This window comes from Puma concolor, chromosome C2 (genome assembly GCF_028749965.1).
Source record: "Puma concolor isolate L17-30 chromosome C2, mPumCon1.1.hap2, whole genome shotgun sequence".
Classification (NCBI taxonomy): domain Eukaryota; kingdom Metazoa; phylum Chordata; class Mammalia; order Carnivora; family Felidae; genus Puma; species Puma concolor.
This window is the reverse complement of record NC_141675.1, coordinates 22,129,269-22,387,513: the sequence shown is the minus strand read 5'-3', so window position 1 is coordinate 22,387,513 and position 258,245 is coordinate 22,129,269. Positions and strand designations below refer to the sequence as shown.

General features: G+C 38.6%; 3 protein-coding genes, 1 long non-coding RNA gene and 2 pseudogenes across 9 annotated transcripts; 4 read left to right on the top strand and 2 right to left on the bottom strand.

Moving 5' to 3' along the window:
* Positions 1-31,292: 31,292 nt before the first annotated feature.
* Positions 31,293-31,938, top strand: LOC112850317 (high mobility group protein B1 pseudogene; annotated as a pseudogene).
* A 47,433-nt stretch (positions 31,939-79,371) lies between these two features.
* On the top strand, positions 79,372-79,934 carry LOC112850037 (chromobox protein homolog 3 pseudogene; annotated as a pseudogene).
* A 28,408-nt stretch (positions 79,935-108,342) lies between these two features.
* LOC147577134 (uncharacterized) lies at positions 108,343-127,192 on the top strand. 2 transcript variants are annotated; one of them, XR_015239940.1, is made up of 4 exons: positions 108,343-108,487; positions 110,698-110,808; positions 126,505-126,686; positions 127,010-127,192. It is a non-coding gene; the product is annotated as an uncharacterized LOC147577134 (long non-coding RNA). The 2 variants fall into 2 exon arrangements; XR_015239941.1 differs by lacking the exons at positions 126,505-126,686; positions 127,010-127,192 and adding an exon at positions 122,698-122,759.
* Positions 127,193-131,712: 4,520 nt separating this feature from the next.
* On the bottom strand, positions 131,713-182,500 carry EFHB (EF-hand domain family member B). Of its 2 annotated transcripts, XM_025913834.2 has the most exons (13): positions 180,710-182,496; positions 162,491-162,553; positions 161,897-162,040; positions 161,027-161,207; positions 159,492-159,602; positions 155,358-155,487; positions 150,857-150,940; positions 150,218-150,285; positions 146,368-146,522; positions 140,711-140,918; positions 137,015-137,227; positions 134,538-134,719; positions 131,713-132,045 (listed from the first exon to the last, which is right to left on the bottom strand). In XM_025913834.2, exons 1-13 carry the CDS (start codon positions 181,616-181,618, stop codon positions 131,872-131,874), a joined length of 2,622 nt encoding a protein of 873 aa, XP_025769619.2. In that variant the 5' UTR covers positions 181,619-182,496; the 3' UTR covers positions 131,713-131,871. The 2 variants fall into 2 exon arrangements, with proteins under 2 accessions (XP_025769619.2, XP_086530330.1); XM_086674204.1 differs by lacking the exon at positions 159,492-159,602 and having other exon boundaries at positions 180,710-182,500.
* Positions 182,501-186,863: 4,363 nt separating this feature from the next.
* RAB5A (RAB5A, member RAS oncogene family) lies at positions 186,864-217,528 on the top strand. Its single transcript, XM_025914045.2, has 6 exons — positions 186,864-187,218; positions 190,180-190,436; positions 209,267-209,418; positions 209,728-209,850; positions 211,584-211,677; positions 216,088-217,528. Exons 2-6 carry the CDS (start codon positions 190,274-190,276, stop codon positions 216,201-216,203), a joined length of 648 nt encoding a protein of 215 aa, XP_025769830.1. The 5' UTR covers positions 186,864-187,218; positions 190,180-190,273; the 3' UTR covers positions 216,204-217,528.
* PP2D1 (protein phosphatase 2C like domain containing 1) lies at positions 217,292-237,437 on the bottom strand. Of its 4 annotated transcripts, none has more exons than XM_025914103.2 (3): positions 237,255-237,437; positions 229,813-230,876; positions 217,292-218,528 (listed from the first exon to the last, which is right to left on the bottom strand). In XM_025914103.2, exons 1-3 carry the CDS (start codon positions 237,275-237,277, stop codon positions 217,726-217,728), a joined length of 1,890 nt encoding a protein of 629 aa, XP_025769888.1. In that variant the 5' UTR covers positions 237,278-237,437; the 3' UTR covers positions 217,292-217,725. The 4 variants fall into 4 exon arrangements, with proteins under 4 accessions (XP_025769888.1, XP_086530332.1, XP_086530331.1 ...); XM_086674206.1 differs by having other exon boundaries at positions 217,292-218,261; XM_086674205.1 differs by having other exon boundaries at positions 230,065-230,876.
* Positions 237,438-258,245: the final 20,808 nt, after the last annotated feature.

The following is a 258,245-nucleotide window of genomic DNA, read 5'->3' as shown; positions in this document are numbered from 1 at the left end:
AAACACAGAAAACCATGCATTGGAATAAACTCTGATATTGCTAAAGAAAGGAGTATTGAGGAAAAGAACCAAGGAGCATGTCCTTGGTCCACCTGGAAGAAGTTCTCTAGAGTACCCTAGAATACTCTCGGTGTCATACACATGACCTGCTACACTAGCTTCTGGTGCCAATAAGGCGCACACTCACTTAAACTCTCTTATCATTTCACTACTAAATATTTAAATGTGTAAGTTTCAAGTATTTATGAATGAAATGATAAAAGCTCCTTCTAAAAATTATAATACTAGGTCAACCCAAGAAAAATTATTAATTTCTTAATATTATTGAATATCTCCTCACTACTTAGATTCCTTTCCGTCTCTGTCTCTGTCTCTCTCCTCCTCATTTTCAGTCTGTGTGTTCAAACCAGGATCTAAGAGTGTCATATATTCTAACAGGTCAATAGTAGGTCACTATGTCCTTCGGTCTCTTTCAATGTCTTTTTCACTCTCTCCTCTCCCTGCAAGTTATTTATTATGGAAAGCAAGTTGTTCAGCCAGCAGAGTTTCTCCCTGTCTGCATTTTACTGGTCATTACCCATGCTGTCATATAACATGTTTTTATGCCTCTATCTTTCCTGTAAATTTATATTAATTTCTAAGTTTCCCATAGATCTAGAGGCCTAATCAGATTCAGGCTTGATTCTTTTTTTTTTTTTTTTAATCCTCTCTTTTTAATATCCAAGAGAAGTATCTGGGTTTCACATGCCATATTATCAGAGAATCATTTTGCTTACTTTTAATGCCTGTTCCACCTCTAAATTTTCAAGGAAACATAGAAAAGACATACTCTGGCTGCCCCCCACTCCATCTCCTGCTATGAGGAAGGATTATCTATCCTAAATTCTGAGGCAACTCTAATAACTTGAGGTTAACAACTGGCCACACCTATGCCAAATTCAACCTCTCAAAGTCTTAGCCCTGAAATTCGGTCTCTGTTTCAGGTTCCCTCTTCCTATCATGTATTTTGTTCCACCTCAGGTCTTCAGTAAAGATCTTCATAATCCATTCTTTAAGTTATCATAAAATGGTCTTGGCCTTGAACCTTTGGTTCATAGAGGTTTCATGATCTTAGAACTTATGACCTCCTCCAGCCTTTGACCTGTTACAAAGAAATCCTACTGTCCTTACAATTACATATCTAAGAGGAAACACTACATCCTTCTCAAAACAAAGAAAATTTTCTGGCAAATGATTTGTTGTCTTCTACATAGTGAAATAGTGGGTAACTCTATGTGATCAGCCCAGCCTCCAAGATATAGGATTTAATATAAATATGATCTTCTGGGACCACAGAATTTCATAAAAGGGGGCACAGTAAGTTTAAAAAATTTTTCACAAAGGTTACCTGATATAATCCTTCAAGGTAAATTATTAGTTCGCCTCACCACCCTCATTCTAAAGGTAGGAAAACCAAGACTGAGTAACTTGCCAGGGGTCATAAAAGTGTCTTTTCATTACAACATATGGTATTTAATCAATACTTAAATTAGCAATGATTGTTCAAAGTCAGACAATGACATAAAAAAAGGCCAATATTTCAAAAATCTGCACAGGTCTGGCTAAAGGCAATATGCATTCTAAAACTGGGGCAGCAGTCTTTCAGAAGCAAGGAAAGAAAAAAAAAAGGAAAAGAAAAGCTCTGCATATTTCTTGGGGCCCAGGAGACTGGCAGAACACCCTGGGGGGTAATCTTCTGTTACTGATGGAGATGTAAAGTGCTGGTGCTGCACAGGCAAGACTCCGCTTGGCATCGTTCTGTATTTTGGGCTCCAAAGCCATAAGCTTATTCCTTGCTAAGCTGTTTATCTATCCTTGCCCCATTCTCTCATTTGGTATCACCAGGGCTTTTCTGTAAACATCTTTCTTCTTTCTATTCAGCACTGTTTTTCTTTAATACCAGAATTTATGTGGTATTTAGGATTTAGTTAAACAACCAGACTCTTCTATATCAAACAAACTTAATTTCATTTGCTTATCTCTATAACCTTTCCTGCGAGGTACCCAACACAGAAGAGTCTGCCTATTCCACCAACTAGTCCCCAGGTGTCTTCTGGCTTGTTCAAACCTACACAATAGGGAGAAACATAAGTCAGGATCTGTTGTTTCATACCCTCCTAAGATGACTGGAACTACTGCCAAATTTTTAGCAGATTCTCCATAACAGGACCCAGACATAGAGGCAAGATGGGATTCTGTTGTATCCATATTTCCAAACTTATTTTCAAATAAACTTATTCCATCCATTCTTTCTTTTAATTTTTTTTAATGTTTATTTATTTTTGAGAGAGAGAGAGAGAGAAAGACAGAGACAGAGCATGAGCAGGGTAGGAGCAGAGAGAGAGGAGACACAGAATTCGAAGCAGGCTCCAGGCTCTGAGCCGTCAGCACAGAGCCTGATGCAGGGCTCGAACTCATGAACCGTGAGATTATGATCTGCCTGAACTGAAGCTGGACACTTAACTGACTGAGCCACCCAGGCACCCCTCCATCCATCCTTTCTTTCATTTATTCACACATCCATCTATTTGCTCATCCATCCACTCAACCATCTGTCCATTCACTTGACTCTTCATTCACTCATTCATTCATGCATTCATTCAAGAAAATCTAAGTCCCTTCTCTGTCAGGCACCACTGTTGAATTACTCCCTCTATTCTCCATCCTATCCTGTCCCTTCCCATCTTCTTTCTTTACTTTTTCTTGTTCTACTCAAATTTCTGGATCTACCTCAAAAGTCTCATGCTTCTTTATTATCCCCTCTAGTGCATGTGATAATCTCCCAATATATATTTGTGCATTAATAAGAAAAGTTTACAGAACAAGAAGCAGGAAATAATGGTGAGTAAACAAACTAGAAGAAAGATCAGGAGAGGTTTAGAATACGAGGTGACTAGATGATTACCTAATCTGGTAAGATTTCTAGGAATCTTCTACCACTTGGAATCGTGGTATATAGTTTAGGCTTTATAGACCATGAGAGGTAGAAAGAGGAAATCGACTTATTTATAAAATAAGCAGCTCTCCCAAGGCTAAGTTGTTGGTGGCGATTTGATTTCCTAAGTAGATGTATATTTCAAATCGTGAAACTCAGTGGCATGCAATAACCCCTTGGACCTTAGGCCAAGTGATACAGCTTTGTTAAAACAGTCCACCTGGATCATGATATTGCCAGGACACACTGGCTAGTATATACATGTTTGGGAATGGAACAGACCTGAGGTCAAGTCCAGACTTTAATATTTTCTACCTCCGTGGCCTTGGGCAACTTATTAACCTCTCTGAAACTTTGTAAGAATAATAATACTTAGTTCTGTGGATTTTTGAAAATTAAATTACATAAATGGTAAAAATTTTTAGCCAGCTCCTGGCACATAGTAAATGTTTAGTTACAGTAGCTATTAGTACCATCACATAGATGTGATATTTCTCACAAGCACACTTAGTCAATTCATGGCTTATAATCAATCATACATGTCTACTTCTGCTTCTGCTCTTTAAATAGGAATGGTCATCACCAATATTAAAATATGTACTAGCTTCAGTTTTCAAGGAAGAGTATGTAATTTACCTGATATTTTCAATCTTTAAAAGAAATTTCAAAACTGCCTACTATATTGAAATGAGTGTTTAAATTAACATGAACTACTTCTGAGAAAGTCTCAGAGCTTCATTTATTAAATCAATCATTTCCTCCTATTGGCTTTACTGACTAAAATGGGCAATAATCCAGAACAAATTAATCCTTTATGTTCCAACTTAATAAAACTTTTAATGTACAGGCTTTGGCCAGAATGTAATAAAATGTGAATCAAATAAGATTATAGGGGAAATAAGCCAATCATTAGAAGGATTTTTTTTTAAGTAATCCAGATGCCAGCTAGGGTCACACTGCCCCTTAAAATGAAGATAAGAATGGATTAAACCCCATGCCATAGCAGTAGGAAATCCAATGCTCTCTTTAAGATACCTGCAAATGGACTGGGAGCCTGGGTTCCTGTGGTCATCTAGTCTCTATCTGTTTCTGCTGTAAATAAAGTATTCAATTTATTAATAATTTCACCATGATCCTCATATTGTTACTTTCTTCCAACATTGCATTGAGCCAAACTTGAAACTTGGCCTCATCTCTTGGTTTCTATAAAGACAAACCCCTCACAAGGAGCATTTGTGTGCAGAGCTGACCTTACTGGAGGTTTACAGAGGAGACAGGAAAGGAAGTATTTAAGCATCACAGTAATGCAAAAAAAATTTTTTTAAGTTAAAATGAATTACGCAATAATTTTTTTAAGGTTCTTCTATTGATTCTGCCACTACAGACTGTTTACTTTCTGCTGTGTTCCAGTTTATGTCCCAGACTCCAGCCAATTTCTTACTACTCCTCTTCTCCCCTGTCTCTTCCCACTCCCTACTGAAATGTCCTTAAAATATACTAGTTCTTCTTACCATTTATTAGTGTATTCAGTTCTCTCTGGCTATTTCTAAATTTACTGCCAAATCTACTTTGATGAATCCCAAACTGATCATGTGTTAAAGATATCAAATGGTCAATCTATGTTCTTGTCAACACAAAAGGCCAGCAGAAACCTAAGGTTTCCTTTACCAGGATCTTCCCTCCTAAAAATATCCAAGTTTCAATAGTGATTTCTCCTTGTTATATAAATATTTAAGGAAGTAACTGAAGGTGAACCAAATAAAATAAAGCCAGAAACTCTGTTTTGTATATTGTAATGAGAGTATGATTCTTCAAAAGTGGGAAGAGTGACCACAAAGAATATTTAGTGGGATTCTTCATTGAGATTGATGGGGGGGGGGGTGTGTGGAATTTTTATGCATTTCCCCAATCTGACACATCATTTGACATGTACACATTTTATTGGTCTTGGATACAGAAGTTTCTTTTCAATTTCCACTTATCCAGTACATTGACCTGTGACCTTAAATAAACAAGAACATCTTAGAACTTCATGTAAAAATTGAAATCAGTTCCAGCTACATTACTTGGTTGGTGTGAGGGTCAGATGAAATAATAAATACATAAGAGCTTTATAAACTAGGAGACATAACTGAAGCCTTTAATGTATTAAAATATGGAGACCCATGAGAAGGTACACAAACTTATTGAAAGGCACTGGATGATCTACTCTTACAATCTGAAGTAGATATATGGCAATTATGCACTTGTCTCTGCAGCAATGTTTTAGTTCATTTTCATGAATAATCACATTAAATACTTTCTTGGTACAGAATACAGAAAACAGAATGTGAAGGAAGGTAAATATCAAAAGTAGAATGATCACCAGGAGAATCCAGTATACATTAACAAAAGAAAAGGATGGATAAACAGGATACCAGTTGTATTTATAATTATGTATATTACTTTCATTCAGCCTAAAATACCCATTCTGTTGTGATAAGCACATTAGCTTCCAACCTGTAAAAGCTTCATGCAAAGTCAAGTTATAGAAAGAAGTGTATATGGTAAGCATGGGACTAAAGTAGGGAAATTAACTGTATAATTCTTGCTTTGGTTGTTATCAGGCAAACGATAGTCCCAAATATCCATTTTCACAATAGGATTATACATGCATTTAATGTCAAGTGCTCACGTTAGTTGCGAGAATACAGGATTTTTCTTACCCTAGCCATTGTTGGCATGAATAGAGTCCCTATAATCTCTGACCTTCCTTTCCTACATTAACCAAACTGACTAGCTACTCTTTTTGTTATCTTCTTTTCCTATATATGCAAATGCCTTCAGTCAAGACTAGTAGCCTAAGGGCCATTCGATCTTATTAAATTGTCTTTACATATTTCTGAAGGGACCAACTGTGCTATAATCCAAAGTTATTATTTCACTCTCCAGGGTCTATATATTATTCCTCTTATTTTTAAGTCATTTGAGAGGCACCTCACTGTTACGACTCCCCTTCCCCCTCACACAGCCAAATGAATATGTTCAAAGAAGGAAATGTCAGCTTGCCTATTACACCACCATCCACTTCCTCTCCAGGGTGGAAATTCACCTACACTTGTCTTTTGAAAAACCTGAGGGACCTCCCTCAAGGCACTGAGCAGCAGTCTAAGAATAGTCTTCCCAAAAAAATCAGAAAGTCCCTGAGTAATAGAAAGGTATAAATCATAAAGACCTCTAGAAGTTGGTCTCTAGAGGTTAAAAATAAAGTTTTAAGAAGTGGTGATAAAGAAACTATGCTTAGGTTTTTGAATTCGCCTAGTGCTCTCCTTACTTTACTCAAGATATTTCAAAATGGCAAAACTTTTAATGAACACTGTAGAAATAGGAACATATCAACCAGTGTATATTTCTGAGTACCAACTATATGCCAGTTCTTGTATCTATAAGCAAGATTAAGTTAAGGTCATGGTCATACCTCTCTAAGAATTTACCTCTAAAGTAGAAGGCAGAAGAAATAAACCAACAATTGGAATAGAGGATGAAAAGCACCTTTGAAAAGCAAATACTTAACACCTTGGGAGAAGCTCAACCCTCAGCAGCAGCAGGGGTAAAGAATGTAATGATGGTTTTCTCCCATCTAACATGGCTCCAATTGGAACAACAGAGGCAATGCAAGTTCACAAACATTTAGTTTATTTACCCTGGTCACAACAACTTTGGGAGAAAAGACAACAGATTTGCGGTATTTCTAAAATTTCCCAGTTCACATGCCCCATTCAACCATTTACTTAACACCCAAGAATATTTCTCTTTTACTCATCCCTTAGTGCACCCCACAGAATCCTCTAAAACTACTTCCTTTAATTAGATAGGGTCGTGTAGATCATTGCTTTTTTAACCCTTTAATTAGAGGGGTGTGCACTTGTTTTTTTCTTCATTAAACATCGCTAAAATAAGGAGGGACAAGAGCAGCTGAGAGAGAAACCTATACGTTTCAGTCCTCATTACACTCTCTGATCCTTAGGTTGAACTCCAGTGCTGCCCTTAACTTATCTGATGTGCATGGCCACAAGATTGTAAGCACACAGTAATGTTACCCTCATCATCTTTGTTTTTCCAAATGTCCACCAAGAATTCACTTAACATTTTGACATCAAATACATCAAATACATCATATTTTGACATCAAATACAATACATTTTCTTCTCTTTGTATAATTGATTTCTCATTTGACCAATCCTACCCAGTGCAAGGGACTGTAGGGAATGAAGGAGAGACACATACCCCAGAAGCCTTCCGAAAAAGATGGATAGCTAGCTGGTTAGGGAAGAAGAGGAAAGGACATCCAGGCACAGAGATCTCAACAGGGACAAGACCCAGAAGTGAAGGAAAATGTGATTCAGGGAAGCACAAGTTTAATAAAAATGGAGCATCTGGGACATGAAAGAGAAGGACAAAAGAAGAGGACATAAACAAACCCAGCAGCCTACTGATGAAGAGAATCTGAAATACGGGGTCCAGCCATTTCTGTCCATTAATCACCACAAAGGCAATGACCATGTATTTCTCTTCCACTGCCACAAACCCTAGAACAGAGTGCAGCACACAGTAGACACTAAATTTGATGAATGTATGAATGAATGATTGAATGAATGAGCAAATGAACACAGGTTATCCTTTATGTATAGCAGCTTTACATGTAGCACTCCCAGTATAAGCGTCTTATCAAGGGAGCTATTAATTATAGGTAAGAAAAAATTCATGCTAGTAGGTATTCAGATGGAAATATGGCACTTTGAAGGATCAAAATGCCTCTGGCCTAGGCTGGGTATGTAGCTAGAGAAGAAGTCTACAACTTTGGCTGAATACGGGAATCGCCTGGGGAGCTTTTAAAAAAATCTCAAAGCCCAGTTTCTAGTTAAATCAGAATCTCTCGAGGTAGATCGCAGCAGTTGGGCTTTCAAGACTCCAGGTGATTTCAATATGCAGCCGCAGCTGAAGCTCCTGCACATCGACCTAAGCTAAGGCTTACGACAGAGGTTCTTCATCTTGGTATACACAGGAACCACCTGGAGACCTTTCTTTCCCCAAAAAACACACATGCCTACTCCCAACTCCTAACTGAGTAAGGGTGGGAAGGATCTCCATGATGTGTGCTTTGAAAAAGCTCACCACGGTTCTGCTGGATGCTAAGGTTTGAGCACCACAACTTTAGAAAAGGGATAGTCAATTTGGCAAAAACTCGATGTTACCTAAAGGCAGGGAATGAAGATGAGAAAAGAACTCTGTCTTCCACCATGAGCCATGAAACCATCACTGCCAGAGACAGACTGTGCAAAAATGAAAAAAAGTTGCCACAAGACAAATGATTAAAAGTATCTCTTCATTCAGAGAAGCGGCATGTTTCTCTCCCTAGGCACATGACTCGTTCCCTAGGAAACACATCAACAGATGAGGCCACCTAACGGGCTTCAAGTATAAACCTAATAGTTGATCATCAGCTTGACCTACCTACATCTCTCTCAGGCAGTGGTAAGAAGAACCCCCACGTCCTACAATGAGGGCTTCTGGGCAGTTTTATTTATACTGAGGCTATATTACGAATCACCTGCTCCTGCACTGCTGACTGTGAGCATTGTTCTTTCTTTAATTAAATCCCTTGAGTGAAAGGATCTTTCCAATCAAACAAATTCTGGAACGCTCTGCAGATGTAAGCAGATTAAAGAAAAGAAAAATAGGGTCAGCCAATTATTTGTTAAGGGAGTGGGAAGCAAGAGGTATCATATACCTCTTTTTAAAAGAACAGGAATCAGGGAAATAAAAAAAAAAATTCCTAATAGTCGTCTGCATTGTCTTCTCCACGAGGCAAAGGTTTCTATATTTTTTTCCAAAAGCCTTTGAAGACGGAATCAATGAGCTTCATTGCAGCACAGAGACCAGAGTTTCTCAGACTGTCAAAAAAAAGAAAGAAGTCAGCATTCGTTAGTATTAAATTGAGCGTTTTCTCTTATCAAAGTCAGTATGCATTCTCTTGTCCTAATACTGCATTTATTAGCTTGTCTACTTTGCTGTTATTAACTAAATGGAAGTGCTTGCGGAAATTACTTTACCTGAAAATTACTTTATTTTTATATAATTTGTTCTCTATTTCTCTTTTTTTTTTCTCATGGAAAGTTATTGAGGGTGTGTTGCATTGCTCTTATTACTATTTATAACAATTATTAATGACATTTTATTTTCACATGTCTTTATATGATACTATTTAATCAAGGTGCTTTGCCAGTTTTAAGATAAATAGTCTTGTGCTCAGAAGCTGGGAGCCTGTCCCATACTAGAACAATTAATGATTCTATGATGCCTGTCAACAAAGAGTGGGGCCTTGCTGACCGACTTCACATGCACTTCTATCTACTTCACAGCCCTTCTATTTCTAATGTCACTAATTAATATTTGCTGCATGGAAGGAGGATTTGTTGTTCTTCAACCCTAAGAGCCTTGGTAAGAATGGCTGCCTTTGCTCTGCTACTGCAGAGGCATAAACAGGAACTAAATGGGAGGAAAGAGGAAAAAGAAATGCATACGGTCTTTGATAAGAGAAAATAATTTAATACTAATGAATGCCAATTTCCTTTTGGAACAGTCTGAGCAAAAAGTCACAAAAATAATAAATTCCAATATTTATTAAATAATAGTGATAGGCTGGCATCTTGCTAAAAAAATCTTTTGCACAGACTGCCTTTATCTTAGTCTTTACCTTCTAATAATCTTATAAAATAGGAAGAATTGTTATCCCTATTATAGAGAAGAAAACTGAGGCTTAAGGAGATTTAGTGACTTATCTAAGGTTACACATGAAGCAAATGGACAAGCTGTGACTGGAACCTGGATTAACTCAAAGCTCATGGGAATGTCCTAAAAAATGTTCATGCCATTCAGGGGGAGAAGAGCAGTACCCATTCCAGAATTTACTTTCCCATGCCATATCTCATTTTCAATAACGTCAGCATCGCTGATAATGTGTTCTTCAAATTTTGAATTTGTTAAGTATTTTCTCTCACATAAGTGAATTTCAGTCTCATGAGAGCAGCATGTCCCCATATCACAAGTTTCTAACGTTAAACAATGAAAAGTACATTCTCTCAAACGGTGACTTCTCTGGAGCTACTGAATGTCTAGAAAGATATATTTATTTATTTGGTCCTGTATCTCAGAGTGACTGATCACCAGAAATAAGCTATAACAATTCTCAGATATGCATGGACAAGCCCTATTAATTGATTGCCGTGGAACATCATGGATATACATTCCAATCATTTTCCAAACCTAGAGTTCACTTGCTTTTGGACTGTTTGGGATGGAAATATGCAGCATCTGATGGCTAAACTGTATCAGTGGGCAAACTCAAAAAATGTTTGCTATATACCTGCTCTATATTCAACAATGTGATAAATATGATAAAAGAAACATAAGCAAAGTCCTTGCCTTTGGAAATTTCACCATCTAACTGGTGAAATGAGACACACGCATATGAAATAATTAACAAATGAGAAAGTCATAAAATGATAATCATGTGTAAGAAATAATACTATGATAAAGGTGCGAAAAATAACTATAGGGTGAATTGTATATTTGTTCATTTATCAAATATTAATTCAATACTTGTTAGGTAATGTGAGATTTCAAAGAATCATCAGATATGGTCTCTGTCCTCTAGTCTAGAAGCTTATAATATAGTTTGGGAAAATATATACAGATGAACAAAAATAAATATAATATAAACCAAATGTAATATGTCTAAGAAGAATATATTATATGGAAAACCAGAGAAGCCTTCATAAAAGAGGTTCCAGATAATCTTATCTTGAGGGCCAAAGAGAGTTTCAGTGGGTGAAGAGTGGGAGGAGATTTCCAGAAGGAAAATTACACAGGTGAGCCTGTGTGTACACATGTATAAGCATGCATACACTTTTGAAAATTAAGAAAGAAACGCACAAAACCTAACTGGTTATTTATGGGTTGAAGAACTTCAGGGGATTTTTTTCACTTCTTGAAAAACTTCTGAAATCTTCAAGTTCTTGATGGTACACATACTTTTCTTCATAATCAGAAAATACTCTTTCCATTTCCAAAGCATTTTGTGCACCCTTGGTAACAAAGGTGAAGGCTGAAACAAAAACCAGACCAAGCAGATATTCTTATTACCTTGTTTAAGGGAGGGATGAGGCACCACAGGAATGGAAATGCATGGGTGGATTCCTTTTCCCTGCAAAGTTGAGGTAGGTACAGTTCTCAACTCTATTATCACTGATCCCATATCAAAGGAACTAATGTCTTCTGTGTTGAGCTGTAAGTAGGAAGTGTAATCCTGAGACCTTTCCAAAGTCTACTTCCTGTTGTATAACCTTTTTCAAAGTTGATTTCTACTTGCCCCCAGTTATTCTGTATTATCAGCAACCTAGAAAAAGCCCTCAATGACCTATGTCTTAGTCCAGGTGCCCTAGAAAACAAGCCTGAGACAAGGTTTAAGTGTTGGTGCTTTATTGAGAGATGTAATCCCCAGAGAGATAGAGAAAGATGGGAAGTAAATATAAGGTGATACATCACCATACCATCTATTGCTTCATAAGCCACAGTCACTCAGCTGTATGAACTTCTCTAAATAAGCTGCATAGAAAACTATGTTTGGTACCGCGCACGAAAAGGAAAAAGGACGAGGAATTTATCTGATGGTCCCTCATCCCCATCTCCTGTCTCCCATTTGATCAAACTTTCCCCATAGAAAATCAACTCTTCTGCTCTTCCAGTTTATATTATTTGGTCCCTTTGACATTTTGGGTGGAAGCCAGGTCCCATGCCCTGTGGATGGAATCTGTTCTGAGTCCAGTGAAAAAGATGGGAACCAGGGTCCATGAATAAGACGGGCCTGGGCTCACACCATGGTGGGTGCCATGGAGTCATTCTAGCAGAAGTTCTGATGGTGTTGGCAACTGGCTTCCCACAAGCCATTGGCTAAAGGGCCATAGACCTGTGGCTCTGAGAGAATCTAAGATAGTGCTTTAAATGTGTCCAATACAGCTTGTTATCTTAGCCTGGGCTTTCTGCAGTAAAACAGATTCTGAGACAGGGCCCACATGCAGAGAGTTATTTGGGGATGTGATTTGGACAACAGAAATGGAGAAAGAATAAAATGAAACAGAAAAGGGAGAAAGTCAGTTGAAGTGTTCATCCTGGCTCAGTCACTGCCGTGGGCACTGCTGGGACCTTCTGAGAAGCTCTGTAGACCATGCCTCAGAGTTTAACACCTCAGGGATAAAGAGGGAGCATCTATTTCCTGGATCCCACTTCCTGTTGGTCAGGGATTGCCCACGGGATGCTAGCCCTCTTGCACTTCCAGTTTGCCCATAGAGAAATACTTGCTGGATTCCCACAAGCTTCCCAGGCAATAGGGTCAGAAAACTCCATGGCAGAAAGTTGAAGGTATGTGACATGCCTGAGGGGAGGTCACACCAGCACAAAGCTGGTCGCCATTGGAAAGAATGGGGTAAAAAGTGGGCCAGGAGGCTATGAGGAAGAGTACACACCTATCAACAAGCATTTCAACAATAGTATTATTCCTTATTTTTACTTTCAAGAACTGGTTAGATTTCACTTTGTCAATTGTCTGTTTTCATTATTAGGATATTTAATATGTAACTTGATAGAGAGGGTATTTGCGTTTTAACTGACATTACGCCATAAAAAATATAGGTTTGTTAATTAGGCTTATATTAAGATAGTTAAACAGGGAAAGTACTTCTCTTTCTCTTTCCTCTGAAGGAAGAATTGGGGAGGAAGGAAACTTTCTTTTACTTTACTAAATGCTATTCCCTTTTCCTAGACACTTTGGAATATTTTAACTTTCCATAAGCTCTATAAAAATGCATCGTAATCTAGATGTGACTCTTTCCACCTCAGAGATTTCAGTTTAGTAGGCCTGGAACCTCTTTCAGAGCATGCTCAATTCAAACACACACCCCCAAACTCCTATAACTTCCAAATTGACTTCTGCAGGGTCTCCTCTGTCTCAGCCCCTTCATTTGGGAGTAACACCTCAGTAATATTTATTCTTGTAGAGCAAGCCCTTTGGCTGTGAAACCAATCACATTCATGATTTCAGGAGTACAATTTGGGTATTCAAAGCATGAGTAATATTGGAAAGAGATCACATCCATTACCACCCATCCTCCTACTTCTCCCTGAATCCCTTCACACTCTACCCCTCTTCCAGAAGCCTGCTCAAGGTACATGACCATCTGACTACACGTGGCCTCTGAGAATAGGGAGGGAAACCTTCCGGCCCTGGCTATTATTAAGAGCTGCCTAAGTGAGTTTGTGAGACTTCCCCATCTCCACTAGGACACTTCTGAATAAAATTACATCATTTCCATAACATTAATTCAGCCAAGAAAGCACGTATTGACTATCTATTCTATTATACATCAAGCACTGTGCTAAGAACCAGAAATTATGGACACTGTCCATGCCCACATGGTACTCAGGGTTTTGTGGAAGAGACAGACAAACGTAATCATAATTCAAAGTGATAAGCTTAGTAACACAAACATTATCGAGTAACAGAAGAAATGATTGCGGCAGCCAACAAGGCTTCAAAGAGGCATGATGCCTAATTCATATTTTAAAGACTATCATACGGAGATGATACAGAGATCATATGTATCATACGGAGAAAAATAGCAAGAGCATTCTAGAGGCCACATAATTTATAAGGTCATACAGGTAGGAAGCTCCATGATCTGTTTGGAGGAATTAACCTAGTTTTAAACTGATAGGTGCAAAGTATAAAATGAAACAAATATGAAATGAATTTGGATAGGCAGGGGATGACCAGATGATAAAGTTTGGAGTCTAAGAAAGTTTGGAGTCTGATGCTAGGGAATTTGTACTTCTTCTGTAGATGGTGAGGGCTGGTGAAAGATTTTTTAATGTAAAATTTTCTTAATTGTTTCTTTCCTGTATATGCAATATCTTTAGAACTCCTTTTTTAAATTTAAATCCTTGTTAGTTAATATATAGCATAATAATGGTTTCAAGAGTAGAATTTAGTGATTCATCCCTTACATATAACACCCAGCGCCCATCCCAACAAGTGCCCTCCATAATGCCCATCACCCATTTAGCCCATCCCCCCATGCAACACCCCTGTTGCAACCATCAGTTTGTTTTCTGTATTTAAGAGTCTCTTATGGGGGAGGGGCCAAGATGATAAAAGAGCATGGAAGGGTTTTTTTTCATCTCTTGTCCCTGAAATGCAGTCAAAGCAACACTAAACCATCCCACACACCTAGAAAATTAATTTGAGGATTAATACAACAATCTGCACAACCTGAACCACAGAACTTGGCAGGTATGCGGTGAGGAGAGGTGAACTGGGAGAAAGAGAAGCTGCAGAGGACAGGGAGCTCTTTTTGCTTGTGAAGAGAGGACAGAGATAGGAGGGGGGAGAGTACAGGAAAGCATTCCACCCCCCCCCCCAACAAAAGCAGTGAGAGAGAAAAGAAAGAGTACACAAGGGACTGAACAAAAAAGGGAGAAAGGAGAAAGGAGGGGGTTTAAATTTCATTAACACTCTATGGGGCGCCTGGGTGGCGCAGTCGGTTAAGCGTCCGACTTCAGCCAGGTCATGATCTCGCGGTCTGTGAGTTCGAGCCCCGCGTCAGGCTCTGGGCTGACGGCTCAGAGCCTGGAGCCTGTTTCCGATTCTGTGTCTCCCTCTCTCTCTGCCCCTCCCCCGTTCATGCTCTGTCTCTCTCTGTCCCACAAATAAATAAACGTTGAAAAAAAACCTTTTTTTTAATAAATTTCATTAACACTCTATAAACAGAGTCTGAAACTCTGCAGTTCAATACCCAGTGGTGCTCTGGTGGGAAGGGAAAACCCCAGGAGCAGAGAGTGAGGTCCAAGGGGTCCGAGGGCCACACGGAGAGAGGTGGTTCCCCTGCTGGGAGGACATTTGGTACAGGCTGTCTGGCCACCCCACAGGTAAAAGTCCCAGCGGACCCAGGAGAACAACCACATTAGCTGGTGCTAGACAAGGACATTAAGGGGGAAGCCTGGTGCCAGATGTGTGTCGTGATGCCATAATTCCTGAAAAGCTGCTGTTACACGATTGCGTGAACTTTTTCTGGGGCGGGCTGGCAGCCAGCTGCAGTCTCGGCATCAGCAGTAGCACAGTCTCACAAACATTCCTAGAGGTGGGTGGGCACCTGGCCATTGATCAGTGAGAGAGGGTCTGAGCAGGTCAAAGCCACAGTCCCTCAGAAGTGAGGGGCTGGTGGGGGGGGGCCCTGGGTGGCTCAGTTGGTTGAGCCCCGGACTTCAGCTCAGGTCATGATTTTGTGGTTTGCGAGTTCAAGCCCCACGTAGGGCTCTTTGTGGTGATGGCTGGAGCCTGGAGCCTGCTTCAGATTGTGTGTGTGTCTCTCTCTCTGTCCCTCCCATGCTCATGCTCTGTCTCTCAATAATAAATAAATGTTAAAAAATTAAAAAAAAAAATGATGGGTTGGGAAACACATCTAAGATAAAATTCAGGAGGGAGGTGCTGCCTGGCAACCTGACGGCTTGGTCACAGACAGTGTAAAAGCGGGGAGTGGACAAAAGCCAGAGACAAAGAAGGGGTGCGCGATTGCTGGTCAGGGAGAAGAGTTCTGATACTAGAGACTGGGTAGCTAGGTGACGCCATTTTCACCCCTCCCACGCATGCGAACACACACCTACATGCACCACAACAATTCACCCCAGTAAGCTAAACAGCACCATCTAGCAGAGAAGGGAGCCATACCCTAAGCCCCGCCCAACTGGGCCAACCTCATGCTTCAGGAACACCACGTGTCTCTCCACCTGCTTAGTTTACAGATGATAAAGTGCTTTGCAGTCTGACTTCTAGGGAAACTGATATAATTTCAATCATATTTCAGTCTGTTTGCCAGTCTATTCAATTTTTTTTCTTTTCTTATTCTTGAATACAGAAAGAATTTATTTTTATTTCCTATATTTATTAAAAATATTTTTCTTTAATTTTTTCCACTATATTTTTTTACTTTTTTGTAAATTTTTCAAATTGTTTTACTTCCATCATTTCATTTTATTCTATTTCATTGCATTCATTTTTTTCAAATTTTCAAATGTATTCATTACTTTTTCCTTTTTTGTTCTTTTCTTAACATTCCCTTTCTTCTCTAATCTATCAAGCTCCTTTCAACAACGAGACCAAAACACACCTAGGATCTAGCATCCTTTATTTGATTATTTTGTGTGTTGTTAATTTTTTAATTTTAATTTTTTTTACCTTATTAATTTCTTTTCTTCCTTCCAAATGATGAAATGAAGGAATTCACCCCAAAAGAAAGAACAGGAAAAAATGACAGCCAAGGATAATCAACACAGATACAAGCAAGATGTCTGAACTAGAAGGGGGCCTGGATGGCTCAGTCAGTTAAGCATGTGACTTCGGCTCAGGTCATGATTTCACAGTTCATGAGTTTGAGCCCCACATCGGGCTCTGTGCTGACAGCTCAAAGCCTGGAGCCTGCTTCGGATTCTGTGTCTCCCTCTCTCTGCCCCTCCCCCCACTCATACTCGGTCTCTCTCTCTCAAAAATAAACATTAAAAAAATTAAAAATAGGGGCGCCTGGGTGGCTCAGTCGGTTAAGCGTCCGGCTTCGGCCAGGTCATGATCTCGCGGTCCGTGAGTTTGAGCCCCACGTCGGGCTCTGTGCTGACAGCTCAGAGCCTGGAGCCTGTTTCAGATTCTGTGTCTCCCTCTCTCTCTGACCCTCCCCCATTCATGCTCTGTCTCTCTCTGTCTCAAAAATAAATAAACGTTAAAAAAAAAAAAAAAATTAAAAATAAAAAAAATTTTTAAAGATGTCTGAACTAGAATTTAGAATCACGATAATAAGAGTACTGGCTGGGGTTGAAAATAGATTACAATCCCTTTCTGTGGAGATAAAAGAAGTAAAACCTAGTCAGGATGAAATAAAAAAATGTTATAACTAAGCTGCAATATTGAATGGATGCCACGACGGCAAGGATAGATGACACAGAGCAGCATATCAGCAATATAGAGGATAAACTTATGGAAAACAATGAAGCAGAAAAAAAGAGGGAAACTAAGGCAAAAAAGCACGATTTAAGAATTAGAGAATTCAGTGACTCATTAAAAAGGAGTAACATCAGAATCATAGGGGTCCAAGAAGATGAAGAGAGAAAAAGGGGTAGAAGGTTTATGTGAGCAAGTCATAGTGGAAAATTTCCTAACCTGGGAAAAGACACAAACATCAAAATCCAAGAAGCAGAGAGGACTCCCATTAGATTCAACAAAAACCAACCATCAACAAGGCATATTATACTCAAATTCACAAAACACTCAGGCAAGGAGAGAATCATGAAAGCAGCAAGGGAAAAAAGTCCTTACCCTACAAGGGAAGACAGATCAGGTTCACAGAAGACCTATCTACAGAAAGCTGACAGGCCAGAAAGGAATGGCAGGATATATTAAATATGTTGAATCAGAAAAATGTATAGCCAAGAATTCTTTATCCAGCAAGGCTGTCATTCAAAATAGAAGGAGAGATAAAAATTTTCCCAGACAAACAAAAATTAAAGGAGTTCATGACCACTAAACCAGCCCTGCAAGAAATTTTGCATTTTGAGGTGAGAAAAGATGAAAAAAACAACAAAAGCAGGTAAGACTAGAAAGGACCAGGGAACACCACCAGAAACTCCGACTCTACAGGTGACATAATGGCATAAATTCATATCTTTCAGTACTCACTCTAAACATCAATGGACAAAATGCTCCAATCAAAAGACACAGGGTAACAGAGTGGATAAGAAAACAAGATCCATCTATATGCTGTTTACAAGAGACCCACTTTAGACCTAAAGACACCTTCAGATTGAAGTAAGGGCATGGAGAACCATCTGTCATGCGAATGGTAGCCAAAAGAAAGCCAGAGTAGCCACACTTATATCAGACAATCTAGACTTTAAAATAAAGACTGTAACAAAAGATGAAGAAGGGCATTATATCATAATTCAGGGGTCTATCCACCAAGATCTAACAATTCTAAACATTTCTGCTCCAAATGTGGAAGCATCCAAATATATAAATCAATTAATCAAAAACATAAGGAAACTCATTGATAATAATACCACAATAGTAGGGTACTTCAACACCCCACTTACAACAATGGACAGATCATCTAAACAGAAAATCAACAAGGAAACAGGGTTTTGAATGACACACAGGAGCAGATGGACTTAACATATATTCAGAACATTTCAACCTAAATCAGCGGAATATACATTCTTTTCCAGTGCATATGGAATGTTCTCCAGAATAGATAACATACTGGGACATAAATCAGCCCTCAAAAAGTACAAAAAGATCAAGATCATACCGTGCATATTTTCAGACCACAGCGCTATGAAACTCGAAATCAACCACAAGAAAAAATTTGGAAAGGTAACAAATACTTGGACACTAAAGACCATACTACTAAAGAATGAATGGGCTAACCAAGAAGTTAAAGAGGAAATTAAAAAGTACTTGGAAGCCAATGAAAATGATAACACCACAGCCCCAAACCTCTGGGAGTCAGCAAAGGCGGTCATAAGAAGGAAGCATATAGCAATCCAGGCCTTCCTAAAGAAGGAAGAAAGGTCTCAGAAACACAACCTAACCTTACACTTTAAAGAGCTGGAAAGGGGCGCCTGGGTGGCGCAGTTGGTTAAGCGTCCGACTTCAGCCAGGTCACGATCTCGCGGTCCGTGAGTTCGAGCCCCGCGTCGGGCTCTGGGCTGGTGGCTCGGAGCCTGGAGCCTGTTTCCGATTCTGTGTCTCCCTCTCTCTCTCTGCCCCTCCCCCGTTCATGCTCTGTCTCTCTCTGTCCCAAAAATAAATAAAAACGTTGAAAAAAAAATTAAAAAAAAAAAAAATAAAGAGCTGGAAAAAGAACAGCAAATGAAACCCAAAACCAGCAGAAGACAGGAAATAATAAAGATTAGAGCAGAAATCACACAGTCACAAAACAAAAACCCAAAAAACAGTAGATCAACGAAACCAAAAGCTGGTTCTTTGAAAGAATTAACAAAATTGATAAATCCCTAGCCAGTTTGACCAAAAAGAAAAAAGGACCCAAAAAATAAAATCAAGAATGAAAGAGAAGAAATCACAACCAACACAGCAGAAATACAAACAACAATAAGAGAGTATTATGAGCAACTATATGCCAATAAAATGGGAAATCTGGAAGAAATGGACAAATTCCTAGAAACATATAAACTACCAAAACTGAAACAGGAAGAAATAGAAAATTTGAACAGATCTATAACCAGTAAAGAAATCTAATTAGTCATCAAAAATCTCCCAAAAAACGAGTCCAGGGCCAGATGGCTTTCCAGGGGACTTCTACCAAACATTTAAGGAAGAGTTAATAACACCTCTTGAAGCTGTTCCAAAAAATAGAAATGGAAGGAACACTTCCAAACTCCTTCTATGAAGCCAGCATTACCTTGATCCCAAAACCAAAGACCCCACTATAAAGGAAAACTACAGACCAATTTCTCTGATGAATATGGATACAAAAATCCTCAACAAGATACTAGCCAACAAGATCCAACAATACATTACAAGAATTATTCACCATGACCAAGTGGGATATACCTGGGTTGCAGAGCTGGTTCAAAATCTGCAAAACAATCAATGCAATACATCACATCAATAAAAGAAAGGACAAGACCACATGATCCTCTCAATAGATACAGAGAAAGCATTTGACAAAATACAGCATCCTTTCTTGATAAAAAAAAAAAAAAAACCCTCAAGAAAGTAGGGATAGAAGGACCATACCTCAAGATTATAAAAGCCATATATGAAAGATCCCACTGCTAATATCATCCTCAGTGGGGAAAAACTGAAAGCTTTCCCCCTAAAGTCAGGAACAAGACAGGGATGTCCACTCTCACCACTGTTATTCAACCTAGTACTGGAAGTCTTAGCTTCAGCAATAAGACAACACAAAGGAAAAAAAGGCATCCAAATTGTTCAGGAGGAGGGCAAACTTTCACTCTTTTCAGATGACATGACACTCCATAAGGAAAACCCAAAAGATTCCACCAAAAAACTGTTAGAACTGATCCATGAATTCAGCAAAGTCGCAGGATATAAAATCAATGCACAGAAATCGGTTGCATTCCTATACACCAATAATAAAGCAACAGAAAGAGAAATCAAGGAATCGATCCCATTTACAATTGCACCAAAACCCATAAAATACCTAGGAATAAATCTAACCAAAGAGGTGAAAAATCTATACACTGAAAACTATAGAAAGCTTATGAAAGAAATTGAAGAAGACACAAAAAAATGGAAAAAGATTCCATGCTCCCAGATTGGAAGAGCAAAAGTTGTTAAAATGTCAATACTACCCAAAGCAATCTACATATTCAATGCAGTCCCTATCAAAATAACACCAGCATTCTTCATAGAGCTAGAACAAACAATCCTAAAATTTGTATGGAACCTGAAAAGACCCCGAATAGCCAAAGCAATCTTGAAAAAGAAAACCAAAGCAGGAGGCATCACAATCCTGGACTTCAAGCTATACTACAAAGCTGTAATCATCAAGACAGTATGGTACTGGCACAAAAACAGACACCCAGATCAATGGAACATAATACAGAACCCAGAAATGGACCCACCAATGTATGGCCAACTAATCTTTGATAAAGCAGGAAAGACTATCCAATGGAATAAAGACAGTCTCTTCAGCAAGTGGTGCTGGCAAAACTGGACAGCAACATGCAGAAGAATGATCCTGGACCACTTTCTTACACCATACACAAAACTAAACTCAAAATAGATGAAAGACCTAAATGTAAGACAGGAAGCCATCAAAATCCTTGAGGAGAACGCAGGCAAAAACCTCTTTGACCTCGGCCACAGCAACTTCTTACTCAACACGTCTCCAGAGGCAAGGGAAACAAAAGCAAAAATGAACTACTGGGACCTCATCAAGATAAAAAGTTTCTGCACAGCCAAGAAAACAACCAGCAAAACTAAAAGGCAACTGACAGAATGGGAGAAGATATTTGCAAACGACATATCAGATAAAGGGTTAGTATCCAAAATCTATAAAGAACTTACCAAACTCAACACCCAAAAAACAAATAATCCAGTGAAGAAATGGGCAAAAGACATGAATGGACACTTCTCCAAAGAAGACATCCAGATGGCCAACCGACACACGAGAAAATGCTCAACATCACTCATCATCAGGGAAATACAAATCAAAACCACAATGAGGTACCACCTCATACCTGTCAGAATAGCTAACATTAACAACTCAGGCAACGAGATGTTGGCGAGGATGCAGAGAAAGAGGATCACTTTTGCACTGCTGGTGGGAATGCACAGCTGGTGGCTGGTGCAGCCACTCTGGAAAACAGTATGGAGGTTCCTCAAAAAATTAAAAAGAGAACTACCCTATGACCCTGCAATTGCACTACTAGGTATTTATCCAAGGGATAGAGGTATGCTGTTTTGAAGGGACACATGCACCCCAATGTTTATAGCAGCACTACAAACAATAGCCAAAGTATGGAAAGAGCCCAAATGTCCACTGATGGATGAATGGATAAAGAAGATGTGCTATATATATACAATGGAGTATTACTCAGCAATCAGAAAGCATGAAATGTTGCCATTCACAACTAAATGGATGGAACTAGAGGGAATTATGCTAAGTGAAACTAGTCAGAAAGACAAATATATGACTTCATTCATATGAGGACTTTAAGACACAGAACAGATGAGCATAAGGTAAGGGAAGCAAAAACAATATAAAAACAGGGAGGGGGACAAAAAGAGACTTAAATATGGAGAACAAACAGAGGGTTACTGGAGGGGTTGTGGGAAGGGGGATGGGCTCAATGGGTAAGGTGCATTAAGGAATCTACTCCTGAAATCATTGTTGCACTATATGCTAAATAATTTGGATGAAAATTTAAAAAAAAAAAAAAAAAACAACTCCAGAAAACCAAAAAAGAAAGGAAGGAAGGAAGGAAGGAAGGAAGGAAGGAAGGAAGGAAGGAAGGAAGGAAGAAAATTCTGAAAACCATATAAAATCACATGCTTCAGATCTTTAGAGCTGAGTCAAGGGAGCTGGAGTATTTATATACCACCTCTCAGCAGTCATTGGCTGAGGGTTTTCCCTTAGGAAGTTAATATCCAGCCACCTAAGACCTGCCATGCACTCAGGCTGAGGTCTTCCCTAGCTTGGGAAAAGAGGCAAGAGATACAGAAATTGACAGCTGGAAGTGGCAGAAACACACTGAAGTTATAAAGCCCTAGGATGGGGTACTAAAAAAAGCTATCACTCCTGTCCTCTTTCCCTAGATTCTATTTCCCCCATCATAAAAATGACCTCCAAAAAAGAAAATAAAAAAAAAATAAAAAAAAAAAAAAAGGGGCGCCTGGGTGGCGCAGTCGGTTAAGCGTCCGACTTCAGCCAGGTCGCGATCTCGCGGTCCGTGAGTTTGAGCCCCGCGTCGGGCTCTGGGCGGATGGCTCGGAGCCTGGAGCCTGTTTCCGATTCTGTGTCTCCCTCTCTCTCTGCCCCTCGCCCGTTCATGCTCTGTCTCTCTCTGTCCCAAAAATAAATAAACGTTGAAAAAAAAAAATTAAAAAAAAAAAAAAATGACCTCCATCAGAGGTACTGAGGTGTTAACAGCTGGCAAAACAAATCAGGGGAGGCCTCCATTTTAAGATGCAGTCGTTCAAGGACTTCAGGATACGGCCAATGATAATATGGATGTGCCAAATCTGGATGTCCATGGTTTAGAATATTCTGTAGGCCTCAGAATATCAGGAAGCCACTTAAGCTTCAATGCCTCTACGGCAGCAGTGATGGATGCCAGATGCCTATCAGAGCACCACAGAGAAATCATAGTATCAGGCAGTGAGGGTCACTGGCAAGCTTAATTTCAGAGCTAGATGTATCAAAATATGCTATGTTGACAAAAACAGTGTTTTAAAAAATTAGCATCTGTCTACCTTCCTACAATCCTTGGCAGAGAAGGTTTTGCTTAGTACGTAAAAGTATAAGATAGGAATTAGAGCAAATACAAATGCCAGTTTTGCTTCTTACTAACAGCAATTTATTCAACCTATCTCTCTGTTTTTCTATTTATAAAATGATGATAATAATCCTTCAGAGGATATTGTAATATATATATTTACATATAGACATATATATGAATATATATACATATATACATAAATATATATTCATATATATATATATATGATGTGTGTGTGTGTGTGTGTACTGTTTGGCAGAACGCTTAGTAGTCCTAAGTGTGCTCCAAAATACAAGGTATGACAGTTTTGTACAGTATTAACAACTAGAGCTGGAATAATGCTTTCTAGAATTCCCTTCTCTGTTTGATTTTAGGTTAGCATTGGCCACAAAAGAAATTCACACAAGGTTTGGAAGGCAGAGGTGAAGCAGTAGCTATTGCACTCTGAAGGTCGGTGTAGAGCACCAGGCACTGGCAACCACACACACTTTCACTGACCTCTGACCCGTGTGGTTGGCATGGGGTAGCTCCCAGATCTGCAGATCTTCCAGCTCCCACTGGTTCTCCTCCTTTAGCTTCTTCAGGTCCTGGGCCAGATGCACATGCAGCTCCGTGGTGAAGGGCACCAGCTTTTCATGCAGGTTACTCGCATTGTCAAGATTGGAGGTGATGAGAGACAGTCATGGGTTCCAGTTCATCTTCATGGGATCCCATCTCTTCTTGCTATCATTTGCATCCAGTCTTCCTTCCTGATTGTAAATCTGGTTGAACCATGAAGACTTCCAGCCAAATACTATACCGGATGCAGAGGCAACAGCTTGCAAAGCATATCCCACCAGCTCCCACAATTACATAATGTCTAACCCAGTAATAAATCCCTTATTCTATGTCACAATCTGACTAATGATACGTGGTAATTATGTGATAAGATGTTAAAATGAAACTATTTCAGACCCAGTTGTACCTAAGTAGTGCAATACATAAGCCTTTAGAGAATAAATAATAATGTGAGGCATCTGAGATAAAGTACAGGTGACAGCGAAGATGATGATGTCATTCCTCTATTAATAATCTTTTACAGCTTCCCCATTGCACTCAAGATAAAGTCTAAACCTGTTAATGTAGCACACAAAGCATCTTCGTGGTCACAAATTCCACTCTCCAGCCAAGCTGAAAATGCCAACAATTACCCAATTCTTTCTCCTTTCCTCCCTCCCCTTCTCTTCCAACTCATCCCCACCCCTCCTCCAGCTCTCCCTGCCTTTCTTCCCTTTCTACTTCCCAACTTTCTCATAAGCTCTTCTATCCATAACACCTGCTCTCCCAACACACACACACACACACACACACACACACACACACACACACACCTCTTTCACCTAGCTAGTCTCAGTTTATACCTTACTCCTTTTAGGATATCCAACCTGGCTCCAAGAATTTGGTTTGGAAATAGTTCCCTAAGCATTCCTTATTTTCTCACCTCCTGACTTTTCAATCTCTCTCCTTACTACCACCTCATCTTTGTGCCTCTAATTCCCAATGATCTCTCGGAACTTAGATGCTACTGCTTCTTCAAACTTCCCTTAAACTAATTAAATTCTCCTCTTGTGAGACACTTATTCTTGTCTTTATCACACAATATTGGAATTGGGTGTTTATTCAACTGCCACCCTCAGTAGACACTTAACTCTCTGGCCGCCAATAGTGATGGATCCTGTGATGTGCTTCCCAGGTATCTCTTTAAAAATAAAGGACTTAGTACTTCGATTTCTGGGACAGCTACTGGCAATGATCCCTCTTCTGCCTGCCACTTTTGGGACTAAAACAAGTGGAAAACTGAAATAAGAGTCACCTTGCCCAAAGTTGCACCCCCTACTAGAGAGAACCACCACTGATGCAGATGTGTAACAGCCAGCCTTCTTGCCCTATTGCAGGACAGCTCTGAAGGGTCATTCTCCAGAACTCCCCAAATGGTTGGCTGAGGCCTCCACTGAGACCTCTTCATGGTTCAACCTTTCCATCTACCCCATCCAGCTCTTTCCCTTTCCTTCCACAGGGGTTGATCCTAAGAACCCACTCAAATGTGCCTCTTATATACCAACATCTGTCTCAGAGTCAGCTTCTCAGGGAACCAATCTGTGAGAGCCTTGTCCCTGTCACCTTTATCACAGGGCATAGAATGGAGTGCTGTTCAATAAATATTGGTTGATTAAATATAAGACACAGATGGTGAAGACTCCAATCATCAGAAACACTGGAAGAAGAGGGAACAAAACTCAGTGCCTACTCTTCAGCTGCCTCAAATACGTCAAGTGCTCTCTAGAAGTCTGAAAACATGTGGTTGCAGAGTTACACATACTAATCTACCCCCTACAAACTTTCTGTTGCTATAACCCCAGCCAGTAGCTCACTGGGGATGCTTTAATAATATAAAGAGACATAACCAGATTGAAGAAACCAAATTCTGACCTAGATAACTTGTGGTTCTGGAAAATTACTGGCAAATTAACCCAAAATTATGAGAAACCCTTCTTAAATGAGAGTAGAAAGAAAAGGTATTCTATGAAAAAAGAAAATATTGGGAGGGAAGAACCAGAGACAAAGCCAAAAAAGGAAAGTAGTCTTTTTGTTCAGGAAGCAGGAAGAAGTTCATGCTGTCTGGAATTCATTACAGAAAGTGACAGAGACTGAGGTGGGAATCATAGAGCTGAATGATAGATGAAGAAGTTAGTTGTAAAAAAAATTAGCATTAAAATATTGTAAACCTTCATTCAAGTTAATAATGACATTTATCTACAAATCAGTTACCTTCTTTTATTTTTTTTTAAGTTAATTCATTCTTGAGAGACAAGAGAGACAGAGCATGAGTGGGGGAGGGGCAGAGAGCGAGAGGGAGACACAGAATCTGAAGCAGGCTACAGGCTCTAAACAGTCAGCACAGATCCCAACACGGGGCTTGAGCCACAAACTGTTGAGATCATGACCTGAGATGAAGTTAAAGGCTTAACTGACTGAGCCAACTAGGCGCCCCCAATTAGTTACCTTTTAATGTTTATTCTGTTTTCCTAAAGATACTTTTCCATCAAAATCATTAAATTTATGTTTCCTGAATCACTCTCTCTAATCTAACACACTCCCAAAGGCTGAGTTATCTTCTCAGCACATTAGGCTTATATACCATCTTACTTAATTGTCACTTAATGCAATAAGTTAAGTATATTAATAAGCTGATAATTTGGGGGGCACCTGGGTGGCTCAGTCAGTTAAGCGTCCGACTTTGGCTCAGGTCATGATCTCATGGCTTGTGAGTTCGAGCCCCGCGTCCGGCTCTGTGCTGACAGCTCAGAGCCTAGAGCCTGCTTCGGATTCTGTGTCTCCCTCTCCCTCTGCCTTTCCCCAGCTTGTGCTCTCTGTCTCTCTCTCTCCCTCAATAATAAATAAATAAACTTAAAAATTATTTAAAAAATAAACTGGTAATTTGGGATATGATAAAGGCAAAGGCTTGCCATGATATCTGAGCAATAAAAATCAATATATAATAATCTGTTGTGAATTCTGCTGGAAGACAAATGTTTGCAAAACAATTCTACACCCTTCTAAGAATGTAAAACACAGAGGCTTACACTGAAAATTTCCAACATCTTGTCCATATGGTTGCATCCAATAAGATACAGAGCATTCATTTGATCTCCATCATAGCTATTGCCACAGTCTAGGATTATTTTGCTTTATTTATTTATACACTGTCTCCTTACCTAGAATAATAACTCCCTGAGAGCAGAAATTCTATTTCGTTTGTTCTCCTCATCTTTTTATTTTTTATTTTATTATTTTTTTAATGTTTATTTATTTTTGACAGAGAGAGAAAGAGAGACAGAGCATGAGCAGGGGAGGGGCAGCGAGAGAGGGAGACACAGACTCTGAAACAGGCTCCAGATTCTGAGCTGTCAGCACAGAGCCCAACGCAGGACCCGAACTCACAGACCGCGAGATCATGACCTGAGCTGAAGTCAGAAGCTCAACCGACCGAGCCACCCAGGCACCCCTGTTCTCCCCATTTTATCTCTAGCACCTACCTCAGCACCTCTCTCACAACTGACACTCAATTATTAACTGGGGGTAAGAATAAGTGAATGATGAATAATTATGAACTGAAAAAAAAAAGTCATTTTGGAAGACTTTAATTATATTGTTAGCCAACCTTAGAGATACTGACAAAACTGAGTTGGAGCCATTGGAACCCAGGTTCTTAATTCTTGACAAGTAGAATGGCAAACACAAACAAAAAAATCTGTTTACTACTCAAATATTTTTGTGCCTTCATCAAAATATCATCTCCATCAGCAGTTAGACTTGAGGAAAAGGAGAACAGATGGTAGACTAACCCATTTTATGACTCAGGGTTCTTTGATGGCAATTGACAGGAACCCAGTAGCTAATTTAAGCAAAGGAGAATTAGGTTACCAAAACAAAAGTGAAGCAAAACAAGAAGAAACAAAAAACAACCACAAAGCCAAAAATCTCTACTGGGATTTTCATTAGAATCCACTGAATATATAGGCCAATTTGAGGAAAGCCATCATATCAACTATCTTGAAACTCTTATAAAAATTTATCTCTTCATTAAGGTATCTTCTATATTTCAACAAATTTTTATATTTTTCTTTGTAAAAGTATTACATGTTTTCTGTTAGATTTATTTCTAGATTTCTCTACATAAACATACACATAGATACACACAAGTGTGTCGATATTTAAGTAATATTATTTAAAAATTATATATTCTAGTAGTTATTTGCTATATACATGATAATTAAACAATATACACTGAATTTATATGCTGTATCAGCAAGCCAGAGATGTGCTACAAACCTCCTCAAAACTCAATGGCTGTGTTCTTGTGCCTTTTTTATGAGAACAGAAGGTATTTACAATCTTCCATGTCCATGGTGTGTGATCTCTTTGGTCCATTACCTGTCCAGAGTATGAATCTCAGTAGTTGGTAGGTGAATTTGACTCTTGAGGTAAGTCACAATACTCAGTCCTAAGCCTTGTTCCCAGAGAAATAGCAATGTGGAAGATTGTATTTTCTGGAAAAAAAAAATCTCCCATTCATCATTCTCTTCTACAGTGTGACCTTGCAAATAATTTATCAAGAGGTGGCATTTATTTCCCTTCCCCTTGAATTTGAGTGGACCCATGACCGCATTGATGAATAGACTATAGCAGCAATGGCATTCTATGACTTCTGAGGCTAGACCATAAAAGATGACGTGGCCTCTGCCTTGTTCACTGAGACATTCACATTTAAAGCTCTGAACCATCCTATAAGAAGTCCAACTACTCAAAGGCCTCCATAATGTGAAGAAGTCAACCCCCATGAAAAGACTGAATACAGAAGCTTCACTTAGCATACCCAGCCAAGCTTCTGCCCAACAACCAGCACCAACATCAGGACATGAGTAAAGAAGCCATCTTTGAAAATGGATTCTGTAGCTCTCAGCCATGTAAGTTTTCCCAGCTGAAATCCCAGACATCACAAAGCAAAGAAATATCTAGTATGTCCTTATTGAATTGCCAAACCAAAGAATTTGGGGCATAATAAACAGCTGTTATTTTAAACCACTAAGTTTGGAATGGATCACTACACAGCAATTGTAAATGGAACAGAGGTTTAACCAAATTTTTCTGAGACCTCCAGGGACTGGGGTCTAGAGTCTTATTTCTAAATTCTGCTGCAAAGTGAATCATGTCAGAGCAAGGCCGGAGAATGCTAGTATCTAAATCCCAGCCTACTAGTTCCAGGTTGAGAGCCTACTCATTTGCTCTCAGGATGATGCATATTCAGAATCAGCGTTTGCCCACTTGGGGTGAGTTGTTTCTTGAGTCTATATTTTTCCAATCAAGGCCATAAAACCTTTCCAGCCACTTTGGAGTGAAGGATCAAGGGGCGCCTGGGTGGCTCAGTCGGTTAAGCATTCGACTTTGGCTCAGGTCACGATTTCACAGTTCATGAGTTCGAGCCCCACTTCGGGCTCTGTGCTGACAGTCTGCTTCCAATTCTGTGTCTCCTTCTCTCTCTGCCCCCACTTGTGTGCTCTCTCTCTCTCTCTCTCAAAAATAAACATCAAAAAATTAAAAGAGAGAGAAAGAGAGAGAGAGAGCCTACAGAAAAGACAGCCATGCCCGCTGCATCTCTGAGCAACTGACACAGCCAAACTTCAGACTGAGCCTGGTTCAGTTACTTTTGCTTCACTTTGTGTTTTCTGAAAGTATGCTCTGCTCAGTTGCTTTTGTAATTTTCTTTTTTCACTGGACAACTTGAGGAAAAAAAAACCTATAAAGGGGTTGAGGGAGCAGCCGTTAAAAATATCAATTGTGTCAAATAATTCATTGCTCCCCAAAATACAATTTAGCTGACAGAAACTGAAATGAAGTCAAACTTTGTATGGTCTTCCATGTTCTTACGTGCACTGCTCCTTTTGGGTCCCTAAAGCAACATTTCTCTAAGTCTTCTTTGACTGCAACAGGGAGAAAAACATCCATGAGCCTGTGTTATACTTTCCTCTTTCAAAGTAATTGTTTAGAATATCACCCCAGTAAATTCAGAAGGTATTCTTTAAAGTGTTATTTCTTACTTCCAACATGAGTAACTCACACAACTATAAAAGCCCAGCTCCCCATAAAAGATGACTATGTGCTAACAGACATTATTTGATTGTAAAACTCTGAAGTTGCTGAGTGGGTTGCAGAAGGATGCCAAAAGGATCCTTTGAGGGAAAATGACTTTTCCATCTTTTCCTGAAATTGCTTGTTTTCACTTTGGAAGGAAGATGCAAGTGTCTCAGCTTCACAGTTTGAGGGACTTTACCTTAGAGGCAAGAATTCTAGCTATCAGAATCCCAGGATAGTAGCACTAATCAAAAGGCCTCTCGTTGGGAGACATAAGCATCCCCATGAAAGATAAGAGCACAAGTTCCTTGTGCATTGTGCTGACAATGATATTTGCCTCCTTCTAGAATAAGAGTCCATCTTAGGTTTTTCAGAAGTCTGCTTATTTCTAGAAATAAAATCCACATTACTTCTGTTAATAGGAATGTTCTGACAACTTATAACTTTGCTTTTAATGGCTTTCAAATCTCATAGAGGAATATTCTGAGGTGAGGGATTATTACTGAAAGAATCCTATTACCAGGAAACTGGGACCCTATAGAGATGGTTACTTATGTGGTAGCTAGCCTCCAAGGATATTCTCTAGCAGTCTCTTACCTGCTATTTGCACAAACCAAGCCTGCATGCTCAGACCATTGTCCCGGGAATCTGTGCTGGATTTTCCATCAATTTGACCAATTGAATAATGAGGAAGTAGACTTTTGGTAACCCCTTACTCCTTCAAGGAGCCTTGAGCTGCCATGTAAGAAATCCAAGTTACCCTGCTGGAGAGAAAGATGAGATGCCAGGTGGAGAGAAAGATCACACGCAAAGCACCAGCGTGCAAAATAACTGTTTATCAGCACTGTGTTTCATCAAATTATTGAACTTTCCCTTAACTCCAAATTCTGAGTTTGTAAAAATGAGAATACCAATTTCACACACATGAAAATCAAATGAAATCATTCTCTCTTCTTTAAGTTTATTGAGTACCTACTAGGTGCAAGTCACTGAAGATACAACAGTAAATAAATTATGAACATTGCTTTATAACAGCCTACATTCTAGAAGATGCATATAAATCCCTGAGCTTAGTCTCAGACTATACTTTAAAAAGTTAATAATGATAATATGGTCTCAAGTTATACAGGGCACTGAGGGACTATAATAACTGTACATATAAGACATAATTCTTGGATTCTTAAATATAGAGAACAAACTGAGGGTTGCTGGAGGGTTGTTGTGGGTGGGGGATGGGCTAAACGGGCAAGGAGCATTAAGGAGGACACTCAATGGGATGAGCACTGGGTGTTATATGTAAGGGGATGAATCACTGGATTCTACTCTGAAATCATTACCGTGCTACTTGCTAACTAACTTGGATGGAAATTTTTTAAATATATATAAAATAAAAAAAATACTAATGTATAAAAATATTTGGTCTTGGCAATACATTGAGTTCCACAGAGACAGCCCCAGGGCAAGCAAGAGCCAGATGGGGGCACTGGGCGACTCTGTGCTTCGCTGGGGAAAATAATTAAACATGGGCAGAGGAGATCCTAAGAAGCCGAGAGGCAAAATGTCATGATATGCATTCTTTGTACAAACTTGCTGAGAAGAGAGCAAAAAGAAGCACCCAGAGGCTTCAGTCGGCTTCTCGGAGTTTTCCAAGGAGTGCTCAGAGAGGTGGAAGACCATGTCTGCCAAAAAGACAGGAAAATTTGAAGACATGGCAAAGGTAGACAAGGTCTGTTATGAAAGAGAAATGAAAACTTATATCCCTGCTAAAGGGGAAACAAAAAAGAAGTTCAAGGACCCCAACGCACCCAAGATGCCTCCTTTGGCCCTTTTCTTGTTCTGTTCTGTTCTGAGGATCGCCCAAAAATCAAAGGGGTGCATCCCAGCCTGTCCACTGGTGATGTTGCAAAGAAACTAGGAAGAGACATGTGGTATCACAGCCATGCATATGACACGCAGTCCCATGGAAAGAAGACTGCGGAGCCGAAGGACAGACAGGAAAAGGATGTTGTTCCATACCAAGGAAAGGAAAGCCTGACGTGGCAAAAAAAAAAAAAAAAAAAAAAAAAAAAGTAGTCATCATGGCTGAAAATAGCAAGAAAAAGAAGGAAGAGGAGGAAGATGAAGTGGAGGAGGAAGAGGAGGAAGATGAAGATAAAAATGATGAATAAGTTGCTTCTAGAGCAATTGTTTTTCTTGTCCATAAAACATTTACCCCCTGCACACAACTTGCTCCTTTCAAAGAAAAAAAAAATGAAATGTAAGATTGTGTAAAAAATTAAATAAATAAATAACTCTTGTCTTTAAGGAATTATTAATCTAAAATCTGGGATTATGATGCCTCCCACTTTGGTTTTCTTCTTCTAGTTAAAAATCTAGGACAACACAAAAAATAATAAGAATAGTGACTGCATATTATTATGTTCTAAACCCTACAAATACTGCCCGAGAAATTTAAAAACTGGAAAATGAAGTGTGGGGTAGTCTTTCAACGCTTGATGGAGGTAAGAACAAGACAAGTTTTAGCAGGACTGTGGGTTTTGCAGAGGTAGGGATTATGGGAAGGTGATATTCTTAGATGGGAAACAACTTAAGCAAAGTCATGACTAGAAGAGTGTTGTCAATAGAACTTTCTGCCCAGTGTTATATATGTGCTATATATGTGTGTAATATACTAGCCCCTAGCCACATGTGACTATGGCACAGTTGACATGTGGTCAGTGTGACTGAGGAACTGAATTTTTAATTTATTTCATTTAAATTAATTTTAATTTAAACAACCACTTGTGGCTAGTGGTTACCATATTGTATGGCATATGCTCAAAGGACTTGGGGAAAACCAGCCATGACTTTTTCTGTTACTGTGAGTGATGTCAACCAAGCTCACCTGAGATATTAAGATCATTTGCCTCCCACTGCTTCACCCTAACGATCCACTCCAAAGTATAAAACAGACTGCCAAAAATAAATCTTTCCCTGCAACATAAGTCCCAAGCAACCTCATGAGCTGCCAAAGTTTATTTCTATTCTCACATCTGCACCTTGGGTTTATCTCGACCAATGGTTTCTCCCTTCAAAGGAGTGCTGTTTCCTATAAAATCCTGAGAAGAATGAAAATATTTAAGAGATAACCTAACAGGGGTATCTGGGTGGCTCAGTCAGTTAAATGTCCGAGTTCAGCTCAGGTCATGATCTCCCGGCTCATGGGTTTGAGTCTTGCGATGGGCTCTGTGCTGACAGCTCAGAGCCTGGAGCCTGCTTCAGATTCTGTCTTCCTGCCCCTCTTGAATTTGTGTGCTCTCTCTCTCCCTTTCTCTCTCTCTCTCTCTCTCAAAAATAAACATTAAAAAAGGAAGAAGAAAGAAAAGAGAAAAGAAAAGAGAAGAGAAAAGAAAAAAAAGAAAAGAAAAAAGAAACAAACTAAAAACATCCAGGAATGAAGAAAACAATTGAAAGCTTTTAGTATGTATCAGTTTCCTTGGTTACAGGTAATAAAGAAAAGGGGGAGGAGCAGAAACATTTGAAACACAGATAGTTTCAATAAAAAATCAAACCAGATAAAGGATTTAAAGCTCAGAGTAACATTTAGGCCACTCGCAAAGCAGAGTGAGAAAATGAGGCAATTACCCTGATGGTCCAAAGCAAAAATGAAATCTTTCACCTGGAAACAGCCAGATAATTCCAAGTGAAAGCATTTTTTGGTTATTATTTTCTGTTGAGTTGAGCTAATTGCCAGGGCTTATTTTCTCAACGTATTCTTAAGTATAGCTATAGATAAGAAAAGTGCATGGGGCACCTGGGTGGCTCAGTCGGTTAAGGGTCTGACTCTTGATTTCAGCTCAGGTCACAATCTCACACTTCGTGAAATCAAGTCCTACACTGATCTGCACTATCACTGCAGAGCCTGCTTGGGAGTCTCTCTTCTTCTCTCTCTCTCTGCCCCTTCCCCACTTGTACTCTCTCTTTCTCTGTCAAAATAAATAAAGTTAAAAAAAAAAAAAAAAAAAAACTAAAGAAAAGTGCAGAAGGACCGGTCAGGAACTGGAGTCTGCCTGTGATGAATATGATGGGCCCCCAGAGGCTTTGGATGATGCCTCACGCCCAGCTGTCAATATTAGGTATATGAAGAAGGCAGGAGTCAGGAGCCAAGGAGGGGGCTGTAATTGCAAAAGCAGCGGCAGCAGCACCCATCCACGTTACTGCTTATGTTCACATTAGTAGGCACTGGCAGGCCCATTCTGCATTACTTGTCCTATTTCTCTCCAACAGTCCTAAGAGAAAGTCTCATTAGAATGTGGAAAACATACATCCGGATGCCCTGATGCAGAGAATGTCCTCCAGAGAGAAGTGTATTTGGTAGACTAGTGAGGAGGAGAAATAAACCAGACAACAAAAAAGAAACTCCAGAATCAGTGTGGGTATATTGTCTTGGATTCGAAATTCCTGTCTGCCAACACCCAGCAGATCTGGGACACCAAAGTGGGTGCTATAGTAAATTATACTAGAAAGAACTCTCAAGTGATAGATTAGCCCCAGTGTAGGGCAGGCAGCTGAGACTGGCTTTGCCCTCTAGCAGGTTAAAAGGCTGGTAACAGTGGAGCGAGGCTCTCCATGTGTACATTAACCACAAAAGAATCCCCCTCACTGTTCAGCACATTGTGCTGGAGCAGTCAGATTTCCAGAAATAGACTTGCCCAAATCCCCTTTTTATATTTTCCAGACCTGAAGCTGAACTTTCAAGGGGCATGACTTTGCTTTTATTTTTCACTCTTCTTTTTATAGATGACTGAATTTCCTAGTGTTGCTTTCAGATCAGATGTTATTTTGGGCACAACTCAAAGAAAGCCATCCATATACATTGAGAAGCAGTGGGTGGCAGAAAAGTTCAGCTTCATTCCTGATTAAGCAAAGAGACACATCAGGGGGTGATGGAGAGGGGGAGAAGTGCTAAAGGCTCCAAAGTCATTGGAAGGGACAAGTGTTTCACTATAGAGGATGATGCTGGCTGATGTTCAAAGTCTACCAGGTTTTAAAGAAGGATTTTCAGTTTCTCAAATACCAGATTTATTGTTCACATTTGCTCTTATCACAAACAAATTTAATCATTACTCCTTGAAATTAAATTTTTTAACAAAAGAAGCTGTACAAAGTCACCATGGTTTTGTGGCTAAACCCTGAGTTAACCTTATCTTAATAGCATAGCAACTCTCCAGTCCTAGTTCATAACTTATGCTCAAAATCCCATTCCTCCCTCTTCTTGACTTCCTCCTCCCTGTCCTTCCTCTCATCTGCCAGGAGATATTTGTTTAGGGTTTTTTTTTTAATTTTTATCAAATGTATTTTCTTTCCTTCCAAGATACTCCTTCTCCCCAATTATGTAGTTTTCAACAAAAAAACTACAAATATATATATATATATATATATATATATATATATATATATAAAACACAAAGAACTAATTTCTATAGAAAAATGTTATACTGTATTTGAATATATATATTAATGTACACATAAATAAAACATTGATGCTATAAAAAATAAAACTAGGGGCGCCTGGGTGGCGCAGTCGGTTAAGCGTCCGACTTCAGCCAGGTCACGATCTCACGGTCCGGGAGTTCGAGCCCCGCGTCAGGCTCTGGGCTGATGGCTCGGAGCCTGGAGCCTGTTTCCGATTCTGTGTCTCCCTCTCTCTCTGCCCCTCCCCCGTTCATGCTCTGTCTCTCTCTGTCCCAAAAATAAATAAAAACGTTGAAAAAAAATTTTTTTAAATAAAACTAACAAAAAATAAGGTTCATGTTTGAGAAACACCTTCCCTTCAGGGAGAAAGTTATTTATGCTTTGATTTTCTTCATTAAAAGAAAATGTTACAGAAAATTTCAAAATGGAGAAAACAAGGAAAGGGCTTTACATGAAATCTTCCTTCAACGCCAGCACATGGAGAAACCCAAGAGATTATTTGTTAAGCCCAAGACCTTGTGCAAAACCATTAGCCTTATTGTCTCATTTTATTTTCATAATCACACACTGAGGGGAAGTTGGGGATCAGGCAGATAAATAACTTACCGAAGAACAGATAATAATCAGATCTGATTACAAAATTTACACTCAAAAGCCTTCTGTTTGACCATAAGGAGAAAGAAGCATTTCCTTTTTTCTAATATTTATTTATTTTTGAGAGAGAGAGACAGAGTGCAAGCAGGGGAGAGGCAGAAAGAGAGAGGAAGACACAGAATCTGAAGTAGGCCCCAGGATCTGAGCTGTCAGCACAGAGCCCTACACGGGGCTCGAACCCACGAACCACGAGATCATGGCCTGAGCTGAAGTCGGATGCCCAACCGACTCAGCTACCCAGGCACCCTGAGGAGCAAATTCAATGTTTGAAGATTTTGATATAATGACCTCAGCACAGGTTGGGGGTGGGGGCGTGGATCCTGCTACTTCCAGCAACTTACCCACACTAACACACTACAAGTCATTATTTTCTCTTTGTTGGTTCCAAGGTATATCGAAGAAACAGTATCACTTTAATTTACTCCCCAGGGATGAAATAACAACACATGTTGGCATCTTGAGCCTGCTGCAATGAACTGAATTTTTTTTTCCTTCCTTAGAAGTCTAATGCATCAGGGAACCACCTGGGACAGCACACACACGCACTCTAACATCACTTCTCAGCTGCCATCTTCCCATACAAGCTCCTAAACTGGATTCTAGGCAAAGAAAATGTGTTTGTGCTTGGGGAAAAAATAACAACAGCAACAACAACAAAAGGAACAACCATAGCAGCCTACCCACGCATCCATCTCAAGAAGTCAAAATCAAATGAGGTGAATAACTGAGAATGGGCTTCATATATTCAGACCTAGAGTTAAAAAAAAAAAAAAAAAAAAAAGATTTTCACCTACTTCATTATATGTAATGAAAACACTCAAGGTCTCATTGAAGATGTCTTAAAACAGGTGGGGAAGTAGTTAAACCCAAATATGTACCTGCTTTGTTGTCTTACTCTGTCTTAGATTCCAGAAAAACTTGAGAACTTGAGCTCCACTTTTCTCTTCGACATTCCTTGGTAGCAGAGTGGTAGACTTAGGATTAAAGACCGTTCTCTTGTTCTGAGCCATCCTTAAGAAGATGAAATATGATATCAAAATACTACTATTCGGGGGATGATGACAAGTTTGTGGATGATTTTTATCTTTATCATTTTTAATGGTCTCTAGTTCCTATTTCTAAATGATTGTCTTACTGATATTTTTAAAGATTGTTTCATTCTGAAAGGAGAGTTAAAATCTGCATGTAAGAAAATAAACAAGAAGAAGCTGATATGTTCCTATAACTTCAGGGATATCTAGGAAAAATATTTTAAGGCTTCATTGGGCCCTTATACTTCTCAGGGCTTTGCCTTTGGGAATTCAAATCTTGGGCATTAATAGAATATTGTGGAAACCTCCCTGGAGCAGAAGGCAGCAAGTCCATTCAGTGGTGGGATGACCTTGAGCAAATCAATTAACTTCTCCAGTTCTTGATTTGATTATTAGAAAAAGATACACTGTATACACTCTAAAGACCTCTTTCAGTCCTAACTGTGCTCAAAATTCAATGCAATGCGCCATATTTAGACTGTAATGAATGCTGCTGCTTGAGATAATTAGGTATCTTTTGGGATTGCAAGATGGTAAATGGATGCTTGTTTCTCTCAAAGGATATTATTCCCCCATCTGCTAATTCCCTTGAGCCAAGATAATAATCATTAGTCCTTTCCTGAATTTGTTCTTGTCTCTTTTATTGCACATATAGTTTGAAAATGATGTACACTCTCTTATCCATTACTGGTAACAAGGCGCACAGTATTGTCTGTCCTCTCCCCATTTCTATAGTCAAATGATCATCACCCTTAACCTTCTGGAAAACACCACAGAACCTCAAAAGAACCCAAAAACAGAGTGGTTAGATGTAATGTCATAAATACTATGATAGCATAGTAGAAGACCATTTCTATATGGGCTGGCCAGAAAAGTCCTCTCTGAGGAAGAAGGATTTAAGCTAAGTGTGTTAGATAAAGAATTGGTCATGAGAAAGGCAAGGAAAGAACTCCCCAAGAGGAATGAACAGCATGTACTACGATCCTGAGGTAGGAAAGAAACTATCATATTCTAGGAACTCAGAGAAAGCCAATGTGATCAACAGGAGAGAAAACCAGATGAAATGAACTTGGAGAGTCAGGAAGGCCTGGTTTACACAACACATTGTAGGCCTTGCTGTTTGCTGCTAAATGCAGCAAGAGCCATTGCATAGAAGTATGATGTCATCTGATCTGAGTCTTTGAAAGAAAAAGTACTCTGACTGCTATGTGGGAAAGTGATGTTGGGAGTGTAGGGTAGCAAGAATAAAAATGGGGAAAACTGTGGAAAAGATTCAGAGAATTCTGTGCAATAGCTTCAAGAAGAGTTGGCTGGACCACAATGGTGGTGATGGAGATGGGGAAGGTGGGTGATATTGGGAGATATATTTGAGATCTATCTTGAGATATATTGTGGAAGTAGAAACAACAGAACTTATTAATGGATAAGATGTGATGCCATGGGTGGCTGAAAAAGTGATGACTCAAGTAACAAAGAGATAAAGAAATCTAATGAGACAAGAAAAACTAGGAGAAACCCAACTAGACTACCTTTGTACAGATGATGTTTAAACAATGAATATAGATGGGTTCTCCTAGGGAGAGAAGACAGAGGAGGTTGGAGGACATGAGACCACTAGCAGGGACTGTAACATTTTAGCAAAGAGCAAGATGGAATAAAGAAGTCAAAGGAAGCCAAGAGAGAGTATTGTTCTGAAGCCCGAGGGGGGGAAATATTTCAAGAGGGAAAAATAGTAAACCAGGTCTAATGCTACCCAGAAGTTTGACAAAATGAGCCCTGGAAAGTGACCAGTGCACATGGCAATATGGAAGTCACCGGTGACCTTAACAAAAGAATTTTTTAAGTATTTAATTACGTTTTTAAAGGTATGCTAGAGAAGTCAGCTTTGGTGTATCAAGGAATGAATGGGAGGAGAGAAAGCAAAGACAACACACACATGCAATTCTTTTGTTTTTTAATTTGATTTTTGAATAGAGAATACAGTCATATGACTCAAAATTCACAGTACAACAGAGTACACAGGGGGAAGTCTCCCTCCCACACGTGTCCCTATGCCCCACTGTTCTACCTGAGCCACTCTACTCCGATGTAGGCAATGTGCTTGCCTTTTTTTGTTTCCTTTTTACACATATGGCAGTGTACTATATACACAGTCTGAGCCTTGCTTTTTTCACCTAAAAATGATCCTAGAGATCATTCCGTATCACCATAAAGAGTCTTCTTAATCTTTTTAAAAGCTCTAGTATTCTATTGAAAGGATCCAAACATTTAGGGGGTGCCTGGGTGGTTCAGTCGGTTAAGCATCCAACTCTTGATCTTGGCTCAGGTCAAGATCTCATGATTCCTGAGTTTGAGCCCTATGTCGAGCTCTGCACTGACAGCATGGAGTCTGCTTGGAATTCTCTCTCTCTCTCTTCCTAACCCTACCAGACTTGTGCTTAATTTCTCTCTCTGTTTCTCTCTCTCTCAAAATAAATAAGCTTAAAAAAATTAAACAAAAGATCTAAGTATTTAATTAGTCACTACTTGAGATTTTGCTACTAAAAACAGAGATGCAATAAATACCTTTGTATATATGTAATTTTGTAAATGTGTAGGTTTATCTAATGAATAAACCTGGATGTTGAATTGCTGTCTCATAGAGTGTGATTTGGGAAAATACCACCAAATGATACAGATGCAGAAGACTTTCTTATTTGGGGTTGGAAAAGGTAGCCCAGAATTTTTCCAAACCTCTTAATCAAACTATGATGACAAGTCCCCTCCTTCATTCTTTTCTGCAATTGGAAAATTAGTTGGCACAGGGTACTATCTTTTAAAACATTCCAAATAATTCCACCTTTAAACATATTCCAAATCAGTTGTTAATAGAGAAATTGGTATTTCCTGAATGGGTAAAAGTTTTGTTTTCAGTACTCTGAGCATCATGAGATTAAAGAAGCAAAGTAGAAATTTTTGATAAAGTTACTCCTAAAATTAGACCAATTAAACAAAGCTCCAGGTGACAAATTTATATCCAAATGAGTTTCAGGGCATTTTCTTTTTATGTTCTATTAGTCTGTTTTTGTGAATGTAGAGGCTTTTTGTGCATAATGCTTGACATTGAAGGGGATGAGAAATCTAAAAAAAAAAAAATTAACTTTCTCTTTGTTTTGTTTACTTTTCCATTTTTTTGCAACTAATTTTTTTCCAATTATGATTATGTTACACAGGATCATGACCTCCATCTTGCAAGAAGGTTCTCTCCTTTACTTGCTCTGAAGAAGCAAGTGGACATGAAGAAGCAAGGCCCATGTGGCAAGAATCTAAGGACAGTCTTAGGGAACAGAAGGTAACCTCAGTCAATACCAGCAAGGAACTGGATCCCTCCACCCTAACAACATCAAGGAACTTAATTCTTCCAACAAATACACAAGCTTAGAAGCAGATACTTCCTCACTTGAGTCCCAGGACTGTTTGATGCCTTCATTGCAGACTTGCAGAGGGCTAGCTGAACTAGAAACTGGCAGATAATATATTTGTGCTTTTTAAGCCACTACATTTGTGGTAATATTGTTATTCAGGAAATCAAATTAATACAGCATGATTTTCATAATTGGGAAACACTTAATTCTGCCATATTTCATAAATTAGAATAACTTTTAGTTCCAATTGTGACCCAGGTTTGAAAATTTTTTAGTCTAGTTAACAAAGTCGTGATTTCCCTCTAAATAAGCTTCACTTTTATATTCAAAATATCAGCTGTGGTAATTTTATGACACAAGTCATTTTGCATAAAATATCTTTCCATTTCAAAACATGGAAGGTAAATATAGATCTGAAGTGGATGCTAATAAGAGAAGTATATGCATTGCTCTGACTTTATTGCTTAATTCTGTCTTGTCTATGACTTCCAAACCTGCAGAAATTTTACTCCTCTGATTCAGGACCACAGAGTAGAATAGAAGAGTTGAAAAAAGAAACTAGTGTTTACTCTGTGCCTGCTATATTCCAAAACCTGGACTACATGCTGAACATATACCCTTTCCTTTAATTTTCACAACCACCCTGCAAGGTAGGTGTTAACTTTACCATTTTCCTGATAAAGAAACTGAGGCTCAGAGAACTGACATTACATACTTAAGGTATCACAAGTACTAAATAACTGAGTCAGGTTTCATACCCACATGGTGTTTGTCTCCCAGGCCCATGCTTTTCCCAATCTACCACTTTTAGAGAGTTGAATATTGCGTGTATATAACATACATCTGAATAGTGCTAAATTCTGGGCAAGTAGCCCCAAGCCCTTTCCTTTCACACTAAGGAAAACAGATATATTTTAACTATTCCTGGTGGCACAGGCTGTTGGTATTAATTGAACATTACTGATTGGAGAGAGGAGGACAAGACAATCCTAGATGTGTAGAGAAAATTTTTAACCATCTTTTTCCTTAAATAGTTTATATTCTAATAGTCTTGGATCACTTGGGAAGAGACAAGAGAGGTGGGAGACCCAGGGAACCAAAGTACAGTGGAGCACTGACCAACAACATTGGTACCAACTAGGAGCTTGTTGGAAATGCAGAATTGGGCCCCGCTCACACCTACTGCATCAGACTCTGCATTAGCAAAACTGGCAGGTGGTGCATATTAAAGTTGGAGAAGCACTGTGGTTGAGGGATTAAGAAATTCTTCCTCTCTATGGGACTGAATGTCAAAAAAAGAAAGGAGCTGTTTTCTATTTAAATTTTAAATGGAAAAAAATACATGGATGTTGTTTTTTCAAATTTATTTGAGAGAGAGAGAGAGAGAGAGAGAGAGAGAGAGAGAGAGAGAGAGAGAGAACCAGTGAGGAAGGGGAAAAGAGAGAGGGGGACTGAGGATCTGAAGCAAGCTCTGTGGTGACAGCAGAAAGCCCAACACAAGGCTCAAAGGCACTCACAAACCGTGAGATGGTGACCTGAGCTGAAGTCGGATGCTTAACCAACTGAGCCACCCAGGCGCCCTCCGGATGTTGCTTGTTGGAGAACATTAGGATTTTCACAGACAACTCTTTAAAGTTATCCTGTTATCCTTAGAAATAGAAAGGGTCATGCCTGTAATTTCTCACTGGTTATCTCTAAATGATCTCCTTGTCTGCATATCCACACCACGTTATACCCCAGTACCTATAAGCATATGTGGTTTGTGTTTTATTCTTTAGATGGACAGAAACAACTATATTGTTGAGTAGGCAACTATGCCTACTAAAGTTCCTCTTCGCTCATGGATTACGAAAGTAACCTGACCAAAACATTTTTGGTATCCCTAAGAGATCTAAAAAGATTCTTTTTGAAGAGGCAAGAAATAGAATGCTGTTTACCAGTCACCTAGCAAAAACAGCTGAGTTTTTCCACCTTGCAGTGAATGCACTTAGAACAACTGCCAAGTTAACTACAATTAACGTTCAAATGTTATTCTTTAATCTAAGTTGATATGAAAAACACAGCTAAACTCTGTTAGATTTGAAATGGTCCTGATAGAGTACCTTCTTCATTATATTTTAACCATTATATTTTAATTATATTTTAACCATTATATTTTAACTATTAATTACACAATTCAAAACGGACCCTTGATAGCTTGATTAAAGGGTTTCTTGCTTTATGTTTTGACACTCCTTCCCATGGTGTTTCCAGTTTTATTATCAGGGGAACTCTTTCTTTAATCACTGTTTGCTAGGAAGGCCATTCTGGGTTAAAACTTGAATTTCCAAGGATTTATTTCAAACCACTTTAAGAGATTTGGTATTTGAAAGGATTTATGTGCCAAAGGGTCACAGTAAGAACAAAGTAAAAATTCTTGAATCCCAAAGAAATCAAATGTCTTCTGGTTTCCCTTCTCTTTACATTATTTAAACCCCTTCACTGTAAAAGCTCCAATGTACACATTATCGCTAATAATCAAAATATAGTTTAAGCCTCATAACTGTCTTCCTGATTTTTTAGGAAGTTTCATATTATTGAGTACAAGTAACATGAAGGTGAAATATTTATTATTTGTGTGTTTTTCTCTGTATTCTGATTCAAACCACTACCACCACAAATGAAATACTTTTCCCTTTTTTTAAAGTTTATTTTTTTTTAAATTTTTTTTTTTTCAACGTTTGTATTTATTTTGGGGACAGAGAGAGACAGAGCATGAACGGGGGAGGGGCAGAGAGAGAGGGAGACACAGAATCGGAAGCAGGCTCCAGGCTCTGAGCCATCAGCCCAGAGCCCGACGCGGGGCTCGAACTCACGGACCGCGAGATCGTGACCTGGCTGAAGTCGGACGCTTAACCGACTGCGCCACCCAGGCGCCCCTTAAAAGTTTTTAAACTAACAAATTTTAATGTATTTTATGTGGAAAGCAAATTTTTAAAAAATTTACTTTAAAGTCTACTTTAAAAAAGCTACTTTTGGGGCGCCTGGGTGGCGCAGTCGGTTAAGCGTCCGACTTCAGCCAGGTCACGATCTCGCGGTCCGTGAGTTCGAGCCCCGCGTCGGGCTCTGGGCTGATGGCTCAGAGCCTGGAGCCTGCTTCCGATTCTGTGTCTCCCTCTCTCTCTGCCCCTCCCCCGTTCATGCTCTGTCTCTCTCTGTCCCCAAAATAAATACAAACGTTGAAAAAAAAAAAATTAAAAAAAAAATAAAAAAGCTACTTTTTTTGGCTGTGTTTCCATCCAGTCTTTTTATATTTATTGGTGTGTATACATATATATGTGTGTGTAGGGAAAGAGTATTGTTATAAAATTAATGCATATTTATTATACAAGAAAACATAAGTTTGAAAGTTAACATTCCCCATAATCCCACACCAAAGACAACCATCACTGATAGTTCTATTATTCCATTATTCTCTTCCATATTCTAATCACACATTTATTCATTTAATATTTACTGAATATCTACTATATATCAAGCACCGTTTTCTATACAATAAAAACTATAGCCCAAAAAGTTGACAAAATCTCTTCCTCCATGGTGCTTATACTGTAATGGACAGAAAAAAATAAATAAGCAAAACTATATAGCATGTTAAGTGGTGTTCATTGCTACAGAGAAAAAGCAATGAAATAAAACCTGAAATTTAAATTTTTGGTGTTTTGAATCCTGACTTTTTTCCATACTTAACCTTAAATATAATTATGTTATTAACATAATTTAACGTCAAATTTCAAAATGTAGAAATCTCACAGTTTACTACTCACCCATTATTAAGCATTTGTATTTTTCCTAATTTTCCACTGTTTTAAACAACTTGTAATTGCCTTTAATTATTCCATATATGAATATGTGGTCTTCCTACCTAGTTTTTAATCAACTCAAATACAAGTATGATGTCACCTTCAATCTTTATGTCCCAAGAGTGATTCCCCTGTACAAAGCTCCCTACTCATCTACATTTAGTGAGTGCTTTCTGAATAATAAACACACATCCTAATGATAAGTTAAAAATTAATTATAGAAATATAAGTCCTCAAGGGACACTGAACTAACACTGAAAGTAGCTCCAGGCTAAACCAGGCTTTCTACAATGGTAGAATAGGGACACACCAGCCTTTGAGATAACTACAGATAGAAAGCGTCTAGCCTTCTAGTCATATCACTGGGGAAAGAGACAGAAGTCTTCCTGAGCCTGTGAAGCACAATGCCAGTGACTTACAAAAGCTCTTTAATAGTAAATATGCTCTTCCACTAAAAACCCATATGTCATATGTTAACTTGATAGAAAAGCCTGAAATAAGATGGGGCACACTGTGTGGGTGAGAGGAAGGATAAAAGGACCTACAGATCTTCCTATGTAGAAATGTTTTGAGTCAGATTGATTCTCACGTCAGAGATGACTTATCTGTATTGCTACCGGAAGACGGTAAGAGGAACCAGATTGCTGCCAAGTAGCTACTGTGTACCAGGCATGCTAGGAGGCACTGGGACAGACAATGGTTCCTCATGGCGTTTAGAGACTGGAAACAGAATGGAAGTGGGCAATGGGGAAGGGAGGCGGACAACCACAACATAAGCAAACAAATAAATTATTGAAAATTGTGGTAAGTACTCCGACACAGGTCCTGGGAGTCATCTGGTGGAGACAGGTGTTTACGTAAAGTAATAGCATTTCTCATGAGAAGACACTAGACCTGAGATCTGAAGAGTAAAATAAGTCATCCACACAGAGAGCAAGGACAGGGTGTAGAGTGACAGGAGGAAGAATGATCCAAGTAAAGGCCACAGCATGGGCTTGGTTGTGAAGAAGCCAATTTAACCTCAAAATGGTTTCCCACTCTCCTTTTTTCATTTGCACAACCCAGGTGTTCCCATCCTGGCTTCCTGCTTCAGCCTATTTTCAACAGCCTGTTTCCCAATTAAATTTTAACTTGTGTTTCAGTGACTTCGCATCCTGCTCTCTAACAAAACAATTAATTTTGATGTACTCAGACTAGATTAAGTCCCATGTGACACAATCTTTTTGCAGGTTTTAATTTTTCTCTGTAACACCAATCACACATGTGCTGTGTGTGTATGTGTGTGTGTGTACAGTTATCTGTAAAAAAAAAAAATTCTAAGCCATATTTCCGAAGTTCAGCTAGGGGTAATATTTATCTATTTATATTCAGTCAAAGAATACCTAAACATTCAATGATCACAGGAAAACTTCACCTTAATATTTAAATGTTGATAATCTCTCAGAAAACCAAGATTCTGTATCTGTTTTTAAATTACACTGTTACTTATTTACTTGGAAAATAAGTTTTAAAAGTAAAAGGTCTTTTGATATTTTCTTGATGCAGAGAAAAATCCTCATAGCTTTTTTAAATAGCTGGATTCATTCAAATTTATTAGTAAGGTTAATGAATTAATTATTACAAAGTCAATGCATAAAACCAACTTTCTATTGCAAACTTACAAATTAAAATGAACAAATACAATTTTTCCCGCCACAAACATTGTAACAAATGAATTTTCCCACAACATTCAACTCGGGCTTACAACCCAGGCCTTGAATTATTACAATAAAGTTTTCAACTATGTAGGAAATCTCTGGAAACAGACATAAATTCAACAAAACAAATTTGATTTAACTTCAGCATCATGGTAAATACTATGGAAGTGTTCGCTTTTTAATGTGTTGTCAATGGAAACAAAATGTAATGCTTAATTGTGACCTTTAAATTGTCAAAAGTTCTCATGTCCATTGTTTTCTCCAGGTTCCTAGTACTGCAGATAATAGCCTCCAATCTCAACTTAATTTTTACTATTTTTATTAAATATTTAATAGATACAAAGGAATAATTATACAACATTTGTAAAGCATAAAGAGGAACAACAGAGGAACTCGTTTGTGTCCATGCATTCATCAAGTTATTTAAGAAATAAAACACTGGGGCGCCTGGGTGGCGCAGTCGGTTAAGCGTCCGACTTCAGCCAGGTCGCGATCTCGCGGTCCGTGAGTTCGAGCCCCGCGTCGGGCTCTGGGCTGATGGCTCAGAGCCTGGAGCCTGTTTCCGATTCTGTGTCTCCCTCTCTCTCTGCCCCTCGCCCGTTCATGCTCTGTCTCTCTCTGTCCCAAAAATAAATAAACGTTGAAAAAAAAAATTTAAAAAAAAAAAAAGAAAAAAAAAAAAAAAGAAATAAAACACTTCTGGGGCACCGGGGTGGCTCAGTCCATTAAGCGTGTGACTCTTGGTTTCAGCTTAGATCATGATCTCACAGTTTGTGGGATCGAGGCCCGCATAAGGCTCTGCGCTAACAGCGGCATTCTCTCTCTCCTCTCTCTGCTCCTCCCCCGCTCATACATTCTCTCTCTCTCTCTCTTTCTCAAAATAAATAAACATTAAACAATAAACATTAAACAATAAACAACAAACATTAAAAAAAATAAAGTTGGGGTGCCTGGGTGATTCTATCAATTTAGCGTCCATGCATCAGATGGGCACCAAGAGTCATTCACTGCTTATATTACTCGCAGATAACTATTTGTTGATTTCTCCTCAGAATTTCTTATCTTAAATATATAAATAAGGAAATAAAATGTATTAACATTTTATTTAGCATCAGGAGACTCTAGAATAGCTTATATTAACAGCTGGTTATTTTTTAATATTCTCCCTTTCTTCCACAAGTTTCATGAGGAATGATCATGACTTTTCCATTACTGTATCCCAAAATGCCCGGCTCAGTGTCTGGCATATGAAGATGCTCATTAAATATTTGCTGACTAATGACAAATAAGGTAATCGGTTCAAGACATAGCTCCGAAGGGGCAATATACTTGATTTTTAATAATAGTACGTAAATTTTTCAATATTCAAAAGTGTTGTCATTATTCCAAATGCACATCAATCCCTTATTTTGAGACTCATTCTATTATATTATAATTAATAATGTATCTCATTTTTAAACAAAGACAAATAAATCCCAATCTACTTCCAGCTGCCTCCAGACAACCGGTGTTCTCTCTTTAAATTCTATAATACCAGCCAAAATTAAGGAGCCATGATATTATAACAAGTCTCTATTGCCTAATCACCAAAGAATTTCTTTCAGGCTCTTTTGAAATATTGAAAATAATTCAGGACTGCCCACCAAGGTTCTTCTCTGTGCTCAACTTAAATTAATCCCTTCTGCTTATATGCCTACTACAACCTTCAAAATTGCCCTCAACCCTATTCATACAAAAAAATTATCTTCACATTTATTACTCTGAACTGCCTTCTTCTTCCTCACCCTCAAAGCCTCTTCCTGCCCTTACAATGCTGCCAAAAGAGAAAAGGAGTATTACTGGCCCATGGGCCCAGTTAAAAGGAGGGGCGCCTGGGTGGCGCAGTCGGTTGGCGTCCGACTTCAGCCAGGTCACGATCTCGCGGTCCGTGAGTTCGAGCCCCGCATCGGGCTCTGGGCTGACGGCTCAGAGCCTGGAGCCTGTTTCCGATTCTGTGTCTCCCTCTCTCTCTGCCCCTCCCCCGTTCATGCTCTGTCTCTCTCTGTCCCCAAAATAAATAAACGTTGAAAAAAAAAAAAAAGGAGAATTACTAGTTTTAAGAATATAACCTTTCCCAATGCAGACCTTTTCAAAACTTCAATTTTGTAAATCCCATAAAACATCACACCTCACTAATTTTGTTATGTACCTACCAGCACTGGGTAGTTTTTTTTTCTTCTATTATTAAAGGAACTCCAGGATATTCAACTTTTCAGAGATCTGAATTGTTCTCAGCCCTGAAATTAGTTTATTTAAAGACAGATAACGCGAATTGCTTTTCCTAAGAAATCAGCTTGAAAGATAGGGAGAAAAATAAAACTCCCACTCTCAAAAAAAGAAACAAAGAAAATCCTCACTGTTTAAAAATATAAGTGTTAAGGCTTTATGTACCAAGGATGCTTCTACACTTGAATAACAAGAGTCATTTATTTTAGCACTAGTGTTCAACATTTGGGAAGAACTTACATCTTCAGTAGCACTATCTCCTTTCTGCAGCTTCTCCACTTCTATCGTTTGTGTTTTTTCTGGGCTCTCCGCGTCACCAGAGCTTCAATTTGCTACTCTATAAGAACTTATTCCTCACCCAGAATTCCAGAAGAGTTATAGAATTTACCCCTAATCTGTCCCCAGAATGACAGTACAGGGGGTATCTAACTCTTTTTTTTTTTTTAATTTTTTTTTCAATGTTTTTTATTTATTTTGGGACAGAGAGAGACAGAGCATGAACGGGGGAGGGGCAGAGAGAGAGGGAGACACAGAATCGGAAACAGGCTCCAGGCTCCGAGCCATCAGCCCAGAGCCTGACGCGGGGCTCGAACTCACGGACCGCGAGATCGTGACCTGGCTGAAGTCGGACGCTCAACCGACTGCGCCACCCAGGCGCCCCGGGTATCTAACTCTTAAAGTAGACACGTGAGCACCAACTGTGATGTAGGGTTTTCTTTTAAGTGTCAGTGAATTTTGTGTGATATTCAGTTGGGCATGATTACAATTCAATCTATTAACCATCAGAAGGCTACAGGGATATTGGTGCAATGGATATAACTTACATTACTGAAATTCTAACCCTTTGCTACTCAAAGAGTGGTGCAGGAACAGCAGCATGAGCATCACTTGAGAACCTGTTAGAAATGCAGGATTTCAGATCACATCCTAGTCCTCTTAAATAAGCAGCTTCATGTAAGCAAGGTTCCTGGTGATTCATAGTCACATTAGATTTTTAAGAAGCATTGGGGTTTTTTAAAATTGTAGATGACATACATACATAGTTTCAGGTGGATAACAAAGTGCTTTGACAATTCTATACATTATGCAATGCTTATCACAGTAAGTGTAATTGTTATCTGTCACCACACAACATTACAATGATATTGATTATATTCCTTAAGCTGTACTTGTCATCTCTGTGACTTATTTTATAACTAGAAGTTTGTACTTCTCAATCCCCACCACCTATTTCCTCCCCCGTTCTGACACTGATCAGTTTTTCCTCTGATTTATATGTTTCTATTTTGTTTTGTTTATTTTTTCTAATCATCTCACACCAGTCAGAAGGTCAAAAAGACAAGAAATAACAAGTGTTGGTGAGGATATGGAGATAAAGGAGCCCTCGTGATACAATGGTAGGAAAGTAAACTGGTGCAATTACTATAGAAAACACTATGGACGTTCCTCAAAAAATTAAGAATAGAAATACCATATGATCCACTAATTCCACAAAACAAAAACACTAGTTCAAAAAGATATATGTACCTCTATGTTTCATGTTGTAGCATTATTTACAATAACCAAGATTTGGAAGCAGCCTAAGGGTCCATCGAAAGATGAATGGATAAAGAAGATGTGGGGTGTGTGTGTGTGTGTGTGTGTGTGTGTGTGTGTGTGTATGAATATGACTCAACCATACAAAAGAATGAGGTCTTGCCATTTGTAACAACAAGGATGGACGTAGAGGGTATGATACTTATCTTTCTCTGTCTGACAGAGAAAGATAAATAACATGATTTTACTTATATATAGAATCTAAAAACACACACACAACACACACACACAACAGAGAAGTATTGTTTTAGCTTACATAATTCATCAGAGCCAACAGTATTCAGAGCCATGCTACAAATGTGCCAACAATCACTACCCCTAACCTTTCATACAAAGCATGTGTCCTGTTTCTTCAACAGTGTTAGTAAATAATTACGTGTATTCTTTTTTTTTACTATTATTCGAGGGAGAAAGAGGGCGAGTGGGGGAGAGGGACAAAGGAGACAAAGAGAGAATCCCAAATAAGCTCCATGCTCAGTGCAGAGCCTGATGCAGGGCTCAATCCCACGCCTCTGGGATCACGACCTGAGCCAAAATCAAGAGTCGGATGCTCAACCAACTGAGCCATCCAGGCACCCCTACCTATTCTTTTTTTTATGTTTTATTTATTTTTAAGAGAGGGAGCGCAAGCAGGGAAGGAGCAGAGAGAAAGGGAGACAGAGGATCTGAGTCAGGCTCCATGCTAACAGCAGCAAGCCCAATGCAGGACTTAACTCACAAACCATGAAATCATGACCTGAGCTGAAATCAAGTCAGGTGCTCAACCGACTGAGCCACCCAGGCACCCCCACAGTTTTATAATATTTTCTTCTAATAAACTCTCTGGCAAAAGTACTTCTCCCATGTTTCAAATAATTCTAAGAAATCTGGGAAGGGGATATGCTTCTCAAAACACTCAGTGAAAATAATTACTGGGGGAATTCATGAAAGAAAAATCATCAAGGCATTAGAGTAATAAAAGGGGAAAAAGCATGACATGTATTATGACTAGGTTTCTTAAAGAAGGAAAGATGAGTAATCAGATGGATATCAACATCCTGAATATCCTGGTTTCTTGTACCAGCCATTTGAGGTCAGATAATTAAGCAAATGCTCTCGAGAAGTATTTTTTCCAGACACTTGTACCAAACTTCTTAGATCCTGCTAATGTCAGAAGGAATCATGAAGGGACAGACAGAAGCTCTAAAATGGAACAGTAATTACAGTAAAAGAGCATAACTATAACTTATAATTACATGTTTCTCAAGAGTTTTTCTTTCCTTCCTTTTCTAGAGCTCTGACCCCTTCTGAGGTACAGTAATTATAAATACTAGGGAAGAAAGACAGATTTAAAGGTTATCTGTCAGGAAGAGGGGCGTATACTTCACACATTTTTGTAGTTTTGTGAAAAGAGACTAAAAAACACAGTGAATGTCATCTTAAGAAATAAGTGCTGAAAGTCAGAATGAATTTAAATAATTTATTTAAATGTTACATTTCAGGGCAATACCTATAACTTCTAATGGATAATAAAGTAGCACAGAAAGTAGTTTCATTCCAAATAATCTGCTAAAGTTAAGGGATATCCAAAGAAAAGTTTGGTAGTCAGAAAGCAAATAAGAACACCCAGACAGCGAATCAGTTCTCTCAGCAGTAGTTTTCCATTTTAACCTCTACCCAATGAGGAGGTCACTCCATCCAAAGACATCTGATCTCTCTGCATCCTCTCCCTCGATACTCTCACTCTCTCACAACACTCATGTTGGTGTGGGCAACCCCCAAGTTCAGACTTCTTTTCCAATCTCTAATTCACATTTTCAATGGCCTGCTAGATATTTTTACCCAGACAATCTCAAGCTCACTCTGTTCAACATCGACTGCATCCTCTTCCTTTGAAAAGCTGCACTTCCTCTGTGTTCTCTTTTTCTATTCATGTCATTACCACCTTCTAAACTGTAAATCTCAGATCCATCTTTGTCTTCTCTTCTTTGCTTCCAGCAGATGATGTAAATCTGTGTATTTTTAGGTTTCTAGTTGCGAAGCTCTATGCTTTAACCTCTATAGACTCTGATGCTGATCCCTTCTTCACAATTCCCTATGCCTTTTCCATGTCAAGTTCTTGCAGTCTCTTGCCAAGACTACTGTTGGAGCCACCCCACATAATACCACCCACGGAGGTGATTTGCCAGGATGCTATGAAACTTAGATTTTGGGGCCCAACACTTAAATGAGCCCATTCTAAGGTTCTGTGCCTAATGTCAACTTTGTAGTATTGCATTTTTTTTCTTATATGATCAACAATGTAAAAGAAGCCCCATCTGAGACTCCATTTGAGGCTCCCTGGTTCTGAGATCTGTTCGCACACATCAGTGGTTACTGATCTGGGAGATAAAGTGTGCTAGACAGGGTACAGTGAGAGTTGGCACCAGGCCTCTCCAGACCCCTTGCTGCCAGGCTGCTCTTAGATTTGCATATCCTTATCTCAATGCTGTTGCTACATTATATTATTTTCCCACAGTAAACTGTAGAGTGGAAAAAATTTCATGTGAGGTCTTGTGAATCTTCTTTAGCAAACAAATCCTAACCACCACCATCAGTGCAGTGACTTTTACAATATAAACTTTTATCTTTACACAGTGAAGATTATCAATCTGCTTTATAGCTTTGAAATTTGTTGTCTGCTGTTTTTATCTGGACTAATTTTTTTAACCTGTTTGTTGGTTTCTTTTAGTTTCATTCTTTGCTTAAAATTTCTTCATTTGTTGTAGAATTTTGAGTCTCAGACTCCAAGTGGGAGCTTCGGTTTTCTCTCTCTCCTCTCTCTCTCTCTTTCTCTCTCTCTCTCTCTCTCTCTCTCTCTCTCTCTCTCTCTCTCTCCCTGTATCTGTCTCTCTTTCTCTCTCCATTCCAGGTGGACCTATATTGCTGAATCAAAGTGCTTATCCCAGAGCGATCTGGGAAAACAGAAAAAAATCCAGTTCTGTCTCTGAGCCAGTGGGAGGCTTGTTCAGTTCCTATTGATGAGGCTGAATCCCAACTTCCCCAAGCTCATAGATTCCTATTATTCATAAGCCCACAATAGCCTCTTTCTGTATCGTTTCCAGAGCAGGGGACATTAAACAGGGAGCCCAAAAAAGTCCCTATGTACATGTTCACCCAAAGCCCAGAAAATCCCCAGTGTGAACCTCAAACAAAGCTTTGATTTTCTGCCCATAGAAATGTTCCTCTATATTTTGAGCCCATCTATGTCTTTTATTTTGTATCCATCATTCCAACATGTTTGAAACAAAATTTACAACTGTATCTTGACCAGAAATATATAGCAATATGCAAATATTTTTGCTGCTTTTCCTTCTGCATGCTTCTATATGCTGAAAGGAGAGAATGTTATATATTTCACATACATATTTTACTATTTGTAACTATGCTACCAAGACCTCTTTTAAAGCTTTTACAACCATGACCAAGAGAACAAAGAGTAGCCCTCTGAAGAATTTGATAAATATCCTCTAATCTCTCTCAATCAGGACTCTTGCCAGAATTTCTGACACCGCTGTATATTTTAATAACCCAGCTACTCACTAGGCAATCTTTCCACGTAACAATAGATCACTGATCCACCACTCTGACTAAAGTTCTGAGTGTGATGTTTTGATTAAAAACTAAATTGCTAAGCATTGTATAATAAAAATCGGCTACTCTAATTACGGGTTTAAGTAGCTGAAAGCATCTGAAAGAACAGCCTCTGATCTCTTCTTTCATTGATATAGACAAGAGGATTAAAGTCAAAAGACCATCCAGAGGTCTGATGTCTGAAAGAACGCAGGGATGAAGTGCACTGTGCAGAGACTTTATGATCCAACTGAGATCCTGTTTAAGAGCATTAAAGAGCAAAATCATTTGCACCTAGAGAAGGCTCTGAGCCTCAGCTAAATCGCTAGAGAAATATTGTTCTCCCATAGTAATGAGTAGCAAAAATTGTGTTCACCAGAATTATTTTCCGGTGACAGCACTAGCTTTGTTTGGAAGCAATTCCTCCACAAGCATGCCTAGGGTAGAGGCTGAGACCTGCAGGGAACTTGAGAGTGTACAGGAGTAACCTGCAAGGAAGTCTTAGCTATACTAGATAGAGAAGGGGAAAAGTAAGAAAAAAGAGGAGAAAGGGCCCTAGTAAGCAAGAAGCAAGATATACATACAGTGTGTTCTGTGATCCCTTCTTACGTCTCTCTCCCAAAATTCAGTGAACATCCTCAAAAATATACAAAGACTTGATTGGAATGATTTTTGTTCCAGTGGAAGCAATGAAGGGATGAGCTTATACATCCAGGGTGTAACAAGGGGGTACACGAACCAAGAGAAATACAAGTCTAGTCCCAGACTCAGCAAATATTTCCTGTAAAGAGCCATACAGTAAATATCTTAGGTCTTGTGGACCATATTGTCTCTGTCACAACTATTCAACTCTGCCAATGTCCTAGGAAAGCAGCTGTGGACCGTATGTAAAAGAGTATTTCATACTGGGTGTTGTATGGAAACCAATTTGAAAATAAGCTTCAGGGCGCCTGGGTGGCGCAGTCGGTTAAGCGTCCAACTTCAGCCAGGTCACGATCTCGCGGTCCGTGAGTTCGAGCCCCGCGTCAGGCTCTGGGTTGATGGCTCAGAGCCTGGAGCCTGTTTCCGATTCTGTGTCTCCCTCTCTCTCTGCCCCTCCCCCGTTCATGCTCTGTCTCTCTCTATCCCAAAAATAAATAAACATTGAAAAAAAAAATATTTAAAAAAAAAAGAAAATAAGCTTCATATAAAAAAAGAATATTCCAATAAAATTTTATTTATGGACACTGAAATTAGAATTTCACATAATTTTTTAGGTTCCACAAAATATTATTCTTAATTCTTTGGTCAACCATTTAAAAATGTAAAAGCCATTCTTAATTAATGGACCATATAAAAACATAAAATTTGGCCCATGAGCTATAATTTACCATCCCCTGGGATAGGATATAAAGTATAAGTTAAATCATAGGAAGATCTTCAGACTGTCCCAGGGAGTAGAAGTCATGCTAGTCCGTAAAGATAGAGTTGTACCTGTGGCCATATAGATAACTTCCATCAAAGCTCCAGGTAGTTGTATAATAAAGATATAGTGGACTCTAAGTAGCTTCTTAGTTACCTTAGCAGACCCTCTTGGCCTCTTTGTTCCTCTTTTTACCCAATCTAGATTTATGTAACTCTCTTGTGTATTATTTAAGCAAAACAAGTGTTTTTTAGGACTATGTAGGACAAGTAGAAAAATTTCATAGGAGTGGAAAGAAAGAATAAATCAGGTGACACAAATTTGGTTTTTCAGAGCTCAGGATGCAGTGAGATCCCAGGCATAGACTTTCAAAGACTTGAATTCATTATATAAGTGAATTAGTATCTTAGAACCTGAAGATGAAGGCCCTTCTTTCTCTGACTCCTCTGAGCCACACATTTCCTAAACTAAAAGGTAAGTGAAGAATCAAGAAGCTCAAGTTTCCATGGGGCTTACTGGCAGTGGGTGGAAATATCTGAGGCAGGGAGCAAAATCCCATGTGTTCCTGATTCACTCCAAAGAAAAGTATTTGAAAACCAAAACTGCATGTGGAAGTCGGATTAATAGAAAAGGGAGCATGTGGGAGAGAAAACAAGGAGATGAGGATAGGCAAATGAGTATAACAAAGGAAATAAAGATTAAAGAATAAAGATTTCAGGTTCTAATTCACTAGTGTGTTTCTTCCCCTTGGCAATTAGAAAGCCAATTGTATTTCCAATGTAAAATTGCCTTACAGTTTTAAAAAACCAAGATGCTTAAATATATTACTGTTAAATTTCTTGGAACTGAAAGCCTTCTGGAAAATATGAGAATCACATTATCCAAATTTGACTATATAATGTACTAATACACCCAACAGATCAGAGAATCTCTATACCTTTCCTTAAACTGATCCCAGTTAAGGACTTAACAAAATGTTTAGGGAGATTCCTCTTTGCCTCTGATGAATGAACACTGAATGTTCTCCCCTCCTCCAGAAACATCAAGGGCACTGGCTCCCTTCCTGGCCCCAAGATGTTCTAAGGGCATCCCCTCCCCTTGAATCCAGCCTCATAGCGTTCAGTTTTTTATTCAGGTCTTTACATCTTAAAATACATTTGGGATTGCTTACAATAAAAACAGAAGCAGAATAAGATCAAAGATGATTAAAATAGGACCAAAGATAGATACAAGCAAACCAGGGAATATCAAGAAGCTGTACAATTGTTCATCAAAAATTTTGCTCTCAGGGGCGCCTGGGTGGCGCAGTCGGTTAGGTGTCCGACTTCAGCCAGGTCATGATCTCGCGGTCCGTGAGTTCGAGCCCCGCGTCGGGCTCTGGGCTGATGGCTCAGAGCCTGGAGCCTGTTTCCAGTTCTGTGTCTCCCTCTCTCTCTGCCCCTCCCGTTCATGCTCTGTCTCTCTCTGTCCCAAAAATAAATAAATGTTGAAAAAAAAAAAAAATTTTGCTCTCAGTTTCTAACAGAGAAATAAGGGAATAGGTTATATACCTTTCATTATTTTTGTTTACCTTTCATTATTATTAGAAGAAAATACAGCATTTTTTTTCAAAGATTCAACACTTGCTTCACCCTAAGACTTGAAACTAATTTTATTAGTACCAACATGGATTTGTTTATCAAGATCTGCATCTGTGCCTCTGTTAGGCAATAGGGAAACAGAAATAGAAAGCATTTCCTGCCCTCAATGTCTTCATAGTATAATGAGGGAAACAGGTATCTAAATAAACTACTGACATTGGTTAAGATTCCTAATGGAACTATGTACAAGATACTATAGTACAGAAAGATAAAGGCAACTAACTTTGCCTATAGTTGGCTACCAAAACTTCCCAGAGAAACAGAAATTTGAAAGATCAGCGTAAGTTCAAATGGATAAAAAGGAACAAGTATTTCAAACAGAAGGAACAGCAAACATGCAGATGTAGAAATTAATAGCTTCTTCAAAGAAATGCAAGAGAAATACAAGCCTTCTACAAAGCAGTGTATAAGGGTGGGGACTGATGAAGCCAAATAAGGAACACAAAAGTCAATTTATAGATTTGTAAATTATGTCCACAATAGGAGATTTTTAAGAAATGCAACAGGCCTTTAATAAAAGCATATTGTTTTCAAATCATCTAGAAAGTTCTAGAGAAGGGCACTTCTATGAGGAATCCTGCATGATATATAACTTGAGTATTTAGCTCCCCGGACAGGTGACTATGATCTATATGCACCTATCCTCCTTACAGAAAGTTGTGGCTTAACCCTCACCATTAAAATAGGACTCAGCTGGGGCGCCTGGGTGGCGCAGTCGGTTAAGTGTCCGACTTCAGCCAGGTCACGATCTCGCGGTCCGTGAGTTCGAGCCCCGCGTCGGGCTCTGGGCTGATGGCTCAGAGCCTGGAGCCTGTTTCCGATTCTGTGTCTCCCTCTCTCTCTGCCCCTCACCCGTTCATGCTCTGTCTCTCTCTGTCCCAAAAAATAAATAAATGTTGAAAAAAAAAATTAAAAAAATAAATAAATAAATAAATAAAGAAATAAATAAAATAGGACTCAGCACTCCATAAGAAAATAATAAGAAAATGGAGTGCCTGGGTGGCTCAGTCAGTTGAGTATCCAACTCTTGATTTCGGCTTAGGTCATAATCTCAAGGTTTGTGAGATTGGGCCCCATGTCGGTCTCTGCACTGATAGTGCAGGAGCCTGCTTGGGATTCTCTCTCTCCCTCTCTCTTCTGAACACCTGGCCCCACATAAGCATTTATCTGCTTTCTGCCACTGTAAGTGAGATTTCCCTTTTTTTACAATTTCTTATAAATGGAATCATACAGTATGTAATGGTTGGGGATAAAACTTCCTTCCTCATAAAGCTTTCGTGACTCATCGATGTTGTTGCATGTATCAGTAGTTCCTTCCTTTTTATTGTGGAGTAATATTCCACTGTATGGATATACCATAGTTTCTTTACGCATTTATCTATTGATGGACATTTGGGTTTTCTCCAGTTTGGGGCTAATATGCATAAAACCATTATGAACATTTGTATACAATTCTTTGTTTGGATATATATTTTCTTTTCCCATGAGTAAATACCTGGAAGTGTAATTATTGTGTCATGCATTGAACATTATAAGAAACTACCAAACTGTTTTCCAAAGACGGCTGCGCCATATTACACTACCAATAGCAGTGTATGTGTGCTCCACATCCTCTCCAACACTTACTTAGTACTGGTCGCCCTTTTAATTAGCCATTCGAGTAGGCATGCAAAGCAATCTTACTATGACTTTAATTTGTATTTTTTGTGTTAATGATATTTAGCATCTTCCATGTGCTTAGGGGTGGCATTCAAATATCTTCTTTGTAAGGTGTCTATACAAATATTTTGCCCATTTTTATTGGATTATTTAGCTTCTTATTATCCAGTCATAGAATCTATTGTATATTCTGGACAAAACTCCTTTGTGAGATATCTGTATTGTTAATGGTTTGCATCTCCATTTTTGTCAGCTCAGACTGTTAAACCAGGTTAAAAGGAGATACTGCAATTATCTGATGACCATGTGTTCCATGTTTCCAAAGTCTCAAGGAGACTAGAGTCAACTGAGATATGCTATCTACGGAACTGTAAATCTGAGGTTGTCTTATTAAAGTCCCATTAAGTGATAGATAACTAGGCTTCATCAGATGACTGATATTCTAGCACAGTGCTTCCCAAGTTTAAATATATAGAGAGTCATCTAGAGATGTGCACAGCACATCACAGCACAGAGTCTAATTCAACAAGTCTGAAGTAGAGTTTCAACTTTTACATTATAACAAGATCCCAGATAATGCAGACGCTATTTGTCTAGAGTCCACACTTTAAGTAACAAAGCACTAGTAGAGACAGAATAGTTTCAAAAACAAAAACAAGTGAGTATTCACTCCCCAATTTATAGCTAACTGTTCTAGAACCAACCATAAAACTGTCCAGTCTGTCTTAAGTACAGAGAACAAACTGAGGGTTGCTGGCGGGCAAATGGATGATGGGATGGGTTAAATAGGTGGTGGGCATTAAGGAGGGCACTTTTCAGGATGAGCACTGAGTGTCATATGTAAGAGATGAATCACTGGGTTCTACTGAAGCCAAGACTACACTGTATGCTAACTAACTTGAATTTAAATTAAAAAAAAAGAAAAACTGTCGAGTCTGTCCTACAACATCATTATCAGCATTCTAAATACCTTAACCCATATCATGTCACAAACTGGGATTAGAAGTAGAGGAGAGCAGAAATAAATGAGGAGGGCCCATAAAATGTTCCATTCAAGTTGAATTGCCATATTAGATAAACAGTCAACTTTTCATATTTTTTCATCTACAAACCAATATTTTCAATAAAGATAAATTGGCCCACACAGGACATAATATAAACACCACTTTTGATTCATGAGGGGCTCAAAAGGGCTCTATTCCATCAATTCACATTTAAGATCAAACACCTAAAATATTTTCTAAAGCAGGGTTATATGCTTTATATATTTTAGTTTCTACTTTTACATTTACTCAGCAACTTATTAGACAAAAAGATTCTAAGGACTTTTAAATAAAATTTACAAATGGTTTTCTTCTTAAAACTAATACTTTAAGTCCTCGACTAGATTGGTTACTTCACATGTCTCAGTTAAAGTTCTGTTAAAGAAATTTCTCATATCAAGCAAAAAAAAAAAAAAAAAAAAAAAAAGAACACAACAGTCAAAGAACATAAAATGACCAAGCAAGAATGGTTTGACAACAGCTGATATCAAAAGTTTCATCTTCAATGAGCAACACTTGATAAATTTCTATTAAATTCAAACTGCAGCCTGCATGGCTCAGAAAGTCATTTATGTCTGCTATTGTTTCAACACTCAGTAAAGCAAAACTCCTGGTGTCTGTGCTTTGGAATCCACAACCAATTAACCAGACACATGGGCAACGGACAAGTAATGTATTTCTGGCTGATTCATAAAAAAAGATACGGGAATTATGTTGTGTTAGCTACCCCATATTGGAATAGAGATTTTTCAGGACTAACTAAACAAAATCTTCTCAATATTAAAATGTGTAAAACCTCAAATTCATGAAAGCAGCTTAGCCACATGAATTCATTTATGAACAATAAATACCAAAGATTTTCCGGAACCCAGCCCCCCAACACTCATTTTCTGCCCTGCCAATTCTGGTGTTGCCACTGGCAGTGGAGACTGCTAATTATCTTGCAAAGTCCATTCTCCTGTTCTTCTATAGTAATAGGGTTTAAGCAATCGTTGCCCAATTAACACTATATTGCCTGATCAGCCTTGAAGCTCAGTATAGCCATATAATCATCATCAATTTAACATGAGCAGAAGTAAAGTGCGCAACTTATGCTCCACTTAATTTATGAGAAAGGATTACTTGCCCTGGTCATCCACTCCTCCCAGTCTGGTGTACCTAAGATTGACCATATAGATGAAGACAAAGCCCTAGAATGTAGAGGAACCCACAAGATGAAAGAAAACCTGTGTCCTTAAGTGGCTGTGTGGGGCTGAGCTGTCCTCACCTGGACCACTCACTTCAAAACTCCTTTATGAGATTTAAATAAACCACAGTCTTCTGTAAACCACCATGGTTTTCCACACTTCCCATGTTATAACAGCTTTGCCTGTGTGTACCCACTGCCATAGCTTTCTAAAGAAGCTGTCAAAAACTGAGTCTTACTAAATTAACCTGATAAAGCAATTTCAAACTATCCTAGGGAAACTATACCAACCATCCATTAGAATTGTGTTTTCAATAATAAAAGAAGATGTATTTATGAGCAAAACTATTTTTAAAAGATTGGAGAAGTTAGCCATTTATGTCACTGTTAAATCATTACACTTTAAATAATAAGAGAAATATATTTAAAGGCAAAACATTTTAAAAGAAATTGAAGATGGCCATTTATATCACTATCAGTCATTTTTATTTCCTGTTGTTCAAAAAAAGATGAAATGTGATATGAAAGGGGGAAATTATTTGTATAAATTATCAAAGCCAACTCTCTTTCCAAAATCAAAGTGCAAACTTACTCATTCTAACCCTGCTGACATATAGCTCATGTACTGAAGAGCATATTATTGGCATATTTCATTAAGCAGGTTTTCTTAACATATTCTCCCCTTTCTATGGCCCCGTGGATTAAGGTGAACAACTTTTATATAAAATTAACCTCCATTTGAACATTAGATTTAGCAATTACTATCTGTTCATTCATTTAACACTAGAGATCAAAGATGGGTATGGTTAGGTCACTACACTCAAGGAACTCACAGCCAGAGTAAGAGAAAACATCTAAAAAGATTATTATGTACAGAATGAGATATGCAATGGCAGAGGAAAGCAGATGTTTCAAAAGAAGCCAAAAGGGCATCTCATTCATTTATAAAGGTCAGGGAGCCGGTCTGTCTTCTTCCACCATTGTACCTCAGTTTCCACTCAATATATTCTGATCAAACTGAAATAAGTTTAATTTAATTTAGACATAAGCTACATCTACAGGAATTCTGTGACCTTAAATGAGATGCTCCTGTAGGTCACAGTTTCCTTGCCAGCAAAATGAAGAAACTAATATTTACCTCACAAGATTGTTTTGAGAAGTAAATGAAATAAAATATATGAAGTACCTATACATAATAATTAATATATTAAGATTCATTTCCCTTCTCTCTACATTCCAAGAATAACACCACTACATTTTAGCCTTGAAGCTAGAATTATTAATGTATATTAGATTTATTAATAACTTTCCCACTTTCACTAATTTCTATAAATACTTTGTCAAGGTTTTCTAATTTCAGTCTATAAATCTCTTGTGGATAATATGTTGATAGTTTATTACCTTCTATAAATAACAGTATTTCCACATAATGGGTCTAAATTTGCTCATCAAGTGTCCTTTTTTTTTTTTAATTTTTTTTTCAACATTTATTTATTTTTGTGACAGAGAGAGACAGAGCATGAACGGGGGAGGGGCAGAGAGAGAGGGAGACACAGAATCGGAAACAGGCTCCAGGCTCTGAGCCATCAGCCCAGAGCCTGACGCGGGGCTCGAACTCACGGACCGCGAGATCGTGACCTGCCTGAAGTCGGACGCTTAACCGACTGCGCCACCCAGGCGCCCCATCAAGTGTCCTTTTTTAAAGACATGGTGATTGACTGCACAATTCTGCTCACATGATCCACACTATAATTTCATCAACTAAATCCAGACACAAGGAAAACAATGTATTTTCATTGAAAAAAAGATCAGAAAATCTCAACCCACCAGCCCAAAACTGCAGCATAAATCAGTCACCCAACTCAAGCCATAGGTAGAGACAGAATAACCTGAAAGAAATCAGATCTTGTAATATGCATGTGTGAGGATCAAATATGAACTACCTAAACATGTAATCACAGAAATCAATATGAAAACTGATACAAAAATGGAGTTCTAGCCAAAGCAAAAATAAAATTGCCCTGCAGAGAGGCCTCCAGCACTAAAAAAGTACACAGGATCCCCCTGTAAACACACACACACAAAATACATATAAATGTGTATAGAAGATAATTCCCCCCCAAAAAAAGAAGATAATTTACATCCAAGAACTCATAGAAATTATAAAATATAGAAGATATTCATGCCGTTATAAAATTCAGGTGACAAAAAATACATAATAGATGATGTATTCATGATATGATATAATTGATGTGATATGATTTGATACAATAGGTTATGGAAGAACAACCCTTCCTCCAAAAACAACTAGAAAAACTAAATACAATACCAAAAAGAAAACCTATTTGAAGGCTCAGAGAGCCACCAAGGCAATTAGGACTTGAGAAGCCAAGGTCTCAGAAAGGTAACCCAAGTAAGCCACTTTTACCATCAAGCACTTGCAAAAACTTTGCATGGTGTCTGAATCTGGCAAAAGAACTACAAAAATAGAGCTTCTGAAAATTCATCAGTATAAAGACACAAAAATCAGAACCCGGGTCTCCTAAGGCAGCCAATAATTGAGTAACCAAGTTCCTAAAGAAAGAGAAGGGAGAGACGTCTAACACATGATGGCATTCCACCCAAGGCATTTGTTGGATGCTTACACTGCATAGGGCAAAAATCAAGAAGCTGAACATAAAGATGCTGAAAATAAAAAATGAATTTGGGGCAGTCTCAAGTGCTAAGGAAGCAAAAATAAGAATTCAAGGCCTAAAGAGTGTAAGGGCCCCAGTAAACACCTCATCTGGACTCTCAGCTGGGATCCTAAAATGGCTCTATCCCAGGGACAGGGACAAACCAACATCATAAAGCCTTAGAAGGAGCACATCCTAAACTTGTAAGAACAGTTGCTAAGTTAATGAATACTGACTGCATCCATCCTGTCTGCCTACCAGAAAATGGTGTGAGGCCTCTTTGGAGAAAGATAGTATCATCAAGAGCCTCTATAATTTTTCAAATATAATACTCAATTTTAAATTGAAAATGACCAGGAATTCCTAGAAATAAAAATAGACCCACAGAGGACCCACTTAGTGGAATTATACAACACAGAGTTTAAAATAAATGTGATTAATATGTTTAAGAAAATAGATGACAATATGGAGAATATTAAAGAACTGGAATTTATGAAAAATAATTAAATGGAACTTTTAAAACTGAAAAATGCAGTAATTCAAATTAAGAACTTTGCATCTGTATTTAAAAGCAGAAGAAATTGTTTGCGAACTATATGATGGGTCAGGGTAAACCACAAAGGATAAAAAAATAATAACAGACAAATGACTACAAATATATCTAAAATATAGTAAAAATCTAATTTACATGTCATTGCAGTCCCAAAGAGGGAAAAGAATGAGAACGTGATAGAAATATTTGAAAAGGCAATGGCTGAGGATTTTACAAAATAAATGAAAGACATCACCATAGATTGAAGACATATTAACAAACTTCAAAAAAAGACACATATATATAGAAATCCATATATAGACCCATCATAGTAAAACTGCTGAAAACCAAAAATAAAAATATTAAGTCAGACAACAACCAAATACTCTACAACATATTCTGTTGGTGAGGCTGTGGGAAAACGAGCACTCTCACATGTTGCTAACTAGAATTCAAAATGATACAATGCTGGGGCACCTGGGTGGCTCAGTCAGTTAAAACGTCCAACTCTTGATTTCGACTCAGGTCATGATTCAATGGTCATGGGATCAAGCCCCACATTGGGCTCCATGCTGAGTGTGGAGCCTACTTAAGATTCTCTTTCTCTCCTTCTGCCCCTCTCTCCCATTTGCATTCTCTCTCTCTCTCTCTCTCTCTCTCTATCAAATTAAAAAAAAAAAAAAAAAAGGTACAATGCCAGTGGAGGGGAATCTGACAAAATCTGGGAGAAGTACATGTATTTTCAGGAATCTAACCCAAAGATACAGTGGACAAAATACAAAAAGACAGATACCCTGTGCTACTCATTGCAAAAACATTTGAAAGAGCATAAAACTAGATACAAATCTGCATTAATAATGGAGCAGTTGGACAACCTGCAGTACATCCATACGATAGAGTACACTGGAGCTAAAAGTGAATGGGGAATATCTCTCATAGAATAATCACTAGGATACATTAACTGGAAAAAGAAGGGTTTGTACAGTGTGTTACTGATTAAGGAATGAGAGAGGTAAAGACTACATATTTTAATTAATTTTTAAATGAAAAAGAAAACCATAAAAATATAAATGATCATCTATAGGGGAAGAAAGGAAATGGATGGAGGGGAGAGGGATATAAGTTAGAGTCAAATATAAGGGATATAAGTTATGTCAAATATAACATATTTTGTAGCTTTGATTTTACAGCCATGTAATTATTTTACACAGTAATGAAACAAGGTTTGTGTAACTTTAAAAACCTGCCAATGGGCAAATATGGCACAATTTGAGGGTCAGTGCAAATTATAACTACATTTGTATGAAATTATACCAAAATAAAAGTGAACATCATTCAAGGAAATGAGTAAAGCATTAAATTATTTTGAAAACTCCTAAGTAAAGGGAAAGAATCAGGCATTTATCTGCATTTCCTATATAAACTATCACTGGGTTACCATATAGTAGATAGAATTCTGACTAAAAAAATAAAGAATAATAGAAATTCACATGTTGGCAACTCTAATTAATTATATGCTCTCTATACATTGAGCACCAATGGCTGCAAACATTACAAAGAGACCACCATACATCATGTGACTCATATTCACAGAACTTAATTCCACCAGTGGAGTATTTTTGCCCAAAACATAAAACATAAAGCCTGAATCTGCACGCACCCATTACATTACTGGAAACACAGGAACCTTGGAACTGTTAGAGAAATCACAGGGATGCACTTAGCAAAGTACAGACTGTATAAAACTACACACACACACACACACAAATGATCCTGTTTCTTTAACAAACAAACTGCACAAGATGAAAGAAATAAATAAGGAAGGAGAGAGAGGCAGAGGGAGAGAGAGAGAGAAAAAAAAAAGAGACAGGAAAACATCTATTAAAAATTTTTAGGGGCACCTGGGTGGCTCAGTCGATTAAGTGTCTGACTTCAGCTCAGGTCATGATCTCATGGTTCATGAGTTCGAGCCCCACATCAGGCTCTGCACTGACAGCTCAGAGCCTGGAGCCGGCTTTGGATTCTGTGTCTCCCTCTCTGTCTCTGCCCCTCCCCCCTCGAGTTCTGTCTCTCTCTCTCTCAAGAATAAATAAACATTTAAAAAAAGAAGAAAAAAAAAGAGAAAAGAAAAGGTGATCTGCAAAAAAAAAAGTTTCTAAAAATAGGGGTACCTTGGTGGCTCAGTCAGTTGAATGTCCAACTTAAGCTCAGGTCATGATCTCGCAGTTCGTGGGTTCAAGCACCACGTTGGACTTGCTGCTGTCAGCCTGTCAGCACAGAGACTGCTTCAGATCTTCTGTTCCCTCTCTCTGCCCCTCCCCTGCTTGCATGCTGTCAAAAAATAATTATTTATTATTGTGTAGATTTAATATTTATTTATTATTTAACATATAATAACATTAATTAATATATAATTCATATTAATTTAATATATAATTGTTATTAATAACATTTAATAATAAACAATCATATTTATTATTTAATATTTTATGTACAATTATTATTGTGTAGATTTAATATATGTATAGGTAGGTATGTGCTTCCTATCTTCTCAAATAATATTAAGTAGTTGTTTGGTCATACTAAGGAACTATTATGATAATGGTATTGTAATTATGTTTTTTTTTTAATAAACCCTTAGCTGAGGATGTGGAGAAAGGAGAACTCTCATACACTGTTGATGGGAAAGCAAACTGGTGCAGCCACTGTGGAAAACAGCACAGAGCTTCCTCAAAAAGTTAAAAATAGAGCTACTCTACAACCCAGCAATTGCACAACTAGGTACTTACCCAAAGGATACAAAAACACAGATTCAAAGGGGTGCATGCACCTCGATGTTTATAGAAGCATACAGCAAATTATGGAATTAGCCCAAATGTCCATTCACTAATAAATGGATAAAGAAGATCTGGTATACATATACAATGGAATAGTACTCAGCCATCACAAAGAATTAAATCTTGCTATTTGCAAAAATGTGGTTGGAGCCAGACTGTATTATGCTAATAAGTCAGTCAAAGACAAATACCATATGATTTCACTCATATGTGAAATTTAAGAAATAAACCAGGTGAATATATGGGAAGGGGGGAAAAAGAGGGAAACAAGTCATGAGAGATTCTTAATAATAGGGAAAAAACTGAGGGTTGATAGAGGGAGGTAGGGGTGTGGACTAAACAGGTGATGAGTATTAAGGAGGGCACTTGTTATGATGAGCACTGAAATCAGAACTACACTATACGTTAACTAGCTTGAGTTTAAATAAAATCTTGGAAGAAAAAAATAAATTACTAAAAAACATCTGAAAATCTCCAAATATTTGGAAATTGAACAACACATGCCTAACAAACTGATGAGTGGAAGAAGTCTCAAAGGAAATTAGAATATGAAGTAGGTCAGAGAAAGACAAACACAGGGGCGCCTGGGTGGCTCAGTCGGTTAAGTGTCCGACTTCGGCTCAGGTCATGATCTCGTGGTTCACGAGTTCGAGCCCCGCATCGGGCTCTGTGCTGATGGCTCGGAACCTGGGGCCTGCTTCCGATTCTGTGTCTCCCTCTCTCTCTGGCCCTCTCCCCATTCATGCTCTGTCTCTCTCTGTCTCAAAAATAAATAAACGTTTAAAAAAAAAAAAAAAGAAAGACAAACACATATAATTTCACTCATATGTGGAATTGAAGAAAAAACAAACAAGCAAAGGTAAAAAAATGAGAAACAAATCAAGAAACAGATTCTTAATTATAGAGAACAAAGTGATGGCTACCAGAGGGGAGGTGGTTAGGTTACCAAGGTTAGGTGACAGGGATTAAAGAGTGCACTTGCCCTGAAGAGCACAGGGTGATGTATGGAAGTGCTGAATGTCTATATTGTACATGTGAAACTTATATAACACTATATATAAACTAACTAGAATTATAATAAAAAGCTTAAAATAAAAACAAAAACAAACAAAACAGTAAATTAAGATATATTTTAATTGATTACAATGAGAATGCAATATATCAAAATTTGTGAGATGCAACTAAAGCAGTGCTTATACTGGGTTTCTAATTGAAACCAATTTGACAATAAATTTCATTTAAAAAAAAGAATAAATAAATAAATGAATAAATAAATAAATAAAGCAGTGCTTAGACATTTCTAGCCTTAAATACTAATATTAAAAAGGAAGAAAAGTCTCAAACTAAATGATCCAACTTAAGGAATAAGAGAGAGAAAATTACATCCAAAACAAATCAACTATAAGGAAAGAAATTATAAAGATAAAAACCAAAAATCAATAAAGTTAAAAACATAAAGCAAATAGAAAAAAATCAATGGCACCAAAATCTGATTCTTTGAAAATCTCAAAATATTGATAAAGCTCTAGCTAGTTTGATCAAGAAAGAAAGAGAGAAGACATAAAATCAGTATCAAGAATTAATGGAAGTCCATCACCACAGATACCATTAATATCAAAAGTTTAATGGAGAAAATATATGGATACATTTTTCACCAATAAATCAACTTCTTAGATAAAATGAACAAATTAAATATAATAAATATAAATTAGCCTGCAGCATTTAAGCCATCCCAGCTGATACCATATGAACCAACACAAACTGTACCTACTGAGTTCTGCCCAAATTGAAGATTTAAGTGCAGAAGAAATAATACTGTTCTAAATTGCTAAGGTTTGGGATGGTTTGTTATACAGCAACAGGAAACCAGAACAAATGCTGTACTCAAACATGAGACAAATATTTGAGTGTAATAAAATATTTACTCAAATGAACAAAAAGCTAGCTCATAAAGCAAGTCAACAAATTTCAAAAAATTAACATCATTCAGAGTATATCTGTAAAATTAATCTGTAAATCAATAACAAGAAATACTTAGAAAATCTCAAAATATTTGTAAATTTAGCATTACTCGTCTAAATAACACCTGCATAAGAGAAAAATTATAATGATATTTATAAAATATATTTAACAAAACGATAATGAGAATATGACATATTAATAATATGAAATTCAGCTAATGCTGTGCTGGGTAAAATCTGTAATTTTAAATGCATCCCTTAAGGGGAAAAGGGTTAAAATTCAATTGCTTAATCAAGCTGAGAATAGAAGAATGAGAATGAGGAGTACCTGGATGGCTTAGTTGGTTGAGCATCTGACTTCAGCTCAGGTCATGATTTTGCGGTCTGTGAGTTCAAGCCCTGCATTGGGCTCTGTGCTGACAACTTAGAACCTGGAGCCTGCTTCAGATTCTGTGTCTCCCTCTCTCTCTGGCCCTCCCTGCTTATACTCTCTCTCTCAAAATTAAATCAAAAAAATTTTTTAAAAAGGAGAATGATGAATATAAGAACCTAATCAAGGACATGGAAAAACATATATATAACACAGAAAATAAGCAAAGCCAAATGTTGGTTCTTTGAAAAGATTAATAAAACTGATAAATCTCTGACAAGATTACTCAAGAAAAAAATGGGAAAGTTACAAATTACTATCATCAGGAATGAAAGACACAGACTTAAAAAACTGAACACACTATTATGAACAAGTTTAAGCAAGTAAATTTGAAGTTTTAAGTAAATAATTAAATTTCTAGAAAAACACTACCAAAAGTGACATAGGAAGAAAGAGATTATCCTAATAATCTAGATCTGTAAAAGAAATTAAATCTAATAATACATTCCCACAAAGAAATCTCCAGGGCCAGATATTTTCATTGGTTAATTTTTCTTGAATATTTAAGAAAGAAATAGCAACAATTTTACAAAAACTCACCTATACCCTAGGAAAAAAGAGGTTCATTTTTTTTTCATGTCAGCATAACCTTAATACCAAAACCTGGCAGAGTTCTAACCTAAGGAATTATAAAATAACAAATTTATGTCCTTTAAAGCCACTAAGTTTGTAGCAACTTATTACAGCAATGACAAAAATCTAACATAACCCATTAATGATAAAAACTCTTACCAAACTGGGCATAGAGGTGAAATCCTTAATCTGAGAGAGAGTATCCACCAAAAATTTAAAATAATTCACATATTTAACAATGAAACGTTTAAAGCTTTCTCTCTTAGACTGGGAATGAGATAAGGATGTCTTCTAGCATTATTTCTATTCAACATTGTATAGGAGTCCCTATCCATAAAGCAAAGGAAAAATATTCAAAATGGAAAGAGAAAAAACAAAACTAAAATTATTCACACATAAAATGACGATATGCACACAAGAAAAGAAACCAATCTGGAGACAAACTATTAGAATTAATAATTCAAGATAAAAGCACATTAACAATATACAAAGGGAGAGTCTAAGGTACTGGACATTCACTGTTCTTTGATCTAGGTGTGAGTGTATCGATTTTGTGAAAATTCACAAAGCCATTCCATTATGGCATTGTTTTGTACTTTTATACATGTATGTTCATACTTCAGGAGAAAGATTATTGGGGGGGAAGACACATAAAGAGGCTGCACTGAATAATGATTAGAAGTATGTACTCTAAATCTAGACTTCTTCCTGGCCCTGCCTCTCCTATCTACGCGTCCTTACGCAAGTTACTTAATTTCTCAACCCTTCAGCATCACTATCTACAGAATGAAATAACAGTATCTATCTACTAGTTTACTGAGATGATTGGGATAATACAAATAAAGTGCTCAAAACTTCCGAATGAACACTCACTAATTAATTATTAACTATTATATCCCATAGCCAAGAGACAACCCACAGACCTAACAAACAGAATTCACACTAGAAGAACAGAAGTAGTGACTCCAAAATAAGTATAATTAAAGCCTTCAAATAAATAAATAAATAAATAAATAAATAAATAAATAAATAGCTTCAAAGTATTTCAGAACATAAAAACAGAAATTTATGAAGGACATTTGTAAAAAAAACAATCAATGGACTATTTAAAAGTTTTTTTTTTAAGTTTATTTATTTTGAGAGAGAGAGCAAGAATGTTAGCAGGAGAGGGGCTGAGAGAGGAGGAGAAAAAATCCCCACCAGGCTCCACGCTGTCAGTACAGAGCCCAACAGCAGGGCTCAATATCACAAACTGTGAGATCATGACCTGAGCCAAAGTCAGTAATAGGACACTTAACCAACTGAGCCACCCAGGCACCACAAAAGATATTTATAGGAAAGTATAATAATTGAAATAAAATTTTAGTACATATGTTAAACAGTACATTAATTACTGGTGAAAAGAGAATAAATTAGAAGAATTGCGGCCCCTGGGTGCTGCAGTCAGTCAAGCATCTGACCTCAGCTCAGGTCATGATCTCATGTTCATGAGTTTGAGCCCCACATCTGGATCTCTGTTGCCAGCACAGAGCCCACTTCGGATCCTCTGTCTCCCCCTCTCTCTCTGCTCCTCACGCATGCTTTTCCTCTCTTGCTCTCTCTCACTCTCTCAAAAATAAATAAGCATTAAAAAATAATAATAACATTTAAAACATAAGTTAGAAGAATAGTCTGAAGAAAAACCCTAAATGAAACAAGAAAGATAATAAATTTAAACGATAAACGAAAGCCATGGAAGCTAGATTTAGATGCTCCATATTATATCTAATCAGAATTCCAGATGGAGAGACTAGAGAGAATAGGGAACAGGTAATGGCTATTTTAATTATACCGAGATTTTTCAAGAGCAGAAGAAAGATTTGATTTCTTAAATGAAGAGACATACTGGGTCCCAAGCAGTACAAACAAAGGTAAATTCATGCCAAAATATCATTTGAAACTGCAGAACATCAATAGTAAAAGAAAGCCTTAAAAGTTCCCAAGGAAAAAGATTTCCTAGAATAGAAAGATAATCACACTGACATAAATTCTAATCAGCCGCAATAGATGCTGTGGCATGCCGGAAGCGGCCTGTACCAGCTCAAAAAGCTGGTTGTCAAATTTCCAGGAATCCTGTCAGACACTCACTATGGCAGTAGCTTGACATCACCACAGTGGGAATATTTATATTGACAAAGGCTACAAATCAGGGTTCTTTCCTCAACATCCAGAAAATATTTACCAAAACATTACTGAATAATCCCAGAGATGATAAAAATCTCCAAAATATTGATGGAATATAGATCCTAATATCTTATATTATGTCACCCCATCATTTGAGACAGAGGGGAAAAGAAAATATTTCCAACCTGAAACTAAAAATATCTTTAATCCACAGACCTGTGCCAAAAGAAATACTACAAGCTATACTTGGGTAGGAAAAAAATAAACCCAGAGCTAAGGAATAAACAAATTAGTACCCTGTGTCCTTAAATGCAAACAAGTATTAACTATAAAGGGGTATAAATAATTAAATTTATGTTTAAAAAGAATGTGGAATTGGGGTACCTGAGTGCTCAGTCAGTTGAATGTCTGACTCTTGATTTTGGCTCAGGTCATGATCTCACAGTTCATGAGATGGAGACCCCAGTCAGGCTCTCTGCTGACAATGTGAAGCCTACTTGGGATTCTCTCTCTTTCTCTCCCTCTGTCTCTACCTCTCCCCCACTTACGTGTGTGTGTGTGTGTGTGTGTGTGTGTGTGTGTTTGTGTGTGTGTGTGTGTGTCTCCCTCTCTCTCTCTCAAAAATAAACTTTTTTTTAAAAAAAATACAGTGTGGAATCAAAGTAGTGCTCATCAACAACATGGAAGAAAACAGTAACTAGTAGTCAAGGAGATGTTGGAGCAATGTTTATTTTTTTAATCTTTTTTTTAACGTTTATTTTTTAGAGAGAGAAAGAGTAAGCAGGGAAGGGGCTGAAAGGGGGAGGGAGAGAGGGAGGGAGAGAGGAAGAGAGGGAAAGAAAGAATCCCAAGCAGGCTCCTCGCCGACTGGGGCTCAATCTCACAAACCATGAGATCATGACCTGAGCCAAAATCAAGAATTGGGTGTCCAACCAATTGAGCCACCCAGACGCCCCATGGAGAGATGTTTAATAGACTAAAACCTTTGTGTTATTAAGGAAGAAGATAACGCAACTGATTAATTTTTAGACTTTGTTATAAAAACATAGTTTAGTTTGTTTGAGGATGCATTGGAGATAGCCTGACACATATTAAGCACATGCTTAATATATATTTGCGGCATCTACCACCAAAGGAATTAAATCTTTCTTATTTTCCTTGAGTTGGAAAATAGCACTGCAGAAAAAAATGAAGAATTAAATACACCATAGTCTGTACAAGTACAAAACAACATTAAGACTTGCTACTCATTATAGTCAAGAGAGATATGGACCTAACATTTAACATCACAACCATCTGGGCATGAAGTTATGATAACATGCAATCTTGGTCATCTGTATTCAGTTTCAACTTGTTCTATTCCTCTGCCACGTCTACATCTCTAAGATGGACTGCAAGAGCCTACTACTCCTTTAGACCTCTCAAAACAAAATGGTTCTCAGAATATCATTGATCTGTTTTTTTTTTTTCTTTATCAAACATATTTTAAGTAATTCTATACAGGGTGAGAATTTTTGGCATTGCTTATCAATTCCCATTCAAGATGTACAGAAATACAATTGTCTCTGTGCCAGACTCTGATAACATGAATTCCCCTGGTCAATTATTCTTTCCTGGAATTATACATTTAGTAATGCTAAGATTGAAACAGGATCTAGAGATAAAAACGCTTGGGGAGTAGGATACAAAGGGATAAATTGCTTTCAAGTGGATTTGATTAATTCCCTTATAAATCATTTTTGTTTTTTTTTTTTTTAACTTTCACATAGAAGATAAATTTGCTACAAGATATACCATCACCAAGAAAGAAATGCAGGGTAATAGACAACATCGTCCTACAGTCACTCTGAATTCTGATTTCCTCTTATGAATTTTCTCATCTCCTTTATAATGCCTTTAAAGTATACTTAATAATATTAAATATAAATAGACTGAAAAGTTCTCACTGAAGGCATCAGCTACTACACTGTCCTCGCCCCATCCAGCAGTTCCTTATGACCAGGGTGACCCAGTTTGCCTGGGAATACTCCCAACATATGACTCTTGTCTGACATAAGTATTAATAATGCCTTGTTGCACACGCAGAGGTGTCCTCATTTAGACAATAAATTTTATGGTCACCCTCCTTATGAGCACACAGTTATGACTCTCCCAGATGAAGTGTAGAGAGAAGTAGATGAATATTACTGAGTGCTCACTTTGATTAAGTAAGGTAGTCACCGGGTTAGGCTGTGTAAGTTATTTCAGTAACATCTCAGTACTACCGTAGGAGGTGAGTAATGTTTATTACTAACTTAGAGATGAGGAAAGTACTGTTCACAGGGTATGAAGTGGCCACAAAGCTATATATCTGATGAGTGGCTAAGCAAGGATCAGAATCCAGGTCCAAAGTTAAACCAGTGCTCTTCCTCCTGCACCATCTTCCCAATGAAAGGAAAATGGATCAGAATGTCAGTATCTACCCCTGTGAGATTTGGAAAATCTGTCAGTGCTCCTTACCAGAAGTCAAAGGCAGCAGGCATTCATTGGAATGCAGTTCTGGGTGGCCGTCTGTGGGAGACAGAGTGCAAAGATGCCCACAACCAATCTCTCTTGTCCCACACCACACCTCTTATGCAGCAGGTGGAGTCCGTTGCCCCTCCCTTAGATCTGGGATGGTCCTGTGACTGGCTTTGATCAATATAATGCAGTAAACTTGACACTGCCAGGTCCAAGCCTAGGTCTTAAGCTTGGAAGCTTCCCTTTTGCTTTCTTGCTACCTTGAGTGACCACATAAAGAACTCCAAGCTATCCTAATAGAAAAAGAAAGCACATGAAGAGAAAGGTCAGGTGGAGGAAAACCAAAGCAACCCAGCTGACAGGCACCACCAAGGCTCCCAACATGTCAGTGAGGCCATCTTGGACTTACAGCCTCTCCCAGCCCCAGATGAACATAGCTGCTTAAGTGAGCTTGGCCATCTCTGCGGAGTCCTGTCAGGATTTCCTGACCCGTAGAATTGTAAGCAATCAATGAGCATTGCTTTAAAATCCTGAGATTTGAGGAGGTTTTTGATGCAGCAATAGATACCTGATAAACCGTCTCTTTCCCCACCTCTTTATCTCTATCACTCAACCACACACCGGATCTCATCTTTCTGGGTCTTTTAGGAAGCCAGGAAATGACACCCAGGTAGGAAAGGGCTAACCTGGAAACAAAATGGACCAGTAGACTTACCTCCTGTCAACATTTCCCAAGCCAACCCTGACCCACTTCCACTTTGTTTTTGCCTCAGAAAAAATTCTAAGGATTTCCCCCATTTCTGCTTTATTTTTCCTTATCTCTACCTCATAATTTTAAGACCACTATCATATCCAGTTTTGTTCTTTCCTCAAGGAACCTAAAATCACAATTTTTATATGGCTATTTTTTAGCCTGAAGAAGATCCGTAAATATGTGTATATTTATCTGTATGCATGTACTGGTTTTCATTTATATTCCTTAGGTCTCAACTAAGTCAAAATTACATTTAATTCTATACATGGCTGAATCATACAAGATAAATGTCTGATCTCTTTATTTATCTCTCAGTGCCAAGTAATAATGTACCAATTTCCAACTAGAAGCCCCTTTATTCCTCTATAAAAAAAATTCTTTAATCCAATTTGATTCATTCAGTAGTCACAATATGAATATGGTACATTGACCTGAAGAGCTTATTCAGTATTTTAAAGAGATCTCAACTGTTACCAATGGCAACAAGAGAATCAGCTTGACATCTCAGACTATAAAAACCTTAGAGTCCATCTATAAGATGAGCCCAGCAGAGAAGGGAGGTTTATGACATTTTAATCATTGATAATTTTGGTTGTTGCTGATGAGAAGACTTTTTAATGTGAGGAACTTGGAAAGGGTTCCAAGGACAGTTGCCAAGGTAATTAAAACAGCCTTGTAAATTGGTTTGAAGAATATGCCAGGCTATCAAAATGACCATAAGCCTATCTGATCCTCCTCCCCACCCTGGCCACCCCATCTATTCATCAGATGTTCTCAGCCTTAATTGAAATTGACAACACAATGATGACAAAAATGTGCCATGGCTCATGCAGCACATACTACTTCATAATCCCATAGAGAATGTGACACTAAATAATGAGATAGATAATTTATACCCTGCCAACTCCTGAAAGTTTTAGGTAGCTTATGTTAAAAATGCAGTAAGAATAATGCACAAAATTAATATAAGACAAAGCCAGCCTTGAGTGTTTTAAAATTTATAAGAGATGAAGTAAAAAGAGTAGAAATTAACCCCCCAAAATGCTAAATGACGAAACATAGGACATATGGATATAACTATAGCCTTGACTATATAGAATGGAAGAGAGGTGGTGGAAAGAGAAGCGAAAATACATTCATAGTGAGATGTCATGGGGAGATGGAAGGAAGACAAAGTAGAGGCAGAGTACCAAAATACTCTTGGTTCCAGTCTCCATAAAGTGCACTGTTGTAAAACTTTCAAGTGTCTCATTTAATCTTCACAGGAGTTGATGAAAAAAATGGAGACCCAGAGCCCTAGTGACTTATCAAAGCCTCACAACCAGAAAGTGGTGAAACAATTATGTCCAAATTAAAGCTGTATGACTCCAAAGCCAACACTCCTTCGGCCCAAACATTCTCAGTCAACAAGGAATTCATTCAAGGGCACAAAGCAATACGATAAATAGTTTCATGCAAAGCAATTCTTTCACCCATGCAAAGGTGTTCCTTATGGGTCTATTTTCAGAGGACAAGTATGCTTCAGTGGTAAGACATTTGTATACAGTTGTTAAGGGCACAGGATACAGAGTAAGCAAAGAAAATTTGAATCCCAGTAGCATCACTTCCTAGCTGTGCGACCTTTATCAATTTACTACACCTCTTGCAGCTTTAGTTTCCCTGTCAGAAAAGTGGGGACCATTATGCCTCATTGACTGAATGGTGAAGGGATGACCTAAAATAACACGATGCTAAGTGTTTGGCAGAGAGTTCTGAACACAGTAGAACATAATAAATGTAGACTATAATAATCTCTCTCTTCTCATCCTTATAACTATGGTTATTAAGATGGACATGATTTTACTGAAGTCTTTATGGGTAAAATGACATGCACTCTGGGATTTACTTCAAAACACGTTAGCTTAAATAGGGGAGTGAGGGGAGTATTATATGATAATAGAGAAAACGAGACCAACAGATGTTTGTGACTGTTGAAATTAGATGAAACTGGTACATTGGGTTCATTATACTATTCTCTCTACTTTTGTGTGTATTTGAAATTTCTCACAGTAAAAAGCTTTGAAAAATGTTCATGGTTAGTACCCAAAGAACACCTATGTGGTTGAAAATTGCCAGGACTAAAGACTAAGAAGATACGACTGACTTCTAGAGAAGACTGGCCTTTTCTCAGAAGGCCTCGTGGATCTGCTCCAGACCTGGATTGAGGACACTCTTATTAAACCCAAGCTGTGCAGCATGAAATTGGAAAGGGATGACCTTGTCCTTCAAAAGTTTAAGGACAAAATTAACCAATCTCCAGAGCTAAAGCTGATCATTTTTCCAACACCATCACCTTGGTTTACCTTCCTCCTATTTGCATCCATTGGTATTATCCAGCACTTTTATCCTTTCTGTTCGTACTATAGACCCCTCCCCCCAATAGGAACAGCTTCCCTGTTCCTTTAAACTTCCTTCTACCTGCCTGGGATTATAGCAAAAGTCTCTAAAGCTGGCCTTCTCCAAAAGTCCTGCAAATGATCTTTTCCCCATGGCTTTGAATGGCCCGATTTGCAATGCATTTCCTGAGTTAAACAAAATAGCATTTTTTAAGGCCTAGGTGCTTTTAAGAAGGAAAACACATTGTTATCCATCTGTATAAATTAATTGATCATAAATTAAGTAGCATGAGATTCCAGAGTGTGGGGATTGTGGGAAGGAGAACATATTCAGAAAGAGGAGGTCATACTGAGAGACAAATTTCATAATTTAGTTCTACTATGTTTCCCAAAGAACTGTCTTATGTCTATACCCTGTAGTCCTGCTCCTTACCAAGACTTACCTGTGCACTGTCACAGGTAGCCACTTTCTGTTTTCTAAGCTAGAGAATAATGACCAACTTATGCTTGGTAAGGTAGAAACGACTAACACAGTATACGTGACAAGATGGGAACCTCCTAGGGAGACATTCAGTCCATGTAGAAAAAACACGGACCTTAGAATCACAGTGCCTTAAGAGGGGCGCCTGGGTGGCTCAGTCAGTAATGATCAGGTGATGATCTCACAGTCTGTGAGTTTGAGCCCAGCATCGGGCTCTGTGCTGACAAGCTCGGAGCCTGGAGCCTGCTTCGGATTCTGTGTCTCCCTCTCTCTGCCCCTCCCCCATTTACGCCTCTGTCTCTCTCTCTCTCTCTTTCTCTATCTCTATCTCTCTCTCTCTTTCAAAAATAAATAAAAGTTAAAAAAAAAATTGGGGCACCTGTGTGGCTCAGTTGGTTGAGCGTCTGACTTCGGCTCAGGTCATGATCTCGTGGTCCATGGGTTCGAGGCCCACGTTGGGCTCTGTGCTGACAGCTTGGTGCCTGCTTCCGATTCTGTGTCTCCCTCTCTCTCTGCCCCTCCCCCACTCATGTTATGTCTCTCTCTGTCAAAAATAAATAAACATTTAAAAAAAATTTTTTAAGTTAAAAAAATTAAAAAAAAAAAGAATCACAGTGTCTAAGAAAAGATAGAAAACAACTGGTCCTCTATTTCATTCATCAGTGCCATAAGATAAAATTTTAGGGGCGCCTGGGTGGCTCAGTCAGTTAAGTGTCTGACTCTTGATTTCAGTTCAGGTCATGATCTCACAGTTTGTGGGTTCAAGCCCCACACTGGGCTCTGTCTTGACAGTGCAGAGCCTTCTTAGCATACTTTCTCTCTCTCTCTCTCTCTCTCTCTCTCTCTCTCTCTCTCTCTCTCTCCCTCTCTCTCTCTGTCCCTCCCCCACTCACTTGTGCTCTCTCTCTCTCAAATAAAATAAAAAAGTAAAATGCTAGACTTGTATTTATGCTATTAAAGATCATCTGTGCATTTGTTTTCTGAAATTGATTGCACTATGAAGGTACAACCAACCCTTGACCAGCTAACTTTACCTCTTCTTTTAACAATATCAATGTTTCACTATATAGCCACATGGAATTCATCTTAATATCAGTTCCATTTAGCATTTTCTCACAAGCATGAATAGTGACAGCACCAGTATTTCTAGAACCTTTGTAGTGAATTGCAGCCAATAGAATAGTCTCATTGTTTTGGTTTCACCAAATTCTGCAATTACTCAATTGTTCTCTCTGGCCCTTTGCATAAGTAGATTGAAGATATTTGCCTCCACTTAAATTCTTTTGTGAAACTTGAAATTACTTTCAGTATTAGTGGTATTTTTCTTTGAGAAATCAGCAGCTAAATAACAAAGAAAAAATTTAGCTAAACATCATCTTACAGATTTCACCCACAAAAAAGGGGGGGGGGTTATTTATTTATTACCAATCCAACCTACCCATTCTCTCTTTTTTAGACAGAAGCCATTAAAGGTCAAGTGAAAGCATTCTATTAAGAAACAATGGAGCTCAGACTTAAAGCACACATGGCCAAAGGTGCTGCAAACCAGGGATTGGGAGAAGATTAGAGGCAGTGAATAATAATTCTTCAAGTCTTGCAAGAAAAAATGGCATCCAACAAACCAAAAAGCAGACTCAACTATGGAAAACAAACTGATGGTTACCAGAGGAGAGGTGGGTCGTAGGGGGGGGGGGAGGGGCGGAGGGGGGAGATGGGTGAAAGAGGTGAAGGGGATTAAAGAGTACACTTTCCTTGATGAGCACTGAGTAATATATGGAATTGTTGAATCACTATAGTGTACACCCAAAACAAATAAGATACTGTATGTTAACTAAATGGAAATTAAAATCATTTTTAATGGCATCCAATTAAAATATATTGCAAAAAGTGGGAGAGAAAAATAATGGAAAGAGTAATAAAGTGGAAAAGACAGAGCCTGAAGAATTTTGGTGGAAAAAGTACTGGATGGATGTCTAATGACTGGGAAAGTGGAGTATTTCCTGAAGCAGAAGGGATTTACTGACAATGCTGAAAGTACTTGGGAACCTGAGGAAAATTTAGATTGTCCAGAGTTAATTGAAGCATTTCTTAATTCTCAAAAAGGAGATACAAAAAGAAAACCTTTATCTGACAGTGAATCTAACGACAGCAAATCAAAGAAAAGAAATGCCACTGATAAGCCAAGGCTTTACCGGAGGTCTTGACCTAAACAAAAAATTAGTGCCGTAGACAGCAGTGGTGAATTAATGTTTGTCATAACATGGCAATATTGAGATGAGGCACAGCTGGCCAAAGAGGCAAATATGACGTGTCCTTGAACTGTAAATGCTTTTTATGAACCGAGACTAACTCAGCATCTATTTAAATTCCAGTTAGTTAACATACAGTATAATATTAGTTTCAGGGATAGAATTGAGTGATTCATCACTTACATACAAACACCCAGTGCTCATCTCAACCAGTGCCCTCCTTAATGCCCATCACCTATTTAACCTATTCCCCCACCCACCTCCCCTCCAGTAACCATCAGTTTGTTGTCTATAGTTAAAAGTCTGCTTCCTGGTTTGCTTCTTTCTTTTTTTCCCTTATGTTTATCTGCTTTGTTTCTCAAATTCCACACATGAGTGAAATCATATGGTGTTTGTCTTTCTCTGAATGGCTTATTTTGCTTAGCATAATACTCTCTAGCTCCATCCATGTCATTGCAAATGCCAAGTTTTGGCTCTTTTTGATGACTGAGAAATTTTCCATTATGAATATACACACACACACACACACACACACACACACACGAGTATATATACACACATACACACATATTTTATGTATATATATATATATATATATATACTCGTGTGTGTGTATATATATATATATATATATTCCATTGTGTGGTATATATACCACATCTTTATCCATTCATCAGTCAATGGACATTTGGGTTCTTTCTTTAAATTGGCTATTGTTGATAATGCTGCCATAAACACTGGGATGCATGTGTTCCTTCCAATTACTATTTTTGTATCCTTTGGATAAATACCTAGTAATGCAATTGTTGGATTGTAGAATAGTTCTATTTTTAACTTTTTGAGAAATCTCCATACTGTTTTCCAGAGTGGCTACACCAGTTTGTATTCCCACCAACAACATAGAGCATTCCCCTTTCCCACATACTCACCAACACCTGTTGTTTCCTGAGTTATTGATATTTGACACTCTGACAGGTGTGAGGTAGTATCTCACTGTAGTTTTGATTTGTATTTCCCTGATGATGAGTAATGCGGAGCATCTTTTCATGTGTCTGTTGGCCACCTGTGTCTTCTTTGGAAAAATGTCTATTCGTGTCTTCTGCCCATATTTTAAGTGGATTATTTGTGTTTTGAGTGTCGAGTTTGATAAGTTCTTTATAGACTTTGGATAATAACCCCTTAACAGATAATGTCATTTGCTAATATCTTCTCCCATTCCAAAGGTTGTCTTTTAGATTTGTTGAATGTCTGGGACACAAGAGGGGACATTTTTAAAAATATAATTTATGGTCAAATTGGCTTCCATACAACACCCAGTGCTCATTCCAACAAGTGCCCTCCTCAGTGCCCATCACCAACTTTCCCCTCTCCCCCACCCACCCCCCCCCCCCCATCAACCCTCAGTTTGTTCTCTGTATTCAAGAGTAACAGGGGAAATTATTCACTCTTCTGGGAGTGCTTCCCTGAGAGCAGCAAGCATGGAGGCCCCTCACTGAGGACAAAGTAACTGGCTGGTGCCAGTTGAATGTTTGTGTCCCATACATTTTTCAGATCACTATTTTCATGCTGTCTGCTTCTGGGTTGCTTGTCTGTCTGGAGGAGTGCAGTGCAATTTGGGTTCTATCCCAGCCAAGCCTGCTGAATTTTAAAACTCTAAATTTCAGAGACACGCTGTGGCTGGGGTCTGTGCTGATCTCCTGGGGAAGGGTCTCACTGTGCAGGGACTGATGCAGGTTTGACCGAGAAGGGCAGTGGCACCAAAATGCAGGGGTGTGGGATTTGCAGCAAAGCAGGCTAAACAGTCAGTGTCTCAGCACCCCAGCAGGTGTCTCTGGGCCCATGCTGAGGGACGGGGAGGGGGCGGGCACGGTGGGAGTGGCACCCTCTGGCTCTTTTGTCCCCAGAGAAGGGTCTCTACAAAAGCCACCTCTCACAGATGTACTCTAAGAAGAGTGACAGTCTCTCCCCATGTGCCTTAGGAAACCCTCAGATGGTGCCATCTGCCGTGGCATTGCTTGCCTGCCTTCTCTCCAGGAGTAGGATAGCACCCTCAGGGCTCTATCCCAGCCAAGCCCTCGGACCCCTAAAACTCCAGTCTTAGGAGCCCCACTGGTTGCAAAAACTCAAAGATCAGCCCCTCTCATTCTTTCAGCCAATGGTTTTGGGGAAGCGTTCTCCTTGTGTGTATCCACTCCACTCTCTCTTGTCTTTCTCTGTGACCGGGATCCCCTCCCCTCTGCAATCTGTTTCTCCCATAAACCACATCTTTCCATATCCTACATTCCTGTATGTAGATTCTTCTCTCCCTCTAGTTGTGCAGTTTGTTCTGTCAATCCTCAGATTGATTTCTTGGGTATGCAGAATGATTTGATATTTGCCTAGCTGTGTTTGAAAGACAAGGCAAGCCTAGAGTTAGTCCTCCTACTACACCACCATCTTATCTCTCTGTCTAGCACTGGTTACTTTGAATAAATACTGTCTGTGTTGTTTTTTTTATCAGAAAAGAATATTTGAGATCATGTGTTATTTTGACCATTATATTATCACTTGAGGCCATATATTATTTCCTTTGCATTAGAGAACAGCTTTTCTAAATGTTGGTGGAAATCCCCATAGTTATTACCCAATCAGAATTTGTATTTAACTCCTATATGCCTAAGGACCATTCTGGATTTTTTGTTATTTGGGGTTTTTTTGTGTGTATATATAACACATATGTAAATGGTTTTCTTTTTCTTTTCTTTCTCTTTCTCTTTCTTTCTTTCTTTTTCTTTCTTTCTTTCCTTCCTTCAACATTCACCAAAACAAAACAGAATTTCATAACCATGGATAAGCCCATGTTTCTTGGATGCCATCATTTTGATGGCAACTAAGAATTAAGTCACTTCAAGTCAAATTGAAATTTTTCCTAAAGCCCTAAACTTTCAAATTAAATAGATAATTTTATAATTAATTGGATAATTTAAAGTAAATGATTTAAATTGGACAATTAGGCTCTTTCCATAACGTGGCTATTGTTGAAAGTGCTGCTATAAACATTGGGGTACAAGTGCCCCTATGCATCAGCACTCCTGTATCCCTTGGGTGGTTTATATACACAATGGAATACTACATGGCAATGAGAAAGAATGAAATATGGCCTTTTGTAGCAACGTGGATGGAACTGGAGAGTGTGATGCTAAGTGAAATAAGTCATACAGAGAAAGACAGATACCATATGTTTTCACTCTTATGTGGATCCTGAGAAACTTAACAGAAGACCATGGGGGAGGGGAAGGGAAAAAAAATGGTTAGAGAGGGAGAGAGCCAAAACATGAGAGACTCTTAAAAACTGAGAACAAACTGAGGGTTGATTGGGGGTGGGAGGGAGGGGAGGGTGGGTGATGGGTATTGAGGAGGGCACCTGTTGGGATGAGCACTGGGTGTTGTATGGAAACCAATTTGACAATAAATTTCATATTTAAAAAAAATAAATTGGACAATTTAAAAGCAGCCATATCAGAATCCATATCCATATTTTATTTGCAAAAGCCCTGAAAGACTAACAACAACCTCCCCACCCAAATGAGGAAACTAGAGAAGTCCTGGTGTGTTGTAATTAGGTAAGCGAGGTTAGGTAAATGGACTTTTATATTATTTTATTATTTCATTTTATTTTATTTTTAGTTAAATGGACATTTTGGAGATTCCTCCTGGTAAACCATTACTTTACACGTTGAAACGCCTAAAAGAGATTGACTAAATGTGTCTAAATGCAACCAAATGGGACTAAAAGGTCATGATTCAAGGAATGCCTAAAACTTCATTCTTGGAAACCTAATGATAATCAGATGGTTAAAGATGTCAGCAATTTAGGACCTGCTGCAATAAATGGGTGAACAGACTTCTGTAATCTTAATCCTTGACCTGCATGTGTTTTCTTTATCCCAACTCCTTTTTTACATGTAGGCTCAATCTTCTCAGTATTTGGGTTACTGAGTTCTGCTTCCTAGCAGAAGCTAGGAAAAAAACAAAAACTTTGTGGTAATCAGAATGTTATCCAACTGCATATTACTTACTTTAGTGTACACAGTACTCAATAAACAGTTTTATTTTCAAAAAGAAAAAGAAAAAAGAAACAATGTATTCTTCCCTATAAACTCTAGATAAATTATTTAGTCCTTCTCTTTTTTCCTCACAGATAGAACTGAAGCCCAGAGATATTTATATCTATTCCCTTACTCTGAAATTACCTATGTAACTTGCTTGTGATTGAAAGCTTTCCAAAAACCATTTGGGTCTCCGTGCATCACTCTAGTGACCACATGTTAATTCTAGTAACTAGACTGCAGCCAACACACGTCACACGTGTGTTTCCCCTGCCGCCAGTCTTTCACGCCCACACCTTATTACTAAAGCAATTTAAAGAACTGTATTCTGAAACGATAAAACAATTCTTTTCATGTTATTTTTCGCTTCTAGATTTCTCACTTCAGTTGAATGGGACATGCTTACACCACTAACCAGACTGATGACCCACCTTGTGCTGCCCCATCTGTGTATGTGTAGACTCTCTTGGTCCATTGAATAGCCTTTGGCTGCAGTTGTTCACTGACCTGTCTATTGCCCCTTTCAGATCGGGAGTTTCTTTAAGGCAAGAATCATCTCTCGTATGCCTCTAAGTCCCTAATCATCTGGCACAATGCCTGGCACACAGAAAATGCTCAAAAGTTAGTGTTGAATGAACACATGACACATACAATATACTGTCCTATGAGTAAAACCATGTCTGATACACAGAGGAAATTTCATATCAACTTCGACATGCTTTTTTTTTCTCTTTTTCTTTTCTTTTTTAAGTAGGGCCCATGCCCAACATGGGGCTTGAACTCATGACTCCAAGATTAAGAGTTGTATATTCTGCTAACTGAGCCAGCCTGACACTCCAATATTCTCAACTATAACTGTTATGTGTCTAAATGCAGATTTAAAGTATGTATATCTATTACATATATATGTAAATATATATGTAATATGTACTAATTAGTAATATGTATAATTAGTAATATATTTATATATAAATATAAAATAATATATACTAATATATATAACTATATATGTGTGTGTGTGTATGTGTATACATATATATTCGGCCCTTTGCATCTGTCTTTCATTCTAGGAAATATCCTTTATTTCTCTGAGTATATCCTTCATTCTATTTCTCATTCCATGAGATTATATTTTCTCCTAAAACTCCTACTAATCAAATGTTACAACTTCTATATCTGTTCTCTCTTAACTGCATATTCATAGATTTATCCATTTATTCCATTTATTTATCTCTATCTCTTTGTGCTGTGTTCTAAGAGAAATCTCTTTAGCTTGAGTGCTCAGCTGTATCCATTGGTTCATGCATTAAATTTTTTCCCAGTACTATATTTCTATTGAGGTAATTTACATACAGTGACATGTACAAGTTTTAAGTATAGTTCAATGAGTTTTAGCAAATGTATATAGCTATCTTTCATAAAAGATCTCAATTTATTGTTACCTACGAATCCATCCTGAAAAAAATGAATAATTGAACTTCAGGAAAAAGAAAATGGAGTTCAGAGGAATAAATAGCCATATGAAGTATTACAAAAATGTATTCTTAAATCTAAAGAATCGTTTGTTAAAATATTCAAAATAATCTGACACTAAACTCCAGTTAAAATCAACGCAGGAATGAGCAAAGAGGAGGAAGCAGAAGACAAATGCATACTACATTTTTTATTGTTTTAATGGAAGGCTATATAGACACTAATTAACTCTATACATAAGAACAATACATGTAAAGGTTTGTGTTAAATTTTAAGAGTAATCCCAGTAGAGTAACAACAACAACAAAAAAAGTGGATAATCAGAGCATTTTGGTAGGTCCATTGTGAGAAGGTAATATCTGAACTCAAACTGAAAGGGTGAGAAGATCTTACCAGGCAAAGTGGGGAAAGAATATTCCAGACAGAGGAAAAAGCATGTGCAAAGGACCAGAGGCAGCAAAGAGATTGGCATGTCTAAGAGACCAGTAGAGCTGGAGCTCTGAGAAGAGTGAGAAAGAAGCAGTTAGATCTGAAGGATAGGAAAGAGGCACCATGCAAGGCCTTTAGACAATTTCAAAGGTTTGGATTTTATTCTAAGTTCTGAGGGAAGCCTTTGAAGTGTTTTAAGCAAGGGACTGATTTATGTTTTTATGAAACCATTATGGAGAACAAGTTACAGAGGAAGAAAAATGGAATTCCGGAGAGTAGGTCAGAGGCAATGGGGACTGGGTTAGGAGACGGCGATGGTGACAGAACAAAGTGGAGGAACTGGGGGAATATTTTAGAGGGAACACTGACAATCCCTGCCTGGATATCCCCGGACATGAAGGGTGACAGAGAGGAGAAAACTGAAGATGTCTCTCAGGCTTCTTGTTTTCACAGAAAAGCTGTTTTATAAGTAGGTGAATGGCTTTCATAACTGGGTGGCCCTCACTGGGCTAGGAAAGGACTCCATCTGAGAAGAGAACAGGGAGTGGGGGGGAAAACCCCTGCCCTATTTCAAACCGTGAAGATGCAGATGCCCTATTAGATGTCCCAGGGCAGGTGTCGTGCAAAGACAATACACAAACCCGGCATTGCTGAACAGTTCAGTGATCTTCAAACACAGGGGACTGGTGAGATGATCTTGGAGACAGTGCATGGATGCAGAAGGCCCAGGGTGGACAACCACGCTTTCCAAATGCCAGCAAGTGAACAAGAAAAGGAGAGGCACAAAAGATGCTAAGGAACAGCTGCCAGAAGGAGGAAGGTAAATCTCTGTACATCAAATGAGCATTTAACATGTAAGTATTTCTTTCAGCTCCAATTAATATTTAAGGATGGTGTTCCATCCAAAGAAAAAAATCCTAATATGTGCTTCAATTTTAGCTATGTGACTCAGTTCCTTCCATGACGCTGGCTCCCAACTAATGGCTGAATTTTCATTCAGTGATTGTTATCCTCCTTTTCCAAAATCTACATCTCATTATCAGGTCATCCTCAAAGCTACTGAAAAAATTACTAAATAATTCCCTTTTCTCCTCCTGGTTCCCTTTCTCCTCTTATACTCAATCTCACTAACGCAGAAAACAAATGGTGTTCCAGGAGTTGGAGTTAAAAACAACTCTTCCGGAATAGTTACAACTCTATCATTTGATAGAAAGAGAAAGGACATTGGTCTCAGGAAGATTTGAGTCTGAATCTGGCTCCATCAATTTCTAGTTCTTTCACCTTGAGCAAACCCCTGAAATTTTCTGAGCTTGCTTCTTCTTCTATAATGCAGAGAATGTTCCCACCCAACTTTTAGGATTGTTAAAAGTTTTAGAAATAACACACATAAATACTTGGCACAGAGTAGGATTCAATGAATAGTAGCCATGTAATAACATTTTTAATTCCTCCCTGAGAAGACCTAAAAATCTTACTTTCATTGTAATTCAAGAACCCCCTGCAGATCCATTAAAATATATACTGGTAATATAGTACCACGGACAGGCATCAGAGCTTTGAAGAATAGAAAGAGGAATAAAATATGCTCTGTGGCTTCATGGAACTTTGCTATCTGCCACAATGGTTCTCAAATTTAGAGACATGTCACAATCATCTAAGGAAACTTGGGGGGGAAGGTGGGGGAATACAGATTCCAGGCACCACACCAGTAAACTTTGATTCAGTAAATCTGAAATAAAGTCCAAGAATCCAATTCCACCAATCCTACCTATGTACAATCACTCTGATGGACACCAAAATTTAAAAGCCACTAATTGGGTAAATGAGAACCCCTAGCAGGATGTCCTCCTAGTCCATGGTCCAGCATCACAGCATGGTAGGGAAGGGAAACAGAACTTTAGGACAGTTGACCATGAAGGTACTTTTCAACACTCATTCCCCTTCATATGGATTGTAATTCTAGAATTGTATTCCATACAGCAACACAGCTCAGGGGAAAAGGGAGGCATACTGCAGGGGAAGTGTGATAGGAAATAACCTACCATAACTTCCTAAGAAAGTGCAGAATTTTCACTATGGCTCTTAAGTCATAAACTAAAAGGGATCATAGAAATTATTCTGGAATGATGTCACCAAATGGCAAAGTAGCCCCAGCCTCCACCCCTGACAAAGATGAACAATTAGACAGCTATCCACAAACACGAGCAGCCCTGAGAGAGGTCAGGAGTCCACCCAAGAAACTTCAGCAACACAATGGAACAAAAAACCTGAGAATAACCACACGAAAAGGGAAGGAAAAATTGTTTCCTTTTGCCTGCATCATTCCATCCTCCAGACTGGTTCTGATGAACACAAGAGGTAACTCCCCAACTAGAAAGAGTTCTCCCCGCCATAAAAGGGAGAGCAGAGTGAGTGACGAGCTTTGCCAGCCTTTTGGGACCACTTTGGTTTTTACTCCATGCAGAGACTGACAAAGCTGAGGCATATAGAATTGGCTAGGAACAAGGATAAAGGGCAGGAGCTACCAATATCAGCCATGGGCAGAAGTGACCATGGTTCCTAGTGCCCTGCTCTGCAGAGAACACAGCTACTTTCACCCCTGAAGAAACCAATGACCATTATAGCTATGGACGCATGCAGATTTCACTGATCTTTACCTCACAGGTATTCACACTCAACAGATACCAGCCATCTGAGTCTCTTCTAGCCCCCCACCAAAGTCTGGGATCCAGGCCAGCAGCCACGGCATGGCATGGACTAGGCAGTCCTCTGCAGCTGCATGAATGCAAAATACCACTCTAGACGCCCACAGCTAACCCCCACTACTGTGTGTACACTCGGGGCGAGCCCACCTAGCCATGCACTTGCACACCACAAGTCTGGCTCCCGTTAGCCATTTCTACTGCTGGGTGCATGCCCATGGTGAGATCTTGCAGCCATAGAAGTACAAACAGACAGCAAAGGCCCTATAGCTGCTTGTGGACCTGGACTCAGCCCTACCTCCAGTTGCTGGCCTATAGCACCACATGCACTTACAGCAAGCCCCCCAGCAGTGCACCTGCGTGCCCCCACCCGATCTTTGTCAGCAGCCTCCACTGCTCTGTGCATGCTGTTGGGAGACCCTGCAGCTGGTACACCAACAGCCAGGGCCATCGAGGCTGCCAGTGTACCCCCAGCTGACCCAAGCCTTTGCTGCTGGCCCTGGCCCAGTCCTTCTCTTTATACAAGCAACTGCAACTGGCCCCCATAGTTCAGTGCGTGTGCACAACCAGCTCCGGCCCTAGCTACTGGACCTGGAGGCACTGCTGAGGACCCCAACAGCCCTTGCAACCACTATGGAGCCCTACAACACTTGACAAGGACCACACACTTGTCAATGCTATGGACCCAAGCAGCCTAACATCACACCCTCCTGAACCAAGAGTCCCTACACATCCCTGTACTTAGCATCCTGCAGGACTAGAACCAGGGTCACAGCACACTCCAGCATGCCCCCACCTGCGGGTGAAGGCCTTTCTTTACGGACGCCAATCCATAAAGTCTTGAAGAGGTGACTGCTTCTTCAAATAAAACAAAAGACAAAAATCACGTGATAATCTCAATAAATGCAGAAAAAGCATTTTACAAAATATAACATTTTCATTATAAAAATATTCAAAACAATGGATATAGAAGGAATACACAGCAACATAACAAAGGCCATTTATGACAAGCCAATAACTAGCATCATACTAATGGTACAAAGCTGAAAGCTTTTCCTCTAAGATCAGGAACAAGACAAGGGTGCCCACACTCACCACTCCTATTAAACATAGTGCTGAACAATTAGGCAAGAAAAAAGAGATAAAAGACATCCAAATCAAAAGGAAAGAATAAAATCATCTTTCATTGCAAATGATATGATCTTATATAGAGAAAATCCTAAAGACCCACCAAAAAACTGTTGGATCTACTCAACAACTTCAGCAAAATTTCAGGACACAAAGTCAACACACAGAAATTAGTTATATTTCTATATACTAACAAACAATATGTGAAAAAAAATTTAAAAAACAATACCATTTGCAATAGCATCACAAGCAATAAAACACTTAGGAATAAATGTAACCAAGGAGGTAAAAGATCTTTACACCAAAAACGAGAAGACTTCAATGAAAGAAATTGAGGATCACAAACAAATGGAAAGAAATCTCATGTTCATGGATCAGAAAAATTAATATTGTTAAATGGCCAAAGATCGAAGGCTATCTATGGATTCAATGCAATCCCTATCAAATTTCCAATGGAATTTTTCACAGAAATAGAAAAGACAATTCTAAAATCTGTATGGAACCACAAAAGACCCTAAAGAGCCAAAAAAAAAAAATCTTGAGATAGAACAAAGTTGGAGGTATCACACTTCCTGAGTTCAAACTGTATTATAAAGCTACAGTAGCAAAAACAGTATGGTACTGGCATAAAAATAGACACATAGACCAATGGAACAGAATTCAGAACCGAGATAAATGCTCAATATACAATCAACTAATATTTGACAAGGCAATCAAGAATACTCAATGGGGAAAGGACAACCTTTTCAACAAATAGCATTGGAAAGAATGGATAACCACAGGCAGAAAAATAAAACCAGACATCTATTTTACATCACTCAAAAATGAATTTGAATGGATTAAAGACTACAATTTAAGAACTGAAATCATAAAATTCCTTGAAAAACAAAACTTTGGGAATAGCTCTTTGACATCTTTCTTGGCAATTATTTTTAGGATATGACATCAAAAACACAAGCAACAGGGGCGCCTGGGTGGCGCAGTCGGTTAAGCGTCCGACTTCAGCCAGGTCACGATCTTGCGGTCCGTGAGTTCGAGCCCCACGTCAGGCTCTGGGCTGATGGCTCGGAGCCTGGAGCCTGTTTCCGATTCTGTGTCTCCCTCTCTCTCTGCCCCTCCCCCGTTCATGTTCTGTCTCTCTCTGTCCCAAAAATAAATAAACGTTGAAAAAAAAAATTAAAAAAAAAAAAAAAAACACAAGCAACAAAAGCAAAAACCAAATATGACTACATTAAACTATAAAGTTTCTACACAGCAAAGGAAACCATCAACAAAATGAAAAGGTAACTTACAGAATAGAGGAAAATTTTTGCCAACCATATATATGATAAGGGAATGGCATCTAAACTACAAAAGAACTCCTACAACTCAATAGCAAGAAAACAATCATTAAAATTGGTCAGAGGAGTTGAATAGACATTTCTCTTAAAAAGACATATAAATGGCCAACATGTACATGAAAAGATGCTTAACATCACTAATCATCAGGGAAATGCAAACCAAAACCACCATGAGATATCACCTCACACCTGTTAGAATGGCTATGATGAGAAACAGAAGAGGGGCGCCTGAGTGACTCAGTCGGTTAAGCATCTGACTCTTTATTTTGGTTCAGGTCATGGACTCATGGTTCATGAGGTTGCGTTCCAAGTTGGGCTCTGTGCTGACAAAGTGAAGCCTGCTTGGGATTCTCGTTCTCTCCCTCCCTCTCTCTCTCTCTCTCTGCCCTTCCCCAGTTGTGCATGCTCTTGCTCTCGCTTTCTCTCTCTCTCTCTCTCTCTCAAAATAAATAGACTTTTAAAATAAATAAATAAATAAAAATTTAAAAGTCAAAAACAGAATTACCACATGATCCAGTAATCTCACTTCTAGGTATATATCCAAAGGAAATAAAATTGCTATCTTCAGATATCTGCAATCCCACATTCATTGAAGCATTATTCACAATAGTCAAGATATGAAAACAACCTAAGTGTCCATCTAGGAATGGACAGAAAAAGAAAATGTTATATAAATGGAATAATATTCAGCTATGAGAAAGAGAAAAATCCTGGTCCCTTGAGGGCATTACTTTAAGTGAAATAACTCAAAGAAAAATAAACACCATATGAGCTCACTTATACATGGAATCTGAAAACATCAAACTCATAGAAACAGAAAGCAGAATGGTGGTTGCCAAGGCCTGAGAGGGAGAAATGGGGATATATTGGTCAAAGACTACAAACTTTCAGCTATGAGATGTTCTGGAGTATGTTCTAGAGATCTAGGGTACAGTATGGTAACTACAGTTAGCAATTCTCTATCATATACTGGAAAGGTACTGTGACATTGTAGTTTTAATATTCTCTCCATATCAACAACAACAACAAAATGGTAATTATGTAAAGTGAAGGATGGGTTAACAACATTATTATGCTGAACATTTCTTAATATACACATGTATCAAATCATCACATTGTACACCTTAAACTTAAGCAATGTTGTGGGGCACCTGGGTGGCTCAGTTGGTTAAGCAGCCAACTTCAGCTCCAGTCATGATCTCACCGTTCATGAGTTGGAGCCCCACATCAGGCTCTCTGTGCTGACAGCTCAGAGCCTGGAGCCTGCTTCGGATTCTGTCTCCCTCCCTCTCTGCCCTCCCCGCTTTATGCTCTGTCTCTCTCTCAAAAAGTAAGTAAACATTAAAAAAAAAAAATTTAACTTATACAGTGTTTTATGTCAATTAAATCTCATTGAAGCTGGGAAAAAAAGAGAGAAATTATTCTGTCCAGTGTATCTCTCATTGTGGTCTGTGGCCCACTACAGGGACTTCCTAGAGCCAAACACTGATGCTATGTTTCCAGGAAAGTAATGTGGAATTATATATACTTTCTTTTTGAATGGCTTAAAGACATACTAGTTACTATGACTTTATAAAAATTTGACATTCATGAATAAAAATTATGACACTGCTAGGATGTACTGAGGTCTCCAAATTCAGTGCAAATTCCTCGAACCAGACTGCTGTGCGCCATTCAGCAGACGTGCAAAGCTCCTCCCTGGCACGTGGGCATGCATACAGTCGGCACACCCATGATTCTCAGGCACATGCTCTATTGGTGCCTCAAACAAGCTGTCCTGAGCCCACTGTGGTATGCTGCCTTTGTGATTTTAGCTAAAATGCATTTAGAATTAATGTTTTAGTTTTGTGAATTATTTTGTTTTCATGTATTCTTGGCATTCTGACTGTAACTTTGTTCCTTTTTTTAGGTTTTGATACATGTGTTTTTTTGTTTGTTTTAATAACTGTAATAGTTTGCTATTGCCCCTATAACAAACCACCAGAAATTTAGTGGCTCAAACTGCACAAGTTTATCTCTTACAGTTCTTGAGGGCAAAAGCCCACAATCATGGCCGTGGTCAATGTGCCAGAAGGGCTGGCCCTTTCTGTAGGCTCTGCAAGAAGAACCTTTCATTGATTTTTTCCCCATGTCTAGTGGCCACCTGTATTCCCTGGTTTGTGTCCCCACCCTCCATTTCCAAAGCACACCACTCAATCTCTGTCCCATTATCACATCACCTTCTCTCCTGTGGTCAAACTTCCCTCTACCTACCTTTTATGAGGATGCTTGTGATTACATTTAGGGCCCACCCAGATAAACACCCCCCCCCCCATCCCAACACGCTTAATTTAATCACATCTGCAAAGTGCCTTAGCCATACAAAGTAACATTCACAGGTTCCAGAGATTAAGGGCAGGGGAAGGAGCATGATTCAGTCTCCCACGATAGCTATTGCTTCTTATTTTCTGCTTTCTTGCCCTTTTTTAATCTTGCCCAAATCCATAGCACATGTGACTGTACACAGTTCCATTCATGTAACACTTGTATACTTAGTGACCTAGGCATGGTGGTAAAAGCCAGATATCAAAGTAAACCAGACATGGTGCTTACAATGTAGCAGGGAAGCTGACTTTGAACAAGATGTTACATCTTTAATAATGAGTGTTGCAGAAGATCAAATAAAGGGTGCTGGAGGCATGATGAAGCAGGCAGTTATCCCAAGCTGTGGTGTCAGGGAAGACTTCTCTAAGACGGATATTTGAGCTGGGACATGGAAGATGAATAGGACTAGTTCGGTGGAGGGGTTGGGGTGGGGTGGGGAAGCTCCTTCTTAATTTCTCACTGGCAAAGGGAATGAGTAAGGTAAGAAGGCTTCAGAACTCTTGTCCCACCTACCTGAATAGATGAATAAACTAAGGTCCACAAAATTAAAGTTACTTCCTAAAGGCCCATTATTCTGACTAAACTTTAAAGTCCTTTAGGAATTGGAAAGAGTGATAACAGTGTTAAACTGAGTAACTTGAGAACACTCAAACTCTGCCTCAGACCAGCTACTTCTCCCCATCCATAGTATCTTAGGAAAATACATCCACAGAGGGCAACCCATGGTCATTATTAGGCTTTGGCCTCAATACCCAGTGCAGAACTCTTTTGGACTAGGCTGGAAGGGAGCCATAAACCTAAAACCAAAGTTGGACAAACCCATATTCTCCAAATGTCTCCCCACAAGACACTTAACTAATTATAAAAGAGAAAATAGTAACTTTTCAGTATAGAAACCTGCAAGACACTACTTGAATCAAGTGATCATACTTTACATCACCAATAATTAAACATATCAATACCATATACCTCCCAGCATGATGCACTAAGAAAGACACATCATTTCTGTGGTTTTCTTGCCAGAAATGCATAATCTCAATCAAATCATGAGAAAATACCAAACACCAAGTGAGGGATATTCTATGAAATAAGTGACCAGGAATTCTCAAAAGTACCAAGGTTACAAAAGACACATACACACACACACACACACACACACACACACACACACACACTGACAAGTTGTCAGACTGGAAACAAATAGACAAAACAACTAAATGCAATATGGGATCCTGGATAACATCCTGTACAAGAAAAAGAATACTAAATAAAGTCTGTATGTTAATTAATATTATTATACCTACATCAATTGCCTGGTTTAGATAATGACATTATTATTATTATTATTATTACATAATATTTTATCATTAGGAAGATATTGGCTAAGGGTAGAGCCTGAAGTATTACTGCAACTTTTTGATGTCTCAGGTTATTTGAAAATTAAAAATTATAAAAAGATATATTATAAGCAAATTAGGTCCTCAAATTTAGACTCTATAAATGTTTACAAATAACAAAAATAGGCTAAGTCAGGTTTTCTATCAGACTTTCCAACTTTGGAGCCTGCCTCATCTGATAGTTTTACGCAAACAGACTGAAAAATATACTAATCCCTGTTATGTAGACCTTGTCACCTAAATATCTCCAACCAGAACCACAAACATCCAAAACATATCCTGAATCTGCCCATGTAACCCTAAAGTGGAGATATCAGATGGGAATGGGCTGGGATGGGTGTGATGGCAAGAAGGAACCAAATGTTTCATTCAGCATTTATGCAATTTCACATGTTTCCCCCACTGCTAGATTCTTTCCCAAAACTTAAAATATCATCCATCAACTTTTAGCCCCATGTTGACTTCCCAACATGAAAACAGGCTAGACCTCAGTTGCTTTGGAAACTGGCAAAGCAGTGCATGAATGCATAGCATCAAGTAGGGGAAATGAGCTTTGGGACAAAGACAACTAGGATTCAGACCCTGACTCAGCTTAAATTATGTTCTATCTCTGTGACAATGAACAAATAGTCTGTCTATAAAATCCTTCTTCTGAGAATTGATGATAAAAAAAAAAAACCTGGCAGAGTTGTTATACGGATCAGATAATGTGTATGAAAAGCTAACAGAGTTGATGAGTTCACAGAGAGCACTCAATTAAGGATAGCCCAGTTACATGAAAGAGTTAAGAGTTGGTGTTCTGGAGTTTAGAAAGAGGTTATTCTTCCATTTTTTCACCATTCATTTCCATCCTCAGCTACCACTTAATTCTACCTAAGGCAGTAATGTTTAATCCCCAAGAAATCTAGAGTATACTGAGTTCCATGCTGGGCATATTCTCCCTGTAGGGCCTACAGGGAAGGTGTGGATCACTTAGTCTCGCAAAAAAATTTCCAGGTAACTGCCTATCTACTCAATGGCCTTTTTTAAGTTTATTTATTTTTGAGAGAGAGAGAGGGAGAGCATTCACATGCGTGAGCAAGGGAGGGCAGAGAGAGAGAGAGGGAGACAGAGGATCCAAGCTGGCTCTGCACTGAGAGCCAGATGCAGGGCTCAAAACCAAGAACTGTGAGGTCATGACCTGAGCCAAAGTCAGACACTTAATCAACTGAGCCACCCAGGTGCCCCTACTCAATGACCTTTTTTAGAACAAACAGAAGAATCAGTATGGATGGAAAAAGCCGACACATTCGAAGTTTAAGAATGACTTCAGCAGATAAAGTATCCTTACACACATACTTCAATTAAGCTAATAAACTTAGATTACCAAAATAAATATGACTAAGGACAGCTATATAGAAATGCTTGTATAAACTGGGAATATTTGTGGAAGGCTACATAAGACACCAGTTCCCATGGTTGTCCCAAAGAAAAAAGACAGACACAAAGGCCAAGAGCAGGAAGGAAATTAACTTTTCATTGGACACACTTTTATACCGTGTGATTTTTTTTAAACAATATTCAGACTTGTTAAACACATTATTAAATATATAATTTAAAAGTAAGAAAAGTGGTTCCATAAACACTAATGACTCCGTTAAGCAGCTAGGCAGGTGGAGCATCAGAAGGGGATCATTGCTGAATTCCCAGCTCCTACATAAATAAATTCAGCTACTGTCTCATCTCATCCAGATAACAGACTAGACAAACCAAATATCTGGACCAATACTCAGGATACATTTCTGCAGCATCCTTTCCATCGTGTGCATGTGGCCTTACAAACGAGCTGGTTCCAACTTTTACAAACGAGCTGGTTCCAACTTTTGTGGAGGGTCTGCTGTGCAGAGACAGGTATATTTCATCCAAATGCCCATTTGTAAGTAGAAATAAGTGAAAACCCCCATGATAATGTCACTAGAGGTGAGAATAGCAGACTAAAAATAGAGGGTTGAGCACTGAAATTGGCTTCCAGGGTGGTAAAAGAGTGTTTGCCTTTGGGAGGCCATTAAGTGGGCAATGACTATCGGCTGCTCTGCCTGCAGCCTCTGCGGTTGTGGCTCTTTTGTGAAGGTGACTGTCAAAGTCTGGATGATATGTCACAGAGGGGCATCATGAAAGACTTTGCGAATGACAGAAATGACAGGACTTTCCATGGAGAACTAGTTCTGTTACATCAATGCTCTCTTCTCACCTGAGCCACAACCTTGGCATCCCATCCTCCCCAACTTACTGACGGAAAACTACTGCAAAGGTCCCAAGGATTCTCCTCACTCTCTGATATTCATTGAGTACTTGCTACCAATCACTTCACACGGCTCTTAGTCCTATTTTAGCATTAACTCTACTCTTCCATTTTGACATCATAATCCAGTGATCACTATTTTCTATGAATTAATATTTCAGATGGGATATATCCATAAAGAAGATTCAGGGTACAAACTGACTAGTTGCTCTGGGGAGCTTGGAGTGTAAGGCTTTGTCCTTAGAGGCTGCCTATAACATTAACTGCCAGCCACAACCCTGACAATAGAAACCTAAAAAATAAACTAAAAAAATAAAAACACGTTTAAGATACATAAAGTACACAGTTTTAAGTTTACAACCTGATGATTTTTTACATATGTATCCAGCTATATAACCACATTCCAGATAAAGTTTTGACTTCTGTGATCAGAGAATACACCTTGCATGATTCCATTTAAACGAAGCAGAAGAACAGGCAAAATTAATACAACACGTGTAAATCCACCCCCAGATCAAAATAGAGAACATTTCAACACCTGAGATGACTCCCTCTTGCACTCTCTCAGCCAATACCGTCTCTACCGAAGTTAAATGCAATTCTAACACCATAGATTACTTTGCCTATTATTGAAATTCATCTAAATGGAATCCCACAGTACGGACTCTCTGTGTCGGTGATTCATCCAGATTGCTGCATGCATCAGTATTTCTTTTCATGCTGAACATTCACTAAGTGAATACACTACATTTTGTTTATCCTTTTTCCTATTCACAGACATTTAGGCTGATGTAGGTATTTACAATGTTGAGTAAAACGATCATCCTTATGTATCTTTTTGTACACATGTGTACTAATTTCTCTGCTATATAGGATTGGAATTACTGGGTCATAGGGTGGGCATTTGTTTAGCTTTAGTAGATGTGACCAAATGGCATAAATTCTTTTATGAAAGTTCACAAAATTTAGAGAACTAGTCACTAATGAGAAAACGCTTTTCCTCCTTCCCAGGTGCCAACAGCACACATTGGCCTTTACCTTTCTAACTCTCACCTTCTCTACTTTCCGAGTCCTCTGTATTTGCTCAAGGTGATCCAACCTTTAATCCCAGGGTTTGGCCTGGGCAGCATGAATAATCTATAGTTGTTAATTATGCACATTTCCATAAGAGAAGGCATCTCTCCTGAATGACACTTCACCATTTTCTAATTAAGAAGAAATAATCCAACACATAAGAAAAAGTCTAGGTATAGGTTCTCAGAAGCTAAGAGAAGAGGCAATTTAAAGAAAAAAGGGATATTTAGTTAAATTAAACACTTCAAAGAAGTAAAAGAGAATGTGAATTAAGAAAAAAGTCATGGGTGGGGCACCTGGGTGGCTCAGTCAGCTAAGGGCCTGACTTCGGCTCAGGTCATGATCTCATAGTCTGTGAGTTCAAGCCCTGCACTGGGCTCTGTGCTGACAGCTCAGAGCCTGGAGCCTACTTCAGATTCTGTGTCTCCCTCTCTCTCTGCCTCTCCCCTGATCACATTCTCTCTCTCTCTCTCTCTCTCTCTCACTCTCACTCTCTCTCTCTCTCTCAAAAATAAATAAACATGGAAAAAAAGAAGAAGAAGAAGAAGAAGAAAAAGAAAAAGGCCATGGGAGTGCCTGCGTGGTTCAATCGGTTAAGTGTCTCACTCTTGATTTCAGCTCAGGTCATGCTCTCACAGTTCCTGAGACTGAGTCCCACATCAGCATGGAGCCTGCTTGGGATTCTCTCTCCCTCTCTCTGCCCATCCCCTGCTCGCATGCACACTCTCTCTCAAAAGAAATAAATAAAACTTTTAAGGAAGAAAGAAGAAAACAGTCATGGAGTAGGGAGGATGAAGAAACCAAGAATGGCAATATGTTGATGATAATTGTAGCTGGCTGATAAATACATGGAAGTTCATTATACTGATCTCATTACTTTTATATATTTTTAATATTTTCCATAATGAAAAGTTTCGAGGCATTAAATTTAGTCCTTTTAAATTTTGATAACTTTTCAAAGGATGGTTTCATTCATTGGAGTCATTGTCTAAGAAGCATGATTTCAAGGGTATGGGCCATGAGAAAGGAGCAATGTAGATTCTCTTTTAAGAAGGTTTGCCATGAAAGTCTAGATGGAGATTCTGATAGATTGGGTAAAGTAAAGGCATAAAGGAAAGACGCAGTGGGCATTTAAAAAATCTACCTAGGGGCACCTAGGTGGCTCAGTCTGGGAGCATCCGACTTCGGCTCAAGTCACAATCTCATGATTTGTGAGTTCGAGTCCTGTGTCGGGCTCGCTGCTGTCAGCACAGAGCCCGCCTCAGATCCTCTGTCCCCTTCTCTCTCTGCCCCTCTCCCATGCACACTCTCTCTCTCAAAAATAAATAAGTATTTAAAAGTTAAAATAAAAATACACATGAATATTAGGTAAGCATGAATATATTTTTAGGCAGAGAGGAAGAAGACAAATGATGCTATTCAGCTGCAGAGACCAGACTGTCAGGAGTTACACATTATAGAAAAGTGTTCCTAACCCACCAACTTGAAAATCCATCCTTCTCAGACCTCAAAATGCCCCATCTGCTTGCAAGTTCCTGATATTCCTCCTTTCTCCATTCCCTTATGTGCGGGGATACCATATTAACCAAATAGTCTCTTTGGGGAGTCATCTGATATAATAAAAAAGAAGATAGTAAAACAACAATTCTGTGACAATCTTCTGATGCTTAGGTCAGTTTCCCTAACACAACATTTCCTATCCAAGAAGGAAGAGAGAGAATTAGTCACAAAGGAGTTAACAGCAAGAAGGGTCAAGTGATGTGCTCTCAGAACCAGGGTTTTGAGAGTTAAAGTGCAGGCAACACCCCCCCCCCCACCAGGCTTCTTCATATTACTCTTGCTGTACTATTATCAACCAAGCACAGGCTTGCCAGGAGTTAGAAAGTGCTGTGAGGTGTTCCGCAGCTTTCCAAGGCTACCAGCACTGCTGTGGCTTCCATGGAAGAGCTGTCAAGGAATGAGGCCACAATTACATGGGCAGCGGTTAAATAGGACCACTCGGCATGAGTGAGGAGACGTCTTAAGAAAGTTGGGGAGGTTGGTGATGTTGCAAACAGAAGGGATGCCTGAAGGAGTACAGGTCTTGACAGGCTTTGAGGATACAGGCCAACAGGTCAGCCCCCAGATATGCAATGAAAAGACTGGAGCCACATTTTGTTATTTTTCTTCTCAATCACTGAAGAAGCTCAGTAAAATTACAGTCTCAGATACTGGCTTCCAATTCTTGACTAAAATCAACAGGAAAAAAGTGTGTGTATGAGAGCGTGTGTGTGTTTGTGTGTGTGTGCATATATTACACACATGTATATGTGTAATTATAATAAATATGTATAAAACATATTTATATATGTATTTTTTTGTATTTTTAATTTTTATTAATATTCCAACCCTTGATATGAAAATCACTGCTCTTGGGTCACTTGGGTGTCTCGGCTGGTTAAGCATCTGACTCTTGACTTCAGCTCAGGTCATGATCTCATGGTTCGTGAGATCGAGCTCCACATCAGGCTCCAAGCTGTCAGCATGGAATCTGCTTGGGATTCTCTCCCTCTCTCTCTGTCCCTCCCCTGCACAAGTGCCTTCTCTCTCTCTCTCTGTCTTTCCCTTTTGCTTTCTCTCTCTCAAAACAAATAAACTTAAAAAAAACTAAGAAAAGAAAATTACTGCTCTAAAAATGTCTCTAGAGGGGTGCCTTGGTGGCCCAGTAGGTTAAGCATCTAACTTCAGCTCAGCTCAGGTTATGATCTCACATCTTGTGGGTTTGAGCCCCATGACACCTCAGAGCCTGGAGCCTGCTTCAGATTCTGTTGTCTCCCTGTCTCTCTACCCCTCCTCCACTCATGCTCTCTTTCAAAAATAAATAAACGTTAAAAAAATAATAAATAAATAAATAAAAAGGTCTCTAGAAAAAAGCTCATCTGGCAAATAGCCCCTTAAATGCCTGTACATTTCACAGGAGTTGTGACCTTAAATGCCTTTTGGAACCAAGCAGGAAATTTAACTATATGAAGTACCTGGCATAAATAGAAATAAATAATAGAATAAAATGGACTGAAACAGAAAATATCAGCTCATTCCCCATAGTAAAGGTGACTGTTGTTTCATGACGTTTGCATCATTTGTGTGAGTGTATATGTACTGGCTCTCAACATAAAATGTATTTTTTATTGGGTATCATAATCACAAAAGTTTGAAATCCACTGCTTAAAGCATAGTTATAGGGCTTTTCTAGCCACTAAGTGAAAGGATCTATGTCTAAAATATCAAGTGGGTGACGCATCAGGGTCTGTGCTGACAGCTCAGAGCCTGGAGCCTGCTTTGGATTCTGTGTCTCCCTCTCTCTCTGCCCCTCCCCTGCTCATGCTCTCTCTCTGTCTCAAAAATAAATAAAAACATTTTTTTAATGTTTTAATTAAAAAATAAAATAAATAAAATATCAAGTGGGTGATTTGAGGACAAGTCTCCTTTACAATGGGATCTAAGGATGTGAAGGACTCACTCCCTCAGATGGTAATGAAATTCAGTAGCCCTACCCAGAAGATATCATTGGTCTTTCCACCACTCTCACCAACTTTTTGTCTAACAGTAAACAAACCTGCCTCCTTCACCAAGGTTGGAATCTGAGCCTCCCAGAGTGGCTTTTTTTTTTTTTTTTTAATGTATAATATGAAGGCACTAATATCTTCAGATTTTTTTTAATGTTTGTTTGTTTGTTTTTGAGAGGGAGAGAGAGAAGAGGGGAGGGGGAGACAGGAGGGGGAGGGGGGGACAGAGGATCCGAAGCAGGATCCACACTGACAGCAGAAAGCCTGATGCAGGGGTCGAACTCATGAACCATGAGATTATGACTTGAGCCAAAGTTGGATGCTCAAGTGACTGAGCCACCCAGGCGCCCCTTCAGATTTTTCAAAGTATATGAAAAAATGTTTGCAATCTATGAGAATTCAATTTGTCCCCTTATCTTTTGTACTTGAAATTAATTCTACCAATATTTTTTCAGGATTTCTTTCTTGTTTTATTTCATATTATTTTTTTCTATTCTTTTTCTTAAGTAAACTCTGCCCCGTAACTGGGGCTCAAATACATGATCCCAAGATCAAGAGTCACATGCTCTACCAACTGGCCACCAAGTGCTTTGTGTTTCACATTATTTTAAACCAACCTTGCTGCCCAGAGTCAAGTTAGCACGATGTGGAGGACCCACTGTGTCCCAGTATAGTATGTTCTTTGTGGGAGCATACATGCTCCCCATACCGTTTGCAATTCCTGTTTGTTCCTGTATCAACACGGTAAACATAAACCTTCATTTTCCTGAAGACTGCACTATCTTCCAATGAGCTTTGAACATACAGAATACAAGACACTTTGTTCATTTAGCAGAAATGGAATTTCTCCACCAAAAGGTGTTATCTTAACCTGGGGTACGGGCACAAACTTGATAGAAAAAAATTACACCTTTATTTTCATATCAAACTGAAGTTTAGCACTTCCTTCATTTATAAATGTAGGCGACAAACCTCAATATTATTTGCAGTGCCTCTGGTTGTGTTACAGATATTTTCATATCACACGAGACATATTACAAATATCTCAAAATATAATTTATACTCATCATTCTGTTGAAACAGGACAGTTATTTGACCTAATGCTAGGCCTATTTAAAGTGTTAAGTATCATATGTATTGTGATATTTTTAAGATTTGATTATTTTATTTCAATATAATCATTTTACTTTATAAGCCTACGTATTCTATGTTATGCATTTTTATAATTATTTTGAGAAAAATCCAATGGGCTTACCAGATTCCTAAAGTGTGTCAAGTGTTTGGAACATGCCCAGCTCATATTAGCACAATATGTTTTTTTTTTTTTTTTTTTTTTTTTTAATTTTTTTTTTTTAACGTTTATTTATTTTTGGGACAGAGAGAGACAGAGCATGAACGGGGGAGGGGCAGAGAGAGAGGGAGATACAGAATCGGAAGCAGGCTCCAGGCTCTGAGCCATCAGCCCAGAGCCCGACGCGGGGCTCGAACTCACGGACCGTGAGATCGTGACCTGAGCTGAAGTCGGATGCTTAACCGACTGAGCCACCCAGGCGCCCCCACAATATGTTTTAATGAAACAAATAAAAATAAATTTAATGAGTTACTGGTGGGAAGTGGGACAGAGTCATGGACTAGGAAGGCTAGGTGTTAGAAGGAAACAAGTTAAAAAGAAATGGGAAACAAGTAATTTCACAAAGTAAAATCCTACTAGGTACTATATGATCCTATTAATGTACATTTATATAATTTAATGCTTATTTATAAAGCAAGCCTTAAAAACAAAAGAGCACATTTTAAATCTCTTACAGGTGTTTGAAGTCACTCTTTTCCAGCACTATATTTAGAGCTTAAAGATAAAATACTCCTTAAAAAAGCCAGAAACAAAGGTTTCTGCAAAAAGACCACAGCAAATTTAACCACTGAGACTACACCCTGCCTTTCTTAGTGTAGAACAAGTCCCAGTTATTGAACTACAGCAGATTTTTATTAAAAAATAAGACAGGTGAGGTTTAAGAAAAGCATTATCATCTGCACTGGGAAAATCTTCCTAACCTTATAGCTTTTTGGCAGCTCACTTGGGGACCTCCCAAAAAATGGCAAGTAATATCTTAGAAGATACATGATGAGAAAGCCAAACCACCACTTTTTGGGGTCTCCCCAGGAAATCCCCCATCAACTGCAGACCTCCTGTCACAGTGACACTCTCTGAACTTGCGAAGTCTGAGGGTTATTCTCTTTCAGACAGTAAAGTCCAAAGTGAGCCTCAGTCTTTTCAAGTTATCTTTTCTGCAAAGAATAGAGTCATGTCTCAAGCTTAGACTGTGAGCACCACTCACTAGGCTTCCGTATACCCTCAATATATTTTCCTTAGCAGCCAAACCCATGCTTCTGTTTGTTTTTGTTTTGGTTTGGTTTTGGTTTTTTTGTTTTGTTTTGTTTTTGTTTTTTACTATTTATTTTTGAGACAGAGAGAGACAGAGCATGAGTGACAGAGGGGCAGAGAGAGACAGAGACACAGAATCTGAATCAGGCTCCAGTCTCTGATCTGTCAGCACAGAGCCCGACATGGGGCTCAAACCCACGAACTGTGAGATCATGACCTGAGCCAAAGTCAGATGCCCAACTGACTGAGCCACCCAGGTGTCCCCCAAACCATTGTTTCTAAACCTATATGTGATTTTCTCAGTCTCTTCCCCCAAAATACCTTTCAGGCACCTGTTTCTCTTAAGATCTGGCAAAACTCCTTCATGTATCTTACACAGTCCTGCACAGCCTCCCCTGAGCCCAGCCCTCCAGCCTTACCTACCACCACCACACTCCGTCCTTCATCGTTGCAGCATCCCAGGCCTCTCCAGTTCCCTGTACTCTCTGTACCACCCCCTCTGCAGGACCTTTGCATGTGTTCACACCTCCACGCTCTTCCCACCATCTTCCCACCCTCTTACCAAAGCAGAGCTTTTGCATCCTTTAGATCTCAACATTAATCCAAGCATCGGTGTATCAGGGAAGCCACCCACACTGCCCTGATTACCATGTTTCATCAAGTTGATGATGCATGTGTCTCTCCCCTTAAGTGTGAGAGTATGTCCTATAAGTAAATGGAGTCTCCCAATCACTGCTGGCCCAGATTAAAGTCAAATTCTTCCAGCAAGATTTGCACTTACCTTCACCAATTTGCACTTGCCCCAGGGAACCACCAATCTGCACTCACTTTAAATTCTCTGCTTGAGTTTTTCGGACACAGTAGTGATGTGAATTCAGATGGAAAACCCTAAGTACTGACTTGGCATCAGAATTCTCAAGGGGGTTTTCTTTTCCTCCTACCACTCAGTGCAAGGTTGAGACCAGTAAGTTTCCTTGCTGTTCCTTACTCTGAGATCATTTACTTCTTATTTACTGAGTAGGAAAGCCCTTTGGTATTCCATTTCCATTGTAAATGACTTTTTTTCCTTAGTGGTACATAAAGTAACCATGCATTATAACCACCTCTAAGTTTTGAAGAAATACAGAGATTTAAATTCCCCAGTTTTCTTACTTGCCGCTGTTGTAGTGTCAGTTTGTTCCTATTATGTGATTAAATCTACCTCCTTTACTAGGCTATAAGCTCCATGAGGACTGGGACGTGAGACTTCATTTTTTTCATCATTGCAACTCTAGAGGCTTGCACAGAGCTTGATTAAATATCAGGTGCTCATTTAATATTAACTGAATGAATGAATGGGCTGATGGAAGAATAGACGAATTAATGAGGTAACTCCTCTGCAGCATAACTAATACACATCTCTCTCTGCTTTACTGTTTAGTTTCCAAGATTCAGCCCTACCCTCTCTGGCCAGTACTACAACCTTCAGAACCCAAGTTCTGTCACCAGAGTCACTTCTAATTTAAAAGACATAAATAAAATACAATAAATGGTTTCCATCAAAGCTTACTTCAGGCCAAGCTTCCAAAGTCAGTGAAGACTGTCATACATTTTAGTCTCTATTCCACATGGATCCTCACACTGTCATGTAGCTTCCTTCTCTATGTGGACCACTTCGTTTGCCCCAAAGTCTCACTACTTACTTCCCTTCTCACACCAACCATCAAGACGTATAAAGCCAATGTTCTATTCTCTCCACATCCATTCATCAACAATAAATAAGGGCATTTGTATTTGCTATTGTAAGAATTGATTTTCGTACAGGTCATCAATGGGTGTTAAAACCATCGGGTAAAAGGTTGAAGGTAAACAGGGTATCTTAGTCTCAAAGTATTACTCCATAGATCATCTATTGATTACAATGCAGAAAGGTGATCTTTACAAGGAAGAAATCAAGGAGACAACACTTAACCAAATTTAACCTATGATCAAATTTAACATCATCAATAATGGAACAAACTGACACATGCCTCTTGGCAACATGCACCAAGAATAATTCATTATAGCTTATGAATTACTCTTGTCAAAAATGTTTAACATGTATATAATCCTAATGAAACAATCAGATGAATCCAAATTCAGGGACACTAGCCTGGACTCTGAAAGTGTAAAGAAAAAAAAAGGGGGGGCGCCTGAGTGGCTCTGTCAGTTAAGCGTAAGACTTTGGCGCAGGTCATGATCTCACGATTTGTGAGTTCGAGCCCTGTGTCGGGCTCTGAGCTGATAGCTCAGAGCCTGGAGCCCGCTTCGGATTCTGTGTCTCCCTCTGTCTGCCCCTCTGCTGCTTGCGCTCTGTCTCTTGCATTGTCTCAAAAATAAATAAATGTTAAAAAAAATTTTTTTTTAAGGAAAAAAAAGGAGGGGGGCGATTAAGGAGAAAAACTAATAAATCCACTGCATGAGTACACGATCCTTGGTTTAAAAGACAAAACAGCTATAAAGTACATATTGGTATAACTGCAGAAATTTGAATATGGGCTGTATATTATGTATATGATATCTAATTAATTTATCTAACTTTTCTTGAGAGTAATCATTGTATTGTGTTTATACAGGGATGTTATGCTGTGTGAAACTTACTTCATATACACATAAAGATACACATACATACATACTCAGAGAGAAGAGAGGGTATGCAAATGTGGCAAAAGATTAACTAGTGATCTAGATAAAAGGTGTAAGGTGTTTACTACAATGTTCTTTCAACTTTTCTGTTAGTTTGACATTTTTCAATATAAAATGCCAAGGGAAAAGTATAAAACAATGAAGTTGTTTCTTTTGGTAGTTAGGGAAGAAGGAGGCTGAGAAAGGATTTGTAACAGTAAAAAAACATAGCAAGGAACATGGTATTTAAAATGGAAAGCACTCTACCTTCCAAGAGCTTCTCAAAGAAGAGTGATGCTGGTCTCTCATTTGGACTGAAGGTCCTTCCCTCTCTTGCAGCAAGCAGGTGCTGATTCGTGAGATGTGTAGAGTGCTTCACAAGCACTTCACCTACAGTTTGCCATTTGATGCATTTGATGACCAATCTGTGAAGGAGGCAGGGCAGGTGCTGTTACATTCACTTACATTCATTTACAAATGAGGAATCAGAACCCAAGAGAAAGGTTGTATTTGGCTCCAGTAACTACAGCTCAGTAAATGGCAAAAAGAGGTCTTAATTCCCATCTCCCCTTCAGTCCTGGGTCAGTATTTGTCTCCACAACAACTGCTGCTCACAATACTATGACTATTCATTCATTTCATTGACTAGGGGGGCACCTGGCTGGCTCAGTGAGTAGAGCATGTGACTCTTGATCTCGAGGTCATGAGTTCAAGCCCCACGTTGGGTGTAGAGATTACTTTTAAAATAAATAAATAAAGCCACATTATATTAAAAAAAAAAAAAAGATGACCATCACTTCATTGACTAGTATTTATTGTGTGTCAACCATATGTTCAGGATTACAGATAGAGAAAGCTGAATAAAATAATTATCAATAATAATCATAGAGCATTTATTCATTCAGTAAATTCTTATTAGCCTCCAAATACCAGGCATTGCACTGGGAGTGGGGATACCATGGTAAATGAGAACTTCTAAGAGAGCACAGTCCAGAAAGGGAGACTAGCTTTGGACACAATGTGAAAAATGCCATCAGAGTAGAATCACAAATGCTCTGACCAAATAAAGAGTACTTCTCCATCCCTTACCATAATGATAATCCCACTTTATTGGAATTACTTGGTTTTTTGGTTTGTTTGTTTGTTTTTTTTAAGTTTATTTATTTTGAGAGGGAGAGAACACATGCCAGGAGGGACAGAGAGAGAATCCCAAGCAGGCTCTGCACTGACAGCAAGACAGCCAGATCCAGGGCTTGAACCCATGAACCAAGAGATCATGACCTGAACTGAAACCAACAGTTGGATGCTGAACCAACTGAGCCACCCAGACACCCTGGGGAATTACTTGTTTTAATAATATCCACCTTCCCGGGGCTCCTGGGTGGTTAAGTCAGTTGAGCGACTGACTGCTGCTTTTGGCTCAGATAACGATTTCATGGTTTGTGAGTTTGAGCCCCTCATCGGGCTCCACACAGTCATAGTGTGGAGACGAAGTTTCACTTATAAATTAGGGACAGTAAAAGATTAACCACAATAACTAATCATAAAATAGAACGGTTACAAAAATATACTGTAACAAACGTTTTGTAAATAGGGTCTCCCTCTCTCCCAAAATATCTTACTGTCCAGTACTCACCCTTCTTGTGACGTTGTGAGACCATCAAATGCCTACGTAACGAGATGCCGTGAGGTGAATGTCGCAGGCATTGTGACGTCAGAAGGAGGAGGACCTGCTTTCCCACCATGCTTGGCGGCAGGGAACCGAAACCCCGGAAAGCCGAACCGCTAATGAAGGAGGGCGACTTTATATGCGAAGCAGTGAGCAACCGTGTCAGAAACGGAGGAGGTGCTGAGTAAATATGTGGGAAATAAAGAAGGCAAGGAAGGGACCAGGAGGGAGGGGGGAGGATGGAAGGAATATCTCTGACCCTGAAATCCAATCTACCCAGTTTGGTTATACAAGATATTTATAACACCTCCTCTTCTCACAATCCATTTGCCAACCAGCAGTGGCCTGGCAGTGAGACAACGTCGCATTGTCTTTGATGCGACCGCTCCAGAGAGGTGAGGAAAGGAGGCAGTGTGGGTGAGGCATGGCCACAAAATCAGCAAACCTTATCCACCAGCCAATACAGCCCACAAATTCTCCGGAGGGCAAACCTTCATGAATTGCTTTAGGTATATCCATAGATATTTTAGGGCAGTTCACAGAAGAATCGTCTCAGTGCCCCTGGCTTTATGCTCGGTTAAGAGCTAGGCGTTTCATCAGTGTTGCTATAAATTGAATTGAAAAGAGTTGTATGGAAGGAATTAAGTCATCAGAACCATAGTATGTGTGCGTGTGTTCATCAATTACCTATATCTTCAAGTAAACACCCTGCAGAAAACCTAGCATGAGGTCTCAAATTCAAAGCTTCTAAGGCCTCCCGCAGATATCTGACCTGTGCCAAGCTTTCAGTATTCCAGCAGATGAGGAAGAATATGATGCTAAAGAGTCCTTAAATATTTTTTCTAGCTCATACCTACTTTAAGGTACTTGATGCAGTTCTGTGATTAGAATTATCATTGTCATTCTAAAGAGAGTATAATTCAAATGCACAGGGTATCACATAACAATACATACCAAATCCTCGGGTGCTCGAACATGAGGATATGAATTGACCAGATCAGGAGGTTAAAGCAGAGCAGAGCTGTGGCAAAATCAAAACCAAACTGGGGCGTGATTTCCATGTTCTTGACACATGGAGGCTTTCTACTTTCTGCAAATTAGAACTTCCCACAGTTTCCCAGCTTGGCTAAAATTTACTGCCTACTCCTCAAACCTGAATCCCTTGAAAGCAGAGCTCTCTCCTTTGTCAATTACACCTTTATGTGTTATTCCAAAAAAGGAAAAGATGAGCCCAGTTCTTTCTCCCTGCTTCCCTACTCCATTATAAAACTAAGCATACTCTGATATTGCACTGACTTCTTCAGATACCATATAATAAGGTAATGTTTATGGGTGAAAAAATCATTTAATACATTAATACATTTTCTCAAGGTTAACATTTTACTAAAATCTTTAATTTCCCAAAGCAGGGAGTGAAAAGAAAGGATGAAGTTAGTTAATACTAAGAAAGAATACTGATGTTTGCTTCTTAGGAAGCAAAGATGACCACTATTTTCTTTCAAATAAAGAAAACCAAATAGATTTCCTAAGATAGGGTAGGTGATCCAGAAATCATTTAGGATAATAATAATAATTTAGGCATTACTATATAAGGTATATACTACTGTTAAGCCTTTGAACAAATAGAGAAATCATAGCTTGGAATGGTTAATACTTGCCCCCAAGGTCATAAATCTACCGAGTGATGGAACTAAAAGTGTAATCCAGGTAGTCAGATGCCCCTAGTGAAGGAATAAATTTCAAAGCAGAAAATAACAGTTTCTCACTGCAATGAAAATATATTTCCTTTAAACCTTGATGTAACTCATCTGTCCATAAATACAGGCAATTGTAATACACAGGAGGATCTGGCCTTAAAACATAGCTCCTGGCTCCATTTATATGATGGAAAATTTGGTTGTCAATATTGATTAGTCAGAAGTTATTTCCTTCACAGGCCAAAAGCATTTAAAATCTTCTGAAAGAGATAAACATCAAATTCTAAAGTGACATCCATTATTTACATAGTGATTGTGCACATTTTTGCCATTTTCTGGGCCCTTTACAATTTTTTATGGACCAGTACCTACCAGACATTCATTAAATGCTTCGTTAAATGAAATGAATGCATAAATGAGTAAGTATCACTGGCACTCTGTCTTGGGCAACTGCTTAAGACCAAATCTGACTGGGTGCTCTGATCCTTGGCTACTTCGATTACTTTTTGTCACCTAACAAGTTACCCCCAAACTTAGTTGGTTAAAACAATAACAATTTATTATTGCTCATGATTCTACAGGTTGACTGTAGGTTCAGCGGGGCAGTTTTTCTGCTCCATGTGATGTTGGCTGAATCACGCATGTGGCTACATGCAGTGAGGAGCTGGGCTGGGGTGCCTCAGTGTTCTTTCACATGGGTTATCTCTGTCTCATCTTCTAGGAATTCTACACTCTGCCTCTCTGTGCCGCAGAGTTTCCTGGACTTCCATGAAGCTGGTTCCAGGAGAAAGCCTTCCAAGAAGAGCAGCCCCAAAATGCAAACACTTACAAGGTACTCATGTGGTTGAACACACACTCAATGTGGGAGAGGACAATAGAGAGCATGAATCCAGAGGTGTGGTTTATTTAAGCAAATGGTATAATAATCTACCTCATAGATCAACTTGTTTCCACTCATCTCTTTCAGTACAAACTGGTCTGGAATAGTAGAGTTGTAATCATCAGGATCCTTTTAGTTAGAACTAACAAAAACTCAACTCAGACAAACTAAAGTAAAAACCAAAATATATAGACTCATGTAATTATAAATTCAGGCATAGATGGATCCAGGTGCTCAAATACTGTGTCTGGGACTCTCTCCCCCTCCATCTCTTGGCTCTACTTGAGTAGACAATTACCTGTTGTGATTAGATCCCTGGCCGCAACCTCTTCTTGTTCCTTCTTTGGGGAGGAATTCCTCTATCTTGGCATTTTGTCTAGGTCTCTGTCTTCTGTGTGTTAGGAAAGTCTGCTGTATTTTCTGCTTCTGGGGGGTAAAAATGGCTATATTAAGAAGAGGTTGGAGCGGGGGGAGTAGGGGGACCCGAAGTTCCCTTGTCCCTCAAACACAGCAGTATTGAGACCAAAGGACTTTGAATTCCAACAGTCCAGGCTGCAGAGTGACAAAGACGTCTCCAGGACCCACGGGGATAACCTGGCTGGCCACAGGTGCGTGATTGCAAACTGGGAGAGATAAAATGGGCCTCATGGGCATGGAGGGGAGGGACAAAGGGGAGGGACAAAGGGAAGAGAAAGGCTGGGGAAGCATAGGACTGTATCTGGACAAGAGAAAAACCACCGACCGGGACAGAGAAAGATGCAGTCTCTGTGGGGCTTACTCCAGACAGGGGCCCGCTGCCCAGTTCACACACCTGGTGGGAAGGGGAGCCAGCCTCGGGCTCGGTAACTACTTCAGAGGCACAGTCTGCAGTGGGAGAAAGCAATCCCCTCCCGGGAGTGCTGTAGTAAGAAGGCATATACCCTTTCAAAGGACAAAGACTGCCTGCACCCACCAGCCAGAGGCCATATATCGGCGGGGCAGAGCAGCACTTTCCCGGAACCAGGGCACATGGAGCCAGACCTCTTAAGACATCAGGGTTTAAATCCCAGCTGATCCCAGGGGAGGCACCGGGAATCGGGAGTTGGCGGAGCGGGACAAACCCCCTGGTTCGCGCCCGCAGCACAGTGAGGACAGCCTGAACAGAGTAGTTTGGGACACCCAGTGGGTGGGGGAGAGACTGGGGTGTCGCCATTTTTCTCCCCATCACCAACAAGGTGGGGCTTCAGGGAACTGACAGTGGGCCCACAGGGGAGGCGGGGCCCACACACAGCAAACCACGCCCTTCTGCACCTGGTAACTGTGTATCTACTGGAGAGGGATTGACGCTGTGGAACCAGCCAGCCCCTCCTCCGGACCTGCACTGCCACGGGTTCCAAGGCACCCAGCGACTTTGCATTTTCTGATTTAATTCTTGGACAGTTCTTAATATATATATATATATATATATATTTTTTTTTTTTTTCCTCCCTCTTCTCTTCCTTTTCTCCTTTTTATTTCTTCCCTCCTCTAGTCTGGTTATTCTGGTTGTTGGTTTGTTTAAGCAGACATATTTAATCTATTCTCTTTATACCTATTCTCTATCTCCTTCTTTATTTTCCCCTCTCTCTCTCTCTGGATTAAGCCATAGAGTTTCTCTGCCTGGTCAAGTTTCTTTTCTTTTCTTTTTCCCCGCCCCTGTCATATCTCTTTTTGTATGGGATAAGGCCTCTTCCATCAACACCACCACCTGGTGGTGTTTTGGGTTTTTTTTCTTTTCTGGTTTGTTTGCTTGTTTTCTTTTCCTGGGCTACTTCAGCGAAAAAAATCAAAGCACACTTGGTGGAGGGTCCAAAACATCACTACGAGTGAGGAGATAAAGCAACCAGAGTCACAACTACAGAGAACAAGTAACACCCTCCAAAACACCTCCTGAAGGGCCAGGCCCTGGACAGTGTATGACCCCTCTTTAATATAGTAGTGCTTACAGGGGCACCCGGGTGGCTCAGTCGGTTAAGCGTCCGACTTCAGCTCAGGTCATGATCCCACGGTTCATGAGTTCGAGCCCCGCATTGGGCTTTGTGCTGACAGCTCAGAGCCTGAGGCCTTCTTTGGATTCTGTGTCTCTCTCTCTCTCTGCCCTTCCCCCACTCGTACTCTGTCTCTCTCTCTCTCAAAAATAAATAAAACACTAAAAAAAATTTTTTTAATTTTAAACTGTGTAGTAGTCCTCACAGTTGCAGGACACATAACAAGTTTTTAAAACACATAAGGGACAAAAAACTAGACAAAAATGATGAAATGGAAGAATTCTCCTCAAAAGAAATTCCAGGAAGAAATGACAGCTAAAGAATTGATCAAAACAGATATAAACAATATAACTGAACAAGAATTTAGAATAATAGTCATAAGATTAATTGCTGGGCTTGAAAAAAGCATAGAAGACAGCAGAGAATCTATTGCTGCAGAGATCAAGGAACTAAAAAATAGTCACGATGAATTTAAAATGCTGTAAATGAGGTGCAAAATAAACTAGAAGTGGTGACAGTGAGGATTGAAGAGGCAGAGGAGAGAATAGGTGAAATAGAAGATAAAATTATGGAAAAAGATGAAGCTGAGAAAAAGAGAGATAAAAAAATTCTAGACCATGAAGGGAGAATTAGAATACTAAGTGTTTCAATGAAATTGAATCATACCTATATGATAGGAGTTCCAGAAGAAGAAGAGAGAGAGAAAGGGGCTGAAGGTATACTTGAACACATCATATCTGAGAACTTCCCCAATCTGGGGGAAGGAAACAGACACTGAAATCCAGGAGGCACAGAGAACTCCCTTTAGACATACCTTCTGCATGACATATCATAGTGAAACCAGCAAAATACAAGATAAAGAGAGAATTCTGAAAGCAGCTAGGGACAAATGGGCCTTAACCTACAAGGGTAGACAGCAGACCTATCTACTGAAACTTGGCAGGTCAGAAAGGAATGGCAGAAAATTTTCAATGTGCTGAATAGGAAAAATATGCAGCCAAGAATCCTTTATCCAGCAAGTCTGTGATTCACAATAGAAGGAGAGATAAAGGTTTTCCCAGACAAACAAAAACTGAAGGAATTCATCACCACTAAACTAGCCCTACAAGAGATCCTAAGGGGGACTCTGTGAGTGGAATGTTGCAAAGACCACAAAGGACCAGAGACATCACTACAAGTATGAAACCTACAGATAACACAATGATTCTAATCCACATCTTTCAATAATAACACTGAATGTAAATAGACTAAATGCTCCAATTAAAAGACATAGGGTACCCTAATGGATAAAAACAAACAAAAAAACAAAAAAACAAGACCCATATATTTTCTGTCTATTAGAGACCCATTTTAGACCTGAGGACACTTTCAGATTGGAAGTGAGGGGATGGAGAACCATCTATCATGCTACTGGAAGTCAAAAGAAAGGTGGAGTAGCCATACTTGTATCAGACAAACTAGATTTTAAACTAAAGGCTATAACAAGAGATTATATCATAATTATGAGGTCTATCCATCAAGAAGAGCTATCAATTATAAATGTTTATGCACCAAATATAAGAACACCCCACTATATAAAACAATCACAAATATAAGCAATCTTATTGGTAAGAATGTGGTAATTGCAGGGGACTTTAATACTCCACTTACAACAATGGACATCCAGACAGGAAATCAATAAAGAAACAATAGCCCTGAATTATACGCTAGACCAGATGGACTTGACAGATATATTCACAACTTTTCATCCTAAAATCAACAGAATACACATTCTTCTCAAGTGCACACAGAACATTCTCCAAGATACATCACATACAGTCACAAAACAGCCCTCAATAAATATAAAAGAAATGAGATCATACCATGCACATTTTCAGATCACAGTGCTATGAAACTTGAAATCAACCACAGGAAAAAGTTTGGAAAACCTCCAAATGCATGAAGTTAAAGAACATCCTACTAAAGAATGAATGGGTCACCCAGGCAATTAAAGAAGAAATTAAAAAGTATATGGAAACAAATGAAAATGAAAACACAACAGTCCAAACCCTTTGGGATGCAGCAAAGGCGGTCCTAAGAGGAAAATACATTGCGATTCAGGCCTATCTCAAAAAAACAAGAAAAATCCCAAATTCAAAATCTAACAGCACACCTAAAGGAACTAGAAGCGGAGCAACAAAAAAACCCCAAGGCCAACAGAAGAAGAGAAATAATAAAGATCAGAGGAGAAATAAACAATATAGAATCCAAAAACAAACAAAAAAACAGCAGCAGCAACAACAACAACAAAGTAGAACAGATCTACTTTGAAATGAAACTAAGACAATTTTGAAATGAAACTAAGACCTGGTTTTTTGAAAACATAAACAAAATTGATAAACCCCTAGCCAGACTTCTCAAAAAGAAAAGAGAAAGGATCCAAATAGATAAAATCACGAATGAAAATGGATTTATCACAAACAGTCCCTCAGAAATACAAGCAATTATCAGAGAATACTATGAAAAACTATATGCCAACAAACTCGACAACCTGAAAGAAAGGGACAAATTCCTAGACACCCACACACTACCAAAACTCAAATGGGAAGAAATAGAAAATTTGAACAGACACATAAGTAGTGAAGAAATTGAATCAGTTATCAAAAATCTCCCAACAAATAAAGAGTCCAGGACCAGATTGCTTCCCAGGGGAATTCTACCAGACTTTTTTTTTTTTTTAATTTTTTTTTCAACGTTTATTTATTTTTTTTGGGACAGAGAGAGACAGAGCATGAACGGGGGAGGGGCAGAGAGAGAGGGAGACACAGAATCGGAAACAGGCTCCAGGCTCTGAGCCATCAGCCCAGAGCCTGACGCGGGGCTCGAACTCAAGGACCGCGAGATCGTGACCTGGCTGAAGTCGGATGCTTAACTGACTGTGCCACCCAGGTGCCTCTCTACCAGACATTTAAAGCAGAGTTAATACCTATCCTTCTCAAGCTGTTCCAAAAACTAGAAACAGAAGGAAAAATACCAGACTCATTCTATGAAGCTAACATTACCTTGATTCCCAAACCAGACAGAGACCCCACAAAAAAAGAATTACAGGCCAATATCCCTGATGAACATGAATGCAAAAATCCTCAAGAAGATATTAACAAATTGAATTCAACAGCATATAAAAAGAATTATTCACCATGATCAAGTGGGATTCATTCCTGGGCTTCAGGTCTGGTTCAATATTCACAAATCAATCAATGTGATACATCACATTAATAAAAGAAAGGATAAGAACCATGTGATCCTCTCAATAGATGTAGAAAAAGCATTTGACAAAATACAGCATCCTTTCTTAATAAAAACCATCAAGAAAGTCAGGATAGAGGAACATACCTAAACATCATAAAAGCCATATATGAAAAGCCCACAACTAATGTCATCCTCAATGGGGAAAAATTGAGAGCTTTCCCCTTGAGATCAGGAACACAACAGGGATGTCCACCCTCACCACTGTTGTTTAACATAGTGTTAAAAGTCCTAGCATCAGCAATCCAACAACAAAATGAAATCAAAGGCATCAAAATTGGCAAAGAAGAAATAAAACTTTCACTTTTTGCAGACTACATGAAACTCTACATGGAAAACCCAAAAGACCCCACCAAAAGGCTGCTAGAACTGATACATGAATTCAGCAAAGTCGCCGGTGAGAATGCAAACTGGTGTGGCTACTCTGGAAGACAGGATGGAGGTTTCTCATAAAGTTAAAAATAGGCTACCCTACAACCCAGCAGTTGCACTACTAGGTATTTGCCCAACGGTTACAAAAATACTAATTTGCAGGGACACATGCATCCCAATGTTTATAACACCATTATCAATAATAGCCAAACCATGGAAACAGCCCAAAAGTCTATCAAATGATGAATGGATAAAGAAAAATGTGGTATGCATGTGTGTGTGTGTGTGTGTGTGTGTGTGTGTGTGTGTGTGATGGAATATTACCCAGCCATTAAAAAGAATGAAATTGTGCCATTTGCAATGACATGGAAGGAGCTAGAATCTATTTTGCTAAGCTAAACAGGTCAGTCAGAGAAAGACAAATACTATATGATTTCATGCATATGTGGAATTTAAGAAACAAAGAGGAACGTAGTAGAAAGGGTAAGAAAAAAAGAGAGAGAAGCAAACCATAAGAGACACCTTACTATAGAGAACAAAAAGAGTTAATGGAGGGAGCAGGGTGGGGGATGAGCTAAATGGATGATGGCATTAAGGAGGGCACTTGTGATGAGTACTGGGTGTTGAATGTAAGTGATGAATCACTAAATTCTACATCTGAAACCAATATTACACTATATGTTAACTAGAATTTAAATAAAAACTTGAAATAAACGAAAAAAGAAGCAAACAAACAAAGACAGTTACCATGTGATAAAAAAAAAATCAATCCATGTTTAAATGGTCTTCATAGCTCACAGTCTCAGGAGAGAGCCCTCTATTCCTTTTGATTTCTCAAAAGAAATGATTTCCAGTGAGTCAGTGGAAAGGTTGTTTTTAGTCTGCTTTTTACTAAAAGTATAATAGTACCAATTGCTATTGCTGTATTAACAAATTTTCATAAAACTTAAGTGTCTTAAGATGACATAAAATAAAATAAAATAAAAAAGTCATTTTATGATCTCACGGTCTCTCTGGGTCAGAAACTTGACACTGGTTCCCTGGGGGAAGTTCTGGCTTAAGATTTCTCAAGTGGTTGTAGTTACATAGTGACTGGAGCTAGAAGTGAGGTAGGGAAATGGGGTCAGAAGGAGCAGATGGGAGTTGGCCAGGCATCTCTCTATATATATAGTTTCAGGGCTTCTCCATGTGGTCTTTCCACATGGGATAATTTGAGCTTCCTCATAGCATGATGGCAGTTGGACTGTTTACATGGCAGCACAGGACTCCAGCATACATATTCCAAGAAACAAAGGAAAAGATGCATCATCTTTTGTGACCTAGACCTAGAAGTCATGCTGCATCACTTCTGCAGTCTAATTGGGTATAAGTGACACATGAGAGATTTAAGAGAAGAGAAATTAGACTCCACCTTTTGATGGTGGGGCAAGTATCTATAAGAACATGTGGAGTGGGGGTGTCAGGTTGGCTCAGTCAGTTAAGTGTCTAACTCTTGATTTCAGCTCAGGTCATGATCTCATGGTTCATGGGTTCAAGCCCCACATTGGGCTCTACAATGACAGAGCTGAGCCTGCTTGGGATTCTCTCTCCCTCTCTCTCTGCCCCACTCCCGCTTGCCGTTGTTCTGTCTCTCTCTCAAAATAAATAAACAAATAGGACAAGTGGGCTTATAAATATTCTTTTGGCCACCTTTGGAGAATGTAATCTGCCATAGCAGCCCTTATAGGGCTCTGGCTTGATTCAGGAACCTCATTTCTAATGTATACCTTGCATAGGCTCAGGTTATCATGATGTCATGCTACAAACATGTTTCTCTGATTTCAAATTACCTCTTTGTTTCAAGCATTCAAGGATTTCCATTTCTTTTTTTTTTTTAGAGAGATATGATTTAGTTGTGTTTCTATTCTCATATTTTATCCATCAGGCCCATGTGTTAGTAGTGGGAGGAGAAACAGCCCAGTTCAAATGCCCAAAACTGGATTACAACTCTGTTCCTTGTCTCTGGAAACTTCAGTCCCATTTGGCAAAGATTGCCACCAAGATTAAGTTTATTCTCAAGTTTTAACTTGAGACAAAAAAGCACATGGATTCTTTAGCTTACTGTTTTAGTTCTCTTGTCAAAGGTGAACCCAGATATAAGTACAATGAGTCTTGAGCAAAATAACTAAAATAGAGTCACGCCTATATGTCAGTGAACTACAGAACATAAAAAATATGAAAAAGTCTTGAAAGCAAGAAGAGAGAAAAGATATATGACCTACAAAGAAACAGTCAGAAATCACTCATTTCAAAAGTAACAATGTGAATTAAAATGCAGTGAATATTGCCAACATGTTGGCCAACAATAATTATCAATTAAGATACTATACTGAACTAAAACATTATGTGATTGAAAATGAAAGTGAAAACATATTAAATTAACAATCATTAGCCATATCAGAAAGAACTACTAAAAAGGAAAAGAAGGAAATTAAATTCAGAAAGAAGTGAGTTGTAAGAAGCAATGATAAGCATAGAAATTGTAAACATACGGGGCATAAATCAGCTCATTCAGAAGTCCTTTCAAGTCATTAAGGTACAGACTAAAAAGAAGAATGGTCAAGACACATCCCTGATATATTCCTTTCAACATTTTATCTGATACATTAGGTGGTGTTTCATACATGTGCTGACCCTTGCAGAGGTAACCACAAGATCCTGGAACTCTATTAATCTCTATTAATTATGACAGGAGAGACAGAGAAATAATTACATGCAAACTAAACTCTCAAACTCATTTCAGTGATTGGTTTCATCCTTGTTTACTACAGTTCGTAAATTATGAAATATACTCCTTTTGGTATTCCCCTGTCTTTCCCTCCACCCAGATAGAGGTGCAAGTGAAAAGTTAATACAACACTTGTAGTTTTGCTTCAACATGTAGAGAGCTTAGAAGTCAAATCTCCCATCCTTACAATCTAAAAAAGCAAAACAAACTGAAAAACAACTTTTCCTGGGCCCATCAGGGAACTGACACTGCAGGGTAAACTGCCAATCCAAAATCTGGAGAGACAGCAAAATCCAGAGTCACAGATGAGATCTGCTTCCCTGGAGGAGGAGCTGCTGGCACTAGAAGCTGGTAGGAAATGATCATTGTGACAAATTGCTGAGGCTGACAATTGAGCAGCCTGAGACTGAGAAACTCCTGGGGGCCACACTGTTGGGGGCTTCCCCCAACTCCGTTGGATTTTACCTTCAAGAAAACTACCAAGTTCTCATGGTGAAGATCACAGAAAGACTGGGTGGATTTGGCAGAGGAAGGAGAATAACCATTATGAAAAATATCCAAAGTGCTCTCTATAACACAGGTCTACTTCCCAGGGAAAGAATGAAGCAGAGCTTTATCCCACCTGGGGGGGTGGGGGGGTCGGAGGATATTCCTCCTACTCCACCTCATCTAGCTCTCTGGTCTCATGTCAGGAGGGAAAAAAAGCTCTTCCACCCTATCAACACTTAAGAAGGTCACAGCCCTGAGACATAAAAGACTGAGGTTTCATCTTAAAGTTGTACAATGCTTCCCCTCGCCCATACCATACCAGCTCTCCAACAGGCCTCCACTATCACAGCAGGTTACAGATGAAGGAACTATGACATGCAGACTCTAAGACTTCTAGGGAAACCCAAAATCTACAGGAGAGAGACATCAAGGGCATTAAAGGAATATGAAGCCTCTGGTACCTATAGCTACAGCAAACATGAAATGCATCCCACCTCCTAGCCAGGTTAACATAAATTTTCCCAAATCCTATTGAACTCACTTCCTATATTACCCAATACAACATGACCAGCTTTCAACTAAATCTTACAACCAAAGACAAAATCAAAGGAAAGAAAAAACACACTCCAAAGAGAGCAAGCATTAGAACCAGATTCAGATATGACACAGCTGTTGGAATTATCAGACAAGTAATTTAAAATATCCGTGATTTAATATGTTAAGGAATATGAAGAGTAGACAACATGCAGGAACAGCTGGATAATATAAGCAGATAGATGAAAACTCAAAAAAAAAGAAAGGAATCAAAAGGAAATTATAGAAATCCAAAACACTGGAACAGAAGTGAAGATTGATTTGGGTGGGCTCATCAGTAGACTTGACATGGCTGAGAAAAAAAAAAATCAGTGAGCTTGAAGATAGGTCAACAGAAACTTCCCAAACTAAAAGGCAAAAAGGAAAGAAAAAGAGCAAAACATCTAAGAGCTAAGGGACAATTTTATTTTCAAAAGGCCTAATGTGCATAATTTGAATGTCAGGAAAGAAAAGAAAGAGAAAGGGAGGGAGAAAGGACATCATTAAGCTTATTGTTAGGTTAATGTAGATATAGATGTTTACACATAGAAATATTTGTAAATATGTATAGGTACACAGTCTAATATACACATATATATTTGCTTGCTCTATTAGCTAAGAGGGCATGGAAGCAAAGACACTCCAGTAGTAATTAGCACACTTAGTGCTCAGAACTTGATTTCCAATACCATTCTCAACTAAAAGGGCTGGTTAGGATTCTTTGGAGAAATGGCTAATTCTATACTGAGAGCACAAGTGCTATCCCTAGCCAGCCGCACTGCATCACTCAGAAGCTTTAGAAATGCAGAATCTCAGCCCCCGGAGGGGGATGGGGGCGTGGGGGAGGGGGTACCTACCAAGTAAGAAAATGTATTTTAAAAAGATCTATGGGTAATCTGTATGGATGTTAAACTTTAAAAGGTACTAATTTAGGGGCACCTGGGTGTCTCAGTCAGTTAAGCTAAGCATCCGACTCTTGACCTCTGCTAAAGTCTTGATCTCAGGATTGTGAGTCCAAGCCCCATGTTGGGCCTACCTGAATGAATGAATGAATGAATGAATGAATGAATGAATGAATGAAAATAAAAGGCACTGACTTAGTGGCTACCAAATATAAATCGCCTATCCTCACCTCCCCCCAGCAAAATTCTTCTACTGGTAAATCTCAAGAATTTAGTTCTTCTGATAGACACATTTGCTACAAAAGTTGTTGAACTTACCAAAGATTCTAACTGTAAATATATTTCTACCAGGACCAAATTTCTAAAGAAATTTTTAACCTTACTCTAAGTTCTGTACTAGTTAACCATCCTAACAACTTAAAGAATTGGGATGGGGAGTGCCTTTTTAACAAGCTAAGTATGCATTAATCAGTTCAAGGTATTGATATACATGAGCTGACTCCAAGAGAGGGGGAAAAAAAAAAGGGCTTTTTCCTCTGCCCAGGTGAAGGTGTGTTCACCTCTATCTACAGAGTAGAAAATCAGGCAGAGTAATTACAGGTGGAATAAGGACTATAAGCTCCAGATTACTCTCAGGAAACATTTCTGAGTCTAAACGCACTTTTTAATTAGCTCTTCCAATAGCATCATGCTAATTGGCTAATTTGGAAATGATATGAGACCCTGTGTGCTTTAAAGAAAATCTGTTTGTTGATATATTTATTTGCACCTGAGACTGTCTTATTGCTGGCAGGACAGATATTATTAAAACAGAATCACCTGCTTATTTTAACCAGATTTTTTTCAACGAACACACATGAATTGGATTATTCCTAGGGTTTCAGGAGGAAGTATTAGCATTTTGAGTGATAGGAAATTGCCACTTAGCTGGGAAATAAATGAGCTTTAAATAGATCCCATTATTTTTTACAAGGCTATTATTGTAAATGTTTCATAATAGAAGAAATGCCCTTCAAGTCTATCCTCATTGGTGGTTTATGGTTGGGGTGTTAACCTCTAAGTAGCCCAGCCCTTCACATCCAGCCACAGTGAGTTTTCATATTTTGACTATATAAAATAAAATTACCTTTTATTGGCCCACATAATATTTCCAACAAGTTTCTCTCTTTGTTAGCTATGTTGTAAAGAAAATGTATTAAATTTATTTGCCTGGGCTAGGAAATTGGCTTTTTAAAGTTTTCATGGGTTTAATATATTTTACCTTTAACAAGACTATCTGAACACTATAGAAATATGGATTTAGGTGAGAACGTGGTGATATATTTGGATATTTATTTTTATCTCACTTGAATATTTCTCACTGCTTTACTTGTGTCACTCAGAGATAACACTTTATAATCCAAACAAGCCTCCACTCTAGCTTACTATTTAAAATGTCCCTTTCCAGCCTAATTACTGCCACTAAATAATAAAAGAAGAAACTGCATGGATCATCCTGGATTTCACAAAGTACAGTGGTAAAAAGTCTCCTCCCTCCAGTTTAACAGTCTTCTTTTTACTCAGTATTATTGAGCCTCTGCAGCTATTCTGCATGTGGGCTAAGGCTCCTCAGTAAGTTTGGAAATGCTAGGGTGCCCCCTACCGTTGTAAATGGGGAAGCATGTTTCTTTGCATCTCCATTCAGAGAACAGCATTCTCCTGAAAATGCTATTTAACCAAAGTTCAGATGCGGGATGGTTAGTCACGTGGTAAGTGGATGAATGGATGGATGGATGGATGGCAAGAAAATAAGGATATATATGAAGCCCACCTGAGGATAAAATTTAAATTTAGCTACTTAAATGTTTACCTGGTCTAGAGGTCTATCTATGGGGGGAAGAAGGGGAATTGAGTATTACATGACCAAAAATATTTGCGTGTGTTCTTTTCTAAAATAACAGTGTATATCTTTCATCATGATTTCAAAGGGATATAAAACCAGGGTCATTCTCTCTCTGTTACCTTCCCTGTCGTCTTTCTTGGTGGTATCAATATCCAGGTAGGTGATCCTTCTGCTTAACAATGGACTTCTCACTTTTTGTACTCCTTTCCTTCAATGATCCTATTCTCCACCTGTTTAAGTCATGCAATCCTATTATCACATCCTAGACATTGTCATTACCAACAACTACCACGTACAGAATTTCACTTTGCAAGCATTCCACTTTGTGATCACCAACTCCTATCTTATATATAACTTTTTCAACTATATATATATATATATATATATATATATATATATATATATATATATAAAACTTTCCCACAATTCTTTGACTGGGATAGCCCAATCCATTAATCCTGCCATTTTTCACTATCATTTATTTCTGAACTTCCTCTTTACTCATCTTAGTTTCTATGTTCTATCACTGGAATCAACTCCTTGCATACACTCAACTCCTTGGTCCCTTCCTCCCACCATTTTATTCACCAGGTTAAATTCCACCCCTAAATTCATATCTCCACTTATTCCAAATCTGAAGTGCAGCAGTTGCATATGAAGAAACTAACCAAAAAAGATACAAAATCAAGTGATTGGTCTCACTTTCAATTTATGATCACCAAATTCAGGAGGGCTGGCAATTTTGCTATATTATTGATAAATCATATTTCACCAAAATTTTAAGCTTATGTTCTTTGAAAGACACTGTTAAGAAAATAAAAAGGCGGGGCACCTGTGTGGCTCAGTCGATTGAGCAACCGACTTCAACTCAGGTCATGATCTTGTGGTCTGTGAGTTCAAGCCCCACGTCAGGCTCTGTGCTGACAGCTCAGAGCCTGGAGCCTGCTTTGGATTATGTGTCTCCCTCCCCCTCTGCCCCTCCCCTACTCTGTCTCTCTCTGTCTCTCTCTCTCAAAAACATTTAAAAAAATTTTTTTAAAGGCAAGCTAAATATAGAATAAAATATCCACAAAACGCATATCTGATAAAGGATTTGTATCTATAATACATAAAGAACTCACAAAACTCAATAATAAGAAAACAAGCCTTTTTAAAAAATAGGCAGTGAAGTGCATGCATGGCTCAGTCGGTTAAGCGTCTGACTCGATTTCTGCTCAGGTCATGATCTCATGGTTCGTGAGATCAAGCCCCACATGAGGCTCCAAGCTGACAGCACAGAACCTGCTTGGGATTCTCTCTCTCCCTTTCTGTCTACCCTTACCCTGCTCATGCTTTCTCTCTCTCCCTCTCTCAAAAATAAATAAACTTTTAAAAAAACTAGGCAGCATGTTAGAATGTATACTTTACCAGAGAAGATATATGCATGGCCAATGAGCCCATAAAGGATGTTCAACATCATTAGTCACTACAAAAATGTAAATTAAAACCACAATGTGCTATTACTTCAGACCTATTAGACGAAAATAATTTTTTCCAACACAATACCAGGATGAACTAGAACTCTCATAAATTGCTGGTGAAAATGCAAAATGATAGAGCCATTTTGAAAACAGATTTTCAGTTTCTTATACAGTTAAGCATATGCTTACCATATAGCCCAGCAATCTCACCCATAGTTATTTTCCCGAGAGATGAAAACTTATGTTTACACAATACCTATTCACAAGTGTTCATAGCAGCTTTATTCAGAATTGGTAAAGACTGGAAACAACTCAGATTTCTAACTGGTAAACAGGTAAATTGTGGTGCATCCGTACAGTGGAATATTACTCAGCAATAAAGAGTGAACTCCTGACCCATGCAATGACGTAGATGGATCTTAAAATCATTACTAAGTGAAAGAAGTTACTCTCAAAATGCTAGCTACATATTCCACGATTCCATTGATATGACATTTTCAAAAAGGTGAAAACTACAGGACAAAGAAACAAATGAGTGGTTGTGAGGGGCTAGAATGTGGAAGAGGAGATGTTTACTGCAAAAGGGTACCAGAGAATTTTGTGACGTGATAGAACAGTTCTATGTTGTGTTTGTGACAGTGGATCTTACTGCATGTAAATGATATCTCAATAAATCTATTTAAAAATTGATACATTGATGCCTGGGTAAGTCGGTTAAGTGTCTGACTTCAACTCAGATCATCTTGTAGTTCGTGAGTTCAAACCCCACATGGGGCTCTCTGCTGTCAGTGTGGAGCCCACTTTAGATCCTCTGTCCCTCTCTCTCTCTCTCTCTGCCCCTCCCCTTCTCCCTCTCTCTCTCTCTCAAAATAAATGAACTTTAAAAAAATAAATACTTTAAAAAAATAAAAGATAGAATAACAACATGAAAATGGATACAGTGTATTATAAAATCAAGATACCAAATACCTAGGAATAAATCTAACAGAAAATGTACAATATCTCAACATGGAAAATTGAGAAGAATTACTGAGATAAAGAAAAGTTCAATGAATGTATGAATGTATCATATTTATTGTTTGGTAGTCAAAACTTTATAAAAATGTCAGTTCCCCCCAATTCATCTTTACACTCAATGCAATCACAGTAAGAATCCCAGTATATTGTTTGTGTACACATTTTTTAAAAAAATAATAAAATGAGGAGCTCTGCTCAAAGCATAGTGATAGACATGCCAGGTGGATTCTAAATTACCTAGAGCAGTAAGTCAGTGGGGATTATCGAATCTGCCAAAATCAACGATGGACACTTACTTAAGAAAAAGAATCAGGGGGATGAGGACAAAACGAAGAAGAAGTCAACATAATTATATTAATATATGGAGAACAAAATAGTACTTACAAGTAGGTGAGATGAGCTATGACCTGAATCAGGTCTTTTGACTCCTATTTATTGAGCTAAAATGGTTCTAGGTGCTCACATATGCCATCAAAGCTGCCTTACAAGTTCATAAGGGACTTATGTTATTTCCATTTTGTAAATAAGAAAGCCACAGCTTTGTAAGTTTCGGTGTCCTTCCTAAGGTCACGAATCCAGATTTGTTATTCATATCAAATGCTCTCAGTTTGCTCCTCAAGAAGAGTCTGATTGATAAACTAAAATTGCTAAGCATTTTATGACACCATGTGGCCAGATTTAGTGAAGCGTGAGGGCCTGAAGACCGTGTCATGCCAGGACCATAATTCTTACAAATAGGAATCAAGAAATCAGCACTACTTTTCTGATGCAACACAATCTGGGGGAAAGGATGTCACTTTAGCAAAGAGTGGAAAAAAACTAAATGATGAATTAGAAATCATTGAAGGCATGAAACTTGATTGAGATGACAGTTCCTCATACTTTCTTAATATAGCCAAATACAAGATGTTCATCTGCATGAAAAGAAAATCTCCAGCATCATGCACCTCACAGCATCCCAAGCACCATGAGCTGTTTGATTCCAGGAGCTGACCTGGTGCAGTGCAGCTGGTTTCACGGTTGGGCTGTCCGCTTTTTGCTGAACCTTGGTCAGAGATGGCATACTGCTTACGGCAGGTTAGTCCACATATTAAAGGCTGGTTTTCTTACCCCCCAATTATAATTAACATACAGAGTTATATTAGTTTCAGGGGTATAATACAACTATTCAACAATTCTCTACAGTTCTCAGTGCTCATCAAGATAAGTGTAATGTAAACCTCTTTTTTTCACCCGTCCCCTCACCTACCTCCCCTTTGGCAACCTGGTTTGCCAAAGAGTCTGTCCTTTTGTCTTTCTTTCTTTATTAGTTTTGTTTCTTAAATTCCACATATGAGTGAAATCATACGGTATTTGTCTTTCTCTGACTGGCTTATTTCACTTAACATTACACCCCCTAGGTTCCTCCATGTCATTGCAAATGGCAAGACTTCATTCTTTTCATGGCTGAATAACATTCCATAGGTATGTATGTATACCCACATACCACCTCTACTTTATCCATTCATCTATGGATGGACACGGGTTGCTTCTGTATCTTGGCTGTTTTAAATAATGCTGCAATAAACATAGGGGTTCATATATCTTTTTGAATTAGTGTTTTCATTTTCTTTGGCTAAATATCCAGCAGTGGAATTACTGAACCATATGGTTATCCTATTTTTAATTTTTGAGGACCCTCTATACTATTTTCCAGAGTGACTACACCAATTTGCATTCCCACCAACAGTGCACCCAAAGGTTCCTTTTTCTCCACATCCTTGCCAACACTTGTTTGTTTGTTTGTTTGTTTGTTTGTTTTTGCATGTTTTTTTAGGTTAGCCATTCTCACATATGTAAAGTGATATCTCACTGTGGTTTTAATTTGCATTTCCCTGATAGTGATTTTGGCCATCTTTTCATGTGTCTGTAGGGCCATCCTAATGTCTTCTTAGGAAAAATGGGTATTCGGGTCCTCTACCCATTTTTAATTGGACTATTTTTTATTGTAGTTTTAAATTTCTTTTATTATTAATATTTTTTTGGTGTTAAGTTATATAAGATCTTTATAGATTTTGGTTATTAACCCCTCATCTGATGTATCATTTGCAAATATCTTCTCTCATTCAGTAGGTTGCCGTTTTGTTTTATTGATGGTTTCTTTTGCTATGCAAAAGCTTTTTATTTTGGTGTAATCCCAATACTTTAATTTTTCCTTTTGTTTCTCTTGCCAGAGGAGACATATCTAGAAAAATGTATCTATAGCTGATATGAAAGAAATTACTGCCCATGTTTTCTGCTAGGAATTTTGTGGTTTCAGGTCTCACATTTAGGTCCTTAATCCATTTTGATTTTATTTTTGTTTATGGTATAAGGAAGTGGTCCAAATTCACTCTTTTCCATGTAGTTGTCCAGTTTTTTCAATACCATTTGTCTTTTTCCCACTGTATATTCTTGCCTCCTTTGTCATAGATTAATTGACCATAAAAGCATGGGTTTATTTCTGAACTCTTTATTCTGTTCTATCGATCTACGGTGTCTATTTTTGATGCAGGGTCTTTTGTGGTTCCATATGCATTTTAGGATTATTTGTTCTAGTTCTGTGAAAAATGTTGGGATTGTAATAGATATTGCATTAAATATGTGGATATTTAATGCTTTGGGTAGTATAGACATATTAACAATATTTGTTCTTCCAATCCATGAGCACAGCATCTTTCCACTTGTGATTTCTTCAATTTCTTTCATTAATATATAGTTTTATAAATTTTTTTTTATGTTTATTTATTTTTGAGACAGAGAGAGACAGAGCATGAACGGAGGAGTGTCAGAGAGAGGGAGACACAGAATCCGAAACAGGCTCCAGGCTCTGAGCTGTCAGCACAGAGCCCGATGCAGGGCTCGAACTCACGGACCACGAGATCATGACCTGAGCCAAAGTCGGCCGCTTAACCGACTGAGCCACCCAGGCGCCCCAATATATAGTTTTCAAAATACAGATCTTTCACCCCCTTGGTTGTTTATTTCTGGGTACTTTATTATTTTTGGTGCAATTTTAAGTGGGATTGTTTTCTTAATTTCTCCTTCTGCTACTTCATTAATAGTGTATAAAAATGCAACATATTTATGTATATTAATTTTATATCCTGTGACTTCACTGATTTATCAGTTCTAATAGTTTTTTGGTGGAGTCTTTAGGGTTTTCTATATTTAGTATCATGTCAACCGTAATTAGTGAAAGTCTTACTTTTTCATTGCCAATTTAGAGATCTTTTATTTCCTTTCCTTTTTTTTTTTTTAATTTTTTTTTCAACGTTTATTTATTTTTGGGACAGAGAGAGACAGAGCATGAACGGGGGAGGGGCAGAGAGAGAGGGAGACACAGAATCGGAAACAGGCTCCAGGCTCTGAGCCATTAGCCCAGAGCCCGATGCGGGGCTCGAACTCACGGAGCGCGAGATCGTGACCTGGCTGAAGTCAGACGCTTAGCCGACTGCGCCACCCAGGCGCCCCTCCTTTCCTTTTTTAAAAAAAATCTTATTTATTTTGAAAGAGAGAGAAAGAGAGTGCAGAGCAGGGGCAGAGCAAGAATCCCAAGCAGGCTCCATGCTGTCAGCACAGAGCCCAATGCGGGGCTTGATCTCATGACTGCAAGATCGTGACCTGAGCCGAAATCAAGAGTCAGACCCTTAACTGACAGGACTATTATACATTTTTGATTTGTGGTTATCATTAGGCTTATATATAACATCTTATGCACATAGCAATATTGTCAAACATAGGGTGTGAACCCATTCTAAAAGCACTAAGTTTTTACTCCCCACCAACCATGTTTTATGTACATAATGTCATACTTTGCAACCTTTTATTTTGTGAATCCCTTGACTGACTTTTGTATAATTGATTTTACTGCTTTTGTGCTTTAACCTCGATACAGTTTTATAAGTGATTAATCTACTTTAGTTTTTTTTTTTAAGTTTATTTATTTTTGAGAGAGAGAGAACATGAGCAAGGGAGGGGCAGAGAGAGAGGAAGACAGAATTCCAAGCAGGCTCTCCACTGTCAGTGCAGAGTCCAATGCGAGGCTGAACCTGAGCTGAAATAGATGTGTAACCAACTGAGCCACCCACGTGCCGCTTGTCTAACTTCCTGTGTTTGTTTTTATGTATTAGGAGAGTCAGTTATGTCCCTTAGTCTTGAAAATAGTGGCTTTATGGGGCGCCTAGGTGGCTCAGTTGGTTGCATATCTGACTCTTGATTTCAGCTCAGGTCATGATCTCACGGTTCATGGGTTCCAGTCCCACCTCAGGCTCAGTGCTGGTGGCATGGAGACTGCTTGGGATTCTCTCTCTCCCTCTCTCTCTCTCTGCCCCTCCCCTGCACTCATGCATTCTCTCTCTCTGTCTCTGTCTCTGTCTCTCTGTCTCTCAAAATAAATAAACTTAAATATTTTTTTAAATAAATTACCCATATAATAAATGAATTATAAAATTACATTTTCTAGAGAATGGGCAATTTTTTAAACTTTAGGTCTCTCTCTCTCTCTCTTTTATAAGTAATGGTAGACTACACTGTAACGACAGTATCTTAAACAGTAATTTTTCATACTAATAGACAATGAACAACAAAATTCAAAGTCTGTCACAGAAAAACATTGACGGAATACATTTTATTGATAATTCAGTTAATCAAGTTGTATTACTAATCAAGCTTCAGTGGTGGCTTTAACCCACACTGGTGCTTTTGATGTACAGGAAGAACACACTATGCTGAGGTCACACCTTCTCACCATCCCTGCTTCATCAGGCCAGAGCATCAGCGGGCCAAGGCATGAGAGGAAATGATTGTGTGCAATTTGCTACTAAGAGTGCTCTAAAGCTGCAAGTAATGGTGGGTCAGCTGTGTCCTCTTCACATACTTTAAGGGCAATATGCTTTTCTGGCCATAGGAAGACTTTTTTTTAAGTTTTTATTTAAATTCCAGTTAATTAACATACAGTGCACATAGATTTCAGGTGTACAATACCTGGTGCTTATCACAAGTGCACTTCTTTTTTTTTTTTTTTTTTTTAATTTTTTTTTTTTTCCAACGTTTATTTATTTTTGGGACAGAGAGAGACAGAGCATGAACGGGGGAGGGGCAGAGAGAGAGGGAGACACAGAATCGGAAACAGGCTCCAGGCTCCGAGCCATCAGCCCAGAGCCCGAAGCGGGGCTCGAACTCACGGACCGCGAGATCGTGACCTGGCTGAAGTTGGACGCTTAACCGACCGCGCCACCCAGGCGCCCCACAAGTGCACTTCTTAATCCCCATCACCCATTTAACCCATCCCTCCACCCACCTTTCCTCTGGTAACTATCAGTTCGTTCTCTATAGTTAAGAGTCTGCTCCTTGGTTTGCCTCTTTTTTTCCCCTTCACTCATTTGTTTTGCTTCTTAAATTCCACATATGAGTGAAATCATTTGATATGTCTTTCTCTGACTGACCTATTTCATGTAGCATAACACACTCTAGTTCCATCCACATCAGTGCAAATGGCAAGAATTCATTCTTTTTCATGGCTGAGTAATATTCTAGTGTGTGGGGGGGTATATGTATGTGTGTGTGTGTAAACACCACATCTTCCTTACCCATTCATCAGTTGATAGACACTTGGGCTCTTTCCATAATTTGGCTAGTGTGGATAATGCTGCTATAAATGGCCATAGGAATATTAAATAGCCATTAAAATAGCCATAGGAATATTAAATAGCCATTAAAACTAATGGCTATCGTGTCATTGTTGGAACCCCAGCTTTTCTTCTCTAAATTCTGCTCCTTGTGTTTGTTTTCCTCAGATGCTAACACGGATTGAAAGCTTGCTAAGCTTACATTCTGTCATAGTGACACCTCAAGAGAAAAATAACAAAAGATTGAAGGCAAAATTTTGTCAACCTAGTATCACAAACTAGACTTTGAATTTCATTCAACCAACTAAAATGCATAGACTTCTTAAGCATCTGTCTACAATGCTTTCATTACAAACATCTACATCATTCTGAACTAGGCCTTTGGTGAGATGAAAGATTAACTCTAAGTGCTCATCAAGTTGTTTGGTGTTTTACAGAAAACAATACAATAAATCTTAAAATCCCAAATCAAATTTATTAGCAATACACATAGGCATATGAGTCCTACTTCAGTGACTACTGACATCTAACATATCTAAAACCAAAATGGACTCAACATTTTAATGAACACAGATTTAACATTTCTTTTTTTAAATGAATGAACTCCAAAAATATCACATGGTTGTTTTACACTTGATCCGGTCTGCATGTTGTAGCTCATCCAGAACATTTCTGATGGTCTCTACAGAAACTTCTCCTCTGTGATGTTTTTTTGATGCAAGATTCCATACATTTTCAAATTCTTCATCAGAAAGCCTGACACCAATGTTACATAATATCTCTGCAATCTAGGGGAAAAATGGAAAGTCAGACTGAGATCTATGTTTTTAAATTTGTATTTTAATATCTTTAATATTTTTAGAGTGCCTGGGTGGCTCAATCAGTTAAGTATCTGACTCTTGATTTCAGCTCAGGTCATGATCTCATGGTTAGTGAGATCTTAATGAGCCATGTTGGGGTCTGCGCTGACAGACTGAGATTCTCTCTCCCTCTCTCTCTGCCCCTCCCCCACTCACACTCTAACTCTCTCTCTCAAAATAAATAAATAAGCATTAATGCAATTAAGAGGGTATTCACCTATACTAACCCATATATAAAATCACTTTCAACTATTTAAGTGTTTCTGGTTATTTTAAAAGGTAGTTGGTGCCTGAGTGGCTCAGTCGGTTAAGCGTCTTTGGCTCAGGTCATGATCTCACAGTTCGTGGGTTTAAGCCCCATGTCGGGCTTTGTGCTGACAGCTCAGAGCCTGGAGCCTGCTTCGGACTCTGTGTCTCCCTCTCTCTCTGCCCCACCCCTGCTCGCACTCTCTCTCTCTCTCAGAAATAAACATTAAAAAAAATTTTTTTAAGGTAGCAGCCAAATTCAAGCAGAAAGAATAAAAAGTTAGAGAAGACACATTGGATTTAAGTTCCATCTCACTCACTTCTTGTCACTAGGATCTTGTGTATGTCAGGTAAACCCCTTGAAAATTCCCTTCTCTAAAATAGGATCATTTATAAAATGTCCCTAACTGGCCCGATATAAACTTTACAGTTGTGAATGTGCAAATGCCAGAGAGATAAAGCATGCATGAACAACTGAGCAAACTAAAATCTGAACATACTGAAAGCTAGCAAACTTTGGTTAGCAACCTCTCTGCAATGATAATTATTAAGGGAAAACATAAGGAAGGAAAGATAAGACATAGAAGTAGAAAGAAATGTTAGAGTGAGTAGAGGAAATAAAAGATTTGAAAAAAAAATTAAATTTAAAGAAGGAAAAACATTTATTATGAAGCACACAGAAAAAAAAAAAGCAGAGGGAAATAGAAAGGTTAGACAGCGAATAGGAAAGCCAAAGAAATAGAAGAGTTGCAGAATACATCTATTAAGCGGAATCTTAACAATTTAAAGATCCTGGAGAAATGATGTGCCCTCCTGGGAAATTAACCATATGATCAACTACACTTGAAATTCAGAAGAGCTGCAGAAGCTGCAGTTGTACAGCAAAACACCTAAGTGCCCCTGTGCAGAACAGCGTTTTCCTGCTGCCCCACCCACAGTGACAGGTAAGGAGTGTCCCCACAGAGTCAACTCCTGAAATGGCCTCCTCCTCCACTTCCTTTCCCCCTCCTCAGGAGGCATCCCTCCCTTAGGTCCCCATTCCATTGTAATACACAGATTAGCTGATCTTTCCAGAAACCCGTCCATTCTCACTCCAGCCACTCATCTGGGTTCTTTTTTTTTCCAGATGTGTGAGACAAAGGATGACTTCCTAGTTAAAAGAATTTTAGGCAACATGCAACAAGCAGGAGATTTTTGTTTCTTTTGGCAACCCTGAACTTCCATTTCATGTGGCCGTTAGAGTAATTAAGGGATGTGAAAACACAGTCTGGGGTGTCCCTTGTCTGATCCCCTGGGGTGGTCCCAAAGGCCAGGCAAAAGGCCTCTCCTCTGAATTTCTCCCTTCCTCTGTCCCCTACCTCAGTGGGGATGAATTGTTAGAATGAATCTGTCATAACTAAGGTAGGAATTAGTAAATTTTCAAGTAATCAACTCTTCATCTGAAGTCTCAGAAAGCATCATATGTCTACATGTCTCCTCATATCATTCCTAGCTCTGGATATGAGAGTTCTGAAGCAGCAGTTGTGTCCTAGATTACACGCTGCCTTCCACGAGTGCAGATCAAGCAGGCTGACCATGCATTGCTATTAATCCTTGGCCCTAAGAACCCTAGTGGCTATTCTGATGTAGCTGGTCACTCCTGTTTTCTAACCCACCTAGGAAGAAAATCACCTGGAATATGAGGACCATGTTTTCTAACAAACAAAACAGAAACAAGATACATGGGCTGACAAAGGACGTGGCAACAGGATGGAATATTTTAAATCAGATAGCAGTATATAAGGAGGGTGGCAGAGTGGCCCTTCTCATGCCTACTCTTTGGTGTTGGAGATATAAAACCATGAGATACTTACACAAGGAAAGGAGTGATCTCTTTTGATTGAGTTCCTTAGGAAAACATTTCTTTTTATACATAGGTCCTAGTGGATGTATCATATGAGAGTAATGTTTCCTATCATTACTCTGCTCCAACAATTGTACCAAAATGTCACAACCAAACTAAATAGTATCCTTAAGAATCCTCTATTTGGGGATCCTGATGACTTTTGTAACATAAAAGCTCAACTTTTTAAAAGTCTAAAATTAAATAGTTGTTGATAAATAAGCATTTTCATCTTTGTGTGTTTACGCAAAGTTGACATGTCTTTCAACTCTTTTGAAATAATACACTCTACCTCTTTTTTAGATCTTATCTTGAAGAAGTCTCTTTCAAACACTCCTTTCTGGCCAAAGATGGTAGGATGTAGTAATGAATAGGCATTGCCCTCTTCACCATAATTAGTTCTATCACTGATGCGACGAATTCGGGGGGCAGGGATATCAGACCGAATGGTTGGAACACCATAGATGGGATAACCTAGGACATCAATGAGAGAGGAAAATAGACATTCTACAACTGAGCTATACAATACAGTAGCTACCAGTCACCTGTCACTATTGAGTACACACTTGAAATGGGGCTAGTCGGGGGTGCCTCGGTGGCTCAGTCCGTTAAGCATCTGACTCTTGATTTCGGCTTGCGTCATGATTTCACATTATGAGATTGGGCCCTGCATTGGACTCTGCATGCTTGAGATTCTCTCCCTACCCCTCCCTCTGCCCCTGCCTTGCTTGCATGCATGCACTCACTCTCTCTCAAAAAATAAAAAAGAAATATTTAAAAAAAAAGAAAAAAAGAAAAAGAAATGGGCTAGTCCAAGTTGAGATGTGATGTAAGGGTAAAATACACACTGAATTTCAAAGATTTAGTACTCCCAAAAAAGTGAAATATTTAATCATATTGTATTGATTACTTGTTGAAAAGGTATGTGGAAGATCTATGTATTATATATAAAGTGTATATACTATTAAAATTGATTTCACCTGTTTCTTTTTCCTTCTTTTTTTTGTGAGAGAGAGAGAGTGCAAGCAGGAAGGGGCAGAGAGAGAGAGGACAGAGGATCCAAAGCGGGCTCTGCACTGAGAGCAGTGAGCCCAACATGGGGCTTAAACTCACAAACTGTGATCATGACCTGAGCCAAAGTTGTATACTCAACTTTGGCTACCCAGGCGCCCCTCCCTGTTTCTTTTCCTTAATGTGGCTACTAAAATTTTTTTCTCTCTTTTTTTTTTTTTTTTCAACGTTTATTTATTTTTGGGACAGAGAGAGACAGAGCATGAATGGGGGAGGGGCAGAGAGAGAGGGAGACACAGAATCGGAAACAGGCTCCAGGCTCTGAGCCATCAGCCCAGAGCCTGACGCGGGGCTCGAACTCACGGACCGCGAGATCGTGACCTGGCTGAAGTCAGAGGCTTAACCGACTGCGCCACCCAGGCGCCCCGCTACTAAAATTTTTTAAATACATATAACTCCAATTATATTTTTATTGGACAGTACTATTCTAATGGGATAGAAGCTCATTACACCAGAATATATGGCATATCTAAAAAATCCAGTTAAGAAAAACATGCAAATCCTTAGTCATGTCCTTAGTCTCAGGAAGTGATCTTGATCAACATAAAATAATCTTTCTAACTAGCCAAGAATCATCATGCTCAATATTAAGATAATGAGGTGTTATGAGTTGAACTATATTCTCCCCAGATTTGTATGTTAAAATCTTGACCACCAGTACCTCAGAATGTGACCTTATTTAAAAACAGAGTAATTGCGGGGTGCCTGGGTGGCTCAGTTGGTTAAGCATCCAACTTCGGCTCAGTTGGTTAAGCATCCAACTTTAGCTCAGGTCATGATCTCACGGTTTGTGGGTTTGAGCCCCACATCATGCTCTATGCTGACTGCTTGCAGCCTGGAGCCTGTTTCCGATTCTGTCTCCCTCTCTCTCTCTGCCCCTCCCCTGCTCATGCTCTGTCTTTCTCTCTCTCTCTCTCAAAAATAAACATTAAAAAAAAGAAAATAAATAAATCATTAAAAAAATAGTCATTGTATTTGTGATTAATTAAGATGAGGTCATACTGGAGTAGAGTAGGCCACACATCCAATGTGAATGGGGTCCTTACAAAAGGGGGCATCTCACACAGGAGAACACCATGTGAGGGTGAAGGCAGGTATCAGGGTGATACAGCAGAAGCCAAGGAACACCAAAAATTGTCAAAATCTAGGAGAGGAGCCTGGAACAGATTCTCCCTCACAGCTCTGGAAGGAACCAACTCCCATCAATACCCTGGCCTCAGACTTTCAGCCTCCAAAACCATAAGATGATAAATATCTGTTGTTTGAGCCATCCAGTTTGCAGTACTTGTTATGGCAGCCCTAGCAAACTAGCAGAAGGAGAATGAAGGTACAGAGAAGAGTTTTGTGACAGCTCTTCAAATATTTGAAGGCAAATCTGTTTGTAGCTAAGAATCACATGGTTTATAAGTCTCCTAACAGTTGGTGAAGTCTGCGTAATATTCAATATTCTGCTCATCAAAGATCAATTTCATTAGTGTTGAGAGAATCATATTACTTGGGTCATCATTAACAATAGTTCAGTTCTCCCTACATTTACTGAGACCCCCCTGGTTGCTTCAAATACAGAACTGAATGAAAGGTCCTAGGCTTTGAGAAACAGCCTAATGAAGATAAGAGACTGGGGATAATACAAGGACAAAGAACACTTCTATGTTTGCTGATCCTTTTAGAACTCAGCAAATAACGTGACATACTCACAAAGAGAAGGAACAGCTCCTACAACCGCATTGATCTCAGAAGAAGTTGTCTTATAGTGATTAGAAACTTTATCACTTGGCCTCAGAAGTGTCCGGAGAGTCTTTTCTGAGCTCCCTGGTTCTTTTAAGACAGTATCTTCTGGCTTTATCAGGAGAGTTGGTTCAGATTCTTCAATATTAGCCTCCGCAGGGTTTGCACAATCTGGTTTTCTACCTTCAAGCAAAGAGGGAAAGGCAGGGGAGTTGGGGGGGGGGGGGGGGAGTACAGGAAGAAATTACTACTTGGTGCTTACTGCTCTACAGCAAAATCCATTTTCCTGGTTAGTCCCTCCTTGCTGGTGGAGACAGAGACTGGGCTGATGGAAACCCTCCACTGAAGCCAGCGTCCCACTGTGGGAGAGCAAGGGCAGGCTGATGACATATATGGGAATCCCAATGTAGCCTAAGGTTTCTTCTTGCCACTCCACTCGCTTTACTCTAAAATAAAGCTTTTAAATCTGAGAGACCAAATGAAACCATGGAACCTATTTCTCCTTTAAAAAAAAAAAATTAGGGGCGCCTGGGTGGCGCAGTCGGTTAAGCGTCCGACTTCAGCCAGGTCACGATCTCGCAGTCCGTGAGTTCGAGCCCCGCGTCAGGCTCTGGGCTGATGGCTCAGAGCCTGGAGCCTGTTTCCGACTCTGTGTCTCCCTTTCTCTCTCTGCCCCTCCCCCGTTCATGCTCTGTCTCTCTCTGTCCCAAAAATAAATAAACGTTGAAAAAAAAAAAATTTTTAAAAAAATAAAAAAAAAAAATTAGAATTTATTTTCATATTTAACTTGAACTACAGGATTACCAGAGTTGTTTCCAGAGTTCTCCCCCAAGGAGGGAGGGAGAAGACATATCGGGGTTGTAAATTCCACCCATGCCTGATGGTGGCAGGGAACCCCATTTATTGCAACATTTGGACTGGCAGTGAGAACACAGCGTGAGCTCAAGAACCGATTATATAAATCATCTAGGGTTAGGTTATATACCTCCTCGAATCGGTATATAAAAGAAAACCCTGAGGTAAAACTCCAATTCTAAGACTCTGTCTTTTTGAAGATTTACTTTACTGAGTCATTCCGAAATTTAGGACTGAATTCCTGACACAGCTTTTTCACAGACCTGGTAGCTACACAGCCAGCACTAGAGGGCGCTGTGGTCTTTCAATTCCTAGAAGAACTCTCAGGGTTCTGGGAAAGCAAGGGTTGCAAAGGCAAATGGAACCCCAGTATCAGATTGGGGTGAGAACCATGGCAAACCAGAAAAGACACGCCTATCTAAAGTCTGCAGCCCCTATTCAGCTCCTGCCAATTGTTGCCATGAACACTTTCAGACCTTGTGTTCCAAAACCTCTAATGCTGTCCCTGCACCCCTCAAAAGGCAGAAATCTGGACAAAGTATGAGAAACAGTTTCTCAGAAAACTGTTAGAAAGCTACTTCCTTATTAACTAACTGGAATTTTTTTTTAATTTCAAAAGTAAAAAATAATAAAAAACAGTAACTTGAAAGAAAGAAATGAAGGAAAGGAAAGGAAAGGAAAGGAAAGGAAAGAAAGAAAAGAAAAGAAAAGAAAAGAAAAGAAAAGAAAAGAAAAGAAAAGAAAAGAAAAGAAAAGAAAAGAGAAAAGAAAGAAAAGAAAAACAAAGAAAGGAAGAAAGAAACCAAGCCACTACCTTAGAACACTTACCTCTTTTCCTCTAGAAGTCAACAGTAATATAGAATTTGATATAAGAAAATTCCTGTCAGGGGCACCTGGGTGGCTCAATCAGTTGAAATTCAGTTGAAACTTTTGATTTCAGTTCAGATGGTGATCCCAGGGTTGTGGGATTGAGCCCCACGTCAGGCTCTGCACTAAGCATGGAACCTGCTTAAGATTCTCTCTCCCTCTCCCTGTGTCCCTCTCCCCACCAACCCCTACTCACCTGTGCTCACACTCTCTCTCCAAAAAATTAAAAAAAAAAAAATTCCTGGCGAAACATTCCTGAGCCCTTCCTGACTAAACCACTGGCCACTATCTTAGAAGATTCTGAGAAGGTGAAAAATTTCAAGGACTCCATTGAAAATGGCTGATGAAGTCAGAACCCAAAAACCAAGAACAATTTGAAAATCTGGTTTCAAACCAGCTTCAGCCCTCGGCCACTATTCCATGAGTTGTGCCAAGAAGAAAATAAATCTATCACCCCTTTGTATTTCTGAGAGGACGAGGGTAGAAATGTTTTCCATAAAATCTTCATTAGGCAGAGAAGAACTTCCTGCTTTCCTTGTGGTTAGAATAGAAAGGCCATCTCAGAAACCCATAAGGGGTCACACATCATCAATAAAGCCCCAAATTTGGTTTTGACCTTGCAGGAAGGCATGACCCAGAAATAAAAGTAAAAACAGTAATAACTTCACTTTTTAGAGAAAAATATTCCAAGAGGAGATAAAAAACGTAAACAGTCTTTTAAAAAAGTTAATCTTCCTTAATAATCAAGATTTGAACATTAAAGCAAACAAGTATCATAACAACTAAATTACAAGAATGTTTGAAATAATACTCAGTGGTAGCAAAGTTAGGGTCAAACCTCAAAGATTTTGCTGATACAATCACAGACTGCTACAATCATTTAGAAAAGCAAAATGAAAATACAGAGTTCTTCTGGGACAATAATAACATTCATAAGAAATGAGATATAATTAGAAACAAAGCTTTTTGAGTGTTATCAATATTACTTTCAAAATATCTGGAAACAACCTAAATTTCAAAGAGTAAGGAAATGGCTTAGTAATTCATAATATATCAGCATGAGGGAACTGAAAATGAAATTTACAGAAAAGTTTACCATAAAACTATTTCTTAATTCCATAGAAATTTGAAAGCTAAAGTTTAAAAAGTCAAATAAAAATGGTACATTCACTGTGATTTTAGCTACATTTAAAATATACACACATGTCCATATACACAGAATATATGTCTATCAATATATGGTTAGTGATGTAGGAAGTCAATGTAAGAAAATGTAATAGAAGAAGTGTTCTTACGTCAAATTCTATTTTACTGTTGACTTTTCCTGGGGGAGGGGAGCTAATTAAGACAATGGTTTTCAGTTTTCTGAGGAACTGTCTTTAGTGTTTTAGGTCTCTGTGTAAACTGTTTTGCTTTTAATTTTTTTCTTCTGAATGAGGAGTACATAGTTCCAAATTCAAGAGATACAAACACCTAGATTAAAATGTGAGTCTTGGGGCGCCTGGGTGGTGCAGTCGGTTGAGCGTCCGACTTCAGCCAGGTCACGATCTCGCGGTCCGTGAGTTCGAGCCCCGCGTCGGGCTCTGGGCTGATGGCTCAGAGCCTGGAGCCTGTTTCCGATTCTGTGTCTCCCTCTCTCTCTGCCCCTCCCCCGTTCGTGCTCTGTCTCTCTCTGTCCCAAAAATAAAAATAAACGTTGAAAAAAAAAATTTTTTTTAAAATGTGAGTCTTGCTGCCACCGTGTCCCTTAGCTACCTGGTTCCCCTTAAATGTCATCAAACTCTTTCCTGTCCTTCCACAGGTATTCTATGGATAAACAAGCAAATAATATATGTATGTGCATATTTAATATTGTATATTAAAGTTGACAAGAGTCAAGCTTCTAGAAAAGTAAAAACATAAAAGTCCCTTGAAGAAGTTAGCAAATCTTCAAAAATTAAATACCTTTAATAATGACCCTCTCTTCATACTCTTTCAGAGGCATTTTATCTTTCCAGTTAAGAAAATTTGCAAACTCTAGGTAGTTAATCAGTCCATCTTTATCCACATCACAGTAGTCAAATAGCTGGGCCAGGAGCGTCTCATCTAAGTGCAAGCTGACCTGATCACAAGCCTCCCGAAGCTCAGCTTTATCTATCGCCCCGTCTCCATTCTGTTAGACACAAAGCAGAAAAAGATGAAGCAAGCATCATCTTTAAGAGCAGAGTATGCAACATCTATTATTTCATTTAAGAAAAAAAAAGAGATCTATCACATAAATTCAATGAATTTATCTTATTTTTTTACAAAAGAGCAGGCAGTTATTAAGGTAAGTCTTCATTGTATCATACTAACATGCGCACAGTAATTCCAACCCTGGTTGGAGCAGGGTGTGGCTCAGAATCTTTGTTCATTCTATTTTAATAATTTTTTTTCCAAATACTTTTTTTCTTTAAATCACGTTGTGGTAGGGCAGGTGTAACCATGATTTGTGCTTGACATTTCATTTAACCAACATCTTGTGCTTTTGACAGCTTTCTACCATTTCCCATACTTTCAAAGTTTTTAACACCTCTGGTGCTCAAACAGCACTAAATGGCCCTCCACTCCACTCTCTGGTAATGAGGGGAAATTGGGGAAGTAATTGTAGGCCAAGTGCACAGAGGTACAGCAGACAGTTGCCTGCTTGTTGTTAACATTCCTATGGGCAAGAGGGACATGCTACCAATCTGGCCCATTGTAACAATTAGCACTAAGATTCATCCTGGTAGGGGAAGCAGGAGAATTTCCACCTTCTTCCAGACAACAGCTAAAGGAGTACCTACACTGTGTGTGGAAGGAGGGAAATTTATGAAGGCTATGGGCAGGAACCAGCTAGTTTCCCTTGGGAACTAAAAGGGCAGAACACGTAATGCTTGTTAAGGAGGAAGGGCAAGAGCTGAGACGTCTTACCACTCTGGAGACTCCTCCTGGAGTCTATCAACCCTTAAGTCCATTTGGAGAGGAGAGTAAAAGGTCTGAGTATTTTTGCAGTGCGTCCTAGCTGCTATAAGGGAGCTTTGGCCCTCTCAGAGAAATTTCCCTGAGACAAACTCCCAAGAGGTGATAAATGACTCATTGACTAGTATTCAGCTCTTACACTCAGGACTGGGTTTACAGTGCTGATGAAGGTGATCCCTGGAGAATGAGGAACTGACCAATAAACTCTAGATAAATTCCTGCAGTCAGATCCCTAGTCCTGGAAAACATCCCTGATGCCTGTGTTGAAAGAGAATGAGAATTTAAAACATATTATCTCGACAGGGGGGCTGCAAATTCCCTGGACTAATGTAGACTACTTTATAAAAATCTCTGCTGCAAGCCCAAGTCAAACAAAAATGTGAACCCCATAGCCCTAGCTGAAAAGCTATGTAGGATATGGCTGTTAAATCAAAACTGAAACAGATGGTGCCAACAGTGATGACTTCAATGCCCAATATAGGGATTTGCGTGGAATGAAAACTTTGGTGGTTTGTTTCATTGAGCTACATATCACTCAAAACTCAAAGTGAATGTTTCTTATTCACCAGGTAGTGAGTCACTCTCTCCCTCTGCACCCTTGATTCCTCCCTCCTCCATGCGCCAACCTCAACTACTCTAAGGAGAAAGATGACTAGATGTGGGACCAAGGTCTCCCTGTCCCCAAGGGAGATCAAATGCCACATTCATCTGTTCAAGTAAACTGCCTAACTTCAGAGGGGTGAAGTCATGTACTTTTATGGCCTCTTTGGATATGAGTGCCAAATTGATCATCCTACTCAGTCTCTATGGGGAGGAGATGTCTGGATTCAGCTAGTGGGGTGTGGGCAGGGTTTGCTCAAAGTGGAGAAGGAAAACTAGCAATATATTATTTCTGTAGCAGAATATATTATTCCACTACTGAATGTATAACTGGTACTGATGCTTTACATGTTTGTATTATGAATGAGCCACAAGTAGAGGATGCTAGTACCTTTGGGGTCACACAACCCTAATGACCCCTTTGAGTTACAAGTCTCTATGACTAATGATTCTGACACTTAGAGTCTCTGGGTCTGGTTTACTAACATGCTGTGGTTTGTAACCTCAATGAGAGCTATGGAGGATCAAAAATGGACAGTGAATCTACTCAGTGGGCAGAACTCAAGGCTACTCTCATTGCTCTGGCCAATATTCCCCTTGATGAACCTGTTATATTTTTACTGACTCTTGGACTATTGCCAATGGCCTGCTTGTTTGGTTTGCCATTTGGAAAACTACAGACTGGAAGATTAAAAACACTTCTTTTTGAGTCTGAAAACTATGGTAACAAATCATAGCTCCTGACTGAACCATGTGAGTAAGTCATATAGATGCCTATGATAAGGGTCCCTTCTCTGCCCGTTCTCAGACTGAAATCAAGCTTCTGACTGAGCGTAAATCATCCACAGTGCCACCATTGCTGCCTGGATCCGTTGTTGTACCAGACACGGCGACACACCTATCATTACAAAGAAAACCACTCCACGTCTCTGAGGCAGAGGCTACCATACCACATGCCTTACTTTGACTCCTGCCAAAAGTTGGCCAATCTGTCTACATGGAACCTGTGTCCCCTCTCAGAGCTATTAGTGGTGCATCACACTGTTGACACATTTTCAAGCTATGGAGTTGCTATTCCAGTTTAATCAGCCAGCTCCAGGCACAAGACGATGGCCCATGAAACTAATCTGAGTCTTGTGTTTTGCTTTCTGGGCCATTTTCAGCCTGACAATGGTGTGTCTTATAGCAAAAGTGTTACTCAACAATGAGCTATTGGTCAAGGTATTCAGTGAACCTTTCCTACACCCAACCATCCATAGCCATCTGGTAGGACTGAGCTTTGGAATAACCTCACCAGCTTCTGGCTCATATCCAATGGGTCTCATCACTGAATACTGCTGGCCTGAAAAGGAATAATGTCATCTCAGCTACTTCCTGGGTAATACTTAGAATAAAAGGATTTGGAATGATATAGACCTATTTTGAAAATTTGGGACTCTGCTGTGACCATGATGAGTCTTTTTATTTCCCTTCTAGATTTTAAATTTCTGAAGTCAAAAGTCTACACATAATCTGAAACAATGTCTCATGTACAATGAGAGTTCAATAAAATAAAGAATTAATCCTCTAAGCTAAGAAGATTCATTCAGGAAATCATGGCTTGTTTATTCTGTTTCGTTTTGTGTTTTTCATTAAACTAAATCTGGGCATCCAATCATATAAGATTCAAATAATCAAAAATTATCCTACAGCTGTACCAGGAAGACCCACATCTTATTACCCTCTCAGAAAAAAAGCTCCTCGAGGACACTGAGCACTACATTGTACATATTAAAAGTTAACTATTTAAAAGGTATATCAAAATTAAATAATTCTCAGTAATTTCCTCTCTGCTTAATTTAATTTTATCATAAAGAATGTGCCTGGTGGTTCACTAAGATAATCAACAGCTATTAAGATGATCGTCTTGCCTATAATTACATTTTAAATGAAGAATTTTTAAAAAGCAGAGCACCATGTATTGTGGTAGATTCTCTTATTTGTATCAGTGCTATCTAAATTTATCACACATGGGGCGCCTGGGTGGCTCAGTCGGTTAAGCGTCCGACTTCGGCTCAGGTCATGATCTCGCGGTCTGTGAGTTCAAGCCCCGCATCGGGCACGGTGCTGACAGCTCAGAGCCTGGAGCCTGTTTCGGATTCTGTGTCTCCCTCTCTCTCTCTGATCCTCCCCCGTTCATGCTCTCTCTCTGTCTCAAAAATAAATAAATGTTAAAAAAAATTTTTTTAATAAATAAATAAATAAATTTACCCCACTATGATCTTTGTAAGATACTTGTATTTGAGTCAAGTTTAAAATGTACTTATTTTAGCTTACATATTTTAAGTCTGAAGATTCATTTTTAAATTACCTGTAAATAGAATTTGTCTCTGTTAGAAACCAGAGAAACAGTTGAATGCTTACATTTTCTTTAAACACAACTTTGTAAGAAATGCAGTGGGTGACTGATTGGTGTTTGTCCCTGCATAATTGGTACAAATATAAATGAGACAGTTAACACACTTTTTATTCATCAGTACAACACAGGCACACAGACCCCTAATCTAAAAAAACAAAGAAAATGAATGGATTAAACTGAATAAGCCAATGAGTAATCAAGATTTTTTTTTAAGATAAAAAATGTGAAGTGTAACTTTTCCTAAACTGTGCTCAACATTGGAAGGGAGATATAAACATTATCTTTTCTCTTTGAGATAAACTAAAATCATTCTGCTCAGGGTTTTTTCTTCTCAAATCAAAATTATGATGCGCTGCATCATTACAGGTTTATTTAGGAGCTTTTATTTGTTTATATTGGACTCATTCTAAAATAGTTTGAGGCTGCCTAGAAAAATGAGTACAATGAAACAGAGCCCGAAAAGTGAGGAAATCAGAGCAAAGAGAAAATAAAGATGGACTAAAATAAGAAACTGGAATAAAAAGAGTACACAAAATGTATGCTGTAAGATCATGTTCACAAAACTAGATATGTGTTGTTGAATTGGCTCTGAGCTTCCTGGAGGCCAACTCAAAAAGGTATTCACAATCAGTACAAAATCCATGCTACTCATGAGGTAAAAACAAACCAGATACTTAAATGAAACACAATAATTTCCTTTAGAAAGAATGGGTTTCTCTATATAAAGAGGATGCATGTGACAAAAATAAGTAACAGCCTCATCGGCATACTAATAAAATTGTGCCATATTTCACAAGAGATTTGCACAATAGTGCACCTTAGTATAAGCCAAAGGCAGTGCAGCTCGGTAAAAACAATCCTGTGATGGCCTAAAATGGTGTGAGGTTATTACGCAGCCCTAGCTTTATCTGACTTTTTCAAAGGTTACAATTTAGAGTAGCTTGAAAACTGAATGATTTTATCGCTCAAAACTGAAACCACAACCACTCCCCCAGGGGAGAGACGTTCTAAGTCTGACTTGGACCTTGACAGCACTACGTGTACATACTCAGCTTTAGGTATAAATGACCTAGACCCAGGAAGTCTTCCCTGGGGACCTAGGGTGCCACCCCCTCCCCTTGCTCCCAGGACAGTACAGTTAAATCTGCCTCAACGGTTCTCAAATTGAATGTGTATCAGGGCTGCAGGGCTTGTTAATCAAATTGAATGTGTATCAACCTGCAGGGCTTGTTAAAACACTGTCGCTAGGCCCCAACCCCGTGTTCCCCAATACAGTAGGTCTGGGGTGGGCCTTAGATTGTGCATTTCTAACAGGTTCCCAAGTGACCCTGACAGTGACCACTGATCTACTCCAGGGGTCAGTAAACTTTTACCGTCAAGAGCCAAAAAGCAAGTATTTTAGGTTTTGCAAGCTATTCAGTCTCTGATGCCCTATTCGGCATCTATAGTGCAAAAGCAGCCATAGAAAATATTCGAAGTAAATTGGCCTGTAAAACTATTTACGAAAACAGGTGGTGGACTGGATTTGACCCATGGGCCTTAATCTGCTGACCCCTGATCTACACCAGCCTGCCAGAATCTGTAAGCCCATGCATAGTCCCAAAAGTTCTGTTCAACTACTGACCTTGTCATAGTGCCTGAAGGCTGCCAGCAAAGTGTCAAAGTTCTGGTAGTTAACTTTCTTGAGGTGGTGTCGCACTGCTGCAATCAGGGCTCTCTGTCTATCCTTGCCTCGAAGATACTCACCCGGAAGTCTGTTATGGATGAGATCACCAGCTCCTATTAAAGAGGGAGAGAAAAAGTCTTTCATCTGAATTCAGATAAAGTCTGTCAATATTATTCCCATCCTAAAAGAGAGAATGATCTAGCAACTTCTTTGAATGAAAAAACCTCATGCCTAACTCTGATTCTATTATGCAGTGTGTTAAAAACAAAAACAAAAACAAAAACCTTGTATATGAGGGGGACAAAACATAAGAGACTCTTAAATACAGAGAACAAACTGAGGGTTGCTGGAGTGGTTGTGGGTGGGCGGATGGGCTAAATGGGTAAGGGGCATTAAGGAAGACACTTGTTAGGATGAGCACTGGGTGTTATACATAGGGGATGAATTGCGGGAATCTATTCCGGAAATCATTATTGCACTATATGCTAACTAACTTGGGTGTAAATTAAAAAATAAATAAATAAACTTTTAAAAAATCCTTGTATATAAAAAAGAACATAAAATAACTGATAAAACTTAATACTTCTGACAAAATGAATGTTGGGGGAGGGGATTCATCAGCCCTCCTAGGCTGTCTTTCCTAAGATCGTGAAGCCCTTGCCTATCTGCCTCTTAGCAAACATTTGTCTACGATGCTGAAGATCTGAAAGTGGGGCAGAGTCCATAAGGGACCACTCTATATGCCTTGAAGTTAATAAATCTCTGGGATCCCTTGTAAAAATGGAACTCAAATTACCTACTCCCTTCTAATATGAATTTCCAGTCTGCCTTCATTCTGCATATCAAGTTTCCATTTCTCAGCCCCGCTTCCCCAGTACAACCACCTACACAGGAGACCAGCCCTCATCACAGTTCCATTAATTGAGTCCTGACCCACAATCCCCTCAGTTATCTGGAAGTAATAAAGTCTCCAGTCTACCTACTACATGCCCCCTAGACCTGGACCTTGCTTCCACTTATCCTTCATGACTTAAACGAACTTCCCCAGATTATGACACAAAGAAAGTACAAACATACACTCTGCCTCTAAGCCCCATTCCTTGCCAGAAAATGGATTCCTTGGATGTTAATGGTGACAGAGATCAGAGTAGAGTTGACCCCATTGCTTCAGATGCGGTGGCTTGGTGGATGTCACCAGAAGGAACCTTTTGCCTCAATTCATGCCAATGCCCTTCCTTCCTGCTTTCTCGGGGGCAGGGTCGTGTTGGCAGCTGACTGTCATATCCTAGATGGAATCATTTAAATCACTACATTGGTGCAGTGTGCAGCAACTAGTATTTATACCTGCTCTGTGTAAGTCCCTATATTAGGCTCTGTCAAGGGTCTCTTTTAATAGGTGCTCATTGCACCTCTGAGATTCTTACTCACTATAAAATCAGGCGCTAATCCCACCTATTCTGATAACAGTCATGTTTTTACGGGTAGATATGGGTGAGAAGCCTACAACTAAGGCTGGCTCCAGGAACTCAGCAAGTGCCTCAGAACAAAGTCATCTGAAGTGGAATCAGCTATCATCGGACCACCCTGAAGTGGGCAAAGCATAAGTGGCTTCGTGAGAGGAAATCATGACAGTGAAAGTGATTTTTGACAGATAAGCATGGCTTCTTCTGTTCCTCCACATTCCTTCCCCCTGATATAAACCCTGTGGGTGGCTCTTCTGTAAAACAGAGGTCCTCATTCCTCCATAAGATGGCTCTTGATTGAGTTTTTACCTTCAGAGGCCTTCCCTCTCCATTAACATCCAAAAGGAACATTTGAATGATGGTTTTTTTCAACTCCACCTGGTTTTGCCACTATACTCTTCACTAGGTATAACCCCTGGTGAGTGATATATATGCTGATATCTTCTCCTGGCCTGGCCCTGAAAGAATATTTTGTAAAGCTCATGTCAAATCACTTGCAATTACTCAAGAGTCATCTCTAAAGAGCTGAAATCAGGAGTAAAGTTCCGGCCCCGAGAGACCGTGACCTGGCTACCATTCCACGGCCGTCAGAAAAGCCAAGCAAGCTCTTTGATTGTACTCTGCCTGCAACCAATTCCCATGATGCAGCACTGTCCACTGGTCTTGGTTCTGGTGCATACTCGGAGCTGGGCACAACCCTTACACGCTTCCTGGAGGCATCTTAACATACCCAGTAACTCCAGGCCTTAAGGATGAGACATTCTTTGCACAGCTGCCTTTATTTCCATAAGTAAGTGTAAAGGAGAAATTCAGGCCCAGTAAAGAAATCAGTAAGTCCCTAGAAGCAGGAGCTTTCTGCAGAATAAATGCTATTCATTGACCCCAACAATGGTCACAAAAGGTGAGAACCTACAGTTAATCTGTCTCCATCCATAAACTCCAGAAAAAGTCCAGAGAGGACTTATCAGTCCCCTTTCACAGTTCAACTATGCAGCACCAATGCTGGTACTGATACTTACATCTTTTTAAAATTATTAATGTCAGTGTTCTTCCTTTTCATTTTGTAACACTATCTTATTCAATTTGTAAGGATAACTTCGATCAACTATTAGGAAATTTGTCAGTGCTGTCAAACTGTCAAAATGATAAACTATGTGTTGGATTCACCAATTCATGCTATAAATATTTGTGAAAAATGTACTGTATGCTAGACCCCGGGGATCCAACAGATAGCAAGATGAAGCACCCACCAGCATGAAGCCTACCCTCGAGTAAGCAGAATTTACCATGATTACCTATTTACTTTTCAGGCTCATTGATGCATTTCCTAAATCATCTCTTAACCACTCTTACAGGTAAGAAGAGCCTCTAAGACACTTAGGCATACATTAAACATGCAACAATTCATCTAAAAAACAGACCCAAAATACAATCTCCTAATTAATGTGATTAATGTTGGTCGAAAACACTATTGCATAAGCTCAATAAATATACATCTTATTTGTCAGTGAGTGGGCTTTAGCTAAAGCCTTTTCAACAGCCGTTCTTCAACTTGAGTTTAAGCATACATAAGAGCCTGCTTGATCAGCACGTCTGGGCACAGGTTCCAGGAACCTGCATATTTCATAAATTCCCTGGGTGATTTTAATGCAGGTAGACTGCAGACTCTTTGAAAACCACTGATACACAGCCTAATCCTGACAAGCCTTAGCCTAGTCTTGCCTTTGGATATCTACCGTACAGATGGCTCAGAAAGAAAGACAAAATCCTGGCAAGTTTCTTCTGCCACTTTATGGATTAATTGATTGATTGGCTGGTGGGAAGAGAGTGGTTCTTAATTATGTGATTGTAGAGTAGAGGGGTTTCTCAAACTTGAATGTGCCTACAATTCATCTGGGAATATTTCAAAATGCAGTTTCAGATTCAGTAGGTCTGGGGTGGAGCCTGGGACTCTGTATGGCTTAGAAACTCTCAGGGGACACCAACATTGCCAGTCTGCATACCACATTGAGTGACAAGAGCCTCGTCCAAAGTTTGAATTCACCAAAAAGCTGCTTCGCTCACTTTCGTGTATTTAATACAGGCCATATTTATTTTCTAAATAAAGTTCTGAGCCTTGACTACACTTAAGGTATTCATTCACAAAGGCTTTAAACTGTACATATTTCAAACGTAATATGAACATTTTTTTCTCTCCTGTGCTACAAATTGTTCTCATTAATGTTAATGTAATGTTTTAAGCCTTTAAAATTAGAAGCTTTGAGGAAAGGAGATGGTGAATTTAACAGCATAACTTTGTGGGGATGTTGCTGTTTGTTTTTTAAGGGGAAAGTTTGTATATTTACCATACTCCTCGGCATGGAGACAAGATCCAAACGTGTGGTCTGGGGGAACATTCATTGTTTCTGCAATGCTATCAAAGAAAACAAATCCTTTAGTTAAAACACTCAGCACATGGCATCTCTGGAATTTAGAATACACTTGCCATATGTTTTTAATAGCCTATATTTCTCCTATAACCAACTATGAAGATCAAACAGAAGTTCTCCAAAAGATCTTCTGTCCAACCTCCCGCTTGCATTAGCAATGGCTATATATGCTTTCCCTGGCCTTCAGAAGCCCAGAGTTAAGAAGAAAATTAAGAACAGACTCAAAGCAGAATACGGAAATAGAGACAAACAGGCAGACAGACAGACACAGGGAAGAGAGAGAGAAAATGATAAATTTCTAATATCCCAGAAATAAAGCTTTACACAAAATTCTCCCTCCCTTTTCTCCGAATGCCCTCTTCATTTCAGAGGACTCAGCACTTTCCTTGAACCCCAGGCTCTATGGAGTAGAGTAGAGTTCCCTGATTAATACGAAAGATGACTTTTTAAATTAACGGATAGCACCTAACAGAAAACAAACCAACATTTACCACAAGAGCACTGTTTAAATTCCATCCAAAGACACTATCAATTCAAAGTTAATTATTAACTTACGGATCTAAAACTCTTCCAAGTTGATGTTGAAACTTTTCTTTGAAATCATCAACTCTCTTAGATACAACCTTAGCTCCTCTTTTCCTATAAAATTAGAAAATTGTCAACCTAAGTATTCTTGGTTGCCAAATACACATATGGTGAGGAATACCATAGTATCATTTGAGTCATCAAAACATACATCCAGTTTCAAAAAAAAGCTGTATGCTAAAAAAATCTGTATATGTTCATTCTTCTATCATTTATATTCTATTATAAAGATAAGTTTATAGTAGAATATAAAATTTTGTGTAAAGAATAAGACAAGCAGATTTAATATTTTTTTCAGTAAACACAACCAAGGTGTTAATATCATTATCACAAATGCAACTCCTAAAATTTCTAAGTTTAAGCAACAAATAAATAACCAAAGAATATAAATAGATAACTCACATCTAGTAAGCAAATATATGGAGAAATTATGATACTCTCCAGTAACAAATGTATAATAAAAGAATAACAAAGTGGCACTTTTAACATAGTACATAAGCAAATATAGAGACAGACAGACAGAATACCTAACATTGGTACAACTTGCAGTAAAACACTTGGTAAATGCAAATTACTGTAATCTTTTTGGAAATAATTTGGTAATATGACACAAAAAGCATAAAAACGGTCATTCCCTTTTATCTATATCTGGGAGCCAATCATAAGAATATAATCCACATAACAACTTAAAATGTGGGAAAGTTTTATATATATATATATGTATGTGTACGTATATATATATATATATATATATATATATATACATACACATATATATGTATATGTATACATATATGTATATATATATATATATTTGTAGCTCATTGACTACAAATGAAAAAAAAGGAGATAAATGTTTAGTCATGGAGGGTGATTAAATTATGTCACAATAACAAGAATACACTCTGCATGCATTTTAGATGTTGGTTATTAAGAATATACAGCAATATAAAATTATTTTATGTTAAGTGAGAAAGCAGGGTATAAAATAGGATCACATGGTGATTAAAGCTATGTCAACATTTACACAGGAAGCTACACTAGAAAGAAATACATTAAAAAGATAATAATGGTTGAATTTTGGTGACAGGATTATGGGTGATTTATTTTGCCAATTTTCTGTAATATAATTTCATTACTTCTATCACTGTGATTAAATGAACAAGGTTTCTTTTGAGAACTATAAAGTATAACACTACTATTTAATAACATTAAAATTAATAAATTATTGTTTTGCTAAGACTAAAAACAATAAACATTAAATTCTTAAACTCCATTTGCTTTTAAAACTGTTTCCTGTACTATAGAAACACGGAGCCATATAAATTTCTGGAGAAGAGTGACACTCTGTGGAGAAACAATAGATGAAATATAAAGTAATTCATCTCTTATATCTCCATTAACTTCCCCTTGGTTCAAAAAGGGGGAAAAAAGAACAATATGGGTAAAGTCAGAATAAATCAATGGCAGTTTAAGGGCCATAATTTAAACAAATAAGGTTGACATTCTAAAAACCACCTCCAAAGGGCATAATTAGGAACATGTAGGGATGAAGTGGGTAAGGATTATAAATCACGGAGCTTACTCCTTTCACCCTAAAAGTGCCTAGATTATGTTTCTGGGAGAACTATGAAGTATCTGTTAGCAGCCATGTCTGTCGGAATATCCTTAACTTCAGCATCATTGCACAACCTCACAGCATTCACTAAACAACTCAGAATAAAGGCCTCCGTGTGAATTTTCACACACACACACACACACACACACACACACACACACACACACACACTCCCATCATCTGAAGATTCTGATTCTTCAAACCAAAGATCGTAAACAGAATATAGATAGAGGTAGCTTTACAGAGGAAATACATCCCTTAAAAGCTGAGCGTAAACCAAATTTACATTAAAATATAAAACTGAGATACCTTAAATTATAAACATGCTTAACTCCAAAATTATAATAGACATCACACTGTAGAATGACGAGGTGCGTTCTTTTTAAAATCCAGCAAACCAGGGGCACCTGGGTGCCTCAGTTGGTTAACTGTCCTACTTTGGCTCAGGTCATGATCTCATGGTTTGTGAGTTCAAGTCCCCGCATCAGGCTCTGCACTAACAGTGTGGAGCTTGCTTGGGATTCTCTCTCCCTCTCTCTGCCCCTCCCCTACTCTCACCCCTCTCTCTCTGATTTATATATTAAAATAAACTTTTAAAAATCCAGCAAACCAAAGCAATGAAGAATCTCTCTATTGCTTTTGCAATAATTAAGTTTCAAAATACAAGAAATATGATCAAATAAAGCATTGTTCCATCAATGATGTCTCCTTGGGGGTAGAGACAAGTTGGAGGAAAACGATCCCTGCATGTTACCTGCTTTTACAAATTCAGTGTTTGTTTGTTTGTTTTTTTAATTTAGATATAATTGACACATAACACTGCATTCATTTTGGTTGTATTCATTGTATATTTCTATGACTATCCCACCAAATCATTGATAAATATGTCCTTGTTAATAACCTAAAGGCTCTGCTCTAGGACATTCTTAAGGACCACATTGCTGTTGTGTTTATTTTAGATCTTTTATAAATTGGTAACAGCTTTACATTTCTAAGCTTTCAAAAATGGATAAACCACATTTTGTTATCTTCCTTTAGGCATTAATTTCTATATTTAATTCATATATCTATAATCCTTAATAATCCTTAAATAATGGTTTAACTACTTGAATATTAACAAGTTAACAAATGTTTGCTATATGGGTTCTTCTTCTGTACTCTAAAGAAAACTATTTCATATGGGTTTAGTATATAATATTACAAGAATTTGTTTTGGGTTTATGTTTTACCATTATTGCTTTGAATAATTCAAGTATCAGAAACTCATAATAAAAAAGTAGACGAGGAATGGAAATCAGTATTTCAGTCCTGTGATCACAGAGTCCAGTGCCTATAAACCTGGTATGGGGGTTAGAGGCAGCCTCTGGAGCCACGCTGCCTGGGTTTCATTTCTACCCCTAGTACTTTTTAGCTGCATGATATTGGGTACACGATTTAACTTCTTTGTACCACAGATTCTTCATCTGCGAAATTGAAAGGATAAAAATTATAACACAGCTACCTCAAAGAGTTGTTGGAAAAATTAAATTAATAACATGTAAAGTATTTAGCACCTTGCCTCTAACATAGGGAGCTGCTATCACAGGGGCCACACAGACAAATGAGCCAGGCAGGTTGAATATCTGTGGGCATGCAAACTTTGTATGCACACTGAGGCCCATGGAGACTTGGATGGCCAGTGTCTCCTTTAAAGAGGGCAGAGGGCAAAACAAATCTACTTCCACAACTGGTGTGCAGAAGTACAGGCACGATGTACTGGGTTCCTGTGGTTGCTGTAACAAATTCCCATAAACTGGTGGCCTTAAACGACAAGAACATTCTCCCACAATTCCAGGAGGCCAAAAGTTAGAAACCAAGGTGTCAGCAAAGCTACATTCTCTCCAAAGGCTCTAGGGGAGAATCTATTCATTGCCTCTTCCAACATCTGGAGGCAAATATCATTCTTTGGCCTTTCTTGGCTTGAGGCCACATCACTCCAATCTCCCCCATCTTCACATCACCTCTTCTCTATGTGTCTTGTCCTCTTCTGTCTCAAATCTCCCTCTGCCTTCCCTTATAAGGATACTTGTCATTGGATTTAGGAACCACCCAGATAATCCAAAAATGACCTCTTCATCTCAAGATCCTTAACTTAATTACACTTCCAAAGACCCTTTTCTCACATAAGGTAACACTCATAGGTTCTAGGAATTAGAATATGAACAATGTCTTTTTGAGGGGCCACCATTCAAGCCACTATATCAGTATTTCCAATCTTATGGTTTTTTTAAGCATAGGAGGAAATATGAATTATTATCAGTAATCTCCCAATACTTAAGTGTTAACCTATATATAAAACATAACACAGAAAATGAAAAATTAAGGAACTTTATTTTAATTTTCTAGGCAAGTAGTCCTATCTAGAATTCAGGCATAAAAAGGTCACAGTTTGCAAGAATTAGGTCAGATACTCAGGTGCCCAAATAACTATGAAACAAAACTGAATGATAAATAACCATTCAGTTATATATGATATGACCATCTTATAGAGATATGAAAGCCCACATCTTTAAGAAACATGAATAGGGTTGATTCTATAGATTAAAAATACGTCTTCAGATTTGCTTGCAAAGGCATGAAATAACCATAGAATGATACACATACACACACACATACAGTATCATGGTTATCTCTGGGAGAACTGGGAAGTTTGGAAGACATATCACTGCATATCTTTTTCTATTAATTTTATGTTTGAACAACATCAATGCATTGCACCTCTTCAAAAAATAAATTTAATCAACATACTATTCTTTAAGTACATGTTCCATGATATTTAACACCTGTTTCAGGATACAATATAATTAAACTTACATTTGTAGTTCATGGAGCCAATATAAAGTTTTTGCCATGGCTCGTCCATCATTAAAATGTGGTGTTGGGACCCCATACAAGTTAAACCTATGGAAACTTGATGGGTTATACTTTCGGTTCTTTGCTTCTCCTATGATAAAAAAGAGGAAGCAACACAAATAACCTTATCTTGCAAGAAGCACATTATGCTCTCACTGACAATGAAAATGAGAGTGGGAACCAAATGGAATTGTAACAGTGCCAGGATTGCACAGATTTGGCAACGGAGGACAAGCAGCCTCCCACGTGAGCTGGGAGACTGGTGGAACAAGAGTCCCTTGTCTTCATATCTGGAAAGTAAGTACAGAAATGATGTAGGAGAAAGACATATGAATGATGAAAAATCCAGGCCCCATTAACGTTGCAGAAATCTTAAAGATCAGGGAAGGTACTGCCGTGCTTTGGGATCCCAAGATTCCCTTTCCACTGTGCTAAGATTTGAGAGCCTGGTGTTTTGTACTTGCTGATTTGATGAGACCATCAGAACATTGCAACCCTCCCATTTCATTGTATTCACTTATCTCATATTAGAAACTGAAGCCTGAGAACCCAACAGGGAGCTTTTTATAATTAACATCTAATACTGTACTTTTTTCATGTCATAATGTGGAGTTAGTCTTCTAGATAAAAGTCTTCTAGATAAGGTGTTAGTCTTTCTAGATAAAACTAGAGATCAGCTAAAAGGTTAAAAAAAGGATGGAGATTCAGCCTCCCCAGTAATCCAAACAATGTAAATAAAAACAATAATGTGAAATCATAATTTGTCTCTCACGTAAAAATAAAGAAGATTGGCAATGCTCACTGTTAAGGAGGATGGGAAGTGGAAACTCTAATACACTATGGGTGTGCGGGCAAACTGGGGCACCTATTTTGGTGTATGTTTTGGTTTTCAGAGTTAATATTTCAAATGTTCATAAATCTAGGAATATATCCTAAAAACATCACATTCACAAAGATATATAAGCAATATATTTTGTGATACTGAAAAATACAATATAGATACTGATATGGAAAAACAACTACAGTGTTACATTAAATGGGGGGGAAGCAAGTAGAAAAAAGCATATATAGTGGGGAAACAAAACACACATATATACTCCTATGTGAATGCACAAAAAAAAGCATCTATGAAAGTATCATCTGTGAAAGACTGAGAATTGTGGGAGATTTTCTTTGTATTTTATAAAAGAAATATGTATTATTACAGTAATGACTAAAATTAAGTGTATTTGAAAGATGTTATATATTTATTGTTATTGAATGGTGCCCTTCACATATTATTTTTTAAATATTTATTTATTTATTTTTGAAAGAGAAAGAGAGAGAGGGTGCATGTGTGCAAATGGGGGAAGGGGAGAGAGAGAGGGAGACAGAGAATCCTAAGGGGCTCCGTGACTCAGGGCTCAAACTCATAAACCATAAGATTATGACCTGAGCCGAAATCAAGTCAGATGCTTAACTGACTGAGCCACCCAGGCACTCCATTTTTTTTTTGACATATTATTTTAAGTAAAAAATGTTTAATGTATGTACATTAAAGTTCCCCAAAAGCATGGAGAATATTACGCCACTTAACTAAAGATAGATGGCTTAGTGCATGCAGGTTAAAAAGATGTTCAAGATATAAACTGTAGTTATCTCTGGCTAATGGGATTTCAAGGTTACATTTACTTTCTCTTCCAATTTTTTTGAGATATTTAGGTATGTATGTATGTATGTATTTGTTTTAATATTTATTTATGCAATATGTACCCGCCAGTGTTGGGTGCAAACTCATGACCCTGAGATCAAGATTCACATGTTTTTCCAATCAAGCCAGCCAGGCACCCCAAAGATTTAATTTTTTTTTTTTTAGTAATCTCTATACCCAGTGTGGGGCTCCAACTTAAAACCCCAAGATCAAGTGTCACATGTTCTACCAACTGAGCCAGCCAGGTGCCCCCCATTTTTTGAGATTTTTAAATTCTCTACAATTATTATATATTTTTTATTTTTTAATGTTTATTTATTTTGAGAGAGAGAGCGTATGTGTATCTGCCATCAGGGAAGGGGTAGAGAGAGAGGAAGAGAGAGAATCCCAAGTAGGCTCTGTGCTGTCAGCACAGAGCCTGACATGGGGCTCAATCTCACGAACCATCCTGAGTTACCCAGGCACCCTGGATTTTACACCTTTTCAAGAGGCCAATGAAACTTCCATAAAAAACAGCACATGGGGGCACCCAGGTAGCTTGGTTGGTTAAGCGTCTGACTCTCAATTTCGACTCAGGTCACGATCTCATGGTCCTGAGATCAAGCTCCACCTCGGGCTCCACACTGGGTATGGAACCTGCTTAAGATTCTCTCTCTCTTTCTCTCTCTCTCTCTCTTTCTCCCACTCTCTCCACCTCACCCCCCTCAAAAAAATTAAATTAAAAAAAATTTTAAATCATCAAATGAAAGTAATGTCAATCATTTTATAGTCCATTAGAGCTCTTCTAAATATAAAAAAAAATCTATGCTCATTTTCCTCTAATTGCTAAATATATATAAGGTATCTAGTTACAAGTTGTCTGTATTATGTTGTACATACATATATGTATATATGTTTGATGACAATTAAAAGTGCTGGATTCTGGGGCGCCTGGGTGGCGCAGTCGGTTAAGCGTCCGACTTCAGCCAGGTCACGATCTCGCGGTCCGTGAGTTCGAGCCCCGCGTCAGGCTCTGGGCTGATGGCTCGGAGCCTGGAGCCTGTTTCCGATTCTGTGTCTCCCTCTCTCTCTGCTCCTCCCCCGTTCATGCTCTGTCTCTCTCTGTCCCAAAAATAAATAAAAACGTTGAAAAAAAAAAAAAAGTGCTGGATTTTATTGTGCAATACATGCTCAGCTTTTTCAAAAAATGAATACAGTATTTTCACAAAAAGGGGGAAAGGGAAGGAGGAATAAGAGGAGGGAGGACTGGAGGGAGGAGAGGAAGGGAGGGAGGGACGGAGGGAGAGAGCCAGGGAAGTAGAAGGGGTACCCACGACCGAGTGAGGGAAGCAGTGGCGTGAGAGTGGGAAGGCAGAAATCATCTCAGGACTGGATGTGTTAAAGTGTAGGGAATCAGCAGAGATTGGCCCTGAAAGAAGAGAATGACAGATTCCAGACAGTGGAGCAATGAGAATAGGAAACAGGCCCAGCTACCAACAGAATTAGGAGGAAGAGCACAGAGAGGGACTATGGTATGAGAGGGTGGTAGAGGAGAAAAAGTAAAGAAATAAGAGAAAGCAAGGGAGAGAGGGGCCTTGCGCTGCAGTAAAGAGCAAGCCTTGCTTCTAGCTAATGAAGACTGAGTTCATGAATCAATCACATATAATCCATCAGCTTTCTCGGGACATATATCGGAGTCTGATTCTGTCTTCTATTAATTTCATCAAGATTCCACTTAGCACCAACATGCCAACAATTAAGCTGTATTTCACAGCACTCTAAATATCTAATGCCTTTTAGTTGTGCTATAGAATAGTTCTAGTGATATGCTACATCAAACAAGATTACATCATAATAGTAGGAGTAGGAGTGGGAATAGGAGTGGGAGTAGAAGTCGGAGTAGGAGTAGGAGTAGTAATTGAGCCCCTTCTATGTTCCAGGCACTATGCTAAGCATTTTGCAGGCACTCCCCTAATCCTCACAATATTATCATCTCCATTTAAGAGATTAGAATAGACGATGGTAGGATAATTAAAATATCCAAGATTTAGAGACAGTAAATGGATAAACCTGTGCTATCTGATTCAAAAAACTGTGCACTTGACCATTACCCAATCTTAGTACTTAGAATAATCCTGACCTTTAAATAAGAACAGTATTTTTTTTAAACCTAAAACTACCATGTAACCTTTCTAAGATGTTTTTTTTCCTTTTAATAATACATACATTTCTACATTTAATATACAAAATGCATAAGTATATGTGTACCTAGCTATCAGGGGTTATGACCTTATGATTAATAAGTTATTATTTACTGATCACTTATTATATGCAGGCATTTAACCTTATACACATAATCTTTATTCCTCTCCACAAATCTGAGAATCCTATATGCTCAGGCCTATTTTACACTGGAGGGCACTTACCCACATAATAATCATTGTGAGAAACAATATACAGATCATGTCCTTCTTTTCCTTCTTTACATACTTCTTCATAGGGTTTTGGTGGATTCACTACATCTCTAGCAGATAATTCTAAAGGAAGAATTGATGAAATCAGGTTTAAGGTAATTTCCATCTATTTATAACATATTTAAATTGACTAGAACAAATGACAAATGAGGTATGCCAATGGCATAGGCTACATGGGCACTCTGAGAGAACACAAATGAAGATTTAGCAAGAAAGACAGGGCACAGCCTATACACAAATAGTGAAGAATACCAGAAAGTGGGTCAACTCAGAATAATCCTGTAAGGCAGTACTTTTTGTCTCATAGATGAATTATTACAGCTATGAATAGACATATGCACATTTTAGAACATTCTATTATGTATTTATGTGGTATACCTTGACAGTACTTTCACATTGAATGGTGTAATCCTAGATAGCAGTTATGATATAATAATTATAATGTTGTAATGCCATGCCTACATAAATACAATTTCTAAATACTAGTATAAAGGAAAAAGATCATCTATCCTAAAATACATTTTTTTCAAGCCTCAAATTTTGCCTAATTTTAACTTTAGATCTGACATGATGAAGTGTAGATTTTGCAGATTTTTCATCCCAAGAGAGAGGCATAATTTATTTCCAGAGTGGGTGTTACTATGTTAAGGAAAATAATCTGTTGGCCCTTTGGGTGAAAACAAAGGTAGGGTTCCTGAGATAGAGCCTTAATGGGTGCAGAAAAACAAAGAGAACCAAACTTCTTTGCAGGATAAAGAAAAATGTAATTTGAGGTCTCCTGTGGTAAGATTCCTGGAGAAAGAGGAGAAGAGACCTGAAAAGGAGAGGAGGGAATAAATGTGAAATGGGTGTAAGGAAAAGCACCCAACAACATGGCAGGAGGCTGGAGCTTCAGAAGAAACAATGACCTGTGACCAATTCCATTTTAACTTATTGTTTGTTGAAAGAGGTGCTCCACTCCTCTCCAAAGAAGAGTGAAGTTCTGCTCTACACACTGCCTACATTTGGTTAATACACGGTTGACACTGTGGATCTGCACGGATGGAGTGTGGTACACAGCACTGGTCAAACTTACTTGTTCTGTGGTCTGTTTCATAAAAAGTTAAGAGTTATGAGCACATCAGAAGCATCGGTGGAAATAAAACACACAAATGGATGTCCATAGAGATGGGATTGCAGACTTCATAGCTGGCTCCAATATTAACTTTCTTGAATCTCTCTCCTGTTTTTATTTCATCTCTCACTGAATCTGCCTCCAAAACCTGAAATTTTACTGCTTGGTACACATAAACTCTAAGGATTCTGGGTCTGAGACTAATTTTCTTGCTATGATCCCATCTTTCATTCTGAATCATCATTTATTTGTACCACCACCAAATGCCATGTCAACAAGATATTCAATTCCATTTTCTAAGAATTCTTTTTCTTTCTTTTTTTTTAGAAGACTCATTTTATCATCCAGCTCCCCACCATTTTTTTTTTATTACCTCTGATGACTGTTGTCCCAAATGTCGTATGGAGTACATCCAGGCCTTTAGGTAATCCTGGCGTTTGATCATGAGATTTTCCTAATGGTGCCCTTTGATTGCTTAAATATACTGATTCCTTTTTATCTTTAATTTTCTGTTGAAATGTTGTAATGGGCTGTGGATTTATCAATACCTTTGCCTAAAGAAATCATATAAAGCACAGATGTAACAACAACCAAAAGCAAAAATCTGAAAACTGAAACTAATCAATAACTGGGAAGAAGAGAATATGATTATGGAAAAACATTTCATTGTCTTTGCCTTTGCTCATCTTCAAATGAACTGTCAGAATTGGAGCTATGAAGCTGAACCATGCCTACACATGAACCTTCAAGGAGGCTCTAAGGTTTATGAAGAGAGCGCCGTGGCTACTTGACTCAGAGTCTAGAAGTGTGGGAACGACAAGTGCAAGAGCCACGAGGCTGCCACAAGCTCTCTCCAGATATATAGATGAGGTGTTCTGAATCTGGACTGCCCAGTCAACATTCAGCCTGCTCCCTGCAAAGTATACACAAGCACCATGTAGTGCCTCAACGTGGTATCACCCAGCCTTCATCCTCTCTGCGTTCTAACAAAGCCCAACAGCATTTCTCTCTACTCGGAGAGAATGGAGAGCAACTTGGCTCTTAATTATCTGAGGGGAGAATGTGTAGTTTGTGGCTCAGACCATTAATATCTTGTGTCTTGGCTGTTGCTGCTTGGATTTTTTCACTACTCAAGAGTATGAGAGGGAAGGATACTGGAACTGATGATTTCATTAATACCTCAATTGTGCAATTTCACTTTGGGAAGTTAATAACATACAGGGAAAAAAGGAAAAGACGTTACCGGTATTGAAGTTTTAGATCTTATTCCATGTGTCAAATAAGGTGCGATTTGGGGATCATTTGCTCTGCCATAAAATACTCTTTCAGCTCCAGCAGGTGGATATCTATAGTTGAAAAATTTTTTTGCCTCAGGTGGAGTAATTAGCTACAGTGAGACAAGAAAATGAAACTAAGTAGTTTTGAAAATATTAGCAAGATTAATCTATACCAATCAGTGAACACCCCCCCCTTCATTGCATGAGTAGAGTAAGTACATGAGGAACTATAGACCCAAATAATGAAACTTCCTAACATGTGTTTGTTTTATAGAAATAAACATCATATTTTAAAATTTATATTAGAAAACAACCAGGAAGTATTCAGGTTAGAAAGCATAACATAAATGACTATTTTCTATAGAAATAAACGGTATTTTCAATAGTTTTTGTAGAGCTGGAAATTTTAAGCCTGAATTTTTACTTCCTTGGACAAAATCAATAAAAGGACTCAAAATACAGTAAATAATCAAAATTGACCACATTAAGTTTATACAACTTTCATAAGAAATGTTGGGAGTTGTCTAATGCTCACAAAAATCCATATTGAAAATGCTCACCCTAGGAAGTTTTTCAGTCAAACAGGTTGCAACTCTGTCTCCAATAGGAATGACTTTCCCTGCCTAAGGGGAAAAAGAAAATAAATAGTTGGCCATGTCAGTGTAGAGGTGGAGCATTTTAAACAATGGCATTTATTTCAAATTTGGGCTATGCTTCTAATGCTACAAAGTTACTTTCAACTATTTAACACAATTAAGAAAAAAAAGTAAGAAATATAGGAAATCTACAGTAATCCTGATATATAACATAATAAATATTAATTTCTAAATATACCACTATATATATTATACCCACATATAGTTTTATATATACATACACACACACACACACACACACACACACACACACACATATAGTGGTAGTATTGTCAGTGATCGTCCAGTTATGGGATCTCTGTGAATATGCTGAGGGATTCAACTTTTAGAAATAATGTTTATCAGTTGCATGATATAATCAGTACAATGAGAGTACAGCTGCATTCAAACTAAGCTCAAGAAAAAGTATTAGGTACTTCTGAATGTGTGTGGTATGTTTGCATTTGAGTGTATTTCTACCAACACCCAACTTTTGGCATATGCAACTATGTCATTCCTGGCCAAGCTCCTTCAGTGAATGGCCCCAATGCACTTGGTTTTGTTCACTTAATTCTAACTTGGTTCTTACCTGTTCTTCCTTTGCCCAAGACAAAGATTATAATTATTTATTCCCAGAAATACACTATTTATCTATTTCTCCTTTGTCATTTCAAGGCAGCTGATAGTTATTTGTGCAAAGAATAAGTTTCTTTTTAAAAAAAATTAGAGAAAGAAACTTCCCATAAAGAGTGTTCTGGGTCTTTGGAGGGTCATGGAGGAATCAGGATGGAGAAAAGCAGAAAGATTGAGAGTTGGGTGGATGGATAAATGTGTAGATGTTGGCAAGGGTATAGATAGATTAAATAAATGGATAGCTGGATAAAAATATAAATAGATACATGGGTATAGATGGGTATGTGAAAGCTTTTTATTATGTTAAGTGTTGAGTACAGAATTCCTCTTAGGAAGAGAACCAGCAAGATTTAAGACAGTATCTTGACAACATCTCTGGGTATAAAAGAGGAAGCCCACAGACATGGGCAGACAGAGAATTTAATTGCTTTGCTAAAAAACAGGAGAGCGGCGCTTGGGTGTCTCAGTCGGTTGCATATCCAACTCTTGATTTGGGCTCAGGTCATGATCCCAGAGTGGTGGGATTGAGCCCCATGTCAAGCTCCATGCTGAGCATGGAGCCTGCTTGAGATATTTTCTCTCTCTCTCTCTCTCTCTCTCTCTCTCTCTCTCTCTCCCTCTGTCCTTCCCCTGCTCATTCTCTAAAATAAAATTAAAAAAAATTAATGTGAAAAAATATGAACTATTGATGGGCTAGACTAAGGAAGGATTAAAGGAAATGACAATATTGAGGAGAAGGTGGGAAAGGCCTTCACCAAGTGAGAGGCCAGGAGGACCAATACAAGAAATTGGCCAGTGAGAAGCTTTAATGCCAAATCTTAAGTAAATTCAATTTTTTAAAAGTCTTTAACACATGCTTATTTATTTATTTATGCATTTATTTATTTATTTATTTGAGAGATAGAGCATGAGGGGGGGAGAAGGGCAGAGAGAGAGAGAGAATCTTAAGCAGGGCTCCATCTCACAACTCTCAGATCATGACCTGAGCCGAAATCAAGAAAAGGACGTTCAACAGACTGAGCCACCCAGTCATTCCAAGTAAATTATATTCATACAACTACATTATGTGAGATCACTGTGTGAAAAAAGGGTAAGAGACTGTGTTGTAAATTGGGCTAAAGCAGCATACAGAAAAGGGAGGACACATACAAGTGATTTTTAATTCAGCTAAAAAATTGTAAGAAACCTCAGAGATATCAAGGAACATAAAGTCTCTCCTGCTATACCTGTTATAGGCACTCCAGCCATTCTTTTAAATATTCAATGGAAAGATAGCCTCATGAGGCTGAAGAATATGGGAATACTCACGCAGCTAATTATGTGGGTGATAGACAGTTACAGAGATAGAAGCAAGGATGGATTGATGGATGGATCAATCAGCCCATGGCCTCATACAGAATTCTACCTGTCCTTCATACCGGCTTCCCTTCCAAGTGTTTGACGGTAGATATTCTAGGTTTTCATCATTGTAAACATTTTGTGGGCAGAAATGCCCTTGGGATTCCTCATAGAGTTGCCTACATGAAAAGCAATTTGATTGCAGATCAGTAGCTATGAGTAGGTTGATGTCCTCATGCCATTTGACTGGGGACACAAAAATGGAAGCCATTATGTCTGATTTCTATCTAGTGTCATATAATATGTCTGACAAGTCTCCTCCACCCCACTTCAGTCATGGATCTCTCTTTTTACTTCAGTTGTTCTCAAGGATGTCTGTCCATCGCTTTGAGGTATGAAAGGTAGCAGAAAAAAAGATTATTCTGAGCTGACCATTCTAAGAAACAGCAGATGAGAAAGAAGCTCTGCAAACAAGAATAGAAGTGACCCTTTCATAAGGGATATTTATGTTTTACAAAGGAAATCATTTATAAATGTGTCTCCCTCCCAGTACCAGGAAGAAAAGGATGTCTGTAAGACTCCACTCTTATCAACAGGGAAACACTGACTTAAATCTGCATGACAAACCTAACCCTTGTTTACTCTACTTTTCTTGGCAACCTCCCACAACTGGACTTCCCTTTGTCCCAACACCTTTCTTTTGTTTTTAACTTAAGATGGTGTTTAAGGAGGTGGCTTGAGCTATCTTGGGGAGTTACTCAGTTTTTCTGGGTATCTCTCATGTATGCATGAGGTATACATATTTAAAAAACTTCTGTTTGTTTTTCTCTTGCTAATCTGTTTTTTATGGCAGGGAGTCTCAGCCAAGAACTCAGAAGAGTAGAGAGAAAATTATTTTTCCTCCCCTAAAGTTTCTCCATCAAGCCCCACAACAAAAATACATTCTTTCCTTCATAGCCTACACCTGAATTTGCCTATCCCAAACATAGGCCCCAAGTTTGGTGAAAATTTATTGTGTCATTTTTCATGTGGTCCACTAAGAGACAATAGTGTTTTATTTACATAGACATAAACAAGCTCGGAGCCTGGAGCCTGGTTCAGGTTCTGTTTTAGGTTCTGTGTCTCCTTCTCTCTCTACCCCTCCCCTGCTCACACTCTGTCTCTCACTCTCAAAAATAAACATTTAAAAAAATTATATAAACGTAAACACACTAAATATGTAAAAACAGGCAAATGGTTCAATAAATTATGGTATCTTCAAATGACATACTATTGTGGGGCACCTGGGTGGCTCAGTCTGTTAAGCACCTGACTTTGGCTCAGGTCATGATCTTGCAGTTTGAGAGTTCAAGACCCCCAATGGACTGTCTGCTGTCAGCACAGAGCCTGATTCCAGCCTGTCTGCCCCTCCCCTGCTGGAGTGTTTTTTTTCTCTCTCTCTCTTTCTCAAAAATAAATAAAACATTTAAAAAAATAATATACTATTGTATAATCATTTAAAATGATGGATATAAATAATTTTGAATAGTATAAAAATGTTCATGACATAATGTGAATTAAAACAAAGATGTAAATTTGTATCATACGGATACACACAGGCAGCTCTTTCTGCCCACAGGTCCCATCCCCATGCTTTAATAAAACCACCTTTTCTGCACCAAAAAGAAAACAAACAAACAAAAAACCAAAATACACAGAATCACATCTCTATACGCAGCAGTACACGCAGAACACATAGACAAAAAGTTGCTAGTTGTGATTCTATTTGAGTGGTGAGATTATAAGTGACTTATTTTCTTCTTTATACTATTCTTCTTAATATTTTACTACTATATATTGCTTTATAAAGCAAAAGAAAGCAATAAAAGGTTATCAAAAAGCCTACAAACAACATCAAATAGAAGGCAAACAGCAACAAGAGCACCAGAAACTAAGAATAATAATCAAGTATATGCAGGCCCAAGACAGAATTTAGAAGCAGCTTTAATGGCCACCTTGAGTCTACTTCCCGAACTCTAAAAGGTAGCCTAGGGGGGTCCTAATGACCTTCCTAACCTGAGGAAGAGAGCAATGATCTTCCTGAAGATTTTCTGTTGACTCAGGGAGGTTTGGTGTCAGGATCCAGCCAAGAAATATAAACAAACATTAAGTATAACCCTATCCCCCAACACACCATAAAACACACTCTCCAGGACTCTGAACTCCTAGGAGGGACCTCTTCTTGCACCACCAGGGATGGGTAGAGTTCCTTAGCCCTGTTCCTCAAACTTTAGTCACATGAACACCTATAGTTAATGTATGTATTTTTAAAATTATGTTGGCAGGGGCGCCTGGGTGGCTTAGTCGGTTAAGCATCCGACAACTCTTGATTTCAGCTCAAGTCATGATCTCACAGTTTCATGGGTTTGAAGCCTGAATGGGACTCTGGGCTAACAGAGCAGAGCCTGCTGGGGATTCTCTCTCTCTTCCCTCTCTGTCTCTGCCCCTCCTCCACTTGCACTCTCTCTCTCTGAAAATAAATAAACTTTAAAAAAAATGAAAATAAAATTATGCTGGCAAAAACTTGGGAAATGATGGATCTTTAATATACTAAGGTACATTTTAAATCTCAAAAGGAAGGATCATTTAGTGCTCTACCATTAATTTGACCTCGGAGGTTTTATTTGTGTCACTAAATTAGCCTTCTATGAAAAGCCATATATAGGAACCCCTACTTGGAGTTTCATTTCTTCAAGTGTTTCTACCACTGACTTCATTTATAAAATAAAAGGCTATTTCCAAGGTTGGTAATCGAAGAAAAAAATCTCCATATAGGTAAGACAGTGGGTTTTTATTTTTTTTATTTTTTTATTTTTTTTTAATTTTTTTTTTCAACGTTTATTTATTTTTGGGACAGAGAGAGACAGAGCATGAACGGGGGAGGGGCAGAGAGAGAGGGAGACACAGAATCGGAAACAGGCTCCAGGCTCTGAGCCATCAGCCCAGAGCCCGACGCGGGGCTCGAACTCACGGACCGCGAGATCGTGACCTGGCTGAAGTCGGACGCTTAACCGACTGCGCCACCCAGGCGCCCCAAGACAGTGGGTTTTTAATAACATAAATCTTGCCTCCTTTCTCTTAAAGATTTCTTCCCAACTACTATCTCTCAACCACAGATTGGTTTCAGAGGAAGAGGTACTGCCCTTTTAATTCTTGGTTTCAAACTTATTCCCCATAATATGATTAAGGCCAGCCTGGAATAAACACTTTAATAAATACTAGTAGATTTTTCAAAGGAGAGAGAGGAAGATAAAGTCTCAAACCCAGGGAATAAAAATGAAACCAAATAATCTATTTTATAAGGTATATTCATCTACATCTTTGCAGTTTCTATAGCAAGGATTCCCTACCTGATTTATCACTCATCATTTATCACTTATTTTAGCACCTATCATCCAGAAGGACAAGCCTATGCACCCCCAAGTTCAAGTCAAACATGTATGTACACCATACAGATGTGTCAAGATTGCCATCGGGTCTGGTTCAAAAGACTTAGAAGAATGAATGTTATTTTCTCTCTCTTTTTCAAAATTAACTTTGTCTAAATAATACATGTACTCTGTTCAAAAATCAAAGGGTTGTAATAAAAAACAGCATTTCCCCACCCCACTTGCATCTAGTCCTACCAACTGTCTTCTACACTTTCAGCCACTTCTGGTATTTATCTGCATGTTTCTAACCCTTATACTGATACATACTGATTAGTCTTAGACATCATCTACTGGTACCCTTTTATGATGGAGAAGGCTGGAGCTCTTATACCTCTCAGTACGGTTACATCATACTTTTTGATAAAGTCAATGGTGTTTACATTATGATAATTAGATTATTGTTCACGGCTGAAATAAGTAAGTATATTATATATTGTCATGTTATGTTATGTTATGTTATTTTTTCCTAATCGTTGCTTTTGCCTTTGCTTTTTGTGTTCTTTAATATGCCTATTTCTAAGTTTTTCCAAGTACTCCAACCAAACTGTCAAATTTCTAGGGTGTATTTGTTTGTTTTTTAAATAAGCTCTCCTATAGCACTTTGTCTTCTTGCTTTAATCTCAGCTGGTTGCTCTTAAGTCTGGTGCAGAGCTCTTGTCCTGGGAATTTTTCCTTTGCCATGCTTCAGAGTTAGGTTTGCCTATTCCCTAAACCCCATCTATCCCCATTTCACTGAAGTAAATTCTTTAGTATTTTCCTAAAAAAGAATAAAAATCAACTTTTGATTCCTTGCATGTTAAAAACAAAAAACAAAAAACAAACAGGCTTAAAATGGAGCCATTTGTGCTAAGCCCCATGTTAGCAAACTAGGACTTAATATATAACCTAATTGCAGTTTCAGCCTTTCCCAGGAGTGGAATTTTAAATCAATCAGTCTGGAATTTCCTGATCAACCCTTGTGAGGTCATCTGCTTAGTAGACCCCACCCTTACCAAAAGAAAGGTGACCTTGCCTGAAGTAATCCTTTCTTTTTATTAATGACTTCCTTATCCCTGCCCCTTCTGCTTAAAAAGAGTTACATTTTGAACAGCTCCTCATAGCTCTTTTCCACTTACTAAAGGGAATGCTGCCTGATTCATGAGCTGTTAGAAAAAAGTCCATTAGGGGGCGCCTGGGTGGCGCAGTCGGTTAAGCGTCCGACTTCAGCCAGGTCACGATCTCGCGGTCCCTGAGTTCGAGCCCCGCGTCGGGCTCTGTGCTGACAGCTCAGAGCCTGGAGCCTGTTTCTGATTCTGTGTCTCCCTCTCTCTCTGCCCCTCCCCCGTTCATGCTCTGTCTCTCTCTGTCCCAAAAATAAATAAACGTTGGAAAAAAAAAAATTAAAAAAAAAAAAAAAAAGAAAAAAGTCCATTAGATCTTCAAATTTACTCAGTTGAATTTTTTTTTTAACAGGTTCCTGAAAATATCTTTATGCTACTCTTTACATTTGATTAGTGGTTTGGCTAGGTATAAAATACAAGGTAGCAAATAATTTCTCTCTCAATTCTGAAAGCACTATGCCAATGTCCTTTAAGAGGTGATCTAAGGTGGGGCACCTGGATGGCTCAATCAGGTTAAGCATCCAACTTCAGTTTAGGTCATGATCTCACAGTTTGAGTTTGAGCCCCACAGTTGGCCTTTCGACTCTATGCTGACAGTTGGGTTCTGTGCTGACAGTATGGAGCCTGCTTGGGATTCTCTCCCCCTCTCTATGCCCCTCCCCCACTTGTGCTCTCAAAATAAATAAACTTTAAAATATTAAAAAAAAAAAAAAAAGAGGCTGTCTAGGGTACCTAATGGGCTTAGTCAGTAGAGCATGCAACTCTTGATCTTGGGGGCATTAAACCCCCTTGGTGGGCAAAGAGATTACTTAAAAAAAAAAAAAGAAGTGATCTTGCTAATTAGATGTCTAATGTAGTTCTGAATTTTTCCATTATATGTGATTTTTTTCCCTCTGTGGATGTATTTAGAATCATCTCTATATCCCTAGTTTTCAGAGATTTCATAGTAATGATCCATGGTATGGGTATTCTTTTCTTCATTTGGCTTGACCCTCAATTAACTACTTGCAAACTTTTTTAAACATTTATTTATTTTTGAGAGAATGCTGGCACAGGAGGGGCAGAGGGAGAGAGAGAATCTTAAGCAGACTCTGAGCCGAGCTCAGAGCCCAACTGGAGTCTCCATCTCACCAACCATGACATCATGACCTGAGCCGAAATCAAGAGTCGGACACTTAACTGACTGAGCCACCCAGGCACCCCAACTCCTTGCAATCTTGATTTGTACCCTAAAATCAAAGAAATGTGGCTGTATTTTTTGATAATTTTCTCTACCTCATTTTATCTATTCTCTCTTTCTGGCCCTACTATTAAATCAAATATGATGAGAGACCATAAGGCAAGCTGAGGGCCAAGCACAAGCTAGCACAACCCCCTTCCTTCCAGGGGGGATATGTGTGATATTCCTCAGGCACTCCTGGTTGCCCAAGACATAGGAAAGGGAAAGAAAACCAACAGTTAACTGATAGAGGTCACAGTTGGGCAGGAAATAAGTTTCCAACAGTTTACAAATATCTTAGTACAATTAGAAGAAAAGGGGGATCTTATCAATAGCCTAATCTCCAGGAACTCTCTACTGTGTTTTTTTGTTTTCCTACTGTCTTAATGATAGTGTTTTGCTAGAGGGAAAAACAACTCTAGCCAGAAAATAGCTAGGCCTCCAGTAATCTGTGAGTCTTCTTTAGCATATGGAAATCCCTTTAAGAAACTTCTTGAATCTACCTCCCCCAGCTCCACAGTATGTAACCAGTCACTCTGCACAACCCCAGTGCAGCTTTCTGCCCATGCATCCTGTCTCCTTGCTTTAATAAAATCACCTTTTTGCACCAAAGACTTCTTCAAGAATTCTTTCTTGGCTGTCAACTCTGAATCCCCATGGCCACTCTAAAAACCCATCAAAATGTATCTGAATATTTGTGGGGTGCCTGGGTGGCTCAGTTGGTTAAGCCTATGATTCTTGGTTTTGGCTCAGGTCATGATCTCACAGTTTCCTGGTTTTGAGCCCTGCATCAGGCTCTGTGCTGGCAACATGGAGCCTGCTTGGGATTCTCTCTCCCTCTCCGTCTGCCCCTCCCCAACTCACACTGTCTCTGTTTCTCTCAAAATAAATAAATAAACTTAAAAAGTATTTTTTAAGATGTATCTGAATATTTCTAATCATTGTTTTAATGTCTGGGAAATATCTTTGATTTCATCCTCTGAGAGAGAAAGCCAGGGAACCTGCATTACAGAAAGTATATTTTTATTTATTAATGACCCATTTTCAGCATGGAGCTACATCCCTACCTTATCTTGGCCTTGGCATTTTTTACTCTAAAATCTGCTTTGGGAAAATAAATCCACAGATTTGGTGGAAGGGAGTGGGAGCTGGTGCAGAGAGGTAGGGAGTCAGGCTAGCATAGGATAAAGAAGTGGAACCAGAAGCCCAACTGTGCTGAATATCAACTTACAACTGATCTTTTGATTTTCAGATCCAAACTTTACTACACTTTCTCCCAAGGGCTGGGCTTCTCAGGGATTATCCCAGGTTCCTAATATTTCCTTGTCTTTCATGACCTTGACATTTTTGCAGAACAGGCCAGTTATTTTATAAAATGTCGTCCTTCGGTTTAGGTTTGACTAGTGTTTTCTTATGATTAAAGTTATACATTTTTGTCAGGGGTGTCACAGAAACAATGCTGTGTTCTTCTGTCAGGGAGCACACACTGTCAATCTGTCCGATTACTAACAGTGTTAACTTCAGTCACTGAATGAAGGTGATATCTGCTACATTTCTCTACCATAAAGTTATTTTTCCTTCGCAATTAATAATTATTCATTCTACGTAAATATCCAGTTCCGTACCAAACTTTCACTTACTGTTTAAGATCCATTGATGATTTTTGCCTAAATCATTACTATCATGATGATTGCCAAATGGTGACTTTCTAATTCCATCATTCCATCCACATTTATTAATTGGCATTATACTGCAAGGAAGCTTTTTCTTGCTGGCTGTTCAATTTTTCATGTATTTACATAAGTCTGAGTTCATGGATTTCTATTTTACTCAATGCCCCAAACCCAACAGTTTGGTTCACTAAGAGCTCCTTCAAGCTTGTTTCTGTGCCCCTTGACACATCTGCATTATTCTTTGAGAATTTTCTTACTTTTTGGCTCCCAAAAGTGTTCCAAGTTCATACTGTACTGCAGCAGCCCTAGAGTCAGCCATTCTTCCAGAGTCCTTATTCCTTTTAATACAGATGATATTCAGAAATGAAGGTCTGGTTTCTGGTATGTTCATTTGTTACCAGATAAACATTGCTTCTAGATCCTCTTAGAGAATAGAGGTAAGGTATGTATGTATGTATGTATGTATGTATGTATGTATGTATTTATGTATGTATACACACACCCCCATACTAGCATCTATAACAATTTTATAATACTCTGTTTTATAAAATGCATGCAGATACATAGACATGGATTCAGACATGGACATAGATATAGATATACCATGAGTGGCCACCAATTAAAATCCAACCAAGCAGGATTCCTTCTACCCTTTTCCTTTTCATATTGGTAACTTTTTTCTCTATCAGTGAGAAACTTGGCTATTTTCCTCAACATATCCACTCATCTTCTCAGGCCCTCTGTATGTAATCAAACTCCCAACTGTACTGACCACATCCTTACTCAATCACCCCTTTCTCAGTTCCTAATCACAGCTGTTCTGCTTCATTTGGCCACCTCCTCAGTCAGTTCCCACTATTACAGCTTTCAATGACCATGTCTATGATTGGTTCCCAAGATTCAAGTCCACTCAGGAAGGTTGATACAAGACCATTTTTAGGGGCACCTGGGTGGCTCAGTTAAACATCTGACTCTTGATTTTGGCTCATGGTTTGTGAGCTCGAGCCCTGCACTGGGATTCTCTCTCACACACAAAATAAATAATAAACTTAAAAAAAAAATAATAAAGAGTTAAAGAGACTCTTCCTTCCAACTTGGGTCCCTGCTTCAAAAAAAAAAAAAAAAAAAAACACATCATTTCTAGCTGCTAAAGACCCATGGACCCATAATCATATGCCACTTTCCCCCCTCCAAACTCAGTGTGGGCTACCGCAATAGTCTCATCTCTCCCACGGGGCCTTGGTCAAGATCACTCTGTTTTACCCATAGATATCCTTAACTCTGAATATCTCAGAGAAACAGGAGTGATAACATCAATTTCTTTCTGCCCAAAAGGCCCTGAACCCATTATGCAAATGAAACCACTCAGTTCTCAGAATTCTGCAGAGATTGGTTCTTTGCAAATTCTGACAAAATGAATCTTTTCCCCAAATAGCTATCAGCTACTCTTATGAATGAAAAAAATAATAAGGCATCCCCATTACATGACATTTACTGTATTATAAAATCATTTGTCTATTGGTCTCAGGTCTATAGACTCTAAAGTCCTTGAAAGTAGGCATCCTTGTAGCACCAATGCCTAACATACTGTCTAATCATTGTAGATACTATTTTTACTTATTTATTTATTTATTTATTTATTTATTTATTTATTTATATTTTTAGAGAGAGAGAGAGCATGTGCAAGTGGGGAAGGGGGCAGAGGGGGAGGGAAAGAATCTTAAGCAGGCTCCATGCTCAGAGCTGACACAGGGCTCAATCCCATGACCTTGGGATCATAACCTGAGTGGAAATGGAAAGTCAGACACTCAACCAAATGAGCCACCCAGGTGCCCCTAGTCATTAAAGACACTATAATTTTTTTAACCTTTATTTGAACCTGTACTTCCTTCTTCCTCTTTCTACATCAGGGCTCAACACTATGTACTTTGTAAGACTCAGTTTTTTGTCTAATAACCCAGCGTTTCTGCCATAGTCAGTATATTAGTGGTGATCAAGGGACAGTCTGAGGATGTCTTGGAGAAATAACCATTACAAAGATTTTGATCTCTAACAGAGTGCTTTCTAAGAGCCAACAGCCCTTTTATGGGCTACATATAGAAGACCTCTTTTTACCAGAATCCTTTTAATTCTTGAGGGACACTCTAAAACTCTCTCTTTGTAGGCCACCATTTCCTGCAAACTTTCCTGAAGACAGGTCCTTGCTGCTATACCAATGCCTTTTACAAGAAGGACTAGAAGGCCTAATGGAGTCTCATAAATCCATCAGAGCAGACCTTCACATAAAGATCAACACCAACTTTGGACAGCAACTTCATGTGACAACAGGATGAGTGTCTTTACCTTGAGAAGTATTTACTCCCCTTCCCCCAACTGGAAACGGCTCTGATTGAGATGAGCTCCCCAATTCCCTGAATGTACCCTGATGCAAAGTAATTGTCCTCAAGGATTGATTTTAACAGGCTCTTCACAATAGGGATTTCCATCTGAACTCACCTCACAGCCATATGCTTGACACTGGGTTTTAACTCACCCAAATGCACTTCCTTCCTCCTGTAAGATTGGATGACCTCAGGAGCATCAAATACGTTACCATTACATTCCTTGGTGACAATGATGAGGGATGGCCTGTCTTTCCTCTTTTAGCTATGTGAATTCTACCAAGCCTACCAAGAAATAGGTAATACACATAATGGATAAACTGATGCAAGCATAAAGAATGGGAATGTGGAAGGAATTCTTTTTATACCAGCATTACTCCCATACCAAACTCAGAGAAAAATGGCACAAAAATAAACACTAGTGTCTGATCTTATATGGGATCATAGATGCAAATATGCTAGTAAAATACTAGCATAAATCCAGGAATATGTTATAATTATAATATATGACAACCGGGTAGGGTTTAGCTCAAAATATAAAGATGGTTTGCTATTAGAAAATTAATGGTTTCAATTTGGAAAATACGTATTTCAACAAATGTGGAGGAAAGCTCTTAAGGTTCAAACTCTATTCCTGATTTTTAAACATATTGAGCAAACTGGGAATGAATATAAATATCCTTAATTTCATATATCAGAAATCTCCACCAAAAATAATACTTGATAGTGAAACACAGGAATTCTTCCCATTAAATTTTGAAAAGAGACCTTACTTTCAATATTGTATTATTGATCATAAGCAATACAGAGAAACAGAAAATAAAGATAGCAGGTATCCATACTGAAGAAGGAAAGGCAAAGTATCAATATGCCTACCTAGAAAATCCAAAAGAAATAATTGTTAGCTAGGATGCAATGGGAAGTTGCTTAAATAAGGGGACTGAAAACTATCACAGAATGGAGGACGGGAAGGGACAAAAGCAAGGAAGGAATGTGTTTTGCTTCACAGAACCAACAGTTCCAGCCAAGGAGATGACCAACTAGGTGTTTCAGCCAATAGCCCTTTGACAGGTGTGTCTCACTTGGTGACCCCTTACTTGAGCCAGTTTAAGCTGAATAGGCATTAAGGACCTACAGAGGAGGTCCCAAGGTGTCTTCAAGTCACCTTTAGCTCATTAGAATACTAAGCTCTCCTCCTATGAGCAGAGTTTTCCATCATTTTTTTGAACATACAATGTATGTACTAGCATGTTGACATGCTAGGCATGAGCAGTTGAACCAAAAGTGCATATGCAAGCTCCATGCCCCCTCCTCCAAAACGCTGGGAGACAGTGCTTTGAAAGCTATCTCCCTGTCTTCTTACTTATAACAATAAAAAGCTCTTTGCTTTCAACATTTCCTTGGATTGTGCTCAACATGATGCACCCCAAGTGGCAAACCTATATAATGATAAGCAATTAAGATAATAGGAGCTCACCAAGATAACCAGATATAAGAATAAGAAAAACAATGAAACAGGAGTGCTGGGGTGGCTTAGTTGGTTGAGCCTCTGACTCTTGATTTTGTCTCAGGTCACGATCCCAAAGTCATGGGATCAAGCCCCACATCAGGCTCCACACTGAGTGTGGAGACTGCTTGTAATTCTCTTTCTCTCTCCCTCTGTCCCTCTCCTCCATGCTCTCTAATAAGAAAAAAAAAAAAAAAAAAAAAAGAAAAACAATGAAAAGAAACATATGAAACAATTTTCAATCTCATCACATAACCAATAAATGTGAATTAAAACAATGCCCTACAAACCATTATTAATTTTTAAAATTCAGTGGTACAATCTTTTAGGAAGGGATTTGGCAACAGTAACTAGAAAATGATCCATTTGTTGGCTTCTGCTATAACTCTATCCTAAGGAAATATTCCAAGATATATAAAAATGTTCACAGACTACTTTCATAGAAAACAGAAAAATCTGGGGAAAAAAATCTAATGTCCAACAAGAGAGAGAATGAATTAGCTAAAAAATCATATATTGGCTTAAAGAAATATATTTTTTTAATTTTATTTATTTTGAAGGAGGGGGGCAGGGAGGGGCAGAGAGAGAGGGAGAGAGAGAATCCCAGGCATGTTCCACATTCAGCACAGACCCCAATATGGGACTCGATCTCATGACTACGAGATCATGAGCCAAAATCAAGAGTCATATGCTTAACCGACTGAGCCACTCAGGTGCCCCAATATTGATTTTTTTATCAATAAGAGATCTTTGAAGGTCTCTGTAATAACACTGAAATATTATTAAATGATAATTAGTGAAAAATCAAGAAAAACTATGTTTAGTGTAACAACTACATTAAAATGCATTTGGAGAAAAGTGTCACAAGAAATGTCGTATAGTCAACGATACAAACTCTTGACTCTGAAGTTGTGACTTCAAATCCGGAGGCTAACACCTCCTAGTAATATAACTGTGGCCAAATTCCCTGATTTGCCTCAGTTTCTCATCTATAAAACGGAATTTAATAATAGCAGCTGTTCCTTTTTCCAAAGAAGACATCCAGATGGCTAAGAGACACAGGAAAAGATGCTCAACATCACTCATTATCAGAGAAATACAAACCCAAACCACAATGAGATACCCCTCACATCTGTCAGAAAGGCTAAAATTAACTCAGGAAACAACAGATGTTGGCAAGGATGTGGAGAAAGGGGAACACTGTTGCACTGTTGGTGGGAATGCAAACTGGTGCAGCCACTCTGGGAAATAGTGTGGAGGTTCCTCCAAAAACTAGACATAGAACTACTCTAGGGGCACCTGGGCGGCTCAGTTGGTTAAGCAGCTGACTTCAGCTAAGGTCATGATCTCGCAGTTTTCAAGTCCAAGCCCTATGTTGGGCTCTTGCTGACAGTGCAGAGCCTGGAGCCTGCTTCAGATTCTGTGTCTCCCTCTCTCTCTGCCCCTTGCTCTCACTCTGTCATTCTCTCTCAAAAGAATAAACAAACATTTAAAAACACAGAACTACTCTATAACCAGCAATTCCACTACAGGGTATTTATCCAAAGGATATAAAATGCTGCTTCGACAGGGCACATGCACACCAATGTTTATAGCAGCACTCTCAATAATAGCCAAATTATGGAAAGAGCTCAAATGTCCATCAACTGATAAATGGATAAATAAGATGTGGTATATATATGGAACAGTACTCAGCAATCAAAGAGAATGAAGTCTTGCCATTTGCAACATGGATAGAACTAGAGTGTATTATGCTATGAAATAAGTCAGTCAGAGAAAGACAAATATCATATGATTTCCCTCATATGTGGAATTTAAGAAACAAAACAGGTGAACATAGGGGAAGAGAAAGAAAAATAAGATAAAAACGGGGGGAGGCAAACCATAAGAGACTCTTAAATAAAGAGAAGCAACTGAGCATTGGTGGAGGGGAGGTCAGTGGGGGATGTGTTAAATGGGTGATGGGCATTAAGGAGGGCACTTGTTGGGATGAGCACTGGGTGTTATACGTAAGTGATGAATCACTAGGTTCTACTCCTGAAACCAATACTACACCGTATTTAACTAACTTGAATTTAAATAAATAAATTTTAAAAAATAATAGCAGCTGTCTCATAGAGTTGTTGTGACAGCAAATGAGTTAATACCTGCAAAGCTCCATGAGCTGTGATGTTGATATGGTAAGCTGCTAATAAACATTAATGTGAATGCAGCAGAGTGCTAGTAGGCATTGTATTAGGGAGATAAGATGCTGAGTGTTTTCATTCCCATTTTCTAAACTTTCTATGATATTATTTTTGTTTTACAGTAAAAATGCATATTTTAATATTAAAAAATACTATTTCTAATTCATGCTAATCTCTTCTCTTGCCTATATTCTAATTCCACTCCCTCCCGTTTATCTAGGACCTGGTTCCATCCATTATCTCTTTTCTGTTATCTCAAACTCCTCTAATGATTCACTAAATAAATAGATTCCTAACTGTAATCTTTACTCTCTTCACTGTCACACTTCCTAAGGAAAAAAAAATTCACAATAACTTTCTTCAATTTGAATTTCCCATTCACTCTTCGGTATATTGGGATCTGAATTCTCTTTCCGTTATGCCATTCTAACAATGTTGTTAATTTCCTTAACATTCAAAACTAATTAATGTATATCCTATTTACCCGATCACAGGTGTTTTAACACTTCTAGTCACTTTCTCCTTGAAATTCTCTTTACGGTCCTATCACACTTAGAAAGGAGGATGTGAGAGGAGGAGGAAGCACAGGTTTTAGAATTGCCTCTGTTGGAAACCGAAAGCTGGTAGCCTGTGTCTGAGATCAGGTCTGAAGCCATAGACTATAGAACCAATCCAGAAAGGAGAAGCAGGTGTGGTCAAGTGAAAGTGCTTGGCTGGGGAAATCCAATAATGGAACCAGAAAGCAAAGTGGGTCAAAGACAAAAGAACACCCTGAATCCCAAGGGGAACAAAAAAGTCTGCAGTTGCAGAAGAAAATCTGCAGAATCCCCACGACCACTTCAGCAGAATTGTATTGTCAAATCTCAGTGTGTGGAGTCTTTTATTCTCAGAATATCTTAAGGATGCTTTTTTTGTATAACTCAATACCACCCTCTCAGACTCACCTCTTTCTTCTCTAACTGTTCATTCTCCTATTTATTAATCCAGCCTTCCTTCCATTTATCGTAGATTTACCAAATGATCACTATAAGCCAGGCATTGTGATATGCCATGAAGCTGCACAATAAATAAGGTAAAAGTCCTTCTCAAAAGCTCACCCAATTCATATTTCTTTCTCTGACCACCACATTAATGTGTTTCCCAAGGTTCTTACCTAGGCACTTCTATGCTACTCATGGCTCCAACTGTCTCACATTACCAATGGGCTCCCTGGCTTCTTCATCTGATACTTGTAGATATTTCAAACTCAGGACGGCCAACACCAGACACTCATTTGCCACCAAACCAGAAGAGATCATTATCAACCTAGAAACTTTTAAGTCATGCATCAACTTTCCTGTCTTTCACCACATAGATGAACAAATGGATAGCAATTCTTAACAATATCATCTCCTAAAAAGCTTTCAAAACTGCACTCTCCTCTCTATTCTAACTCTACATTAATTTCAGTCCATAATTACTTTCATAAAGCCTTCTGTTTCCTGTCATCCATTATCTCCCCCTTCCAGTTCATCATTACTACTGATGTCAGAATTATCTTTCCAAAAGACAAATTTTATCCACCATTGCTTTGTATCCGTATGTTTTACCCCTGCATTCTGGACATTTAGATTTTGTCCACAGATTTCTTTTGTTGTTGTTGTTTATTTATTTTTGAGAGAGACAGAGACAGAGTGCGAGCAGAGAGAAGGAGACACAGAATCAGAAGCAGACTGCAGGCTCTGTCAGCACTGAGCCCTACATGGAGCTCAAGCTCACAAACTGCGAGATCATGACCTTAGCCAACATCGGATGCTTAACCAACTAAGCCACCCAGGCACCCCCATCCACATATTTCTTTTTCATCTGTATCTCTCAACACCATGCTGGATAAAAAGAATTGCTTATATTTCCCAAACACAAGAAACTCTGGTCATGCTTTATGCCTTTCTTTGCCAAAAATGCTCCAACCTTGTTTTCCATCTGATATGTCTAAATTTGCTCAAATATTACTTGCTAGGCAAAGTATTTCCCATCTCCTTCAGAGCTGTCCAACTTCTCCACGGAACTCTGTGCTTAGAGTATATCTCTATTAAGGAAGAATCACATTTGTTTTGCATTCATTTGGACATCTATATAATACTTGTTAGCTGTCTCCAACATTGAAATGAGTGCCTAAATGTAGATTGTAGAGATCATGTATTTTTTATTTTATATTTTCCTGCATCCAGCAAAATGGCCACCGCAAGTCTTTGCTGAAAGAATGAATAACTCACAGAATAAATAATGAATAGGAGAAAATGTGTTTTTCTTTCCCTTCATTACATGACTAGGAGGATACAACATGTATCTCAGTGAAAGGGCTGAGAAAATGCAGATTGAGAAATAGAATGAAAGTCAAAGGAGAAAGGCAGGAGAAATCAAGAGGAATCACTGGTGTGCACAGAAAACAAAGCTGAGATCTAGGAAGAGAGGCAGAGCATGAGAGGAGATCAAAGTGAAAGCTGGAAAGAATCCAACAGGACAAGGAATATCAGAATCCCAATGAAATCTTTGCAGTTTCACTCCACGAACCCAAACAAGTCTCATCAGTTTGTCATCCTGGTAAAGACAGGACATTCCACTGTTCCTAGGAAAAGAACTAGAAAAAAAACTTACACTTGGCCAGCAAGGCATCCGATCAAAAAATTTCCCAGAGTATATAGGTCTGATGCAATCTGGAGGTTCTACTCCAGGTTCATTGTTTTCAGTCTCTTTTCTCTCTTCTGGTTGTTGGGCAAACTGGCACTCAGAAGGTTCTATCACCAAGCCCATTTGGGGGCCTGTTTCATCTGGCTCTTCTAGACCAGTGTCTACCACTGCAGGAGGCTTCACCTCTGCACTGGGCTCCATTACCACACAGGTACCTCTTCCCAGTTCCTGTCTAGGATCCATATCCAAAGCAGGCTGTTTCCCTACTGAAGCCCCTAACGCTTTAGGGGAACCAGCTGCAGAGCCTCTCCTGCTCCCTAGAGCCTGTGGACTTTCGCCTACCATGCCTAAGGGAGGCTGTATTATCCTTCCAGAACACCCTGCCAGAAGACACTCATTTTCTAAACCCCCTCCTCCTGGCACCGTACCCAGAGGTTTTGTTTCCCGTGAGGCTGAGCCCCCATAGACTCCTAAATTACTCCTCTCCGTGAGGGTCCTAGACGTATTCTGTCTTTTTAATTTCATTTCAAGCTCCTTGCTCAACAGAGATTTTGTTTCTGGTGATGCATTCCTCTCAAATTTATTACTAACCAAGAGGTTCTCCCTACATGAGGAATCTTCTTTTCTTAATCCCACTCTCAACCCTAAATCTGTGGGAGATTTTGTTCCCATGACGACCCCCCTCTCTCCTAAATCATCCTTCCCTTCGTGAGTGGGCCCATCCTCTATGCTCTGGGGAGATTTCCTCTCAGACACCCCCATTCCTCCAACAGCACTCATCTCAAAGGGGAAGTCTATACCTGGCTCAAGGAAAGTTCCTAATCCCTTGGGGTGCCCCAAACCTTTGGGGGACCCCACTCTCACGAAAGAACACATCTCAACTCGGACTCCCTGCCCACAGCTTCCTGCCTACGAAATAACACCTAGCAGAAAGGAGACTAAGGTCTGTTTACCCGGTTACCTAGGAAACAGGGGCGTGGCTTAACGCGCAATTGTTTCTCGGGGCAGGATCCCGCCCATTTCTCCCCGACTTTCTCCAGTCAGTTTCTCTCCCTCTCTCTCTCCCCCTTCTTCTTTTTCTCCTTCCCTCCCTCTCTCCTCTCTTTTCCTCCTTCTTGACCAAATCTGGAGGGCAAGAAAACAAGGAGGATGTGGTTTTGGGCACTAGAGAGAATGTTCACTAACTTCTCTTCGTTACTAGCAAAGCAGTCCCCTCAGGATGGGTTCAACCGTGGGCTTCCTCCTCCTGGCCATTGGCCTACTAATTTTATGGCAATCAGGATAAAAGTAACCACTTCTCTGGTTGTGACCATTAATTTAGGTCCTTCCTTGTGCATGTACAAGCACAGTGCACGTAGTTCTTTCAGCCTAAAGAACTACTTTAAATTCTGTGAAGTTATTTGGTACCTGTGTTACAGAAACTACTTAAAGTCTTTCAGAACATTTACATTTTAATAAATAGGCTTTAAATAGTATTTAAATATGTTAAAGTTTGAGGGGTGTTATACAATAATGCAGATCAACTTCTTAAAATATTGTGCAACTCAAACTCTGGATATGTAAGCATGAGATTTTCTTTAAATTGGGGCTACAACTTTGTCAGGTTTTAATGAAAGTGTACTTAGTAAATATTTGTCATGTTTTACACATACAGGGGATACAGAGCACCTAGCTTAGAATCTGAATGGAATTTATAGGATTCCAGTCTTTTAGAAACTATGAAAAACTTGTAAATGAAAAACTAAAAAAAACAAATGCTTAAGAGACATTTCACATTTGAACAAATTGTGTACTGTAATTTTCATATAGTTATTATAAATATTCTTCTCCCCCAAGCACTTTAAATGACTTGAAAGCGTGTAAATGAAGGGATGTCTGTACGTATAAGCGTTCATTCAATTGTTTCATTTTTACAAATAACTACTGAGTACCTACTTTGTGTCTATTATGGGAATATAGTGAAATATAAGCCAATCCCTCTCTCTTGGAATTTATATTCTAGTGGGGATAAATAACCATCAAGTAAACCAATAATTAAGATCATTTCACATAGTGATAAATGTTACAAAGAAAACAATACTTTGATATAAAGAGATGCTACTTTAGAATTGGTGGGCTTAGAAGTTCCTTAGGTACATGACAATTGAACCGAGGCTTGCATTTAGCCGGGCAAAGACACAAACTTTTTAAACATGACTAGCTCAAGTTCCCATAATTTTTTTCTCATTGCCTTGCCATCATGCCCACGTTTCCTTATGTTAGAATTACCTTTAGGTTTGCCTCCAGGTAGTCCCAGTTAAAACAAAATGTTACCAGTCATTACTATCTATGATTCATTCTTCAACTACACAATGGAGGAAAGACGTCCTGGAAGAGAAGGTAGAATATAGAGGGTAAGAGTGCCAGGAGTGACAGAGAGACGTAAAGTGCTGGGAATTTGTGAGTGGATGTTTATAGATTTGAGAGCAAAGGAAGCACTAAGGGCTGTGTTCAAGTCTATAACTTTATTTAGGGTCTGTCCACTTTGTAGCTTCCTTAACAAAATCTGTCAGTTAGTAGGACTCCACATTTGACACTAAAATATATGCACTTATCAGTCCTCCTCAGTTAACTGGGGCTAGGAAAAAAACACAGGCATATTGTGAGTGGCAGCAGCACGAGAAAAGCTTTACTGTGGCATTTCAGTCTCTGGCAGCAGATCTTAAAAGTGCTTAGCCACTGGCACAGTACTCTTTAAGACAAACATTATGACTAAACTACAAAACATTGTGGAATGTATTCATGAAGGAGGTGAATTAAAAGACCAAATTGGTAGAAGAAAATAAATGAGGAAGCAATATCCTAGAACAATGAAATGGGGAGTTCCTACCAATTTATAAATTTCCGCATCCCTGTGTTATTTGTGAGGTCTTCTCCAATCAAATGCTCACCACTCTAACTATAATTAGGTTCACAAATATTTTTGAGGCCCTTGTTATCTCAAAGATGCTTTGTGAGGAATTGAAATGATGAATAAATAACGGTCTCGGTCCTTTAGAACTTTAAAATCCTAATGAGATTTTAGCTTCCCTAATGGGAACAAAAACCTGAGGAGAAAAGCGTAGGCACTGTAAAATAAGTTGGTATTAGAACCACTACAGAGAGTAAAGTGAAGTAGCGTGAAACTACAGGAAAAAAATAACTAAATCCAGTAAAAGTACAGTTAACCCTTGAACAACACAGATTTGAACTGTGTGAATTCATTTATACGCAGATTTTTAAAAAAAAAAAATTTTTTTTTTCAACGTTTATTTATTTTTGGGACAGAGAGAGACACAGCATGAACGGGGGAGGGGCAGAGAGAGAGGGAGACACAGAATCAGAAACAGGCTCCAGGCTCTGAGCCATCAGCCCAGAGCCCGACGCGGGGCTTGAACTCACAGACTGTGAGATCGTGACCTGGCTGAAGTTGGACGCTTAACCGACTGCGCCACCCAGGCGCCCCACACAGATTTTTTTAAATAAATCTATCAGAAATTTTTTTGGAGATCTGCAAAATTTTGAAAAAATTTGCAATGGCATAGCCTAGAAATACCAAAAAAAATTAAGTGAAAGTTAGGTATTATTGTAAGAGTGCAGTATGTAATACATTTAACATACAACATGTTATTGGTAAGGCTTCTGGTCAATACTGGGTTATTAGTACTCAAGTTTTGGGGGAGCCAAACATTACATGCAGACTTTCAATTGTGTGGGGTCAGTGCCCCTAACCCCTGCATTGTTCAAGGGTCCACTGTATCTTCAGATGCCATCCAGAGGAGTTGGTGTCCTGGCCAAAGTGAAACCTGCAGTGATGGGTGGTAACAGTGTTCTGGGAGGGAGAGAACAAAATGATCAAAAATGCCAAGATGATAACATACCAACAACATTCTGGGAACAGAATAGACCAGTGTGATTAGGATACAAAGCAAGTGTTTGGGGAGAGGGAGACCATAGAAACAGAATGAAAGAAATGTGGGACAGGACTACAGAAGTTTGGACTCTATTTTGCAAATGAGATATCCTTGAGCATTTCTGAGGAGAATGACTGGCTGAAGCGTACAGAATGATTGAAGACAGGTGTGTGCATTAATTCCTGTTTATATTAATACTACCACAGCCTGGGTGTTGGGATTAGATCACAGATTTGGGGATTAGAGAATTTTTGGTATTAGAATGGACAATGGTTTATGAGGGAAAACAGGAAGAGTGAAGATGATTCTGGCCTTTCATGTTCAGGTGACTGGGAGGCTGTTAATACCAGTCAACAAAGCAGAAGCAGGTTTGGGGTGGAATAGGTTTGGTTTACATACTGTTGACATGTCAAAACTGATGTGACATATCCTATTTCCTGATTCTTCCTTGGATTGTCCAAGAGGTATTAACGTGACTAACACACTATATTGGAACAACCTCTTGGGATAAAGTGCCACAGATACCATTTAGGTATGACACATTATGCTCTTCTGGTTAGTAACTGGGGAGTTGATCTAAAAGACTGGCTATTCAAGGATTCAAATCATCTTCATTGCATAACGTTGACTGAGAACCCTCAGGATACCTTCCCTAGTACACATCCTAGACAATCAATATCAATGTTCTCAAAATGAAGCTTATAGGGGCGCCTGGGTGGCTCAGTCAGTTGAGCATCTGACTTCGGCTCAGGTCATAATCTCATGGTCCTTGAGTTCAAGCCCCACGTCAGGCTCTGTGCTGACAGCTTGGAGCCTGGAGCCTGCTTCTGACTCTGTGTCTCCCTCTCTGTGACCCTCCCCCATTCATGCTGTCTCTCTCTGTCTCAAAAATAAATAAACATTTAAAAAATTTAAAAAAAAATGAAGCTTATAAATGGTAAACTGCAAACTGAAAAGTAGTCCTTATCCTGAGGGAAAGTCAATTTAACATTCCACCAAATTACAGAATGAATTTTGTTTTGTTTCAGATACCTGGCCAGAAACTACTCTATGAACTTTAACAAAGCAAGGTGTGTATGTAGGTCTGCAGTGGATGGTAATGAAAGTTTAAGTTGTACTGGAATCCTGCTTAAACTCAGGCTGTGGAGCCAGCCTTCAGGTTAGAATACAATTCATCACCAGCGCAGTGGGGATTTTGGACAAGTTACACAATCTCTCTGCCTCAAATTCTTTACCTTTAAAAAAGGCACGCCTCATTCATTAATTCCACACTTGACTGAAGATTCTGAGCTGGCAGGCACTATGCGAGACAGCGTTGAGGACCACTTTGGGGAGTTAATATTCTAATGTAGGAAGGCATTTAGTTTCAGATACTAGTTTCAGAGTGAAACCTTCTAGTATAAGAGTAAAATGGAAAAACTCCTCTAAAGCGTTTCGTACAGTAATTCGCAAAGGAAAGCCCCGAATAAAAGCGAGCTATTATTTTAAGTTTGCTCCCCACCACCACCATCAAAAATAGGTACACTGAATGAACAAAAGCAAGTTATTAAGATTCCCTCGCCTAGAGACAACTTTTGGTACGGGGTCTAATCCTCTTCCCTGGGTAAATAACCACACCTTTACAACACATCCATCCCCCCCCCCGCCCCCCGCAGGACATGTTCGGGGGCTCTCCCGTGCTAGAAAAGTACACCCCCTCCCCCACCCACCCATTCCCCTTAGCCAAGTTGCCAGGGTTGGGGTGTTGCAGGGTAGAATAACTGGGACCGTGTGCAAATATTCAGCGGGAACTTCGCCGCCCCCCATGGCGGGGAGCAACAAACCCCAGTTTTCTCACGCTTCCCCGAAAGCCAGGGAGTAAAGGAGTAACCCCCCCCACCCCCACCCCCACGCCGGCCGCCGGTAGACCGAGACAGCCACCGAGATAACAATGGCGCCGACAAGGGCGGGGCCGTGCTTGCCTGGGATGTGGGAGGGAGGTGGGAGGTGGCTGAATCCGACGCGGCCTCTCGCCGAGGTCACGTGACACGGCCCACCCGGCCCCGAAAACCAGGCCGGGCCGCCAGGGCTTCGACAAGGGGCGGGGGAGCAGACGGAGAGAGCGCACTGGAGACGGCGGAAGTGACGAAGAGGCGTAGTTCGCTACGTGCAGCGACGTGGCGGCGAGGCCGGCGCCTGGCGGCGGAAGTGGCTCCCGCGCTGGGACTTGAGTGTTTGTGTTTTGGTTCGCGACGGAGCCGCCGGCTGGTCTGAGGGGAGGAGGCAGAGGAGGGAGGAGGAGGAAGAATTAGTCGGAACTCGAGCGCCGGCGGTGGCGGAGGAGGAGAAAGGAAAAGAGGAAGGCGGAGCGGAGAGAGGCGGAGACGGAGCCGGACGGGGGCGGCACCACGGCACGATCCCGGCACCGTCCAGTCTGAGGGGAGCGGCCTGAGGAGGAGACGCGCCGCCGCCGTCTAAGCCACAGCCTCACCCTCTCCTCGGGCCACGCCTGGGACCTGCTGCTGGGAGGCTTCAGCCCCGCGGCTCCGCGTGCTGCGGTCTCAGGTAACCAAAGCGTCCCTCCCCTGCCCGGCGCCGGCCGGGACCCCAGGTTATACGCTGTCCTCGGTCTCTCCGCGGCCCTGCCGGCACGGAGTCCCCCGCCCATTCTTCCCCGCCCGGCGCCAGTACCCAGAGCTATCGAGCCTGGCGTCTCGTCCTGCCGGCCCTAGTGATTCATTCCTCAAACAGCTCTGGAGACCAGGATTTGCAGACTGGCTGAGGGAGCGACGGGTGTCACCCTTTTCCCTTCTCAAGATGGCGCCGTGAAAGAGTGCCGGAGGCCGCGGTTCCGTCTGGCCCCTGTCCTGGCCGTCCCGGAGGGGGTGGTCCCAGCCCGAGCCAGGCCAGGTTGGGGGAAGCAGGATGGGAAAGAGGGCCAAGGGGCCTGGCGGGTCCTGCTTGTTCAGGCCGTTGGGAGTTTGGTATCAGATACTCAGGTACTCTCCAAGGAGGAACCGGGGCCTACAGCAGGTGTGAATGGGGGGGAGCTCCGCCTACCTGCGACTTCCAAAGACGGGTAATGGAGGGGGGAGGCGCGTCAACATGCTATGCCTAGGGACTGTCTGGTCTAAGAAGGGTGGTGAACCGCAGCTTAAAAGAACTCAAGACAGCTGGGCCGCTGCACCCGCACAGTGGGTAGAGACCTTATTAAACCTGTCTGCTGTTCTCCTCCCTGGGAGCTGGTTACCCCCGTGAGATTCTCAGACTGTAAGCTCTAAACGTCGCAATTCACATAGTTGGGGTTTGGTCTCAATGGTGATTCGGATGCCTTTCAGATAACTGGTTAAAAAAAAGAAACGTGGACCGCCCTGTTTTAAGTCAAGAGAGCTCAGAAACTTTATTTTTAATGCAAAATTGGGATAACAGGAGCTCATAGGGTTGCAGTAAGCAAAATTCATGGAATAATGGTTGGCACAAAATAAGGGTCTGGTAAATGTTAGCTGCTGTTATTGATGCTATCTTTATTAACGAGCTCCTAGAGGACTTCATAGGATACCGGTTGTTCTCAAAAGATTTTAAAATGCATTTTATGCAGAATCTTCGTTTTGCAAAACAAAAGTTTCGGTAGCGAATAAAAATGAATGCCCATGATTTTTAACCTTACTGTGCTAACTTTATACATTTATTTCCTGCTCTAGAGTGTTGGAGAGAGATCTGTTCCAACAGCTTTAACCCTTAAAAGGCACAGCAAAAAAAAAAAAATTAATTTTTTTAATGGGAGTCTCATGTTTTCCCTGAAATTTTGGGCCATGAAAATTTGGAGCATGTTGTCCCTGACGAGTATTTCAATTTGCTGTTTTGTGGGTAGTGAGACAACTGGGAAATATTTCAATTGGTATTGAAATATCTAAAGGTGTGTTCACATGTTTAGTCTGCATGATGTTCTGTTTATTTTATCAGAGAGCCACTCTAACTGCCATTTTTCAGTCCCTGTTATGTGTTGGCCACTGTATTAGAGACTTTTTTTTTTTAACATATATTCTCTCATTTAATTCTGCAGCAGCTATGTAAGTTAGTTAGGTATTTTGGAAATGGAGACTTCAGTATACCCAGTCAAGATTACATCACCAAATCCAATATTTTTTAATGTGGTGGGGAGTCAGTGTGGAGATTGGGGCATTTTTTTATTACAGAAAAATGTTAAAGTACACAAAAGAGGGGGAGAATAGTAGAATGAACCCATCACCTGCTTTAAATGATCTATGGCCAGTAGTGTTGTATTTATATCCCTACTGTTTAGAAACAACTTAGACATACCATTTCACGTTTAAATAGTTCAGTATGTGTTACTAAAAGAACTCTGCAAAGCTGCTGTTGAGATAAGGCAGTGGTGATTTTATTGTCTCAAATATAAGGTCTCATTGGTATTTATTAATCCATTGTCGAGAGGGAGTTTTATATAACCTCATTTCATGGGGAAAGCAAATTTCTTATATGAGGTACCCAAATATAACAGTGATTTTTAGGGGGAGGAATCATCAGGTTTAGTATTACTAGTAAGCACATAATCAGATTTTGACTGAAGATAAGAAAACTGTGATTTTTGAGTAGATTGGAAGAGAGTCCTTTTTAATGTTCCCTTACTCCTTTCAGATTGAAAATTAGCAGTAGGTATTAAGAAAAGAGTTAGAAGTTGCCATTTAGGCCAGTTTTTTCTAAATGTGTTAAATGGAAAATAACGACTTAATTATTAGCCCCGAAACTACAGAAGAGTGTAAGTAAATAAGACACCAATAAGCTAACCACATAGAAAACCACTGTTAACACTTCCATGTATGATGTATTTGAGCACATGAGGAAACAGTTTTAAGTCTTTTAGCTACTAGACACACAAAATATTTGTTACTTTGACATTACCATTAATCAAAAACTGTACAATTTAAGAGGGGCCTTCAAATAATAGCCAACATTTATTGAGTTCTTACTATGTTCTAGGATCTGTTGTAACAACTTCCCATTTATGAACTGAATTTTCCCCAAAACTGTTTTAACCCATCTAGTCTGGCTCCAAAACCTGAACTCTTAAGTCATCTCTCAGGTTGACTGGGTTTGAAACACAGCTGTGTTGTGGCTCTGTCATGGCTCTGTCACAGTAACTATGTGACCTCAGTCAAGTTACTTAACCTCTCTGTGCCTGTTTCCTCATTTTTAAGGATTGTAACAGTCTATAGGATTGTTGAATGACTATGTTAAGTACTTAACTACCTGGTACAAAGTTGAGTCTTAAATAAAGATTAGCTTTAAATCTTTTTTTGATCTGAAAATTATAGCAGGATTTTAGGCTTAAGTCTCATACTTTTACATTATTTCAGTACAAAGGTGGTGAATTTAAATACATGGGAATCGGTGTCCTGTAGAGGTTACAATTATATTATATGTGATAGGCAAAATTACTGAAGTGATTAACATTAGATTTGTTTACTGATTTGTGTGTTTAATAATACAATATTTGTTTCTTTACAGGTTTCTCTACATCCAGAAAGAAAAAAATTTGACACCTTGCATCCTGGAAGTTCATTTAAAAGACTGAAATTAGGGACTTCTTTCAAATTTGGACATGGCTAATCGAGGAGCAACAAGACCCAACGGGCCAAATACTGGAAATAAAATATGCCAGTTCAAACTAGTACTTCTGGGAGAGTCTGCTGTTGGCAAATCAAGCCTAGTGCTTCGTTTTGTGAAGGGCCAGTTTCATGAATTTCAAGAGAGTACCATAGGGGGTGAGATTTTCTTTTTTCCCTTCATTTAATTGAATCATACATTGGCAAAAAAGATTTTGCAGTTCCAGTTGTGTGATGATGAATACCTAAATAGGTCACACAGTGAAGAAAACCGTTCAGCAGACCTCAAGCTTTAAAACTTATCTTGATTTTTGTTTAGGTAGTATCTTTCTACATTTTGATTTCCTGGTTATCCCCAAGATGATTGTGTAAAAGCTGGACTACAGATACAAGCATGAACAGAGTCAGTGTCCCAAGTAATTAAATTTGATCCGATACCTGTTTCTTGATAATGATGAGAAGCTTCTTCGAATTAATACGTTTGTGCTGAATAATATTGGCTTTAGAATGAATAATGAAAATAATAAATAGTGAAGGTTAACCTTAAAATCCTAATTCTAAATAACTAGACTATTTGTATATTAACACTGATTAGTAAAATTAATTAAATTTTATTAAACTTGAAGAGAAAAAGTCAGTGGTCAATGGAAAGGGACATGAAAGGGAAATGGGACCTGGAGAGAAAGATCAAAGATGAGGAAGAGGTAGAGTAAGCCATGAATACAGTGGTTTTGGTAGGGTTGAGAGGGGATGGGGGGAGGGTAAGAGGCAGGACAAAGAGGAGACAACTAATAGTGCAGTGTTGTGGATAAAGACAGGAGATTGGTGATTGAATTAATCAGATTCACAGCTTATATAGCATTGGAGCAAAACTTTTTTCGGTGCCTCAGTTTCATCTGTCAAATGAAGCTTTTGAATTAGGTAATATCAGAGGAACCACACAGCTTTAAGATTCACAATATTTTGCAAGGTGTGTGTAATTAAGCAGTACTATATTTTTAAAGGTATACGTAAATAGATTTTGAAAAGTCAAACTTCTGAAATATGTGACCCAGCTAATATGTAGCAACTTTAGATCTGTGTTTTAGGAATATAACTTTATGTTGTGCATTTAGTGTATGTTCTCAGGTACACTTGATAATTTTATTCATAGTTCAGACCTTTCTAATGAAATAGTTTGTAAAACTGTACTACCTCCTGACTTCCCTGCGTACAGTAAATACAGTACATAGGTGGTATTTCCACTTTAATAGATGTAGCAATGTGTTTGTCATCTTCTTTCATTTGTGTATATATCAAGTTACACAGTGTTCTATTGTTTCAGTGTTTTATGTTTTTTATAATGGGTGACCTTCAAAAATGTAGTCCACATCATTGAGCTTTTGAGTTAAAAATGTAATGAACAACATACATTCTTTGTGATTTTTTTGTTAGAACATTTACACACACACACACATTTGGTTTAGGAATGAAATATCTCTCAAGGTAGTATCGCTTGTCAAGTAATTGTCAGTGGCAGCATTTCCCAAAGTTCATATGCATTCTAGGCTAAATACCTGGGCCAGATAGGTTTGGGACTGGCTCTGTGCCACCCTCCCCCTCTTCACAGTGCATAGTCCATTAACAACACTGAAGCACTATATAGTAAAGAACTTAATTCCTGGGGAACTGCAAGAGCCTCAGGAGGGTAAGACTAGAATCTTTGTTTTTGTTTTGGATATTATGGTCATCCAAGTGTACTTTGTCCTAATGATATTTAAAGAAGGACATTTGTAAGAAAAATTGAACCCTGTCAGTGAGTTGTAAATATACAGATCTGATAAATGTTGTATGCGTATATGTAATCTGCATTTCCGTTTAACACAAATCAGGTGATCTACATTTATGGATTTTTCAAGTGTTTTGTCCCTATATCTAAAGCTTCCTTAATATTTTCTACTTGTGCAAATTGACTTTTAAAACCAACTTTAGAAGGGATTTATATCCAAATTTCTCTGTTAACGGTTGTTGGACAGTTTTTTTTTTGTTTTTTTTTTTTTAATTTTTTTTTTTCAACGTTTATTTATTTTTGGGACAGAGAGAGACAGAGCATGAACGGGGGAGGGGCAGAGAGAGAGGGAGACACAGAATCGGAAACAGGCTCCAGGCTCTGAGCCATCCGCCCAGAGCCTGACGCGGGGCTCGAACTCACGGACCGCGAGATCGTGACCTGGCTGAAGTCGGACGCTTAACCGACTGCGCCACCCAGGCGCCCCTGGACAGTTTGTTATAGACGACCAATTTTTAGGAAGTCTGACAGTGCCATTATGATTATAGCTGTGAGCACTGGGTTTTTGTTTTTGTTTTGAGACATAGTTGACATAGTGTAAGCTTAAGGTTTAAGACATTGATTAGATATGTTTTAATAGTGCTGTTTTATGCTCTTTGATAACAGCTCTTCGCCCTTAGGGACAATACTAGTATTCTGTTGTAAGGATTTCATGGTTTGAGCTATTTAATTATCAACACCCCAAGTCCATAACTTGTAAGTAATATATATTTTTGTTTTGGCTGATGTGTGGTAAGACTTACCTAACAAATGAACTTAGCCAAATGTTTGCATTTTATTTTTTGATGGTTTATACCTACTAACATTAGGTATGGTCTGAAGAGCTAACTTAAAATTTTCATGTTTGAAATCATATGCTATTCTCTTGAGTTTGTGTATTCTAGAGCCTTACCTTCATCAAGAATATCAGGGTAGTTTATGCAGTTCTAAACATGATAGCTCGATTTAAGAATCAATGTTGTCTCACTGCATCCTATACAATTGCCCCTTTGCCCTATAGCACTCATGATAAAGTTAAGTAGTTAGGTGTTGGGTTTAATACTTCGGGGAGTTCTAGCTTATTTGTAGGGATTTAAAGTCTGCAGGACATTTATGTTCTTATTGTTTAAGACGAACCCAGGGGCGCCTGGGTGGCTGTGTTGGTTGAACATCCAACTCTTGATTTCAGCTCAGGTCACGATCCCAAAGTCGTGGAATCAAGCCCCGCGTCAGGCTCCCACTGCCCTTTCCCCCACCCTCACACACACACTGTCTCTCCCTCTCTTTCTCTAAAAAGGAAAAAAAAGAGCCCAGAAGGTTAGCAAGGAGCATTTGGTTCATATGATTGTGTTCCTCAGTATCTCCTCAGTAAATATCTGTTGGATAGGGCTGTTCATCTTTCACTTAACACCTTGAGTACTTTAAGACTTTAAAGGTTTCAAGTGAGTTACTCCTGTTAAAAAAAATATTGTTTAAATACATTTAAATGCTATTTATAAACAAGTGGATCTTCAACGTAAGTCAGAGCAATGTTAAAATATGCAGTGAAGGGGCACCTGTGTGGCTCAGTGGGTTCAGCGTCCACCTCTTGATTTCAGCTCAGATCGTGATCCCAGGGTTGTGAGATTGAGTCTTGTGTCAGGCTCTGCACTGACATTGCAGGGAATGCTTGGGATTCTCTCTCGCCTTCTGCCCACTCCCAAAATAAGTAAATAAACCTTTTTGTTTTTTAATATGCAATGAAATAAGATGCAGTCATTCAACTCTTCTTCTTTTCTTTTGAAAGGTAAATGTTTGATACCAGAGTTTAATTTTGAATGCACTGATCATCAAAGGAATGTCAGACAAGTTTAGGTTACAGAACTGTACGGGAGAATATTAACATTCCTCCTGCAGGTAACTGTTATTTTTGAGGTTTGGTTTAGCACACTGGTTCTCAGAATGTTCCGTAATCCAGAAGCATCTGCATTACCTGGGAACTTGTTAAAAATGCAAATTCCTATGTCCTATATTGAACCAAAACACTGAAGTGGGACCAGTAATCTTAAATGTTAACAAGTCTCCCAGGTGATTCTGTTGCATACTGAAGTTTGAGAACCACTGCTTTTTGTGTTCTGAGTAGTCAGTATTACATTTACACTAAAGTTTTTGGAATAATTGCTTTTTGTTAAACTGCAGTTTGAGTAGGGTTTTTGAAAACATGTTGTTTGTTCAGCTACTCCACTTTGAGGATTACAAGTATTGTGTCCTGGTAACATCACACATGACTTCTATCTCTTTGTATGGGAACCCCTTCCCTCAACTCTGTTAACCTGGTAGGCCCTTTAAGAGAGTATGGCCCCTTCTCTGTCCCATCAGGGTTGCTCTGCTTTGTCTCTCTTTACTAAGGGACTTTGTATAGTTTTCAGTTATCTGTACCAGTGCTGTTCTCCTTTATTGCCAAAAGTAATCAAGGACTGATTATACACTAAGTTAATTAAAGAAACAAGTGCCTTTTTAAATTGTAGTTCCAGGACATGGCACATATTAGCTGCTTGATTATAGGTAAGTCAGACTCAGCTCTCACATGAAATGGAAATAATGTATCTAACTAGAAAAGTTTTTAGTAAGGGTTAAATGAAAGTACATATAAATTTCTTGGCACAGTGCGTAATACAGAGTAAAATGCTTATTAAATGTTAGCTGTTACCACTACCATCACCATTACTTTTTGCTGAGTCATTTTTATCATTGTTATATTGCTACAGCGTGACATTACTTTGGAATTATGACTATTCCATATAGTGCATGGCATTTGATTTAGGATATGACAGTAATAAGTTTTTTATGTTTAGATTTCCTTTGTTGGAAGATGAAACTGTTTTAATTTTTAATGTTTATTTTTGAGAGGGAGAGAAGGAGACAGCGCGAGTGGGGGAGGGGCAGAGAAAGAGGGAGACACAGAATCTTAAACAGGCTCCAGGTTCTTGAGCTGTCAGCACAAAGCCTGATGCTGGGTTCTAACTCATGAGCTGTGAGATCATGACCTGAGCCAAAGTTGGATGCTTAACTGACTGAGCCACCTAGGCACCCCTGGAAGATAAAATTTATAGGAACAAATAAGACTTTAAAAACTTTATAAAAGCAAGTACTTAACTAAATTTGAGCCATCCTAAAAATGAAGTTTTTGCAGATTCATTCAAGTGGATAGTATAAGCACGTACAACTAAGTTTCTTAAAATTCTGCTTGGTAAATTCTTACTAATTTTTCCCTCTCCATTTATTGGTTTTCACAAAACTAGTTAGTCGTGTATATTACATTAAATGCATGCCACCCACATGAACTAAGCTATTTGTGGAAGTTTTCTCAGAGGGGGAAATTACACTGTTAAATAGAATACTAAATGTATTCAGATATTAAACTTGTCTCCTAAACTGAGAAAGAAAAGCCAGCCAGAAAATTTAAATCTGAATAACTTACGTTCTTCCTGTAGTAGTAAACTTTCTACTGTTGCCCTTCACTTGTTAGCCTTCAGAAAGACTGTATACAAATGATCCCCAGTTTACAGTGGTTCTACTTAGTTCAACTTCATGATGGTGTAAAAGCAATACAGACAGTAGAAACCATACTTTGAATTTTGATTTTCTTCCAAGCCGGCAGTATTTGGTACAATACTCTTGTGATGCTTGGAAATGGCAGTGAGTTCTAGCTCCCAGTCAGCCACGTGATCACAAGGGCAAATAACCGATACAGTCACAACCATTCTGTACCGGTAACAGCCATTCCATTTTTCATGTTTAGTACAGTATTCAAAAAATTACATGAGATATTCAACCGTTCATTATAAAATGGGTTTTGTGTTAGATGATTTTGCCCAGTTGAAGGTTAGCATAAGTGTTCTGAGTACATTTGAGCAAAGGTAGGTTAGGTGTATAAATTAATTTTTCATTTTTACCAAATTCTCAATGTGATGGGTTTATCAGTATTAACCCCATTATGACTTGAGAAAGGTCTGTAATTGTAACCCTTACGTTTATTACCTTTATCTTTTTTCATCACATTGCTCTCAATTAAAAGTACTTTTGAGAAAGGATGGAAGACCTAGATAGAGACAGACCATAAGCATATGGTTTTTGACTCATTAGAAAAATGGTGTTTGAAATGTTCATTGTTCTTTCTAATACAGTGAGAATTAAAATTTGTGGAAGTTAATCATTGGTTTCAAGTGAAAGAATATTATCTTTATGCATGGTACTATTTCCTTCTAGAAAGTATGTATTCAGTATCTGAGATAGGTTGTATTACTGACAGAAGTTGGTAGAGATTGGCTACTTTATATCAGTTTATACGAGTTTTGTCCTAAAAAATGATTTTTTAATAGAATTAACAGTAATTTTTTTTCTAGTATCCTACTTCAGAATGTTATACAGGAGTATTTAAACATTGCTGCCACTTAGGAGTCTGTAATCTTGTTTTTAGTCGTGGCAACCTTTTATGGACACTTTGTGAGCCCTGTTTGAACATTTGTAAAATGAGAGGATTGTAAGTAAGAATTCTTCTAGAGCAGGCTTTTTTTTTTAGTGTGTACTTTCCACATTAAACAGTATAATCCGTACATTTTAATCTTTTCCTCCTCTTAAAATTTATTTCATAATTTCAGTTTTTGAACATCAGTTTTTGTCCTGTCTTACTTGATTCATTGATTGCCCTCTGGTGCTGCTTAAGTGTTCAAAGCTATTTGGTAGAATGGTTTTTGCCAGTTAGTTCTAACTATAGCGAACAGCCTCTGTTGATTAATTTGCTGCTTTTACTCTCTTACAGACTGGGAAGTAAGATTGTCAAACTTCTTTAAAATTCATTTATTCAACAAATTTACCAAGCTCCTAACATTGTGCTAAGTACTAGAAATCAAATCTTACAGTTTAGGATGGGAGACAGATTGAGTACACATAAGGTATGAAAAGTGGTATTACATACCACTATTTAAATTAGGCCTAAATTTCTGACTGATCTTTTTTATTTATTATATATATATATCCCAAAAAAGGATACATACGTATATATAAAGGAAGTATATTCTCAGTTACATACTGAAGAAATATGTAAATTTGTGTAAACTTTGGTGCTTGGACTTCATGACATCTATTTTGGCTGCATTCGGACTATTTTTGCTACCTTTCTGTTGTTGACTCTGTTCTGAACATTTAAGGTTTGTGGATAATTGACCTTCGGTAGACACCAGAGGCACATAAGATACTTGGTTTGAATGATTTGATGTGGTGGGTTGGGAAACTTTATTTTTATTTATTTATTTTTACTTAAGGTTTATTTATTTTGGGAGAGAGTGTGAAAGCAGGGGAGGGAGAGAGAGAATGGGCAGCTTTTTAAGAACTTCGTTAATAGAATAAGAATTCTGACTTGATAAAAATAGAGAAAACATTGTTTTTGAAAAATGTTTCTTTTCTCCTTTTGCATCTTACACTATAATAATCAGCTGTTACTTATATGCAATCTTGTGATGCGTACTGAATTTAACATGGGATAAGCTAATTTGGAGTCATCGTTGAGAGCTTTTATTACAGACCTCTTGGTGGAGAGAATAAGACTGTGTAAGAATAAGAAAAGCAATAGGAAATAATTTCAAGAGGGAGGTTTTGGGAGTTTGATCATTGGCTAGCTTGATATAAATACGAACTAGCTAGCAAATTATTAAATTTCTCAAGATGAAAGTGTTACTGAAGCTACATATTGGATTTTGGAAATGAATATCCTTAGTGCTTTACAAGTTTTATAAAACAATATTTGAAATAAGTTGATAAACAGCATTCACCCTCTTTTCAAGGTAATACAGATGTGGAAAGTAGAAGCAGGATGAGGAACCAGTTATTCATGGTTTCTATCCTTGAGGATAGCAAGTGCTTTTGGACTCAAAAAGAAGAGGATAATCTGATGATATGGGACTCAAGTCACTATATTAATTATTGGGTACCTTTAGCATTTCTCAGCATTTTACGAGGACCTTACTACGGTTATATGAGGTTACACTAAAAATTCTCTTTCTTATATTCTCCTAACCCACTGGGTTCTCTCCGTCCCCCACCCAAGACAATGTAAATTTGTTATATGCCCTTGGGAAGTTACTATTACTTTTAATCTATATAGTCTCTTCCCCATTTAATACAATTTGAAACATATCAGGGCTACTATAATGTAGCCTATATTTTTCACTTTAATATTCACGTGACTTTTTTTTTTTCTTAGAAACAACCACAAAACTTGATGATTTAGAGCAAAATCATTTCATCCTCTCATGGTTCTGGGAATCGAGTGGGCTTTGTAGATGGTTTTCTGATCATTCATGGGTTGCTATCAGTGCTGGGGCTAGATAGACTCAATCTCAACTGCTGCTAGCTATTGGTTGGAGCCTCAGCCAGAACACCTACATGTGGGCCTTACCACCTGTCTTGAGTTTCCTCACAGCTTGATGGATTGGTTCAAGAATGAGTGTCCCAAAAAGTACCAGGTGAAGCTGGGTGGCCTTTCATGACCTTGCCCCAGAAGTTACATAGATAGCATCAATCATGTTCTAGTTACAGACTCACAGATTCAAAGGAGGGGTGTCAGCATCATGTAAGAAGAATGTGGTGTGGGAGATCTTGTTGAGGCCATCTTGGAGAACACATTCTGTCAAAGATCTATCCATATCATTTTATGAAGAGCATCTTCATTTTTCTTAGGTGTAACAGTATTCCATTGCATGGATCATATCAATGTATATTTAAGTCACTTCTCTAGTTTTGAATTTGCACATTGTTTTAGATTTTTGGCTGTTAATATAATTTAATTTAATATAATGTAGTATTGCAGTAAATAATTCATAGTAATTTCAGATGTATCCCAAGTATCTCTATGGTATAAATTCCTAGAAGTTGATTGCCTATATAAAAGGTTACATACATTTGTAGTTCTGATATAATTTTCTGACAGCCCTTCAACAACAATGTACAGAATGTGCCTGTTACTGTATATTAACTCAAAAGAGACTTGTAGATTTTGCCATTTTGTCATATTATGAGGAAGATCAAGAATTTTTTCATATTTTTAGAGCCCATTGTGTTTCTGTTAACTATAACTTCATGATATTTTTATGTGAATTCATTTTTAATAGATGCTATTCTATTTTATTTCATTTATTAATGTTAATTTCTCAGTATCTCTGTTTTATTCATACTTATTTTAGTAACTGGTAATCTCACATTTTTTTACCATATTCTTATTGTTGGACATTTAATATTTGTATTTTTGATTGCTGTTTTAAGTAATCCTCTAATTGTGGACATTTTCTTGGAATATTTTTTTTCTCTCTGGAGTTAATTCTGTAAGATAGAGTTCTAGATGTAGTTACTGAACCAAAAATAATTTTATCTAATGATTATGGGATCAAAAGGATTCCAGTCTTTTCATCAATTTTTTCCTCCCTTGGAGATAGTTCCAGTTGTTTTTTTTTTTTTTTTGTCATTGCTCAACTTAAATATGTTTTAAGATTACAAGTTTCTTGTAACTGTTAACTCTGGGAGTTAAAATCTTCCTTGTCTTTTCTCCCTTCTTTAAGTTGTCCTTTTCCATTCCTGTGTTGTAAAATTCACAAATATTAGAACTTTTAAACTTCCTTAGTGGATAGGTTTATTGCTAAGCATTAAAGAGTCACTTCAAGACAGTAATACTTTAATGATCTGAGAGGTTCCCTTGAGGTTGGGGAAGCATTAAGTGCTAGGTTCTTAAACCCAATGCAGAAGGTGTATCACTAAAGAGAAGGGGGAAAAAAGAAGCTTCCCCCTTTTCAAATAAGCATTTTCATATTCTTTTAGGTAAATACCTAGAGGTGAGAATCCTGGATTGTGTATTACTATTTTTAATATTTTTTAATGTTTAATGTTTTCCATAGTGTCTTTATGAGTTTACATTCCCACCAACAGTGCACTAGGGTTGCCTTTTCCCCACATCCTTGTCAGCACTTGTTATTTCTGTTTTTTTTTAACTGGTCACTCTGACTGATGGGAGGTGATATTTCACTGTGGTTTTGAATTACATTTCCCTGATGATTAGTGACATTGAGCATCTTTTCGTGTGTCTGTTGGCCATCTGTAGGTCTTTGGAAAAAAGTATTTAGGTCCTCTGCCCATTTTTTAATCAGATTTGGGTGTTTTGAGTTGTAGGAGTTTGTTACGTATTTTGCATATTAACCCCTTATTGGATACATCATTTGCAAATATTTTCTCCTGTTCAGCAGGTTACCTTTTCATTTTGTTGATGATTTCTTTTAAAGTACAAAAGCTTTGGGGCACCTGGGTGGCTCAGTCGGTTAGGCATCCGACTTCGGCTCAGGTAATGATCTCAGGGTTCGTGGGTTTGAGCCCCGAATGGGGCTCTGTGCTGACAGCTCAGAGCCTAGAGCCTGTTTCGGATTCTGTGTCTCCCTCTCTCTCTGCCGCTCCCCCACTGGCGCTCTGTCTCCCTGTGTCTCAAAAATAAACAAACATTAAAAAAATACTAAAAAAAAAAAAAGTACAAAAGCTTTTTAGTTTGATGTAGTCTGGATTGTTTATTTTTTTGCCTCTGGAGTTTTTAACTCTGACTTGGCCACACTTAATTTCTAGCAGTTTGTCAATTACAGCTTAGGTTTTTCTACCTGAGCTGGTTTGCTCATCCTTCTGCTCTGAGGTTATCCTTACCATATCCACCTTTCTGTACAATTTTGGGAGTAGTGTATTGCCTTCTCCCCTCAATTTTCTTACAGATCAAAGAAGAGTTGACAATTTTTCAGTTACTTGTTAGGATGGCGTGGCTACTTCTAAGCACCATACATGCAGACCTGGAAGCCAGAAGTGTCTTTTCCTTGCATATTACGGGAATTTAATAAAGTACTGTTTAAACTATTTAATAAAGTACCTATTGTCCACAGATAAAATGTCTTTCAAAGACACACATCCCTTAAAGCTAAGTTAATTTCATTAACTTTTTCTGTATTGATGTTCCTTGGAGAACATTTGTCTGAAAACTAGTTAGTAACTTCTCACAATCTCTCCCCTTTCTTCACCTTTCCTCTTTGTAATGTGTTCATTCTGCTTCCCAGTTTATTATTTGATACATCCTTGTTATATAAATCCAATCTGGTGAGAAAAGACTTTATAAGGTTTGGGCCTGTGGTGGGATAAGCACAGATTCTTAGCCTTGAAGGTTCATTTACTGATTTTATCAGTCCCATCATAGAGTGTTCAGGTTTGGGGCCCTAACTTATTAATACTAACCAAACTCAAACTCTTAAGACTAATTTAAAAACAATATTCATAGTTTGGTATCAGAAATACTACTGTGGTAATGTTCAGCAGGTAACATGTGACTAGCTTATGTCCTGGTTAGTAGATTCCTTTAAGAGAGTTAGGTATCCTTAAATATTTTCCAAGATTGCAATTCATTTAGCAGCAGTTGCCTTTAGGTGTTGTTGGATGTTTTTTGTTGTAAAATATGCATGACATAAAGTTTATAATTTAAACATTTAAAAAAAATAAAAATAGCGCCTGGGTGGCTCAGTCGGTTAAGCGTCCATCTTCGGCTCAGATCATGATCTCTCCGTCTGTGAGTTTGAGCCCCGCATCAGGCTCCATGCTGACCACTCAGAGCCTGGAGCCTGCTTCAGATTCTGTGTCTCCCTGTCTCTCTCTGCCCTTCCCCCGCTCACACACACACACACACACACACACACACACACACACACTCTCTCTCTCTCTCTCTCTCTCTCTCTCTCTCTCTCTCTCTCTCAAAAATGAATAAGCGTTAATAATAATGAAAGTAACAAAAGTAATTAACAGTTCTGGAACATTCAGTACATTAACGTGCAGCCATCAGGACTGAACATCTTCAGAACTTTTTCATCTTCCCCAACTGACACTCTGTTTACTAGGCAATAACTTCCCATTCTCCCCCACCTTTATCCATAGCAAATAACCATTCTATTTTCCCTCTAAGAATTTCACTGTGTAGGAATCTCATATAAGGGAAATTATACAATATTTGTCTTTTTGTCATTGGCTTATTTCACTTAAGATGTCATTAAGGTTCATCCATATTCTCATGTGTCAGAATTTCCTTTTTACAACGGAATAATGTTCCACCATATGTATAATAAAGACCACATTCTGCATATCTTCCGTTGATCCTTCATTGTGGATTTTGGGTTTTCTTCCACCTTCTGGGTATTGTGAATAAATACTGCTATGAACATTGGTATACAAGCATCTGTTGAAGTCGTTGCTTTCACATCTTTTGGGTGTATACTCAAGTGGAATTGCTGGATCATCTGGTGATCCTGCTTAATATTTTTGAAGAATCTGTCATTTTCCACAGTAGTGCCCCATTTTATATTCCCATCAGTGCACAAGAGTTCTAATTTTTCCATATCCTTGCCAGCTCTTTGATTTCTGTTGTTTTGATCATAGCTGTCCTAATGGGTGTGAACTAGTGTCTCATTGTGGTATTGATTTTCATTTTCCTACTAGTGATGTTAAGCATTTTCATTAGCTTCTTGGTCATTTGCATATCTTCTTTGGACAAATGTCTATTTCTTTGCCCAATTCTTAATTAGATGTTTGGGGTTTTGTGTTGTTGAATTGTAGGATTTCTTTATGTATTCTGAATATCAATCTCTTATTAGATGCTCATTGATTAAGAATGAATCTTATGTAATTAGTGACTTATAGATCATCTCATAAGATGGATTTGCTTTTAGAAATATTGCCATCTTTTTACATAGTACCCGTCTAGTAAAAATTTTTTTTAGCTTGGGGCACCTAGGTAAAGTTAAGTCAGTTAAACATCTGACTTCAGCTCAGGTCATGATCTCATAATTTGTGAGTTCTGTGCTGACAGCTCAGAGCCCGGAGCCTGCTTTAGAATCTGTGTTTCCCTCTCTCTCTGACCCCTCTCCTATTCATGCTGTGTCTCTCTCTCAAAAATAAACAAACATTAAAAAAATTTTTTTTTTTTTTTTATTTTTTTTTACCTTGTTGCCAGGCTTTTGGAGTATTTTCTTTCTGGGTTTAGTCACTGTATGTTTTCCTGTCTGCCCTAGTCTTTTTTTATCCCCCTTCTGTTTCTTACATTAACTGAAATGTAACTCTTTCCTGAATATGTGGTTTTTGCTGTCATAATCCACTGGGTACTCCTCACAATGCACATATGATTTTAATGGGAAATAATAGGCTTAGTTTTTTTATTTTGCCTATTGTTAGCTTTAGACTTGCGTATATTCTTCTCTGTGTACAATTTTATTATCTGAAGTCAGTGCTTATCTGAGAAAATCCGTTATACTCAATTACTGCTATTGATACTCTTCCCAACAAGCCAGTTTCTACCCTGATAATTTTGGTACCTGCCTCTTGATGCTGCCCGGTCAATTCCTGCCATCCTTCTCCCTGATTGGATATTCATCTTGGAGTTTGATTCAGATCCATTGAACTCATTTATTAAATTCCTTGCCTCTAAAAAACTTTGCTTCTGCAAATCACTCCCAAACAGTCTCTAACTTGGATTTTATGATCTGCTTCTGAGAACCTCAACCAAGACCCTTCTCTCTAGCAATTCTATTCCTTACCTTTCAGTTTTGAAAGGCCTCAAATCCACTATATATAAGGGAGAACATTCAGTCATGATTCTACTGTGAGGAGACTACTGTTATTTTAGTTTTTTCTGTGCATTTCTGGTCATGTTCCTACATAGATGTACCATATACCTACCAGGAATTTATATATATATATATATTTTTTTACTTTTTGGCAATTAAAGGTTATTTTATAACCATTTTTAATGTAATTGCTATTTAATACCTACGAAGTCACCAGTACCTTTGCATTTATACATTTCAGTTGTTTCTAATTGTTAAGTACAAAATTCTTTCTTTCTAAAGGTTTCTTCTTCCTATTCTCCTGCTCCCCATACCATCTTTTGGAAATTCCATGAGGTACTAGATTAACAAGTGTCAGCATTTTCATTATTTTGCTACATGTTGGCAAAATTATTTTCAAAACAGTTATATCACCAGCAATGTGAGTTTTTGCCACACTTTTTCAAGGTTTTTTTTTTTTTTTTCATAAGGAAGTAAAATAACTTTTCTTTCGACTTTTTGCTGTAAGGATGATTTTGTTACTAGTGATGTTGACTTTTTTTCTCTTAGGTTATATTTCTTTTGTGAATTTTCTTTACACATTTATCCTTGATGCTTTGGGAGTTTTGCTTAAGATTTCTATGAGCTATCTACATATTAAAATTTAATCCTTTAATATTCACTGTAGAAATTTTCCAAAAATGTGTTCATCCCTGTGTTATGGGTGTATGATACATGTTGGCAGATAAAATCTCAAATTTTTTTATGTAATCAAACTGATAGTCATATAGGATTTTTGGTCAGTTCTAATAACATAATCCTTTTCTATCAGATTTGATACAAAGTTGAGGGTTGGGGTGGTATTGGTTCCTTGGTTTTTCTCTATTATGCCCTTCTGTTCAATTCATGTAGAATCATTTTAGTTGTTAGATTAAACTCTGATTTATTAACCTTTGGATAATGCTATTATCCGGATAATGCTTTGGATATTTTTCCCCTGGCTCATTGTATTGCAGTGTCTCTTCCTTGCTTATTATTTATGAAGGTCTTGCACATTATAGGCCTTTGGTATTTGCAGATTTAACATTTACAGTTTCAGCTATCTCAGCTGACTGCAAGGTCTGTGATTTGCTAATTTGTAGTTTTGCTGAAACTGAAATGTTACTTGCTTGCTGCCAGGCTTACCAATAGGAACTGATCTTGTAGCTCAAAGAGGGAGCCTATTAGACAGGCCAGCACCCACATCTCAACACAGCTTTGTTTTTCTCTACTTGTCGTCGCGTACACAGTAACTCTCGAAGTGATAAAAGCTGTTTCTTTGTGAAATATGGGCCCGAAAAGAAAACCAACTGCTAGTGCTGGTGATGAAGTGAAGAGAAAATGAAGAGGTCTAAGAAAGTGATGGTTCTTAGCCAGAAAATAGACGTTTTGGATAAATTAAAGTGGTTGTGCAGATTAAGGTAAGTTGGTGGTGGTTAATGTTGCTACAGTATCGATGTAGTAGTGTATATTTTGAGTGTCAGAATTTATTTTTATAACTTTATAAATGATTAGCAATGTGATTTTAGAAGCATTAAGGATTTGAAGATGTCAGCTGTACTTCACTAAGTTTTATGGGGGAGGTATTTGAAAATTTGCAAACATTAGGGAATCATGATGGCCTTGCAGTATGTAATGTTTCAATAACGCTGAATTGTCCCATAACATAATATTTCTGTTCTTGTGACACTACAGCACTTTTAATTGTTTTAATGTGGTTTTGATGTACCCTAAAACCCCATCCCCCTGGCCTCTTAATACTGTTACTTTTTTTCCACCCCCATCATTATGCTCTATCATAGCACATGAATAACAGTATGGTGTTAACCAAGTTAAAGAGATCTTGATGGTATTTTGTTTGATACTGTGTTAGTTATATAATAACTTGGGTAGAGAGAGGCCTTTTGAAATGTCTATTTTTTTTCCCCATTTGGGAACTATTTGTCTATTCAGATGTTATCAAAGATACCCCCAAAATAGACATATCTTTTATGAACTTCTTTTAGCAAACATTTTGAATATTTATATGAACTGGGATTTTTATTATTGGGTTTGGAGAAGAATAGCTAACAGTAATTTCCCAAGAGACTCCTAGTCTAGAAGAAAAAGATTACATAAATCAGTGTTTATAAAAAATGTGAAAATGTTCATGGCACAGAGTTGGGGGCTATTAAATAGGGTGTGATGAAGGATGCTAAGAGGAGTTAAGTGAATTGATTGTTCTTGTTCTTTGTTAATATAATTGGGATCCATTTTCCTCCAAGCATAACAACTAAAACCCTGGTTATTGCCAGTGTGTTGTAAGGCTGTTGACTTTGATCTGTTCTAGCCCATTTAAAGAACTCATTATTTTATCTGTTCTTTTTTAGTTAATGCCTTTGGATTTCCTTGTCAGTCATGCCTCTTAAAAATAATCTCTTTTCAATAATCTTATTTTTTTTTAATTTTTTTATTTTTACATTTATTTATTTTTGAGAGACAGAGACAGAGCACAAGTGGGGGAGGGGCAGAGAGAGAGAGAGAGGGAGACACAATCTGAAGCAGGCTCCAGGCTCTGAGCTGTCAGCACAGAGCCCGATGCGGGGCTCGAACCCACGAGAACTGCGAGATCATGACCTGAGCCCTTGAGCTGAAGTCGGACGCTTAACCGACTGAGCCACCCAGGCACCCCACAATAATCTATTTTATTATAAGGATATTTGAAATGTTAATAAATAATGGTGATGGTGGACATTCTTGTTTGGTTTCTAGATTTAGAGAGACTGTTTAAGTGCTTTCCTATTAAGCAAAATGCTAATTTCAGGCTTACAATAGACACTTGATAAACTTTAAGGAAGATTCCTACATGTATATTAGGAATGGATATTGCCTCAAATGCCCTTTTGTCATTTATTTAAATACATGGTTTTTCTTTTTTAGCCTGCTGGTGTGAGTGCTTTGTGATTGTGAATCTACATTTATGGGTTATTGTTTTAATGTATTTGTTGAAATTTCCTTGCCTGTATTTTATTTGTCATTTTTGTACATGCATTTATTAAAAAAAGATTGGTAGCCTTTTGTAATATCTTTAACTGGTTTGAGATTCAGATTATATTTCCTTTAAGGCAGCATAACTATTAATTATGTCTCTGAGCCTAGAGTTGATTTATGGAAGTGTAAATGAATGTTTTTACTCCCAGTGTATTTGTGAACATAGAAAAGAGAAAACAGTCTGAATGCAAATTATCCAGTTTTTTTTTCCAAGTTGCATCAAACAGTATAGTTTGAGAAATAGCCTATAGTTTGTGATGCATCTTTTTCCTTTTTTCATTTTATGAAAACAAGGAGTATTGTTTTTGAGGCTTAAGTGTTTAAAAATATTTTTTGATTCTGCAGAAGAACTTTTCTTGACTGAAAAAGTGACGTGGTGCTTTTTTTGGTGTCCTTTACCATATATACAGGATTTAAGTAAATGGAATATTTTTGCTAATTTTGTACGTTAAGGTCAATGAATTAGAACATATTTTAATTATGATTAGCTACTTCTGAGAATTCACAGAACTATTCATTAGAATCTGCTTAAGATAAAGATATTTCCAATTATGACATTTATAAAACTGAGAAGGTTATAGTTGCTAATATAAAGCCAGCAACCAGTTGACCTTATAAAAAATACAGTGAAAAATAAATACTATATTTAAGGTAAAATAAAATATCTAATTAGACTTGGCTTATTCAGCACATGTGATATTAACTAGTGAGTCACTTATGAAAAATTGACATCACTAGATAAACTACAGTTTACAGAAATGGATCATAATTCTCTTGCATGATAGGACAGTGTTTTAGAAAAAAAAAAATTTTAACCTTTATTTATATTTGAGAGAGAGACAGTGTGTGAACAGGGGAAGAGCAGAGAGAGAGGGAGTCACAGAATGTGAAGCAGGCTCCAGGCTCCAGGCTGTCATCACAGAGCCTGATGGCGGGGCTTGAACTCATGAACTGTGAGATCATGACCTGAACCAAAGTCTGACATTCAACGGACTGAGCCACCCAGGCACCCCAGAGTTTTAGAAAATTTTATAACTTAATACTGTGCCAGTTTGGGAGAAAGTTGAATAATCACACCTTGAGCTGAAAGTAAAAGGGAAGGGCATACTAATTTATAATGAATGATAGAGTAGCAGAGGATTAATTACCAAAGTTAACGAAGGAAAACAACTGTAAGATGACAGCATGCTGCTAAAAAATGGCTAAGTGTAGGTCTGGTTCTAAGTATCTTTATTTTAGTGCAGCTAGCTACACTTAGAAACTTACTCTAACAATTTTTAGTTTATTTTGAGAGTGAGAGAAAGAATGAGTGGGGGAAGGGCAGAGAGGAAGAGAGAATTCCAAGCAGGCTCTGCACTGTCAGCACAGAGCCCAATGCAGGGCTGTCTCAGGAACCATAAGATCATGACCTGAGCTGAAATCAGGAGTTGGATGCTTAGCCAACTGAGCCACCCAGGCACCCCCTAACAACTGATATTTTAAAGTTCAATTCACTTGATTATAAACTACCTTTTATGAATCAATTTCTTTTCATTTTTTTAAAGTATCCGTTACAGTGTTTTTCCTGATGTTTATTCCTAGAGCTAAGAGGATTATGATGGAAATTTTACTTCCTATTCTCAAGAAGCAGTTCAGAAAATAAATGATATGTAATTTGCAAGATTGGACAGCGGACTTCTTAACCTTAAAAGCAAAAATATCTCCATAAAATAATACTTTACTTGGCTCAGTCAGTAGAGCTTGCAACTCTTGGTCATGAGTTTGAGCCTGATGTTTGGTGTAGAAATTACTTTTTTAAAAAAAGATACTTTCTTGTTAAAATCTAAGAAAAGAACTGATGAAAGAGCACATTGCAAAAAGTCCTTATGGCAAGGACTGAAACAGGAGTTAATATTGAATCTGAATTTAACAAATTAAGTTTAGGTTGAGTTCATAACGATTATGAAAATTAAAGTTTTATCATGTTTTGAAGGAAAAACATCATAACAAAAAATACTTAGTCATAAAGGACTGGAACTAAATCAGCAGACTATGCCAATAAATACCAGGAGAATGGAGCAGGGGGCGTGGTGTTGACAATGTATGTGGTGTAGTAATAGGTATGCCCGTCCTCTCTATCAGCTCCCCGCCCCTTGCTATTTTTCAAGAATATCAGTGTATATTTCTTGAACTGTTTTAAAATTAAAAAATTCTTAAATTTGTAATGTGTAGAGCGATTTAAGAAATGTTACTAAACCTATTTAGTGTTACAATAAACTTTTTAAGAATATAGAAAAGTCTTTGAATCTCATTTTACTATGAAGGTCTAACAAGCATGTATGTATATCAAGCTTTGAAGCACAGACCTTTCAGGTGTCTAAAGCCACTATTAACTGTTCATGTACAGTGTATCCTATGTCCAGGTGGTTTCTATACTGTGAAAATATTAGGGGGGAAATGATGCTAAACTTATTGCAGACATTTTCTTCTTTCAGCTGCTTTTCTAACCCAAACTGTGTGTCTTGATGACACAACAGTAAAGTTTGAAATATGGGATACAGCTGGTCAAGAACGATACCATAGCCTAGCACCAATGTACTACAGAGGAGCACAAGCAGCCATAGTTGTATACGATATCACAAATGAGGTAAGTAGAAATGTATTCTACACTGAAACTACTTTGACTATACATTTCTTGTATTCAGAATTTCAATTAGAGAAAAGTTTTTTTTAACTTTTTTTTTCGATACCCAACCATGACATTTCTGCCAAAGCTTTCATGAGATGGAAGAACTGATTAAAAAAAAAAAAAGATGAAATTGTCTCAAATAATACAATAATCCTAAGCACTTCTTTCCGAGTTACATTGAAGAGTTTGTAGCTTTGTCTTACTTACAGAGACTCTCCCTAACCATTTTTTGAGCCTGTGCCAAATAGCTGTTTCTTTGTTTCCCAGGAGTCCTTTGCCAGAGCCAAAAACTGGGTTAAAGAACTTCAGAGGCAAGCCAGTCCTAACATTGTAATAGCTTTATCAGGAAACAAGGCTGACCTTGCAAATAAAAGAGCTGTCGATTTCCAGGTATGTTTGAAGGCACATATGTATTGTAAATTTTCCTTCTGTATCTACACTTGAATTAGTTATTTTAAAGCCATGCAAATAATAGAAAATATCAATTTTTTAAGGAAATGTTGATCTACTGTATGTAATAAAATGCTTCTCATGACAAATCTGAATTTTTAAATATCTTCTCATAATTGTAATATATAAATACTCTCAAAGATTTTGTTGATCTAAACAATTACAAAAGAAGTGATTTTTCACAAATAGTGCAGAAATCTATAAAGCAAAAGATTATTGATTGCCTCCTACCCTAATCCCTCTACCCCCACACATACTTTAGTATCCTTCCTAACCTTTTTTATCTATCTGCCAATGTTTATATTAGCATACATACACATATACACATACAGCTTATACTACGTGGTTCTTAAAAGGGCCTTCAAAAATGAAGGCTCAAAAATCCACTTATAGGTTATTTATTCTAGCTAACTAAGAATGTTCCCTTCTGCAAAATAAAGCACAATTACTTATTTACTTACCTGTGTTTATTTTTGAGAAAGAGCATGAGTAGGGAAGGGGCAGAGAGAGAAGGGGATGGAGAATCTCAAGTGCATTCTGCTCTGACAGCAGCGAGTCCAATGTGGGGCTTAAACTCACAGATCATGAGATCATGACCTGAGCCAAAGTCATACACCCAACCAATGAGCCACCCATGCACCCCTAAAGTAAAATTATTTAAAACAAATGTCCCTAGTTAGACATTTTTAAACTTTCCCTCTTCTCTCCCTCTTTAGTTTCTCTACTATATATGGTATATAGTAGAAACTGTACACTGCATACTATACTGTATATATATAGTGTGTGTATGTGTATATACTATATATATAGTGTATACTATATACTATATACTATACTATACTATATACTATATACTATATAGTATCAGTGGTGGCATAATTGTCTTTGATGATGGCTGTTGGTGGAGTACATGGACTGAAAGGGAACTACTATTTCTTGCACCATTAGGTAGTAAGCTGAGCATATTGCTGCCATTGCAATTGTGATTTTATTTAATTCTGGTTACAGTCCTATGAGGCATAATATCTATTACCCTGAGATGGTTCGTCCCCAACATAGAGTGTGGGAGATAGAGCAGTTAAGTTATAGTCAAAAGTGGCCCTCTCACACAATTCAAAGGAACCTCGTTTTTTTTCTTTAAATTGGAAAGATAATTGGTTGCTCTTCACAACTGTGAGGCTTAAAGGCAATAATATATGTAAAATGTAAAGCATGACAAAAATATAGTAATTTTTAAAGGAATGGTTCATGACATACTCAAAATAGTTAGCCATTTAGTGTTTGAAGCCAGTATTAGATACTAGGATTCCCTTTGTCTTCATTGTGAGTAATGAGCATAAATAAAATTTGCTATAGAGATCGAAGAGACTTTTATATTTAGAATAGGAGAATTTTCCACCCTCTGGAACTCACTATTTGAAATCAAATTTTAATGTCAGATCAGATGAATCAGAATGGAATAGTGCAAGAAGTTAAGGCAAAAAGAAATTTGAAAAGGTATCCTACAAGAGTGCTGTTATCTCCCTATTACCTTTAGTAGTAATTGCTTATTACCCAGTTGCTGATTATAGGTAGTCAAGTTAGAGTAGTAATAAGCCTCTTTTTCTATAACAAAAATAAGGCAGGTATAGTACGTGCAAAGTATTTATCTCATTTTTTTGTTCTATAAACAGGAAGCACAGTCCTATGCAGATGACAACAGTTTATTATTCATGGAGACATCAGCTAAAACATCAATGAATGTAAATGAAATATTCATGGCAATAGGTAAGTTTTCAAACAGTAAATGTAGGCAAAACAAATTACACTGGGGCATATTTGGTTTGTCTTTTTAAAATTTATTTATTTATTTGAGAGAGCACTAAGCATGCAAGCACAAGCAGGCAAGGGGCCGAGAGGGAGATAGAGAATCCCAAGCCGGCTCCACGCTGTTAGTGCAGAGCCAGAAGTGGGGCTTGATCCCATAAACCAAGAGACCATGTCCTGAGCTTAAAGCAAGAGCCAGACACTTAACTGACTGAGCCACCCAGGTGCCCAATCTTTTTAAAAATTCTTGATTTTTTTTTTAAAGGATTCTTCTCTTCTAGATCCGTTCCAAGAATTATTTTGTTAGTAATATTGTTAAATTTGAAAGACTGTTATCTATTTATTAGGTTGTAGTACTTTTCAGTTTAGTTAAATTTCTTCTAGGTGAGTTGAAAGCCTGGACTTTGAGCTAATAGTTCAAGCAGATATATGTCTAAAGATTTCAATGAGAAGTTTGGATAAATATGTTTTTCTATTAGATTATACTTTTTATAGAAAAGGAAAATAAGCTCAGAGCAATATTTATCAGGGCAGGGGCACCTGGGTGGCTCAGTCGGTTGAGTGTCCAACTTCAGCTCAGGTCATGATCTCGCTGTCCGTGAGTTCAAGCCCCGCGTCGGGCTCTGTGCTGACAGCTGAGAGCCTGGAGCCTGTTTCGGATTCTGTGTCTCCCTCTCTCTCTGCCCCTCTCCCACTCATCCTCTCTTTGTCTCTCTCTCTCTCTGCAAAAATAAACAAACTTAAAAAAAAAAATTTAAAATATTTATCAGGGCAAAATATGGGCATAAAGAGATTTCTTTCTCACTGATGAATGACTGTTTTCATGTTCACTTTGCCCTGAACAAGGGCTATTTTTCTTTCTCACGTTCTTTTCAAACCACTGATTGACAAATACAACTCAAGTATGCACATGTAATGTAAGTATGCAAATTATTGTAATCAAATATTTTAATGGAGAAAGTTTCAAAGCACTGAGGCACAGAGGTGCTCTGAACAATATAAACAACACGCTTGGGGCTCCTGGGTGGGTCAGTTGGTTAAGCATCCATCCGACTTTGGCTCAAGTTATGATCTCACAATACATGGGGTCGAGCCCTGCGTTGGGCTCTGTGCTGGCAGCTCAGAGTCTGGAACCAGCTTCAGATTCTCTGTCTCCCTCTCACTCTGCCTCTCCCCTGCTCACGCTATGTCTCTCTCCAAAAATTAACATTAAAAAAAAATTTTTTTTAATATATAAATAACATGCTTTATAGTAGCTCAGTGGTCATTTGACCTACCTAGTGCTCTTACTTTTTCCTTTAAGGTAATTTTAACTGGTAATGATTGTGATTCCACATTTGTTGATTATAAAGCAATGAAGTTAGCGTACTAATAAGGATGCTTTCTATTTTCTGTAACAAAAATATAAGTATTTCTATTGACCTTAACCTCCTTCCAGTAATTTTTTTTTTTAATGTTTATTTATTCTTTGAGAGAGAGAGAGAGAGAGAGAGAGAGAGAGAGCACAACCAGGGGGAGGGGCAGAGAGAGGGAGACACAGAATCCGAAGCAGGCTCCAGGCTCTGAGCTGTCAGCACAGAGCACAAGAGATCATGACCTGAGCAGAAGTTGGATTCCTGACTGACTGAGCTGCCCAGGCCCCCCAACCTCCTTCCATTAACTTTAAGGTGTAGATTCTGTGAGAATGGTCTACTTTGGTGGCTCTCGCATTTTATTCTCTCTGCACTATTCGTGCACCAAGCCCTTCTCATTCCCAAACATTTTTATTATATGGCGATGATTTTTATTTTTTTTTTTTAAATTTTTTTTTTTTCAACGTTTTTTATTTATTTTTGGGACAGAGAGAGACAGAGCATGAACGGGGGAGGGGCAGAGAGAGAGGGAGACACAGAATCAGAAACAGGCTCCAGGCTCCGAGCCATCCGCCCAGAGCCTGACGCAGGGCTCGAACTCACGGACCGCGAGATCGTGACCTGGCTGAAGTCGGACGCTTAACCGACTGCGCCACCCAGGCGCCCCTATATGGCAATGATTTTTAACTGGGTGCCCATAAACTTATCCCCAAATAAGAAATATTCTTTTTTTATTGAAGTCATACAAATTAACCAATTAACAGCTGATTCAGAGGCTAAAGAACAGAGTAAATGCTGCAAGTACTGTCAGAATATCTTTCACTAGGCAAGAGAGTTTAATGGTGGCTCATTGGGAAAAAACCTTACTGTTGTATAAAATAATTTACTGCAAAACTCAGGTTTGAAGTTTATTAGGGACATACTTGTGAAGGATTGGGCAATAATACGCTCTTTTTATTAACAGAATAGATTATACCCAGAACCATATCTAAAAAACTAGTAACAAATCAAGGAAATCTCTGTGCCCGCTGTGGGGCTTGAACTCACAACCCTAAGATCAAGAGTCACATGCTCTACGGACTGAGCCAGCCAGTTGCCCCCAAATGGGCTTTATTTAATTTGTACCTTTTATTCAGATGTGCTAATAATGTTTTTTTCCAGTCAGAAAGTCAGAGAGTAGCCTACATATTAGAATTGCCAGTTTTTTTCCTGAAATTGCAGTGTTCCTTCCCTTGAAAGAAATACCAAGCATAAATTGATTTGTGGCCTATTTCTCTTACCAGGTTAGTAACTTAGATCACACAGTGCACTCATATTTTCACTCTTACTGACTTAGGGAGTAGTTACTTAGTGGGAGAAAATCTACAATAAACTTATCATCCTCTTTCAATTTGATAAGATCATGATTGCATAGCTTCTTTCGTTGCACATCTTCATTAGCTTGATCCAGGATTTTAGCCTGTTAACAATCCTAATTCAGGGGCAAATTGGTAAACTCCAATTATCCATATACCAAACAAATAGTATCAGCTTCACTTTGGTAATGCTTAATACGATAGGAGACAGGAGACTGCTTCTCAGAGTTGTGTTTTAGTTTAATCTTTGCACAGTAAACCGATAGAAGCCAAAATTCCTCATTCCAATTTATTTCCTGCAACCTCCTAATTTCATTCAGATCTAATTACAGAAAGCCCATGGAGTATACTAAAGGGAAGAAATGATCACTCAGTCCAAAACCTAACTTAGTATTATAATAAAGTTTATAAATGCTAGCCTACTGTTTGTCCCTACAAGGCTTTGTTTGAAAATACATTTGACTGGAAATTTGCCATTTTATTACCATTTACCCTACGATCCATAGAGCCATTTCTAGAGAAGTGGCCCAAGGTGAAGGCTTTTCTTCCCAAACTTCAGTGTTCCTGGTTCTCACTTCCATTGAGGTGGAATGGGATTCTAAATTGTTGGGGATTCTAAAGATGATTAATGCTCATGGCATTCAGATACTGAAGTAGAACATGTTTAAGTTTTGTTTAACCTGAGCCAAGGCTAAGGTAAAGCTAGAACTCAGCCATAGTCGTCCCTCTCCAAGGTTGATAGAGACCAATGTATCTAGTCACCTTTATAATCCATACTCTTAGAGTTAGTTAATATTTAGTGAACCCACATCAAGGATCTTTGGGATCTAAGCAGAGTGTATGTAACAGGTGAATTTTTAAATCAGAGAGATCCAGGCTCCAGAGAACAGCCATTAGCTGTATGGAGTTTAGCAGAACTAAAACCCTGATTGCTGGTTGAGGGCTTCATCCAAATGTGGCAAGCCAAGATCACCTGACTCAAAATTGGGAAACAGCTTTTTGAGATAGAGCCTTCAGAATCAAGGCAACTCATAACTAGGCAGAGCTACTGGTGAATCGGATTAGGGTTCTTGATCAGACATAAAAGAGGAAAGCGGTAGATGTTTGAAGGGTAAAGTCTGTGTAACCAGGAAGAAAATAGGAGATGTGATCTGCCAGAATTTGGGATGATAATTAGGTAGCACAGTAAGAGGACAGGTTCTTACGGGATGATGGTGATGGTACTTGTTTATAATCCCACTTTGTTCCAGAAAAGTATTTATGGCAGTCTAGAGAATATTGGTAAAAGCTAAGATTCTTTATAAACTTACTGGCTGGCCATCATTATTAACTTAGATTTTCTTAAACAATAGAAGTATTAATGATTATCAAATAAAGTATAACTTTTCTGGTATTATTAACTGAAAATATATAAAAGATTAAATATAGCTCTAGTAAATTAAGTTTTAATTTTATGTGTGTAACTCCACTGACCTAAGGACTGACCAGTCCATAGTATTTGGTAGGTACTCAGTAAACATTTGAAAAGAATGAACATACTGCTGTGTGATTCTTTGGGTTAACCTAGCTGGAAAAAAAAAAAAAAAAAGATTTTAAGTAAGTAGATGAAAGTAATTCTAATATGAATATTCTAATTGTGTGTATTTTGACAATTTGTCTCTCAGCTAAAAAGTTGCCAAAGAATGAACCACAGAATCCAGGAGCAAATTCTGCCAGAGGACGAGGAGTAGACCTTACTGAACCCACGCAGCCAACCAGGAGTCAGTGTTGTAGTAACTAAACCTCCAGTTTGAACTTGCTGGAATACTCTTCTGCTTCCTCGATGTTAATGACAGTGGAATTGGAGCATTTAACCAGCCCAGTATGACTTCCAAAAAGAAGAGACTTATGATAGAGTCAAGTTTCTAATACAGAATTATTTTAAGTGTTTTGAACTTAATTTTTAATAACATGCATGTGACCCTCTGACTAATGTTTCAGAAGTAGAAAGGGGGAATGAGAGCTGTGTGTGTATGCTTGTTTCCTTGGACGGTTAGGGGGAATCATTTCTCATCACCAGGGATAGAGACAAATGATGATGAAAACCCACAGTTAACCAGCCACTTCTATGAAAAAGATTTGGAACTTATTAATTTGGGCTTTTCAGAAAACATTCTTTTTTTAGAAGGAGATTCTAAGGATATTTATGCTTAGCTATGGTATTCAGGCAACTGGTAATTTCTCTTAGTATGCATATTTAAAATGTACATTCCACGTTTTAACAAATTAACCACAAGAAAACAGTGCCACATCTTTAGTGAAAGGGTGAAAAAAATGAACATTAGTGGCATCTAAATTATAGCTGTCCTGGTATTTTTAGTGGGGTAAAAAAAAGTCAAATATAATCTCTTGTTTTAGGAATATGAAAACTGATCTTAATGGATAGTGTTCCCTTCAAACATGTGAGCTCTTCAACAGAAATGAAACAAACCAGGTGTCTGTGATTTCTGTTCATTCACTGCTGGCCATTACATAGGTTTTGTTGTTTGGGGGCAGGGAGGGGGCTTTCGTTCCCTTTGGACGTAATATAGTCAATGCACTAACAATTATGTACATTCAAACTTGATTATTTTAAATTTGATCCTCAGCTGTACTGTAAATAGGGTACTGCACTGTAGTCTCCATATATGTTTATTACTTTTTCTGTAATATTTAAGAGTTGCTTAAAAGTATACAAAATGTACAGTTACTAAAACAGCTAATTTTACCTTTTCTCTCCCTTTGAAAGGAAGGGGCTCCAGTTGTTCCTACATGGCTAGAACCATAATAAACAATGTACCAGTAATTTGTAACATAAATATTGCCGTATGTTAGTAACAATCTTGCAGCCTTGTTTTCCAAAGTTCATTTTATTTTGATCAGTTCAGTATATTGCACTAATTGTTTTAGGTATTTTCATTATATGAAATCTACCATGTGTCAGAGATGATTTAATCTATTTAAGTGTTGAACTGCTAGCAGAACTTGTACATTTACAGTAATTCAGAATTAGTAAGGAAAACAGTTCACCAGTGTTTAGTTTTATATTGAGGTGCTCAGGTTGGAATAAAGTGGTATAAAAAGCAAGTACTGGTTTTTCTCTTTTTTTGACATGGAACAGTGAACATATATAAACGGTACGATGTAACCTAAAATATGCTTTTATAGTTTCTTTAATACATTTGTAAAAATGATTTGCATGGTATTGATGTATGATCCTAATATCTGGGTCTTGAAGAATTGTCTTTACGTTTTTATATTCTGGATAATTGGAACTTCAACTGTTATGTCAAAAACTGATACTCACTTCCATTGAGAAGTATTACCATGACTGTAATGTTGTCTCTGGAGCCAGCCACTAAAGCAGCGTTCACAAGTTCATGGCTAATATACTTGGCTGCACCTTCATAGAAATTTTTAGTGCATGATTCTTTTTCGTTTTCACTTGAATCTTTTGGCACATCATTTACACTGGTTGGTCCTTTGGTTTCTTTCTCCCTGCAAAGATCGTGATTAGTCTTTTCTGGTGGAAATGTTTGTGCATTTTTAGAATTAGAACATTTTGAATCAGATACATTTTCTTCTGAATTTGTAGTTGACACACATTTTGTAGATTCGGGTTTATACTGAAATAGTATATGGATACTACTTTCTGATTTAGTATTACTTGGTTCGTTGATTGGGAAAAGCAGAGGCTCTTTGGATGGTAAAGATTTGTTTTGCTTGACAAAACAGTAGGTTTCTTTATACACTTGAAACATGGTCATTGCCAGTGCAGTGACTTCTTTTGTATCCAGAACTTCCCAGAGTCCATGAGTAGCTAAAATAAGGAATTGGCATAAGTCATCTATAGGGACAGAGATAGTATGAGGTGCTGGAATAATGGATTTTTTCAGTTTGAGATTTCCATGAAACCCAAGTCCTCGTGTGGTTTTTATTTGCCCTTCTAGGAGCCCATGTGGTTCATTTGAACTAATCATCACTCCATTCTGAAGTAACCTTCTTCTTTCGGTTATGTTTCGCGTGGTGTGTTCTTTGGTTATGCAAAAGCCTTTTCCATTTCTGCATAAGACTGCTTGTACATTACCTAGAAGATTATTTGAAAAATTGATCCTAAACTAATCGTATCAAAGTATGCTGTTGACTTTATTAATTCTGTGTTTCAGTGCATAAACAGAAAGCAAGAAATTTAAAAATATTTTTTACATGTGTGAAGTAATGATATGACTGAACGATTTATGGCCATTAAGATCTGAAACTGGAAGGCCAGTTTATCCCTCATTTTTTTTTTTTTTTTTAAATTTTAACGTTTATTTATTTTTTTTGGGACAGAGAGAGACAGAGCATGAACGGGGGAGGGGCAGAGAGAGAGGGAGACACAGAATCAGAAACAGGCTCCAGGCTCCGAGCCATCGGCCCAGAGCCCGATGCGGGGCTCGAACTCACGGACCGCGAGATCGTGACCTGGCTGAAGTCGGACGCCCAACCGACTGCGCCACCCAGGCGCCCCTATCCCTCATTTTTAAGCAACCTAGTGTTTAAAATACTGCACTTAATACTAAAATAACTAAAGCTACAGACAATAAAAATAACCATCAAGTTTTTTATGAACCAGCTTCTGAATATTTATTTTAAAGAGCCAACAGTTGAAATTTTTTATAACCGACATATATTCCACAGAGCAGACATTTTTTACATGTTCAGATAAATGCCTTAATTAAAAACAGGCATTTTTTTTTTTGTTGTTTTGGGTTTTTTTTTTAAGAGTGGAGTTTGATCTTGAACATATTGTAGGTTTGGGTGATGTAAACAGAATACAACTGTTAATGTTGATATTACTAGTTACATGTTGTGTAGTTAAAAAGAAATTTAAGTCAATTAGCCCTAGTAAAGCAAAAATAATATGTATTGTTAATGTATTACATTGACAATAGTCAACATTAAATTAAACTCTTCGATTGAAAACTGACATCTTAAAAGTAGATCATAGTTTGTTCATGGTTCAGATGAACCTGTGATGTGTGCTTCATTGAAATCTTAAAATCTAAACAATGCTCTGAACAGATTAAGGGACGGTTGTATTACCAAAACTTTCTTTGGTTTATTAAAAAGATATACAAAATTTGTTTTAATTTCTTAGAAAAATTATTTTCCCAAATTTTTAGGAATAGGATTACATATTCTAACATAGGCAATAGTTTTTCTTGATATGGAATCATTTATCATTTATAAAAGGTTATACTAATCTGAGATGGGGTTAATGTTTGGATTTTTTTTTTTAATGTTTATTTTTGAAGGAGAGAGAGTGTGAGTCGGGGAGGGGCAGAGAGAGGGAGACACAGAATCTGAAGTGGGCTCCAGGCTCTGAGCTGTCAGCAACGAGCCCAACGCGGGGCTTAAACTCAAACCGGGAGATCATGACCTGAGCCGAAGTCAGACGCTCAACCGACTGAGCCACCCAGGCGGCCCAATGATGTTTGAATATTATAGTACCTTTGAGAATTAAAATTCCTGAGATATGCAGAATTTACATTAGGATATTCTGGTTTCAAGCATAATGCTATACCTGAAATCTGAATTTTGCTGCTACAGGGGTTCAATTCTAACCTCCCCACCTTGGGTTTTGAGGCAAAGAAATTGAGATTTCAGAAGACTAAAGTCTATACAACTAGTATGGTTGGACAGAAAGGGCCTAAGTTGGTGATGAAGCATTAGTGTCAGTGATTGGCTCATTTGTGTAATGGGAATTCTAAAGATGATGTATGTGGAAAATGTTTTTAAAACCAGAGAATAGTAAGTGACAAAAACTACATTACCTCTTTTACATCTCTGTGGTTTGGTTATTAATACTTTGCATTGACTTGTCTTTTTTGCTAGTTATTCTAAACACTCTACAGAAGGTGAATCAGTAAAATAATCCTTGACTTTTGCTAAACTGTAAATTATTTCTGTACCAGCAAAGCATGGAATAATAGTGAACATGTCACCTGGGTAAACTGAATTGTTGTATTCAGAAGACAGGATTCAATACCTCTTAAATTAGGAAATTTCTTTATGTGTGTACATATACATGTAAATCGCTCTGAAAACACAGGGGACATCATTTGGCTCAGAATGGTCAAATCCACTGACTTCCTAAATGATAATTTGCATGTGGCAGGCCAAAGCCCTTTTAGCAACAAGAAAAAATACTTTTCTCTGTTGCACGATTTGAAAAGAACTTAATACAGTAATTATGTTGCTACAACGGAAAGGTGGTAAACTGGTATTTTTATTTAAGTTGCCTTTGCAGAGGTTGGTAAGCATATCCTTAAACTATTTGCCTTCTCCCACCCCCACCCCCAGTAGCTGTGTTTATTTTACTATTGTGAACATCCCTCTGGGTCAACATAATAGAACTTTCTAGAAGAAGGGATATTGAGTTCTGTCCGCACTTTTTGCTCTACAATTTACTTGCTGTCTGACTTTGAGTTAGCTGATAGTTTGCTCACCCTGATAAAAAGGGAAATAGTGTCTTCTGAATAACTTGTATCCTTACCTATGTGAATGGTTCATGAAGGAAAAAGTGAAAGGGGGGTACCCACTGTATCTCAGCTATTCATACATTACCCAGGAAGTAGAGGATACATAAGATTCAGGCCCTAGAAGAGTACCGTTGGAGGAAATAAGAAAAATTATATGTGCAGAGTTCATTTATATCCTTTGCATAGGTTGCATGTGCTATCAGCTGTAAATGAGGTTGTTATAAGCAGTTTGGCTACATTAAGCTGAAAGCTAGGATAGACTAGTGAACAAAAAGGCCCCAGGAAGATAGGAAATTAGAAGATTTAAATAATACTGTATTGGGGCGCCTGGGTGGCTCAGCGGGTTAAGCGTATGACTTCGGCTCAGGTCATTATCTTGCAGTTTGTGAGTTTGAGCCCCCCCGTTGGGCTCTGTGCTGACAGCTCAGAGCCTGGAGCTTGCTTCCGATTCTGTGTCTCCCTCTCTCTCTGCCCCTTCCCTGTTCACGCTCTGTCTCTCAATAATAAATAAACGTTAAACAAATTTTTTTTAATAATACTGTATGTCCAAGTGTGTGGAGAACTGAAAGAGGAACAGATTATGACCCTTTAAAAGGGAGGACAAATTGGCTTTAAAGAAAAGTTTCTTGGAACATCTATTTGGAGGGAATGAGAATAACTAGACAGTGGACTGATTTGAAAGTCCACAAAAGCTTCTGTGAATCTGGGCATAAATAATTCAAATTCCTAGACAAAGTTACTAACTTCAGTAGTTTGGAGAGATTGTGCTGTTCAGAAAATGTTATCAGAAAAAAGTGGAACAACAACAACAACAAAAAATGCAATCTGATTTAGAAAAAAAAAGTGGAACGGGGTTACTGGAAGAGGACATTAATTATATGGGGATTAGAAAAAGTGCTTTGAGATGGTACTCAAGCTTTTTCAAGATGGCATGTATATAGTCAGGCAAAGTGTTCCCTTATGCAGGGAGCAATGCTGCCTCCTGCAATTGCTGGGTTATCTCCAACTTAGGAAAATGAAGAGTATCCCTGTAAACATCAGAGTGACCTTAGAATCCCAAACAGGGAATTCTAGATGTGAATGAGCAAGATCAAGATATTTTTTCAGATAAAGCTTACTATTGAAGATAACAGGAAAGTTTTAGAACTGGAGGGAAAAGGAAGAGAAATTGTATATGGTGGAAGGAAAGGAAACATACTTAGGATGCAGGAGTGCCCAGGAAAAAAAAAATGTTGCCTTGGTTTGGAAGAAACAGAACACTTGGGAATCTGACACACTTGGGCTTTAATAAATTCCAACTTTGTGTTTGATCTTCATTTAGCCACTTTATTTCCCTGAGTTACAGTTTTCCACCTGCAATGTTATTTTTTGTCAAGGTTATTGTGGAGATTTAAGAAAGTTATTCAATAAGTAGAAACTTGATAAAGGTGGTTTTCCTTTGTGTTCCAAGAAGGGGAAACCAGAAGAGAGGCTATCCACAAAAGATAGAGACAGGGGTGCCTGGGTGGCTTGGTTGGTTAAGTGTCCGACTTCGGCTCAGGTCATAATCTCACGGTCCGTGAGTTCGAGCCCCGCGTTGGGCTCTGTGCTGACAGCTCAGAGCCTGGAGCCTGTTTCAGATTCTGTGTCTCCCTCTCTCTCTGCCCCTCCCCTGTTCATGCTCTGTCTCTCTCTGTCTCAAAAATAAATAAACGTTAAAAAAAAATTAAAAAAAAAAAGAGACAAAACCATAAATGTTTCATTTCAGACCCATTTATAAAAAAACTTTCAAGAAAATTTGGGACGCCTAGGTGGCTCAATCGGTTAAGTGTCCGACTCTTGGTTTAGGCTCGGGTCATGATTTCACATGATCTTCCCTGCTCTCTCTCAAGTTTATTTTGAGAGAGAGGTAGAGCGGGTGGAGGAGGGGCAGAGAGGCAGAGCAAGAAAGAATCCCAAGCAGGCTGTGCACTGCCAGCACAGAGCCCAACGTGGGCTTAAACCCACGAAGGGTGAGATCATGACCTGAGCCAAAATCAAGAATCAGGCACTTAACCAAATGAGCCACTCAGGTGCCCCTGGGGGGGAAAAAAAGTTTTAAGAAAATTCTTATGAAGTAGATTTAGAGGCTGAAGGAAGTAAGGAGCAGTAACTTGGAGCTTGGGAAATGAATTATTTGAGAAAGTGGAGAAAGAGAAAGCAATTGAAAAGGAGCATGAACAAATGTGAAATTGAAACATGAGTGAGGTATACCTAAAATGGTATCATAACAGAAATGCATGTAAATGAGGTCAGGGAAACAATCTATATCCAGTTTGTCTACAGGACTTTCATTTTGCAGAAAAGGCTGAATTTGTTTGTATGCGTGGACACTAGGTTTACATCTTCCAACTGACGATTAGCATGAGAGTGTTGCTGATGTGGAGCTAGTTTTCATTGGTTATTCAAAAGATCCCTTTGTTCGTTTTGTAGGATGTATGAGCATGAAACTCATGTTCACTGTTGTACATCTGGAGCCTAACAACACTTTATACGTCAGCCTCAACTATCTGTCAAGTATTTGTTGAATCTATTTTCAGAATCAGGTTTGTATCACCACCAACATACCCCAAGAAAGGGAGAGGGAGGAAGAGGCACGTAAAAGGTCAGTGTTATTTAAGAATATGGTTTCTTCCCTGCGTAAAATAAGGTGATTCTGAAATTGAATTAGGTTTTACAGAAAAAGGATAGGGCTGGAAATAATTACCAGAAACTACTTTTGTTTCCTAAGTGACCCAGTTTTCTGTCCCATGAGTTCATTGTAGATCCAGAGACCAATCATAGCTTTACCAAATACTTTCCTATTATTCACAATTCCTTAATTGTTGGACACCTCAAGCCCGAGTCCTTTCCTTCTCAAGGTTACCAAGTGATTCCTTTAATCCTCACAGCCTCTTGAGGTAAGGGTAATCACATATTAATACGTAAGAAGAATGAACCTCACCAGTTATATTAAGGTTGCATCACTAGTACAAAAGTAGTTTCTGGGGCCTCATTAAAAGGAATTTTAAGAACAAATATTTATAATCTAGACATAAAGATATTGGAATCGATACACTAAGTCACTACTTTACCAATGCCCATTTACCATTCCAGAAATCCTAGGGCCCTTAAGTATGGTCTTGAGAAATATACTCTGCCTGTGCTCTATAAATGGAACAACAAAGCCTAGATGACAGTGCAACTATTTATAATACGATTTACTGAGTATTTTAAGCCTACTCTTAAGACCTACTGCTCAGGAAAAAAGATCCAAATATTACTGTTCATTGACAATGCAGCTGATCAAGTCACCCAAGAGCTCTGGTGATGTGCAAAAAGAATAATGTTGTTTTCATGCCTGCTAACACAACATCCATTCTGCAGCCCATGGATCAAGGAGTCATTTTGACTTTCAAGTTGTAACTTCAGAAAGAGTTTTATGAAGTTATACCCAGCATAGATAATTATTCCTCTGACAGATCTGGGCAAAGAAAATTGAAATCTTCTGAACATTCATGATTCATGGGAAGAGGTCAACATATTGTCATCAACAGGAGTTTAGAAGCAGATTCCAGCACTCGTGGATGACTTTGAGGGGTTCAAGACCAGTGGAGGAAGTCAGTGTAGATGTGGCAGAAATTCAAGAGAACTAGAATGACAAGTGGAGCCTGAAGCTGTGACTGAATGGCTGCAATCTCATGATAAAACCAACGGATGAGGACTTGCTTCTTAGGGATGAGCAAAGAAAGTGGTTTCCTGAAATGGCATCTACTCCTGGTGAAGAAGATACCGTGCAGATCATTGAAATGACAACAAAGAATTTAGAATATCACATGCACTCAAGTTGATAAAGCAGCAGAAGGGTTTGAGACAATTGACTTCAATTTTGCAAGAAGTTCTTCTGTTAGTAAAATACTATCAAACAGCATTACAAACTACAGAGAAATAGTTCATGAAAGGAAGAGTCAATCGATGTGGCAAACTTTATTGTTGTCTTATTTTAAGAAATTGTCACAGTCTCCCCAGCCTTTAGCAACCACCACCCTGATCAGCCTTCAACAAGGAGGCAACACCCACCACCAGCAAAAAGATTACATTATTAAGACCTCAGATGATACTATTTTTTAGCAATGAAGTATTTTTAATTAAGATATGCACTGTGGCTTTTTAGCCATAACACTATTGTACACTTAGTAGACTACAGTATAGTGTGATCATCACATATGGACACTGGGAAACAAACAAAAATTCTTTTCTCTCGCTTTGTCACAATATTTTCTTTATTGTGGTGGTCTGGAACCAAACCCAAAATACCTCCTAGATATGCTTGTATAAAAATAGACAAGTTTAAAAAATAGATATTTTATACATATAAACAAACTCATATATATGTCATATATATATATATATCATATATATGTCATATATATATACCATATATATAACATATATCACATATATACCATATATATATCATATATATATCATATATCACATATATATATCATATACATAGGGAATAAGATTCTTACACCTTATATATGATATATATATATATATATATATATATATATATATATATATATAGTCTGGGAAGGAAGAAATAAAAGTATGCTGTTGTAAGAATCTTATTCCATATGTAAAATGATATAATATTTGAAGGTAGATGGTGAGAAACTAAAGGTGTATACTGTAAACTTCTAAAATAACAAAAGAGTTATAGCTAACTACCCAACAAAGGAGATAGATAGGAATAAAGAAATCAATTCAAAGGAAAGTAGTAAAAGGGATAACAATATACAACTGTATATCCACACAGAAAGGAGGGAAGTTGGACCCCTCATCATGATCAAAATGGATCATAGACGTGACTGTAAGAGATAAAACTATAAATCTCTTAGAACAAAACACTGGTGTAAGTTCCTGCAGCCTTGAATTAGGCAATGGTCTCAGATTTGACACCAAAAGTACAAGCATCAAAACAACAAAGTTGATAAATTGGATTTTATCAAAATTCAGGTGTTTTTGCTTCAGAACACAAGAAAGAGAAGAAACCCATGTAATTAAAATATTTCCTAATCATATATCTGATTCTGTGTACAGAATACTAAAAAACCTTGCAATTCAATAGACAACCCAATTTAAAAAAATGGACAAAAGATTTGAGTAGACATTTCTCAGAGGAAGATAGTGAAATGATTAATAATCACATAAAGAGGTGGTCAATAGTCAACATAGTCAACAAAGAAAAGTGCAAATCAGTACCACTTCATGCCCACTAAGATGGCTAGAATCAGAAAGACACCACTGGGAAAATGTGTAAATATTAGAGCCCTCAGACATCCATGGCAGGATAGTGAAATGGTGTGGCCACTCTGGAAAATGGTGTGGCAGTTCCTCTAATGGTTAACTGTCGACTTATCTTACAACCCAGCAATTCCACTCCTGGGTATGTACCCAAGCAAGTGAAAACATGTCCACACACAGACTTATCCACAAGGTTCATGCCCACATTATTTGTAACGGCCAAAAATTGGAAACAACGCAAATGTTTTTCAACTGATAAATGGATAAACAACATGTGGCACAACTATACGGTGAAATATTATGCAGCAACCAAAAGGAAAGAAGTGCCGATGCAGGTTACAACATTGGGTGAACCTTCAAAACATGCAAAGTGAAAGTAGGTAGTCACAAAAGAACACAAGTCATATGATTACGTTTCTATGAAGTACCCATAAGAGGGAACTGTATGGAGACAGAATGTAGATCAGTGGCTTTTTGGACCTGGAGAAATGTCAGGTTAGGGAGCTGATTGCTAAAGCGTACTGAGCTTCTTTGTAAGAAGACAAAAATTTTCAAAAATTGAATATGGTGATGGTTGCACGTATCTGTAAATGGAATGTACTAAAAACCACAGAACTGTACACGGGTGAATTGTATGCTTTGTGAATTACATCTCAATAAAGCTATTAAAAATAAAAGCACTGGGGAAAATTAAGGGCTCAAATAAGAATCCATTCTGTTTATAAGGAACTAGTGTGGTTAATTAGAAATGTAAAACTTGTGGCTTATTTGATGTTAGGGAAAATGTGTAATTATGTATTCTGTGTAAATACATTTGTTAGTGTTTTAATTCTGTGAGGACTAATTGAAGTAAAATACGAGAGCACCAAGAGAAATTATAAAATGCACTCTAAATGAGATGTGCTAAGAATAAAAACTCAAGATTGTTGGTTTGGAAGTGTCTGTTTCCACATGCACACATTCAACATTCAGTGGCTTCATTATTGCACCCATGTTTCATTATAAAGCGAGTTTTTTGTTTTCTTTTGTTTAATTTCAGAGTTGTGATGGCACTGGTATTTTACAAACTTCAAATAAGAAAAAAAAAATACCCTTGCTATAATTAGAGGTCTTGTATCATAAAATACAAAACATGCTCTTGGTGAATTTCTGTGAACATTTTTTTGTAACCCATTTAAATTGCTTTCTTCCAGGAGCACTCTTTTGTCATTAGTCACAACCTCCTTTTCACAAGCTGGATTTTTTCCCCTACCTATTTGTTTTTATTAAAATGAAGGATGCCTAAATGAAAACAGTTTAACATAATTATGTAGCCTGGAGATTAGATCCAACAAAAGTCTGACCTGGAGATTAGAACCAGCCAAACGGCAGTGATTCTGGAAGTAGTGAATCATAGTAAATTAGACATTTAATGATACTGTCTAGTTATTCACTATCTCACCATTCTTCCTTTAATTTTACAAGAACCTTAATGTGTAATGACATTTTCTAATGGAGGTCCCAAGTCCAAGAATATGGGTCAGTTCCCAGATTGATCTGAAATCTGAAAACTGTCTGTGTATGAAGTAGCCCTGCTCTGAAGCCATCTGGAACCTCAGCATAAAGCCTGAGAAATGATGAAAATTCTGAGGGAACTAACTGGCATTGCACTTGGCATTGCTTAATGGGAGTTACCCATCTTGGGCTCAGAACCAGAGCTAGAGCAGAAACAGGCTGACTTCCAGGGACCTTGACTTTATAGTGGTCTTCGTGATTGTCTGGTTTTTGTTCAGAGCCATCTTGATCACAATGTCACACTCTCTGAGGGCCAGCCTCCTCAAGCTTTGGAAGCAATCGCCTTCAGATGCAGTATGACATAGCGGGGTTAATTTCCAGCTCCAATTCCTATTACCTCTGAGACCTTGAACAAATTATCTCACCTCTCCCAGTTTCTGTTTTCTCATCTAGAAAACTGGGGTAGGGGCACCTGGGTGGCTCAGTCGGTTAAGCATCCAACTTCAGCTCAGGTCATGATTTCATGGTTTATGAGTTCGAGCCCTGCATCAGGCTCTGTGCTGACAGCTCAGAGCCTGGAGCCTGCTTCGGATTCTGTATCTCCCTCTCTCTCTGCCCCTCTCCCACTCGTGCTCTTTCTCTCTCTCAAAAATAAAATAAACATTAACAAAAAAATAGAAAATTGAGGTAACAACAGATACTAGGGCAGGGGTATGGATAGTTTAAGGGTCCAAACTTGCAGCAAGTAATAAGTCCCAGAGATCTAATGCACAATATAGGGAATATCAAGAACAATACTGTATGATAGTCATCAAAGTTGCTAAGACTAGAACTTCTTTCAACCACTAAAAAGAAATGGTAATTATGTAACATGATAGAGGTGCTAATTGTCACCTGAACAGCAATCATATTATAATATATAAATGTATCATATTAACATACTTTAAACTTGCACAAGGTCATATGTCAAATACATTTAAAAAAATAATACTTAGAATATATCTTTAGATATCAGGGTTCTTGTAAAACTAAATGAGAAATTAGGCTATCTTCAATATTCAATAAGTGAATGCAATTATTAATAATAACTCTATCCAACTCTTAAAAACTGAGAACAAACTGAGGGTTGATGGGGGGTGGGAGGGAGGGGAAAGTGGGTGATGGGCCTTGAGGAGCGCACCTGTTGGGATGAGCACTGGGTGTTGTATGGAAACCAATTTGACAATAAATCTCATATTAAAAATAATAATAATAACTCTATCCAGGGGCACCTGACTGGCTCAGTTGGTAGCCCATGCGATTCTTGATCTCGGAGTCATGAGTTCAAGCCCTGCACTGAGGGTAGGGTTTACTTAAAAAAACAATAACAACAACAAATAACTCTGTTCATGAAAGGGGTAGTGGAAACCTAATTAAGCATCTCATGGAACTCAGCTTAACTTTTCTAAACTGTTTAACCTATGTGCTTTCCATTTTGGCAAGCTCCTAAGCTAGAACTTTAACACTTAAAGTGAAAAGAATTGTTTCTTGAAATAAAATTCTCTTTTGGAGAGAGAACATATGCCTATAAAATTGAGGCATAAAGTATTATTTCTCTAAAATCAAATTGATGCTAGTTGACCGATAAGCACACATGACCTATTGCAATTGTGTTATCAGAATAACCAGTTCAGACTGTAACAATCCCCAGAGAACTTTCCATTCTCCTGGAAAAGGGAAGTATGGGAAATGTTTTTTGTTTCATTCAGACCTAAGCAAATGTGCTTTTCCTTTATCAACAGCTGTATTGCTACCCCATTTAGGAAATTTAACATTTTGGTCACATCATTATGTATATGTTCCTCCAAAATTACAACTGTTTTTGTGCCTGCAATCTGCATTTAATCTGTGGTTATTGATCTTTTCCTAAATTAGCCAATGGAATTTCTAGGCATTAATAAGTCACTACGTTATAGGTCACCAAGTATTTCTGGAAGCAAGAGAAGTTTTGCTGCCAGGAATAAAAAATAAATGTAAGGTATAGTGTGTACAACTCAATGTACATACCAGTGTTTGCAATATGCAATACTCCAGAAATTATCTGTGGCATCATCTGGGAAGGGAAACTCTCGGCCGCACTAACACGCTTATGGATTCTCTTCTCAGCATAGGGATTTTTAATGTTGCCTTCCAGTATACAAGTAACTGCAGAACAGCCACTCCATCGAACCCTGGATACTTCTTTCCTTCCAAGACGTAAAAGCCTGTCCATTCTCCAAAATGCTTTTGCAAAGGCTTTGTGTATGTTCTCATACTCACGTTTCAATGTTTTTGTCTTTTTCGTTATGGAGGAGAAAAGTTCTTCTATAGCTACGTATTCTTCTCTAAACACTGTGTGAAAGGATTCGATTATGTTTTGCTCTTCAGGGCTCATTTGGTAGGAAGGATCGAATCTGGAAAGTTGATGGAGAAGTAAAACTGGGAGTTCAACTGACGTCAGCTCTGCTGCTGAGACACCATGATGTCCATCAAACAAGCCAAAGAAACACACATTGTGTTTATTGCCAAAATTGTTCACTACAGTGAATTTATCGTTCATGTCAGCTCTCCATGTAGAATTTCTATCTTCACAAATGGCGACACCTTTAATCAATAGATGACAGATAGTTTGAGGATGTGTGGAACTCCTATGAATGCTGTCAACAATCTTACAGTATGCTGGTATTTGTTTCTTCCAAAGTAGCTCAAAAGCATTGTTAATGCTCTGTAGGATTTTTTCGGTGAATCTAGAAGATGACAATAGTTTGGCGATTATGAGCTGTCTCTGAATGGCAATCACTGAGGGCCCTGGTTTCTTTTCACCCATCCACTGAAACCCCAGGGTGGCCCAAGCCACATGTTGCTTTTTATGGAGGAAAATTTCACGTACGTCAATTTCGTGCTTGCATATGGAACAGGGAAATGTTATCATGTGATCACCGACCTGCTGCTTATCATACTCTTCAGAGTCTCTGGATGGTCTGCCCTTTTTCTTCCTCTTAAAATACCTTCTTCTCAATGAAAGTGGTATTTCCTGGTCTGAATTAAATGTCGACTTTCTCACATTCCATTCCCTTGATTTCCAAAACACTCTGCAAACAGGATAAAAGATATTTACGCGCTAGGAATGACACAGAAAGTCTTGTCAGGAAGACCTTTATCTTTGCGATTTGCTTTAGTTCCTCACAGTTTTGTGTGGGCCTACCGCTGAATATTCTGATGCATCTTTCTGTCATTCCCAAAAGACCACAAAAGTGGGACTCAAAAAACTGGTGACTGAACTGTGTGTGCCTGAATAAAATTAGGCAAAGTCTCTACAAAGTCAACTAGGAATCTAAGAACAAATACTCTGAGAAATCAACACAAGATTGTATCCCAGCCATTTGAAGGTATATGCTGAGACCTAGGTATTCGATTTAAAATTGGGCATGATTATTTTTTTTTTTTGATTATTTTTTTTTAAGTTGATTTATTTACTTTGAGAGAGAGAGCATGGGGGAGGGGCAGAGAGACAGGGAGAGAGAGAGAATCCAAGCAGGCTACATGCTGTCAGCAGAGAGCCCGACTGGGGTCTCCATCTCACGAACCGTGAGATCATGACCTGAGCTGAAATCAAGAGTCAGACCTTAACTGGCTGAGCCACCCAGGTGCCACGAACATGAATATTTTTGTACTCCATTTTATCTTGCTGAAAATCTTGTTTTGTTCTACTTAAAGAATTTGCAACAAAATGCATAGGACATGCCCAAACCAAGCAGACTAATAAAAAGAACTATAGGACAGAATTTTTTAGGACTACGTGGGAAAGGGGTGTAGGCTGAGGAAAGGAAAGAAAAGCTGTGGAGCTGAACAATGAATATCTGGACAGCAGGCATCCTTTCTTATACTACTTCCCAGAAGCATCTAGAACAGTACTCAGCACATAGGGCAATTTTTATCCACGTAAGCACAATTCATGAGGCCTAGGGAAATGTTGGAGATCTGAAAAAGCTGCTTTAGTTAAAGAATATTTTAAAACCTGAAAAATCAAAGTTAGTAGCTTTAAATGTTTATGACATGCGACATCCCGTTAACTTCAACTCAACTCATATAATTGTATGTGATGTGAGTACGTTTAATATAGTAGATGCACCTACAGTAATATGCATAGTAACAGGTATTCAAGAATGCTGACAGTTGTCAAAATAAGAAATGAGCCCATTTAGTACTAATGACAAAATAATAATATGTTTTACATAAAAACAATGCATAATCATTTTTAAGTTCATGACAGAAAGATACAAACTAGAAATGAAAGCGTGTTCTGCTTGTCTCCCCAGCCCCACCCCTAACTCCCAAATCCCAGGCTCAGTTAACCGCCTGTTATCTATCTTTCCAAATATGTGTGTATGTATGTGTGTGTGTATATCATTAAATATATAATGATATGATATATTAATGTTGACATTAATTACATAAATATATTTACATATATGGTATAAATATGTCATCTTTTCTGAAATGTAAGTAGGGTCACATTTTGCATGCCGTCCTAGAATCTGCCATTATCACTCAATACTAAGTCATGGCCTCATATTGAAAGTTTGAATATGGAGAGACAAAACAATCTACTGTAAACAATGTAGACTCTGGATTAAAAGGAAATCTGTCTTGGGGTGCCTGGGTGGCTCAGTCGGTTAAGCGGCCGACTTTGGCTCAGGTCATGATCTCACGGTCCGTGAGTTCGAGCCCCGCGTTGGGCTCTGTGCTGACAGCTCGGAGCCTGGAGCCTGCTTCAGGTTCTGTGTCTCCCTCTCTCTCTGCCCCTCCCCCGTTCATGCTCTGTCTCTCTCTGTCTCAAAAATAAATAAACGTTAAAAAAAAATTTAAAAAAAGAAAATCTGTCTTCACTTACAAACTATATGGCCTTAGTCAAGTTATTGAGCTTCTCTGACCATCTGCTTTCTTTCTGTAAATGAACAGGATTATTTTTAGCATCAAATGAGATCAATGGAGAAGCAATTGGCAATAGGGGACACTCAGAAAGTGCCTGCTCCTTCTACCCTAAGCAAAAAGGACACTGAGAACCATACCAAATGAAAACATATGACATAAAGACGTGAAATTGCAATGCTTAGGGGGAAATGTATTCTATATAAAACTAATTTAAGGGAAAAAATTAGTAACTCAATGGGAGAGGATTTTTTTTAAGTAATCTTTATACCCAATATGACACTTGAACTTACAACCTTGAGATGAACAGTCACATGCTGTACTGACTGAGCCAAACAGGCACCCAGGGAGAGCATGTTGTTAATAGCAGAAACTGAATCTGAATGTTTCAGAATTCCTTGATGTGTATTTATTAATATGTTGTGGTAAGTCGTATATATCATTGCTTGGCTTACAGTTATGTTAGTTTAACAAATAATAATAAAAATAAACTGGACATACAAGATAGAACACAATTTATGGGCACCTGGCTGGCTAAATTGGGGGAGTATTTGACTCTTGATCTTGGGGTCATGAGTTCAAGCCCCATGTTGGGTGTAGGGATTACTTAAATAAATAAAAACATAAAAAAAAATAGAGCCTAATTTTGAGAAATGTATGTAAATGAGAAATGAATGCAGAAATAAAATAATACGATAGCTCTAGAAAATAGGCAAATATCTTTAAGATTCTTCCCAGTAGAATTTTTATTCTATATGCTATGCAAAAATCTTATTTCTAGGAAGGAAAATTTTCTATGATAAATAAGATGGTGTACTATGTGATAGGCAAGGGGTTTTAGTACCTTTCATATATGCTTTGCACATGGTTATATGAAAAATTAAAGAAACAAGCAGAGCTCTGAAAAGTTTGAAATGTTTTGCTGCTTTCCTTATTTGTATTTAATTCCCTGAAGGGCACAACTGTATAGTAAAATTTTATTTACAAATTTGCCCTTCATAAATGTTTCTAGAACTCTTAGCATATTAGTAGACCTTCCTAGCTTTGCCTCAACAACAAATTTTTGTGTTTTATTAACAAAAAAATTTAAAAATACACAAAAATAGAAGAGTATAATGAGCCCCCATATAACCATCGCCAGCTTCAACCATTACCAACACTTTTTCATTCTTGTTTCATTTTTGTCTTCGACCATTTTATTTTTTAGTTTCATTTTATGTATTTCTATTGGAATATTTTATCTTTTTAATGTTTATTTGTTTATTATATATATATATTTTTAAGTTTATTTTTATTTATTTTGACCGAAAGATAGAGAGCAAGTGGGGGAGGGGCAGAGAGAGAATCCCAAGCACAGAGAGAGAATCTGACAGCACAGAGCCAGATGCGGGGCTTGAACTCAAGAACTGTGAGATCATGACCTGAGCTGAAATCAAGGGTCAGATGCTTAACTGACTGAGCCACTCACGTGCCCCAGTGTCTATTTATTTTTAAGAGAGAGAGAGACAGAGCACAAGTGGGGGGAGGGTCAGAGAGAGAGGGAGACACAGAATCTGAAGCAGGCTCCAGGCTCTGAGCTGTCAGCACTGAGTCCAATGCAGGGCTCAAACCCATGCACCATGACATCTTGACCTGAGCCAAAGTCGGAAGCTGAACCAATGAGCCACCCAGGCACCCATCTATTAGAATATTTTAGAGCAAATCCCAAAATTATATAAATTTCACTGGTAAATACTTTAATCTCATCAAAAAATTTGGTCAGCATCCAATCACTTCTTCAATACCTACAACAGGCCAACTAGTGTGCATGGTGCTGAAGATGTACAGACAAAAAAGGCTTGAAGCTTCCAGGGGAGGAGTTCACAGTGCCACTCATACCTTCATACAAAGAATTAAACAGGTCAGATGAAGCCCAGGACAGTACCCAACCAGGGACCTAACCCCTCATCTGGCTAGGAATGGCATCATGACATCTGAGGAACTGACCTAGAAAAACTCACAGGTGAGAGATATCAGCAAGGTCCAAGGTCCAAGGTCCAAGGCAAATCCAAGGGAATGACCAGTTAGCAGGAAGGAGGAAGAGGACCCACCAAAGGAAACAGGATGCAAAAGCAAAGAAGTAGGTGGAGAAAATGAGTACAAGAAAACGTTGGTTTGAGAGCATAATTCATTCCAGAAACATGCAGGTAATCCAAAGCACGTGTATATCAAAGCAAATTTCAAGAACCTTTGGCTCAGTTGTGATCATGTGACATTCGGCGTCAAGTCCCACTCATATTGCAAGACATCGTTCGTTTATCAAGTTAAAACTGGGTAGAAATGTTTGCTCCGCTTGTGGAACACTTGCAGAACAAGTCATTCACAATCCAAGGTTATACTGTACTGGCAAAGCTATTAAGCTCTTCTGGCCAAAATGTAGAGCCAAGATTTTTAATTGCTATTATTTGGTAATGTTCATGTAAAGGGTATAGTTTTTCTGAGGCTTAATGAACTGTTGGGACAATCTATAAGGCACCCTATGACTGTGATTTGACATAGAGTCAATCCTTTACACCAGAAGTTTATTTTTCTGTATATGGGCACTAGCCGTAATACAGTTCTCTCTCACCTCTCACTTGGAGTCATTCTTAGAATGTAATGTGTCATTCAGTTTTCAACAAATACTTGAGTGTCTGAAATATGCTAAGTACTGTTTTATTTGCTGGAATACAGCAGTGAAGAAAACAGGCATGGTCTGTGATGAAGCTTATACTGACACAAAGGCAGACAATAAATAAAGGAAGCATGTAAACATATATTCCCAGATAGGGGTAAATACTAACATGAAAAATACAGCAGAATAAGAGCATAGAGAGGGATTGAAGCCCTCCTTTGTAAAAGGTAGTCAGAATAATATATCATTTGCCCCTGTACATAGTCTAACAGGATGCCAAGACTTCATTTGATAACTAAGAGAGTGGAGGAAAAAGAATACTGCAGATAAAACTGTTCATTGACTTACAGATGGCCAACAGACACATGAAAAGATGTTCAACATCACTCATCATGGAAATGCAAATCAAAACCACAGTGAGATACCACCTCACACCTGTCAGAATGGCTGAAATCAACAGAACAAGAAACAAGTGTTGGTGAGGATGTGGAGAAATAGGAACTCTTGTGCACTGTTGGTGGGAATGCAAACTGGTGCGGCCTCAGTGGAAAACAGTGTGGAGCTTCCTCAAAAAATTAGAACTACCCTATGGTCCAGTAGTCATACTACTGGGTATTTTACCCAAAGAATACAAAAACACTAATTCAAAGGGATACATGCGCCCCTATGGTTTTTGCAGCATTATTTACAATAGCCAAATTATGAAAGCAGCCCAATACCCACCAATAGATGAGTGGATAAAAAAGAGATGATATTATTCAGCCATAAAAAAAAAAAAAGAATGAAATCTTGCCATTTGCATCAACATTGATGGATCTAAAGGGTATTATGCTAAGTCAAGTCAGTCAGAGAAAGACAAATACCATATGATTTCACTCATATGGAATTTAAGAAATGAAACAAATGAGAGGCACCTGGATGTTTCAGTCAGTTGAGCGTCCGACTCTTGATCTCAACTTAGGTCTTGATTGCAGGGTCGTGAGTACAAGCCCCACGTTGGGCTATGCACTGGGTGTAAAGACTACTTAAAAAAAAAAAAAAAACTAACAAAGGAAAAAAAAGACAAACCAAAAAACAGACTCTTAACTATAGAGAACAAACTGATGGTTACTAAAGGGGAGGTGAGTGGAGGGATGGGTGAAACAGGTGAAGGGGATTAAGAGTACATTTATCTGAGTGTGGTTTTGATTTGTATTTCCCTGATGAGGAGCAACATTGGGCATCTTTTCATGTGCCTGTTGGCCATCTGCATGTCTTCTTTAGAGAAGTGTCTATTCATGTTTTCTGCCCATTTCTTCACTGGATTATTTGTTTTTTCGGGTGTGGAGTTTGGTGAGTTCTTTATAGATTTTGGATACTAGCCCTTTGTCTGATAGGTCATTTGCAAATATCTTTTCACATTCTGTTGGTTGCCTTTTAGTTTTGTTGATTGTTTCCTTTGCAGTGCAGAAGCTTAGACAGATACCATATGTTTTCCCTCTTATGTGGATCCTGAGAAACTTAACAGAAGACCATGGTGGCGGGGGGAAGGAAAAAAAAAAGGTTAGAGAGGGAGAGAGCCAAAGCATAAGAGACTCTTAAAAACTGAGAACAAACTGAGGGCTGATGGGGGGTGGGAGGGAGGGGAAAGTGGGCGATGGGCATTGAGGAGGGCACCTGTTGGGATGAGCACTGGGTGTTGTATGGAAACCAATTTGACAATAAATTTCATATTTAAAAAAAAAAGTACATTTATCATGATGAACACTGAGTAATATGTAGAATTATTGAATCACTATCTTGCACACCTAAAACGAATATCACACTATACGTTAATTACACTGGAATTTTTAAAAAAATGTTAGTTGACTACATTTGTTGTCCACTAGAAATGAAAAAGATTTACCTGAAAGCACTATTAATTTCCATACTTATTTGGAATTGTTGCCTCCCTTTGCTCTCTCTTTACTGCCTTTCCCCAGCCTCTGTTCCTCCAGATTGGATAATGATGTTGACAGCAGCAGTGGAGGTGGTTGAGATGGTGGGAGCAATGGTGGTGGTGTAGGGGCAGTGGTGGGGGTTCCACGGATGTGATACTACACCTCTCTGTGTGGAATGTTTATTACATCACCTGGAACCTCAGTCAGAACTCTCTTTATGATGCTGAAGGACTTTGAAGCAGGAGGGTCACAAACCGTATTAACAAACTTGTCTTTGAAGTTTCTGAAAAGGAGAATCATTCATTAAACATACTGTCTTGTGCCTCCATAAGAGGATTAAAAAATAAGAGGAGTAACTGTCAAGTAAGTTTTTGTCTTACAAGTCATGAGACTTTCAAAATTCTGATTTGAGAGGCTATCCTTAATGTATAGACCAATTCTCTCCTCAGTCAAAGGTAAGGTTTCTCAGGCCATCTCTCCAGGACACCACCTCCCACCTGCCCTGTAGGGCCTGCACACTCCATCTCGCTGCCCCAAGTCACTGCCTGAAAGTTATAGACTTGTTTGAACCGTCTTTTTGTTTCCTGAGACTGTCTTCACTCCTGACCAATATCTTTCATTCCTAGGTTCATAATCCAAAGCTGCATTCCAGTCTCTCACCCCAGGATGGATTAGAACTAGAGCAATATGTTTGCGTAGTGATGAAATTTGGACAAGACAGGTGCTTACGGGGCATCTCCGTGGGGACATATGACAATCAACTCATCGTTAACGTGTCTAAAACGGAACTCAATGCATTTCCTCCAGAATCTCCCACCAGTCACTTGGTGAAGCTGGCAACTGTTTTTGCAGAGTCCCTTTCCCTGTGCAGTTCCAGGTTAGAGTGGGCCAAGAAAGGAATTTGGAGGCACCACTTGTGAACGCCATCATAGTTCAATGAGATGACCTGTGCAAGCAGAGGTGCCCGGCAGGTTCCAGCTTGTCCTTGCTCTTCCTCTGGACTGTAGGCCTTGTTGGCCAACAGCAGCCCCAGATCCACCAGCATCTGACTGCCTTTAGATCTCCAAAGGCAAATGCTTCTTCAAGACTTCTCCATCAGTGTCCTCTTTGAGGTCCTACTTCAGTGGCTGGACATTTTTAGCTTCTCATCTTGCCTGGTTAGGGATTTAACGCCCCTTCCCAGATGTTCAGTTGCTTCCACAGACTGTGCAAGGTCTAATTTCAGCAATGAATTTCTTATTCCATGAGTCCTAGGGTTCAGCTTTTACTGATTGAACCCTAGATGCTATAGATACCTCTGCCATTACCACCACCAGCACCCTGTTCTCTCTTTCTGGATGGATGGATGCAATCAATCACCAAGATCTGTCAGACCTCTCTCTTCAATATATTCCTCTACTCATCCACTTGTTTCCTTTCCCACTGTTCTAGGATACAAAAATATTTTGCCAGGATTACTTCACTGGCCTCTTAGGTGCTCTACCCATGTCCAGTCTGGTTGCTTCTCAATGTATTCTCCTCAGAGCAGGCGATCCAACTGTCTAAGGCTTGTTACTGGCTTGCCCTGATTCCTGGGATAAACTTAATGTGTTTGACAATACTCTCCTTCCTTCCTTTGACCTCTGCTAATTTATCTAGCTTCCCTCTCATCATTGCCGCATCCCATGCCAATATGGGGTAGCGCCATTAAATCCTCGCCAGTTTGGTAGGACAGGGCATTTGATTGTTTTAATCTGAATTTCTTATTATTCAACTACTTTTTTAAAAAATATTTTAATTAAAAAAAATTTTTTTTTTTTTGAGGGAGAGAGAGAGAAGCAGGGGAGGGGCAGAGGATCTCAGGCGGACTCTGTGGTGACAGCAGAGAGCTTGATGCGGGGCTCAAACTCATGAACCACAAGATCATGATCTGAGCCAAAGTTAGATGCTTAACCTACTAAGCCACCCAGGTGCCCCTATTCAATTACTTTTTAATTCATACCATGCATGCCAGTACTGCGTGTTCATTTCCATCAGTTGTATCATCCCCCTGCCACCACAAGTGTGGAAAGGAGTGAGGTGTGTTCCTTAAGCAAGTAGCGAGTCTCCTATAGGCTCTTGCTCCCTGGGGTAGGGTCAGGCACCTTGCAGGGTGGCTGCGGTATTCCCATCTCACCTCCACATCAGGTCAGGCGGGGATTAGGGTACTTAAAGAAGTTAGCTGGTGACTTAATGTGAACTTCTTTCCAGAGAGGCTAAGATAGAGAAAACATTGTCCTAAAATACTTCTCAAGGAAGAAGATGGGTGTATTTCTACATAGGTTCTCAGCAGCTTGTTTTCTTCCAAAATCTATTTGTGGTCTGTTAATTTTATCTATTAAGTAATTATTTCATTTATGTTATTTTATTAACTTAAATATAAACATGTTGTATTTATATTTATTGATAGATTGGATACCCAATTAATGCATTCTCCTTTTTAATATATTCAAACCATACAGAAGTATATAGAGGAAAAGCAGAGGTCTACTTTGCTAAAGGTAACCATTGCCAAAAATCAGGTGTATGTTGTTCCAGACAGTTTCTATGTGTTTACATATATACATATAAATATAGACACAACCTATTTTCTTAATGTCTAGTTATTTATTTTGAGGAAGAGAGAGAGAGTGTGTGAGCAGGGCAGGGGCAGAGAGAGGGAGAGAGAGAATCCCAAGCAGCCTTTGCAAACTGTGAGATCATGACCTGAGCCAGGATCAAGGGTCTGATGCTTAACTGACTGAGCTACCAAGGCACCCCACAACCTATTTTTTTAAGTAAACTCTACCCCCAGTGTGGGGTAGACACAACCTATTTTTTAAAAAAATTTTAGGTCTATTTATTTACTTTTTTTTTTAAAAAACCAATTCTAAGTGGGACATGAACTAAGATTCTTTGTTTATTTTTATTATTTTTTTTTTAATGTTTATTTCTTACTGAGAGATAGAAACAGCACATGAGTAGAGGAGGGGCAGAGAGAGAGGGAGACACAGAATCCGAAGCAGGTTCCAGGCTCCAAGGGGTCAGCAGAGAGCCCGACATGGGGCTTGAACTCACAAACTGAGATCATGACCCGAGCTGAAGTCAGATGCTCAACTGACTGAGCCACCCAGGCGCCCCTCTATTTATTTACTTTTGAGAGAGAGAGACAGTGTGAACAGAAGAGGGACAAAGAGAGGGGGAGAGAGAGAGAGCACGAGAGAGAGAGAGAGAGAGGAGAAAGAGAGAGAGAATCCCAAGCAGGCTCCACACTATCAGTGCAGAGCCTGATGTGGGGCCTGAACTCGTGGACTGTGAGATCATGACCTGAGCTGAAGCTGAGAGTCCGATGCTTAACCAAATGAGCCACCCAGGTGCCCCTACACAACCTATTTTTTAAGTTTAGCTTTAATTTACATATTGTCAATGGCACAAATTCTAAATGTACAGCATGATGAGTTTTTATATGGGAATACACTTGTAGGTTCCATTAAATCAAGTTTCCTGTATTTTTAGAAATAACTGGGTAACATAACCAAAAAATTATTCTGCAAATGCTTTCTTTCACTACCCAGTATGGGATGGGGACTTTTCAAGTTGGTAGCTATCAACTTACCCTGTTTGTTTTGTGATTTCCTTTTCCTTTTTCTTTTTTTTAAAGTGGGCTCCGTGCCCAGCATGGGACTTGAACTCATGACCCAGATATCAAGAGTCACATGCTCTACCAACTGAGCCAGTCGGGAGCCCCCACCAACTTGCCCTATTCTTTTTAACCGCTGTATTATGTTCTACGATAAATGTACAAATGTAACATTATTTAACTGTTACCTATAATAATGTAACTATTTTTGCTATAATGAGCAAAAGTGCCATGAGTATGAGCACATTTACAGTCTTGCTCCTCGTGTTGGTGCTTGTTGAATGTTCAAACCACAGAAAGTCTGACTAGGTGATTATTCTTCATAGTACCGCTATTTTACTTTACATACACGCTTAAAATGTTACTTTATGCCTATTTATCATTTTATTTTATTTTTTATATGTGTGCTTATTCATTCTTTTAAAAATGAATGAGGCAGCATTGTTTATAGTGCTTAAAAATAAGTGATTAGTTTGCTAAATGACCTGTCAATACAGTGGCATACTATAAAGCTTATACAAACAAGTTTATTTAGAAAAAGTCCAGTGAATATTGTCTGATTAAAAGGAGACTACATAGCAGCATAAGTAGGGTGAGCTCATTTTTGTAAAATTGTACAGATGCATAAAGAAATAGCTAGAAAGATGTTTACCAAACTGATATTAGTGTTATCTTTGGAACAGATTTTTACTTTTTTATTTTTGTCAATTTATATAGATTTTTATTTATTTTTATTATTTTTTATTTTTATTTTTTAGTGTTTATTTTTTGAGAGAGAGAGAGTGGGGGAAGGGCACAGAGAGAGGGAGACACAGAATCCAAAGCAGGCTCCAGGCTCTGAACTGTCAGCACAGAGCCCGACGCGGGACTCGAACCCACAAGCCATGAGATCATGACCTGAGCCAAAGTTGGCCACTTAATCGACTTAGCCACCCAGGCACCCCATGATTTTATATAAATTTTTAAATGAACATATATCGTTTTCCCTAAATAATTATGGTACTTTCAAATAAATAAATCTTCCCTTTTTATATTTTTACGTAAAAACTTCATACATTCTTATTAAAAAAATAAATCATACTTAAACAATAAACAAACAAACAAGTAAATAAATTTGGGGCTCCTGGCTGACTTAGTTGGTAGAATATATGACTCTTGATCTCAAGGTTGTGAGTTGAAGCCCCACATTGGGTGTAGAGATAACTTAAAAATAAAATCTTTTTAAAAATCTATTTAAAAGAAAAGCAATTATAAAGCTTGAACTTGCTTCTTATTACAGTGTAAAACGTAAGCTAGTAAGTGGATTCTCAAGTCAAAGTGTTCTTTTCTTCCTTCCTTGATCCATCAACCAAAGAGAGACTCCCTGGACAGCATGAATCCTTTCAGTATGGGTCAGAAAACAAGTTGGTTGTATGTTATATATTCTCGTATTAAAGATCTACTGTTCTATACTTGGCTTTTTCACTTAGCAGTAATATTGTTGACCCTGTTCCTTATCAGTTCATATACATCTACCTTATTCTTTTTTAATAGCTACATAATATTCTATTCTATGATTGTACAAAAAGTGATTTAATGTTTTCTGTATTGATGAACACTGAGTCTGGTAATAACACTTGCCTTTGCAAACAATGCTGCACCAAAAAAATCCTGGACATATACTCGTTTGGTAAATTCCAGGTAGTAGCATTCCTCTATTAGTGACTAAGTACATTTTGAATTTTCCAAATTTATGTAACAACCCTTTATTGAAGATATACTATGTGTCAGGCACTGTTTTTAGCCTGGGGATACCATATGAGGAAAACAAATTTCTTCCTACAAGGAACATATATTCCAAATATTGCCAAATAGCCATCTACACATTTTATACCAATTTGTACCATTTTTCTGAGTTTTATTTCCTCTATTCTGATTAATAATGGGCACAAAAGAGAAAAATGGGAGTTTTTTAACGTATTTATTTGTTTGTTTGTTTGTTTGTTTTTAGAGAGATAGAGACAGCACAAGCAGGGGAAAGGCAGAGAGAGAGGGAGACTGAGAATCCCAAACAGGTTGTGCACTGTCAGCACAGAGCCAGACGCAGGGCTTGAACTCATGAACAACAAGATCATGAGCTGAGCTGAAATCAAGAGTCGGTGGCTTAACCAATGAGCCACCCAAGCGCCCCCCAAAATGGGAGCTTACTAATATTTCTTTTCATTTTAAATTAAGAGAAAGGTTGATGTTTTTATACATATTTGTAGGGCCCTAAACTTTCTTTTTCTCTGAAACTAATGATTCAGATACTTTCTCCCCTCTTGCGTTATTAATATTTTTCTCACTGATTAAAAATCAATCTTCTGTAATAGTAAACTTTTAATATATGCATTACTTTTCTATGTGGTTTAAATTTTTCTTAGTAAACATGCATAATTTTTCTGAAAACAACAAAACTACTTTTAAACACATAAGTAGCCAATACAAGATAGAAGAACAAAGCTGGAGGACTGACCCTACCCAACATCAAGACTTACTCTAAAGCTACACTAATCAAGGCCGCGTGGTATTGGTGAAAGAATAGACAAAGAGATCGACGGAACAGAATGGGGAGCCCAGAAATAAACCTGCACAAAATAGCCAACTGATCTTTAACGAGGGAGCAAAGGCGATTCAATGGAGAAAGGGTAATCTTTTCAACAAATGGTGCTGGAACATATGGACATCCTCAAACACAAAACTAAACAAAAAAAATTGACACACAGATCTAACACTTTACACGAAATTAACTCAAAGTGGTTCAGACACCTCAATTTAAAGCAGAAAGGTATAAAATCCCAAAAAATAACATAGGAGAAAATCTAGTAACGTTGGGTTTGGCGATGACTTTTTAGATATGAAAACCTCAATCCATGCAAGAAAAATTGATAAGTTGAACGTCGCTGAAATTAACAAGTGATCTGCAAAATACACTACCAGAATGGAAAGACAAACCACAGTTTGGGAGAAAATACTTGTAAAACACATATTTGACAAATGACTGGTATTCAAAATATGCAAAGAACACTTGAAACTCCACAATAAAAAATGAAAGAACTGGATTTAAAAATGGGCATAAGATCTGAACGGACCCTTCACCAAAGAAAATACACAAATGGCAAATAAGCATAGGAAATGGTGTTTAATGCCTGTGTGTCATTAGAGAATTACAAATGGAAACAATGAGCTGTCAGTACACACCTATTAGAATGGCTGAAGTCCAAACACTGATAGACCTCTCTTCTATCAGAGAGAGAGAGAGGGAGAGCGAGAGGGAGAGCAAGCGAGAGAGGGGAGATGGTGTAGAGTAGCAGGAACTCTCATTTCTTGCTGGTGGGAATTTAAAACAGTACAGTCACTTTGGAAGACAGTTTTGCAGTTTCTTATAAAACTAAAAATATATTTACTGTACAATCTAGCAGTTACACTCCTAGGTATTTACTCAAATGAGTTGAAAGTTTACATACACAAAAACAAAAAACGAAAAACCTGCACATGAATGCTTCCAGCAGCCTTCATAATTGCCAAAACTTGAAAGCCACCAAGATGTCCTTCAGTGGGTGAATGGATAAATAAACTGTGGTACATCCATACAGTGGAATAGTATTCAGTGATGGAGAGAAATGATCTATCAGGTGAAGAAAAGACCTAGACAAATCCCCAGAGCACATGACTAAGTGAAAGGAGCAGATGTGAAAAGGCTACCTATCCTATGACTCTAGCTATATGACATTCTAGAAAAGGCAAAACGATGGAGATAATAAAAGGATCAAGGAGCTGGGAGGAGAGAGGGATGAATGGATGGAGCACAAGAGATTTTTAGAGCAGTAAAACTATTCCGAGTGATATTGTAATGGTGGATACAAGTTATTATACATTTGTCCAAACTTATAGAGCGTACAATGCAAAGAATGAATTTTAATGTAAACAATGGGTTTCGTTCATAATAATGTATCAATATTGGCTCACCAATTATAACAGATGTATCACCCTAATGCAAGATGTTAACAATATGGAGGGAAGGGAGTGAGGTGCATATGGGAAATCTACTTTCTGCTCAGGTTTTCTGTAATCCCCCAAATGCTCAAAAATAAGTTAACTAATAAAATAATATGTGGGTGGAAGTACAAACACTCTAGCAAAATATCTTTCTGCAAATGTAGCCCATAATTTTATTTTCTGAACTCATGTCTAAAACAGACAAACAGTAGAGGTTATAGGAAAATAGAAGATAGATTATGTTGGGAAGTCTGACCACACGGGAGTTGAATCCCTTTATTATAAGACGGCTGTAGCGATGATTCATTTTATCTACTGAACACCTACAGGAATAGGCACTAGATCTGCATAAAGGCCAAAGGCAGGTGTCTGTGCTTAAGGAGTTCAGTGTAATGAGGGTAGACACACAGATGCAGTAATGGTTAACAGCAACGTCAGTGAGGGAACTATTTCTGTTCTTTTTTTTTTTTTTTAAGTTTATTTTTGAGAGAGAGGGGAGGAAGGGTCAGTGGGGGAGGGACAGAGAGACAGGGAGAGAGAGAGAAGAGGAGAGGATCAGAGAAAGAGGGAGAGAGAGAAACCCAAGCAGGCTCCGCACTGTCAGTGTGCAGCCTGACACGGAGTTCAAACTCATGAACTGTGAGAACATGAGCTGAGCTGAAATCAAGACCCAGATGTTTACCCAACTGAGCCACCCAGGCACCCCAGCGCAGGGACTATTTCTAAGTATTTCATCCACATTTTCTTACATGCATACAATGCTGCAAACAGACACTATTAACCTATTTTACAAACAAAAACCCCAAGCTCTGGAAGGTGAGTTAACTTGCTTGAGGTAAGTGACAGAGTTGACAATCAAGTTCGAGTGTTGACCAGCAAAATGGGTGACGTTTCTATCATGCCAGGGGCAGAGGTAAAGTCAGTTCATTTTGGAAGAAGAAGACATTCAGTGATTCACGTTGCTTAAGGAGTTGGATTCCGGTTTGAAACTTCTGAAGTTCAAATACATTCACAAGTCTTTTGTCTCATATTCACTCTTCCTTTCTTGCCCTCTTCCCACTGGAGTGAATTCTTTGGTTTGTCATTCTCCCAACTGAAGGTCAAACGACTCCATGTGGCTCAACAGAAAGATGGCCAGACTAGAAAATACTGAAAGCCAAGCTCTCTAGGGGCCGGCCTTTGTTCGGCTTAACCCTGTCAAATTCGTTTCCTAGATGTTCCACAACCATGATTGTAAAAGTTGAGGCAGCAGGCACCAGCCTGTGTGGAAGAGAGCTATATTTAGTGGTCCTTGAGGAGCTGTCTCTTTGGATATCACAGACATTCTGGGACAGCTTGTTACAGTTGAGGGCTTCTGGGCCTGTGGCAGAGAAAATGGAGTGGGTGGTTTGCTGAAGTTTTTATAAATACCCCAGTATTTATTTAATGGTAGAAACACACAGAGAGAACACACAGAGCATTAGAGGAAAGAACACAGATTAGCTCCATTCATCCTCTGGGCCCCGGACCAAGCACTTCCAGTCTGTTCTGAGGATTTGCTTCTAGAGCCAGCTGCAGCCCTGTATCTGGGGAAGTCACCTGCCTGGCTGCTGCAGAAGGAAGGAAGGAAGGAAGGAAGGAAGGAATGGGGAACAATGAAGCCCTTGTTAAAAGCCAAGTTTTTTGTTGCTGTTTGGTTTTGGTTTTTAAGTTTATTTTCCAATCATGTCACTCCTCTGCTTAAAATCTTTTAGTAGCTGGTCACTGCTTCTAGGATAAAGGTCAAAAGCCCTGATACAGCAGATGAGGCTCTTTAGAGCCTGATTTTCAGCCTCACCTCTCGCTCTCCACTTTCCTTTTCTTTAAAGTTCCTCACACGTGTCCATGCTCTGCCCACCTCAGGCCTGTACATGCTATTCCCTCAAGCTGGAATGCTTTTCCCTCTGCTGTCACTAATTTAGCTCATTCTTCATTTCTCAGCTGAAACGTCACTTCTACGAGCTGAACTTTAGAATGATCAGAAAGGTGTTTCCAGAGACCTCGCATGAATCCTCCTCCTTGCAAACACCTTCCCAACTCCTTATGCTTTTCCTTTCTTCAAGTTTCTAACGATGTCTCTGTGTGATCATTTAATTCATGTCTCTCGCTCCATTTCTTTTTTTTTTTTTTTTTTTTTTTAAATTTTTTTTTTTCAACGTTTATTTATTTTTGGGACAGAGAGAGACAGAGCATGAACGGGGGAGGGGCAGAGAGAGAGGGAGACACAGAATCGGAAACAGGCTCCAGGCTCTGAGCCATCAGCCCAGAGCCCGATGCGGGGCTCGAACTCACGGACCCCGAGATCGTGACCTGGCTGAAGTCGGACGCTTAACCGACTGCGCCACCCAGGCGCCCCTTTTTTTTTTTTTTTTTTTTTAATTTTTTTTTTTTTTTTTTTTTTTTTTTTTTTTTTTCCATTTCTGTCTTGCTTACCATTTTAGCCCCAGAGCCAAAACATAGACGTTTAGTGGATAGGTCTGCCATGCAAGAAGAGTTCCATAAATATTTGTTAAAGAAATGAACAAATGAAATAAGTGTTTGAGCACTTAAATATTCAATTTTTGATAAAGGGAGTAAAAAAAGATCCTGGATATTTTCTCTCTTTCTTAGTTGTGCCTTAGTCTATAGATACGTTCCCCAGAAGCTGGCCAAGAGTAGGACTAAGAGAAAGGAGAATATAATATCAGAAGCTCTTAGACTCTGCTGCTGGGAACCTGGTCACCAAACAGTCTGACCCTGTGCTGGCCAATATGGTAGCCACTAGCCATGTGTGCTGTTTAACTTTTTTTTTTTTTTTTTTAATTTATGTATTTATTTTGAGAAAGAGCACAGAAGTGAGGAAGGTGTGGAGAGAGAGGGAGAGAGAGAATCCCAAGTAGGCCCTGTGCTATTAGAGCAGGTTTATGGGGCTCGATCCCACAAACCATGAGATCATGACCTGAGCCAAAATCACAAGTCAGACACTTACCTGACTGAGCCACCCAGGCCCACCCATGGTGCTGTTTAAATTTAAACTAGTTAAGGGGCACCTGGCTGGCTCAGTCAGTAGAACATGGGATGCCTAATCTTGGGGTCAATGTTCAAGCCCCACATTGGGTGTCGAGCCTACTTAAGATAAAAGAAATAAACTAGTTAAAATGAAATAAAATTAAAATTTCATCAATCAAATGAAAACTTCATCAGTCTCACCAGCCATGTTTCATATGTCAACAGTCACACATGGTCAATAGCTACCATATTGGACTGTGCGGGGGTAGCACATTTTCATTACCACAGAAAGTTCTACTGAATAGTGCTGCCCTAGAATGAAAAATACCTCTTGTGCACAGAACACAGGATTCTCAACAGGCTGACAGAAGAAAGCCTACTTTCTTTCTGCTTTCAGATCAGGAGGTGGGGGACAAGGCCTGCAGCCATTACAGTTACTATGTCTATTACACGTAATTTCTAGGTGCTGCAGCAGAAGGTCCTTCATCCATAAGCAGGACTCCTAAGTGCTCCCCATGAGAGTTGTTATAAAGATAAAGTTAGTTATAACACTTGTTTAGGCCTTTAGTTCTCCATAAATGGCAGCCACACTTGTTACTGGCTGAAAGTTACCTGTTAAGAGCCGGAGAGACTCGGGTACAAATTATTTAGCTTCTCTGAGGCTCAAGTTCCTCATCCCTACAATGGGGATAATTAATAACTTGAACATCCTGGTGAGGATGAGAACATCCAGGTAAGGATAAGTAAAAAGCCCTTCACACAGCGCCTAGGATATAGTAAGTACCCCCAAACGGTTAGCTATTCTTATTTTATTATTCAATGCTACAAATTTTAGTTTCTCGAATTGCCTCAGAAATTGGATTCCAGCTGTTAAAATCATCCCAGGTGTGTGTCTGAAGATATGCTGATGTGGCCAGTAGTGCGAACTTTCTGAAACTTCCATTTGGTTTTGCCAAGGGCGGCAGCCTAACCCTTAAGTCAAACTGCTGGCAAGAGGGGTGCCTGGGTGGCTCAGTCAGTTGAGCGTCTGACTTCGGCTCAGGTCATGATCTCGAGGTTCGTGAGTTCGAGCCCCATGTCGGGCTCTGGCTGACTGCTCAGAGCCTGGAGCCTGCTTCTGATTCTGTGTCTGCCCCTCCCCTGCTCACGCTCTGTCTCTCTCTCTGTCAAAAATAAATAAATATTAAAAAAAAAATTTTTTTTTAAAGAACCAGTTACATTCCCTTGAACCACACCCACATTTCTGAGCTGTCCCCGACTTCTCATTAGGCCAAGATGTGCCTGACATAGGCTATATGTCAGAATTCTACTAAAAAGTATTGCTCATCGTAAATGATTGAATTTTATCTAATTTTTCTGTTTGGGCCACAGCTAGATTCCAATGTGTCGCCTGTCAATTCTGCTGTCTCTCAAATTCTAGACCTATTTCCATGAAGCAACTGAATTCCTAACAGGATATGTATGTTTGTATTTGGAGGATAGAGGGGGGAAAAAGAGAAAGCGAAATGATTTTTAATCTGATGTCAAGTTAAAAGCAAGAGAAGGAAGATGGGGTGGCAGGAGGGAACCCCTAATGTTTACTGAATACTCACCATTTGCCAGAAAAAGTTATTTTTATTTTTTATGGACTTTCTTTTTTTCTTTGTCTTTTTTTCATTTAATTTTTAATTCAAAGTAATACATGTACATAAGTCAAAATGTAGTTGTAATTAAAGTGCACAAATTTGGGGGTGCCTGGGTGGCTCAGTTGGTTGAGCAGCCAACTTTGGCTCAGGTCATGATCTCACGGTTCGTGAGTTTGAACCCCACATCAGGCTCGCTGCTGTTGGCTCAGACCCCCCTTCAGATCCTCTATCCCCCTCCTCTCTGCCCTTCCCCAGCCCCCCCTCAAAAATAAGTAAACATTAAAAAAAATTAAAGTGTACAAATTTTGAATGTATTTTCTCTCAAAAATGTGAATGACAATACACGTAAAAAAATGTTTTTAAATTATTTTTCACTTAAAAAAAATGCTATCTTCTAAAATATTCAAAATGACCTACCAAAGCTAAAAGGCAAGATGAAGTTATAATCGCTATCAAATTTCTAGTCAAAGGTATGAAAATAAGCTACAGGTTTTATTGGCTTTTTAGAAAGTTCAGCGAAGTCTTAAATAATGTTATAAAACTGTTCACAGTGTACGCATCGAATGTTCACCTATTTGCCAAAGAAAAAACTTGCCACGCTTCCCATACGTAATGTTTACCCCGTACCCATATGAGGGTAAAAATTTGTGTAACATTACCAAATGTTCCTCAGACACCGCAGCGTGAGGGAACACCGTGCTAAGTGATGAGGATCTTCAGAAGCATGAACTGGAGGACAAAGGGAAGGAAGACAAGGGCCGCTTGGCACTCTGGGAAACAATACTTTGTATGCAAGAGCCTTTCGCATTCACACTAAGAAGGCGGCTTTGACAAGTTAATTTGTCTTTCCTCTTACCTAAGCATTTCTGCCACTCAGCTCCTACTTGCATTTCTACACTGTGTCTCTCTCACACAGAAGATTTCTCAGTATTGTGACGCAGGTGCCTTCTGCTTGAGGATCTGGGACAAGAAAGGCAGGGAAGTGAGTCTCCTTAGGGTTTGAGATGGTTAGGTTAGATGAAAGGATGAATGTCTAGGTTTATAGGGTGGCCCGGTCTAAGGGCTCAGAGCCAAGTGACCAGAGACAGAGAGTCCCCTCCCCCACTCTGCTTTTGCGTGTTTATGACAGGAGAGACTCTACATACTATGGGTCCCAGAGCAGGGACTCCTCTTGCCTGAGGCTAAGGGTGACGCTGGCTGCTTTAAAAACTAATTAGAGAGCGTGCTATCTTTAATGGGATACCAAACTGTTCCTCAAAACACTACAGTGAACTTTCAGTAAAGATGGACCTATAAGGTCATGCTGTCAGGAACTCCTGCTCCAGATATTTCACAATGGTGGTTTAAAAATGGCACACAAAGAGAAAATTTTAATAAGCTGCAGGCCACTCCTTCACACTTGACTCGGCAATTGGTTGAGAGGCAACAGGACTTACATGTGAAAGGTAATGGTAAAACTCAACGAACACACAGGAGGATATCTTCACGAACTGGGTCAGGCAAAGGGTTTTTAAATGGAAGACAAAAGCACTAAATACAGAAGAGAATATTAATAAGCCAGACCAAGAAGGAAGAGTATCTGTTCATCAAAGGATACTATTAAGAGAGTGAAAGGACCAGTCTCAGACTAAGAGAAGATGTTTGCAACATATAGATCCATTGAAGGAGTCAAATCCAAAATATACGTTAAAAATCTAACAAATCAATAATAAAAAAAAAATAAATAAAAAGGGACGCCTGTCGGCCCTGAGCCACTGGGTGGCTCAGTCGGTTAAGCGGCGGACTTCGGCTCAGGTCACGATCTCACGGTCCGTGAGTTCGAGCCCCGCGTCGGGCTCTGTGCTGATGGCTCAGAGCCTGGAGCCTGTTTCAGATTCTGCATCTCCCTCTCTCTGACCCTCCCCTGTTCATGCTTTGTCTCTCGCTGTCTCAAAAATAAATAAACGTTAAAAAAAAAATTAAAAAAAAAAGACAAACTAATTTTAAACTGGGTAAAAGACTTGAAAGGGTATTTATTTCACAAAAGAAGGAATCTGAAATGCCCATAAGCAAATGAAAACATGCTCAACATTATTCTGCATGTTGGAAATGCTAATTAAAACCGCAAAGAGCACTCTATCACCACCAACATGGTGAAAACAAGAGACTGATGATACCACAGTTTGATGAGCATGTGCAGCACTGTCGTTTTCATATAATTCAGATAGCGGTATAAACCGGTACATCCACTTTGGAAACTTGACAGTGCTGGTCAAAGCTCAATGTACACTTGCCCTATGATCCAGCCACCATACCCCTAGCTATGGGAGAAATGAGTGTATATGAGTACAAAAAAAGTATTATAAGAATATTCATACTGGGGTGCCTAGGTGGCTTAGTCTGTTAAGCGCCCAAGTCTTGATTTCAGCTCAGGTCATGATCTTACAATCGTGAGGTCGAGCCCTGTGTTGGGCTCTGCACTGAGTATGGAGCCTGCTTGGGATTCTCTCTCTTCCTCTCTCTCTCTTTCTGCCCTTCTCTCTCTCTGTCTCTCAAAAATAAATAAATAAAAATAAAATAAATAAAAAGAGAATATTCATAGCACCTTTATTCATAGTAGTAAGGAACTGGAAATGTTATTCAAGAGAATGGATAAGCTGTGGTATAATCATATAATGGAACATCACACAAGAGTAAAAAGAAGTGACATATGGCTACATGGAACAGCATTATGGATGTCATAAATATAACTGTATTCAAAAAGGAGACTTACAACAAGAGTTCATGATGTATGATTATGGTTCTATGAAGTTCAAGAATAGGCAAGACTAATCTAGAATGATAAAGCCAGAATAATGATTGCCTTAGGGTACTAACTAGAAAGGGGCAAAAGGGAGACTTCTTGGGTATTGGGAATGTCCTATAACTTAATCTGGATCATGAGTGGCCAAGTATATGCACATATAAAAATTCATTGAGTGGGACCATTACAATTAGTACCCTTAACCTAATAGATATATATCTTTAAAAAAAAAAAGTCTACAAAAAAATAGAATAAGTATCCCAGAACAATATCTCAGCATCTGTTTTCACCAACTGAAAGAAGTCTGAAGAGGATTTTGCTTTTACAAAAGAAGCTCATTACCATACTAATGTAGGTCTTTCATAAAAGTTAAGTGGCAGAACATGAACTTTCCAGAAGTGGGGGAAACCTGTCTTCAGAATGTTACAGAAAATCTAGATTCTTTGAAAGTTTGATTTTTAAAAATGTTTATTCCCTGCTTAGGCTCTGTCTCTATCTCAAAATTAAAGAAACATTAAACACACACACACACACACACACACACACACACACACACACACACAAAGACAAAATACGGGCGCCTGGCTGGCTCAGTCGGTTAAGCGTCTGACTTCAGCTGGGGTCATGATCTTCCGGTTTGTGGATCTCCCGGTTTGTGAGTTCGAGCCAAGTCGAATTCTGTGCTGACAGCTCAGAGCCTAGAGCCTGCTTCAGATTCTGTGTCTCCCTCTCTCTCTGCCCCTCCCCTGCTCGCACTCTGTCTCTCTGTCTCTCTCTCTCAAAAATAAATAGAGAGAGAGAACATGAGTTGGGGGAGACAAAGAGAGGTGGAGAGAGAGAATCCCAAGCAGACTCTGAGTTGCCAGTGCAGAGCCAGATGTGGGGCTTGATCCCACCCACTGGAGATTATGACCTGAGCTGAAACCAAGAGTCAGATGCTCAACCAACTGGGCCACCCAAGTTCCCCAAGTTTGATTTTAAGTAGGCTCTACACCTAACATGGGGCTTGAACTCACAACACTGAGATCAAGAGTTATATGCTCTAATGACTGAGCCAGTCATATACCCTGAAAATTTGATTTTTAAATATAATATTCAAGTTATTCAAAGAGATACTCACATATTGCCTTAGACAAGTAGCCATTTAGCCTGAATTCAGAAGAAAGAAGTCTTCATTTCTTTTGCTTACTTTGTACCTTTATTGCAAATGGTAGGTAGGCTGGTAAATAAACGCGTCAGTATTTAAAACAAAACAATGGGGAAAAAACCTTTTTTGACAAGGGCAATGCTCAGCCAAATACATTTGGGACTACTCATATTTAATGTGGGAAATTCTTATTAGGAACAACTAAAAATACAAATGAATAAAATAGCACTAATGACAGATTATGGAGTTGAGATTGTATTTGGGGCATGGCTAAGACACATTGTAGAAAAGATGATTCAATTGCATAAATGCTTGAAAACTAGGGAAAAATAATTTATGTCTCCATCCCCTAGGATTCATTTTATAATTATTTTTCAGTAATGTTTCCTTAGAAGGAAAACTTTTATTTTGGAGGTTATTAAAATAAATGTGCAGTAATCACAGTCACTTTCTCTGGTGGGAATTTGGCCCAAAGAGCTCCATGGAAAGGCATCTACCTCACATGCCTTTATTTTATGGTCACGTCAAGCCGCTATCTCTAAAAACAGGTGGCCGTGTCAGAAAGGATGCCAGCCATTGACTACACACAGGGCTAAACCTCCTTCTCATAATACTGACCCAGACTCTGCCCTTGGAGTCTGGGCCCTCAGTGGGGACAGTTTCAGTCTATCTGTGGTTTCAGGCTTGCCGGTGCTTTACAGATGCTGTATTGGCTTGATAGGAAGGAATATGGCAAAAGTGAAGGCTCCATGGAAGGAAAGAGCTTCCTGAGTTTGGCTGGAGTATACGATATATCGGGGAGAAGGGCTAGGAGAGATTGCACTTGCTGAATGGATTATGGAGTTGAGATTGTGTTTTAAACGTTATGAGAAGCCATTAAAAGGTTTCACGCAGGGAATTATGGGATCAGGTTTGCACTTACAGTTTTCAATGGTAGAGGGAATTGGTAGAGGAAGGGCAAAAGCAGAGACAAGTTAGGAAACTGTTATTAGTAGTCTGGGTGAGAGAGGAGAGCTGTGGAGATAAATATGAACAGATGGAATATAGAGTTTAAAGGTAGAGATGATGGGGCACGTGGGGGCTCAGTCGGTTTAAGAGCCCAACTTGGGCTCAGGTCATGGTCTTGTGGTTCATGAGTTCATGGGTTCATGGGTTTGAGCCCTGTGTAGGGCCCTGTGCTGACAGCTCAGAGCCTGGAGCTTGCCTCAGATTCTCTGCTTCAGATTCTGTGTCTTCCTCTCTGGGTCTGCCCCTCCCCCACCTGTGTGCACGCTCTCTCTCTGTCTCTCTCTCTCTCTCAAAAATAAGTAAATGTTAAGAAAAAAAATAAGGTAGAAATGACTACTAGTACTTACTAAGAAATTTGAGTGAGGACCTGGGGATATAAATGAGAAAATGAGAAAAATTAGTTTTATTCTTAAGGATGCCCAGTGAAAGACAAGTATATATGTGTTTGCTATGTATCTTTCTGCTGTTTTTGCATTTAAAAAAAAATTTTTTTAACGTTTATTTATTTTTGAGACAGAGCATGAATGGGGGGGGGGGCGGGGCAGAGAGAGAGGGAGACACAGAATCAGAAGCAGGCTCCAAGCTCTGAGCCATCAGCCCAGAGCCCAACGCGGGGCTCGAACTCATGGACCGTGAGATTGTGACCTGAGCTGAGTCGGATGCTTAACTGACTGAGCCACCCAAGCGCCCCTGTTTTTGCATTTTTACATGCACCCACTGGACATATGCAGAATTGTGCTTATATGTCAGTGTGCCTATTTTTAATACAAATGGTATTATACTGTACAGGGTTCATTCAATAGTACTTCTTGGAGATCTATTTCTGCTATTACATTTGTATAAAGGTCGTCATTTGTAACAGCCACATCATGTACTATAGTATTAATATGCCAGAAGTAAACCCCAGTGGTCAAACTGCCCCCTACAATTCCTATTCCCCAAGCCCTTCATTTTCTAATTGTGGCTTCCTTACCTCAGTAAATGGTGTTAACCTAAATAAAGAGGTAAATCGAGGCAAGTTTGAATGACTAGAAATTGAACTGTTTTGGGAATAGCAGAGGAATTGCCAATCAGGAAACATATGTTGCAGCAAGCTGCAGGTGTGTCCATTGAGGGCTTGGGGTGGGCTGTGTTTATGGGCAGGGAGGAAGTCCAGCCAGAGTCCAAGCAGTTAAGTTTGTTGGCTTTGAGGATGGGTGACAAGAGATTCTTTCCTTCTTTCTTTTTTAAGTTTATTTTTCTATTTTGAGAGAGAGAGAGAGAGAGAGAGAGAGAAAGCATTAGCAGGGGGTGGGGGGCAGGGAGAGAGGGAGAATCCGAAGCAGGCTCTGAGCTGTTAGCACAGAGCCCCATGTGGGGCTTGATGTGAGGCTCGAACTTACAAACTGTGAGATCATGACCTGAGCTGAAATTAAGGGTCAGACACTTGACCCACTGAGGCACCCAGGTGCCCCTGGGAAAGATTCTTTTTGCATAATCATTGGTCAGGAGATAAGTCTCGGTCTTCTATAAATCAGGTATTTCCAGGAAATCATTCTCAGTTCTTAAGTTCTGTTCTTTTGAGGATGCATGCGTGAGATTCTCCATTTTGTATCTTCTGGTTCCGTTTTATTTAATTTGTTTATTAAGTAAACTCTATCCCCAATGTGGGGTTCAAACTCACAATCCCGAATATCGAGACTCACATGCTCTACCAACTGAGCCAGCCAGGTGCCTGCTCCGGTTCCATTTTAAATTAAAATCCTTCCACGGTTGCAAATACTTCACAAACCAAAACATTGCCTTTTGTTTTCTTGGTACTCACTTTGTAAAAGGGCCCCGCATGTAGGAACTTACTGAGTGCTCACCACAGCCTGATTATGAGGAAGCAGCAAGACTTCTGAATCCTTTGCCCTTGAAATGTCCCTGCCTGGTGTTCCTAACACACTTTGAATAGGCCTTGAAACTGTGGGCCTTCAGCCTAAGGCAGTATGTCATCTGGGTGCTCTGAGCGGGGAAATAATGAAAAATAATGTTCAGCTGATGTCACAAGCCATTCACCATTCAGACAGTGATGGTTCTCAGGCTGGATTGAAATGAATTTGTTTTCTTCTGCTTCAAAATATCCTGGAAATAGCCTGCCTCCTGAGTTCTGGGGCTGGCTGGGGAGGGGGCAGGTGACGGGTGAGTTAACATTAAAGCTAGCGTACTCCTCCAACGTTTTATTATGAAAAATTTCAAACGTACAGAAAAGTTGAAAGAATGGCACAGTGATCACTCCTATCCCCACTACCTAGATTCACTCATTAACATTTCACTGACTTGTTTCGTTACCTAATCTGCTCATCTGCCTATTTGCCCCTTCACAAATATATCAATTCATCTTAATTTTTATTTTATTTTGTTTTATTTGAGAGAGAGAGAGAGAGAGAGAGAGATGGCACGAGCAGGGGAGAGGGGCAGAGGGAGAGAGAATCTTTTTTTAAAAATGTTTTCACTTTTTAAATTTATTATTTTTTAAATGTTTATTTGAGATGGGGGAGGGGCAGAGAGAGAGAGAATCCCAAGCAGGCTCTGCACTGACAGTGCAACTCGGGGCTCCAACTTTGGAACTGTGAGATCATGACTTGAGCCAAAATCAAGAGTCAGACGCTTAACTGATTAAACCACCCAGGTGCCCCTCACCTTATTTTTTGATGCATCTCAAGGCAAGCTGCAGATATCATGATGCTGCACCCGTAAACTTTCAGCATGGTCATCATTAACTAGAATTTAATATTTATAACTTTTAAAGAATATTTGAGGGAAATTTATATCCAGTAAATGCATACATCTCCAGTGGAGCATCCCATAAGTTTGACAAACGCCTACCTGCGGAACCCAAACCTCCATTGATATCTGCCAACATCATGATGTTAGACTTTGTTCAGAGGTTCACAGCCTTTAAGATTCTTGTTCTGCTGTGGGGAGAATGGCAATTAATCTGCGAAACCTCAGTTAAGCCAGGAGAGGAGAGGTAAGGAGAGGCACGTCAAGCATGCCAGGGACTGTCCTGATGGAAAGTGACTGGAGTCTGCCATTTCCCCCTTTAGGGTGGACTCAAGTTGGGAGAGGCTCTTTCCTTTTGTGTGGTCTACTGTCGCGGTTTAGATATACACACTTTTTATTTTTCATTTTACTGTGTCACTGCATTAAAAGTCAAAAGAACACAGAGACGCTGGGAAAAGAATAGAGAAAATTAACTGGAAAAAAACGGGACTGGCAAGGGGAATGTTTCCAGAGAAAAGCGCATTCCTTAAGGCATCTCTGGCTGAGAGCTACATGGCATGCAAAGAATTTAATAATGCGCACATTATGACCCATATTACATAAAAATTATGACTCCTATTATGAAAGCACCGCACTTGTGAAGGGACCTGAGAAATAGCGTTGGGCTTTTAAAACTGTTTTAGAAAGGCCGACCGAGGCGCACAACTTTCAAATGAAAAACCGGAATGTGCGCACCACCCTCATTGTCATCAACAATGAAAAGGACAGTTCTCAACCATAGTTGAAAACGCTGAGTCGAGGTTTTGTTTTGTTTTGTTTTGTTAATTGTTTTTTAAGCGTGAGGCCCAAATCAACAGTCATTCTTTGGGTTGCGGCTTAAATTTTTTTCCTGGTTAGTAGGAATGCTAGTGATACCAATTTTGAAAACTATGGAACATTATACAAAGAAAATAACAAGGTTATAATCCCATCGATGCAGAGATGAGC

Coding starts and splice junctions, on each gene's coding strand:
- EFHB (XM_025913834.2), bottom strand. CDS start 181,618: ATGTGTTCTTTCGTGAGAGTGGGGTCCCCCAAAGGTTTGGGGCACCCC. Junction 162,554..180,709: donor GGATGCCTTGCTGGCCAAGT/GTAAGTTTTTTT, acceptor TTTTCCCCTTAG/GCAGGGAAAGTCATTCCTAT. Junction 150,286..150,856: donor CTTGGAAGAGTTTTAGATCC/GTAAGTTAATAA, acceptor TTTCTTTGATAG/CATTGCAGAAACAATGAATG.
- PP2D1 (XM_025914103.2), bottom strand. CDS start 237,277: ATGGAAATTAATAGTGCTTTCAG. Junction 230,877..237,254: donor GAAATTAATAGTGCTTTCAG/GTAAATCTTTTT, acceptor TCCTGTTTGCAG/AGTGTTTTGGAAATCAAGGG. Junction 218,529..229,812: donor ATTGCATATTGCAAACACTG/GTATGTACATTG, acceptor ATAATCTTCTAG/GTAATGTACAAGCAGTCTTA.
- RAB5A (XM_025914045.2), top strand. CDS start 190,274: ATGGCTAATCGAGGAGCAACAAGACCCAACGGGCCAAATACTGGAAAT. Junction 190,437..209,266: donor TCAAGAGAGTACCATAGGGG/GTGAGATTTTCT, acceptor TTCTTCTTTCAG/CTGCTTTTCTAACCCAAACT. Junction 209,419..209,727: donor TATACGATATCACAAATGAG/GTAAGTAGAAAT, acceptor TTTGTTTCCCAG/GAGTCCTTTGCCAGAGCCAA.